Genomic DNA, 237453 nt, shown 5'->3' with positions numbered 1-237453 from the left:
GTCATAAAACACTTGCCATCAACACACTATTTGTCTGTAACGTCAGGGTGTGTTGGTTGCTGTAAGGCAGGGCTTGTTAGTTCTCAAATAACAGTTTTTTTTTCCATCTTCAGTAGCTCGAACACAAAGAGCATACTGCTAACTCTTTATTGGGTCCTTTTAGTGGGAACAGCCCAGTATGGTCCATTAGTGCTGTTACTGTTGCTTTCATTTGTAGCAGAGGGAGAGGTCAAGGGCCGACTCAAATCTCATGTGTCATAATCTGTGTGGACCTGTGGGCTATAAGTGGGTTTACGGGATTATTTTTAGCGACCTCCTAAATTTTCCAAAAAGATCTCCAAAACAGATTCCTGAGAGACTGAGAACATCAAATGCGCATTACTGTACAACCCAGCAGTCTTTGAAAAACACTGCAAAAGATAAATCTGTGGTGGGTCCATAACCACATATCTATTTAAACATGTTTGTACTCATGCATAGAATAGATTTTAATTGATAGCATAGATCGTCTGTGTGTGTCTCCCATGGACTGAGACAACCCAGGGGGGAATGTGTCATCATGTCTCAGTATCCATTTAGTCATCTCCTCCACATAAACATTGGACAACTGAACAAAAGCTACATTCAGTATGAGAAGTTACAACCTTCAGAGAATACACCACAGAGAATCATTTTTATTCTGACCTACGGTAGCTATGCCACAAAAGCAGGGAATTTAAAGGTTCTCTGGAAATAATGAATAATAATGAGAGCTCTATTTCACAGACAACATCTCTTGTGGATTTTCCCCTCCAAATAGTGACTGGAAATAAAAACCAGTATACTTTTGTATGAGTATCCATGGCATCCATTCACAAATCCTCCACACTGTAATCCAATCCCTGTTTGATTACAACCTGATATCACCTCACTCTGAACATGCCTGTACAGAAATCAGCGTTCAAAAGGGCTTCAGCAGCAGCAATATGGAATGAGCAAATATTCGTCCATTCATCTCAAATGGCCTAAAACTAAAGAATGCATGTGTTTGCATAAGGGTTGACTGTTGTTTGACTCTTGGAGCTGTTTTGTTGCATACAGTAGGCTAAGTCACCAATAATGAATAACCAATGCACATTGGAATAACCAATGCACATTGTTAAAAAAAGAAAAGAAAAAGAAAAAAAAGATATATTTTTCTTAGACCATATAGCATTATGTATGAGCCAGCATACAGTTACATAACTGCATGCACTGCATGCACTTCAAAATAACCTCCAGCTATGTGTTAGGTGGCCTGTGTGTGTGAATGATGTTTTTATTATCTTTCACTACATAGTAAATGGTGCAAGTAGCTTAATTTGCCTATGTGTTTTCTTCCCTTTGAAGAGTCAGTAAATTGGTACGGGCATTAAATGACAAGTCCAGACACAAACGAGAAGGAGCTGCTTGTTCAAATCAATGAAGCGTCTTCCGACTCTCTGCTCTGCTCCCCCTCACTCCTACAAGGAAAAGTAGCCACTGGCCCATAGAAGAACACTCCTCCCCTCCTTCCTCCGCGGAGCCGGGGCTTTCTCCCTCTTTAAACTATGCTCTGGCTCCCAGTCCTCCTCCTCGGTGCGTGTTGTTTCCCTTCGTGAGGGCAGATTTCCGAGCTTGTTCAATGTCATGACACAGTGCAGCGCAGCATCGAAGTGGTCGCCACTGGCACTCCAGCGCCCAGGACTCTTTCCCAGAGCTTTGAGTTTGGCTACATGAAATATGCGATGTTCGCAGGAGTGCCCGGTACTTTTTCTGCTTCTGCACTTTGTTTTCGTCTTGGCAGCCGGCCACGAAGAGCTCTCCGACTCTGGCAGACTCCTCTCCCTCTTTGCAGAGCAAGGTACGTGTGGTGCAGCTCTAATATTGGTTTGCATGCATTTCTGTGCAGGTCTGAATTGAATGCATGACTGGTAAAGTTTGTATGGTTGGTTGTAGTATGGTTGCATGTCAATGTCAGTGTGGACTCAATGGATCACAACTGTATGGACCTCACTCTTTTGTATTGCATGTGTCCAATGCTCTCCTGCAGGTCAGTTCTTTCAGTCAGAGTCAGATCTGTCCATTGTCCACCCAGAGAAGACCAACGCTGATGGAGAGTTCATCTCCCACTCTCTGTCTCACCACTTCACGGGTGGGAGAGTCAGGCGTGACCTGCGACCCCTTGCCTCAGAGGGACAGGTTTACTATACGGTCAACTACAAGGGTCGAGCTTTAACGTTTAATTTGACTACGAACAATCACCTAGTTTCAAATGACTACATCCTGGAGAGGAGGAACGGAAGCTCCAACAGGTCTGAGCATCGCCTCTCCGGTGGAAATTCCTGCCACCTCCTTGGCACCGTGGAGGCTTCTGACGTGAGAGGAACTGCTGCCATCAGCACCTGTAAAGGACTGGTAAGGAATCAATCAGTCTTACATACATAATAGGCCAAACAAGTCAATGTTAACCTTTGTCTCATTCAGCAGATGTAGCCTGTTAATCCACATGAAGCTTTTAGGCAAAATCCTCCTTACCTAAATCTACACTGAAGGTCATATCTCTAAAAGAAACATAGTTATTTCTTTTTTATTCACATAAGAGCAAGGGGGCATCACTATGGGGGAGCTGGTATGTGGTTCAGGGAGTCTTGGGCTGTTAGGCAAACTCTTATATCTGACAGTGCCCTGTCTGTTAGTTTGCCCTTCAAAGACTTCCTGACACTATTTGCAGAACGACTGTGCAGCAGACCCTCTGACGGCTGCTGCTTTTTGGACCAACCATGAGACCCTTTTTGTCCTCTTTGTCTTTCAGATGTTTCCCTCTTTACTTTCACCCTCACCCATTCATTCTTGTCGCTGTCTGTTCCGCAGAAATTCTTTGTAACCTCCCCACTACCACCCGTCCTCGCTCTTGGACGTGCAGTGTTTTTTTGCTTTGTTCTGTGCTAAGACAGAGCTTCAGTAATTGATTTTGGCACATTTTTATAGACTGGAACAAAAAGGTTTGACAGATGGAGAGACAGGAAGTATGGCCATAAGTTATGTTCAGAGAATTTCAGTTTTTTTTTTAATGCTCCGCTTTAATGCTTTGAATTGAATAGTAATTAAACTACAGAAGAAAGGACAACAGCTGGACAGCAGAAAGATAAACGAGGTGCTCAACAGATGAAGAATTTTAATTATGAAAAGGCATATCCTCCATATGAACAATCATTATGGACAGATTTCTGGAGCAGTCACTGCTGAGCGTCTGACCTTTTCAGACCTTTATTCTTCAGCAATTTTGAAAATTGAAAAAAAAAAACACTATTTTGAAACAACCAAATAGGAAAAGGATGTGGAAAAGGGGGAACATGGAGCTTCTGAAGTGATGGGATGTGTCAGCTTTAGTCCTGAAGAATTTTTCGGTGTTCATGTTTGATTGTGTCACAGCAGGAATGCCTCTCCTGCAGCGTCTTGCCTCCTGCCCCTCTTATACTTGTGTGGGTTGCACTGCCTCTTCCTGCCAAGTCTTGTAAATGCAGTTCATTTGTTGCATCTGACTCAGACCAACAAGACTATAATGACAGCAACCCCCCCTCCACTCCACTACCACCATTTATATCTGACCCACTTTACATGCTCTGAAGTGATCCTCAATGGAAAACTGTGTTGTGTCATTCAAAAGTCCACTTATCTACAACCTGCCACATTAAGAGGGGTCTTTTTTTTCTTTTCTTTTCGGCAATCCTGAATGCCCCAGGTTGTCCCTTCTCTCCAACCTTCCAGGGAAAACCATTGTGATTTATTACCCTGATTTTCTGTTCAGAGGTTTATAGCAGCTAAAGCCACAGAGAAACCACTAAACAGCAAGACTCCGCCAGACAGATGTTGGGGAGGGAAGCCCTGCCAGCTGCTGTGGAGGTCATTCACCCTTGGGGAACAGGCTGAGATGCAATGCAAAAAAAAAAAAGAAGAAAACATTAGTTTGTGTAGAATAAAGCATGAGCTACTAAAGGCTAAGTAAACAGGAAGCAAACAATAATCCAAACCCAAAAGATTTTCATTCTAACACACTGTAAGGGATAGAAAAGCAGTGGATTCTATTTTGAGAAGCTGAAACCAAAGGAAGTTTGATGTTTTCGCTTAGTAAATGACTTAAACCAGTTCCAATTAATTTTTTGTCAATAGACTAATTGATAAATGATCTCATTGTTGCAGCTCTACTTGGCACAAAACAGGCACTGGAGCAGAATCATGTCATTTAAACATTGTAAAAGCCTCAGACTAGTCCCTGCTGCTTCATGAACACATCTACATCCTGCCCTGTTAGAATCCAGTCACATTTGCTTAAACAAATGGAGCTGCGCTGCAATGAGCTATGCTACATTTACTTTACTGTGCGGACCGGAGCAACTGTGTGGAGGTCGCAGTCACTGTCTCATTTTCTTCCTGTGAGAAAACCCTTTAGTTCAGACAAAGCTGGAGCTTTCTCAGCGGAGTCTTCCGTAATCCCCGAGGCACAACAAAAAGCAAGAACATGCAAGTGCAAACCTATTATATTGGTATTTTCCTCACTTAAATGCACGTTTCTTCTCACTATGCAGATGAAAAATGATAATGTCTTTGACCTGTGGCAGAAATGAGCTTGCAGGCAGGATTATCTTGTGAAGAAAAAAAAAAAAACACAACAAACGGGGTAGTGTAGTGAAACCTATAATTATAAAGTAAAAAAAAAAAGAAAAAAGAGTTGACTTGAAATAAAAGCAAGTTTGTTGGATAGAAAATTGTTGTGATTAATCATATTGCAGTAATGAGCACCATCCGCCCCCACCTCTCCTTCTGTCCCACTAATCACTACTGAGGCCACAGGCAGTGTAACAGCAGAGACTTTATTCCAGACCCAGTTGGCCAGCACTACAAAAACCCACAGAAGCAGGAAACAAAGGTAAAGCAGTTCCACATGGCCGATGTATTTAGAACACAGACCTGTGTTATGGTAACCTCCCCTGGCTCTGGCACCTCACACCCAAACACGCTTCCTCTAGGTCAGAGGAAGGGGATTAATGGAGAGGAGGAGGAGAGGGGCAGGAGGAGGTGGCGAAAGTGCAACGTGAACTTCGGTGTGAGGCTGTTTTCAGCTGGCAGAGCAAAAACTGTGTCAGAATAATCCCCTATTTTTATTCACATGGGAAACACAAGTCCAAGTCGGTATTCTTTCAAGTCGCCTTTGTATTGTTGAGCACAGACATCACACAGGACCTGAACACTGTAGTTTAAGGATCACCAGTAACTCCATAACCACACTGTACTGTACTGTACAAGCAAAGCCTCTGCAGGCTGCGCTGCACAGTAGGACTGCATTTGGTATGCAGATCATACAGATCATGCAGAGCAATGGTCTACATGTTTGGATGGGCCTCACTGTAGCATTCCTTCCTGGTCGATCTGAGCTCCACCGGCTGCTTTTCTCTGCTCACTTCGTTTGGTTTAACTTTCAGGAAAACATACAACTGAGAGGTACGACGACAGCGAACATGATCATAATCTTGTCAAACAGTGCGTTTCTGTTTTGCAGGGAGATGATGTAAATGCAAAAACAAACCTCGTCTGATAACGTATTAATCCTGTGGAATATGAGTAGGCCTATGTGCGGATGAGATACAAAGTAACACTGGAGTGTTTTTTGAGCAGGACCTGTGGGAAACTTTCTCAGCTGAGAGAACACATACTGTATCAGCCTGCATGTTTTGTGGATGAGTCTGCTGCAGCTCTGAGACCTCTGGCTGAAGGCCACACTCCGAGACAGTGTTGGAAAACCCTTTCTCAACATTTCATAGACAAAAATAACCAAACTGAAAACATATGCAGTGAGCTTTAAGATTTTGAAATCTTACTGTAATGCTGTGGTTTTGCACAAACGCCAGAGTAGTTTAGGTTAGTATCTCACCAAGTTTCTTTTCCACCAGTTCCAGTATCTCATTTTACACTATTCTTTGCAGCAGTTGGAGTAATGTAGTCTTTCCAAAGGAGGTGTTGCCTCAGATTTGCACTTTCTGAACTCCCTGAATGGGGGAAACAGGATACCCAATCAGAGCTTTGTGGACTGTTGAATGAATGGGGTCGCTGAAGTTTTTTTTTTTTTCTCAAAAGAAACACATGTAAAACTTGTCAGGATGACCCAGAAAGCCGGGCGGTGCGTAACTGCGGTATATACAGCAGGGTAGACCCTTGGAACTACAACTGGCCAAACTGTAAGCAGCACTGCGTGGCCTAATTTTTCACATCTGCCTTTGGCTCCTCGAACGCTGAAGAAATCCAAGAATCACATTCTAAGAAGTCTTTGTGTTGGTGTAGTTTGACTCAGTGCATGTGCATATTACTTTTTTTCCCCCCTGCATATGCACGAACATTTCAACATCTAAAATTATTGTGGAAGAAAAATAAATGAATTTGGTTTCTGTACTCAGTTGTTCTTATGCAGACTTTCCTCCTCTGTCCATCTGGTTGGCTCTTAAAGGATTATATATCCCTCTGTCATTCTCTCCTGTGCGAGTTGGTTTAGCGAGAGAGGGAGGGGTTCATCCCTGAACAGTCTGGGCTTGTTTGAACACACACACACACACACATAGTTACCTTAATGAAGACAACTTGCAAACACTGAGCTGGAGGTGGTACACTCATAATGTGTGTGTTTACAAGAGGCAGTCAGAGATTTGACAGGACCGTCTTTTGCTTGTCTGTGTGCATGTAGCTTTTCCTGTAGGAGTATTTGTATTGTGTGTGTGTGTGGGTGGGTGTGTATCTAAGTACTTGTCTATGTGTGTGTGTGTGTGTGTTCGCCAGCAGACCTCAATCAGCAAGTGAATAGCCTGCACCAGTAAGAACATGCATGGCATACTTAGGGGAAAAAGTCGTTGTGTTGTTGCCGCAGCAGCAGACAGAGAATGTGCCTGAGGGAAGGAGAAAAGTTCATATTCAGATAATGTTGACTAATGATAGATTCCACCGCGATGGAAATTACTGAGGAATGACCTTTTCAGCAATCTTTACAAGAAGAGAACATCTATACTCTCCTACCTTTTATATGTGGGAATTATGGAAACACTACAACTTTTAGTGATTTTGTTGTTCCTCATAAATGTTATAACAGAAAAGCAGCATGCTAGTTGCTGTAAGAGGCTGTAACTAACTTCGCTGCTTTAGTCACAGTCTGAGAATGTGCGATATAAGAGACTTAAAGCTGTGTTAGGAAAGATTTGGGGATAAGAAATAATCTTTTTAATCTTAATTACAACCTGGAACTGTGACTGAGATGAATCACAGTCCCTAATCACTGAGACAATGTAGATTTGCTTCTTTGTTTTTCAGATGTGCTTATCTAAGTCTTTACAGAGCACAGGAAGTAACTGATGAAAAGTTAAACCTCTTTTGTTCAATATGAATCATTCCTACTCAATGTATATTCAACTGTGTAATTGTTATTTCCTCAGAGAGGCTTCTTCTCTTTGCCGGAGGGACAATATTTTATTGAGCCTGTCCAGAAGTCTGCTGACGGTCCTTCGGGGACTCCAGAGCCGCATGTGGTCTATCCAAGAGCTCCAACAGAAAGTCGCAGAAAGAAACGCAGCCTTGAGTCCAAGGAGACGCCCAGTGCCTGTGGAGTTCAAGGTGTGTATATGAATTATTGTATATGCATTTTGCTCGCTGCTGCAGATGTTCGTGTAATTGCACACAAGTGAGCATTTTCCTCTGTGTCACGCAAGGATAAGATGAATGTGTACGCCAAGTGATGTCTTCCATGCTTTTAGATGATCCAAGCGACTCTGTCCGGGCGGAGAGGGAAAGGGAGGAATGGGAGAGGGAGCAGCAGATGGGGGAGGACCGGGCTCAGTCCCGCTCGCAGCGCTCAGTCAGCAGAGAGCGCTGGGTGGAGACCATGGTGGTCGCTGACTCCAAGCTCATCGAATATCACGGCAGTGATAACGTAGAGTCCTACATCTTCACCATCATGAACATGGTGAGGGGTTAGAAGAAATTTACGTTTGATTTTATCATCCATCCCCGGCCAAATTTCTTACTGTAGTCTTGAATAATCTTTATGTTTCCAGGTGGCAGGGATCTTTCATGACGCCAGTATTGGGAACGCCATCCATGTCATCTTGGTGCGCCTTATCTTGCTGCAGGGAGAAGAGGTAACACTTAGCAGGAAGAAGTAGTTTTATTGTGCTTTTATAATTGTTGGTATATTTAAGATGTTTCTAATAAGTGAACAAGGAAATAAAGCTGCACTGCAAAAACTCAAAATCTTACCAAGAATATTTGTCTTATTTCTAGTCAAAACAAATCTCATTATACTTAAAATAAGACTCATCACATAAAAAGTAGCTTGTTTTTAGACACTTTTTACTTCTTTCAAGCATATTTTGACTTGAAATAAGTAGAAAAATCTGATAGTGGAGCAAGTTTTTCTTTCTTATTACAAGCACAAAAAACTTGCTTTCACTGGCAGATTTTTCTACTTATTTCAAGTGGAGATTTGTTTGAAACAAGTGAAAATTATCTAAAAAGATGTTACTTTTAAGGTGATGAGTCTTATTTTAAGTGGAAAAAGATTTATTTTGACTAGAAATTAGACAAATATTCTTGGAAAGATTTTGAGTTTTTGCAGTATGTTAGATTCTGCTATAATTGGCTATCGTCTTAGCTTCTTGCACTGAGAATCAAGTGAGAAGTCAGCCTCTCAAGATCTGTAGGTTTTAAATGGCAAACCATGAAACCCAACGGATCCATCACCCACGAACCCAGCGGACTGCCCCGATCTCTTTTTCCTTATAGGAATGTTCTTGGCTTGCAACATAAGGAATAGTTTTTGTCACAGCAGACCTCTTGGCATGTCATCATAGAAAAGAAAAAAAAAAAACAGATTTTATGGATAACATTAAAAAATGGCTGCATTCCAATCAGGTGAGCTTGTTTCGTAGGCCTGGTGCTGTCTGTGGATGAATGGTGGCTCACTGGGACACTTGAACCGACTGACCTGAGCCCATCATTAACTAAATGTGTTCCACCTGTGTTTCTCCTGCTTCGAGAAAGGCCTGTCCTGTCAGCAGGTGTGTAGTTAACACCTGTTCACCAGAGGGAAAGTGAATGAAAGTGAGACGCCCGCGTTGTAAATCACGCATAGCGGGCCCTGCTGGAAATATGCTCAAACTGAAGATGACGAATGCTCTGCTGCTCCGTAACTGACATTGGGTTAAAAATGGCCCGTGAGAAACAAAAAAGGGAGCATTTTTCTTCTGTGTCAAAAACAATACTTATGATAAAAAAACAGCATGTAACAAATGAAATTTCTGGTTTTGTTGTTTGTTGTTGTAGAAAGGGCTGGAGATTGATCACCATGCAGACACCACGTTGGCCAGTTTCTGTGCTTGGCAGAAAAACCTCAACCCTCAGAGCGACACACACCCGGCTCACCATGACCTGGCTGTACTGGTCACCAGGTAGGTCACATGATGCACATATACAGTGCTGGCCAAAATAATTAGAACAAACACTTGCTGTACTTAAAGCAGATATCAGTGGAATGTTTTTGTTAATATAAGTCCTAAATAGTCCTATTTTCCGTCAGCAATCACTTACATGAAGTATTTCAGCCTAAACACGAGTCTCTCCGTCACTCTGCTCTGCTGTAACCCGAGGAGAAAATTTTCCTTGTGGGATACAAGTGTTATCCAATGAGGGGAGAGAACGGCATGAAGGGCTGTGTGTGCAGCCAAGGGATGCGCGTGAATGTGGTGACGTAGCACGAGGACCAATTGATGCCTGACAAGGGCGGGGGCTGCTAACTCATGGTGCGTTCAAGGAAACTCGTACTTTGTGTTTTTCCTTCCTGTGAAGTCATACCAGTTCGATCTGGTACGAGTTCACGGGTCGGAAGTTACGAGTGGCCGTTATAGGGAACTTTCACAGACAACAAGACGGTAAAAACACGAGCTACGGGTTACCTGGAACGCTACCAAGTCGTAGTTGTGACTTGAAGCTGTAACTTACGGTTTCAAAAGCCTGCCTTGAACACAGCATTAGCCGAAACGGCCGTGCCGCTGTTATCTGCTTTAAGATTTCAGTTATTTTTGTTGAATTGGCCATTCATCATCATTATGCTCTATAAACCAAAGAATAGAGCCATTATAAGAAGATTTTGGTCATTTTCCCTTCCAAAAATAAGCTAGGCCTTTTTCACTGTCAATGCCACACAATCATGTTCCTTTACAGAAGAGGCCAAACTGTTTTAAAATGATGGACCTCCTCAACACCACCATGGAAAACCTTTGGCTTTAGTAGCAGAAGGCATGTGACAACATTAGTGTTGAAGTTCTCAGGAAACACTGTATATTGACACTATGCCAGAGAGATGTGCTGCTGTAATTGGTGGATAAAAACAGTACTGTAGGACTCACTTCATCTGATTGTGCTCAGAGCAACCATCTGTATACTCCATGAACATTATAAAATGACATCATGATTTGGAGGCAAAAAAAGGTCAAGTATTTTCAGATCTGTCAGCTGTTGTAATAATTTTGGCCACCACCAGTGGTGGACAGTAACAGAGTAAATTTACTTGAGTACTGTACTTCAGTACATATTCAGAGGATTTCCTACTTTACTTGAGTATTAGATTTCTTTGGTACTTATTACTCTTACTTGAATACATTTCCAAGACAAATATTTTTACTTTTACTCGAGTTAATTTCTAGGAAGGCTGAAAAGTACTTGTTACTTTCAGGTCTGCTCTTTTTTTTTTTTTCTAAAATACTATTGAACACAAGCTGTGTTTGTCAAAGAAGGAAACCCTGACCCTTAAAAGCAGCACATCAGTGCAGGTGGTTTCAAAGAGTTAATTCTCAGAAACAAGAGTTAAAAGCTCCTTAAATTCATTTAGAAAAAAATATAGTAATTCATTGATGTGAAAAATAAGAAATGTATTCTTACTCTTATTTTTACTTTTACTTAAAGGAAATTTAAAAGCATGCACTTTTGAATACTTAAGTACCATTAAAAGCAAGCACTTTTTTTTAACTCTTACTCTAGTAACATGTCGACTGAGCTACTTTTACTTGTAACGGAGTAAATTTTGACCAGTAGTATTTGTACTCTTACTCAAGTACTGGGGTCGAGTACTCTGTCCATCTCTGGCCACCACTGTATATGTATGTTTGTGTGGGTCAGCATGTCATTGGATAATGAAATGGTCAAGTGATACGCCTTGATGCCCCCCTTCCCCCCTCTCTCCTCAGGAAAGACATCTGTGCTGGAATGAACCAGCCCTGTGAGACTCTGGGTCTGTCTCATCTGTCAGGGATGTGTCAGCCACATCGCAGCTGCAACATCAATGAGGACTCAGGGCTACCTGTCGCCTTCACCGTCGCTCATGAAATGGGCCACAGGTTCGTGTGTGACACCTACATAATGGAATATCATAACAATGGGCTCTATGTGACAAAGAAACACGTCTTGTTCCCATGATTGGTCACTACAGAGGAATATAAAGTTGTGTGTTATTAAATCTCCTGGCATTAGCCCATCAGCTCATTAGTGGTTTGGCTTCAGGCAAAACATTTCAAGGATCTAGTGACCAGATATAAAAACAAACTTTGATACCTGAGAGGATTGGTGTAAAGTTGGTGTAGACAACTTGGTAACAGATTTGTTTTTAGTTTTGGATTACTTTGACATAAAAAAAACACACACACATTTTCCTTGATGCTATTTTTCTTCTGCAGAGCTTAGTGACCAGTTCAATTGGTTTCATAAAAATATTAAAGACTGGTCTGTAGTGTTAAGCCAGTTTTGTTCGTAGATTAGCAGCACAAAGGACTGACTCATTTTAGGCCAAAAACATGAGACGCCTTAACCCCAGGCTAACTCGGCTCTGAGACCAAAGTTACCACAGCAGCATGATAATCAGTGACACCTGCACTGAGCTTTAGCTTCCGACAACAGAAAAAAGAAATGTGTCTCATAATAATCTGTGGTTTGTCCCAAGTAATACATCCTTGTAACTGTTGAATTATTCCAAAAGAAAAACTTTGTTGGATCTGGTTAACCTGTCAGCCTTTTTTTTTTTTTTTTTTTTTTAAAAAGGGACAACTCAACTCCTAATTTACCCAGAATGCATTGTGTCACATTCTACTGTAGTTTCAGAACTAAAATGCTTTGTGATGTCTATCTGAAGTCTGACTATTTGTTACATGACACAGTCATATTCAGTTCACATGCATCAAGTCTTGCTAATAAAACAAGAGTTGGTGCAGTTGCTGATTGTCAATATGCAGTATATATATCTCATTGTTTTGTTTATTATCATGTCTGAATGTTTTTTACTTAACTTAACTTTAACTTTACTTAACTTGCTTAACTGCTTTTCGTTTTTTACATATATATAACAACGAATCATCATGCACAATTCTACACAACATCCACTTTGGTCAAGAAATCCATGTACTTTTCCACGTTGTCTTAACATGAAGTGATAAATGAGTGACCAAGTGAAGTCCTCAAATGACCTAATTCAAATGTGGAAACAAATGTAATACTTGCATGCATCACAGGGATGGGAAATTGAGTTAGTGCCTTTGGAGGCACAGCCTGCACCGCCTGTGCCATGACAGCCAGAGTGGGCTGTCTGTTCCTGTAAAACTTTCCTTTGTGTAATGATAATATAATAATTGCTCGTGTTATTTGAGTGCAGCTTTGGAATTCATCACGATGGCCAGGGGAACGACTGCGAACTGGAAGGGAGGCACCCGTTCATCATGTCCAGACAGCTGATGTACGACAGCTCGCCCCTCACTTGGTCGTCCTGCTCCAAAGAATACATCACACGCTTCCTCGAGTATGTCCGAGTTCATACATCTCTCTGAAACCACTGATGGTGTTTTTCTTCGTGGGGCAACACAAACTGTGTGATTTGCAAGTGTTGAGAAATGATTATGAGAATGACAGTAATGACAAAGTGTGTGTAGGCTGGTGCTGATTTGAATGGAGGCTTTTGAAAATGATCCAAAAAACACACTGGGTGTGGTGCGTGTTGTTGGGATAAAGCAGAGTTAACAAAAACACTGGTCTGAAACAAACCGCCGTGAGCTACAGTTTTAAAACAGAGCAGAAGTGCAGAGCATGCTGAGTAGGTGTGGAACAGCTCATTTGAAGGCAGAAAACCCAGCAAGTGACAGAAAAGCAAGAAAAGTTTGTCCATAATGAGTTCAAGAATTCCTCTCTGACAACAATTTCACCTGGAGCTTCTGCAGGGTCAGAGGTCGGATGTCATGTGTGTTGAACTCCGACCTGTGAATCAGCATGTTTTGCTATTAGAATATGTGTATCTTTCAAGTTTTTCTAGTGTTTTGTTTTCCCATCATCCTGTTTTATGTAACACTCAGCTTAGAGACTGCAAATGAAGACTAAAAGCAAAGGGAGAGCATGTCCACTGGCAGGTTTCGACATGACATCAAATTTGTATGTTTTTTTTTTAAAGTTTGCCACATGTTCAAAGCGTGCTGGTAGCCACAGCTAAGGACATGCAAACTCCTCCCTAATGAAATCCTACTCCGTTGATTTTCTCTTTTCTTTTCTCCATCATGTACTGTATCTCTCTCACCCACTGCACCACCTTGTGTCGCTCCCCTTTGTCGTCTCTTTTAAAAAATCAAAGTATGTTTTTTTTTTTTCTCTGCCGTAGTCGAGGCTGGGGTTTCTGTCTGGACGACCGTCCCTCCAAGAGAGACCTGACCACCCCGCTGGCTCGCCTCGGTGTCCGCTACACCACACACCACCAGTGCCAGCTGCAGTACGGCCCGAATGCGACCTTCTGCCCTGAGGTTGATGTGAGTATTGTTCACCTGAGCTCCATCTGAAAAACTTTTGAACCTTTGAAATCTTTTCCAAAATAACGTTTTTTTGGCATTTTTATGTCTTTCTTTTCAGAACGTTTGCCAGATTCTTTGGTGTTCAGTGAACGGCTCCTGTCGCTCCAAACTGGACTCGCCCATCGATGGCACTCGCTGTGGACCGGAGAAGGTGAATGGTGCCAATGGCTTTGTCTTGTTAGGGTTTAGGGTTTCATTTGCCTGGGGAAGGAAATGCACTGCAAAAACTCAAAATCTTACCAAGAATATTTGTGTTTATTCTAAGTCAAAACATATCTCATTCTACTTAAAATAAGACTCATCACATAAAAAGTAGCTTGTTTTTAGACACTTTTTTTTACTTCTTTCAAGCAGATTTTCACTCGAAATAAGTAGAAAAATCTGACAGTGGAGCAAGTTTTTCTTTCTTATTACAAGCACAAAAAACTTGCTTCACTGGCAGATTTTTCTACTTATTTCAAGTGAAAATTTGTTTGAAACAAGTGAAAATTATCTAAGTTAATTTTTAGGTGATGAGTCTTATTTAAAGTGGAAAGAGATTAGTTTTGACTAGAAATGAGACATTTTGACAAGAAATAAGACAAATATTCTTGGAAAGATTTTGAGTTTTTACAGTGACTGTGCAATGCTGACACATTACAAATGTTATATGAGTGAACATTTTGGCATTTTCTCCTTTAGTGGTGCATCTCAGGAGAGTGTGTCATTGTGGGTAAGCTGCCAGAGACAGTGAATGGAGGCTGGGGACAGTGGAGCACCTGGTCTTACTGCTCCAGGACCTGTGGTACAGGTGTCCAGTCTGCCGAGAGGGAATGTAACAACCCAAAGTAAGAGCTCACATCAGCTCCTTTGTCCCACTCTAATTAAACTGCTGTGTTCCTTTTCAATCAATGTCAAATCTTTTACTAATGATGACTTGATGATTGACCACCTGCTTCATTCAAACTGTCCCACTGTTTTCCACAGACCAGAATTTGGAGGCAAGTACTGCACCGGAGAGAGGAAGCGCTATCGGACTTGTAACACAAAGCCCTGCCAGAACGAGAAACCGACCTTTCGAGAGATGCTGTGCAGTGAGTTTGACACTGTGGCCTACCACAATGAGTTCTACCACTGGATTCCTGTGGCTAACCCATGTAAGTGATCAAAGCCGCAAATACAGAGTTCAGCACTGCACAGACACACAGACAAACACACACAGACGCTAGTATCAGCGTCTTTGCACTTCCCCTTAGCAATTGTATGCATCGGCCAACAGAGGGCAGCATTTACACTGGGAAGGGTAACAGTGATGCAACTGACCAGTCACAGTAGGGGCAAATAAACATTACAGCTGCCCTTGCTGAATTTCTGTTTTTTGTGTTATTTTGTCATTCATATATTCTGCTATAAAATAATGTTTTTATTGTGTGAAAAAAAAGAAAGCAAAACAAAAACATGATGGTAAATTGGACCTCATTATTAGTTCCCAATTCAATCTGGCTTGACCTGAGTAAAGAACAGAATTTATCTTATGTACAAATCCCTATACATTCTCATGCTTATCAAAGCGCTGGTTACTGAGTAAGCGAGCTTGCACACATTGTTGAGTTACATGTGAGTGTGTATGTATATGTGTCTGGTTATTAATATGTGTTTGACTGTGGTTATTAGATGAGGGTGAGGATGGGGATGGAGATAGTTGGACTGTTGTGCTTGTGTTTGAATGTGTGATGAAAGTTAGAGAGAGTATGTGCTGTTCATCTAAGCTCTATTGTGCATTTCATGATTTGGCACTTTTATTTTGTCTATTTTTTTAAAAATATTATCATATCAGATTATATCACTTTTATCTGTCATATCTCAACAATCTTAATATTATTATCTGTTCTTACCTGCCCAGGGACTACAGGTGGAAATTAGCAAATGTTGCTACAACCTGGCTCAAGGCATCTCCTCTTGTTCTCACAAGATTAATGTTTTTGTGCATTGTCCCTGTTTTAAATAAATACATAAATTCCTATCCTATCCTAAAACTTTGCTCATGCTCTTCTTTAGTAAGTCCCTGCGAGCTGCACTGTCGACCAGTCAACGAGTACTTTTCAGAGAAGATGCTTGACAGCGTGACGGATGGGACGCCGTGCTTCATGAACAACAAGTCCAGAAACATCTGCGTCAACGGAGTGTGCAAGGTAGTGTGGCTGGGTAAGAGACTGACAGAGAAGCTGGAGGAGGGGGTTATAGAGGAGCAGGGTATAGGGACAGGCTGCAGTGTAACAGAGAGAGGAGATTTTCTGCATAAACCTCCATCTGACAGTTGCACCGTAATGTGTCTGTGGTTGTATTTTTTTTACGTCTGTGTGTGTGTTTTCCGCCTGTAGGAAGTCGGCTGTGACTACGGCATTGACTCCAACGCATTGGAGGATCGTTGCGGAGTGTGTTTGGGTGACGGCCTGAGCTGCCAGACGGTCTACAAGTCGTTTGACGAAGCAGACGGCTTCGGTGAGTGCAACACAAAGAGCATCCGAGCAGCTGGACACTAATTCAGTTATCGTGATATGAGAAATTACACTTTGTAAAAATGTAGCGAAACACAAAGCAGACAACCTTTTAACGGGGGAAAAGGCTTTGATGTGATGCATCAGAGGAGTGTGAAAAAACACATAATTCAAATTTATGCCCACAGAAGAAAGTAATTTCAGGACAGTTCATTAGCATTACGCCATTCTGTTGTTTCTTTGTTGTCATGGCAGCATACTTGTCCACATCGTGCAGCTGTTTGTCCTGGGCTGGTGCTGTGTGTGTCTGTGTGTCTGCAGGGCCGTGTTTGCATTTGTCTAAAGTTACACATGTCTTGGGCTGACTTTACTCTGCTTGGAGAAGTATAACTCACCCGCTGAATCAACATACCATGATGACAGATTAATAGAGAAAGAGGCTCTAAAACAATAAAACTATCCCATAGTTTCTCTCCTTCTCCCTCCGTCTGTGCATGTTTGCCCCACACAGCATCCTTTTTTTTTTCTCCAGATAACCAGCCCAGATGTGTGCAACTTCAAAAGGTTTAGACCAAGGCCAACCCTCCCTCCCCTCCTCCTTTTCACAAACACAGAAACACACACACCTTCCCACAAACATCATTAAACTCCAGAGACCCACTCATAGCTGCTTTCGTCCTCCCCCATCCACACACAATAAAAAACAGAGACAGGGCAGTGCCCCCCACGCCGAATATGCACACGTACACTCACACACACACACACACACACACACAAACACACACATGCCAACCACCCCCACAGACTGAGCCCACCCTCTATTAAAGATCAGAGAGAAGCTGTCTGGTAGTCTGGATGTGAGTGTGGCAGCAGCCATGGTGGCCCATCCATTACCTCGCTGTGACTCTGACTCCCCTTCCCGACTCTCCCAGGGTACGTGGACGTGGGTGTGATACCCGAGGGGGCGCGGGACATCCTGATAAAGGAAGTGGCAGAGGCAGGTAACTTCCTGGCTCTGAGAAGTGAGACATCGGAGGAGGAGTATTTCCTCAACGGCAACTTCATCATCCAGTGGAACGGGGAGTACGAGGCCGGCGGGACGACGTTCTACTACGAACGCAGCGGAAACATGGAGAACATCACGGCTCCTGGGCCCACCGAAAAGCCGATCATGCTCCAGGTAGGCCAACGTGGTGGAGAGGAGGGTGTTCATTGACACTACGTTTAAATGTTTCTGTACTGTGAGGTGTTTTGCAGTTAATATTATTTTCTTTGTGAGTTATTTTAACTAAATAGAGAAGAGGGACAGACCCCAAGGAGACCACAAATCAAACTTTGCATCCTTTCCACTGACTGTATACATTTCTCAGTAAAAGTAGAGTACTATGTATGTGAGCCTGTGCATATTCTCATTTGTCCAGGTCATAGTATCTCAAAGGAGGTTAAATCGAAAGCAACTGGACTTGGTTATTTGTCTGGGAAGACGTTTCACCTCTTTGATGAGAGGTGAAACGTCTGAAACGTCTTCCCAGACAAATAACCAAGTCCAGTTGCTTTCGATTTAACCTCCTTTGAGGAACTACAGTATGTCTTTATCATATGTATGAATGTTTGTCAAATATTTAAAACTGACAGTTAAAATACTCTTTAAAAGATCATCTGCATTATATGTTCTGTTGTTATCTAGTTGCTGTTTCAGGAGAGGAACCTGGGTTTGAAGTACGAGTACACCGTTAGAAAGACCAAAGAGACAGGAAATGAGATCACCGAACCTATCTACAGCTGGAGACACGGGGCGTGGACAGACTGCAGCACCACCTGTGGCATAGGTTGGTGTTTCCTTTGAGGAGAAAAGCTATTTTTCTATAAATTTATAACTTCAGCTATGACCGGGTCGTCTGCTTTCTGACTCCCTGTCTGTTGTAGGCGAGCAGCATCAGCCCGTGCGGTGCTTCGAGGTGGATGTGGGCGTGGTGGACGAGTCTCTGTGTGACCAACAAAGCCGTCCAGATGACAGATACCGAAAATGCAAGACTATGGATTGCCCTGCAAGGTCCTCACTCTTTTTAACCCTTTGACTGTTTTTCTGTCAGTTTCAGTCTTATTATGACCTGAAAACACATTGTACCATGTATTTAGTTTTATAAACGTGTTGCTGATTACTGCATCAGTCTTAAAGCTGTCAGGTATTTAATGTAGGGCTATGGTCAGGGTTGACATGAATGGCCTGGTCAGACTGTAGACTTATTCTTTGATCAGTGTAGTTTCTGATTTTAAGGGATAGTTCAATATTTTGGCAAATTTGCCCATATTGCCATAATCCCTATAGTCATAGCAGTAGGTTCGTTACCTTTAATTGTCTGTGCAAGCTATTTTTAGAACGGCGGAGCAGAGCCGTGAGCTGCTCAGAGCTACGCTACGGAGGCTAATGAGATTTCTTGGTTTCCCTCATCAAACTCATCAAATACACAATCCAACAACTCCAAAACGCTCTGGTGGACAAGTTATGACCGGCACATTCACCACACTGTGAGATGGCAATGGAACAATACAAGATGGAGTTGTTTTTGAGGCAAACACAGAGACTGCTTGCCAAAAAACTGGTCCCGACGGGAAGGAGTGTTAGCTTGCCTGAATTTACCTCGAAAACAATTCTGTCTCGTAACGATCCATTATTATCATAGTGTGGTGAATATTAAGAGAATATAAATTCTGTCAGCTAAAGCTTCAAAAATGTTTTCTCGGTAAATGAAAGATTTTACTGGGATAGTCAGTGCTGGCAGCCCTATCAAACGTTTTCAAATGATACCCAGCCCTGTTTATCGTTATAAAAAAAAAAAAAAAAAAAGCAGCTTTATCCACTTACCATGTGCTCCCCATTTGTTTTTTCGAATGCTTTCAAATCCCTTCTATCAGTGATCCCTTTCCTCTCCGCCGTTCATCCTCTCCATCCCCTCTCCCTCAGGTGGTGGGTCGGGGGTTGGCAGCAGTGCACAGCCACCTGTGGATCAGACGGCGTGAGAAAGCGAACCGTGCTCTGTGTCCGCACTGTCTCAGGGGAGGAAAGGGTGCTCCACCCCATGGAGTGTAAGCATCTCCTTAAACCCAAACCAGTGGTGCCGTGCAACAGAGATGTACCCTGTGGACAGGACTGGACGGTCGGGAACTGGGAGGAGGTCAGTGATTTTTTTTTTTTTCTTTCGGATTAGTTCTCAGATGCATTCGTCTCTACCAATAGCTTCTTTTATTTTTGAGTGCTCATCTTCTTTTCTTTTTTTTCCCCTGGCAGTGCCCGGTCACATGTGGTGGAGGGGTTCGCTCGCGCATAGTCACGTGTGCACTGGCACCCAAAAAGACCTGCGATCTGTCCACCAAACCTCGATCCAGATCTCTGTGTGCCCTGCAGAGCTGCCCCAACTCAAGTCTACGCAGACGACCCGGGCCTCCGCCTAAATACCGCCGCATTTTACCACCAAGGAGCCACCCCACCACCAAGCATCCTGTCTCACCTACCTGGGCTCCCATGAAGACCACAGCCGCACCCACAACCACTACCACCACCACTGTGTGGAAGAAAACAACCACCAAAGAAACTACAACTGCTTTCATCCCCACCACCACCCCTGAAACCACAGTCCCCAAAATCATAGACACTGATGATGATGATGATGAGTTCAGCGTTACAGTGAGGAAAAAAGGGGATAAGAGAGGGAAAGTTTTCCCTCCTAAACCCAATCATGCAGAAAAGGACAGGAAAGCAATTGATGTGGAAAAAGAAAACATGGAAGGGGAGGAGGGAAGCACGCCAAATGTGGGGATGTACACTCCAGGATATGATTATGTTGTCGAGGAGGGGAACACAGAAGAGGAAGAGATTATCGACTTGGATGTTTTCACCACAGCTACATCACTCAGAAATCCCCCCAAATCAACCACTTTACAAACAAGTCCACCTACCACACGCACAACCAGAAGACCCACCACACCTACCTACTCCACCCCACTCACCAGCACTGAAACATGGGTAAAGACCACTCGCCACTTATCCACCCCCAACACCAGTCCGTACAGACACTGGACACACAGGGCTGCCCTCACCACTCCCGCGTACAAGAGGCACTCAGCTCCAACAAAGGCTCCCACCACAACTGCAAGAAAACTCTTCACCACCGTGGCCTCACCCCGGTCAACAGTAAAGATCATCAAAGTAAAGAAACCTGCCGTAACGCCCAAGAAAAATGCTTCAACCACTCGTGCTAAAAAGCCCACTCCGCGATCGAAAGGCGGTCGCTCCAAGAGTCCAAACCAGCAGCCAGAAAGTCCCATCAACGGCCCCTCCAGGGAGCAAAGCAACCTGATGGCCAGAGAGCCGGTCAGCATCGATATATTCTGGGTCGTAGGAAACTGGAGCGAGGTAATTACACATCTTTTTATGACTCTATATACTCTCTAAAGTACCATGCCTGTAAATGTACATGTAATGTTTTAGCCCTTTAACCACAGTCTTGACATTAATGCTGACCACTGAAGTCTTTGAAATTTGATCTGCAGAGACTTGGAACTCACTGTGAAGTCGAAGTTTTAAGTCATTCTCGCTTGCATGGAAATAAAGTTGTTAGTGGGGACTGAGAACTTTCCTCAGTGAAGCATTTTGAGTTTGTCATAAACCATTGACTTACCGGAAAATATAGAAGAAACAGCAATTCATATAGTCTAGCATATACATAGTAGATAAGATAAGATACTTTTTTAGCTTGTAGTATTGCAGTAGCAAAATGGATGGTGCTGGAATAAAATAAGTGTATCATAGCAGATTTATGAATTCAAAAAAAGACCGGCAATTGATCAAAATAATAGAATATGTACTAATAAGACATTTCAATATAGCAATTTCCAGCAAAAGATGGTGTATGTTGATGTGTTTGTCAGATTTAAAACTCATAAACACAGTCTGAAGTTTAACCAAAAAATACCTTTTGCCTCCTCAGTGTTCAACCACATGTGGGATCGGTGCGATGTGGCGGACGGTCATGTGCAGCTCCCAGAACGACGAGGACTGTGCCAGCATGAAGAGACCTGAGCCTGCACGCACATGTCAGCTGCAGCCCTGCGCCACCTGGCAAAGTGGCAGCTGGAGCAAGGTGAGTAACGTGAGATTTCCGAAGCAACAGCCACTGAATCTGATAATTACACTTACACATTACTTGTTAATTGCACTTAATACTTAATTATACAGTAGTTCCGCTGTTACGTTTCCAGATGATGAAATGGATTTGCCCCCTCACACAGACATGTGTTTCTGTCTGAGGCAATCTTTTCACTGTGATCGTATATCCACAGTGTCCGGAGAAATGTGCGGTGGTGGGAAGGAGGTACCGTGATGTCCAATGTGTCGACTCTCAGAGTAAACGTCCCCTCAGACCTTTCCACTGTCAGGCCGTGTCCAGCAGACCCCTCAGCACCTTGACCTGCCCCCACAGGCCCTGCATCAACTGGAGTGTATCACCCTGGGGACCGGTAGGACCATTGTACACAATGAATCTCTATATAAAACACTTTATGCATAGAACATGTTTCCATAAAGATGCATGATTGTTTTATTTCTGTAGTGTTTCCTCCATGCAGACAGCTTTGGTTTTATTCACTTAAAGGGATAGTTCACCCAAAATTCAAATTTCACTCATTATCTACTCACCCTCATGTCGACTAAGAGCTGTGAGAATTTTCAGAGTCCTCCTTCCCTTCTCTGAGTTACGGGGGGTCCGCGCAGCAGTATTTGTCCATATAATGGTTGTCAATGGATACCAACTTTCTTCGTCCAAAAAGACACACCAAAAACCATCCAAATGAGACACTGGGAGCTTCCGCTACAAACAAGCTTAAAACATAGACTTATTTAATTTTTTCGGAACAATTCTCATGTCGGGGCATTACAGACGAGCATCATGGAGGTATTTGGATGTTTTTTGGTGTGTCTTTTTGGACGAAGAAAGTTGGTTGAAATTCTCACAACTCTTAGTCGACATGAGGGTGAGTAGGTAATAAGTGAAATTTGAATTTTGGGTGAACTATCCCTTTAAGTTTTGAAATAACTACTCTGCCATCTGTCACCCCCTTTTATTTAGAGTTTTCTAATATTTTAACCTTTTGTTTTTTATTTATATACATTCTTCAAATGGATTTCCTCACATGTACCCTACTAGATTTCACTGATGACTAAGGAAACCTCACATCCACCTCCACAAATTTAAATGAATGCTGTCCCATATTAGACAGATGCAGATGTAGGGTAATTTAATTTTGTTCCATTCTCACCAAAAGGTAGATCCCACCCTTAAAACCTTTGTGTTTTTCCTCAGTGCTCGGGCAGCTGTGGTGAAGGCGTCAGGGAGCGGCTGGTGTACTGTCCCCAGCCTGATCGCTGCAGCGTGGCACGGAGGCCCAACGGTACAGAGATGTGCGATCTAAAGCCCTGTACTCTGTGGAAGACGGAGGACTGGGAGGAGGTCAGTCTGTCACATGTGATCAAGATTTCCTTCAGCATTTGGCAACAAATAAAAACACATAAAACTGTTTTAGGAGCTGACTAAATGATCTGTGTTTGTGTGTGGTGTGTGACTTTGCAGTGCCCCGTGACTTGTGGTGGGGGTCAGCAGCAGCGCCAAGTCATTTGTGTGAGTGACGGAGATTTGGCTGTGATGCCAAACAGCCTCTGCGAGAAGATTTCCAAACCAGAAACACTCAGGAAGTGCAATATGCAGGAATGCAAGACCAACACTGGTGTGTACCCAACACTCACCCCATCATCATCTATCTGTTTGTTTGTCTGTCTGTCTGTCTGTCTGTCTGTCTGTCTGTCTGTCTGTCTGTCTGTCTGTCTGTCTGTCTGTCTGTCTGTCTGTCTGTCTGTCTGTCTGTCTGTCTGTCTGTCTGTCTGTCTGTCTGTCTGTTTAATTATAGTAGGCTAATTCATTGATGTGAAAAATAAGAAATTTACTCTTACTCTTACTCTTACTTTTACTTAAAGTAAATTTAAAAGCATGTACTTTTGGGTACTTAAGTACCTTTAAAAGCAAGTACTTTTTTACTCTTACTCGAGTAACATGTCAACTGAGCTACTTTTACTTGTAATGGAGTAAATTTTGACCAGTAGTATTTGAAGTCTTACTCAAGTACTGGGGTCGAGTACTCTGTCCATCTCTGGCAGACCGGCACAAGTAGACTTGAAAATTGAAGTCACTATTTTTGTGACAAGCCTCTTGATTAAAATCACTCTAGAAAAACTTGACCTCACTCATTATCATTGCTTCAATGTTTTATGACCTTTTACCTCTAATTCATGTGTTTCTTCCTGTGCAGGTCCAGTTTGCAGGAAGAACACCATGACCTCACGCTTCTGCGACAAGCTGAAGCTCTTGGGTCGCTGCTCTCTCAGGTCGGTCCAAAGACAGTGTTGTATCACATGTGGGGGGTAGCCATGGCAACACATACATTACAACGGGTGGATCCCAACCACAGTAACACTGATGTTCATGCAACAGTGGCGTAAAGCCACAGACTGAACCAACGTGCTAATGACCACAACAAGGCAACTAGCACAGCTTCATCAGCACAAATAAAACTGGGTCGGCTAAGATTATGTAATAATTATATTTTTTTACTTTTTACTTATTTAGGTAACTTTTTCTAATTAAAGATTTAGCCGGAAATCATTTAAAAAATGAGCGAGAGAACAAGCCAAAAGTAAATACTGTAAAGCCAGGTTGAGGTGAGAATAAATGCTTATATGTTTCCTTTATTCAAAGGAATTTGGTGAGTTTATTAGAAAAATCCAGGCAAAACATAGTAAAAATTGTTTTAACGTTAAAAATAACAAAAAATCAAGAAACACAATTCAAAAGTTACAAAAGCTCAGGCTGGTAGAGGAGCTGCTGTTACACAGTTGCGGGAAATTAGATGAATAATACAAGGTACAATATGCACTTTTCTTATTCACAGTTATGACCTTTTAAAATATAAATCTTTCTGGGCCAAAGGTGCTTTTATAGTCAAGGTGCTGGTGATGATTCAGAACTCAACAGGTACCAGTTATAGTTTTCTTTCAAACTGAACTGGTGAAAACAGAATGTAAATAAAGATTTTTTTGTGACCTCTTTATTAAATTGTTAATAGTAATGATAATCTCTGTGTTTTTTACTCTTACTATATAATATGCTGTATTTTATCCCCTTGAATTGTGGTTTTGTCCTCAGAGCTGACACTGTGTGTTTACATTATTCTGGGTACAACTTTTTGCTTTGGTCATTTTTTATTTTTTTTTGTTACAGTTGTCAGTGATTTATAATAATAATAATAATAATAATAAAAAATCAGCTGTAGAACCTGCTCAGTTTCCCAGCTGAACCTGTGGTGCTCCTCCTCTGGTGTTAGCTTGACCAACGAGAAAGAAAGAGGTGTTGCAGGTCATCCCTCTCAGGTCCCTGTAAAGATGGCCACTGTGTTTGTATGATATTGTACAGACATTATTGTTGTCACTGTATCTGGTACGTCGCGTCATGTCTCCATTGTTACATGTTATGATAAAAGATGTTTGTGACAACACTGCTTTGTAGCTGAGACATGAAATAAAATTTTCTTTTATTCTTTGCACTGATGTGTCTGATGCATGCAAGGGAGTCTGGGTAATTTACATTCTTCCATCGAATATTTTTTAAACTCCATATTGCAGCACATCATATCTGTCTTTGCATCTTGACCTTTCTTTTTTTTAAATACTTTATTGCAAGGTTTCTCACCTTCACAAACATAGTCATAATCATTTCATTTTCTTAATTGTACCTTGCATTTTTTTTTTCCAAATGTATATTCCAAAGTAAATAACAAACAATAAAATAAACAGACAAACATATGCAAACTGATACTTCCCAAATGAGGATCTCAAAGATAGGAAACAAACAAACAAAAAGGATACATAAGTAAGTTAATAATAATAGAATAGAATAGACTAACATCAACTAATGGGAAAATAAGCGGTGGTGCATGTATGCGTGTTCATGTATCTGTGTGTGTGTATGCATGTGAGCATCAGTGTTGGGGTTTAGTTCATCTCCTTAATTTGATTGAATATTTCCACTGTTTTTATCAGCCTTTCTTTACAGTATAACTTATTCCAAATATGTATTTGTTCCCTATTTATAAAAGTTAATCTTTCCAGCTCTAGACATTGTTCCGTTGTTGCTACCCATGCTCTTAATTTTGGTGTATTTGATTGTTTCCATGCTTTGGTCACCTGCTTCATGGCAGTTACTCTTAATATATTGAAAAAATAAATGTCCTTTGCTCTTATCTTTCCTTTTAAATAAATACCTAACCAATGATGTACCTGCTCTTTAAGCTAAAAAATGTACATTAGGCTTCCCAGTATGTTGTTAATACTGGGCATGTAAAAAGCATATGCATATAATTCGCCTCCTGTTCTCCACATCTTTGCCAACATCCATTATCTAATCCGGGGAAACATTTCTTGAGATTCTCAGGTGTCATAAAAAATCTCATACTCACTTTCCATGAAAACTCCCTCCAGTATTTTGATTGTGAGACCTTTCTTGTTAACAAAGTCATTCTCGCCTGAGTTAGCCCAATAACGCTACTGGATGTGTAACACCAGAGTCAGCAGCACCGGGCTCTGTTTCAGGAATCAGGTTCAGCTGGCCCAGATTTCCCAGGCTGCACTGTGGCTGATTACTTGACACGGACGAACGTTGCCCCGCTCCACACCGCCTGCTGCCGTCATTCAAGCCACAGACCAAGAGTTAGTCAGCAGTAATGGAAGGAAGTAACACAACACTGTGTCAATGTGGAGCATCATGTCCTAAAAACCAGCATTATGTGTGCGTGTGTCTGTGAGTGTGTGTGCGTGTGTGTTATCATGACGAAGCAAACACCATCCAGCTGTATCACCTAACCACATCTCTCATTCTGTTATGTCATTGTGTGTTGCTTAATTTGTAGAGTTGCACAATGGAAAAAAAAAAAAATCTGTAGATCTCAAAATCAGAAAATGCATGAAAAACATCTCAGTCGTTGACTTGTGATTTAAAATTTCTACACCAATGTTTTTGCACATTTTCGTGCATTTCCTCACTAAATCCTGGAAGAGGTTCAAGTCGACGAAGCAGAGGAAAATAACAAAGAGAAAAAAAAGTATTTTTCTTAAGATAGTAGTTAATTTAAATCCAAACATCACAGCGTGGATGGCAGTTTATAAAGAGCGATACAACTGGCAAGACCCAATTTCAGCTGTTTTCAAAACAACATAAGTGGTTGATGGCTGGTTCTATTTTTTGAAAAGGGCACACATGACCATAAAAATTACCTTTAACAGCTTGTGCAATGCAATTTCAAGTGTTCTCAAGCCAAACAATAGGGGTTTTGGATTCGACAGTCGAATGTTTACTTCGTTATTAGTAGATTTTCCAGACGTTCTCTGCACACTGCCAACAGTAGCAAACAGATGTTGCCTCCAGAGCTTTAAGACCCATTACAATAAAGGTTAGAGCACGTCTGACTGGCAGATACAGAAAGTGGTAAATATAAAATGCAAAGACATGACATTGATCTAACTGTTGCTGCTAAGCTGAGTCAACGTGCTCCGCTTCGCTTTTCAAAACAAGCATTACATAAGTTGTTTTTCTTGCTGTGTATCTTTTTTTTGTTATTTCCGACAATGAGGTTTTCAGATTCTGGATGATCGCCATTCCCAACCTGGACTTTCAAGAACATCAAATTACACCAAATTGCTGTAGTGCAAGTTGCTGTGTGAGCACAGACAAAATGTGAGAGAAGGTTCAGGTAAATATTAGGCATACCTGTAGTTCAAGACTAAATTCACTTATCCTCTAATTTCTGCCTAATAACATAAGTTTATAGCTAATATCTATTTATATTGCACCAACAGATTTCATCTGTTTATTACAATCCAAGACACATATTGATATACTTTAAATGATTCCCAGCCTACATTCTTCTGTTATTAGGTTTTAGGTATAAAATAATTAAATACTTGGGTGGGTTATTTTGTATTGGAATAGTAACAATTTAATGAACCTGTAAAATGAACTGAGAAATTACGACTGTGATAAACCAGATGTCTTCTTTTGGCTGGTTGAGCAAATTTAACACCAAATACGGCAATCCAAAAATATTTAATCATATTGATCCAAAAAAAAAAAGCTATTGTCATAAAAACGTCTCTGCTTTTCCTGCAGTGCCTATATTACAGCCAGAGATATTAGAAAGACAGATGTCATTGGCTGTGATGGTTGACATGCATAGTGTCAGTATGGTTTGTGCTTCGTCACCTCATGTCGCCCTGAGAAAAACAGAGCACAGTCGAGTGTGGAGCAGTTGCTCCAGTGTCTGACCTGTAAGTAAATTCCACCACCCCTGCTGAAACTGACACTCAGCAGAGGAGGATGATGTAAGTGCCTGTCAGGACAGGAAGATAACATGACAAATATCTATTGATCACCGTAAAGCAGGAAACAGCAACCTCATCTTGTAGGTTACCAGACACCCCCCACAACACCATGGCCAGGGACACATTAAATATTTACATATGATGACCAACAGAAAAAAAAAGGAGGCCTCCAAGTGCCTCGTGTCTCTCTGGGTATAAGACATTTTGCCATGATCTCTAAAAAGCTTTAAAGGGATAGTTCACCCAAAATTCAAATTTCACTCATTATCTACTCACCCTCATGTCGACTAAGAGCTGTGAGAAGTTTCAGAGTCCTCCGTTCCTTCTCTGAGTTACAGGGGGGGGGGGGGGGTCCGCGCAGCAGTATTTGTCCATCCAAAAAGACACACCAAAAAACATCCAAATACCTCCATACTGCTCTTCTGTAATGTCCCTCTTGTATTGAAGCCCCAACATGAGAAATTGTTCCGAAAAAAATTACATAAGTCTATATTTTAAGCTTGTTTGAGTGTCTCAGTTCACTGCTCTTCCTGTGTCAGTGCAAATCTCGCGTGATTTGCACTGACCGGCGGAACAATTTCTCATGTCGGGGCTTCAATACAAGAGGGACATTACAGACGAGCTGTGTGGAGGTATTTGGATGTTTTTTGGTGTGTCTTTTTGGACGAAGAAAGTTGGTATCCATTGACAACCATTATATGAACAAATACTGCTGCGCTGACCCCCCCCGTACTGTAACTCAGAGAAGGCCCGGAGGACTCTGAAAATTCTCACAGCTCTTAGTCGACATGAGGGTGAGTAGATAATGAGTGAAATTTGAATTTTGGGTGAACTATCGCTTTAAAGAACTATCAAAAGAGGATGTCGGTTTAATCTGGCTGCTTACCCCTCAAATCCCAGTGTAAACCCAGAGAGAGGCTGAGGGAAGAAGGCGGTGGAGCGTCATCTGTGCATCGACTGGCTGTTGATTTGGAGGAACAAGTCCAGTCTGGTGGCTCTCATCTGGACCCCATCAGGCTGCATGTCCCCAGGCAGTCAGACTGGCATCTCTGTACCAGGCCTGCTCCTTTATTAAAGCCTCGGCCTCCTTTGACCCAGCACACACAGAGTGGGCCCCGGGGAATGCAGACGGAGACACACACATGGTTCCCATAGGTCAGTTTGGTTGTTTGTGAGTTGTGCGTTTGATTCCCTCGTAGACCACATACGGATTTGAGCTAAAGTATCTTAAGGAGCGAGGTGCTTTTCTCGGTAGAACATCTGCTTAATGATAGTGTACCAAAAGGGAGGGGGTGAGCAAAATCAGAGACACATGACATGAATAAGGTGAATTTCCACAGTGCGACTTGCTAATGTGATACAGTATGTTGAGGAAGAACAACAGATTGTATGGTACTTAGAGCTGGATCCACCTGCTGCCACGAGGATTAGGCAAACTCAGGGGTACGGGCAACAAATTCATTTCAGCATCAAACAAAACTAAAACAGATTCACGCACACTGAATGGTTGGAATAAAAACAAAGATTCAGAACAAATCTGACATCTCTATTAAATCATTTTTGGCTTTGTTCAATACCCTGATTTGATTCAGCCCAGTCCTAGTTCAGGGAAGTCATGCAGTTCTTTGTAATTCTAAGCAGTTTGAATCAAGCAGGTCTTAATCGAGAAAATAAAATTATGATTCACAGGAAGTGATGCATTTCATGCTGGTGGGCAGCAGCTGTTTGAAAAAGGGAAACAGCCCAGTTTGCATGAAAAACAAAACCATCATGGCTTTGGAGGAAGAGGAAATAATGCCAAAAAAACCCTCAAAATAAAGATGGTACAATACTGAATAATGTGTTCTGTCAAAATAAAAGCATGTCAAACTGTTAAACCGTTTAATCTGACTAAAAATTGAATTGATTTTTTATGTCTTTTTTCAACAAAAAACAAGTGCATATGAAATGCAACAGCATAAAATAAAAAATGAATTTCAGCAAATTGACAAAAAAGAAATGTACTATACTGCTCCCAGTAACACTGCTCAAAAGCTAATTTCTAACTCTAACACACACACACACACACACACTCAGTGAGCAACAAGCTGCTGTTTGTTCATTTCACTGTGTTCTTGTCTGAATTTGACCCAGTGACTCAAAATGCAAATTTTGTGGTGGCTTACTAACCAGAATACAACAAAAACTGCACTTCGTCATTTTATTCGCTTTATCAAAGACAAAGTGTGGAAAAACAGAGATTTCTGGGAAACTCACTAAATTACACATTAAAAGGAATGAAAGGAACCTTTCCATGTGTTTCACCTTGATTCATTTTTCTTTTTGGCAATTGAAACTGTGTGAAATCAAATCTCCGCTGACGCGTATAAATTTCCGGTATTTGACTTTGCGTTGCTTTTATTGTAATTATGTTTTTGGTTTTGAGAATAGTGCAAGAACCCAGCTAGAGCCACAGCCTGTAGGGAGGGATCAGAAGCACATTTGTCTGTTCTGTTGCCTATTGTTTTGAACTTTGAAATGCAATTCAGGGAGATAGATCTATAAAGATACACTAAATGCTAAAGCTGCAGAGCTGGGAAAGAGATGAGACCATCTCCAGACCCTTCAAATCTCACTTATATTGCATCGAGGAGAAAAAAACACAGGCATGGTTACGTTTGCAAAGAATTTGCTCCTTGGCCTCTAAAGAAATCCTACAAAATCTGCAAGTCCGTCAGCATCATTGCAGCCCACATCCCTCTGAGGCACCTACGGACTGTCTTAGTGGAGAGAACACTGAAGAGCTCAGGGTATCTGCATAGTTTTTGACTCCTCTGTCTCCTCTGAACCTTGATCTGAGGATCCGGCTCATGACTTCAGTGTCAAATGTAACCTTGGCTTGATGCATAAAACTGGTCGTAGTTGCAGTGAAAGAGTACTACATCCTCTAACTTTACTATAATCAAAAGAATCAAGAAGCAAAATGTCCAACGTACTGTAATGAGCTGCTTTACTTCATATTCGCCTACAATAATGTTATTTTTCCAAAATGTTTTTCCGGAATCTGCATACCCAGTACATATTGTGAAATATAATCTGTGAAATCTGTGAATGAGGAAGTTAAAAGAAACATATTGGTCAGAGTAAACCACGATATGTTAAAGAAGAAGTTGGGGTTGAAGAAACGACAGTAACATTTAGGTGGAACAATTCACAATGTAAGTAAAGTACCTTTTAGGCTGGGTGGATCACTAAAATGAAGCAAGTAATCCTGGAAAACTATAACTGTTATGATCAATATAAATGATGATTGCTTCTCTCTGCAGATTGCTCTGCACAGACTCAGGTTATCACAGTGGGAAGGGGCAGCACAAAGGAAGCGCTGATAAGATTACTTTGTTTGTATCCCCAGATAAAGCCATGCCAAGACCAGAGTTAAGACAAGACAGCTCTGGCCATAGATCGTTGACAGACATTAAAGCAGGCACTAAAAACTAGGACTTAAGGGAAAGAAAACAGGGAACAAGACAGACCCCGACATTAAAGACCCGAGGATCAGGGAGAATAGATAAGCCTGCCAGCAGCACATTTTGTTTATTGCACTGGTGAGAACGCTGACCATCCCTAATATTTTGCACGTTCGGCGCGCATACTGTACATTGCTGTCTAGTCCACTATGACATTGTCCATCCTGTGCCTGCCCCCATGCCTTGAGGAGCAAATGATGCATGGTCAGCGGGAGAGAGAGAGTCTCATTGGCTGAGGTCCACTCAGACACCTGAGTCACAGAGGAAGGCGGAGGTCTGGTGAGTGAAACTGGAGAGCTTCATTGCATTACAGCGCTGCAGGAGAGATAACACACTACGATAAAGTGCCTTCAGGGAAGGAGAGAGGCCTTAGCAAGATGTTCCGTGATAAGGCAGCATGCAGACTGGAACCGGTAATAGTAACTTAATATGATTTTTATCTGAAGAGACAGAGGAGGATGGCCACTTGTCAGGATTATCACATCTTAATGAGGAACAAGTGGGTCCATTTCAATCTGTCTCAGCCATACAAGCAGATGTTTGCACTGGATAACAAAGATTACCAAGACACACAGGGGCTCAATTTTTTATTTCAACCCTCATGCAACCACTCTTTGATTAAACAGTAAAGCAATCATCACAGTAATCTGTAGCCATATATAGTGACTGATCCAAAACTACCAGACTGTACAGTATCTTCCTGCCCTGTAGCATCCGCTCAGATGAACCCCTAGCTGCTATCACCTCTCACCCGAGCTCATGAGTTGGATTTGCTTGTAAGTAGGCAGTGCATACACACACATTCACACACACACAGACACTTACACACACACAAGCACACACATATGCAGACCAGTACTTGCTCCCATATGTGAGAGGGGAAGTTGAGTAAAGGAGGGAGGGATCAAATAACTAACAGAGTCACAGAGCTACACACACACACATACACACACAACACACAACACACACAGCCTTCAGGTGAGGAGATCACACCAGGACTCCTCATATCAAGAAAAGCGGGGTGAACAACTCTGACTCAACCTTGGGACGGAGAGAGAGAGAAAGAGAGAGAGAGAGAGAGAGACCACCCCGTACTGTTACCTCAATGCTGTGTGAAGGTGGAGTCATCTGGGGCTAGAGAGAGAGAGAGAGAGAGAGAGAGAGAGAGAGAGAGATGAGGAGAGAGCGAGAGGAGCGGGGCAACAGAAGAAGACATGGATTATCTGACATGCGCCTGGATTGACCAGCGTTCCTCTTTAAGTCTTGAATCCTGTTCTCCACCCCAGAGTGAAATGCTTTCCTGCACATGTGGAGCGTAGCAGCCATCGGACAGGTATAGACTGTGTGCTGCATCTGGTTTTATTCCACTGGAACTAAGGATTTTTTTTTTTTTTTTACACACATCAAACTTTCTACCTGGATATCAGTGAACTTTTGTGAACATTTTTTTCTCTGAAATTCAGCAGCTGTTTGGAAATGTGTGGGAGCAGCCGAGAAGAATTTCACATTTCACAATTTAGAAACAATTAGAAATGAAGAGGCTTGTTACTGGAATACACACCTAGTAATCTGTGTATTGATTTTTTATTTAATCTTTGACTCAGACAGTCTTTTTTTTTCAGAAAAGAGAGATTCTCCAAAACTTTTCAATAGTGGAAAGGAGAAGCTGTGGATCATCATAGAAATACAGTGACTAATTGAACTTTCTTGACACTATCGAACATAATTCAGAGAGAAATCTAAGGGTTTCATACAGGTGCTGCATAACTTGGACTCTGCAGGAGGACCAGCTCAGCCTGCACTGGGCTGTGGAGGGCTCCCCTCCCTGCCCTCCCAGCCTCTCCTCGCCCCCAGCAGCATGTCCCAGGCTCTGAGGCTGCCTCTAGTCCTCCACACAGCACACTACCATGATCAGATGGGCTGCTGGAGGGAGTAAGGCTGCCTCTGCCTCGTCCTGCTCCGGGGCTGGGTTAGGGGCTCGTTCTGGTTCTGGTTCTGGATCTGGATCTGGATCAAACTCCAGACTGAGGTCATCATCAGCGCTGCTCTCCTCCCTGTCTCTGCCTCTCCTGCTGGCCCTGGTGGTTTTCTCCTTTTCCCTGCCCGGGGCAGCCTGCCATCAGCTCCGCAGAGAAAGACTGAGGCTTGGCAACTCGCGGACTCTCAGAGCTCCACTGAACATCTCAGAGACTGAGCTGGTCTCCAGGCCCAGGGCCACTGGGGGGCCACTGAGTCGGGCTGGGGGGCCACAGGGCAGGCATGTGCGCAGCTACAATCATCTCCAAGGGGATATACGGAGGAGAAAGCTGTTCTCTTTCCAGAAGTTCTTCTTGAGGATCGATAAGAATGGAACCGTCAGTGGGACCAAGAGCAAAGACGACCCCCTCAGTAAGTAACTCAATAACTATCTGAATGAAAAAGAATAAAAAAAGAACAAAAGAAATCAGAAACCAAAGTGTGTCTGAACCTCTCCTGTGTCAGCAAAAGTTAAAAGTGAGCAATGCCAGACTTTTGAAGGAGTTTTCAAGTTGCCGGTGTAAAGTAAAGATTTTCAGTTTTTGCAACCAAAACTGTCTGACCTTTTTTCTGACCTCGTTTGCAGTATGAGGCATTTAGATATTACAGATAACAAAACAAAACACCTGATGATTGTTTGGAGTTTGCAACATTTCTGGCACCAAGGAACCCTGTTCAATGATGTGTATTTCAGATTTAAAAAAATCAGGTGTTCACACAGTAGCAAAAGAAAAAAAATGCATGAGCAGATAATACATTAATATGCAGCCTTGTATAAACACTTCATTTGTACTAAATTGCACAATTTATAGTTCGTTTCCAGAGCCAGACAGTCAGCACACAGGTCAGTCGTTTGAATGAAGCATTCCCAATCAGAGTCGTCTTTTTTGTTTTAAACCAGACATCCCTCTGATATCTCTCCTGTCCAAACACTCAGCACAATGGTGGTAGCTCTCAGATTGCTTAAAAAGGAGCAGGGGCAGATAACCGGGCCATTATCAGGCAGTCTTCACAGCACAGGGTAAACAGCGCTGATAACAGCCACAGAGGAACAGGGCTGGAGCAGGGGGGAGGACAGGGATGTCAGTCTCATTGATGCTTTTAGACCCTTTTTCTGCCTCTCCGTGTCTGCGTCTGTGTCTCTCTCGCTCACTCTCCCACTCAGATTTGCCCGCCTGCAGGCCAGCAAATTACATACCCTCAGTCAAAAATCAGACATTTGTTTAAAGCAGTTTGACGTGGTCACTCGGAGAAAACACGTCTTTAAAGTGATTACACGTTGTATGTTTCGGCATATCAGTCAGTAGAATAGCATTCTCATTAGTGTCCCAGCATTCCCACCAAGCTACGTGTGTGTGCCTATATCAGCCAGCGGGCACTCACATGCTCCAGTGGGTGTGTGATCATATAGCAGCCAACGACGACACATGTGCACACTTATTACACACACACACAGTATATATATATACTGAACACATCTCTCTCCCGCTCACAAGCTCCTTTCCTCCCTCTTTTTCTCTCTCACAGTGATTTCCATAGTGGATGTATGTTTAAATGTTCCTCTTGGGAGAGCTGAGCCACACATTCAATCAAAGTGACTTGGGGGAAATGGCACGGGGAGGCAAAATGTCAGGGGAGATGTTTGTTTTGACAAGGTCATGACAGAAGCAACTTTATTTACTGACCATATTACATCGTGATGCCTTTACTGCCGCCCTTTGTTTGCAGTTTCTTTTAAGTTGTAAAACTGAAGTGGTGTGAGGATGTCTGCCCCAGTTTATCATAATAGCGGTGTGTGTAATGTCTGTGTGTGTGTGTGAATTCACCCTGCAGTTTATGTATGTTTGGAAGATAATTTACCTCCTCTGTCTGCTTTTTTTATTGATACACAAATCCACACTTTTTAGGAGTGTGTTGCCTTCTTTCTTTTTTTATTTATTCTATTTCAAAAGTCAGTTGGAGTAAGCATGACCTGAGCATCAGGGAGGGAGGTGAAAGAGAGACTCTCTAGAGAGGTACAAGTTCATGAATGACATGGCTGAACATCATTGTGGCCACATCAAAGCCATGTGTCTTCAGTATCAATGGTGGTGCCATCAAAAAGCTGTGTCCTGAGGGGGTCTGGGGACACTGTGTGTGGATTATGTGCTCTCATATCAGGTTCACATGGTAAAGGATACTACACAACGGCAGCTTCAGTCTTTGCTCTGGCCCCTGGGGCTAGACATGATCCCAGGACTGACATCCTTTGTAGACCCTTGATGATCCCTTGAAGTGACAAAATGTTTTCTTTTTTTAATGCAGTGAGTAGCGGAGGACAGGTTGGCTTTTCCTTGAGCTAGAAGTTGCAAAGGCAAAGACACACTGTATTCAAATTTTATGATTAATTGATGAATATTATGTAGACTTATAGACTCAGAGGTGTGTGGGATGTGTGGAGGCTTTGGTCTTGGGTGCTGCCTGTGGCCCAGCGAGGACCCGGCTCACTGTCTGTTAAAGAACCGGTATCCAGACTCCCACAGATTTATGGGGATGCCAGCGCAAAACTGTCCCACATGGTTTTCCAACCCGCTTGGAGCCTGTGCTGAGGTTACAGAGAAGCAGAGAGGAGAAAGGGATGGAGATTATATTAAAGTCAGCTAAGTAGCTATCTGCATGTGCCCAAGTATGCAATTAAAACATCTATGATTCACAGCTGAGTTCTCTTAAAGACATGTACTGTAGCAGCCCCGAGTGACTGGAGAGATATCGCTAAATAAGATTTAGGCAAAGGCTCGGTGGTAAAAAGAGTTTGGTTAATTATCCACGGCTGTGTTGGTGTGAGAGGGTGAGTCTGTCAAGACTGTGAGTGTGTTGTGTGTAGTTTGTAGTTAGTGTCAGGCCACCAGTTGTGTTTGTGGGGGACAGGCCATGTGTGCAAGATGCTTCTGGATATGGCTCAAAAAGTGTATTCTACGTATATATATAAGAATACATGTGTAAGTGTGTGTCTGTGCACGTTCATCTCCTTTAATCAAAGCAGTGGCCTTTTACGAGACACACACAAAAAAAGAAACAGATGCTGCTCTTATGAAGGTTTGACATGTATAGCTTTTCTCAGAGGTGGGGTGGAGGCTGGATATCCCCTCTATGTAAATACACACAGTGTGGTCCGTCCTTATCAAGTGTTATTACTATATATCCTGGTTTACGCCTCACTCCGCTTCATTTTTCTGCACAGGAATGGTCCCAAGCAAAATTCACATTTGAACTTTTTTGTCGTGCTGTTGTTTTGCGCAAACTTGAACATCCGGGAGGCGAAGTAAAGAGAAAGAAAGAATAACAATACAGGCTGCAAAGCACATGCTTTTTGGCATCCCACTGTGGAAAAACCACCTTTAATTCTCACTGGCATTGTGTGCCTCCATTCCACAACCAACGCACCATTTACTGTTGTAACTCCAAACAGAGCGTATCAAATAAGCCACACATTAGGAAAAAGCAACCAGCATGCAAAAGAAAATCTGCTGTCTCCCCACGTAAACAGCTGAACCTGGCTGCCTCTCTTTATGGCAACATTTTACATATGTGGTTTGTAGGATTTACCCCATACAAAGCAGTTGCTGTCACCTTTAGTAAGGCGTAATGTTGTAATCTGGGGGAAGCTAAATCAAGAGCATATTTTCTGTTTTGCCGCTCTTATTTTTTTCCCCTTTTTACACTTGCAGCCATAAACTCATTACTCTCAACTCCTGGGCCAAGCTGGGTGTTCATTCATCACAGAGCGGTGAATGGAGATTTTGTAGTTTCACAGCCAGGTTGAGTTTTTGTGCAAGTGCACCTTCACCTGCTACAGCATCAACTAGGAGCGTGCATGTATAAATGTGAGTGTGTGCATGTGTATGTGTATGTGTGAGTGTGCATGTGTGTATACAACCTGTCTCGCCCCTGCCTCCGGTGGCTGACTTTGATCAGTGATCATTACAGCCCTTTCTAATCCTCACTCCACCCCCAGTCTCACTGTCATGGCTCCTCTGTCCTTCTCTGTTCTCCTTCCTTTCATCCCTCCCATGTTTACAGAGCAGCCAGAGACTGCCATAGATTGTCTTACATCCTCACTCCATACCCGACACCCGATCCCATACAGAAACCAGCTCCTCTCTCAGATCTTCAATGGCCGTTGTGTCACAGTCCCCACCACCGCCTTTGCCGCCTCAGACCTCACTGCCCCAAGGTGCCACTGTTTGAACGAGAAACTGATACAGCCAAGACCTCACGGACGAGGAAAGAAGCTGCTGTATTTTTATGAGAGGGATTGTTCTTTTTTTTGGGGGGTGGGTGGGGGGGGGGGGGGGGGCACACCTGCATCCTCCACTGTCCACTCATTTGCAGCTTCAGAGGCCCCCCAGCCACCGGAGAGTGGGGTCTGACAGCAGAGCAGGCCGCCGCCGCCGCACAAACAGTCATCAGACAGAGGAGGGGCTGCTGATCTGATCAAAGGATGTCGTCGACTCTCTGGAGTTCACACCCCCACGCCAAAGTGTGTGTCTGTGACTTTGTGTGTGTGTGTGTGTGTGTGTGTGTGTGTGTGTGTGTGTGTGTACGCATATGTGTGCTTATCAGGATAAAATAACGACAGCTCACAGGAAGTGTGGAAAGGAAGTCAGGGAGGGAGGCATGAAATCAAACATGCCATGGGAACCAGGATGGTTCACTCACACACACACACACACGCACACACACACATCAGCATAAGACGAGATGAGTGGGTTCTGTGGTCAAAGGACACATTAGGAAGTTATATCTCTCTGACCTCTGATACCGAGACCACACAAATAACCACAGCTGTCTGCAGCAAAAGCATGCCCTTGTTAACTGGGGTATAAATTAACCCCCTCTAATAGCCTATGAGAAAGCTGAATTATTTGTATAGGGACTTGGAAACCTAAATACCAAACAGAACATAAACAACCTGAGAATCTCCTGCGGTATTCACCTATTAATTTTCAGGCTAAATGGCCTTTGCAGCTGGAATCTGTTACACAGGTGTAGGTTGTTAAGTAACTTTATAATATCACTGAAATGATAAACGTGCGTAAGAGTAATTGCGACCTTACTCAGAATCCCCACACTGTGAGTTCCCACACGTGAATGTCCCGAGAGGAGAAGGCAGTTTTGTGTTGCTTTTCATTATCCTCTGAATAAAAATGCGTAGATCCACTCACACAATCTTTATCTGGACTGCATGTGACTTATCCCTGTTATATATGTTGTATACTCTTATCTACAGATGAGTCAGGGAAACATTGGATCAACTTAACTTCCTCTGTCTACTGATTTCTAGATTTGTGTCTGTGAACGCGATGACACACCCACCTGAGAGATAATTTTATCTGTGCCCCACGCCTGCTCTTAATGTTGACCAAAAAATGACATAAACTCCTTCTTCTTTTTTTTTCGCTGAATCTTAGGTGTCCTGGAAATCACATCGGTGGACGTGGGAGTGGTGGCCATCAAAGGGCTGAACAGCAACTACTATCTGTCTATCAGCAGGAAAGGAGACCTGTACGGAGCGGTTAGTATCCGAGTCAGGGGTCAATCTGGATGCTCCAGAGAGAGAGAGAGAGAGATAGTGTTAGATTCTTCTGTCCTTATCACAGGAGGCCTTATCTTTATTTCTCTGACTGCTGCTGCTGCTGCTGCACACTCTGATTCCCAGCCAGTGAACCTCCAGGGGGAACTGTGCAATTCTCAAAGTGCGCACTAGTTTCTGCACAAGCACATAGAGTAAAACATTCAATGCAGATTAAGGGGGGGGTGTAAATAAACATGGGACCACGTGCAACCGCAATGGATTTGCACAAGAAAATGATCTGTGTTTTGCCTTAACCTCGCACGTCGGGGGTTATAACACTGAAACATGATACTCACAGTTTTTGTTTTTGATTTGTTTGGCTTTTTTTTTTTTTTTTTTCCAGAAAGAGTTTGGCGTCGACTGCAAACTGAAGGAGCGGATTGAGGAGAATGGCTATAACACATACGCCTCAGCTCACTGGAGAAACAAGAAGCGGCAGATGTTTGTGGGTCTGAACGTCCACGGGAAGCCGCTCAAAGGGAAGAAAACCCGCAGAAAGAACACGGCCACCCACTTCCTTCCAATTATGGTGTGAGCTGAAGACGAGGACAGGAGGAGAGGAGGAATATGCAGCACTGGACAGAGAGGTTTTCATTACTGGAACGCTGTAAAATAAAGACAGTCACTGGGGAAATCTCTCATTTTGGAAACAAGGCACTAACACTGTTACAGTACATAAAAAAATATGATCTCTGCCCCTGAACTTTGATTGAGATCATATTCTTCTTTTGGTGGGAGAAGGTGATATCTGTGTTGTCTGTGGCACGGGATGCAATATTTATCCTTTTTATTTCTGTGCCAAACAGTTTGCAACTGGAGTATGTGTGTAATGTGGACACAAGACAGGAGATACTGTGCCTGCTAATGAACTTTAGTGGATGCAAAAGTATCTGAAAATGTTATTTAAAATCCATTTTCTCCTGTGAGATATTGAAAGGGGAGGGGGGATAGAAAATGTAAAATGAGGGAAGCGATGGGTCAGTTTATCGTGACAGCATTAAAATAATAGAGGATACCACACTTAAAGCAAATGTTTGATACTTAACCACTGTGTTTTGACTGTATTGTAATGATTTATTTATTTTGTGAAATATTTAACTGGAGGGGAACACTTACAAGGCAAGCAGTCCTTTGCATGCTTTCACTTTTTATAGGATCTATTATGTGAAAATAAAAATTACCGTTTTCTCCTCTGCAACCTAGTGGTCTTTCTTTACTGGCGGTGGTGGGAGGTGTGGTGGGTGGGGGGGGGCCCTGCACTGCGGGGAAATGGCAAGTTTAATCACAAGCGCTGAGAAACCCTGGTTGAACGTTCAGGTCATGGTAAGTCTTTTCTTATCTGGGTCTCTGAGGTAGGAAAGGACAAAAGGCAACCATTAATGCCTAGCCAGATATTCCATGTGGCAACCATTGCACTAATGATTAGTTCCCAAACAAACGGGAAACATATAAGACCAACCACAAGAAAATGGGAGGGAGGTAACTTCCTCGGTACGGCCCGTAGATGCTGACATCACTCGCTAATGTCACCCCATTACTTTGTCTAGCTGCAACATTCCCTGGTTGCAGGAGGCCTTGCATAGTAATGATAGCTGCGTAAAGCACCTGTTGGTAATACTAGCAAATAAATAAATAAAATAATAAATACAGCTTTGTCATGTTAGTTTGCATGGCTACTGCCCATTCTGGGGTCCAACCGCAAGGCCTTAGAAGTGGATCTGAATGTGTGCGAGGGAAGAAATGTGAATGAGGGAGAGAGATATGACCTGTGTCTGACCACCCACTTCCCTCAGTAATCATCTACAAACACACTAATCAATGACAGCTGCCTTGATGTCAGATCAAAAGACCACGGGGAGCACATTAACACCACAGGCTTCCGGGCCTCATGTTCTCTGAACATCTATCTCGAGACAGGCATGAAAAATTGGGAGAGTAGGGAAAAAGACAGAAAGACGGGAGAAGCGCAGGCTGTGAGGGGGGTTACAGCCGCTGTGTTCGACCCCCTTCCCTCCAAATTCATCCATGTTAGCCTCTGACGGTGACTCCAGATTGGAAGGACTTAAGGGGGAAAAAAACACAACAACGTATAAAGCTTCTGCTGGTATATTGTCCTGTAATAGCCGTTAAAGGAATCACCGCAACAATCGATTAATACTGAGGAATGCTACAGTGCATTCCTCCATGACAGTCAGGCCCGATGGCAACATATGGAATACAATTTCACGACCATGTCTGCACTATATACGCACACACACACACCACTGTCCAGTACAGTTTCTCTGCTCTCTCTGGTGATTGTGCAATGGTTTCGCTGCACCTTTGAGTCCACATTCACAACTTCTGGGCCCAGTTGTTGTGCAGCTTTTCAATGACCTTAGATAGAGGTTTTGTATATTTTACTTTTTAAAATATTTATCTTAACTCTTCACTAAAGAGGATGCAAGATGTTGGATTTCAGAGGGAGGGGGAAACCACAACAGATTCAGTAGCAGCACTGATTAGTTTTTTTTTTTTAAATCACTCTTTAGTAATCAAATGAAACAGCCAATAAATCGCCACAAGACAGACATAATGTGCAGTGAAGAATATTGGCCTCATAGTACTCTGGTCCAAAGGCATTTGTCACCTTGTGCAGTTGCAAGACTTGTGAATGTTTGAACTCTCTCCAAGGCACTGGCATCAGGGGAAAAACAGCAATAAGAGAAAATAGGGGCAGTAATCTTTTATCAAAGTGGGTCTCTGCATTTCTGGCGCGGGAATTCTCTGTGGCATAATGTGATCCAGCTTTGGGAAACAAGTGGAAAATGACTGGAGGCTAAAACAACTAATGAATACTTACACTGAGAGAGAGAGGTCTGGTGCAACACATGTTTGTAGTGGGCAGCTACTGAGTGAGCTCGGGGAGAGAGGCACGTCTGAGGGGGTTACACAGGTCCAAAGTCTTCTGTGGGAAGAAGAAATATGTGTTTGACATGTCGGTTCAATGTAATTACCCAACCCTCAAGTGCTTTAATAAATGTCTTGGATGAACATGAGGTCATTTAACCTGCACTCATGTTGTGGAGACAACCACAGCCTAACCCCACACACAAGGCGGCATGCTCAATATATCTGGTCATTTGGTTATTCAAAACCATACACAAGATTTTTAATACAATATTTCTTCTTTAAATGGGATTTTGAATGAAAGAAGAAAGAAAGAAACTAAAATAAAATTTTAAAAAAGAAAGAGTTAGTATTCCTCCAATAACTGGCAGCGTAGGAAGTTTGTCTTCTTAAACTATATTTATAACGTACAGTATAGGAGTTAAAATACTACTAAAAGATTAAATCAACACAATTTTTCATATTGTAATAGTTTATATAGGCCTAATATTGAATTAGTATAGTCAGGAGACAAATGTTTCCAGCATGTTTCACAGTTTTATGCCCCCCCCCCCTCCTCAAAATCTTGAGGAATTTGTTTATTTTTTTGCTGCACAAATTAAAAACATCTGCAAATAAATAAATGAAAATAAAAAATATTCTCATAAACTTCCCCAAAAACTGTTGAAATTGACAAAATGTGGAAGAAACTACAACAGTGAAATGGGCCTTAATCACATCTGTATACTACTAATAAAATACTGCTAATGTTTTCTTTTTATTATGATCATTTGTAATTTTTATGGTATAATTGATCCAATATAATACTTTTAGGGGTGCTATGGAAATTAGCCATTAGACTGATGAGAAGGGTAAATCTTATACTTCATATTATGCATTCATTATTCATGTTTAAAAAAACATATTTAACATCATATTAGTTTCATTATTTATTTTGATTGAGCATTTTAATTGAGTAAATCTAAAAGTGGACAATGAGTCTGAAAGGAGAACAACTTACAACTTTCTCATATAATATGCAGCCTATATGAAGCATTTTAAACAACCTAAAAAACGGCATACATTAATATTTTTTTCCCATTTTTTTTCCATGAATCTTTTATTCCACTTCAGTTCTGATCATAAATACCAAGTTTTAAATTATTTTCAAAAGTTTAACCCTTTAAATTCTGGTGTATATGATGTCAACGCCAATTTCTGTAAAAAAAAAACAAAAACACACACACACACAAAAACTGCTCTCTTTTCAATAAATGCAATGCAAAGTGAAATACTCTAGGGGGGATTATTGCAGTCTGGGATGTGTCAATGATGAGCAACAACATTGATTTTCTGGGATTTTTAATTTTTTTGCTATGTCTAATTTAAAAAAAAATACACCTTAAATGCATACAATAAATAAGCATTTTAGCAATAAACACTTGTGACTAGTCTTCTTACCTGTGTTTTTGGTTTCTTGAGGCGGCCATGCATCGTGGTCGTGGGTCGCTTCCACTCCGGGCCACCAGAGGGCGACAGTTGTATTCTGATATCAAACCGTGTCATAGATAATCAACGGCAGCGAGTTTGTTGTTAGAGGAAGTGGCCAAAAAAAAAAAGAAGTTGTATATACACTGATACTATCCGATCGAGGAAAAGCCACCATGAAAGAGAGATAGGGCGTGATATTATTTTGCAATAGCCGCTGGAATACAGGATTAAAAAAAACAACAACACAGCAGCTGAACGACGTTTCTTCATCTTTTTCTCAGATGCTGCTGCTGCTCTGAGAGAGAGTTTGTAGACTGTGACAAGTCATGAACCACCAGGATTTCGACCGAGCTCCGGGAGCAGGGAGAAGCCGCAACCTCCCACCAGACTGCGGGGTCATGTCTACCGCAAACACCACCACCACCAGCAGCAGCGGCGGCGGCGGAGGAGGAGGAGGAGGAGGAGGAGGAGGAGGAGGAGACGGCTCCACCAAAGCCACGCTGTTCAACCAGAGGGAACCGCTGAGACAGCCGCGGACATCCCCGCCTTTTTCCGAGAACAACATCGGCAGCACGGCCAACAACAACGACGTGATGGTCGGTGGAGGAGGAGGAGCAGGTAGGGGAGCTGCTAACAAGCTAACATGCTAACAACACCACCGACCAACCGATACTAGCGTTTTGTTACTCCATTACAGCCCCCCATTACACACAACTTTGAATGGCTCAGTGTTTTTATTGGATATAAAAGAAGCTACAATATTTCCCTCGGCTTGTTTGTTCCTCTGCCAACTCGTTTTACTCGTTTAACTCGGGGTCTAAATCTGGAGCTGTCATTAGCATCGCTAGCCTACTAGCAGCTAAGTTAGCTGGATGCCTTTAATGTTAGCCAACCTGAGTAATTTTGGCGTTGCGACGTGCACCTGTTGGATTGTTTATTTCATGTGTGAGGTAACGTAACGCAGCAGCATCTATATAAAGCTCCCACTCGGATGTCACGTAGTTGACTAAAGTTAAGTGCCGCAATTTGAGGTCTTGTCTTTTTCTTTTTTACCCAGCCACAGCTAGCTTGATTAGCAAAGCACAACAGCAAAAAAGGGGGAAGAATCAGTTTCCATTTCCCGCACCTCCAGTGGTTGTTGTTGTTATTAATAAGGACACAACGTTTGGTTTCGATTCAGCTGAAGCTACCATTACTACCACCATGGCCTGGATGACTGATAGCACTATCAATGTCTGTACTTTTTCATCTGAAGATATTTTTTAATTGGCCAAACATGTTGTTATTGTTTTTGTGCTATTCTGTCAATTGCAGACTAGTATTAACATAGCATTTATACACAGGGCTCCAGACTGGCCCTAAAATTTGAGACAGTTTTTGTTGTCTAACGTTACTTGTACATGTGCAACCAGTAAATTTGCCTTTTGCTTCTTATTTTCAACACTGGTGAAATGTAGAAAGGGTGACTCAAAGTATCTGGTATATGTTATTACAAGAGTCAGGATCATTAATGAAAAGGAAATGTGAATATTTACAGTGTGTGTCCCTAAATTTTCTGCTTGCTGCTCCTAAAATTTTAAGTTAGGGGCCACTGTGCTTCTAGAAAAAAGAGATAGTCTGTTGCCCTGGTAGCTAAATATCAAATGTGGATTGTGGGGAGTCCTTTAGCTGATAGAAATGATTGCTGCACACATTAGCAGTAGAGAGATGCAAATATTGCAGCACTGATGAGAGGTTTTATGTGCCCAAGGTGTGTCTTAATATTTATTGTGTTGATCCCAGTTGCAAGTCTCCAAACAAGATTCACAACAGCAGTATCACAACTTTTTGGGAGTATGTAGGCTATATTAGTAAAGTACCAGAGAGTGAGATGGTTTTGCAGTGCGCATGTACGTATCAAGGCAACCTTTAGCTATCAGCCGCTAAACTGTATCAGAGTGACAATATGAAGCCCCATTGTGATTTTCTATAGGACTCTGTCACTTAACACACCTGTCAATGCTGTCACACAATAAAACTGTGGTCATAGTGGAAAACCCATGTGATTACATAAGCAGTTTTGAAAAGCACAACTTGTTTTAACTGCATGTGTAATAAGGCTCACAAAAGCAGCATCAGTATCAGTGGAAAATGTCAGATGCTGGCATTTACACCAACGCTACAGTTCATAGACAGCATGGTCTTGAATGAATACATTTTGTTATAAGTCTATAGTGACTTACTTATTTACTCCCAGCAACATTATAGTTTTTCTCTACATAACATATTGTGTTGTTGATTGTCTGTTTTTTAATCATATATGTGTTGTTGTTTGTATTAATATTTTTGCTCAAAGTATAAATGAGTTTCCCTTTGGGATAATAAGGTTATTCAGGATTTCTCTTTCTCTCTGAAATCTAAACAGCAATGAACTGGTTCCACTAACAAGTACAGTCTGTGTGCCTCTTGTTGCTTAAAGCTCTTCTGTGCCACATACCTCTGTTATTGTCCAAAAGCAGTTTGCCTTGGTGACATGTAGTAACCATGAAGCTGGACACACTGCAGTTTATTTTGAGTGGATCCCAAATACATCTTTCTGCTGCCATAAATACATGCTGCTAGTGCACCGAATCTGTGCTCAGCCCAAGTGAGCTCAGCTGTTTCATTAAATCACTGAACCTTACAAAGGATTCCTATTTGTTGTATGTATATCTTACTCTATCTTACTTGCTCTTGCAACCTTTGTCAGGCGGGAAAAAGGAGAACTCAACCGATGTAGTATGATCATTTTCTCAAACAGTAAAGTCTAAGAACATATTTCTTTTCTTTCAGAATGTAAAAGACAAACAAAAACCCAACAAAGTGCAAATACCAACAGTATGTCTGCCTCCAAAGAGTGTAAAGAAGTGGACTCGGTGATCAAGTCATCAAAGCTTTCAGCCAGTGCTCCAGAGTTCGTTCCCTCTGGAGTCATCCTCTATGAAGTAAGATGGACAGACATATCAGAATATTTTTGAAATTAGTTGTTTTAATTTGACAGTCCTTGGATTTTTCATGTTTTTGTTGTGATTTTTCCATAGGACTCTAATTGTGATGACAGTGACGGGTATTTCGGTGAACCAACCTTGGCCGACATGGTCACAGATTTTCTCGGGCACCTGAGCTCCTCACCTGGGTCCTTTGAATCGGATGTTGAATATATAACTAGCATACTCAACAGCTGGGTGACTACTGAGGAGTTGTTGAAGGAGCTGGTGGAACTGATCTACACACAGGTTTGGCGATACATATTCAGTTCTCATGTTGTTCTTTGTGTAAATAATTAAATAATCTTTTGTTTTAACCCAATCCTGTCTGAGCACAGTTAATGCACTGATTATGATATAGATGTATGGTTCTGGAAAGAGCATGCAGTACATTTGGGTATCAAATTCAGTTCTTTTCCTTGCAGTCCACCGCCATACCAAACTTCTCCTACACGGGTGCCAGACTGTGTAACTACCTGTCGCAACACCTCAGTGTCAGCCCACCAAGAGGTAACTTCCGTCAGCTGCTCCTGAAAAGGTGAATTATTCATTTGATTTCTCTCTCTCTCTAACAAATAATTTTTCAATAAAAATTGCATTTTTTAAAAAAGTAAGCTTGCCGTTCGCTGTAGGTGTCAAACAGAGTACGAACAAAGGGATGTAGCTGTTCGGGGAGACAAAGACACTCAAAAGAAATTCCACTCCTTTGTGCTCTTTCTGGGAGAGCTCTACCTGCATCTGGAGGTAAGACGTCACACTCACTGGCCCAGAGCGGTCGTGTAAATGTAAAGCTTTCTGTTAAACACCTGTGTCATCCATAAAGTTGCATTTCAAATGCATGATTTTCACTATAATACTACATAATAATGTTTTTTTTTTTAATCCTTGCTTACCACCAGGCTGTAAGCGTTTATATTCTGATACTTCACTGAACTGATGAGGCAGCTGTCCATTCATGGAAAATATATATCACCTTTGCATGTCATGCTTTGTTTGGCACAACCTGCTTGCATTACTGCCTTAGGTTTACTATATATGATGCTGCTGCTACTAGATTACTGGGAGCTGACAAGCCATGGGAATTGTAGTAATAAACCTCCAATAACAGAAAACTCCTCCACAGCCTGTCAATCTCAGGCACTCATTGAATGATATTTATATCAGTTTGATGTTTGTTTTTTTTTTAGATCAAGAGTGGAAAGGGACAGCCAAACAGAGCAGAGATCCTCCTCATTGCCCTGAAAGATCTGATGATCAGTCTGTTCTCCAACCCCGTGGATGCAAACCTCATCTGTGCCGTCAAACTGCTGAAGGTTTCAAATCTCAGATGGACACATTTACAGATCTGTATGTTTCAAGCTGTGTCAGCAGTTTTATAACTAATGAGAATATGTTTTAATTTTAAAGCTTACTGGCTCTGTCCTGGATGATGCATGGAAAGAGAATAAACAAACACACATGGAAGATCTGATCCAGAGAATAGAAACGATTCTACTGGACGCTGCCTGCAGCAGGTGTGTATGTCAACATGGTTTTCGGGCGCAGTTGATAGAAAAGGAGCTTAAGGTAACTTTAGGTTACACCAAAGAACCAAGTGGATGGGCACGCACACACCCACGCATACACCCACGCATACACCCACCATCAGAAATATATTCCATTGTTCAAAAGACAGGCTATAAAAAGTATTAAAAAAAACAAAACTGTAGTTGGAGTTTCTGGTTTTTCTTCAGGGATGTCAGACAGATGCTTCTCAAGCTTGTGGAGCTGAGATCCAGTGACTGGGGCAGAGTCCGCGCTGCTCCAGCAGCAAGCAATGCCACACCAGACAACGACCCCAACTACTTCATGGTGAGTGTCAACTGTATCATACTCCATGTTTTTTTTTTCTTCTTTTATTCCCATTCTTTTCTTTATAATATGCATTTTTGTCTGTCATGGTTTTTATTTTTTCCCTTCAGAATGAACCTACTTTCTACACAGAGGATGGCACGCCTTTTACAGCAGCAGACCCAGGCGCGTAAACTCCTTCATGCTCAAGAGAAATCATGTGAAATAATTTCTGTATAGTTTATGCACAGAAGAAAAAGGTCAGAAGTGTAAATACCAAAAGAAAAAATATTACTTAATCTCATTCATCTTCACGGATGCTAATGTGAACCATGCTGCCCTTTGTTAAGACTGCACTGAAGTTCTTCACTTGATGTTGTTTGTTAAATTGTGTTATTAAAAACTCAGCATACTCATGTGGCCTGTTAAATTTTGAGTTAAGTTCCTTTTTGATACAAGGATAAATATATACCAGGGTTTATATAAATAGAGATGATGTTCGGTTTAAATAAATGTTGATACCCTTTCACTCCTAATTTAAATGGAAATACACTCCACCATGTTGCGGCCTGTCTCGTTTCTGAATGTCCGTCTCTCTGCCTTTACAGAATACGCTGAGAAATACCAAGAGATCATGGACAAACAGGACTATTTCCATGACATTTATGGAGAAAATGGAAATGATATGTAAGTTAAAATATTATAAATTTGCCATACAGGCCTTTTCTTTCAGGTCAGATACCAATTACCTCTCTAGGGGACTTGTTGATGTTAATTGCCCTGGATGCCATTCAAAGATCTAATCACCCAGTCTTATATAAGTACCTTGAATCAATGCAACAGTTTCTAAAATCGTATATATAGACCAGTTTAGAGTCGACATTGCAGTTATTATTAACATTATTGCTGCTGTGAGGACAGTGTGGAGGCAGAAAAACACAGACGTCCACTGTTTATCACCCACAAAGGCAAAATCAATCATGTTTAATGATGAATTAGTTACAACATCAGCCACAATGCTGGTATTCCCAGTAGGCTGCTTCAGAATGGGAAACACCATTAACCAATGTTAGCAACATTAGCATGTAGGCATATTGAAACAAACCGACTGAGGATGCCTTGCAGCAGAGAGGATCCATCTCTGCCCAGAAAGTCTCAGAGTTTCTTTCCTCATATTCACATATTTAACTTGTCTTCTGCTGTCAAACTGTGTCCAGTTGATCTACATTGTAAATTAAGACACAACTTTCTCTGGTTTCTGCCACCAGTTCAAAATACACCATCACTGTTAGTCATTCAGACTATCAACAAGTTATTGCCTTCTTTTTTGTTTATTTTAACTACGTTTATTGTTTAAAATAAACAAACTGGAGCAGTGACAGTAGAAATCTGAGGGAAATACAAAGTTGGTTACATAGCATAAATGCAATAATATATATTCAGTATTCTTTGCATGTTTAAGATGACATTTTCATCACTAGGCTCATGTTACAGCAATGATATGATCTCATTCATCACTATTTATGGGCTTCATTTAAACCTGTCAAAAGTTCCTCAGTACCACTGCGCTGGCACATCTTCCGTCATGTGACTGCGTAGCGGCTCCACACAGGTCATATGACCACAACTAACCCATTGGCCCCTGAGCTTGGCAAATGTGTTTGACCGGCCCACAATGCAACTGGGTCGACCATAGCCTCAGATTCAGTTTAGTCAGCAGTTGGGTGTGAAAGAGGGCTTAACTTGCTCCTGTCCCCTCTCTCAGAACTGTGTGTGTGTCTCTCTGTGTTTTTGTGTGTCTGTGTATTGTGTATCTGTGCATTAGTTACAGAAACTATAATTCACACCGAGGAGCACATTTGTCTTTTAAGATCTATATAAAAAAAAACGGAGAAGCCTCTAAATCACTTGCTCTGTTGTGTTCACAGATCCGAAGATGAAGATGAGATGGAGCCTGAAATAGAAGAAGCTTATGAGAATTTTTGTTTAGAATCAGAGAGGAAACGACAACAATGACGAGACGGTGAAAGTCTGTGAAACTCAACAGGCACATACTGTAATTTTCCCACTGGAATGTTGAAAAGCAAAAGGAAACTAGCAGAAGTTAGGTTCAAAGTTTAATTTTACTGCAAACAAGCATTTTAACAAAAAGCTGTTCATAGTTGCACTTCTGACACTTTTTTCTGTCAGTGTTGATTGGAGAATGGGGACAATCAATGGGATAATTGTTCAAAATGTTCAAGTATTGAGACTTTTTTTTGGACATGGAAGTTCTCTCTTTGTTGTTTTGAGTTCTCTCAGAGATTCCTCTCTCTCTCTCTCTCTCTCTTACGCTGGAACTAAACGCTGAGAGGGGGAAAAGTGTGCTGTGGATTTTTTTTAGAGTTATTTTCCAAAAGGCAAATAAGTTTCATCAAACTGTGTGCGAAATTTGTTAGATTCTAATAAATGCCCCCATACGTAGGCCAAAGGCCTGAAAAAATCTCAGCGTCAGTGATGCATCATCTTTATGTTTAAAGCATTGTAGATGGGTGAGGTGGTTGTTTTTACTACATGCCTACACAACATGCATACACAGCCTACATTTCCACTATGGTCACATTGTGTCTCTGGTCAGGTTGCCAATACAATATCAAATGCATTATCCGAGGCTGTTCACTTGTTTATCTGGCTGCAGTTCACTTAAGTGGTCAGAAACTCTGTGAAACGCTGTGCAGTTTAGGAAATGAGTTTGTAGCACTAACAAGAACAAATACTTAAATTCAGTCACAAACTGGGACAAAACTTTTTTTTTTAACATTTCTTTTTGGGGTAACAGTCTACATTTTAAGAATTTTTTTATGTTTTAGGTACACAATTTACAATCTTGAGAATGCTGTGCATCTAAATCCAGTTTATTTTCTGAATGTAGCTTTGAATATCTACAGATTGCAGCAGTCAGTGAGACAAAAGGTAACTCAACTGCAAAAGGCATTCATTATTATCCCGGAAAGGCTAAAAGACTGTTTATCAGCAATTCATGGAACCCATAAAAAGGAATGTTGTTCTATAGTTTGTAAATATTATTTATAGCATATTGTTTGCCTGCAATAAATTCTTTATAATGTGACACTGTCTTTGCTTGATTTGTATGTGAACTAATATCAGCAGCATAAGCTTATAATATTGACAAAAACTAAGCAAATGAGTAAGTATTACAATTTTTTTTTTAAGTAACCCAAGCTACTATACTTCTTTCTGCACAGTAATAAATACAGAAATCCTGGGTTTCAAGACAAGGCAATACAAACACTGTCAATAACTTAGATCTTTGTGTAGCTTTGTGTCTGTGCAGCTCTGTCCAGACAAATTAACTGCTCCTCAGTTTTCAGCAATTCAGTTATGAGTGCTGAAGTAGATGTTAATTGGCATTTAACATCACCCCATAGATTAAAGTCAGCTGACAATGGTACTGTCATTTGTTTCAAATTCCCACAGACAAAATGTGTCAAAAATCTGCAGTTTATTTAAGCCTTTGGCACCACCTGGTGACCAAGTTGAGTAGTGTTATAACGGTCAACAGTCATTTGTTGTAAAGACTTATAGGATCAGTGATTGAACTAAGGACTTTTGATAGTTAACTAACAATTTATAACAAGTTCCCCATATCTTAGTTGCTATAAATGTTTTTTTCTTCTTCTTTTTTCCTATTATAATATCAAAAGCTGAGCAAAAGAGTGAATGAAATGTTACAAGCCACACTACAGCAACCCAGTAATTTACATGATCAGTTTCAGATGAGAAAAGCACAGGTCACTCTGTCGTAGCAGCTGTGGACTGATTGAAAACAGCTCTGTTTTTCTCTGCTTTTGATTTCCCTCAAAAACCAGATATTAAAGATGACAACCTCAGACTTTCAAGTATGACTCTTGCCACCACATCCTCATATTTACCATCACACTTTTTTCCCCCAAAAAATGTACAAGGCTGTGTGAGCTTCTTTTGGCTCATGCACAACATTTTCCATTTAAGAAGATGATAAGGAAGTCGCTTTGTTATGTCAGAAATTCTAATTCCAGCGTGCATGTGCAAAATGACCTGGGAAATGCTTGGTGGTTTCCTCCTGTTGAAAGGAAACAATGACAGTTTTTTTTTAATCCCAGTGCCACACCACAGAAATGTTTCCCACCACAAAGAAACTAGTAGAGTATGTCTGTAAGGATTTAGATTTGTGTTTAAGAGTAGTGCATGCAATCTTTAACTCTTTCATGTTTGTCAGGCGTGCGGTTTACTGAGGTGTCCTGGTGATGTGATGAAGTGTCTTAAAATCATGCGCAGCAAGGTAGCACTTTAAAGTGGTCCTTTTATTATTTATTTCAAATGTAGGATATCATGTGGTTGGCATGTTTCATTGTACTTTAGACTAAAATGCCTTGCAGTGAGTGAACCTTATGTAAAATTAACATTTGCCAGTTGTTACTGCTGTAAATGAAAGACCATTTTTCTACAACATGGAGTCTTGCCACAGTGAATTTTTGTGGCCTATCTAGACCAATATACCCTCACTATATAATATTCTCCATTTATATTTATATATCCGGTCCTTTTAATCTTTGGGGAAACAGAAACAACATTCATTTGTGCATTTTGAATGTGTGTGTATAAGTGTCATCCAGAGGGTTGTTGGGCAAGCACATTGCACAAGGCTGATATCTTAATCAGCAAACCACTGAGTGCCAGCCTGCGACTTGCAAATGATAATGCATCCTCTTACTCACACACACACACAGAAGAAAAAACTGCGTTCGCCACTTTTTGTGCTGCTATAGGGTTTTAACAATAACCTCAAACCAAGGAATGTACCTGTGCAAGTCCAACAAAGCCTCCACACAGGTTAAAATAAAGTCTTTGGTCATATGACAGGACGCTAACTTCAACCACTAGTCGCATTGCCACTGTGTCTGCGTGCAGTCAATGACTCGTGAGCCCCTCTGAGCCCGCTGGATGTGGCCGTCTGGCTCACAATGCAACAGGGCAAACCAGGGCCTTCAGATTCCCATTGGTCAGCAGATGGGTGTGAAAGAGGGATTAGTTCCATGCTACAATCCACTCAGCCAGAAGTTTGTGTCAGTCTGTTTCTGTATTCATGTCTCCATTATACTCTATTATGTGGTTTTTAAACTTATTCATCAGTAACAAAAAGCAATGAAAGAGCAATATATTCCTTTGTCCAGCTGAAAGTCATAGCAACCAAGTCTGTGACTCTGAATCACTGACATTATTTTTATACAGACACAAATCTTAATACTGGTTATATGGAAAGACGGAGGCTGTGTTTGCAAACATGATAGTTACATCAGAGAGGCTGTGACAGTGACGGTTTGGGAAAATCAAAGAAGAAACTTTAATATTTTTACAATATTTTATTACAAGTGTAATTTCTGTTTTTGCACTGGCCCTTGAAGTTGTTGTGTCCATGGTGAGGGATGTTTTTTAAATGACTCATAATAACACAGACTTTACTATAGTAATAATATCTACTCTCTTGCTGTGAGCGTTGTTTTGTAGGGTGGTTGGTTATCTTGGGGTTTGTTGTTCAGTTTGTGTTTGTGTCAGAGAGGTGTCAGCTTGTAACTCTAGAGGTTGCAGTTTGTGGAAAAGTATTACATAAATAAACATACGCCACTCACCAACTAATGTTGCAATGAACTCTTTTAATTCTAGTTCCCATGTACTGTAGTCAGTAATGGAAACTGCTTGTTTTGTTGCGATATTTCTAAATTCTCTCAGCACCACAGAAAAGTTATATCTGAAAATAGTAAACACAAAACTATCTGTACTGTATGCCTGTACGTGTATGGCTCAACATCACTAGAGGCCAGTGAGAAAGTACCTTTTTATGATACGGATCAACTGGCTGTATAAATAAACGGTAAAGAAGACAAAGGCTTGTCCTGTGATTATAAATGGTCTCCAAACTCCCAGACGAACATCAAATGATTCATGTTCCTCCTCGGTGGGGATTTCTAATGACGTACCCACTCTGCTCCTTTATTCAGGGGCATGACAGGAAAATGCACCTCAGATGTTGCTGTTGATTTTGCTGGAGATCTCCTTCCTTAGATTGTTCAACAAGATTTCAGTACACCGCCTAAAACTCCCCGTACAATTTAAAGCGATATAGTGTGTAAGCTACATACAGTATGTAGGAATGTAGTGTCGTGTGAAGTAGAGGGCTACAACACATGGAGTTTGTGAAACATCAATATTGAGTAAGATTTGTTTAATGAGCTGTTACCTTTTTCCCATCTGCCGTTTCTTGGTTTCCCAAAGCAAACCTTATCAACACAAGTCTCAAAAACAAAAAACGTAACAGATCAGCCTTTTCCAGGAATCACCGCTACTACACAACTTGTCGAGGTGTCACGCATGGCTCACCGGATGCCTTACACACGAATCATGACTCCACAAATAAAGGAGTAGGTGAAGGAGTTCAGCAGCTGAATAAGGTCATGCTTTGTTTCTCTCCCCCAAAAAAAACAGTGAATCAACTTTACTGAAACACAGAAATGAGGGTTGTGAGTCTGTGCTTCCTGACCACAGTGTATCTGGACTCTCAGGTCTGATAGACTCTGTGAGCCATTCATTTGCTGCTTCATTATATCTCAGTCCCAATGGTATATAGTGTAGGGATTTGCCTCCTGTCTGCTCACAGTGCTTGTATTAAATACAGATGTTTGCAAGCAGGTAATTGAGAGAACTTATAGATGCATCTATCTGTCATTCAAGGTGTGGATGGCGCAGATAGCAAATGATCAGCTCATCTTTGTTGTTAGACAGTAAGTTAACTGGTCATATCTGGTTCAGTCGCTGGCAGGTTATCCAGGCAGGATAAGCTTCAGATGGGAAAGTGAAAGAGCAGGGCTTGTGACTCCCTCATTATCACCAATCAGCTGCAGTGCTGCTTCTCCAGTAAAGCTCCTTGCTGGCAAATACATCAGACTCAGGTTGCAACTGTGTGAATGTGATCAAGGCATTCCTTTAGATGACTTTTTTTCCTTAATTTCAAATGCTCATAATTGCAGAGACTTTCCCTTATGTGTCAAGCTGAAAACACTGGATCCTACATTTTCCATAGTGAAACTATGAGCATCTTTTTGATTTGACCCTCCATGGCAGGAAAATGCCCACATCTTTCAAATTCCACAGCCTGCAGCTCACAATGCAGGCTTTCTGTTAAAAAACTCTGGCAGAGAAGATGTCAGCAGGGTTATGTTCCCAGACTTCCTCCAGAGCCACAGAGAGACAGAGGCTGACTCATACGTCGTGTAATACGTATTCCCTTTAATGATAACTCGCTAATCAAATATTACATCACAGGGTGTAATAAACAGTCTGGGTGTTGAGAAATAGCTATATGACCTTGATAATGGTATTTCCACAGCAAATTTCTTTTCTTTTTTTTCATTGAAAATGCAGTTTAACTCTTTCACCATGTGTTTTACAGTCTCTTAAACAAGTTTCAATGAAAGAGCTCTTACATGAAAAAAACACTTAGGTCATTCTCCAAAGATATCTTTTAATAGACTTTCTATTGTTTGGGCTTCAGTTTATAAGGTCTTTATATTCTACATGCTATAAGACCATTGTGTGAAGTGTTCACCATAATGGGAGATGACAAGTCTCAAGCTGTTGATTAGCAATTGATTATATGTTTTTGTTTTCCTACTGACTCCCTTTCATAACACCAGAGGGACTTTTACACAGTTAAAAACATTCAGCAACATAAACTAATGTAGAAACAAAATAATCATATCAAGTAACATTGGCACGAGTCAGTTAAAAATCTAACTTTTCACTTCTTTGGTAGACGTAAACATTAAAAAGTGTTTTTTTTCTTTTTTTTCCTGATGAACACCTAACTCTCCAGTGTCATGTGTAAATGAAACTTCATGTGTTATTTGTAAAACTCTATTATCACTTCTCTTTAGTGTAAATTTTACTCTCTGGAGATAAAGACCATATGAACTCCTTTACTGTTACATAAACAAGGGTAATTTTTTACCATGTATATAAATATTGAACGGCTATATGAATATAAATTGCATAAACATTATAGATGTGTCTGTTGATTTAAATGTTTTGTCCACTCATGATGTAATTTATAAATGAAGGGTGTGGTCTTAATTGTTTAAACACTTTAAAAACAAAAAAAAAACTTGTATTTGCTTATAATGGAATTTAACTTTATTTAAAATGGTTAAACTTGTATCATAAAGCATCGACCAGACTGGATTTAAAGTTTGAGTTAACATTAATCTGTCTGAGTGTCTTTTTTTCAGACCCATCCCTGGACTTTGTGTCCGTCCAAAACTTCATATCTCCTTCTCCACCAGACTTTTACCTCACCCCCTTTGACCCACTCATGGTGGCTCACTGTTTGCACCGCCGGGCAGGTAAGAGGAAGAGCCCAAACTCCTTATTTAGACCGCGTCCGGTACGTCACCGCTGACTCGCGCTGCAGCCACAACTTTGCCCAGTGCGCCAGCCTCATTTAGACTAATCACCGCGTACAAATGGAATAAAGTTGACGATGGAGCACATCTGGGGGAATATCTTATTCATTTTGATTGTCATCAGTAAGTATCGAACTCCTTTATAGTGTTTGAACTTGTTGGTTTCACCATTGTCCTCGCGACGCTGCCCTCACCCTGAGAGAAAAGAGACTCTACGCATCTAACGACGGGTTTATATAGTTTTCATAACATTGGCGTGTCCTATATGTTAAGATCATTTAAGTCGTTTGTTGCATGTTAGAAGGTGATTTTTAAATGTTTTCATGCACTTGAAACACAAACGAAGACCAATATGAATTCATTAAACGCGTCTGTAAGGTTGTAGTTTAGTTTTGGATTAGTGCCCACATCATCCTGTAGTTTTTCTAATTCATGTCAAATGCTTGCAGCACGTATATGGATTATACAAAAGCAGATTTGTTGTTTTCCTGTTTGTCATGTAGCTTCATAATGGAGAAAAGTCATTAAAACACTGTGTTGCACTCTGATCACATGTCTATTGTTGTTTGCTGTCTACTCTGGATAAACAGTGGAAGCTTTCAAGCAGCAGCCAGACAGAGACTTCTAATTACTCATATGCACACATTTCCTATTTGTGAAATGAGAGGAAATGTAAATATGTTATGGGGGGTTCACTGAGCCCCAAGAGGAGGCAAAGTGCTACTTTGTGCTGCAGGTAAACAGGCGTGGCAGGAGGCAGTGCCGGAGCAGGTCTCCTGAGTCCAGCAGCCATCCACATTCCTCTTCCTGCTTATTGAGGGGAAGGCATGGCCGCTAAGCAGAGGTTTACCTGTTTGGGCTTGTGAGTCCAATATTGCAGAGTCTCTCTGGTACATGAGCAAATTCCATGTCCCGAGGGGTTTGAAAGAGCTGCGTTTGAGGATGGATTGTGCTTATGAAGTAACACGCTGTTCCACAATGAGTATTATTCATTAATGCAATCTTAAACACTCCATACATATTACAGCCTTCATGTGTTGTAAAGTCTTTTTGAAGATGTGATACCTTGAGTTTTCTATGAGTCAAGCTGATGTGGGTTTTTAAAGCCTTTGCATCACCAACTCTCTGACACAAAGGAGGAAGTCACGTTTTGTTTTGAACATTTAAATCGTCAATTCATGATGATGTACAGTAATTTGAAATTGATATTAAATGATAAAATGTGTGATGTTGAGACATCAGTGTCTCTGTCCTCTAACCTCCTCCTTCTCCTCCACCAGCTGACAGAGTCTGGCGTTCACAGTGCTTCAACGTTGGCACTGCAGGTGCCAAGATCTTCAGTGGTCCAGCAGCAGAAGAGTTTGGCTACACAGTCCTACAAACGACAAACCATGAAGGCAAATGGTACGAATGGCAAAATGTTTCTCTGCAATGAAAGGATGGTGCTTTAAATCATGGTGTCTGTAGTTGCTATACAACATGATGACAAGGTCACAGGGTGCACAGGACTGCATATGCTTCCAATGCATGACAGTGACAGTAAACATTAACTGTGTGGGGACTATAAGCTGTTTACTGAAACCTAAACATCGCTGATGGAATTTCCTTCCTTCTATCACTTTGTGGTTGGCATTTGTGGTTCTTAGTTACCATGCCTATGTTAGCATTCAGTGTGTGTCAAAGCTGCAGAACAGTGTGCCAAATAAAGCCTGACAAAGCATGGATTAAGAAGACCCTTAGTCTTTTTGAAGTCTTGAACAAATCTTTTCCAAAGTTCTCCCATTCCTCTCATTGACAAGACTATGAGGAAATACACAGTTTCAGTTCCACTTGCAAATGATAAGTATAGCAAGTCTAATACTGTTTCTGACATGGTGATGTTGCAGTGTATTCTTGTATCTTATTACAGCATCCTTGGTCCCTATAGTCTCAAAGTGCTCAGTTTTGTCTGAACTGTGAGTGTGTCAGAAAACAATCCGGGTTTCACTCTGTCATTTGTAACATTTAGTTAAACAGTAACTGCGCTCCTCAGTGACGTCTACATGTTGTCCACCCGTGAGTCACAGTCTCTTATAGAGTAACTCATGTCTGGAGGAGTGTGTTATTGCATAACTAGGGGGTGTACAGTATCTGATCGCAGCCTCTGACTGTACACATAATTCCACAGAAGCATTTTTGAGTAAATGGTGATAAATCCAGTTTTCCATATAAATCAGCTTCAACATCAGCCGGTGTTGTGATGTGGAGATGATGTGTGTTGGCTTTGTTTGTGTTTGTACAGAGTTAAGAGACTGATATGGCAGCTGGTACATTCCCAGAACAAGCCTACACAGACTTAGAATAATACAGGCAGATATAACATGATCAAATGTGTGTAAAAATGCTGAACCTACCTTGAACTACTAACTACTGCACATACATGTTGTTACTATAAAAACATGTAGACTTTCCTCTTGTGATGGGTGCTTATGAGACTGAGGAAGAGATGTATTTTGTTGTTTTCTGTAGGCTCCTGGTCGGCGCCCCATGGAGTGGTTTTGATAGAAACAAGAAGGGGGATGTTTACAAGTGTCCAGTCAGCGGTGCCAGAAACAGCTGCGACAAACTCGATCTTCAAGGTAACGTTTGGTGTTTTACTGTTTAACTCCCGTTTAACCTCTCTACATCCCTGATGTCGGTAGCGTACTTTAAGAACCCTGAACACTACAGGAAAAATGTAGTAGCGTAAAAACAGGATGTCCTCAGTGGTGTATCTTTTTCCTGTTTTTTAAAAACCTCTTAAGTGATAGAAATAATAGTGCTACAGCAAAAACATAAAGTCTAGATTTAACGACTATAATCTGAAATGTTTCTTTTCCACTTCATTCACAGATTCCGTGAACATTCCAGATGTTAAAAACCTCGACGACAAGATGTGTCTGGGTTTAACTCTTACCCGGATGCCAGCAGTCAATGGTTTAATGGTAGGCCGTGTATTTTGGTGTTTGTGCATGTACACATTTTTCTACGATTATGGTTATGAGGACATTTCAGCCCATCCTCACAACTTCAAATGGATTGGTTTTAGGGTTCAGGTTAGAATAAGGTCTATGTTTGGGTCAGGGATTTATTTGTGAGGTTGGGGTGAAGGGGTTAGGGAATGCATTGTCACAGCTAGTTTAAGGCTATATGGTTGGGCTTATGGTTAGAAGGAAGGACATCATGTTATTTTAAAAACCTGGCCAATTTAGATTTTGTCATTAAAGCTAAAATAAACTAACACAGCCCTCGGTTGCTATGAGAAACATTGTAATTACCAGAACAGATGATACAGTACGATGAACCATGAACTGGTTGCTTCATTACTTCCTTAATTTGCATTAAGATCTCATTTTTAGGTGTGAGGAAGTATGTCAGTGCTTTAGGTAAATGTGCAGTTCCTGCAGAAACTAGTTTAGTTTTTCCTCATCAAAACAAACAAAACAATATGAGCTGAGTTAAATATACAATAAATATTAAACATAGATGCGAATGAATTTAAGAGAATGACAAATTCCCATTGAATCTCATACCCTCTTCTTCTGTGGTCATTTAATACAGACGTGCGGTCCTCTCTGGGGGCAGCTGTGTGGCTCTCAAGACTTCTACCCAGGAATCTGTTCAAAAATGAACCCCCTCTTCAAGCCTCAGCCTGCTTTCTCTCCTGCCGTCCAGAGTAAGAGGTTTTCATGTGATTATTTTGAGACTAATTTGCTTACTTTCAGTCAAGTGTGAGTTAATGATAAGTGCATCTATTTCGCTTCCGGGTCGCTTCTTGTGGGGTCAACCGGTCAGCTAAGTTTGCTGCTCTACCTCTACAAATAAAGTTCTTTGAATTGAATTGAACTGAATTTAATTCATATTTAGTTATTTTGTAAGATTTTGATGCAGTTGAGTTAAAGAGCTGTTTTGAAAACTCCTCCCTCAGTTACAAACGAGTGCGACATCAGAGATTTTAGGGTGGGATTAAAAACAGCAGGCATTTTTATATTATGTAATGACCAAGTTAGAATTCATCTTTCCAATTTGCCTCTGGGTTCATTCATTTCTCTTCATCTCTCTGTGGTTGACAGCATGCTGTTCTGCCTTTCAATCATCACTCTCAAAGTGACTTGAACACACCAGCAAGAACGTGTCTTGACTTACAGCTATTTGTATTTTATATAATATGAACCATTTAAAGATAGCTCAAGAAAATTGCTAGTAATGTAAAGTGTATGGCCTCAGATACTTGTGACAGCTGTGTCTCCCCCTCGTGATGTTTCTACGTAGCGTGTGGAGGGCCGATGGACATTGTGATTGTTCTGGACGGCTCCAACAGCATTTATCCCTGGGAACCGATGAACCATTTCCTCCAGAAACTGTTACCTGCACTCGACATCGGGCCTCGAAACACACAGGTAAAAATCACCTCTCAGCGTCTTCTTCTTTTCATTTCCTCAAAGTGATGTTATATGATGGTCTCCCATTTCTTGACACAGATCTTTGCGTGTGTGTTGAACTCTGTGAGGTCTTTCTGGCTACAGGGGTTGGGTAGTAGAGGACAGAGGAGGCAATGCTCCATGGTGTACGATACGATACAATACGATACGATACGATACGATACGATACGATACGATACGATACGATACGATACGATACGATACGATATGATACGATACGATACATTTTATTGTCCCGTTCAGGGAAATTTGTCTTCGACACTGTAGCTGCTCCATAAATGCCTTGATGGCCACAATGACAAAAAAACAAAAAAACAAAAACAATACACCTCAGCCATACCAATCCAGCACACAAGACATAACAGCATTGCACATATCCCATAACATAACACATATTGCACACATCCCACAACATAGCATACATACATACACCTCATAAATTCACCATCGTGTCATGTCAACTGGTTCCTTCTGGAGCTTTTCCATCCAGAGCTGGAGTCTGGTTTCTTCCCGGGATGTTGTTAAGGGTTGGACGTGGCTGAGAAATCTTCTTTTTGAGTTGAGTCGTTGTGTTGGGGGTTGAGATTGTGGCATTCATCTGTTGTGGCTTTTGTCATTTCGACTTTGCTTGTAACTTCCCACCTGATGTTAGGAGGGGCAGTACCGCCAAGTAGGGCTGTTCGATTTTGCCCAAAAATAAAATCTTGATTTTCTTCACTGAAAAATCGATTTACGATTACGATTTTTTTGTTAAATGACAAACTATTTTGTGTGCTGTTTGTGTCTTTTTAAATGGACCTAATGGACCGTGAGAGCTGTTAACTGTGTAGTGGAAAAGGGCCGTTGGTCTTTTTGGCAACAAAATCCTCACTGGTCTTAGCAAAATGCCGACATGCTTGTTTACAGTGTGTGGGGAGAGCAGTGGGAGAGCATGATGGGAGGAAGGAGGCAGCTGTCATTACGATACCGTTACTGTAATTACCCTAGTTAGAGTAAAAAATAGATTTTTACAATTCCAAATAATCACGTTTACGATTTTAAATCGATTAATCGAACAGCCCTACCGGCAAGGAGATGTTTGTTTGTTTGATGTTTGTGTTGGTGGGTTTCAGGCATCCAGTGATCAGGCAGCAGGTGTTATTCAGTGCAGGGTCTAGTTTCTTTGCGTGGGCTCCTCTCTCCCAGACAGGGCAGGCGTATTCTGCAGATGAGTAGCACAGGGCTAGGGCTGTTGTTATTAGGGTGGATGCTGCTGTGGCTTCCTATTTTGAGTTAATTAGTTTCTGTAGGATGTCATTTCAGGACTCAACTTTGTATTTGGTGTTGATGATGTGGTTCTTGTAGCTCTCTCAGCTTCCATAACAAGAAACATAAGCAGAGATTCAGATACTTGTTGACTGTAAATCGCATGTTTTCGTACAATTCCAGGTCAGTGTCGTTCAGTACGGTGTTGATCCCAAGTTTGAATTCACACTGAACCAGTACAGAACTAAAGAGGAGGTGATCGCAGCAGCATCCAGAATCACGCAAATGTATGGGTCCTCGACAAATACCTTCAGAGCCATCAGATACGCCAGGTTAGTGTCACAGCAACTTTTACACATGCGCACATGATTTTAACTGTTTTATGAAAATGTATTAATGGCATAGTCTCTTAATCATCTTAAAAGTGAGACCTGTGTGTGCACTCTTCTCAGTCAGTGGGGTTTCAGTCAGTCCCAAGGAGGCCGGCCAGGCGCTGCCAAGGTGATGGTGGTGGTCACTGATGGAGAGTCTCACGACAGCGGTATGAGAAATGAAGTCATAGCAGAGTGTGAGAAGAAAGGCATCACCCGCTTTGGTATTGCTGTAAGTAGGCCTACCTTGTAGTATATTCTATAGCAATGATAGTGTTTGAAAATAAAACATGTGTATATTTTGTTTTATGATATAATCTGCAACCATTCTTATATAAACTTAAGTTAAACAGTTACAAATTTGAGCTCCACTCCTCATATTACAGCAACTGTGATACCTTTAACTTGTGTTTGCATTTGTGTGTGTGTGTTTTACTGAACCTCCCAATCACTCTGTACAATCTTGATTTTATGCCTCAATTCCCTCTTTTTTTCCCTAGGTCTTAGGGTATTACATTAGAAACAACATCGACACAGTAAATTTAATCAAAGAAATCAAATCCATTGCCAGTTTACCCACGGAGAAGTTCTTCTTCAATGTGTCTGAAGAAGCGGCTCTCTCCACCATCGCTGGAACTCTGGGGGATCGCATCTTCAACATTGAGGGTGCACATTATTTCTTCACTTGCATGTTGTTTCATATGGTTTTCAAAAAAACTTGTTCGGGCATGTCACCGTGATTCCACGGGATGATGAACAGATAATCTCTTTGTCTGCTTCTCGATCTGCTCCTATGTTTCTAACTCTGCTGTTTACATGATGATCTGATCCCACAAGGCACTGGAAAGGGGGGCGACAACTTCAAAATGGAGATGTCCCAGGTTGGATTCAGCGCTCACTACTCCAGCCAACAGGTACAGAGCACTGCTTTGAATGCTTCTCTTATCAGTTGCCCCACAATGGGAAAAAACAATGCATTCACTTTATATTGCTCCACATACAGATGTGTACACCAATGAGCAAATAGTTTCTGATCTTAATGTTGTGAGAAAATGTAATAAAAAACAAAATACTATTCATTCATTACCGAATATTGAAATATCATTTGTGGCAATGGTTCAAAGTGACAACAAAGCTTGAAACAGATTATTTCAGGTCCCATAATACAATTTCAATGGTGACCGTTTTTTTCAAAAACTCTTCCACGAAACCAACCTGACATTCTCACTAGAAGGAAATAGGAGGCTGATTTTTTCATTCACAGCCTATCGATCGTAATCTTAAACTATTTCCTCTGCAATACAGTTTGTGGTTTTTTGAGGAAAACTAACAAACTCGAAAACTGGAACAGTCTGTAAACCAGACTAAGCATAGAAAGTGAGGTAGCACACACACATCTACCTTCAGAACAATGACAATCCTCAAAGTGGAACAGATGACTTTGGTTTAGCACCACAATAAATCACACAGGGAAGGTGACAAATCCATACATCCTTTGATTTTCTGTAGTATTTCTGTGGTGTGGTGTCTGTCTGTTGACTGTTTTTTGCTGTTTAAGGATGTGATGATGCTGGGAGCAGTGGGAGCGTACTCATGGAGTGGGACGGTCGTCCATCAAACAGGGTCAAGAGTAGACATTCTCCCTTTTTCAGCCTTTGAGGCAATTCTTCAAGACAGAAGCTCAGCTCACAGCTCATTGTTGGGTAGGCATTCACATAAGTTTTCCTGGTGTTACTTTAAATCTTTGCGTGGCACAATATTTGGAGGAGAGGATGGGATGGTTCTTATCAAAGTTGTGATAACAGTGAAAACACTGCAGCCTCAGTGGGAGTCTTCATGTTCTGGACAACAGAGGCTGATACACTGTGTTTTAAACAAATGACACTGTCTCATTATAAATGTATAATGTCAATTTTTATAGGCAAAAATTGTTCTGTGTCCCAATAACTGAAATCTGGAAATCAATTTAACTCATGTGCATAAAAACAAGTGGATGGACAGAACATAGAGCTCCAGCTATCTTATCCTTGGCCCGAGGTTTAATTAGCCAGAGTAAAGAAAAATGTATAGAGGTATGCAGAGCCTTTAATTTGCAGAGTAAATTATATTGATCATTTTAAATTGAGTATAGCTGCATAAACAGCTCAATATTTCATTTTGAAGTATACTTAAATTAATTTATACTAACCCTAAAATATATATTTACAATCTAGCACTGTTAAAGTCATAATAACTACATGTTTTAATTGTGGATTTTTTCAGGTTACTCTGTCACCACAATAAACGATGGCTCTATGCTCTACTTTGTGGCCGGTGCACCTCGCTCCAACCACTCTGGACAGGTCATCGTCTACACCGTCAACGCTCGGAAGCAGTCTGCTATCGTGGACTCAGAGAGAGGGAAACAGGTACCTGACATTAGATGATATGGTTTTTCACACGGAGCCTGAACTGTCCACATGTGGTGTCATCATCAGTTAGTTAACGGCCGGAAATGTTTGTCCCAGATAGGGTCATACTTTGGGAGTGTCTTGTGTTCCCTGGACGTGGACAGAGACGGGGTGACCGACCTCCTACTTGTCGGTGCTCCCATGTTCATGAGCGAGCTGAAGAGAGAAGTGGGCAGGGTCTATCTCTTCTCTGTCACTAAGGTAACAGTTAGCAAATGGTCACTACTTTGGATACACAATTAATATGAATATATACATTTTTAAAGGGACAACGAGGAGTTTCTATTTGGTTATAAAAAAGTCTCACGTTAATGTGGATGAATCTACGTTACCCACACTTGTTAATGGGCCCATTTTCGATAAATATATCGTTTTGTCTCTATCGTTATTTTGTTATTATTAGTGGTGGCAGAAATGCTGGTCGAGCCGACCAACGTTTCTTTACTTTCGGTTTCGTGGCGAGTCATGAGAATAACGCCGCCGAATCGCCGTTTATGGTCGGAACTACGATGGTATGTGATCGTCTTCGAACCTCTGACTTTAATTCTTGATGAATGAAAACATGAGTCTCTCTTGCGCCGGTCAAAGAATTTCACGGTGCGTGTGGAGGCTCATAAATGTACTGTAGTGTGAAAACGCTTCGCTTTTCCAAAACTCCTCGTTGTCCCTTTAATATTTTTTCTACTAAAATGATATGGATTTAATTTATTGTTAAGTTTAAAGGGGCTGTAGCATGACATGTAGTTCTACCACGTTCGTACCAATTTGTAGGGTATACTGAACGAGCAGGGATTCCTGGAAGGTCCACCGCCAACTGAAAATGCACGGTTTGGTATGGCTATCTCCGCCGTCCCTGACCTGGACCAGGACGGTTACAATGATGTTATAGTTGGAGCGCCACTGGAGGACAAACAAAAGGGCGTCATTTACATCTACAATGGAGACAAGAAGACAGTAAACAAACAGTTCTCACAGGTAAAGAGAAACAGTGGTTCGGGTTCTTCCCTGCTAAATGAACTCAAATGAATCTTGTCTTTCATATGACAAATTTGGTTTATTTCTGCTTTTTCAGAGGATCTTTGGCTCCAAACTGGATCCTCAGTTACAGTATTTTGGAAGGTCCCTAGATAGCTACAAAGATCTGAACGATGACACAATCCCAGACATCTCAGTCGGCGCCTATGGCAAAGTGGTGCAGCTCTGGTGAGTAAACCCACCACAGTGTGTGTAAACTATGATGAATCAATCATGTTGCAACTTGCAAGGCTGATAATATTTTTTTAAATTACACATGTTTTTCAGGTCCCGAGGTGTGGCAAATGTTACAGCCAAGGCTTCTTTCAACCCAAATAAAATCAACATCTTCAACAAACCCTGTAACATTAATGGACGTAAACTCACCTGTTTCAACACCAACCTCTGTTTCACTGCTGAATTCAGGCCCAAGAATCCCATTGGACCCATTGGTAAATTATACTGCCTGTTTCTTAACAATATGTGAACTGCTTTTTTCGAAAAATATTTTTATTGCATTTTCTCAAAACACAAAACACACAGAACTGCCCAGACATGACAGAAAAGAGGAGAAAAGAAGAATGTAGAATATGGGTACAGTAAATTGAAAAAAGTTATGGAAATAAAAATAAATGACAGTGGGCACATTTTCCAACCAGCCCCCTCCCTATCAATCTGTCAACTGCAAAGAAATGGTTTGTTATTTGGGGAAACATTTTGTGAATTTGTGACTAGAGCAAGCTTGGCAGTGACCCTTTTCTGATGTCTGTGTTGGCTCTGAGAGCTTAACACACTGCAACTTAAGAAAACACACGCAAAGACACAAACTACAAATTCCCTCAGAGAAAACTTAAAATGCTACAGAAGATTTGCGTTGTGACGGAAACATTACGACTGAGCTAACAGTGCATATTTTTAATAATGTCTAAATCATGTGACACTGACGTAATAAACCAAACAAATTTACCTCTAATTCAACACATGAAGCCGTCTTCATAACTTCTAAGGTCAAGAAGCATTGAACAAACACATGCTCCACAGTCCGTCACTTTTTTGTGTCCCCATGTGTTTTCTTAGGTTGCAGTGCATTGACCTTTCAGAGCCAACATAATTAATGCTAAGCTAAGCTAAGTTAACTTAAAGGAGACATATTATGCCCCCTTTCCACAAATTAAAATAGTTCCCAGGTGTCTTAAAGATATATCTGTGACATGCTTTGGTCAAAATACCCCAAGGATCAAACATCGCAGCTCTCTTTTCATACTCTGAAAACAGCCCTGTTCAGAACGGCTGGTTTCAGTGCCTGTCCCTTTAAATGCAAATGAACCACCCCGGTACCAGGTAGGGGTGGTATTATACAAATTCGAATCCTAGTTACATCACTGGAAGACAACTGAGGGAACAGCTCATAAAACCACATGGATTTCCAACTAGGGAGCCTGCACATTACAGATTTTTTTTGTCAGTTCTCACATTTTGGGGGCCGGAAGGCAAACAAACACCCAAATAAAGAGCCTTCAAAAAGTAATATTTCCATAATGTGTCCCCTTTAACTTGCTGCTGTTTGTAGCTTATCTTTGACATGACATGTCAGCAACAAATATGAAAAGGTTTATCTCCCTTAACGGAAACTATTGCTAAGTTATTCAAATCTTATCTTAATCATTTTCACTGCAAAAAAAGAGTGTACTCAGCTGTCAGAGAGTCTGCACATACACAGCCTTTCTCCGTTTCTTTCAGATATCTCCTACACTTTGACTCTGGACGCCGACCTGCAGGCTTCACGAGTGACATCACGAGGAATGTTTACCAAAAACAATGAACGCTTCCTCACAGAAAATGCAAAAATATCCTCCACACCGCTGTGTCGGGACTACCAGGTTTACGTTCAGGTAAATGGATGAAATTCATGCAGTCGTCAAAGAGCATCGCCATCACTGATTGTTTTTACATCATATTGCTTCATATTTGACCTCCTGTACATTTGTCTCTATGATTTCTTCTACAGGAGACTCCAGACTTTGTCAATTCCCTCAGTCTGAAAGTGGAAATCGAGCAGCAGAACGCAAACGTGAACCCCGTCCTGGATGTGTTTTCTCCGAAGGCCTCACAGTTCTTTGTAAGTGACTGACAACACAGTGCGTGAGTCTGTGTGTGTAGTCTTTGGTCTCCAGTGAACTACGACAAACATATCCGGTGACAGAGGCGCTCAAACATACTTGTTATTTTGTAAAAGTGTTCAGAGTCAGTTAAAATGACAAGGTGTGCGTGTGATAATTACTGGGTTTAAATACTGAAGTGTTTCGGTAAGTCACGCAGGTTTTGCAAATGTACACACTGTGTAGTTTCCCCCAAAACAAAATTAAAGTTCACCACATGTTGTAATAATATAAGGTTTCTTTATGTTGTTTTTTTTTTATGCTATAGAGATTATAGGAGAATAGACAGTCAGTTGAAAAATAGCCTTTGAAGGGATAAATCAACGTCTTGTGCTGAACTTGGTCTGCTCTGTTATTGTTTCAGATCCCCTTCACAAAAGACTGTGGCTCTGACGAAGTGTGCAACAGTGACCTGGTGCTGAGAGTGAAGACAGACTCCAAAGTGTCTAGGTGAGAATCACTGACCTGTCATAAGTGTATTGTACGAAATGTAACATGTCGTGCTTGTCGTCCATTACATAAACAATAGACAGTGTCATAGGTGAAGAGTGTGGTTTTGGAATAAAGACAGGACAGGAAGTGTGGCGGTGATCTCAGGATAAAGAAATTTGTTTTTAATTTCGAGTCAATGTTGGAAGTCAAAATAATACTGTGTGACAGAACAAGCTCGGGCAAGACTGTCTGTTTTTACTGTGAGTCATTTGTGAAGGGAGGATATGTGGTTGAAGTTGGTGGTGGTGCCGTGGTTATAGCTGCCTCGCAGCAACAAGGTTTTGGGTTTGATTCCTGAGCACGGTGCCTGTCTTGGTGGAGTCTACCTGTCTAGGTTCCCTCTGGGCTTCCTCACACAGTCCAGAGACATGCGCTCTCAGTTGATTGCCAACTTGAAATTCCCTTTAGATGTGAGTGTGTGAGGTTGTTTGACTCTATAGACCGGTAACCTGTCTGTTTTAACTATAAATGATCGGGTCTTACAGCACATAAAGATAGCTGGTCAGAGCAGTTTTCTTGTTTCACATGAGATATTTCTTCATGTGTCTGCTTATCTGTGATCCGCTCACCAGTTTGAAGTCTTGAAAAAATTACATAGTATATGAATCACTTTTGATAGCAGTTGTGTGGTTGCTCATGGTGTCAGACCACACCCACACAGTCCTGATGAAGTGACTGAGGGTTAGTGTGTTAAACACTATACAAACTTTGTCCCTTATTTAGTCATAATGTAGGGTTAGGATATACTTTTGATAAACAGGTTGTTACAGTCAGAGTCAATGACAATAGTGAAATAAAACTAAATTCTCAATTATACAGCTTCTATCCTATATTTCGTCATGGTACATACAGTATGTAACGACTATGTAAAACCCCTCTAGTAGCCTCTGGGTGACTGTAGTGAACAGACCTGCTGATGTTGCAGCACTGGTAAAAGGGTTATTCTCTATTTAATGTTATTCCCTGGAAACTCAAAACAACCATCACACCATTTTCTATTTTCTCTGTTTTATAAGTCTATCTTAATTGTTAATAGCTGCTCAAATTAGAGTTTTCCAATGTAGAGTGTACAACAACTTCATAGCACATAAAATTGTGATGTCTGATGTGGTCAGAGTGAATTAACTCACATGAAAGGATATGAACAGGGACTTTACAAAGACCATACACTGAAAATGCTTCTCTACATTTATACACATTTGATCACATGTGGTTTTTACAGCTGCTATTGATTTTTGTTTTATGTAGGCTTGGGTTTCTGTGTCTTTTTGTACTTTTTAAACTCAAAGTATGCCCTGAAATTCCTTTCTATATGAATACTGTACTGAGCATTTTAAAGTAGATGTAGATACAATAGTGTTCATCTAGATAGCTTCGGGTTTAGATAGTGTATTAAGGGAAACAGGGGAAAGACTTTAATGATTTAGACAAAACTCTGTCATGTACACAGATTGAGTCACATGAATGCAGTGGACAATACTCTGAGCTCTTGTGTTGCAGCTCAACTCCCGTTCTGGTCAGCACTAATAACCGGGAGTTGTCATTTGAAGTCATTGTGAAGAATAAAAAGGAGAATGCTTACAACACTCAGGTCCTGGCCACGTTCTCCAGCAACCTCTACTACTCCTCTGTCTTCCCCCCGGTGAGTGGAAAAAGTTTGTTATCATCAAATCATTTGATGCTGTTTTGAAAAGTCGATCAAACTCATTTTACAACATTTTCAATGAAAGATTGTGAAGGAATATTTTCTTGATGTATTGTTGCTTTTAATACTAATTAACACAACTGTTATGTGCCGCTCTGACCTATAAATTGACAGACGGATGGAGTTAAATGCAGCTCAACAGAAACACAAACTGTCACTTGCCAAGTGGGTTATCCAGCATTGAAAAAAGACGAGGAGGTAAGTGCTAAAAATAAATTCAGCACTAGTTTGGTTGTTTGATCCGATACACAAGGTGATGCAAAGCATGTTTTTTTTCATTACAGATGAAATTTCAGATCAATTTTGAGTATAGTCTCGATCAGCTGCAAGACCGAGCAGAGGTGAAATTTGAGGCCAAGAGGTACTCCAAATCAAATAGAAACTTGATTTAAAAAAAATTCCTCTTAATTTAACAATTCAAATGTTATAATGTTCTTTACATTTTCTTCTTTACAGTGACAGTAAAGAGGAAAAACCTGCAGACAACAATGTGGACATAACCATTCCTGTTCAGTATGATATAGGCATTGTTCTATCCAGGTGATTCTTTTGTTACTTTAACACTATTTTCTGTTATTTTAGTCCTGCAGGTTAACTCTGGATGATAGCAAATTAAAGTGTTACCTTGTGTTGTCTCTTTGTTCTAGGCAGTCAAATATCAATTTCTACGTAGCAAATTCCAGCAATGAGGTGATAACAACGGTGAAAACTCTGGACGACATCGGCCCCGAGTTTAACTTCACAGTGAAGGTGCAGTAACTCAATCAGCCTCTTTAAACGCCATCATCTAATTCTCACATTTTATTTACATTAATTATTAAAAAAATTAAAATCAAAATTGTTTTTGCAGGTTTCAACAGGTAACTTCCCGGTCAGCCTCCTGTATCTGACCATCGCTCTGCCAATGACCACTGAAGGTGGAAATCCGCTCCTCTATGTCACCAAAGTGGACACACAAGCGGTGAGCAAAAAAAAAAACAGTGAAGAGTCTCAGTGACTTTCACTGTATTTTGTGGACACAACACAACATCTATCAAATAAATGACACGAGACGTCTCCACCTGTAGGGAGGGTCTGTGAGCTGTGACTCTAGCGGCCTGGTCAATCCTCTGAAGATCGGCGTGAAAAGCCACAAAGCGTCTTTCTCCGAGGAGAATCTCAAAGGCAGCGAGACACTGGTCAGTCATTTATCTCTCTTTATCTGTATTGATTTGTATTGCAGCTTATCTAGTGTCATCTTCAGAAACAAGCTAGTGATGCAAACATTTAAATGTATGTGTACACAATACACACAAGGTACCTTAAGCATATTTTACAATATGTAATATACAGTAATAGCATGATGATTTATTTGGCACATGAGCTGATCTTATTTTAGTCTAATTAAATGCTTTATTTCTATGTAAATTATTAAATTACAAGGTGAAATGTTATTCCGAATTTTATATTCTATTGTTTTTCTATTATACTTGATGGTGTTGATCATTTTCATTCATTATAGTTTTTCTATTGTACTGTAATTTGTACCTCTAACTTTAATGAGTTCTGCTCATATAGGTTAAACAAGTTGAAATTGTGGTGGTGCGGAAATGTAATGCTGTTGTGTACTGATTTCCTTTAATCACTCGTTGTTTTTTTGTGTGTGTGTTTTTGTTTACTTCAGGACTGCAAGAGTGCACAGTGCAAGAATATAAAATGCATCCTCAAAGACACTGACGTTAAGAGTGACTACTATGTAGAAGTTAAAACAAGGATCTGGAGCGGCACCTTTCTTTCGGTAAATACATTCAAATACCAGTCTTGCTAGTCGTTTTGTCTGCTTTTATTATTGTTCATTTTGCTCATTAATGAATTGCTTTTAGTGCTCTAACCTGTCTAAGTGTTCTTCTGACAGGCCGCCTATCAGACCGTCATGCTGACCTCCAGTGTTGATGTGGAGACCTCTGACCCTGATATGCTCCTCATTGGCCTCAAACAGCTTCCAGTAAGATCCCATCTCAACATCTGGATTCAATGCCTCACAAGAAAAAACACATTAACAACAACTTTGAAGTTCTAGTTTCTTATTAATTGTGACTCACAGGTTTGCTCGATGTAACACCACCACTGAGCCAGACTGTACTAGAGAAAGTCTTGATTGTAATCTCTCCATTGCAGAAGCGTGACTCAAGTGTTGTGTGTGTGTGAGGTTTGTTTTTTTGTTTATCATGCCACATCTGTCCTGCTTCCTGTGCAGGTAGTGTTGACCGTCAGTAAACCGGGAGAGAAAGGTGACGTTCCAGTGGGAGTGATAGTCGGCAGCGTCATTGCCGGGCTGCTGCTGCTCGCTCTGGCTGTGGGACTTCTGTGGAAGGTGGGTGTTTGTCTACTACGTCATGGTGAAAATTATTTCAGCATGTAGGGGAGCAACAGGAGGTTACTTACACACAAGTCTGATGAGTATTTGTAAAGTCATGTAATTGAGATGCACTCTTTGTTTTGTAGAAAATATTATCTTACAACCGTGTCTGAACGTAATCTCTTTACTTCCTAGTTTGGGTTTTTCAAAAGAAAGTACCAGCAGCTCCAGAGGGAGGCTGACGAAGACACGCAGAGTCAGGCTAATGTGGATGAAGTGCTGTGAACTGAGGAGGAGACTGCAGCCACTGGAGTCATACTGGTACTTCTCACTGGTTCTTGTAAATTACCAATGGACTGTAGCTCAATCACTGGACTTTGGGCATTTTAATGCAGTGGAAGCTGTTCATTCTGTGGATGTCTGTTTTACAGGGGATCATTGATAGTCTTTATTGTTTTTGCTTTGTGGACTGTACATTGACGAGTCATGTCATGCACTGACTTTGATTAACTGTACTGTATTTTTCCCAACATGACAGAACCACACGCAACACTTCATGTAGGCCTCTATAATTTGGATGCAATGCTGAGATTCACACTGTAAAGGCAGCCATGATTGACATGACAAATAGCAGAGACATCTTATCATCATTTGTCAAAACTTTGAACTTTGTAGCACATGTGCACTATAGGCAGCACGTCAACTGCCTCGAGATCTACTGTCACCATTGGCACTCAGGACTTCTCTTGCATTGAAACTATTGATGTCAGTAGTTTAATGCAAAAAGGAAATATGCTGATCCTAGAAAGGGTGAAATATGTAATCTGTTACTTTGTATTACTGTATATACTGTAAGATAAAATTATAAGTCTTTCTTATTGGGTTTTGTATATTAAAAGATTAGAGGTTATGTGGGCACATGGAGTTATTTTGTTATCATTGTGTTTTAAGATACTTGTGAACGCTGTGATTTTATTTTATTTTTTATTTTTTTGTGGTACAATTTGTTATGTATGAATGTTTAAGCAGCATATTGTTTACAGCTGCTGTTGACTGTTATTCACTTACGTAAATTAATAATTTGCTGATTATTTTCTGCATTAATGGTTTTGTACTTTGGCCTTAAGAGCTCATCAAACTGTAGCTTAAGAAAACATGCAAAGACGCAAATAATGTGTGACAAATTCAGAATACAACTTTTGCGCTGCAAAAACTCACAGTTTGCAGTATGTTGAGCTCTGAGGGCCACCGTAGTTTTGACTGTTACATTTTAGGTTTTCCAGGTTCTAAATGTGACATTTTTGACTGTTGTTTTGACCAAAATAGATAAAAAGCTGATTTAACCAGTGAATGTTTCTGATGGCAGGTTAATTTTCTGAACAAAGTGATTAATTTACTAATTCAGTTCTAACATTGTTTATCTGATGTGCAAAAGCACACAATGTCATGAACTGACAAGACACAGTGTCCAGCAGCAACTGAGCAAATTTACTCCTTCAATAGACCCAGTTTATCTTTGTTTCTTACTAGTAGGAAGTTTGCAGAGTGTTAGATCAAGGTTAAACCTGCAGGATCTAAACGTGTATTGGCGCAGCTTTGCCACAAGATGGCAGCATGATATAAGTGACATGTTGGTACCTTTCAATATCTCCCTGCTGCTCTGTTGATAACTTGAACACATCACACCACTAGTAATTAATCCAATATGATGATGATCACCTATTTTTGATTGTGTTTCTAGCCTCCTCTCCTCTCCTCTCCTCTCCTGACCCATAGGAACATGAACCACTCCCTTCCACACATCAGCACAATTAAATTTCTCCCTCTCCTCACATTTTTGACTGTCATGTTCTCCCATAGTCAGGTTAGTCTGTCCCTTGACTGTTAGGGAATGTATTTCTGAATATTTTCCTTTTGAACAAGCCAGCCCCAGCGCCCCGCAGAATCCTTACTGTAGCATTCGCTTCTTTGGATCTGGCAAGGTGGAATATGCTATTTGTCTCTAATAAGTAGCATGTTTTATTGGGACCCTGGGCTTGAGCCCTTCATGCTGGAGGGAATATATAGAATTTGATAAACGATTGGAGTGGTCTGTTCCACAATTACTCATGTGCTGCGGTGTTGTGAAACAGCCTTTTGGATTCTATGTATATGTGTGCAGGGAGCGGTGTTGAAATAGTTGCTGAAACGAGATACGGTGGAAATGTTTGAACACCTTTGTAAATTCATCCCACTGGGGGTTTCCTGCAGATGATTGGCAGTTAAAGCCAAACAACTGACCCATGTCACAGTGGGATGATTGCTCACAAATTGCTGCAATGTTCTTGTGAATCAAAAATGATGTCATAGCAAATGATTTAATAAGGAATGGCCTTTTCTTGCACTTAGTAAAACGCTGTGGCTGCAATCCTTCGCTGGATTCAGACTGTTTAAGGGGTTTGTTGTTGTTGTTGTTAACTCCACAAAGTGCTGATGAGGTCAGCTCCTGAATTTTTTTTCCATCAGTTTTAATTGTTCATATAAAAAAAAACTTGTAACATTTTGTCATGCATGTTCGAGTGGAGGAGCTGTAGCTGCACAATGTTAGTGCCTGAAGTCTGGATCACATTTAAGCAGAATAAATGTCATCCCCCTCATGGCATCAGGAGTGTGTGCAACCAATAAGTGCCATATTATAATCTATGCCAGTTTTACTTCTAGTTGTAAATAACTTCAATTAGTACCAATCACACGCAGCGTGGGTCTGTTTGAACCAAATTCAGCTCAGAGCTGGGGACAGGGAACCCTAGTTGTCCCTCTGCTGATGCCATTAATGGCTTCAGGACAACAGCCAACACTTTAAAGTTGATACAGCGGGGCTAGAAATGTACTCGCATGACGGGAAGTGTTTTGGAAACTTCACCTCTTCAAAGACACTGATCTCACAAATCATAGCAGACACTGAGTGATTTGTCGAATATAACTCGAGGCGGAGGGAATCGTTTCTTGTTTGTTTGTTGAAAGAGGGAAATGTCACAAATACATCTGAAATCAAAATAGTCCCCAAAGGCCACAACCACTAATTTGACAAACATTAATTTCTTTTTTGTGTGTGTGTGTGAAGTCTGTCAGATTGTTCTTTCACTACATGAGTGAGATGGAAACATGGAAAAGAGTAAAACCTCCTGGAGTGTGGCATTGAAGTGTGAGTCTAGTGTAAATATGTCCACCAGAGAGATCATTTTATTGATAACACATACCTTATTTGACTTTTATCAGATGAAGGAACATCTGCTTCTCTGTTGCAATGTTTAATCGCAGTCCAAATGTGTGAATCTTCTAAAAAGATCATGATGCTACATCTCTGACTCTGATAAATCAATTTGATCAGCCTTTTCTGTATAGTGGAGCGATCTCTCCACAGATGCCTTTGGTACGGAGCGATATTTTAAACAAGATCAATATAGGGGCAAAATGTAATTTGCAATTAGTGTCAGAAATGATGGTGGAAATAATGGTTAAAATATTTGTCTTTTGGGTCCATATTCTAGATATTTTTGGGCCATTGTAATAGATTTAATTTAATTTAACTGCATTGGTAATTCTTTCTTCTGGTTCTTGTTTCTGATAATGATTTAAAGCAGGTAAAAACATGTAGTGTGGTTGTTGACCAGATTTTGGAATCAGGTCATGTAAGTTGAGGCGCAACATATTTTCTTTCTCCTCCTCTGTCTCCTCTTCTGTACAGCTGTTGGATCTGTGAGCTATGAAGCCCAAGACTGGATCATAAAAAAGGGCACACCATAAATAAAACCGCAAGAAGCTCCCTTTAAGCACCAGCATAAACATATCCTACTACTAGAGATCAAACTGTCTCTCTTTACTGTAAGATGAATAACATGTAGCAGAGGAAGATGATTATGACTGTATGATGACTTTTCTTATTGTATATTATGTGTTTGCTGTTGTAAAACATATTTATCGTCCTTGTAGTTGCTGTTATGGCCTCATATCATTGGATGTTTGTGTTAAGGATTGTTTATAATGTTAATATCTGTTGCCCAGTGTGCTGTTTGGGATGGTAGTTAGAAATAGACTGAATTTGAACACAAATTTAAAAAAAAATTAAAAAAAATTAAAGTGTAGTGTAGTAGCTTTGTTCTGTTATGTTTGTTAACATAGCCCATGACATAAGGCATCAATAGCTACTCTTTGAATCCTGATTTGTGGAACTGGGGGTTTTATAGGAGTTTTGTTGTGGGATGCATTCTCATGTTTTGGAGAGAAATGATAGTTAAGTGGTGTTTGTCTGGAGTGAAACAGAGAGATGACAGTGTCTTTCGCTTGTCCTGACAGATGATGAACTCCCCAGTGTCTGGTTCGCGCTTCAGACACTTTGGTCTTTGCTCTGGAGAGCTGTAACCAGAGTTCCGCTGAAGAGGTCGCGCAAGGACTTCTGAAGGAGTCCAGCCTGTGCGTCAGTGAGTGGATGTGTGTGTGTGTGTGTGTGTGTGTGTGTGTGTGTGTGTGTGTGTGTGTGTGTGTGTGTGTGTGTGTGTGTGTGTGTGTGTGTGTGTGAGTGTGTGTTTCATTCAATGAAACGCAACACCCCGCTCCTCTGTCTGAAGCCTCTTCGGAAACAGGTTTGATTATATTTAAAAGCTTGACCCGGGAGAGAAACCCAAACAACTGTCTGTTCTAATATTAGCAGTGCGACTGCGGACTACTATGAATTCTATTATTGTCTGGGCTGGGATATATTCCAAAAGGCAACTATCATCAAAAGATTTACACTTTTGCCTGCAGTTGGTGGAAAAAATATCAGTTACCGCCAAGTAGCCCAGTACTCTTAATTTGAAGGACTGGTGGAATGTCCCCTTTGGTATGTTGGCTGTGGGCCTGCTTGATTGAGCACTAATAAAGATTTTGATATATTAATAAAAACTATTATTATTATTATTATTATTATTATCATCATCATTATTATTATTACTTATTTTATTATTATTATTAATAATATGATAATATGCATCCCATGCGTAAAAACAAGTTGTCTGCCTCACATTGATGTGATGTGATGTGATGAGAAAACTAAAACGAATAAAGTGAAACACTTGTAACATTATTCTCCATCAAAACCAAATTCATATCTACCGCCATATTATGTGTTTTTTTTCCCTGCCCGGGTGTTAAACTGCATAACTGCAAAAAAAAAAAAATCCAAGTTTGGTGTTTCAGTCCAAATCCACGCTTTCATATTCTTTAATTGTTGTGGCGAGGGAAAGTTGCTTGTAACGATGTCACCTGATTAGGATTGAAAAAACTTTGGTAAGAAAAAAAAAAAAATCTCCCCACCCCCACAGAAGAGGAGACCGCCCACCAGAGACAGTCAACCCGAGACCCCTTATAGATTTAAAAAGAGAGGCTGCATTCTCAGACTGACACTTATTCAACACTGCCACCTTAAGCAGATTACTTTTGCGCTGTCTGTGTCAAATACGTGGTTCACTTTGCCTCTCCATCATGTTTAGGATGCTGAAACACCACCTCCACCCGGGCATTTTTCTCTTCTTCATATGGCTTTGTCACCTCATGGAACATCAAAAAGTTCAAGGTAAGCTTCTCTTCATCAATTTTCTTTTATTGCTCTCCGTTTTGGAGAAACTTCGACTGCTGTCAGCCGCAAACAGGAAAAACGCGCACGAGTGTCGGGCTACTTGCTCCAGCCGACCAAACTTTTCAAAGTGAGCAGCCTCTGTTTTTTCCACCGCTGATAAAACTCTTGTCTACATCAGACGGTGCGTGCGTAAAGTGTCCATAAAACAGGTGCCATATGGGACACTTCAAAGTGAGACTATATGGCAAGTTTTTGCAGCCCTCGCCAGGCGCACACACTTGAAACCGCCACGCCGTGTTGGTGGCAGCGTCAGCCTCCCACAATATCTGAGCATATTCTGATACTTTTGTATGAGCATTCACTGTCTCGCGGTGCTGTCGTCCAACCTGGAAACTTCAGAGTGTCCACTGTGACTTTATGGGCGTGTTATTTATATATATTTATTTTTTTTAATCGCACTCAACCATTCAGCATTGTGCAAAAATAAAATTGCAATAATATTCTTATCTTGTGACAAAAAAAGAGTAAAACTGGAGACTTTTGCACCCATCGCTCTGGTTGATCATATAGTTCAAATATATACAATGCAACTACAGTCTGTGTCTTCAGTTTAAGAACCACACTAGTTCATGAGCACTTCATGTGTGTCTGTGTCGCTGTAGGCATTCTGCTCTTGTCTGGATCCAATGATATTTTTGTGCCATCAATTTAGAATAACGATTACGTTTTCTTTCTTTTTTTTATATGCACGTGTTTAGAATGAACTTTACTCTGGTTTCTTGGTAAAGGAGGGATTGGCTGATTGTTTGGTGGGTGTCTGTCTGGGATATTGTCATGAGGCGCTGGAGACGGTGGTGTGTTTAGCCTTGTTACCTAAAGACCGTGGTGGTTTTCTGAGGGAGATTGGCTGCTATGTCTAGACGCTCCACTTTCTGTCCAGTGATAACAAGGAGACTCTGGGAATAAAGGACAACCCCCCCTCCCTCTCTCCCTCCCTCCCTCCTTCCCTCCAAAGATTCTTATTACTTTTTTTTTTTGTTTGTGGCTGCATTGTAAGGGCTGTCACTCACCGATGGGATAAGCAAGTGTTAACAGTCTACCAAAAAAAAAAAAAAAAAATCAGACAAAATACTGCCGGGAGGGCGAAAGGGGAGGGAGGGAGCGTCTCGGATAATACAGGCTGCGTGAGTGTCTAGTGCGTCTGGGTCAGCGGTTTTCAAGCGTTCAACATGCGACAATCGAGGTTTTCTTGTGCTTTTTTCTGTTTACAGCTGGGAACTGCTGGCTGCAGCAGGGGAAGAACGGGAGGTGCCAGGTGCTCTACATGCCGGGAATGAGCAGGGAGGAGTGCTGTCGTAGTGGAAGACTGGGGACGTCCTGGACCGAGGAGGACGTCCCTAACAGCACGCTCTTTAGGTGGATGATCTTCAATGGCGGAGCCCCAAATTGCATACCATGCAAAGGTGGAGGTGCACTCATTTCCCTTCGTTTTCTCACAATAAACATCCCCAGTCATTTCGTGTCATAAATCCTGTTTACGCACACCAAAGTGCGTAATGGTCTCTTTAAGTGTGTGCTTCATGAGCCACAGTGATTTTTACGCACAGGGCCAAACGCTTCACCAGCATCACTTAACGCAGACCTTTTATTTTAGAAACCTGTGATAATGTTGACTGTGGGCCTGGCAAGAGGTGCAAGATGAACAGAAGGAGTAAGCCGCGCTGCGTGTGCGCGCCAGACTGCTCCAACATCACCTGGAAAGGACCGGTCTGCGGCTCAGATGGGAAGACCTACAAAGACGAATGCGCGCTGCTCAAGGCGAAATGCAAAGGCCACCCCGACCTGGACGTGCAGTACCAGGGAAAGTGCAAGAGTAAGTCTAATATTCTGTCCACGCATGAGACTCCACGTTTCGTAAAGAAGAATCCAGTGGTGTTGTGCTCGATTTTCTTTCATTTTCACGCCAGCTTGAGTAAAAAAAATGAAAAAATAAAAAAAAAATCTTCATGATTGCTTTGTCTCGACAGAAACGTGCCGTGACGTCCTGTGCCCCGGCAGCTCCACATGCGTTGTGGACCAGACAAATAACGCATATTGTGTGACGTGTAATCGGATTTGCCCCGAGGTGACGTCGCCCGAGCAGTACCTGTGTGGAAACGACGGGATCATCTATGCCAGCGCCTGTCACCTAAGAAGAGCTACCTGTCTCCTCGGCAGATCTATCGGAGTGGCCTATGAGGGGAAATGCATCAGTAAGTCTGCAGCTAACAGGGACGTGAGAGCATGAGACTTTCGCTCCCTGTGCAGCGCCTCCAGCCACTGACTTTGAATATTATTTGAGTGTATTTGCTTCCTGGCCAGCTCTGCAGTTTTTCACTGTTCACTTTTGCCAACATTCCACTGAAGAGGGGGTCTCAGAGAGAGGGAGAGAGGGAGAGAGGGAGAGAGAGAGTTTGGTAGTTGCTTGTGTTTGCTCAAGAAATGATAGACATCTTATTATTTCCTGATGTTGGCAGCACTATCCCATATGGGAGAGAGCGAAGGAGAGGGGGAGGGAGAAAGAGAGCAAAACAGGGGAGTGCTGGGGGCCATGAAGACATGCTTCAAGTTAATATTTGAGTCAGATGGATTCTTATCCAGAAAGCAGTCAATCTAAGTCATGTAGACTCTAAAATGCTAATTAAAACATGACTTTTTGTTCCCTGCCACAAGACCTAAGCCTATAAAATAGGATTTAGTTTTTATTCCTAGCTTAGGTCTTCAAAAACTCAGCAGTCATCTGATCCTGCTTGAAAAGCGTTCATGATAATCCATCTAATCAAAGATTTCCTCTTGTGTGCTGATTTCTTCCCCTCTCTCTCCCTTTCTTTCTCACTCTCTCTATCTCTCTATCTCTCTATCTCTCTCTCTCTTTGTAGAGGCCAAGTCGTGTGAGGACATCCAGTGCAGTGCCGGGAAAAAGTGTCTGTGGGATGCTCGAATGAGCCGGGGTCGCTGCTCGCTGTGCGATGAGACCTGTCCGGAGAGCAGGACGGACGAGGCGGTGTGTGCCAGCGACAACACCACGTACCCCAGTGAATGTGCCATGAAGCAAGCTGCTTGTTCTATGGGTGTGCTGCTGGAAGTCAAGCACTCGGGATCTTGCAACTGTAAGTAAATGACAAAAAGCAAAAATATGAAAAAAAGAAAAAAAAAATCAAACAAAACACCACCCACCCTTCCCCTCTCCAAGCAAAAGACAATATTCCATGTTGCTTTCCCAACAAAAACCTCCCCCCTTGAAAGTGTCCCCCCTCCCAAACCCAAACTCTCCCCAAACTCCCAGCCCAGCCACACCACCAAGCACAGCTTAAGCAAGCAGAAAGGACTTGGGAATGGAAGAACTTGCATGACATTGTCTTTGTCGCTGGCTTTTGTTCTTGTGTTCTTGTTTTTTCTTTTAGTTTTTTTTTAAATTCCTTTTTCCAATTCTTCTGCAAAACAAATTAACAGGAAGTTTAATGAAAAAAACACAATTCTATATCAGCAGACTAACCAAGAGTCTGGGGAAAAAAAGCTAACTTCATTAATCTAATAATAAAGGAGACTAATTTTGTTTGCAGTGGAACAATCCTGATATTTAAAAGTAGTTAAGTTTATGGCCATGCCTGTGACCTGCAGGAGCAGGTTGCTTTAAATCTTACCCCACGCAGGTGTTTAAGCAGTAACGGTTGATTTTTATGATAGTGGTCAAATCTTTACAGCTTGTAAATTCCATGCTCACGTTGCTAATTTCATAGGAATGGTGTATTTGTATTGTTTTTCTTTTGTTGCTTTTTGGCTGTAATCAATCAATTCAAAATGCACTGCCTCTTGTGACATACACCACACTGCCAACATGTCCATAAGAACATATATATATATATAAATATAAATATATATAAACTCATATGATGTGCATAAGGTGATTGTAACATTGGTGCCATGTTAGTGACGATGACGACGGATGTTGATGTTGTCGATCACGTAGACTACCTATCTGCAGACCAGAGCGGGACGTTCATGCGCTCACCAATCTGGGGGTTGGGGTGGGTGGGTGGGTGTGGGTGTGGGGGGGGGGGGTTAAATCATCAAAAATTATTAACAATAGCCTCAAGGAAGTATCAAATATACATTCCAAGTTGCAATGTAGAAGAATGTCTCCTTGTTAGTTTCTCTCTCCTGACTGAATACCTTAATGTGATGTGCCTAAGGTATGCAATGGAATCCAAGGGACCAACTTTATGATCACCTCATGAGCTAAATATAAATGTGATACTTTACAGTGTGCAGGATAAGCATAAGAAGCTTGTAGAATCACGCTCTCTTACCTCTCATCTCTTCGTTAGGAGCAAAGTTAACATTTATCAGCTTAACTTTTACTGTCTGTGCTGTTTCCAGTGAATGTGTTATCTACCAGAATATGTATCGCAAATTACAAATCCACATGGATTGATGAGGGACTGCCTGTTTTTTTTTTTTTTTTTGTATTGTCACTCTTTGCTCTTGCTTGTGTGCTTTTTTTGCGTTTTCTTTTTTTTAATTTTTATGTGTCCGATGTAAATCTCTTCTGTAAAAAGAAAAGAACATACCTCAGAACTGTGTTGATCTCTGACCTGCTTGCTAAGTCCAGGCTGTGACACAGAGTCCTCGCTCCCTCTAAGTTTGAGCCAGAAGCTAAAAAACAAAACAAAAAAACAAACAATAATCAGAGCAAATCCAAGAACACAAGAGCACTTCCCTGTGTTATGTGTGTCTGCTTTCAGGAATCTGCCCAAAAGAGACCCGAGCCACTGGAACCATCAGCCCCAGTGCCCCCATACCCCACCCCACCCCATCCCATACCCGCCAGTCGACCCCTTACTCCCCTCCCCAACCTCCCATCCACCCCTTTTTTCCATCATCCCGCTTTCTTTTTTCTCGTTGCAGCCCTGACTTGCTAGATTATGTAAATGGGAGTTGCATAATTGGGGATGCCACAGTAATTGTCGATGCCAAGTCACTCAGACCCTTCCTCCTTCCCTCTCACTCACTTACTCACTCACTCACTCACTCACTCACTCACACATAGGTACAAACAAACAGATGCAATGCACACAAACATGAATAGAAACATATACACACACACATTCATACAACTAAAAAAGAAAAAAAAAAAAGGAACAAAATGGAGGCTGTGTGCCAGTGGCTTTGCTGTGAGATTTTTTTTTGAGAACATTCAGTGATATTCTGCGCTGTTGTGGTCCATATTCATACAACAGCTACCATATATTCTCCCATATAGCCATTACAGAAGACCAGGAGGAGGATGAGGAAGATGAGGACTCAGACTACATGGCCTATGTCCATTTATCTTCTATACTGGATGGATAGGCTCCCATCACTAGGGGAACAGTCCTAGGGCAAGGAATCATGTCCATACTGTACATTATGTGTATGCTTATTTATTTTTTAAAGAAAAAGGAAGTATACATATAGTTCAGTCTGCTAGATGTTTATTTATACTTTTTTTGTGTTTTATAATTTATACATTTACAATGTCAGGCTTACTATCTACCATGATATATTGTGTTACCACTCATTTCCCCCCTTTTTTTGTTGTTGTCCCTTTTACTTTCTTTTTTTTATCATGAAGAAATATATTTGTCCAAAGAGAAGCAGTGTTATTTATTTGTCATGTTACCGTGTAAGTATAAGTCCTCTACAAGCTGTAAATCGCATTCCCTGAGCTGTAAAAATCTGCTTGTTTCTGTCAAATCTCTATCACAGATGTTTATGTCACACATACGTAAATGCATGTTTAGGCTGTGTGTTTATTTATTGGGAATATATCAATCATTTTATGTACATAAAGTGTTTCTGGTTTGTTTACAACTCATAATAACTGACCAAAGGGATTCTCTCAATGGTTTCGCAAATGAGCATTGAATGCAACACAGCAGTGATGTAATGGATGAAATGATGAAATGGAAGAGAAAAAAAAGAGCCATTTGTTTTTCTTTTCTTGTTCTTTGGTTATTCCTCAGTTTCAGCCCTTTAGATTTGTTTCCACATGGAGACGACAACTTTAGACATTATTCAATAGCCTTTATTTTGTCTCACCACATTAGAGCAGAGGTAAGTTTTGGATGATACTTGATTATTTTGGAAACAATGTGCCATTAACATTTGTGTGCTGTCTTCTTGCCAATGTGTTCCATATTGCTCTTGCAGAGCTAAAATAGGACTAACGTACTGCAGTACTTTACACTATATCAGACTTCATCACTTTGTTTCTTTTTGTTTTGTTTTTTTCTCAGAATGCATTTTTATTTCAAACGTCACAAGAGAAATACAAAATTCTGTTATGAATATATAGTTTTGTATTTTTTATGTAAATGTCATATGTACATACAAAGTTTGATGGTATTTGTACAGATATGAAGAGTGAAACAATAAAAGTTTTTTTTTCCTTATACTTTTTCTGACCCTGCTTATTGATTTGTGAACATCAGCTGAAATAAGCTATAATGTCAGTGCATGTGATTAATGCAAAGCAGAAGTTAGGCTGAGATCAAACAGTCAGACCTTCACACATTATAAGGTTTAGCAATGTGATGTCTGTATAGTCAGACATTTTATAAATCAGTCTGTGGAATCAATCCTTACAAGGACTGAGCTGGATTTTAAACTCAATCTAGCTTGATTAACTATTCAATGTATGCAGATGAGCCTAAATCAGACATTCCTCTCACCTTCTTGCACAGTGTGTTACAATGAAACACTGACTGAATGCTCAAATAACTCAACACATTACTGCAGCACACAACAGTAGCTATTTTATGTCTACAATAAAACTTATTATATAATATATACCTGCAATATTCTTTAAAAATATCATAATTTAGTTACAACATCAAAGGGAAAAACCCTGAAAGTCAATAAAACCACTGGGAAGGCTTCACAGTGTCTGAACAGTAACCAGCCTGAATAAACTTTATTATACTGAGTTGTATTTGAATCATTGTTCAGTCAAAGTTAAGAGCTTAAGCGCTATTGTATAATTTTTATAGAGCTAAATAACAGAAAGAAAAAAGGAAATCCAGAAGCAAACTCCTCCGGGTGTGTTGAGCTTCTCTCTGTTAACACCCCCACCCCCCCTCATCATCATCGTTATTTGTGATATGAAACAAACATGCGTGTCATGAAGAGACTCTAGATATGTCTGGACATGTTTCTGTGTATGTGACACATCACTGCCAAGTAATTTTAGTCGCTGGCATCAGCCCCCCCCCCCCCCCCCCCCCCCCCGACTCTCAGCCAGCAGCTGCCTCGCTCACCGGCTGCGGTTCTGTTTGTTCCTTCGCGGCTCCCGTACGTCATTGTTGACAACAGTCATGGCGTCCTCAATGTCACTGCTCGGCTTGGGACGTTTAACTGTGATCAATGCAGCCTCTAAAGCGCTCCTGAATCCTATCAGGTAAACTCATATTGATTGTTTATTAGTTTTACAAACAGTCGTGTTGCTCTGAGTCATTTTTTGTGGAGTATTTAGCTCCAAGTTGGTTAAAGACGAACCAAGGAGGCCGTGAGTCTTGACATGTCTCAGGCTAATGATTGTAAGCTAACTAGCTATCACACAAATAAAGCTCGTTTAACGTTTCTGCTCTCCGTGTGGCACAGAGTTATGAATTAAGATACATTAATACGTTCCTGCTCGCACATTTAAAGTGAATAGGCTATTAGCCAACGCCGGTGTTACCCCGTGTCCTTACAGCAGACCGCTAGCATGCTAGCTAGCAGGCTAGTGCAATGCTAGCAGGTCTGAATGGAAATCGACTCTACTGACAGTAGATGCAGGGCTCCAGACTGCTCTAAATGGGGTTAAAGTACATTTTCCATCTACTTGCGCAGGTGCAACCAGTAAACTTGCTACTTTTATGGTGAAATGTGGAAATGGCCCCCTTAAAGAATCTGGTATCTGTCATTGCAGGTGTCAGGCCAATGTGTGTGAGGATCATGAATGAAAAAGAAAGGGGATATTTGCCTTGCAAGTCAATTTACAGTGTGCACCCCTAAATTTTCTGCTTGTGCTCTTAAAATTTTAAGTTAAGGGACACAGTGCTCCTAGTAAAAAAAAAAAAGTTAGTTTCTGGAGCCCTGGAGACTATGAAGTGTTTTGGAAAATAACAGTTGGACACAGCATTAGCAATAATAAATCCCACAACGTTGCCACATTACAGTGAGATACAGACTCAATTATAATAGTGTTTATGTAGTTGTGTCTCCACATTGACCATGTAAAATGACAGGATTTTAAGCAACTTTAGATATGCATTAAGGCAGTACATTATATTGTTTCTTGCAATAATATTTGTCCGCAAAGGTTTCTTTTAAAAACTCTGACTTTTTTGTCAGGTAAAGAGGATCCTCAAATAGTGAAGTTTCAGGAAGGGCAGCCAAAGGTCATTTCATATGGAGTTATTTCTAGGTTTTGGTTTAGGCTCCTTCAAGAATCATCATGTACAAGATAAGATTGGTCATTAAGAGATGAAAGGTTTGATTGCATTGTTTAACCAAGATATACAAATGAAAATCCACATATAAAATCATCTTAATGTGAGCTGATGTGAGACTCTGGTGACAATAAATTGTAGCACTTTAATTTCTTACAAAAAGAAATAAAAGTTGACAAATGTAAAATAATAATAATAATTTGAATGCAGTTTCATTTGAAGACTTGAACAATATTACATTAGGTTTAAAACTCTTTGATGACTGATAGATGTAGGCTATTTATTTATTTATGTTTAACTTTTGAGTAAGAATTAGCTTTGATTTGACTCCAAGTCTCCGACCATTAGATTTATGTTACAGTGAAATGGCAGAAACAGACAAGTGCTGTCATTTATGAAGCTTTTATGAATATTTGTCATATTTGAAGTTAAAGTAAATTAAAATTTGTACTTAGTTATCAGAATTAAAATCTACTTGTTTCCCGTCGACTTCTCTGGACATGAAACTAATTAGGAAAAATTAATTGTTGTTAAACATTTTCTTTTCTCACCCTCATCAGGTTAAGTTTTCTCCTACATTTTATTTTTTACAGATGAGTGCAGTCTGCAGAGATAAATTGAAGAGATGACTTAAATATAAGAATACCTTTTAACTGCAGTTGTGTACGTTTTGCACCACAAACCATATTAGTATCGGCCACAGTGTTTGTATTGATTAGTTTTTTCCTCTATGCTTATATTCAGTAGCCTCGTAAACCAGCCTCTCGCGGAAATGCATTTCATTTCATTTCTCGGGAGAGTCTGGCCTCATCCCCCCTCTAACCGTTTGGGGTGGGCGGGAGCTGGGCGGGAGTAGTAGCAAAGACGGTTTAATATCTTTGGTAGTAGCGTTGACAGACAACCCCATTCAGCCAATCAGCAAGTTGGTGTAGTGACGGGGCTTTGCACCAGTCGGTCCCTAATTGGCCAACGTGCTGTGTCAATCACAGCGGGCGACGCTGATTGGCTCGGCCTTCTGAGGGTTTCAGTCCAAACGCTTAGAATGGGGATGAGGCCAGACTCTCCCTCGGAATGAAATGAAATGCACTTCCGCGAGAGGCTGGTTTACGAGGCTATATATTCAGAGATGCGACAGAAGAGGAAACTCTGAATGTAAAGATCATACATTTGAAATAAATAAAATATGATGAGTGATTCTCCTGGTGTTATCTGCTATGTGATTATCTGGAGTAGCCCTTCCCCGGCTGAGCCGTGATGGCACAGCCGGGGAAGGGCGTTTTGCGACAGGACACGGCTGCACATTCACAAAGAGCTACACAGTCCTCGCCTGACAGTTGACCACAGCCAACATTAAGCACGTCCTGTCATTAGGATGAGAGAGACAGTCTGCCAGAGATTCACCAGACAGAAGTAATATGTGGTGGGAGGGGGGCAGGGATTCACTCCTGGTCTCTTCCTTTTCACTGCATCCTAACCCCGTCGCTTCCTCCAAGATAGTCAATGTGTGCAAAGTGTAACTTTTGCGTCATTCACTGCATTGTTGCTTGTCTGCCTTTGGCGGTTTGTGCGTTGCGTGTAACATCTATCTAATGGTTTTCAGGTCTACAAGCACATCAACATTGAGGCTGGCAGAGAAACCAGGACAAGACACGCAACTTATTACAGTTGATGAGAAATTGGTAAGGATCCCTCCCTCTTCAACGTGACACACGAATTGGTGTTTGTTTGTCTGTCCTCCAATTACGTTCCTGGTAGATTTGTTAGAAAACCTGCGGCCTAAATGAGTTTCTAGTAGACAGTAAGGCTTTTGTGACAATATGACAGTGATGGCAAATGTCGTCATTAGTAGTTGTGTGTGTTCACAGCTCCCATTACTCCTCTCCTTTCACAACAAATTATCAGAAATGTCACCAAGTGGAGTTTTTAGGTGAAAAATGTGTTTAGTTTGATAATTTAATAATGTCTGATGCAGCTGAAATACTGATGAGCTTTTATTTAAACTCAAAATGCAGCAACAAAACAGCTGTGGAACTTCTTTTTTTTTTTTTTAAATAATGCCTAAAATAATGAACACCTCTGTGATATTCAACAAAATAGAGCATCATACCTTTGTGTTACTTCCGTTTTTTGTTTACTATTTTCACATATATATTTTTTAAAGTAACCACATTTTATGAATCATTTAAAATGACATGAACATTTATTTATAGGTCACAGATTTACAGTGCAGTCCAGGCTGTGTTCTCTGGTGACAGTGACCTTATGCAAAGAGTAGAGGAAGAGGAAGGGGAGGATGGGAATCTCTGTCTACTTCAAAATTGGATTTTATCAACACTAATTGCTTGCAGTCATCATCATTCACTGTAATGACTGTGTTACGTTTAGAGCCTTCTATGGTCTGGCACCTGTCTGTATTAAAAGAGTTACTGCAGCAATGTAATCTCAGGCTCAACACAAAAGGAGACTGTGGTTGACATTGACGTTGCAGCTTTGCGGTTTTCGCCTGTTAGACTCAAGATGAATACTGTAGACAATTTTATTTATATTATTTTATTGTGAAGTACTTTATGACACCTGCTCTTGAAAGATGCTCTATAAAAATGACACACTGTGATTTATTTAGCTCTCTCTGACAAGTGGAGGCTTTGAAACTTAGCCGAGGGCTCTACGTTCGGCATCAAGTGGAGCATGTTGATTTACGTGTTAGCTCCTTTGTCTCTGTTAACATGACTTAGCGTGCACACTGCACATGTCTAATCCAGTTATGCTTTGTTCTCTATCTTCTTAAGTCCACAATACATTAGCACTGACACTTTGAAGTTAAAGTGCACAGGTTATAAGTAAATTTCAATCACTAGTTTATTGTTAACCTAATCGTACATTTGCTACTTTTCTATCTGTTTCAGCTTCTCCCAGCAGAATAATTTAGTCCAGAATTATTATTTCTCTTCATCTCAGTATTGTAGTTGCTCCTTTGTACTGTATAAGCTCCTTAGTGATGGAAATACAATCAAAAGGGTGCCCCACTGATTCAGCATTGCAATGCTGTTGTATTTTTTGACACACAATTGAAGGCGAGGAAAAAAGTACAAAAAATGCCCAATTTCTGCAGCACATTCATAATTATTGTACTTTTTATTCCATGCATTTTCCATGCTTGTCAAAACTTGGCACCTGAGGAGCATTTTTTCTTCACATCTTTATGACATTTCGCCCTGGTTACATGTGAACGTGACCAAGACATCATCTTTCTCCAGTAACATTTTGAACCTGGGTTTTTTCCATCTCTCATATACATGATGTTGATTGTGCATTTACATGCGTTACAGATGGTTTTCAGCATTTACTTTCATATGGAGCGACAGAATCCCTGTGAGGCTGAAATGCTGTATTTTATTCTCTTTCTATACCGAACAGTTGGAGACTACATCTGTGGCTTTTTCCTTTCATGACTCCCTCTGAACAGTCACAACACTGGTCAACTGATGTGGCTTGGGCACCCAACATAGCTCCACAAGCAGGTTTCAGCTAAATGTAATCAAAGCTAGTTCACAGTCAGGTCAACGGGTGATAAAGAAGTCACCGTATACGTTTTCGTTAAATTATGCGGTGAAGCTGTACATTTCTATTACATCAGACAGGGTCTGTGGTGCCCCCTTTCATTAAGTGTGAACGCTCAGTCTAGGCGGTGATGAGCGTGAATACGAAGCTGCCAAGGCTCGCAGCGTATACCGACTGTAAAAAAAACAAAGAGGGATCTTTGAAGTAAACGCTTTGTCATCAAAAGACGAAGGAGATAGAAGATAACAGAGAAAAGGGGAGTTTGATGGTGGAGAATGTGGGAGTCTGTTGTGGATTTGTTTTTTGGGGGGGGTGGAGGGGGGTTTGCTGTGTGTGGGCAGCGTCAGTGCGCTTTTGTCCCACACTGAGGCTGACCATACTGGCAGACAAACCTTTGGCTGGGCGGAGTGTCTGTCTCTGTCCTCTCAGTAGGGGCCACTGAGAGGAACAGCAGAGGAGAGGAAAAAAAGGGCCTCTAAAAAAATGGGGAGGGGGTGAAAGAAAAGAAGCTTGCATGGAAAAAAGTTTGTGAGACACCCTGAGACTCACGAAAAAGACAGTGGCCACTTCAGTGTTGCCGGCCACAGAGGTTCCTTTGTGGCGCGCTGGTGCTGGCGACGGCGAGAAGTACTCTAATGCTTACCCAGACAGGCCAAAAAGAGAGGCCTCAGCTGTTTACAGTACAGTGGTCTCTGTCTCACATGGAAGAGGGCAATGAGAACACCACCCTCCTCCCTTTTGGGCATTCAGCGCATGTCAGCACGCTAGTCATTCATCAAGCTGTCAATAAGTGTGAATTGCTTTCTGGTTGGACCAATCAAACAAAGGTCTCAATCCACAGAGAGGTTATGCCAGGTTCGCACGCTGTCGAGCCGCCCGAGGAGAAAGTGGTGCGCCGCTCGTCGTCTATAGTGAAGAATTCAGAATAACCTCATTTAGATGAGGTTGCACTTTGGCCAGGGGGAATTGATATTTTGAATTCGCTCCAACATCTCTTGTCTGACAATAGTTGTGTGACGCTCATTATCTTGTCCTTAGTTCTCGTCTGTCCAAAAAATGCAAACCTTACAGGAACTTGTGTCTCTCTACAGTTTTGTTTGGCCGTCTCCATTACGGACAAATTTAGGCGATGAAGGGCAAGGATCTCCAGCAGCAGCAGGTCAAAAATATGAACTAATCCAGTAAAGAGGAGTTTTAATGGCGTCTGTCAACAATTTTACTGCAGGCTGCTGACAAAAAGATGAGAGGCGACGGTTTTAGTGTCTGATTAGTCATTAAAGCAGCTATAATCAGTATTTCTTTACAATAACAAAGCACCAAATAATGATCTGTAACGTGTTCATTGTGCCCTGTTGTTTATTTCTGATCTTTAGAGCATCTAAAGAAAGAAAGACTGTGCACTACAAGCACATTGGTGGGACAAAGACAGTGATTAGCTGGTGAATTCAGAAAAAAGATGACGTGTATCGCATGTAGGGGTTAGTGGAGACAGAAACTGGAGCTAAAATGACAGAAAATTCAATTATTTCAGATTTAAACACATTTTCCAAGGAAAAGAAAGGAAACAATCGTTTGTTCTTGGTTTTTAAGTTGTAGGGTTTGTTGTTCCTTGTTGATTTAGTAGATCAAGTGTCTTTGAGCTTTTAACTCATGGTCATTATAAAAATAAATAAATTGATGTCAGCCATATTTCTAACATTTTTCTGAAATTTTATCTGTAATTGGGAAATTAAATAATAAAACATCTGCAGTCCCCAGTGCAAATGTGAACTGTTTTCATTTCCTTCAAAGTATTTAAAATCTGTCAGGATAAACAGTCCTCCTCCGAAAGTTTGGGATTTTTATGAGCAAGTCTTTGAAGGCATTGTCTGAATTACTGAGAAGGAGCCAAATAAAAAGACCTGCGTGATGGAGCTCCGGTGCCCAAAGCTGTTCCCTTGAGTGCCCATGCCGACCTGCTTTTGTTTGTAATTACTGTTTGATTAAGCATGCTGGGCAGCTCCCAGGGTCCAGCTGGCTGGCCACTGATACACAGCTTTACACGTAATGTCTGCGACCTCCCTCGATTAGAGTCAGGCCTCCCGCTTCACTCCCTGGCCCCTCGCAGAAACAACTGCAGTTATAACCTTCGCAGCTGCTTCAGTATGCGATAATACAATACCCCCCCCACTTACGGCTGAGTGTCTCAAGGTCTACTCCTGCTTCAGCCATGTCCAAGTGCACTCCCTCTCTCCACATAAAGACAACACCATAATCTTAAAGCGCTTGTGAAGCCTTGTTATAGAGTCCTCTAAAGGCACTAGAGTTTTATGAGACAGAGGAGGACAGTTATTAGGGAGTGTGGAGCTGAGGTGGAAAGAGGGAGAAAGATGGGGAGAGGAAGAGAGTATTAAAATTGGTTGGGTCCATTTGATGCCTGGCATGTTGAGTTTGCTAATCTGAAATCTTTGGTTTCTTGCAAAATGTAGAGCCCGGGCTCTCGCTTGGCAAGTTAACATCACATCTGGACAAAAGATGTGGGGTTTGATTGCAGCAAGGTAGTCGAGTCTAAAGGCAGGTTGTTGGTTGTTTTTTAAAGGCCTAAATTGAAGTCAGATTGAAAGACCCCGAATCTGTCAGTCAAGATTTGTCATGCAGAGATATCATAAAATCCCATGATACAGAAATTACTCAGAGGAAGCTGGTTAACACAAGATCCTCTCAGTGCACCATTAGAGCTATTCAATCGGACAAGGCAGTTTGGTTAGCGCCTCTTGGGAGCTCAATTTCAGCAGAATTAAATATGGTTAGAAAACGTTTTTAGGCAAAGTAACTTGCAACTTTTAAACAGGCATTAGCTTTCACGTTTTAGAAATTGCAAGAAAATCGACGAAGAATGCACAGAATCACAATAAAAATCCAGCTATTCCAACTATGAGGATAAATTTAGCACAAGCAGTTTAAGTCTGCAGTACAGGGGTGTATATTCTCTAAGCCTTGTCTGGCCTCAGACACAGAGTGACCTACAGTGGAGCAGACCACATTCACCACCCCCTCTCCTCCCTCTCATCCTCCTCTCCCACCCTTCCTCCCTCCTTCCCACATAGACAACTTAAGTGTCTGTTTTGTCTGGTTGCCCTTTCATACGGCGCGCTTATGCAAAAAATCTCGGCTCAAGTTTGGAGTAGTGGGTCAGAGGATGTTGGTCTTTGAAGAGTGCCAGACAAGAGGCTTTATTATGTATCATCCACTAAATAGTATTTCATTCATTAACACTCTCTTCCATAGAGACTAAGCCTCTTAAGAGGACTTCTCAGCCCTGTCAGTGCCGAGTAGTTTTAGGAAGCATCTATCTGTAAAGTGTTGTGTTTGCAGAGTGGATAAAAAAAGGTGTGCTACTTGTGTTTGCCTACACTTTGCGTGTATCCGTTGGTTGTGCGCTAGCAGCTTCTAATTTTTCTGAACTCGATTTTGGTGTCTCACACTATCTTCAGTCTGGTTTCTAATGTTTTTCAGTCTCTCCAGTGTGTGTATTGTAGTAACACCACAACAAGAAGATGAGATTATCATTTTGAACATAATTTTTGTTGCATTTTTGTTCAAATTCCTTTTCTTTCTGTAGAGCTGAAGATTATTCAACCGGAGATGAAAAGATAATGAAAATCTTTAGTTAATGTTCACCATAGTTGAGCTGTACCAAGTCCGCAGCTGAGCATTGCAGTTATCAATGAGTTAACCATTTTCTACAGTTAATTATTAGATTACAAAATGCCCATCACATGTTCCCAGAGTCGGCAGCTTCATAATTTAAAAGATGTTCAGTTAATCTGAAAACTGAAACGTTTTCCCTGATACGTTATCATACTCTTGGGTTCATTTTATCGCGTCTTGCGGGAAAAAAAAGGCCATCATTCTTTGAGATGCTGTACAACACACAAACAAGTGTGTCCGCATCCGACATATTCATAAATGACCTCCTCCGCTGCCCCCTCCTTCCAGTCCTCAGCGGTATGTGTGTAATGTGAGATTCGAGATGACCCTCACGCCAGCTGCTTCTTGTTCTCCAGAGTTGAACCACTCCCACACATGAGCAAGCAACATAATATTTGTTTCTTTTAGAGACGCCCCCTATGTCCAATCAGTAATTGGCACGCTTTTTCCACTTCAAAGACGTCTGAAGGTGGGAACCGGCGGAGGCTGATGAGTGAGGCTCTTGGTCTGGGTGTGGGCTGGAGAGCGGGGGGTTAAGGGTGATGTGTTTGGGCTTTCACCACATGCTGACTCAACATGATTCAGCTTGGCCGACCTTATGACCCCTCCTGGCTGCCGAGCCGCAGTTAGGGCATACGGGTGTTCGTGCTATGATAGTCTGGACCATACGTTGTGTCATGGCTGTCATGGTGTCCACCATTCCCCCCGTAATGAGGTGGCGGTGATGCCACAAGTGTTTTGTCCGAGTTAGTCATGCATAGACATCCTTTGTTTGTTTATTTGTTTGTCTTTTTGGTCACTGTACTAACAGGAAAATTCCCTCTGTGGCTCCGTTTAGATTCGTAAACCCTAACAAGTCTTAAAAATAGTTCTGCTAGTACCAACGTGTTTATACAAGCCGGTCCTGTGTGTGGACTATTTGACTTTGATTAGACAACGCACATGTCTGCAACTTGTGATTATTTTCACAATTAATCTGTTGATTATTTTATGGCTTATTCAGTTTATAATACATCAAAAAAGGGTGAAAAATAACCTTTAAACCATGATAATGTGACTTAGGACGTCTCGCTCTGTTTAGCCAACAGTGGAGAACCCAAAGACTTTGAGTTCATAGTTACATAAGACAAAGAAAATTAAGCCAGAATCTCATGTTTTGTGTTTTTATATCATAAATGATTATTGCACATGACACAAATAATTAATATGATCAATTAAAAAATCACTCAGCTGACAGAATTAAACAGCAGCCAATTGAATTTATGTACTTCAGTCACCTGTTAAGCAAAATTGCAAAAGTAACCCAGCCTTAGTATCAGTTTTCTGCCTTAGTCTGTTTTTAATTTTTCTACTGATCAAATAATTGTGTCCGCAGTCCGCACTAATCTGATAATTAACGGTTATCAAAGCCAATTTGATCTGTAAGTTGTGCCCATACAGATGCTTCATGTTCATGTTCTTCATAATTTTTACAACTAATAATTGAGCCAGAATCATCGTCAGAACAGATGTGAATTCCATTTTTTTTTTGTTTCTTTTGGTTTAAAATGTAAAAAGCAAGGATCAAGTGTTCGAGTGTAAAAGCCAATGCTGTTCAATTCAAGAGTGATGTGTTGAAGACAAGGTCCTTGCACTCACATTGCATCTTGCTGTATCCCACGCTGCTCCAAGTCCCCCACTATGAAGCACTATTCAAAGCTCCACAAGCTTAAACAAAATCACGTGTATTGTATTACTTTACTTACAAAGATGAGTCAAAAAGTAATGTCTGACTGCAGTATTTTTGAGGGGGGGTTATTTTCTTTATTGGTAAATTACATTTATTCTCTTGTCAGATAATTCCCTTTACAAATATGCACGACACCACACCACAAAAATCTTTCAACTTGTCTTTCATTTGGACCAGATCTGGAAATGATATCAGGGAGAAAATAGAGAGCACATTGAATCACTGACCAGGCAAAAAAGAAGAAGGAGAAAAAAAAAGCCACCAGCCTTTGCACACCTGGATGTATGGATTTCTCTGCAGATCCTCTCAAGCTCTGCCAGGTCGAATGGGGACTGTCGGTGGACGGCTATTTACAGGTCTTTACTGAGATGTTCAATTAGGTTCAAGTCAGGGCTCTGGCTGAACCACTCAAGGACATGCAGAGTTGTCCGTAAGCCGCTCCTGTGAGGTCATGTGCTGCTTAGGGTCATTGTCCTGCTGTACGGTAAACCTTCAGCCCGGTCTCGGGTTCTGGAGGCTCTCCACCACGTTCAGCTCATAGACTGTAAAAAATATGGACGTAGCATCCGTGACGTCACCCATTGGTTTTGGGGAGTCGTTTTTGTGACTCAAATATGGCGGCCTGAACAGCGCCATGTTGGATTGGCCGGCCGAGAACCCGCCCACTGGCCTCGAAGCAGCGGTCCACGGAGCTGCTCCGGACCTGTCACTCAACGTTTCCGCGCCCTAATTGGCCAGAATTTTAACCTAATAATAGTAAAACGGTAGAGTTAAAAAAAAAATTCACCCCTCTCAGAGTGTGTGCGGGGGTAGAAACTATCGATTGAGACCAAAAAACGTGCTGACACCAGGCTTTGATCATGTTTATTGAGGATGTAAAGTCGGCGATTTTAACAAGGGGGTCTATGGAGAATGCTGCTTTCTGACACCAGCCCCCAGAGGAAGCCGAGGGGATTGCAGCTTTTTGAACGCGGAAGTGAGCTTCACTTCTCAGACCGACAACTGCCCCCTTGGTTCAGCTTCTCCTTGACCTTAAAAAGAAACAACAAAAAAAAGACCCCGGCCCACAGCAGGATGCGGCCACCAGCAGCCTTCACTGTTGGGTGCCTGGTTTCCTCCAGACATGACACTTAGAATTGAGTCCAGACTGTTCAGTCTTCGTTTTCATCAGACCAGAGAGTCTTGAATCTTGTTTCTCACAGTCTGAGAGTCCTCCAGGTGTTTTTCTTTCTTCCCTATAGCCCTGGCAGCTTTCTGGCCCCTCTGCCATAAAGCCCAGATCAGTCAGTGAGGGTTGTTGTAACCAACCTCCACACAGGATCTCTTCTCTTCAACCATCACATTCTTGGTCACCTCTTTTTTACCAAAACCCTTCTCCGCTGATTGCTCTGTTTCTTTCTGGTCGTTCAAAGCCTCTACCTTTTAAGTGTGATGGAGGCCTCTGTGCTCTGGGGAACCTTCAGTGCAGCAGATTTTTTTGTTGTTGTTGTATCCTTCCCCAAAACTGTGCCTCAACACAATCCTGCCACTGAGCCCTGCAGTCAGTTCTTACCTCCTTGCGGCTACATTTTTTACTCTAATCTTGATTGCCAGCCATCCGTCCATCCAAGTTAAAGGATTGTAGCATAACAAAATGTGAAATTAGTGTTTGGGTCAGACTGCACTGTAGTAAAGTGAGGCTGCACTTCCAAGTTTTTCAGACTTGTCTAATCCATCTTGTGGTATAATAAAGAGCTATGGGGTGTTTTCTTTTTTTTTTTGGTCTGATAATCCTTCAAGCCCATGGGTCAGATGCTTCAACTGGACTTCTAGGGGAGTTCTTTATTGTCTCGATACCTGAAACACAACAAGCCACCACCAACTCAGCCTCTTACATGTCTTGGACTGAAAAAGATAAGTTGAAGCAAAATGGCGACCGATGAATCCTGGAGGTTTGAGAGGAAATTATACCATTGATAAAAAAAAAACTTTCATAGAAGCATTTTATAACTCAAATTTGCCTGAGAAACTTGTATTCTTTATACTTTTATTTCTCTTTGATGTCTTTCGTACAGTTTTTTTACACTTGAGCAGGTTGAGATTTTTTTTTTCTCTTGTTTACACAGAAATCCTCCATCCCAGATCTCTGTTGAGGCATTAGGGGTACCAGCTTTCAGCATTCTGGTGGGCCCAGTGGCCCCACAGCGACAAGCCCCTATGCTCTTTATTTGGCACGTAGCCTGGAGGTGTCAGAAATATCGACACGCTTTCACGTGACGGAGACTTTGCCAGCCTTTTTCCCCCCTTTCTTAAGCCCTGCATTCTGTCTGCCCAGCCAGGTATTGTAGGGCCCCGTGAAGGCCCTGTGAATAGTGTCAAACTTGATAGTTCTCATTTTGCTTCCTGTACATGGCAGAAGAAAAAGTGCCCACCGTGTGGGTTTTCCTTTTGTGATGGCCCTCTCTAGTCTTCCTGGGAACACACCACATTCCAGCCACAATCATTCCCTTTGTGAATCTGGGTATTGTGGGTGAGTCTGTTATGCCAATAACCCTCCTAGCTTTCAGTGTAATGCGTGCAAGTATCATAGAAAGTCTAGACTCGTATTTTTTGCAAACAATGCCAGATAATGAGCGGTGTGTTTTCAGTGATTTGGCAGAGTTTTTGTTTTGACACATCCTCCCTCATTCATGAAGGACCTTTTGTGCTCATCCACGCCTAAGATGTGATTTAAGGTCTGCTACATCTGGACAAATTATGGCACCACTTTACCATACATGGGCCTCATGTGTCAGTTATGGTTTATGTAACGCACATACGCGTAACCATAGTCTGGTCTGCTAATCCCAAGGGTATAATTTCTAATGCGTCTCGGAGAGGGATTTTCATGCATCTATCCCCTTGAACAAAACAGACCCACAGAGCTGCTAAATGTTTCTCGCTGCTAATTTTATTTATCTCGACTCAAAAAAAGAACAATTTGTACACGATTGTTCGCCTCAATTTACATCTCCAAATTTGTCAGGGTTCACTGTGTACAAAGAAGTTGTGTTCTCAGGACGTTTTTCTCACCTCTGGCTTGTGGAGTACAGATCTTTATCCACCGAAAATAAAAACACGTCCCGTCTGCTGAAAGAAAAACTTAAAAACATGTTAAATTACCCACAGGAAATCTCCCTCTGTTGCTCTCTCACACTGTCTTGTGTATGATTGTGTCATGAACTGTCCACCGTTACCCCCTTTGGGTGAAGGGAACATGTTTTCCTCCTCTCTGTGACAAGAGGGAATTGTTAAGGTTAAGTAGATAGGGCAGCCGGAAATAATTACCGAGCACTTGTGAAGTTTTTTTCCCCCCCTTTTGTTCGTCTTTTCCCTTTCATTTTAACAATCTTTTCAATGTGCAGATCTTGTTTATGATTAAATTCAGTCTGGTCTTGCCTCTTAGCATGGCAAAAGATATTCCACTGAAACGAGCAACAGTTCAGCAATTGGACCTGTAATTTCTTAGGCTTAAATACCATTGGAAGCTCCTTTGGCCGCCGGGGGGAAAGGCGGGCTTTTGTGTAGGGTTCATGCAAAACGACCCCCTTTCTACAAATCAACTGGCAGATGACAGACAATGATGAAAATTTGATTCTTTGAAGTTGTAATGGCCATTGAAATGTGTAAAATTCTTGTATTGAAAGGAGAGCACCCTGGAAAGCCCTCAGTCTTGGGTGGCTGCTGCCTGCATGCTGGGAGGTTCGTCTGTGTTTTGTCGCCGACTTCCCATTGCTTGTTTGCTAATTCCCTAAAGAATTGGACCAGATCCTTGATAGGAGCTTGAAGGGGGCTCCAGTTGCTCAGGAATATGCATTTAGTACGCCCAAAGGCCCCCCCCTCCTCCTCTTGTCGCGCTGGCCTACTTTCTGATGGTCTGGAATAAATCACCTCAAGTATTAGGCATTAATTTCATCCACCTCGATGCAGAAGAACAGCATAACGACGGCCGTTATATTCTTATTCTTTGGTGTTCTTTATTTATCCTTTGAATAGATTATTGATTTTCCACATATGTAAGTTATGGCTTTCTGATTTTCTTTTTTTTTATAGCACACATATTCAGTTACACTAAAATCCTGCACAAATTTTAAGTCTGAAAAACAAAAATGTAAATTATTGAACTGGTGACTGATAAAAGTATTCAGCCCATTAAACGCTGATGGACGTTTACAAGCTTCACATAAAAAAAATATACAAAATTCTGATGAGTCAAATCTCAGAGATGTATATGCAGACACGGTACTGAACAATAAAAATACTATCCAAACTTTTAGTTGATTTTACAATGCCAATAAAAAGGGTTCACTGTGGATTCTCCATATTTCATGTTTTTTCTGACACTGAAGATGAGCTTGAGCTTTTTTTGACCCTGATATTTGAAGGTGAAAATAAATCTCCACCGACTGATGCGAAGCACAAAAATATAAAACACAAAGCAGTTGATCACCTAAGTACTTTTTATAGCCACTGAACATTTTCCTAACCCCATCGTCTCTGACATTAAGAAGATGCTGTCAGACCTGCCGAGTCACTTTCAGATGACCTGTCTCAACCAACGCACACACATTTATCTTCTCACACAAACCCCTTGCTCTTTGTAGGGGGAAAAAAATAAGACATCAGTCACCAAGTCCAGTGGAAGTCAGAGAGGTCGTGGAGGACCACCGCTCAGAAACATGTCAATTATCTACATACACATGGTGGCATATTATTGGCTATTTTTTATTATTATTTTGACTGCTCAGTTTGAACATTTCTCCTGGTTCCATGTTTTGTGATTAATTTTCATATATCATGTACTGGATTCACAATGAATTTAGTTGTTTGCCTGCATGATTGCAAATCAATGACTGGAATTAATGTGTCTGTAATGTGGACAATGATTCGTCAATTAGATGGTAATCAACAGCTAAATTAAATGACTGATCAATCTGTAAAATGTCAAATATTTGTTGGTTCAATTAGAGAATTATAATTATTTTCCTAAACACATGTTTATTTTTACAGACACAATAATGTTGTGGGAAATTTTCTGATGTTTTTGAGTCAAAGCAATTGATCGTTATTAAATGCAATGAATGATGTCACACTATATTATATAATATTTATTTCTGTTGATATGGTGACATTGATGTTAACTCTGTTACTGACCGTATGATGTCTTCACCTCTGTCTCTCCCTAGGATATCACCCCCGTGACCGGGGTCCCCGAGGAGCACATCAAGACCCGCAAGGTCCACATATTTGTCCCCGCTAAAACTGCCATGCAGTCGGGCGTCAACAGCACCAAGAAGTGGAAGATGGACTTCGATACCAGGGAGCGCTGGGAGAACCCACTGATGGGCTGGGCCTCAACGTAAGAATCCCCCGACTCCACCTGCAGCACATAGGATGAAATCAAGCTTTATCATTACTATTTAATCAGGCATTTGCTTTTCTTTGTTGGGCAAATAGTTCTTTCATAGATCTATCAATAAAGGACTGATGAATGGGCATTAGTGCTATACATTATCCTCACAGGTTTTACAGATATTTACCTCCAGTGATGTGACTGTTGTGTGTTTAACAGCTGTTTGTGTCTTTCAGGGGCGATCCCTTATCCAACATGTTGCTGTCCTTCTCCACCAAGGAAGATGCCATTGCTTTTGCAGAGAAAAATGGTAGGAATTTTAAACAGACGAAATTAAAGCAAAACATTTGTATAAAACATGTGGCAGTAACTGCAATAATCATCAACAATCAGCTCAGTTTAAAAATGAGACACTGAACAACAGTTTTACTAAAATTGAAATGAAAATGAACAGATTGATCAACAGCTCAGTTTTCAATTAATTCAATATATGTATGTAACATGAAGTTATTATTAGCTGTATTATTGATACCCTATAGTAAGTTACCACTAGTAGAAACATTTTGATGCTTCAGACTGTTAATCTGGATCAATGTGTAATTGGAGTCATTTCCAGCAGTGGGTGACTTGGTTATCCTTCGTGGTAACTGAAAGCTTTCAATGAAATATTGAATGTGTTGTCAATTACATTTTGGAAAGCTGGAGAACAGATTGAATCCTCAGTAGTTTATCAAGTTTATTCTCAACAACAGATCAATCCTTCCAGCTGGGATCATCACACTCTTTTGGACAATATATATTTTAAAATGTTGACAGATACTGAAACTTTTCAGAGCAGGATTGTTATCAAGTTATTGTGAAGTAGCTGACGGCTCTTAAAATGCTGTATTGCAAATCAGTAATAAGGCATTAAGAGAACGTGTCTGATGGACCAGTGAGATCATATCAAAGAGTGTGAAATGGTGCTGCGTTGCGTTAGTTAAGGTTAAAGACATTATTGTGTCGAGCAACAGAAATTTCACTTCAACCCTAAGAACTGAACCATCTGGGAGAGTTTGTTGAAACTAAGTGTAGAAACTGGCGTTCTCTGTTTATTGCACCATGAAAGCGATTAGTGCGGTTCTGACTACACACAGCCTGTTGATGTCTACAAAACACCTCATTGTGGTTGGCACCGGTCCAGAGTGAACATACTTGACGCTCTGGCCCCCATCACTTCCTCTCATGATGTTGGTCTCTGTTTTTTTTTTTTTGCTCTCTCTTCAGGTTGGAGCTACGATGTCACAGACAAGAGGAGCTCAAAGCCTCGGGTGAAATCCTACGGGGCAAACTTCTCCTGGAACAAGAGGACCAGGAGGTCCGCTAAGTAAACTGAAGACACACATCTGTTCGTCGGCTTGACCTCAGTCCAGACCTGTATCATTCTTGTCAATAAATGCAAAATTATATATATGGAAACCAAACATTTGGGTCATTATCGCTTTTATTTTTCAAACATTCACCTCATTACTGACTACCTACTCGATTTATGAAGTGTTTGCCCCGAGTCGAGTTGTGCAACAGCAAAACAAAGAGGAACATATTATTACAATTAGAACCTGTTTAAAGTCTGGGATAAATAGATATGGTGGCCAAAACCTGTGACATTTTTCCTGCGTGAGTGTTTGTTTCCATCCTGTTACCTGAATTGTTTCAGTGTTTGGAGAGCTGCACAACTGGAAAATAAATAAATAGCAAATTGGAATGTTTTTTTTTTTTTCTGAAAAAGGCTAACAATTGTTTTTACTGCAGCATCTGTGAGGAGTTTTATAATGACACAACAGTGACCCACATAATACAATTACTCTCACTAATGAGTGATTGATTGTATTTATAAAAAAAAAGACTCCTCAAGATCAAAATGTTTGTCTTCTTCCGAGCAAGTTTAAACCCCAAAAGTATTTTATGTTTATTCTGAAATGTAATAAGAGAAGCAGAATCATTGAAAGGCCTGAGCTGAGGAATGTTTGAAATCTCAGCTCGTAAAATAACTTGTTATGTTTAATTGAATTTCACAATAGCTGCCAGTTAATTTTCTGCCACTCAACTGATGCCAGTTCAACTTTATCAAGTTCCACATACCAGCATATTATATAAAACAAGAGGCACTTAAAATCAAGTTCAAAAGAGTCGAACCATCCCCTTTTCACAGATCCCAGGTTTATAGCTCGATTCCAAATGGTGAGGAAAGAGTACGACTTGTAAAGCTGGAGAATTAGTCTGCGTTTTATGTGAAGCACATGCTGATTTCCATTTTTGGACTAGAAAAAGCTCTTTTTAATCTAGTTATTTGCCCCAAAATGGCCATATCTCAGTAAGCCAATAACATTCGTCGGGCCGGGGCATGTAACTCTCCTGCTCCCTGTGGAGAAAAAGTTGAGATTTTTTGGAGAAGCCATAGATTCTTTGAAATGCCCAGCTATTCACACGTGGCCGCGCACTTGTTGCCAGCGCTTGTTTGTGGTCTTTGTGTTCAGTAAACAGTGGTGTTACTCTGCGCCCAGTCCCAAACTGCGTGACTGCACTGATATTCACACACCAATCATGGCCGCCTAATTGGTATAGCCCTTCGTTAATTAACGCACTGCATTGCAAATCTCTCACAGCCTTGCGCTCGCTATTTATTTTGCTCTGTCGCTCGGCACATCAAAAGAGCTGATCTGATATGAGTGTAATGGTCCATCTGAACTGCAGGACATGAATGACAGCATGTGTTGCCCCCCCCCCTCCTCCCCCACTCCCCACTCTCCTTTGAATTCCCCTCAGAGAGAAGCAGTGGGAGAAAAAAAACGCTCTTGGCACAACTTTGTATCATAAAAGTTGAAAGCATTCCGGCCGTCTTGGCCTATAAGCACAATAATGTATGTGAGATGAGAGCGGCTGTGCGGTGGCATTGTTCAAAATCATCACACAACACAAACATCAGCGACACAACGGCTCTGATCAGGCAGGACGTCAGCGTTCAAGTGTGTGATAGTACACAAAGTCCCAGGATTTCAATCACCATGAAAACAATTACACATTTAAAATATACATACATATGTAGATATATATATATATAGTATATACATACACATATATATGTATATGTATATATATATATATATATATATATATATATATATATACATATATATGTATATATACACATATGTATGTACAGTATATGTAGATATACAGCTCTGGAAAAAATTAAGAGACCACTTCAAAATGATCAGTTCCTCTGGTTTTACTATTCATAGCTATGTGTTTGAGTAAAATGAACACTTTTGTTTCATTTTACAACCTACTGACAAAATTTCTCCCAAATTGGAAATAAAAATATTGTCATTTAGAGCATTTATTTGCAGAAAATGACAACAGGTCAAAATAACAAAAAAAATCTGGTGTTTCCAGACCTTGTATAATGCAAAGAAAACAAGTTCATATTCATTTTAAAACAACACAACACTACTTTTTAAATTTAGGAAGAGTTTAGAAATCTAAATTGGTGGAATAATCCCAATTTTTAATCGCAGCAGTGTTTTTCTTATTTATTTATAATCTTTCTTCCTCATTAAATATGATTTGGTTCAGGTGATCAGCTAAGTAAAGGGAGGTGTGCTTGTGTTGGAGTTCAATAGACACTGGAATCGATGTGGTCTCTTCATTTTTTCCAGAGCTATAGTACTGTATATGCAGACTGATAATGGAGCTTTAGTTAATTTATGTCTTTGAGAGTTCTGCTGCAGCTCCACTACAGTGGAGATGAGTTGTGTGATGAGTGAGCAACAATGACAGTGATGAAAACTCAACAGCAATCAATACACTAATGAACAGTAATCAACAGACTTCGTTATCAGCAATGTGAAACGTCCTAATTAAAAGTGCTGTCAGTCTGAAAACAGAGGAGCAAAGATGGAGCTCATACAGTGTTGTAGATGTTCATCTTTGCTGAAGATGAAGATGCAGGGCACAGCCTGGACAGGATGAATGTAGAGACACACTCATAACAGCTCACATTCACACTTACGGGCAATTTAGAGCTGCAGATCGACCTGATAATGCAGAAGGGAGAAGGGAGAAACATGCAAACTCCACACAGAAAGGCCTCAGGCAAACCGGGACTGTCTCGCTGTAAGGCCGTACCACCGTGTCGCACCAGATCTACACTGGGACATGAAAGAAAAATCACAGTTTTAAATTTCTAATTAAACCCTACATTATTTTTTCAGATATTTTTAACCTTTATTAAAGGTGTTCAGAAATGGCCGTTTGTCCTGTTTGTCGCGCCTCCCTCCACAAGTTTTCACGAGTTGCCGCACGAGTTAACCCGAGTAAGGAAAACTAATTTGATTGGTCGTTATCGAGCGGGCGGGATATTCAATGTTTGGGGCGAGACCGAGCTCGGTGTGTGTGTGTGTGTGTGTGTCTCAGACGTTTGATTGATGAATGACGGATCCAATATCAGTGGCTGATGAATCGTGCGCAGCGTGACGTATAATCTGTGCGTCTGCATTATCCAATGCAAAAAAAAAATAGCCCACTTTCATCCTGGATTTACTCGAAAATAAAATTTTGCACCAAGTTTGGGCTCCATCGTCTGATAGATGAGTTATTACACTAATGTTAAGACCCACAGTGGGCTCAAAATTCAATTTTCTTTTCTGAACACCTTTAAAGCCACAGCGAGGGAGAGGAAGACAATGAAAGACTGGATGGCGCTTCATCGTACAGCACTCTACCAGATGAGCCACTGCTGCACTGGACTGAAAGCGTGTTTAGGGTGAATGGTCAATTTAATTCAGTTTCTTTAGCACAACATGGTGATTATGGTAAATGACCTATAATGACATATTGCTTTTCTAGTCTCAACAACCATATTGCACATTTTTTCTATCTACCAAGTAGATATCATGAACGTATTACAAGGACACCTCAACCTGTCAAGTTGGGTTAGGGTTAGGGTTATTGAACCGCTGATCTTCTGTTTGCTGGACACAAGAGCCACAGCAGCTGATCATTAAAACAGCTATTCTGGGTTTTCAACACGAGTCCTGTTAAGTTTCTTCTGCTGTGTTGAGGTGATGATCAATCAGCCAGATGTTTTATTTCATTTGTAGGTGTGAGTAAAAGTAGCCAGCTCGTTAATCAACACATTAAACAGGATTAATGAAGACGTGACTTCATGTGTATTAAGTCCAGACTGCAGGCGGCCTATCTAGTGTGCAGATTATTGCGTATGTGTTGTGGTGCAGCACCTGCTCATTATTACAGTTTTTTTTTTTCAAGTGTTTTCACAGAGTCATAATGTTTTATTATTTTATGGTATTCTAAAGTAATAATTGGCCGCAGCAGCTGGAAGATACAATAATTAAAAAAAGCCACAGCAGGTGATGAAGGAACAAACCACAGTCTGTGTTACACTTCATTCAATCTTGCGTTCAAATTTTATGGTGCTAAAAGGGAAATGTGGCTCCCAGACGCACAATGGGTTTTTTGTTGTTGTTGTTTTGTTTTCTCTTTGCAAAGATCCTTTTGAAAAAAAAAGAAAATTGTGCAAAATTGGTGTCCCGTCCTAATAGGGAAAGAATTCATGTAGGAGTTCCTGCATGTGTCGACAAATGGTGTTTTCCATCGGGGCAGAAATCCTAATCCATCTAGAAGTGTTTTTATGTTGTGTTTTAAAGAGGAGCAGGAGAGTCGGCAGCTGGACAGGAGACCTGACCTGAAGGTTTTCAGTTTGAACGCGTGCCAAAATGTTATTTGTTAGTGGTGCCTCCTCGAAAATTACACACACACACCTACACTGCACGCAAACACATCATGGCCCTCGATGACCCCGCTGGATCTGCTGCCTGTTGTCGCTCACCGCAGTGAACTCCCCAACCCGGGGCGATGATGAAGCACGCAAACCCTGCTGCTCATCCTCAGCCAAAGACCTGCTTCATGGTTTGTGTTTGTGTATATATGTGTGTGTGTGTGTGCGTGCGTGTGTTTTTCAGCACGCCGTGTGGACCAGAGCTTGTTTTGAAGGGCACAGATCACAGATTGATGATGATTTCTGGTTATCCAAACAAAAGCTCATAGCAACACTGAAGAGAACCTGTTTATCTTGACTCTGCTGTTTATTATTCTTGAATCATTTATTATCGTCTGTACAGTGAGACAACAAAAAAAAAAAAAAAACCCTGCTATGCCGTATTATCTCTTCACATTTTGATGGATGGGTTTCACTTATTTTTCAATTTTTCTAAAAAAGTTATCACGGCAATCTTCCAGACTTTGGAAGCGGTCGGTCACTGTGGAACGGGTGGATGTGTTGCTGAGTCTTTAAATATGTGGACACAAATACCTGCTCTGCTGCACTTGTAGTTTTTTTCCACTGGAACTGTAGTTGTTTTTTTGTTTTTTTGGTTTTAGACTCACATAGTCAATATTTTACTTATTTTGTTACCAATAGCAACTGCTGACTCATGAGTGACATGCTGAATAGGAGATGGCACAGAGACAGAAGCTAGTGGAACAGACGTAAGTAAGCTGGTTATAGGAGCAGTGGCCGTTTGGTGCCTGTTGATAGTTTAGTTTATTGAAGGAGGAATTTACAAACTCTCAGAGCGACTTTCTGTGACGTGGGTTGGGGACGTCAGGGTCTCCGTGCGCCTCTTCACCTCCTTAGAGATGCACCCACTTAAGTTTGGGGTCAGTTTGGGTTTTTTTATTTGAGTAAACCGAAGGATCTGACAAGAGATTCCTCTGTTTCTGTTTCGGTCCAATGTTTTTACGGCTTTTATTTAGTTTGTACCTGGAGAAAACGAGAAGAAATGAGCAAGCTGAGAGATGAAGGAGTGACATTCTCGCCCTCTCCTCAGTCTAGTCTCTCCTGTTGCTGCCCAGCGGACGTCCCACCACCACCACCACCACCACCACCTTCCCCCACCCACCCACCCAGCGCCTCTGAATCAGCCTGGTTCACATACACAAGATTAAGTAGCAAAAGTGACATCCAAGACCAATTGGGCCACCCAAGAGAACCGCACCCAGCGGAAAGGCTGTCAGAGCCCCCTTTTGCAACATTAATCTTCAAGCCTCTGCTGCACTGCCAACTCACATCTCCTTCAAACAGGACAGGGAGGGAGAAAACTGAACTTTTCCCTCCCTGAAGGTTTTTCTCTCCTCTCCATCAATTAACTCTTTGGGGGACAATTCATCGTCACCCACCATGTGCCAGACAACTTCAAACACTGGCAAAATGAATTACTTTTCCAGACATTTGCCTCCGTGCCGGTTTGACAGCCGTGGCCGGTGGCTGTGGTGGGGGGGTGGAGGGGGTACGGGGGGGTTATTGTGTTCTCAGGTTGTCTGTCCGTCCGTCCGTCCGTCTGTCTGTCTGTCCTGGTCTCATTAATGCGATAGCTCAGAAACACGTCAAGGGAATTTCTTCTAATTTGGCACAAATGTTCGCTTGGACTGAAGGATGAACTGATTAGGATTTGGTGGTCAAAGGTGAAAGGTCAAGGTCACTGTGACCTCACAAAATGCTTTTTTTTTAAGCCATAAGTCAAGATTTTGTGCAGTGATTATGACACAAATTAACATAACTGCCTCATGATTAAAGCAGAAGTAAGCAGAATATTGGTGTTAATATAAGTCTTAAATAGTTATATCTTCAGACAGCAATCACTTACATAGAGTGTTTGGTCCGAAACACGGGTCTGTCAGTCACTCTGCTCTGCTGTAAGCCGAGGAGAAAACTTCTTGTATACTTCCTTGTATCCTACAACCTTTATCCAATGAGGAGAGAGAACGGCATGAAGGGCTGTGTGTGCAGCCAAGGGATGCGCGTGAATGTGGTGACGTAGGGACGAGGACCAATAGATCCATGACGAGGGCGGGGGCTGCTAACTAACGAAGTTATAACCAAAACGGCCGGATCGCTTACTTCTGCTTTAAGTGATGACCATTTAATACCCTAAAGGTCGACTTCACTGTGACTTCATAATGTTCTGTAAAAACACATTTCTAGCCACTGTTTCCAGGAGATGCTGACTATAATCCCTGCATCTTGACTCACGGGAGTGAACACACAACAGGTGGTTCATTCTAGTCAAAGCCTGCATATAATTTAGAGATGAATGTAGATGTTAAAATAGCAGCGTGTCAAACTTTATCTGTGGGTGATGTACAAGGCTGCTACCTATCCACTGAACACACATACAGTATGTAGATATAACACAGTGTCATGTTTGCTGACGCCTTTCATTAACTGCACTGTAATATTATTCTGTTATTTTATATCTTTTTTATTATGTTTTAGTCGTTCTGTCTCCCTTTCTGTTTTACTTCTTTTTATACCTGTTTTAATTCTTTCTCTTGTCTGTTTTTAAATAATGTTTGCTTTTTATGTTCTTATTTTGCTAATATGTACTGTAAAGCATCTTGAGTTGTCTTGTTGTGGAAATATGCTATACAATTAAACTTGCCGTGCCGTGCCTTGCCTTAAACAAACCTGTGAGCCTTGCTGACCTGTTGTCCATCTGCACCTCAGGGTGACGCACACAGAAGATGATCTTCATACCAGGAGACCACGGGTGGTGGTGGTGAGGCAGACCATGTTGATGCGTATCTCCACATTGTAACGGTGAGATATGTATCACATCCAATGCATCACACTGTAGCTACAGAGAAAAAAGGCAGGAGAAAGAGTAGCATTAGATCATCTTCACACACACACACACACACACACACACACACACACACACACACACACACACACACACACACACACACACACATACACGCACATGATTCTCTTTGTTAACAATGAGTCATTGTTTTTAAAGATCATAATATGTTTCAGTGGAGTACAAACCTGTGATGTTTTACTCACTCATAAACATACAGAAACACAAACTTTTTCTGGCAAAGTTTTTTTTTTTTTTTTCCTTTTATAGGATTTTCTTTCTTCCTTTGTTTGTGTTTTCACTTTTTGTGAAATGGGAGGGACTTAGATGGTAAAAGTCGTCATTGTGAATGTCTGCTTATTAAAATGCAGTATGTATCAATATCCTAATCAGATTTTGATGACAGCTGGTCGGCTGTCTGGTTACTGCGTAATCAACACATACACGTGTTAGTATGTGTGTGTGATCAGGTGATTCAATTGTCATAATCAGCATCAGAGCAAAAACTTGGTTCTTTTTTTTGAATGTTGGCTCTATTTTTAATCAAATTCATTTGTATTTACTATCATTGTCTTTTTGCTACCTTGCTCTTGCTATGCATGTTCTGTATGATTGATTGTTTTGTAATGTTGCTCTTCCTGACCAGGACATCCTTGGAAAAGAGATTGTTGAATCTCAATGGATCCTTCCTGGATAAATAAAGGTTAAATTAAAAATAAAATTAAAAAAAAAGCAAATTATCATTATTATCATATACATATTGAAATATTTGATACAGTTTTAATTGCAGTTCAAATCTTCACATGCTAGATAAAAAAAAGTTGCCCTTGATTTGAAATATGAGCCAAAATCCTCTTTTGAAGAAGAGGCTAATTAACTTTGTGTGTAGATTGTGGTGTAAATGTGTTGTGACTACACAGTTGTCGGTCAGTGAGTCACCCTCCTGCAGGTTAAGTGAGTGGACATATTTTCTTCCCTCTGGTTTTCTCCCGTTGGTTAATCCTGTTAGAGGATGTTTAGGCTCAGTCCTCAGAAAAACAGTAAACAGAGAGGAAGCGCTGCTGTGTGATCCCAAAACACTGGACACAAACATGAATCCTTGGAATTATAGAAAAAAAAAAACATTAAAGAGTTCCTCCTCTACGTCTTTGAAGCTGCAGTTTTATTTAAACATTGACTTTTTCCCTTCATTGACAAATAAAAATGTTTTCAGATCAATTAATTGTGGAAATAGTCGCAGGAACTATGTTGTGGTTTATCAGGGAATGACCTTCCTCATATAAGAAGCAGGTCTGTGATTAAATGTAAATACACACTCTGGTTACTGTAAAAGTCAAGAAAGACTCAGAACTTGTGCAATTGTTCAGCAAGCTCCTTCCAGCTAACCTCTCTAATCCAATCTAAACTAGTCTCCTACTTGACCTTTCTGACATTTAACCCTAATCCTCAACACCTTAAACACTATTTCTGGCTGCAGCTTATTCCTGCTATCTAACCCGTGTTTGTGTCTGCAGCCTGCTACTCTGCCAGAGCTGAATCATCGCGGCACCATCTCTGTTTTGATGCTTCACTCGCATCTTATTTGCGACTGACTTTTTTCACTCCCCTGAGTCAGGGCAGCGTTTCGTCATCGCTTTTAAGGGCAACGTTAAATTTGCACCAACCGACCAAATATGGCTTCCGGTAGTGATTAAACTGCTCCGTGAGCCGAAAAAACTTTGGTAAAAACACAGGTGTTCTCTCTCTCTCCGTGTTTACTAGATTGTCCCTGTGAAAGACTCACTTTTTCTCCCTTTTCGCTTTCACACGGAACATTTGTATTTTGAGAGCTGCAAGCTGCCCACATAGTGTCGTCACTGGAGCTGCTTTCCCCGTAAACTGTTTGGATTCAATGAGCTAATCCACCTACAGAGTTTGGCCCGGTGCCACGCAAAGCACACCAAACAGATCATAATGTATGAAAAGCAAAATTTATGGGCAACAATTAAATATTTACTACACATTAGTGAGTGGTTAAACACTTGTGGCTTCTTGCGAAACATCCACTGCGTCGGCTCATTACAGTTATCAAGAGTTATCAAGAGGCCAAAGGCTCATAAAAAACCACAATCAAAGGCAGAAAATGAAGCAATGTCACTTGCGTCCATGTGAAAACACTGTCACTTGGCACAACGCTGCACTTTAAGTCGAGTTTATCTTCCCTTCAACATCTTCCGACCCTGATCTGTCCTTCCTGATGCACACGCTTGGTGTTGATATTAATTTAAAGCCGGCGTCTGCGCTACATGAACGGTCTGAGCGCCTTCTCAGGGGGGCAGCCGGGCCACAGCTCAACTCTGCACATGTTCATCTGCAGGCAGAGGCAGAGGCAGAGGCAGTGCACATCTTCACAGCCCCCCCCCTTCTCTGTTAATCCCTGTTTTTCAGAGCCGTGACAGTAAATTTTTACAAAGTCCACAAAACAGGACGGTGAAAACGCCGTGTCTGTGTCTCTTCAAAGACTTATGACAAGAGAGAGTCACTAGTAAAAAAAAAAAAAGCGAAAAGTCTGATAGCCATCAGTGGGATGGGGACGGAGAGCTGAGTCTAGACCGCTCGAGACGGGCATGTTAAGGTCATGCTCATAAAAGTCCCCTAGACACGGTGCTCCTTATAGGCCTGGAGGGGACGAGCCGGAGCAGGAATCACCTGCACAGATGGGTCAGGAGCTGCTACATTGCGAGCTGCTACTGTGCCCCCATCACACGGCCTGAGAGAGCAATAGGTTGCATATGTGGTACATCGTGAATCAGGCTCCATGTCAAATAACTCACAGTAGACTAAACCTGGCTGTGTGTGGTAGGTAGGTAGGTGCAGAGGGCAGGGCTGTTCTCTTCAAAACAGAGGTGTCATCGCAAAGAGGGGTTTCAAACAGAAGAAAGAAAAATGACCCGCTGCCGTTTTTGTTTTTGCACCAAGGAAATAAATCTGTAGCCGGATTGGACGATGTCGAAAAGCAGATTTTTAAATAGTTCTCCCGTATTTTGACTTAAACATGCAACAGACCCTTCAGTGGCCAACACTAATTGACCTTTTGGAGGAATGCAACGCCTTCTCCTTGACTGACATTTGCTTTTAGCAGCTCCTGTGGGATGGGGCAGTGGGCCGGTGGAAGGCGATAGCGGGGGAGATCCTCTGGAGATAAACCGCCGTGCCCCCCCCCCTGTCCCTCAGACAACAAAGAAAGTGAGTGATGTTTGTCTGAAAACCAAGAGCTGCGATCCCTCTTGTTTTGATGTGTGGGCCACCTGGGATGCGGGTCTCCATCAGCACTCGGGCCGAGGGAAGAGGAAGAGAAACAGGACTCACACAGATCTCGTCCCCAGGACAAACAATCTGAGTGACAAGCCTGCTGGAATCCCACGGAAGTCACCCAACAGACGAGGCATTCAAACACGCAGAAAAAACAAGAGACGTTTAGGTGGCCACAAAGGGCCAGAGTAGAATTGCACCGCATGGTTCCCTCCAGTTTTTCCAAAGGACAAAAGTTTGAAGGTTTAAAACCCTTTAATATCTGAATTTACACAGAAGGATCATATTAACCTCATATTAAATGTTGAGGTGCCAAATGTGACTGATGGCACTCATGTGAGTTGAAAATTCAGAAGCTGGAAGGGTTTTAAAAGCAGTTTTAAGGGTCTAAATTTGAAATCCTTGCAATTTACATGTTCATTTTATTCTAATTAACAGCAAATACTGCACTTTAATATTTGAGGATATAGACTGAACTATCCATATTATGTATATTAAGCTTTACTTAGACCAGGCACAGCTTTTAATAAAATTATCATTATGCATCCATAATGATAATCTAATTAAATAATCATCATAACACAAGGGTCATTCGACCTCTACTTATGACACTGTAGAGTTTGCTGCTAATACTTCTGCAGTCATACAGTTTTACTCGCCTAAATTGAGGTAGAAATCCTACAGTTTAGAGATTATTCATCGACAAGTCAATCCAAGCATGATGCCTCATTATTTAATAAAGTTTTAATCGGTCCCAGAAAAAAGAGTTATTGTGGTTCTGCTGTAAATGTAGTAAAGACAGGTCATCGTCACCTGTGAAGCTTCAAGTTCTCTAAGATTTACCTGCTGTGGCTCAGGGGCAGGGGGAGTTCTTCAGACTCTAATCCGTGAAGATCCCGCTTCATAAATCTGAGGCGGTGGATGAAGTTTGGGAAAGGCCGAGCTCAGAGCAGAGCCTCAGAGAGGCCAAATCTGTTCCAGGAAGAGACACATTTGTGAAGGTTTCTGCATTCTTACATTTAACAGAAACAAATGTTTAGAAATAATGTGAAAGTCTGAGCTCCCAGCCTCCTGCTGCACAGAGCAGTGTGAATAAAGCTGTCCTTGTCCAAACAGGATTGATTGGAAAGAAATGACAGCTGGTTCAGGGCCTAATATCCTCAATTTCCACCTCTGATTAAATAACTGAAGTACACTCAGACTAATTTAATAAAGTGAAATGTGCTTGTGTACATGAGAGGTAATGAAACTGAAAGAGTCTGCGACATCAACTGTAACCTTAGGTAAATCTAAATCTAATAAAGGGTTAAACTCAAGTTCAGAAAGAGGGAGGAAAAAACGAACCAAAAAAAAAAAAAACTTTTGTATTAATTAGTGGTGATAATAATGATGGCATGTTGCTGCAGTGTGTTTGCTCACTCTTTGGCAGCTCATTCACATTCTATCAGGTTTGATGGATTCACTTTGTTTTACAGCTTGACCACAGACCTGCAGGATCACATGCGCAACAGGAGGGATTCCTCTGCCGTCACATTCAGAGTGAGTGAGTGAATGGATGAAGGAGGGAGGGGGGGAGGTCGGGAGGGAGGAAGGGAGGGAGGTCGGCTGGCTCTGAGGAGTCTCCTGCTGCACATCTGAAAACACAGTGTATAAAAAAACACCTGTAAACTACTGAGAAATCATCGATCACAATATTTCCAATAACAAGAATGTTGATGAGTCAATTTTTTTAAGAATTTGAAAGTAAAAAATAAAGAAGAACTATTTTATTTGCTTTATAAGTTGTTACTTAGTGCACCATAATCATTACACACTTCTGTATGTGTGTTTAAAGTAAGTATAATGGTCTAATACCCAATCTTCAGATACAAAAAGTAATTTATATTCATTTAAAATAATCCATTTGCCATTTGGCCTTAAGTGCAGCTTCCTAATGTGGTGCTCCATAGAAAATCTTTACTAATACATGCCTTTACTACTTTACACAATTGTGGTTTGACCACTAAAAGTGTCTATTAATCTGATTTTTAAGTGTCTATAAATCCATTATATTCAGATGAAAATGATATAAGAGGGTCCAGCAGGATAAAGAAAACCAAATGCTGGATCAGTCCAAATATACAGTCTGAATTGTCGATGTGCTGCACGCTTTGTGATTCTTTGGTATAATTGTCTCAAATATCTGGATGTGATTATTTGGTCCAGGGAACATTTCCTCACTAGCTTACATCATATTGATGCATTTCGGGCATTTGTGTTTGTTTTTTAAAGGGGCGTGTGTGTCTGTGTGTGTCAGAGAGTCATGAATGCATGAGAGTGTTGAAACACCTTGAATGAACCCAGAGATCCTGTCTGATGACAGACTGGCATCTCTCACACACACACAGACACACACACACACACACACACACAGAACACGAGTGAGGCAGATTTCTGTGCTGCGTCACAAGTTTCTCCTTTTTTTTTTTGTGGGAGCAGCCCCTCGCTGTGAGGGGCCGGGAATGTGGGGTGACCTGCGTTGAGCACCAGCTGTGGGAGGCAGTGCAAGGGGTACAAGGCCCAGATGGATATCAGGGTAACATCTGTTCCACCTCCTAGCGGGGTCTTATCAGAAGAGACGCTGCCACACACACTGGACTGGGAGAGAAGGGAGAAGACAAAGAGAAATGGGCATTCTTTGCAGAGTTTAAGAAAACATGCCTGCTTTTGTTTGTCTTGTAAACGAAAGTTAGGTTCCCCGTCGGGTCGCGCATTTGCATTTCACAAAGCTCATTGGGGTCATTTTGTTACAGTATGTGTGATGACATTTCCTTGTACCTCTGGTAGGCCCTCCCTCATACTGTAAGTGGCACACCTTTTGTCCTTATAATTATATACTACAGTACATGCCCAAATATGAAAAACACCACATGTTTCCTTTACAGTAAGGCTTCTCAGACAAAAGCCAACATAATTGCAACACTAAATTTCCCATGACTTAATTTTTAGATAGTTAGGTTTCACTGTATTCTGTATTTTGTCAAATCAAACAAAGAAAGAAAAAAAAAGAAGCTGAAGTCAAAAGCATTTTTTTTAACATACAGCTAAAACTGCACAAGTTTCCTTTAGAAACGCATCCTAAATTCTGTCATACAACATTTAATTTGATACTGCCAATGCTTGGCTTGTTTTTGTGTAACATCTATTGTTTTTGGCAGGCATGCACTATGTGGATTTATCAGACCCTGTGTGTACTACATCAAACAGCCTCTACTTTGGTGTAGTTTAGGAGTCATACCGAGGTCATGCTGAAAAATGTAAAATGTGGCGGCAAAGTGCGAGGATAATATTTTTTTAAAAACCTACATGGCTTCCTTTCGTTCTGCAGCCAGTCCTCCTTCCTACTCTGTAAAACCATGAGTGTTGGTTTTCAGTCCTGAGGTGCCACACCGAACACACGAGCACATGTTTTAAATCCAACCCACACTGGACCAAAAAGATTTCCTGTCTTCTCACCATTGACTGTGATGCGTCTGTGCTGTGAACGCAAAGACGACCGATAATGACGTGAATGCAGCGTTCTTGATGTCAGGAAATTAAAACCAAAAAAGACAAACAATAAACTATGACGGATGCCGTAGCTCGGAGCGTTAAGTAATTGGCAGGTTTGCACTCCAGTGGAAGTTCGGGCTCCTACGCAGTCATTCTCTAAAATGCATTTTTGCATGTTTCACCTTCCTTTTGTGAGCACATATTCACTTTATATCACTGCCAACAATCAAGCGTGTCACAGTTTCTCTTTGGATTTCTGCTAGTGATTTTCCTTCCCTTCCAGGCAGCCATTAATTACCACTCACTTTAGAGAATTATAAAAATCAACTTGCACAGACTTGAATGTTTCCTTGAGATACTGTATCCATCACAGTAAACATCACATCTCCGCTACTGTTGCTTGGTAAAGCTACTGTGAGCACAGACTGATTGAAAAAGGCTGGAGTGTAATGTATCATCTCATAACATCAGTAATATACTGTAACTTCTTCACTGGCTCTGCTACCGATAAGGACGAGGACAGAAGAAGGAAAGAAAGAAAGAAAAAAAACCTGCAGCTAGACACCAGCAATTACACAGGTAGAGCAGGTAAAGGTTCAGTGTGGGAGGAGAGGACTGGCTGCATCCTTTTCAAGAGATTAAACTCAACTGTACAGACAGAAAGAGAGGGTGAGGAGGAGGGAAAAGAGAGAGAGAGGTCCCCTGTCTCTCCCTTTTTTCTCCCAGGAGGGCTGTTTCTCTGAGGTTCTGGCCTCTTCTCTTCCCCAGGGCACCCTGGATGCCCATGCTGAGGGAGGGCTGTTTTGGCGTGACCAAAGAGAAGCAGAGCGAGCAAGAGAGACACAGAGAAATGGAGAGAACCCGAGAGAAAGAGAGAGAGAGAGAGAGAGAAAACAGAGAGAAAGTGAGAGCGACAGGAAGAAAAAAGGGGAGTGAGACGAGCGCAGCAGCCCATGGTTTGTCTCAGGGCTGCAGCAGCTTCCAGAGCTGGTGTGCAGCAGACTGAAGAGAAGCACGTCTGCCCCAGAGGCAGAGACTGGAAAACAGGATCAAAGAGTCGCCAGGGCAACCTGCATGACACACATTGTATTAAAGCCACACGGTTAATTTGAAAGAGAGGGAAGAAGGGCAAAAGGAGAAGAAAAGGGGAGGCAGAGGTAGCACAGAGTAGAGTATATTTATCAAGAACTCCTGTCTCACTCGGTTAACTTTCCACTCAGAACTTTCTTCAGCTGCTCCACTTTGACTTTGAGCGTTTTTGTTTTTTTTCCCCCCTTCTTCAACTTTGGCTCGACCTCCACTGGTTCATCTGCGTTTCCCTGATTATCTTCCAGCGTCTCGGATTTCCACCTTAAATCACAAATCAGAGACACTGTGAAGAAAATGTTTCCAGAAAACGTGGGCAAACATTCAACTCATCACACATTTTATACAGATACATGAAGTATTAATATCACATTATATGATATATTCACAGACAACAGCCTGAACTGTAGTAGTTCCAATGATTTGCTGATAACAAACAGATGAAAAGCTACAAATCTTGACTAGTTTTCAGGATGCATAAATATTTATACTGTTTAACAAACTGCCATCCATATCCCTTTTAAATACAGTACATATTAGAGAGGAGGAGACATGTCTTCTTTTCAACACTTCACTGTAATTGACAGACGCAATCAAGATGCAAATAACAACTAAGACAATGTTTTCATTTTTAAAACTTTAATTGCCAATTTTAGACAAAACGCATGATTGAAAAAACAAACAAAGATACAAAAAAACAAAACAAACAAACAAAAAGACCGCAGCAAACATTTCATTTTAAAACCTATGTGTCAGCAGATGATGAACACAGTCCGGCATCAGTATAATCCCTCCTAGTTGAAAGATTCATTTTGCATTCAAGCAGTTTTGAATGCAGTGATGCATGTGAATTGTAAAAACTACCTGGCAGATCTCAAGTCATGTACAAAAAGTGATTCCAATCTCTAAAAACCTGACAAAATACTGAACAACGCAACAATAGAAATGCAAAGCACGCAGGAGGGAGGTGTGGACTTGATCCGTTACTGGAGCACATCCATCCGGGGAACGGCCACACACCTGTGGCACAATGAATATACGACTCATTTCAGACGTTTGGAGTCCACACGAGGGCAGCCGGCCCAAAAGATGGCATTTGGGATAAAAAACAAAACAAAAAAAAAACCCACTGAGCAGTAATGAGGACGGGGAACGGAGCTGGAGTGGAGGGGCAGTGTTTGTTGGAATGAGTTGGGACGAGGTGGGGCGGGGGTCCACGATAAACAGCAGACAGGGAGGGGTCTTCACAGACAGTTGGAAGGCATTAGGCTGTCGGACAGGGACTTGTCAGATGCAGCTGTTGCTGCGGCTGATTGATAGAGTTTGTATTCCACCCTGATGGGAGACTGGAGTCGCTCGCCAATGTTGAGAGGCATTATGTCAAAATCAAAAGGGGGAGAAAAAAAATACAGTAAAATTGTAGACAAACAAAAAACAAATATTACATGTGCTAAAACACTGAAATGAAACAAAATCCAGCGCATTTCTCTAGTTTGTAGCTATACACCCTGCCCAGTCATTAATCACTGTGTTTTTTTGTGTTTTTTGGTCTTTGATTTGAAAGAATTCATAGGTGTGGTAATGATATATAAAAAATCTGAACGTAGCTCTACGGTTAACATACAGAGCTAGAAAATATATCCTAAGTTGCACATTTATAAAAAGCATTCAGACGTATTCACACGTTCTCCGAATGGACTCACATCTCCATGACGCCACTTAGCACTTAAGTCACATGATAAGAAGTACTTGTGTGTGGCGACACAGGAGTGTACACAGCAATATGCCAGTTTGCATGTACATAATACTCCATGAGATACTCAGACTACACTATTCAGATTAGATATTCAGACACGGTGTGATGCACCGATATGTAACTACCGTACATAACACAAGGCTTTGGACTATACGCACTCCAACCACACAACGACATTCGTTGTTACCAACAGGAGAAGCACACTTGACAACCATACAGTACTCCTCAGTGGAAACGATATCAACCGTGCTCACCCAAACATCCTGTAAAGTAATTAGTGGAGATGTTAAACATATCTACAGACAACCTGGGCTCCACTTTGTGTGTGGCGGTATGTGTATGTGTGTGTGTTTGTTTGTGTGTGTGTGTGAGAGAGAGAGAGTGTATTAGTGTCCAATCATGACTAAAGGAATGCCATATGTCCCAAATGCCACTGATTTAATCACAATGGCACAGACAGTAGTAAACAAGATTTCCATTTCTGGCAAAAGTTCAATGACTTTTTCATGACAAACTCTTTTACATCAGGTGGGTTTAATGGCAGCTCTCCTCTGTCAGGCTGTAGTGGCTAACTGTTGCATGTGCACACTCTTCCAGTACGAACAAATGAGACCGCAGTGAAGGATAACATACAATACACATCTCGGACAGAGAGAGACAGAGAGAGAGAGAGAGAGAGCGGCCGACATCTGCTGTGTTTTCTTACAGTGTGTGTACATGTTTGTGTCTGTGCGACTGTGTTGAGTGTGTGAACATGGGCACCAGCAGGATGTGGTGTTTTTTTCTCCTCCGTCGTTAGCTGCTAATGTCTCCGCATTAGCAGTGGTAGCATCATATCCTTGCGGGCTCTGTGTCTTTGTCCTCCAACAGGCCAATGAACTGACCGAAGCTCTCCTTCACCGCCTCCATGTGGTCGGTGCTGCTTCCCTCCAGGATCCAGCGCTTCCCTCGGGCCAGCGGCTCCAGCTCAAAGTACTTCTTGATCTGCCGGGGGCAATGAAAGAGAGAAAATGTGGTCAGTTTCAACATGACGTTCAGAAACGATCACACTTTGTGATCAAGCGGGAACAACGGCTGCTGCTGTTGTCGGGACAGTTGGGACGCATCAACAAAACATCTTCACTCAGTTTTTACAATGAGAAGCAGCCACACCAGTCTCAGACCATGTGCTATTTTCAGAAAATACATGGGCACATTTTTTTGGTTTTATCTCAAACAAACAAACTTAAAATCAGATGATTTTAGTGGCCAAATAGTGTTTTGTGCTTTAGCACTGAGTAACCTTGAAATCCTGCTAAAGCTTTGATATGTGTTCAAACCAGCTTCATCTCACGATCCAGCCCATGAGGAATCAGGAAAACCCAGGTTGATCAATTTTGTAATTCTAAGTCGACCCAGTGAAGCCCTGGTTTTAATGTTGCATGAGTTTACAGAGACCACACTCTTTGTCCTCTGAGGCCAAAGACACTGAAGAAGGAAAAAGCAGGTCTGTGTGTATCATCCCCATCCACACTTCAAGTAGTTTTCCATGCACAGTGTGTTTTCTTCACATAATCACTCACAAATACATGAAGCCGCAGCCATGGAACTATCCAAACACAGATTTGCACCAGAATGCAACCAAACATGCTGAAGTAAAACAGAGTAAAACTACATGAAATGAAACAGTCTTCTTATCGGAGAAATATGCAGCTTATTGGCTTGGCACTGTTCTTTGTAACAGTTGATTATAAAGTTCATATGTTGGCTTTTGGCAGCTCATGACAGTGGGGGTGTGGTGAGGTCGGAGTGAGGGGTGGGGGGAGAAACAGAACCAGCTGTTACGTAAAAACAAATCTCAGCAGAGAGAAACAATGTCTTAGACCTCCACTGAAGGTGCTGCAGGTTGTTAGGGTTTCTGACATTTTTAAGCAGAGAGTAATGGAAGCAATTTCTCTTGCCCGATGTGAACGAAGTTCAGCCATCGCCTCCTGTTTGTCTGATAGGCAGTGATGAATGTACACAGACAAATGAGTTCTGTCAGCAGCTCTGAGAAGAAACAACATTAAAATGCCAATAATGTCGCTGGTACAATACAACTATGATTCCCCTCCATCTACACTTGTATAGACAGTTCAAACTCAGATTGACATATTGTGGCTAAAATATTTTTAATTTGCTGATAAACAATGTTACAATCCAAAAGGCGTATTCCTCAGTCATCTGTACTTGTTAAAACATGAAGACACTGACCCAAAGCAGATTTTCTTTCTTGCGTTTCGTACTAATTATTTTAATCTGGTTTTCACAGTGTGTGTCTGTGTGTGTTTAAGGAATGAAACTGGAAAGCGGAAATTCTACACTTACAACAGAAAAAAACAAAATACCAGATAACCCTGGTAATTTGAAAGCAACACGAGAAGACAAATACCTTTGTGCACCCTGTAAACACCACCGAATCCACACAGGTGCCCGTCACACAGTCAAATGACTTTTCAACTTCAAGTGAAATTGCTTTTGTCTAGACCGTGCTGGGCTGTCTGGCTGTGCCATGGTGTGTGGCATGAAGAGGATGGGGAGGAGGAGGTGGAGGAGGAGGAGGCGGAGGAGGAGGGGGGTATTCTTTGTGTCTGCTCAAATCCAGCCAGCCATGCCAGTGAGTGGGAGAGTGAGCGCTGTCTCTGCCCCCCTGAGCCGAGTCTCTGTCCGGGTGTAATGTGAGTTTAATGACAGATTAAGTCACCTCAGCCGCGTTTGGCTCAGAGGCCTGGCTAGAAAGCCGAGCGGACCCAAACAGTGTTAACAAATCTGTCTGGGTAACTTGAGCTGCCCTAGTCCAGCCTGTAGCCCCAGACCTAGACTGCAGACGATGCGGCTGGCTGCCTGTCTGGCTGGCTGGCTCACTTGTCTGCCTGTAGCCAAGGCCCTCTTCTGGAAGACTCTGGCCCCTGCACTGGCAGACAGTCAAAAGGCCAGCAGTGACCTCTGTGCAAGTGCAGACAGGCTCAAGCTTCTCTCACTTCCCCTCCTTGCCTCCCAGACCAACAGAACACACCCAGGGGCATCTCACAGTGCAGCAAATGCCTTCTTTAGTACTATGCAACAGACAACTGATCTTACCAACGACACCAGATGACTTATTAAGTTTTCGGTGCAGCTTTACAGCTGTGCACGTGTGATAACGCGAGCAGTCTGAGATACTAAAGAATTCCCCATATACTTAATACCGAGTTGGTACGAACACCTTCATACGGGCCACATTTCACTGACAGGCCACATTCGATCCAGAGATTTTAATCACACAACAGGCGGACGGGATACATGGCCAAAAACACTGTCTCAGTGTTACATGACTGAAGGAACCCCATGACCTAACAGTCGGGTGCATCCACATTGGCAGTCAACAGTGTGGCCCAAACCAGTTTCTCTGAGATTAAGTCCTCCTAAGCACACTTATGCTTGCTTAAGGAATTGCGTGAGGCAGTGGGAAGGGTAAGCCACACAAGACATGGGTTGCCAGATGGCTCCTAGGATGACCACTGGGTCATCCAGTCTAGCTTCTTCTAGGTCATACAGAGCAGGGGCCTCGCCTGGTGCATGGGAGAAAGCAGCTTATACATGCATAAGGGTGTCAAAAAATCTTTAATCACCTGTGTCTGTGTCAACTGTATTCCCGCTGCTGGAATCCAGCCATGTTAGCCACCGGGGTAAAAAAACTGTTGTGGGGAGAGCCATAAAACCCAGGAAAGCAGAACTCTTGGCAACAGGCCTGAATAATTACAGTGACTTCTGCGTCTGACCAGTTGTGCAGAGTGGACAGTGCAATGCCTGAGAACCTGCATGTGCTGGATTAACAAACAAACACTACCACACAGTTACATTCAGCATAACTGCATGATCTGTATTATTCTGTTTTGTGAAAAACCGATTCACATAAATTTGCAATTTTTCCACTTTTGATAGCTCCTCAACGTATCATTTATTTGAGACCTTAAAAAGTTCAAAGCATTCTGACATTCAGGGCACATCTTTCTTGTAGAGTGGTGGGAATACATTATTTAAATACACAAACTCCAATAGTCAACAAAATCAGGGTGATCTGTTCTACTAAATGAGGTTTAGTTGGCATATCATACAGACATGTTTTATGAGGTTTCCACGCTAACAATAAAACAAACAGTGCTGCAAAATTCATTCAGTTAGCACACGCCTGGTGCACAGCCGAATGCTACAGAGACAGCTGCAGCCGAGTCTGACTGTGTGAACTCCTGGACGTCAGAGGTGAGAAATTCTAATGGCGAGACAAACGCCTTCCCAATTAACTCTGGACGGCAAACACTGTCATGTAGGCAATATGGAGGCCGATGCATCCTTTTCCTTTTTCAAAACCTAAATGTGGATAGACCATAGACTGTATATAAAAGAGGGATAGACTGAGCTACTTAACAAAGAAAAAAGCCCCAACTCTGCATTAAGTGGCCAATTTATTCTTGTGCAACAAATGCTGAAATCGTGGCCTATTAAAAAAATCAACTATGAAAAGTTATCCGACATGTCCTTGAACCATGTTGTAGTGGAAAACTTTTTTTTTTTTTTTTTTAGAAATAATTGCTTGCAGTTGCTTTTAACAGTTGCTTACATTCAGAAACACAAATGAGACCTGATGATAAACTGATCGATGAAGGTGAAGGGAGAGATCTATTGGCCTAATGTTTAAGTGTGCAAGTGATGAGGGACAATTTGGTTATAGTGGGTGTCTGGGTGAGTGGGGGAATGTATGTATTTTACAGTTTCTAGGTAAATATCTTTAGTGGCTGTATATCACAACTCACTTAGTGTTATATTATCAGTATGATCTGACCTCTGCAGAAGAGAAGAGAGAAACTTGGCCAAAAAGACTTCCTATAGAAATAATCTTTTTTCCTCAAAAACTTTTCTCCTCCTATATTTATGAAAAAACAATTAAGCATTTGTTATTTGGGGAAATAAGTGTGGAGTAAATGTCTTTTTATTAAGGATATATCATAAGGTCTGACCCAGTGTCTGCAGGGAGTGGCTGCACAGCTAGTCAGCTAAGCTTAAGCTGTGACCCTGGCACCACTTCAGGCTCCTTAAAGGAACGGATGGGCATGCATGGCACGTGCACCCAGCTGCTCCCTGACCTACGCCAGATTACTACATGTGATGGTCACTGTTGGCACCGTGTCAAGTCAAGAGGATATCCTGGCAGAATAAAAACAGCTTTGGCGGCTGTCTCCTGCCACCAGCAGCCCCGCTTTGGCCTCCTGACCAACTAAACACACCGGGGAGGCCGACAGAGGCAAAGGGGGGGAAAAAAACGGACTAGATGAGAGAGAAGAAAAAGATGTCTGAGCCAAGTTCCAGTCATGGAGGTGCATGATGTTGGCCACTGAAAATATATGTGAGAACACCCCCAGACATGTTTATATCCTTCACAAATTTATATCCTCTGTTGCACAGTAGTGTGCAGCTTAAAAATAAATTTTGAGGATACAAAGTTGAAAGCAGGTGCTATTGTGCTCGAATGTCGATCTTCTTAAATTATAAGCAACATCTTATAAACATCTAAAACTTAACCATAAATTGGATTTAAAACATTTATCTTTGCTTCTTTCACTAATATTACTGTACACTCAGGGTGAGAGAGAGTTTCCAGCCTCACACACTGACAAAATCAAACAAGTTCACTCATGTTCATGTTCACAGTTACAGGCAGTTTGATCCAGGTGCCCAGCAGTCCACCTATTACAGACACACAGCATAGGACTTCATGTAAAACAGCTTCAAATGTGACAAACTCTATATTTATCATTTATTTAAATTCTTGAGAGGGAAACTGACTTCATAACAACATATGGACAAAAACTGCCAATGTGTAAACAATATCACAGACAAAACATCAGTAAACCTTCTGTAACTCCATGCGCCTGTTTTCAGTGAGCCTGCACATCGTTTTCATTTCATTATTTACATCTGTCCATCTTTGCTACTTTAACTGTTGCAGTCTGTTCAATCTAAAAAAAATAAATACAAAAGTTTAAAAATATAGAAACTGGCACACAGCCTAATATGACAGTATGACTAATATGATATGACCTTTGCCATGGTATTTCCAGCGGTGATTTATCAACTTCAAATCTGAAGTCATTCGTAGCTTCTTACAGTAATCTCCTCTGTTGGTGAGCTTGTGCTGAGTAATTCAGGTTATGAGTCTCTCTCAAGGGTGTAATGGCAGAGGTCCAAGACAAGAGTACACTCAGTTAACATGCCATGTTCAGGATCTTTTTGATAAAACGACTGTTGTGGTTCAATACACTTGCGCTATGCACACATATTTTGGAAATCTAAAGTCAGTTTTAGCATTCTTGCCGAGGCTAACAGCAAAGCCAGATGTAACAGACGCAGGTTTGTTGGATACACTCCTACAGCAGATCAGTATCGTAAAAAGAAAGTTAAATGACTGCTGTCAACTCTCAATTTCTCATCTAGGGCATCTCATCTTTTTTGTTTTGGTCGAGTCTGGCTCTTGCAGTAGCCTCAGGTTCCAAAAGTCTGAGAAAAATATCAAAACTAAATTCAATGATATCAAATAATCCTAATAATATCATCCTGTTTAAGTAATAAGATCATAAAAAGAAGAACAGGAAATGTTCACTTGAGAAGATTTTGCCTTTTAGCCATGTTTGGAAAAAGCCAAAACATGAAGAGACGCCGATAAAATGAATCGCTCCAACAGATAAGTTATCCTTCAAACCCTAACCCTACCCCTTTCCTGCAGGCGACTATCAACATTTCTCTGGGAAGCAAGGAGAGCTTTACTCAATAAACTCATTGGAGAAGTAATGATTTCAGCCTTGAGCTTTTCATTTGGATTGAAAGCATGTGTGCTCAAAGTGACCTATGAAAAAGGAAGGAGAAAGCGGCCAAAATGGGTCTAAAAGTCAAGTTACCAGGAAAGTGGTCTTAGACTTCTGACCCAACTGTAAAGATTATTTTAGATGATAATTATCATATTGTTCTACCTGCCTCATAGAGTGTAGCGTATGGCCTCCAATGCCCTTGTTCCAATATGTACCATGACCATCACCCTTCACTGTCATGTGTCAAAACCTCACCTCACGGGTAAGCCATATTACTGGAGGGGGAAGCATTAGGGGGTCTCTGAACTAGGGAAAGTGGCATACTCAAATATCCAAGACAATCAATTACACCATCCCTTGACATGTTGGCCCCTGTGAAGATATCAGTCACTTGAAAAGTGGCCCACACTGGCGACTGCATTGAAATGGGAGGGTAATGTGAGATCCACTTACCATATAATAGATATGCCTCTGTTTGCTTTTCCGGCTTACCTAAAGAGCCTTAAAGACATGAGAAAGCCTGGAGGTCCCCAAGAGGGGAACACTTGGGAAGCCTGTGAAAAAACAAACATTGCACCACAAACTGTGGGAGGTGTCAAGTGAAACAGCCCACTGGCCAGTAAGTAAAACCTAAAGCCTGTTTAAAAAAGGCTTTAATACCTTCGGCAATGAAGTCACGGTTTTGCATTTGAGGGGATTACTGTAGGTAGATAACATCCTGATCACCTGGTAAGTGAAAGTATTAGCTGTAGGTGAGGCAGATGACACCAGCACCTTTGTTCCCCAACTGCATGAAGTCAGGACCCCCCTCCGAAGGTTGTTGGGATAGCTAGCAGGTGTCACAGCACCACGAGGAGAGTATAAAAGGCTCGGCATGGTCCCTGGGCCAAATGCTGCCTCGTCTCGTGTCTGCAACAGTTCATGTATGTACTTGTACTACCATTCTTGCAGTTATCATTGTTCTTCAACAATACCGTAGGTGCTGTTGAAGCACACAGCAGCTGAACCGGCTGTCTCTAGAAGTCTTACAATGGCTGTATGTTGTCCAAGTACAGCAGCATACTTGGTTCCTCTATTTTAATGCTGGCACATGAAGGAGGCAGAAGTGGAAGCAATCAGCTAAGGGGTACCAAGTGGTGTAGCTGGCACACTTGAAGACCTCAATGTTTTCAAATTTTGTAATTGCAGCACTATCCACAATTACATAATTGTGGTGGCTTGTGGGTGCACGCCAGAGTGCAAAGACCCATGCAAAACCATTAGAGAAAAATTCTGAAGAAAATGCACATTCAAATTTTAAAGGAACCCACAAAGACGATCAACCTCGAGTCCAAACACGGAGAGAGACAGAGAGCAGGGGAAAGACAGAAAGATATGGACTTCTTTCATTTTCTGTGGAAACATTCCAGGTCTAGCGAGCACATAAAAGCATTAAGGCCACCCTGGATCCAAACCATCGCTGCAGAACTGTTGGACCAGGGGATATACAGCAGGCAACAAATTAAGACCTAAGTCCCCATGTCACTGTGCAAAAAGTGAGCTGCATTTAGATTTACTGTCCTGTTCCACTCATGTGGGACCATGGATCTCCCCAAGGCTCAGCTCAGTGCAGGTTCAAAGTGATTCACTTGCAGCGCAATCCTCTTCAAAGCCAACTGACCACTGCCAGATCAGAGCCATCCTCAGAGGTGCTGTAAATCTAAGCAAAGACTGCACAGGGGACATTCTTGCCGACCCTTTCGGTGCGCTCCGTCGAACGACGCTATTGCACTTAAGAGCCTACACAGTGATAATGTCCTTTCCATATAGGCACCAATTCTTGAACTAAAACTTAAAGATGTGCCTGACAAGATTCCCATTTGGACAACAAGCAGGCTGATCTTTTTTTTTTTTTTCAAACAGAGGTATTTATTTTCATTTTTCTTGCAGCAGATCAAATGACTTCCAAAAACACTAGCTGCTGTTACCTGTGTAAATGACCCATGCCTCAAGTCTGGTATAGTGACAACAGCAGATGCTGCCACACATTCAGACATACTTCAACATGGAGCTATTTTGGCTGGGTGACAATTTGATGTTTATACAATCTCGCAGAATCAAGCTGCGATGATCTGATTACATAATTATTCTGCAATTTTTTTTTTATGCATTTCAAATCAACAATTCAGATCAAGCTGTTTATGTGCAAAACAAAAGCCATAAGTCAAAGCCTTCAGAACAGTGAAGGAACAGACATAAAACAACGGGCACATTTGCCCAAGATGGACGCTATAACTTCAGAGCCATTAGTTTTCTGTTATACATTAACATCCAAAAATACAATTCTGTTCGGTTCAGGACCCTGAAAAAAGATCAAGGACCGAAGGTCAGAAACCTGGGGAAGTTTCAGTCTTGAAACATGAATGACATTTTCTATAGTTAGAGTGCGGGCTGGGGGCAGAGGGGAAGGAAAACATCCGTCCTCTCATGTAGGTTGGAAAATAACTGGCAGGTTCAGTAGCAGGGACATGGCCCCTTCACCACAGGCTGACCTGTAGGACACTGAGAGAAGTCTGTGAGGGCAGAATATGTGGGATGAAGTGTATTTGTGGGGGTGTGGGGGGGTGGGGGTACCCATGTTTGCATTGCCTTATTACAGATTTACAGTAACTCAATTTATTAAAGGCCAAGAGCCCCCTGACAAGGAACATCTGGTCTGTGGGACTTGAACGGGTGAGCTGGCGTGGTGCCCGTGCTCCCTGCTGCAGGGGCCAGTGTGCCAGCACCTTCCCCTGAGCCCGCCGGCCGGCCGGCCCTCCCTCTCGTCTTCTTGTGAAGAAGGCCGCCTCGCTGCAGCGGCCCACACAGAGGGCCCTCAAAGCCCAGGAGGTCCGTCACAAGCCACCCCCTCCTCCTCCTCCTCCTCCAAGACCCCCCTAGTGGGACCCTCCACCCCCTTTCACTCTGAGGCCCCCCTTTCACGCTCCAGTCCTGACAGTTGACCAGCTTGAAAGCTGCAGCAGGCCCCCGCCTCAGCACACAGCACGCGGCATTACAATCAAAGTGCTCTGCAAAAGATTTAAAGCATGCGTCAAGTTGGAGTCTGCACACACACACTCGCACATTTATTTTCTCACACTGACATAAACATACACGCACAAAGACACTCATCCCTATACAATGGGGCCATAATATTTGAAAATCAAGGGTTTTGCATCTTCTCCTAATGGTAATCAGGACCATCTTCACATTGTTTCAGTATGTGTGTTCACTAATTAATCACAGAGGTTTCTCACAGTAGATATGGACAAAGCAGACAAATGAGATAAAAGACTAATCAGACGGCAACGTGCACCTTTTCCAGCTGTTTCGAGTGAAGTTGCAAAATCCCTCTACACATCGGTGGTTTCTCTGTGTACAGTATATGCATAGTTACAGTGCTCCCTGGGCTTAGCATCAAATATGTGATTTGATGTACTTTAGGAAATGTGTTTATTTTTATGCCCTATTAATTCCCTCGGTGAAAAAACTGCTTCTGACTGGTTTAAATCATTACCAGGAAATCAGGAGAGTACAGCCAATACTGAGGCCCAGCCCAAGCAACAGCTGCTCCAGCCACAACACTAGCAAACATTTTCGTAACACAACTGTCAAGGATGAAAGCTGTCCCGTGTGATCTTCTAATTTTTTTAGGTACTTATGCATAAAGTGAATAACATGAACAAAAAAAGGCTTGCGCACATCCAGAAGTGCAGCCAGGTGCTGAGTCCAGGGAGACGAATATAATATCGAAAACAAGAAAGGACTCGCCACACTGTAGTAGCTCCCAAATATACAAAAATGTATTAGAGGACTGTAAAAAGGCCTGACGAAGAGCGTGCTGCTCGAAATGTTGTCCTTTTTTTAGTCCTCTAATACATTTTTGTATATTTGAGAGCTACTACAGTGTGGCGAGTCCTTTCTTGTTTTTGATAAAGTGAATAACAACCATCAAAATACTGGTTTTTGGGACGTGAGGAACAAGGAGACTGAAACAGAAGTCTTCCCTCGTCACCTCTGTAGAGCCCAGATAAAACTTTTTTTTAAAACAGGGCCATTCCTTCGAGGAAACTTAAAAAAAAACATTAGTCATTTTGTGTTTTGTCAAAAGGGTAAGTTTCAATAGATGAAAAACTCCCCAGCAGAAAACCCCCAGAGATTCCCAGCGTTTGATCCCTGTGAGTCAGCAATGGAACCTGGGGGTCAAATCACATGCTGAATAGGCTTTTCGGAAGTCTTGTCCAGGCTAGTGGCGGCCGGTCGTCCGACCCTGCTTGACCAGCAGACAAAGGGAGGGCACTGACTACAATTGGGACGGGGGGGATTCTTTTCTCCTCCAATGGAAAGTCCGGTCCTGAATAGGGTCTGGCCGGCTGAATTGCGTTCCACACCGATTTTGAGAGCGAGGACCCACCGGGGTCAGGGTTCAGCATAATTTGACGCGGGCTGTGGGAAAAGGCGAGCGCGGTGCCCGCACAACCTGTCGGCCGCCCTCTCACCCACGGTGCCCCTTAACCTCCCAAAGGGACGGACCACCAGCCCTGGGATGACAGGATGAGAAAAGGCTGGGTGGGTGGGAAAAGGAAAGAAAGCGGAGATGAAGGTGGGGCGGGAGGGCCGCGGCAGCACGATGGACAAAGATGTGAGAGAGATAAACCATCAAAGAAACGAGAAGTTTCTAAGTAGCTTCACATATTGCACTTCAAACCTCTAGCACGCATTCTCTAGAGGGTAATCAATATGTGCAGCTTGACTGGTTTTCCAACCCTCATCTCCCAAGGTGGGTACATGTCTGTGAGACCTCTGTGGGCACTGAGGGTCTGCAGTCTTTCTCTATGCAATCACTCACACGCCACACGTTCAAACAGGGGTTAATAGGTGCTTGGAAATCTATGCTACAGTACATCTAAAAGTGTCATTTATGAAAGAGTCAGATACAGTTACTAGCTAAAACATCTGGACGTAAAACAACCTCCTGAGGAGTGGAGCTTGACATCAGGGCCACCTAGAAAGTTTGCATGGAAATATGCTTGGACATTTTCTCCGTCATCCACACTCTGACATTTTTTTTTTTCCCCCCTGCAAGCACTTTCTGGTCACCATCAGCAGGAGTGACAACTATACTGCTATTTCTTTTCAATTCCACGAATTGTAAGAGGATACGATAACCAGGCAGGACTCAGGCATTTTGTTCCACATGTAAAATTTAAAGGTGTTGCTCACTTCTCCGCCACCGCTGAGGCAATTTTCTGTTGTCCTTCTTGTTAGGAAACAAAGCGTTTTGCACAGAAATCACTGACTTTTTGTGAGTTTCAACAATTCTTTCATCAGCTTCAGACAAGATACAAAGTTGATACCCTGAGGTTACAGAAATAGTCAAAACTGCAAAAGCTGTGTTAAGATGCACAGCTAAATTACTAAATCACGCCATGAAGAGCAAAAACAAGTGAAAATGCAATACAAGATTAAAAGGCAAACTCATGCATCTAGAGATAGCTTCATTGTGGCGGCTAATGCCGGAAAAGCAAGCTGTCATTTAACGTTTTAACAGAATCATGTAAGTGCACATGGCGTGGCCGCTGGCTGGCTGGCTGGCTGGCTGGCTGGCTGGAGACACCTCTTAAAAAACTGTCACGTGCTGCTTTACAGGGAATGTCACACTTCGGGGTGCCATACAGTACACCTCATCAACGCAAAAAACACACTCACAAACTACACTGGATCTTCTGCAGTTCACGCAGATCGTTCACAAGCATCTCGGTGTAAAATAAAACCCGAGAGCTGCGGACCGCCTCGTACTGTACTTGAGATTTCTGCCAGCTGATCATACAGTGGGTTTCCTGAGCGAAGGATTTGTTTGTGCAGCGTAAAATAAAAATAAACCGCAATTATGACAAGCATGCGTAAAGTAAATCAGTTAATTGCCTCCACAACAGGAAGTGAAAAATGACTCATAAAACTGAACGTTGAAAGGACAAATAGGCAGTGGGGTGGGACGCTCACTCTGAGCTATTGCGTCATATTTATCTGGAGAGAACGTGCCCTCGTTTAAAGGACCTTGCAAAGTAAAATAGGTGCTGGATTATACGTGAAAAGTGGAACAATATAAAAGAGAAACAAATTATGCATGAGATATTATTATAGCAATTAAGGCTTGATGTCAGTGCATATTTTGCAGATTATCCCAGTGTAAACATCTCTCATGCTGTAATTGAGCTTGGCTTTCAGAGCATTGTAATACTGTGGTCAATATGTTTATATAATGTGCACATAGAGGCGTTTTGCACTTGACTAGAAACGAGGGACAGAGCTCAGCAAGGTCACCTGCTCCTCATCCGTTTTTCCACTGTAGCCAGCAACTCACAAGTTGGGGGTTGGGGAGGGGAGTTGGGGGTGGGGAGGGTTGGTCGCTGACCGGCTTCAGTCTAGACGGCTCAATACGCAGTTGACTTTTTAAACCCGCTTGTCTGGAAAAAGAGCAGACGTGAGGTAAGAGGGGGGTGAGCTGCAGCAGAGAGGTGGTGGTGGTGGTGGTGGTGCATTTTGGCTGCCACAGCCAGCAGGCTATACTCGCTACGAGCAAGCAGCGAGAGAGAGGGGATGAGAGGAAAAAAGGGACAGAGAGGAAGAGGGAGGGAGAGAGAGACAGTGAGAAAGAGAAACAGACAGCGAGGCAGAGAGATAGAGAGAGTCAGAGACACTATCGGAGGGAGCCATCCGAGTCGTGGCTGTGGCTCCATTGTCAAGGTCAGCGAGCCGCGGAGTAAAAAGTCACGCCACCTGACCCCCCTCCCACTCTGCCTGTCTGCTTTCCTGCTGTTTATCCCCTGTCCTCCCCCTCAGTACCTCCATCAGTCTCGTCTGCTCACTCAGCACACGCGGGGAGAGAATCTGATCTCGGCGACTGCACAAAGATTCTCGTCATCATCATCATCATCATCATCATCATCAACAAAATACTTTAAAAAAAATTTTTTTTTTTACACTTTCCCTCTTGATGTAATTTGATAGGCAGATTACAGCACAAGCAGAAATAGTTATAAAAACTACTCAACTGCAGAACATCTGAAAGTTTCCCGTCCCCCTCAGACAAAAAGACAGTCAATTCCCCCGAGGCTATGAAAAGACTAGAGTCATCTCTGCTGATCATGTGTCTAAACTCTGCACCAGGAATATTTATGCAGAAGCTGGACGTTTAATGTTTAGAGCACATTCATCTTCATTTGGCATCTTGAAGAGGGGTTTTAATGGGAAATTAGCAGAATACAAAAAAAAAGACAGTCTGTTTGAAATGCTGACTGCACTGGATTTGCAGTTTTCATTAGTCCCAATCTTTGGCAGACTAGCTGACAAAAAATTATTTGACATTGCACAATGATCTCATCTTTACAAGACTGGCAATGAGCCCTTTTGGAGGTCCTCTTAATTATTATTCTGCAGACAGTATAAAAGACAGATGAAATTGGCAATGGCACTTCTAATTTTGCAACATTACTTAACTCTCTTAAGGCAAAAGCAACTCACTGAAGGATACTGATGTCTGCTGAATCATTTGAAGGGGCTGCAGCAATCCTTTACCGATTGTCTGGTGAGTCTGAATGTTAGAACTGATGATTAAATCTCAACGAAAAGACTACGTGAGGTTGTGGCTCACTGATTGCCCTTATGATGATTAAGCACTGACCGGAGCTTCTCCCTTGGTGAGGAGGTATGTGAACAAACAAAGGGCAAGCCAACGCAACAGGGACATGCTGTGCAGCGATAAGCATTGCATCATTTTTGTCGTGAGCATCGGTGTTTATGGACCAGCTGAGGTGAGCAAACATCACCCCCCCCCTCCCCTTGAAGGCTTTTAATATCACAAGCCTCATTCAGCCTGCATCAAAAACAAGCGGGGAGCGGACAGCACACACCCATCAGGACGCATCACGACTTGTGTAATGACCTGTCAATGAACTTCACACACTTGTGACTACATGACAAATGTGTTTTTTTTGTCTTATTTTTGTTTTTGATCATGCCCACGCTCGGAAATGAGCTACAAAGACATGCAGATGGAATACAGTACAACTGAACGTAATGGCATTCATCAATGAAGCCCACAATAACACCCTGATGCTGTTTGTGTTGGTTAATATGTGTCTGGATTCTGTTATTGAGATCGACATCAGTTAGATTTAATACTCAAATGAAGGCTTTATTTTTGTTTGAGCTGGATGTCTAAAAAGAAATGTCAAAGGGAGTTGCTACTGGCAACATTTTGTAAACTTCTGTCAAAACACAATTTAACAGAAGGGAGAATTTTCAACATTTGAGAAATTAAACGAGCTAAATAAAGAGCTAAATATCATGCAACGCTCTTATTGGTGACTAATGTACAACTTTCATCCTGTTGATTAGTCTAAATGTGTTGGCAATAATTAGACATTTCCACTTTCCAGTAATGACGCAAGTGTTAAGTATTGTAAGGGTGATCTTAACAACTTAGTTGGAGCCCTTTGGTAACAGAGTTGCTCACGGTTCGTTGATTGGCCCTTACCTGTGCCTCATCGTCCGCACGCAACCAATCAGCAGCCACTGGGGAATTTAGAGCCACCAGCGTCACAGGGCACAATGACACACACACCATGTGCCAGACGTTTGACGAAAGTTTCAGACACTGGGCACCACATGAGTCATTGAGCACAGCCACCACCCAATGTGTGCCAAGACCTGCAAGTTCACCATGTGCAAAATGTGACAGAGGACAGTGGTTGACTAGCCACTTCCGTCTTGGACTATTCCCAACACAGTTTGATAAGTTATCTCTGCACTTTTCGGCAATGTCAAGTGAAATGCAATGCAATGGAAACTGAAAATGGATTTAGTGTCCCAGCTAAACGAGCAGTCCAAAAGCTATTGGATAGAAAAGACCAAATTCCTCTGATCTCAAGCCGTGTCTTTAAAACTGTGTTATTAACCATTTGAGTCACCAATGAGCCTTTAAAACAAAATTTCAAAGGTTTTTTTTTTTATGCTCATAAATCCACTATGACCAAACCATGCAGCCTGTCATTGTGTGAGACTTGATGATGAATCATTTTAAAACCCACAATTTTAGACAAATTACCTGTTTTGATTATAACCGCCAGATCAAGTGCAGACAATTATCAGGAACCTACTCATATCTGGATCACATTAATGCATCATATATTAAGTAGAGTTAGGGCAGGCAAGACTCAGCCTGTACCGAGGTCCAGGAGCGGTGCAGGGTAGGACACGCTGCAACACATTACGCACTTGGCAGCGTGGCTACCTCAATGATACATGCTGACAACTTCTGAACTAATCCATGGCTAAGAGCGAGTGGTCTACGGGATGTAACATTCAAATAGCCATCTGGATGTCTACCACCTGTCGAGGGTGAGTAAGAGCACTGTTTGGCTAGGAGAGAGATGCGTCATATTTCAAACAAAAGTGAATTCAAAGTTAACAAAGTAAATCTTTGCTAACTTTCACTACAGTAGTTAAAAAAGCATTTATGATTAATTCGCCGTTCAAGAAATCGTTTTATCTACAGTATGAATCAATTCACCAAGCTATCATCTGCCGTCATTGTCTGCAAGACTACAGGACTTTCAGTCATGATCTCCATTTATGCACAGAATGAGATACACTCATGCATCGAGACAAATGTTTAAACAGCCAAATGATGTGAAGCCTCGACAGGTCGTAATATGACTCAACCAGCTCTAATAACACTTTAGCTGTAACTCTGTAACTGCTCGTAAAAAAAAGAAAAAGAAAAAGAAAATGCATCTGCCCCCAACTTTTCAATCAAACATGAAAATCAGACATTGTTACATAACAGTGTTTCCCTGGAGACAGAACAAAAAAAAAAAAAACACAATATTTATCTTTAAAAGGTTTGTGACATCCTGTTCATAACTGGCTATGCAGAGAAATATTCTCAGGACTTCAGCTACAATCTGGAAAATATGTTGGATTTGACTTTAAAAAGAAAAACATATCTTACATTATTCAACTTACTGTCACAATATGAGTTGCAAACTAAACCACAAAAGATGTTGTACCATCTGCTGAGCAGTACTATTGAATTTTGCAATTATTATTTGTTTCTTTTTAAGGTAAAAGAGCACAACGTACTGTGTCTGTGTGTTAAGAATATCTTTTACAATGCTCAAACTCTGGCACACAAGCAGAGAGTACACAGAGCCAAGTCTGTGTTTTCTTTGAGTGAGCGTGAGGGGCGACATGAGACATGTGTGTGAGCCGTCACACTCGCAGGCAGACGGAGGGACAGAGAGAGAGAGGGACAGAGACAAACAGTTCACTCTGGGAGATAATTTGGAATAAAACATGGGTGAATCACCATAAAAGCAGAACAACAGAGATTATTATTAGATGTTAGAATTTCTCGTCAATAACACAGAAGCTCAATTCAAGCTGCTGGAACTAATGCGTTGTTCTACGCATCTATGATTCATCACATCGCTAAGCTTCAGTACATACTGTACACAGCTCTGTTTTGGTTGAGCTCAATTTCTATAAGAAACAGTGGGATTTCCTGGACCTACAGCTAGAACACAGATCTGAAACATAAAGTAAAATAAAACATAATGCAATGCATGTGGCTTTGTCAATGTTTTCATTTGTTTCCCGGAAAGGAATAATAAATGTATGTGTCTGGTAGTTTGTTTTGTCCAGGAGTGCTCCAACTACAGCTGATTATAAGACCTTTAATTAACACGCATGGCTGAGTATGATTCATGTTTCTTACAAAACAAGAAACAAATGTTGTGAAGCGCACAGAGCCGAGACGCCGTCCAGAGGATTTGTCGAATGTACTGGAACATTACAGACTGATTTTTTGTTTTCTTCACTAGTTTGTTTGGAAACTTTTCTATTACCTAAGAGGTGCATTTTCATCTAATTATTTCAATAGACAAATGTGCAATATTGTAAAAAGCATCAATGGCAGACTTTCCAAGAACAAAGATGAACCTGATGATGGTATTACAATCATCAGCAATGAGCGATATTTGTGAAATCTTTTCCAACTTGTGGAACTCACCATCTATTCAGTGGCAAGAACCCCTCTGGCACTAATTTAAAAAAGTGTATTATTATAGTTCTATGCCGAAACTGCATCATGAAATGCCTGCGATGGGAGGAGTGGGTGAGCATACGATGACAGCGAGAAACGTCTCCAGTGTTGTATTCCTCTCTTTTAATGAATGGGTGAGTCAAACAAACGTCTCAACTGTAGGAGATAATTACACTATCACTTCATTGAGATATCCGTCGGGAACACAAGTTGTCACTGACTTGACAGAGCTCAAAATCATTATCACCAATCCACAGGATCTCAGGAAAACTTGTTTAAACAAACGTTCTTGAATGTGTATGAAAGAGAAGGAAACAGGGAAGCTGTCGTTGACATGTTAAAATAAGACTGTACTATTCCTTTTCAAGCTGTTTACGAAAAACACAAACCTTTGATGATACATTTGGTTTGGTTTCAGTGACATGAAAGTGAAACACATTTTTTCTCTGTGTACACTGTTCACACATACAGTCAGTTTGTAAAGTGTACAACACTTCATCCAAATGACTCATGCATCAGATTAAGGAGACATTCAGGGCGTCAATGAAAAGCCTCTCAGACCAGAGGTTATCAGTTGAAGTAAAGTGTATATATGGCTGTGTAACATTTACACTATCTAATACTTTATGAGTAGCAGAAGTGAGAGCCTTGAGAAAGAGTTCTCCTCTCCTGTTATTGACAAATTACCTTCAAGTGATCAAGTGAAGCCGTCACCGTGGGGAGTAAATGAGTACATTTTGGACGAGAGTCAAATGAACATAAATTACCGAATCAAAGTCAAATCAAATCAAAGCGGATAAAGCATAGTTGCTGAGTGAGCATTGTTGTGGTGGTTGGACCGGTTCCAAAACTTGGTAGTGGCTCGTTTAGTTGCGCAAAGAGCTTTCATTGTAGGGCTGCCTTTTCAAAGCTTTCATCTTACTTTGCTGAGACCCTTTGGGTCTGTCTGTTCAGACCAGTTGCACTGAACACAAGCACTACAGGGGTATCACCTGCAACTGTTACAAACACTACAGAAAATATATACGTCTCAACAGGATGCTTTGTGGTGGAGTGACTCCGCTGAAGGTGTGAGCATATCTGTTTGGTGTGCATGTCAAGTAAACAATAACCTTAACTCCCATGCAGCACTTCAAAAGGCCTCAATTACAAGAGATTATTACACATAAACGTTTCCGTTAAACATGCCATTGTCCGGATGTATACAGTTTTCAGCAGTAATTGTGAGAGCACGATTGCCATCCTCTTCTCCATTGTCAATGACTGGCAGTTTATTTCCACAGGTAAGAACAGACAATATCTTTCCACAGGCTAGGATTACCAAAGAAAAGAACAAACAATATTGTAAATTTTGTTTAGTGGAAAGTCCCCTCTGCACCACAGACGCTAAACGAGTAATTTAAATACAACAAAAAGGAGGAACTTCGATTTTTAACGTCTGGCTCCATATATTAGACAATAAAAAAGGTTTCTGGCCTTCTTCCAGAATAAAAGTAAATGATATGAGGCCTGTTTGTGCTTCTGAACCCACATCCTTAGAAAGCACCGCTACCACAGCCTTTATCTGTAGGCTATGACAGAGCTGCTTCCAAAACACCCCCAAATTATTTGATCTACTTCCAGACAGCAAGAGTCCAAAACTAATCGGCAGAAACACGGTGTTCTGAGAGGATGTGAGTGCTGAGGCCCGGTCGTCCCGCAGGGTGCAGGCATTAGGCAGAGGGTAGGGTCATTCTGGTCATTTCACATCAAGGACCTTTAACATTTCACCATTAGCCCCCATTAGGTCTTAGCAGGCTTAGTCATATCCTTAGACATTTTGTTCATTCCCTTGCAATCACTGGTTAAACCTGAGGGGTAGTGACTGGACTCCAAGACTCATACAACGTGCCACGTGCAAAGAGAATGCATGCAGGGATACAGATCTAGTGTAAAAGAGCAGTGTTACATCACAAGGTAGTGGGAATTCACCAGTTCATACAAGATATAATAAAGTTAACATTTATATATGCCTGCTTACAAAATTGCCTACACTCTGCCATCCAACACCAAAAACAAGCCACACTGTCTACCAGCCCACAAGTCCTTCATGGTATAATACAACATGGCACACTGGGGGAAATGCTTCAAATTGGTGCTCACATATCCACAACGATAAAAAAAGGATGAAAAGGTGGTTTTGCAAATCTGGTACATGCCGGTGGTACAGAGACAATTATGTGCTATGCCCACAGTTTAAGTGGCAAAATTGACAACAATTGCCACCACCCACTTGGGGACTGGTAAGAGACATATTCTGTGTGGGAAATGAGACAGATTTCCTTTTATATTTGCACTTAGCAGCAGGACAGACAGCATATTGGGCATGACAAAACCTGCGCTACCAAAAACAAACACATCATTAGGATTTTTGATGTAGGTACATCTGCATTAAAGTGTCTCGGCTATACTTTGATCACATTACGAGTAAGGGGGTGATATTTTGAGAACAAAGTTCACCTCAAAAGGGTGCTTGATATTTCAAAACACCTATGCAGAATAATGTACACATATTCAGCAAGTTGACTGTGAAGTGTAGTATGTCCATGTAGTTAGGTATGCCCATACCAGTGGCGAAAAAATATAACATATAAAATAAAGATTAGATCTCATGCATGTTTGGGACAATGCACTTGCTTCTGTTCACATGGATTTGAATGATATTGCACAGTTTTCACCATCACTTGCTTTCCCTCAGTTGTGTCTGAAAATACAGATACGCAACCAGACAATTAAACTTGCCCTGTGCTGGGGGGACTACTAACTACTAACTGCTGTGTTTCCACTACAGACTTTGGTTACTGGACGAATTAGTCTTTCAAGTAATAATTTGCTCCTTTAAATTAAAAACAAGCACCAGATAAACAGGTTGGATAATAGTGTTTTGTGTGTACAGGCAAACAGTTGGATCAAACACACATGTCAGAGCTGGGTTACAATAGACTTTTCCACAGTATTTCTTGTCTGAGTTGGAAGGTGTTTGCATATAAGAGTAGGACAGAGGTTCAGGTGTAGGCCCCCAGGCTCGACTAATCCTCCTTGAAGTGCCCGTCCCATTAGACCATGTAATCAGGAATGTGCTGCAAAGCAGGTGTGTTAATAATGCTTATTAAACAAATGCCCGTTTACTGCTGTCTGCTTTGGATACCTGATGTTGGTGATGTCATGACAGACATGAGATGGGAGGGAGAGAGGAGGAGGTAAGGTTAGTGAGGAGTATTTTCACAGACTGGCGAGTCCAGACAGAGAGGCAGAGCGAAAATAGCTCAAGGGGCAAACAAGGTAACCTTTTTCAAAAGACGCTTCAGGGGGTGTCTGCCAAGTCCCACACAATACTGTCTGCAGCGAGTGTCTGTGTTGCAGTTGTATTGCACTGCAGAACAAAATACCTTAAAACGTCTGGGTGCGTCTTCTTAAGGCAGATCAAATCTACTGAAACGCTCCAAAGCTGCTTATCTGAATGCCAAAAATGCATCAGCACCTGATGTGAAACTCCATATCTTCCTTGCAAAAATATTGATTTTGCTCTGAGATTTACGTCGTTGAGACCCCTTGCTTCTGGAATTGGCTGTGGATTCAAACTGCCCCCTCCTCCTCCTCCTCCTCCTCCTCCCCACCACCACCACCTCACCCCGCCCCACCCTACTGCTATCCGCCCCCCACGTGCAACTGTAACTTGCCTCTTTCCTACACTGCCTACATGAAAACAGTTTAAAAGCAGAATCTAAAACTCTCCCCACAACAAAGGATCAGTGAATCTCTCTTACGGAAAACAATGAATGACGACGGCTGTGCATGCAAACCGATTACCAGACATGAAAAAGGATAAAGAAAGTATAAATCATTGCTTTGCTACCTTAATATCACTTTATTACAGGACTTACGCACTCATGACCTGCAGTACCATAACATTATCAATCGTTTAGCTGCACTGTGGCATCAGGTCTACTCATTAGGCTGCAAAGGAAACAAAAATCAAAGCAGGTCATGGATTCTTTTCAAACTCTGTCATTAGTCGATTGTTCAACCACCACCATTAACTTTTTTTTTTTTATGTACAGTACTTTGGGCCATTTTTATCATGTGTAATGATACACTTCAGGGACAGATCAAGTAAACTTGGATCAATGTCAATACAGTCCTGCATATGATGAGATCATAATGCACATATGGAGGAATGCAGACCTGTCTCTTCCTGCTGGTGCCCCGGATTAAGCCGCGCACATAAACATGTTGTACTGAGGTCAGGGGTATCTCTTGTGTTCATGACATCATAACCAGAGAATAAGCCCTGAACACCTAGTACGGGGGCTATAATCAGATCTCCTACATGGTAACTGTTGTCAAGAATAAGGCCCGCAGAATAACATTGCCTAGCTGACTTGAAAGATGAGTATATCCCATATACAGCTCGACATCTTCATGATTCAGAGTGGGGGGTCCTGTTGTTTGGGGGTGAGTAGAGGGGTGGGGTGGGGTGGGGTGGCTGTATAACAAGTCTGGACATATCCATGCCAGCCAGGACATCCCCATTAAGGGGCCACTTGCTTCTAAAAGTGGAGAGAGATGGGGCACGAGGATCAAATAGCCAGTTGTTTACAAGATGTTTGTCCACTACCATAGATAAGAGCTTCACAGAGCAGGGGAGCAGGTGCTTGGTGTTGCTCTGAGAATAAGATCGGGGGAAGAAGAAAAAAAAGAGAGAGAGAGAGAGAGAGAAAAAAGCCAAGAAAGTGGCTCATTAATAAAACCACATTCCCCTTCATGTTGGTTTATTTTATGTCTGGGCTGATTAATATGTATGTAATGTGGACACAAAGACTATCAATCTGATTATATTACATTTTCTAAGATGCTTGAGAAGTGATGTTAACTAAAATTAGGGTGTTGTTGAGGTCACTGTAATAAATCACAGATGTTTCTTTGATTGTTGAAATATATCCCCCGTCTTTATTTAAATCCACAAGTAGGCTTCTAGCGTTGCAATGTGTCACTCACTTGTTAAAGGGGGGGGGTGATATGAGTCCAAAAACAAAAAAGGAAAAGCACAGAAATGACTGAGGTGAATGATGTGTAGGAGCAGAAGTGGTGGATTTAAGTGCTACAAAGTGACTGGCCGTGCCCTCTCTTTGTATCCTAAGGCCAGAGTGCATCCTCTATGAGTCCCCTGACGTGCTCAGGCCTCATTCATGGGTAATGTACCAGACAGAGCAGATTACTCCCCTTTCTTCATTCTCTCCGCTCGGCCGAGGAAGCCCTCCCTGCCCATGCCTTTTCGCCCACTTTCCCTGTTGTCACGTTTGTCAGGTTGACAGAGACGCCAGCACAGAGCCTGAATTTGGAAAGATAAAAATCGGACACACAATGCTGGGAAATAATTTTAGTGCGACTGATCTATTTTGGTCACAAAAAGTCCAATAACGTGAAAAAGATAATTTCCAAAAAACTTCCCAACCATGGGATCAACATAGTTTTACCCGAAGTCCTGGTCATTTAAGAATATCAGTAAATATCCTTTGGTTCACAAATAGGTGAAAGCATTTCAATTCAATGTGTTGTTTAAAAAAATCATTCCAATGAACCTCGCTCAAATGAACAGAACTAAACAGATTTTTCCGTGAATATAATCAGTTCATTTCCTATCTTCTTGTAACTTCTGCCTGCGGTTTCTCTGAGTTAGCAGAGAGAGATTCTTTGAAGTAACGGTTACAACCAGATCTGTGAGACTGAGTGATTGCCATCAGTGACTTTTGTTTTCTTAAGTCCTTCAAGAGCAATCTGAAGAGTTCCACGTTGCTTCAGCACTGAGATCAGTGCTGGGAGCCCTATGCAGTGTTTACATACACTCACTCATCCATCTCGCACACAACGGTGATGGAAGAGTGTTGTGCAATGAGGCATTCACGTCTAGTCCATGGCCTATTTGTCTCCAATGAACAGTGGCTGCTCAAATGCAAATAGCTGAAAAAAAATATATGCGTTACTTGTCTCTTGGCTCGATATGAAATAGCACTGCTGCAAAACCTGCAAAAAGGTGAATTCAAATTTTGACAAGGGGATGGCTCATCATCGCTCACGACAGTAATACCGGTCAACTCTGACTGAGATCGACACCCAGTCAATTGGTGCATTGCTAGTTTTGACATCAATAACTTGTTGGAAAGGATAAGGTGGAAGTAATGATAGAGGACATGTATCTTTTTTCCCCTAAACTAATCTCAGAAATTATTCATGCAAATCATCCATCCATTTTAAATATATAAAAATGTTAAGTCCATAAGATTGAATTAAACAGTAATTGAATTCAATTTATCTTAAAAAATGATTATGTTCTACAGTGAGTACAGTTGCTGGGCAGTATGTTTTATGTATTTATAACTTTCATATTAGTATTCGGGTATTTCTGATTTGAATCTGGATTTATGCATCCTAAAAAATAAAAAAAGGAGAGTATCAAGTTAAGAAATGGCAGAATATGCCTCTTTGCTACCTCACTCACAATACCTCAAACGCAATAAGAAAACACAACAATAAGCAAATGTAAAGTCCACTGTTGGAAGCAATGATGACATGTGAGAAATAACACCTGTCGTGCTGGATCACAACCAATGGTTGACAGTGTCTGTCTGCACTTAAATGAACATTTCGAGCCTCACTGCATTTAATCACATATAAAACCACAATGGTGTCTAGACACTGAGGTCTAACGTAAATCTTAAAAACTCAACCCCTGTATTAATAATCTACAACTTGAAATGATTCACTCATTCACATCTTTATCTTTTATAGTAACATCGACTTTGATCGCGACACACACTGCCCAGCAGCTTCACGATCAAGTAGCCACACAGATGGTGCCTTCTCAGGACCCTCCACCACTGACTTAGACATTGGCACCGTCGGAAACTCAGGCAGACAGAGTGAAAGAAAGCGAAAGAAAGAGAAGAGCTGGCATATGAGTAAGGTCCACAGGTTTGGCATCTAGTGGGGCTGGCAGAAAAAAAAAGATGGCTGAGTGCATTCCCAGCCCTGGCAGAACAAATGGAACTGTTGTTTGGGTTCAGAGGAGCTGGCCCTCAGAAAGGACACCGCGGGAGGGAGGTGGAGGGGTGGGCCGGCCAGACAGGGACAGACGAGGACACTGGAGCAGGGTGGCAGGGTTGCATGGCTCACACCACCCACATCAGCTCCAACAAACAGCATCGAACTGTTCCCAGAGGGGAAAGTTTGTGGAGGAAAAAGAGCACACTTGGTGGAAGTCACAACTTAAATACAAAAGATACTGTACTGTACACAATTCACAGAATGTATTACTGAACTGAACTGAAAAGAGAATATGACAGAAAGACACGCCATAACGTGTTGCTTTCTCCCTGCCTTTAACCTGTATATCTGCTGGTATAACATCAAAGCTTCTTTTTGTTGATATTTTCTGAATGAAAGGGACTGTGAAGCGCAGGTTGGCGAGTTAATTGAGTTTAAGATGTGGCGAATTTAAGAGATTATTCGACCTTAAATTATCTGTTGGGGTAATGCCTGCCACAGTATTTTTCTGTCTTCTTCCGACTCTTCTTCTTAAGCACTTTGGGAGGGTAATCCAGATCACAAGAGCCGAGCAAGAGTGTCTCATGTGGCCCAGACAGCCCAGGGGACTCGTCTGTCATCCGGCGCGATTAAGACGCAAATCGCACTGGAACAGCGAAAATGCCCAATGCAGCATGCACCGCAAACAGTGACGGTTAGGCCCAGAGATGTGTGTGGGAGTGACTTAGCAGGAAAAGATTGATGCTGGCTGACTTTAAGTAGCAGTTTAGGAGGGAAGAAGACTACTGGGGTTGGAGGTCACCTTCCCTTGTCAGCGGCTCAGTTTCACTCTATTATGGAGCTTTTGGTCAAAATACTAGTTCCAGGGACTCCAGTGAGAAAGTGAGTCGGGCATTAAATGTTTCTTAAGAGTTCAAAACTTATGAACTGTGCATAAGCAAAAAGAAAAAAAGACAATACATTCAAATACATTGAAAAATACACTGTTATTTGCAGTTTAAATGTCTATCACTGGTGCTTAAATCCTTTGCAGACTGAAAATGATAGAATGGGAAAGTAAAGTTCAGCTGATCGGATGAGGATCTTCTTCTGCTGAACTGTTAAATGATATCGATGTTATTTGTCTGGCTGGTACAGTCTCCAAAAACGGTACAATCCTCCTCCTCCCTGCTCTGACTCCAAGAACGAGTCATTGCTACTTTTCCCTCTTATAGCCACACAAGCTGAACAAGTATAAGCATTGTTGTGGCAAAATAAGCAACTCTGCGAGGGTCAAATAACTGGAGGGAAGAAAAAAAAGACTGTCGTGTCTATTCTTGTTAACAAAACCACCTCCCTGCTCACATTTTGTCAATGGTCTGCATGAAAACCGAGACATGATCACAATGTGGACAGAATGCAGACAACACAACACAAATAAAGTGTGTAAACACAAGTGGTGCGGTTGGATTAATGATTATACAAATAGCATATCCAGACACAGATCACATTTTAGTCACAAGGGTGTGTGGGCTCCATGTGTACTGGCCAGATGAAAACAAAAAACACATGCACGCAGACCACACTGAAATTCTAAATATAGGAAAGTTTCTAATTATTTGTAATGAAAACCTACATGATGCAATGCTATCCAACCTATTCAACCAAGGAGAAATGATGTGAGAGCTGGTTAATGGCATACACACTTGGTTGGCAGAAAGCAGTAGTCAGTACGGTTCAGTAACCCCTTTACCATGATATGTTATCTCACTGGAAGAATGTTTGAGATAATGCTGTGGCTTTAATCATACCCAGGCAGGCTCGTGGTGCTCAAGACACCTGGCTTCCAAATACCGTCGGTCACATCTCCATTTTTGGTAGACATTTTTTCAGAGCCATTAAATGTGCCTTGTGCCTTGTGTGTCTGCAGACAGGGTGGCCGTGGCTCTTTACCAACTGTGGCTCAGCCATGAGGTTGAAAGAATGTCGTTTTAGGGCAAAAGAGTGAAATTTAATGAGAAAGCCTGGTGATACTTGGTGAGGAAGTGAAGCCATCTTATTTCATTTTTTGCTTCTGTATCAGTACAGTATTTATGACAGTTCAATAATTCGTGTGCATTTAACGTCTAGTTGTATACATGTCAAAAGGTCAAAAAGTGCAAGAATGTGGACGAGTTCTTGCTTTATATATTTCAGAGACAGAAAAATCTGGCAATGATCTGCGATTACTGTGCTCCATCTTCTTTTCATGTGCGTCTTTAAAAGACTCAGGATGTTTAAGTCAGCATGTGTTTTAGGAGCTGTCAGTAATACACATCTTGTGTACACAAAGTAAATATCATTTATAGCCCCGTAATTAAGCTGTGACGGGGCTGAGGAGCACAAAAACCCTTACGGAAGCGAAACATGACATCTGAACCGCACTGACTCGGACTGAACAAGGCAGGTCTGAATTACACCAGACAGGTAGCATTCCCTACCACACCAACGTTTAAGCCGTCAGAAGGAATAGATTTGGTTTCTGTCTGACATTAGAAAGTCACCAGCCAACACTGTCATCAAAACTTTTCCAAATGCAGACCTCTAATCTGAGGCAACATCATGTAGCATTGCAGAGTAGGGATGTCACAATTACTTGTTTTCATAATTAATCGTGGTATTAAACGCACCCACAATTAATTGATCGCAAAGATTCCTAAATACCGTCACTTTCCAAAAAAATATAACGTGTGAACCGTGTCGGCAGATATGCGCCAAAGTAAAGGTATTGCACAGATACTGGTCCATTTACCTAACATAGCTTTGAATTGGTAGGAATTTAAATGCTAGAGTGTGATTTGTAATTTAAAAAAATGATATTGATGACAATTAATGACTTGAATATTTCAAACACTTCCCCTGGCGGATTAATAATTGGTCATATTTTAATAGATATTTAAAATATTTTATAATTAGTAATGTATATCTTAACTATATTTGATTTTACACATTAATAGTGTTGTGAAATTAATTAATGCATACAGTAATAATCGTGATCATCATAATACCGTGATTATTTCTCTGACAGTAATCATACCAAAAAAACCTATTATCGTGACATCCCTACTGCAGAGCTCTCGTCTTTTCTGTAGAGGGGCCTCAAATTCTCAAGTTAGAGACACTTGCATTGTTACAAGGTGTTAGTAAAAATGCTTTGTATTTCCAATTTGTCTCCTGTGTGATACTATAGAAATTAAATCTCACTAACACGTGTCTTTTCTGTGTGGTACGATTACAGTACTGACAGATGTGCACGCAACATTATGAATCCCAGAAATGTACAGGTGTGCAAAACCCAACAACCCCCCCTCACCCACCCACACACACCCACACACACACACACACACATACACACATACAAGCTCTGACATCTGCTTGACTCCACATCCAACGTCAGCTGTCCCTTTGACAGCTTCAGCAGGTAAAGCCATACAGTACTGTTGCTCTACCTGCTTGCCGATGCAGATGAGCACCTCCCACGTAACTACCTCACTCCAATCCTCCCTCTTGGCAGAGCATACCAATTTCCACCTGGATGGTCTTCAACTATGTGCCAAGAGGATATCACGGCAGCTCCATATCCTCTGTGTGACAGTGTAATTCCCTATGCCCTGCAGCAATGTCTGCAAAACTCAGACAGTTTACATGTTCATGTAGCTACATTGCACTGGGGAAGAGCGCCTTGCCAAGTATTCTGTGCATTCATTTAATTTCTGGCACACACTGTTTAACCCCTCCAACATGAGCTGTCACAGGTGTAACAAAGTCAAAGAGAGCGGCTGCGTTTGATCTTTTCTTTCAATGCAGAATATGCCTGCTAAAACCCAGCGCTTGTGATTGATTGTTGAGTCTTCTGCTTTGTTGCATTTTAATAGACGTGTATCAATTGTCCTTCGATTTAAAGGGAAACTTCTTCGTTCTAAACAGCGATGACTCTAGTGAAAGGATAGGGGATACGGCGCTGTATCAAGTTCCAGACATTATTCAACCAAGGTATGCAGAAAAAAATCTGCCATAATTAGGTAATATTGTATTTCACACTTGATTAAAGTACAAAGGAAAGTAGTAAAATACATTTCAATCACTTAGATTCAACATTTAATTAAATCTGCTCGAGCACAAGCCACATCACTGACAGGTGAAGTTGTTTTAATCTGTGATGAAACGCCACATGTTTTCAATTACATACAGTAAATTCCACTAAGCCACATCACCACTATTTGACATTGCAAAACCCTCTTCTGACAAAGTGCCAGCATGTTACAGTAACCTTAGGTAGAATACCACCTACATTGCAAAAGCTCCTCGATGAATGAAGCATAAACTAAAAACAAACTCCAACAGTAGACCGCTCAACTGTTCATTGACTGGGGAGGGGGCAGACATCAGAGTTCATTTCCAACTCCAGTAACACAAAAGACACCCACACTCCATGATTTCCATGCGAGTCATCCCCACACAGTGTAGTAACTCTCTGCTATTTGAGTTCTGGGCTGCCCCCTATCGGAAAAGTCGAGGCTAATCTGCCCCTGTACATCTGTTGAGCTGAACAGGACTGATGAGACAAACAGAAAGTGAAGAGTGTGTACATGCATGTGTGTATTTGCATGTTGGCTTGGCTGGATAATGCGTGTGAATGCCAGTCAGGACTAAAAAGGACTCAAAAAGAAATCCCACCTCACCTGATGTCGAGCTGGATTTAGCATCAACGTTCGGACCGTGAGGCCACAGGCATGCATAATGTTTGTAAATGTTTCATAGTGATCAGAGGGCTGTGGCTGGGCTTTGATATAGTTGTATGTCAATAGGTTTGACCTGTTTGGATACACATGGATATTATGGATCACAAATAAGTTATGTACCAGTGTCAGAATGGTGTCAATATTATGTTGATGTTCATATACATTTTAGTGTGCCAAAGGATATGAAAATTACAAATTACAACTACACAGCCCGTCTCCTGTGTGTGTCTGTTTCTCACACAGCATTTTCCCTCTCATGTGTAGTACATCGACTAGAACCAACTAAATGCCTTTGGTCAAACTTGTTTAATGCTTAAATACAGACAGACGATCCTGCACAGGGTTTTCTGAGCGCTACTATGTGAAAAACCTTTGACAAGTTTCCAGACAGTATGAAAATTGACTAAAGGATTTTTGGAAATAGGATGTTACAGCCAGGAGAATGAGCCCGACACAACTAACAAACAGCTGAAGGAACAAACAGAAGCATATGTTCATCGGTTTTTTAAACCGATTCTCCATCGTAGACAGCCAACACCAAACACCCCCCCACCCTCCACCCCAAGCTAAGGCTATCAGACAACTAAAGCTGCAAAAGTAAAATGACCTGGTGACTGTTAAAGCCCTTGGGAGAGTTTCTGTCTGGTTTCTGGGCTCATCTATCAATCCTGAGACTGGATTATAAATACTCCAGTTTTTTCCACAGACCAAAGCACAGGGCTGGCTTCAGATGTACACACATGACCAGGTCAAGTTTTATAGACGTCTGTGTGGATATATTTCTGAGTTAATGTTGTCAAAAAAAATCTGCATTGATAACTAACAGCTGAAGTTGAAAACATGCCCACAAAATTCTGAAAGCTGCAAAACTTCATCCGTTACTCAAAGGAAAAACTATTCGGTTCAGCCACAAGCTGTAATAATGTCATTTTTATTCTCTGGTTTCTGATGCCTGGGAAGATCCAGTGGACGGATCCTCCGGTTCACGTCCCCCTGCCTCTTCCCGCTCCACACACAGACTGGCTACAGCACTGTGGTCCTGCCCTTCTGGCCTGCAGGTCAGCGGATGCGCCGATTACCCACAAGTCCTTGACACAAGACAAATCTGAGCGCTTTCATCTGTGTCGGTGGGTTGCCCCTCAAAGCCTTGTTACAGGATTGGCGCTCGCCAATTAGCACAATTAGCTTTTGGCAAGCTGCCGAGGGCGTCACATGGCACCAGCTTTGCGCTGATGGTACCTGACAAGCCTGCAGATCAGTCATGTCTGCCATCACAGGGGGTGAGTTGATTTCTGGATGGGATGGATGAGAAAATGAAGGTATATAAAAACATAGATGCACTTACCTATACTGTTCACATAAAGCACACAAAATGCATTTGTACATTGTTTAGAAATTGCGAAAGAACATTTTAAATCTAGCGCCATGCAGCTGTAGAAAAAGCAAGACCCTCCTGTTGTGAATATTAGATAATAATGAAGTGCAACTCGGAAAAATATGACACAAATTCAGCATGAGACGAAAGCACAAGCAGATGGTCTACTGTAATAAGATCAGTGACAGACGCTGCTGTTCGGGTAGCAGAAAGTCTTGAGGAAGTGTCGGCCATGCGATGGACCTGTTAAGTTTTTCTCTTCGTTTTCATAAAACTACGCAGTCATATATCCTAAGTTGTCTTTTTGTCTTTTTAAGTCAGGGAGAAAGTTTGTTTGTGAGGCCTGGATCCCTTAATGTTTTATCCAGAATGCTCTGTTGAGAGGCTTCAATGTCAAAGTCTTTTGAAGAGATGAAAAACATTTGCAAATAAACTGGCTTTATGGGGGGAAATCCAACCCAAGCAAAGGTTTACCTGCCTTTTCAGAGAAAAGATTGTAGATGGGTACAGTTTAAGAGGATAACATCTGGAGGTGGTTGTGCCATGAAGGAATGCAGACGCCAGAGCACAGGCTTTGGACAGAGTGCAGAGCATCATTACGCCAATGTGAGAATATCTACTGTATGTGCATAGTGCATACTGTATACTAATACAGTGAATGGGGAAACAATATAATATAATATATGGAGAAACTGAATATTCAAAAAAAAAAGCTTGATAAAAAAGAAAATACACCAACAGCTGTATACAGCTGCAGGCCAAAAAACACAGCCTTATGTGCAATATGTAGCAACAGCTCTCATAGGCTACTCGGCGTTATTCAGAAATTTGACTAATGATCGGGACTCGCAGAAGCTGAATAGAAGCCTAAAACAGCATGAACACAACAGCAGAGTCCAAAACATTTTACATCTAAAGGAAATCATGAAAGTCGAGAACTAAAGAACCGCCATCCTCGCTGGGGCTGAACTCTATTAAAACAATCTCCAACCTAAATCTGCGTTCCAGGTCAAGAGAGCCACAAAAATAGAGAGACCACCAGACACGCTGCAATGGATGAGAAAGAGATGATATCCCCACAGCATTTTGAATATAGAGCAGAGTTAAGAGGTAGATAATCAGGTCACAACCAGCTATGTTTGGTAAACACTGCTGCCAGAATGTAAAAGCAAAAAGAAGCCACATCACTCCTCCTCCTAAGATCGCTTCAGACGATTAAGGAAATATAAAGGAAAAAAGAGGCTGGAGCTGTCCATCAGTTCCCTGTCACTATAAAGCCACATCTTGGTGAGACTGTGTCCTACAGGCACACCTACCAAAGCAGAGCGACATATAAAAACACAGGCAATGCCCCACCGTGGCCTGGATACAATTGGCGTGCTTATAAAAGAGCTCCAGACGATGGGCAGAGCGATAAGCAGAAGGGGAGGTCTGGGGCACTGACGTTCTGCCACAATACTGTTCTCATTTGCAGCTTTGTGTTTCCTTGGCCCTCTCGCTTTTCCTCAGCCTCATCAGCGTAATCTCTGTGCCTGGCTACACTGGGTATCTTAGGTAACACTGCTGGAGATCAGTATCTCCTCTCAAAACAAGAAGCCAGGAAGTGTTCCGTCTGTCATTATCACAATTCACCAAGCACTGTGGTTTTCCTCTTCACATCAAATCCATTCTTTATGGTTTCCTTCCCAGAGATTTTGTGTAACTTCATTTTTTAAACCTTTCCAGCTGAGGACAGTAAAGGAGAAGGAGAGACCACAGCATCTGTGTGTGTATGTGTGTGTGTGTGTGTGTCTGCGTGTGGTGTAGTCGGGCTGCAGCTGCATTCTTGAGGGCGAGCAGTGAATTGACCACATAACACCATGGTGTGTGTGTGTGTGGGGGGTGTGTGACACAACGAGGAAGGGAGATCGTGGCGGAAAAGGTTTGCTGATGTAAAACAAGACTGGTTGATTACCGCGGGTGCGCGCACGCATGCATAAATGAGCACATCTGCACAGCTGCTCGTGGCTGATGGGGCGTGTTGGAGCGACGCACCTTGTCTGACAACACTCGGGCGCATCTGGAGGTCTTGAAGAAGAGACAAGTTAAAAGAGCAGCTTAATTATCTGGCCTGAATACCGAAGACGCGAAAATGAAAACATTCCTATCTCCTCGTCTCCTCCCGCTCCTGTCATGATGCATCTTCTCCGCACAAAACAGGTAAATGTTTGCGATCCACATGAAGGCCTCCAAACTGAAAGTGTGTCAAACGCCTTATCGTCGGTTGTTAATTGCACTGAGCAGCAGTTACAAATGAAGGAAAACAAATTGACCTCAATAAACTGCATTGCAAAACTGTGCTTATATCAGTGAAACTGGAAAAATCCAAGAAAATTCTTTCTTAAAAATCATTCTGCACAAACCTGATTACGAAACAATTTTGGATCTATGAGTTATACACTGTAATCAAATCAAATGGACCACCTGAATCGGTCAGCTGCTCCAACCCTTGGGTGTTTTGGATGTTAATCTACTGAAATGATTTTAAACTAAGGAGATGGCTTGCGAAATAAGGCCACAAACAGTGACCTCATTCGATGTCTGTTACAGGAATGAGTGTGTTCAAAATGTGCTGCTCTCCTCCTGATCCCTTATAACTTATTGTCATTTTTCAAAGTTGCAGTCTGACTCACTGTTTTCAGCTGGTTTTTAAAACAATAATTCAAGATAATTGGGAAATATTATGGTCCTACAGGGTCAGGTTCAAGATACTTTCGTAATCACTGTCTCAAACTGTGTAAAAGGTTATGTTATTAACTCTCTGCTGTTTCTTTCTTGAATAAATCCTAACTTATCTGTTGAAGTCCAGTGTTTATTTTTCTGCATGTATCCTGGGAGGTTAATGATAAATCAAATTTTCATGGATCCATTACTTAATCTATAAGAGATCAGATGTAGCATTAATGTAAGTCTAAAAAAAAAAAGAAATCTCATAAATAAGTAAATAGATAATATTCTACACAGCCCGTTGTCAGTGAGCAGCACTGTCATGAGGATATGGACAACACTAATGGTTTAGTGTATTGAGTGGTTCAATTGTGGTGCAGATATATGAGAAATGGTGCAGTCTGCTGTCTTGTCACAATATTCAGTTTGAGCCCTGAAGACAGAGACAGCGTTATCCTCTTATTGTCATGGAGAGTAGTGCCTTGGAGACTTGAGGCACAAAGGCTGGAGGAAAGTTAGCCTTAAATCTTCTTTGGGGATAGAGTTAGACATTTGCATGATGGAAGAACATCCTCAGAGGCAGGCTTCATGTTCAGCCACTGGGGTTAGGAGAGAAAATCACCTTTATGCCGGCTGGATATCAATGACTTCACTTGTATATACTTTCGCACCTTGTCGTTTTATCAGGTGGATTGATACGACAACAACTATAAATACAAACAGGGACATTAAAGGGAAATAACCATAGTTTGGCAGCTCAGAGTGCTTTGAAAGGAAGGAAAAAGAAAGGAGGGGAAAAGGAGAGGAGGCATATTTTATGATGCAGATCAGGCTACCAGGAACTGCATAACAAAACCTCAGAACAGAAAAGCACAGAACAGACAGGCCTGTGCTTGACAACAAAACCCTATCTGTGCCTCCTTGAGTAACAGTGAGCCAGAACTATGTAAACTTTGATTGTGAAACTTACTGGCTTGTGAGTATCTGTGGTTCAGCAGGAGGAACAAAAAAAAAAAAATCTAAACACCATTTACTAAATTCCATATTTCAGATTTGCATAGACTTGAGCATGAGCACACATGTGTATCCACACACACCTTCCAGGGTCATTACGCCACTATATACCCACTCGAGCGGAAAAACACCCCCATCACTTTCCCCACAGCATCCTCACTCTCTTGGTAGTTCCCAGTCAACATCCACCCCTGTCACCCTTCCTCAAAAAAATCCTTGAGGAGGTCAACTGAGAGATTAAGAGCCTTCAAATGGGGTCATGGAGATCAATGATCAAACAGAGAAGCAGGCCCAGCCCCCATGCCCCCCACTCCACCCACTTTATTTCAGGAAGCTTGATAATAGAGACAAAAAGACTGGCTAACAATTACTTCCCAGCGCCATGACCCAACCACCCTCTTAATCTCTGGTGGTGGCCTCACCTATAGCTGTCACTGACAGTTCCACCAATCAGTGATCAGGACATCTCCATTAACTGGGTGTGAATCTTGGAAAAAAAGAAGAGAGAGTACACACAAGTTCACTCTGGTCAGTTTGCATTCAGAGGATTACCACCAACACTGATGAAGAGGAGAGGAACCAACGATGCCAGCAAAGTGTAACACTTATGTTTTATGTTGTTTTATAACAATGTTGCTGCACGTATCTGAAATTTGAAACAGTTGTCAAATGATTAGACTAATATAAAAACTAAAGCAGAAATAAAAACTGACATAAAAGTACCACTCCTCATCCTTCACACTGGGTCCCTGGGTTAAAGGATTTGGTAAAAACATGCACTCACACCTGTCATACACTGATCGTTTCCATCTCTCCTGCTGTGCAAGTGCTTTCTGATTTCTGTTGTGCGAATCCAGAGGCAGCACACACGCATTGGTCAAATGAGACCTCTTAACATTGGAAGAACAATTTCTTGGTTGTGGGTTTTCCATCACCGTGTGAGCCACATTCCTGTGGACCACAGGAGAACAGAAAGTGGCTGCGGAGCTGCAGGGTTGGTCAGGTTGCTCCCTCCAGAAAACACGCTTTCCAGTGAGTTATAGGTTTTCATATGCTGGAGTAGGTTCAACATTTTTAGAGGTGAAAGCACACTCGCTTTTATTGGGAGTTTAAAAGTGAGCAAAGAAAAAGGGAAAACATGGAAAGAGGTCAAAGATTAAATGACACATGTTTTGCCAGATCGTAAAGGAATTACCCAGTAGGTGCATGCATCACATTAAGCTATGTACACAGCTCTCTATGAGAACGAGATACAGAGTTGTACCATTTGTCACGAGGAGTGCACATTTCTGACAGGAAGTTCTCACAGTTAAAGCAACTGTTACAGTTTATGACCACTATTTCACCACAATGTGTGGAGAGGCTTTGCGTGTCAAGTTTGGAGGAAGCACAGTCAGGAGGATGAATGAATGCAGATGAATGAATGCGGAAAAAAAAATGAGTAAGGAAAGGGAGCGGTGAAAGTAAGAGACGACTGGGATTGAAAACTTCCTGTTTCTGGTGCTTTATCAATAGAAGTGATAGTATCCTGACACTGCAGTTGTGGGAAAAGAGAAGAGAAAGTGAAACATTTATCAAGACCTTTATTTTAAAGGTCTAAAAACATAATTATCACAACACACTGAACGAATCTATAGACGCAAACAAGAAAACAAAAGGATGTGCCGCACAGCGCAGGATGAGTAAACATTAACAGCATCCGATAAAGGAAAATGAATATCAACAAGGAAAATAAAGGGTTAAATTCAAGGCGACTGGCCAGCAGTGACTTCATCTATGCAGTGCAGATGCAAAGTCTCACTTCACCACTCATCAGATGGCATCTCGGTATGTGTAATGCTTTCTTTCATGTCTATCACCCCCTCTCATTGTGTGTGTAAGTGTATCACATTCTTACATATAGCCAGTGTTACAGTGTAGAATACAGATACAGGCCAGTTGTCTCCATATATCTTAATATGAATGCAAAAGCATCTGATGACAGCAGTTCTCACTGTGGGATTTCCACTCTACGCCCAATTAACTTCATAATAAACTAATTTTGTCATTCACTACTGCAGCAAATAAATCAACTTGTTAACTGTAATAAAATGATCAAAAAAAAGAGCATATTGATAATAATCTACAGTTTAACACTTGCGGTGAGGAAAGTTTGTGGGCAAGCCCAGTGGTGGTTTACAGTAGACCTCAACCTCTGAGAGGCTTGTTTATGCAGGGCCCTGACAACAAATGAGGAGTTGTTCTCAGCTTGGCTTGCGATTGTGTCAACAGCGGTCAACAACAGCCAAGAGAAAATATTGTTTTTGCGAGGAAAATTATTCCATCTAGGGTCAGCCGAAGGCAGAAAACATGGCATATATGAAACAAACAATGTCCGCGTTAATGTACCCGCGTGTGCCTGAGTGTATGTGTGTGTCTGCCTGTCTGTATCTGTCAAAACATGGCAAATTGATGATTAATGATTGTTTGCATGCTGGCTGGTGAGGAGGTGAGGATTTGTCACCGTCTCTCATTCTGCTGCAGTTCTCTAGATTTTCCGGATATTGAGGAGGGGGAAAAGGAGCTGGATAAATCATTGAAAGCACAAACAATCAACACAAATGTTCTTTAATCCACTTAATGATTTTCACTGGTGGGATACAGAGAATACCCTGGAAGTGTATGACGCATTTGAGTGGCTGCTTGTCTCTGTGGTGTAACTTTGTCACAATGTATAAGCCACATCAGATTTAGCTTTGGTACACTGAAAACAGATGTGCTCCAATTCATACCAGGCATTGTTTTCCTCACAGTGGAATAAAGCATAAAGGGGCCGTTCAAGCTGGATTGACTTCAGTTCGAGTGTTTGTGCCAATGAGTCAGGGACAGAAAGTGTGAAAAAGAAGAGAAAGAAATAGAAAGAGAAGGAGGGTGTGAAGGAGTGCTTTTCCCGTTCGTCATTTGGGGGCTTTGACCACATCTCTTTTGTGCTTCTGTCTTTAATTTCAGAGGGAAGCTGCATCATGGTTCTCAAGGTTAGATACCACAGCCTCCCCCCTTTTCCTGTTCACAGTATTTCTTCCTTATCTCTCTTTTCTTTTCTGTAATCTCTCTCCCCATTTCCACATGAGCCAGCTCTACCCCCCCTTCTCTTTCTCCCCCTCTCTCCTCTCTGTGACTCACTCTTCCATTGTTTTTCCACTCGTGCAGAGTATCATCGGTTTCTTTCTGTTTTCTATCTCTTCCCCTGATAACACAAGCACCAATAGAACCACAAAGACTTCTACCTCTGTCCACAACACTGACAGCATTTTCTAAAACAAGAGCCCCTCGTGGACGCAGTCCATTAGGCCCAGCCATCCAAACAGACCTGCTTTGTTGAGGTGTTATATCAACAGGGTGACCTCCCCTCCACTCCTCCCCAGCTTCCTTGGGCCCCCCAACGGCAGGAGATTGATGTCAACAAGGAATTTTGTCCCACGTTTCCTTCTACCTCCTCCAGACCCACCCTGATCCTGAAAAACACTTGCACCAGCACAGAGGGCCCCAGTGAGGCCTTAACAGGCCCGCTGAGCTGTGTTACCCCACCGCCACCTTCTCTCACCCCGCGCTCTAGCAGTGCCAGAAACACCTTCAGTCACTAACGTGACACCGTAAACAAGGTCTGCTCCAGAAAACAGCACTAGCAGTTGCAAGCATGTGTGTATGTTAAGGAAATGAGCCACCTTGTTCTGTCAACAGAGTGGTTGCTGTGAGAAGAAAGCCAACATGGAGACGTCATTTGTGTATAGTGTCATCGCCAGAGGAGCTGCCAATAGAAGTCAGACCAACTAAATTTGGTCTTGTTTCATGGGTGGTGCTTGCCAAACATTCACAAGAGGCAAGAACCTGCAAGGCAGCTGCTGTCTCCGGAGGTTTGCGGAGTTTTAATGCAAACTGTCGCAGGAGTCAGGGGTGTGTGGGGGCAGCGGGACGTTTGCAAACTCCAATCCATGTTCCAATAAACCCTGAATCAATACATAATTTCATTCATCTGTGGGCCTAATCTAATTTTGCAATCTAGATCACATACAGACCTTCAAAGACACACACATTACATGGCTTCTTTTACACACTTGTAACATTATACACTATATAATTATTATCCATGGGAATGTGCACTTTCACATTTACAGATGGGATCCTTTTAAAAGTCATATGGGACGTTTGAAATGATTTGGGACCTTAAAAGTAAATCTGACTGGAAACTGCAGACTTGAGTCTTTTGTGATGACAAAAACATCAAAACAAATCTTTGAAACAAAGAGTTAAAGTGAAAATAATGTGCCGCAGAGAATTCCTGCTTAGAAAACATACCCTAAAATATAACCCTCACCCATGTTTATTATGGACTTTGTTAAGAAGATCTACCCCTTCAATTTCTTATTTTTCTAACACTGTTATATGTATATTCTGCAGTTTATGATTTTTTATTTTGGTTATGGCTGAAAATATTTATATGTACTATTCTAAATCCTTAATTATTATACAGTTCAATCACTATGTGTTTATGTGTTTGAGTATTTTACTCTTGAATGCTTTGTGTGTGTTTTTCCTCTATCTAACTTTTTATTATAATTTTTGTTGGCAAGGATTTCATCTCATGAGCCCTGTGTACTTGTGGAAAGGAAAATGAGGATTCAGCCAGTCCTAACTGTGGGAAGACCTGCAGCCTTATATCCATGCATCACATATGGTATATACAAAACCTTACATATGACTTCTTGTTTTAATTTAGAGTGACCTGTTGAATAAACATTTAGACATGCTTAAATCATTTAAACATTTCAAAGGGATTACTACAGATGTGACCAGACTGAGTTTTTCAGAGCAAATTGTTATGGCGGATCAAAGGTTATGACTCGGAGTCAGGAAGACAATTATTTTTATTACCTGCTTCTCTCTAATGTAGTGAACCATTTTATCAATGCCTTCATAGCGACATCACATAAAACCAGACTTTTAAAATAGAATTGTTTCTATTTAAAGCAGATATCAGTGGAATGTTTTTGTTAATATAAGTCCTAAATAGTCCTATTTTCCGTCAGCAATCACTTACATGAAGTATTTCAGCCTAAACACGAGTCTCTCCGTCACTCTGCTCTGCTGTAACCCGAGGAGAAAATTTTCCTTGTGGGATACAAGTGTTATCCAATGAGGGGAGAGAACGGCATGAAGGGCTGTGTGTGCAGCCAAGGGATGCGCGTGAATGTGGTGACGTAGCACGAGGACCAATTGATGCCTGACAAGGGCGGGGGCTGCTAACTCATGGTGCGTTCAAGGAAACTCGTACTTTGTGTTTTTCCTTCCTGTGAAGTCATACCAGTTCGATCTGGTACGAGTTCACGGGTCGGAAGTTACGAGTGGCCGTTATAGGGAACTTTCACAGACAACAGGACGGTAAAAACACGAGCTACGGGTTACCTGGAACGCTACCAAGTCGTAGTTGTGACTTGAAGCTGTAACTTACGGTTTCAAAAGCCTGCCTTGAACACAGCATTAGCCGAAACGGCCGTGCCACTGATATCTGCTTTAACAAAGTAATATTGCCAGAATTGAAAAAACAAAACAAAACATTCACTGCAGTGTTACAGTGTAGTGACCTAATGAATAGTGCAAAGCTTGCATGAAGCAAAAGTTTCAGTGATGTCGTTCTGCTGGCCCTAAACATCTCAGAGCAATGTGCACTGACCCTTTGTAAAGATTTTACTTAGGAAAACGCTAATGGAAATTCTAATAAATAATGAAAACATACATAGCATACTAGGCACATATGGTGTCCTACGCCAACCTCACAGAAAACATGTACGTCCGCCATTATTTGGGTCGTGTGTAAAGAGACAGGCAGTATGGCTGGCTGTAGCCTGTACTGATGTGGGAGCTGGGAAAGACTCCTTAGAGGGCCGATGCTTGAAGTTTTGACTGAAGCTGAGCTGAAAATGACCGTTTAGTGCAATGGATGATATTAAATATGTTAACCTAGTTTCCTTGGGGTTTAAAAAAAACAAGTATCCTAAAATATAAAAACATCAGTAATGCTTCATTGCATGACTTAGCTACACTTTTAATGGTAACTGTGTTGTATATATGACAACACTCTGAAATCGAAAACATCTTCAGCATAACATTTCTCATACAGGTCATAATATACTCTAATCCTAACCCTTCAGGAAATCAGCTGAGGCAGCTACACCACTAATTCATTCAGAGAGGTAATTCATAGTGCAAGCACACATACTCTAGATAACCTCAATAAATGAGTGATACTGTACGTGATAAGTGTCTTCAGAAATGCAGTTAGACACACTCTGCATAGCCTGACACTTTCAAGGTTCACTGTAAGGCCTTGCTGCCGTGCCTCCAACAACCCCTGCTGCTGAGGATGATAACGTTTTAGAAATAGGAAGTGGCATATCTGTAGTTGTGCTTTTATCCTCAGCTGAGGAGACACACTGCACTTACACTGGACCGGCTAAGCCCGTGCTAAGAGTAGTTTGCCACCTGTTTCTGACATGTACCTTGGTACTTTTAGTGTAACTTTCATTTAATATTAAGCGACTCAGCTCTACAGTAGAGCATCTTGACAACCTTTATTAATAAGAAATATGAGGACTTAAATGTTCCCAAAGTTTCTGGACACAAACTTGTCATATTGAAGTTAGGGGCCTAATGTGTGGTAGAGTAACAAAAAGCATAGAAATTTAAATTTTCTCGCTGATTTAAAAAAGAAAAAGGAAAAAAAAAAGAGCACTCTGAAATATTTAACCAGTTCCATCTGCAACTAGGGCACAGCAATTTAGATATACCATTATCACAGTACTCCATGGAAACACAAAGTCCATTTCAAACAATAAGTACTTTATCATGTTAGTCATTTGGTCTTGGATGGTCAAAACCTTTTACATTTGAAACCAGTATTCTGTGTTGATATCTTATTTACTGGACATAAAACATTAAATGTTATTCTTGATGGTAACTACCAGCCAGAACTTCTTGGACATTCGTGTTTTTACCTGTTTGTATTAAAGTTTTATCAGTTTAAATCCAACAAATAACATTATCAGGTATAAGAGGTAGACAAACTAATTTCAGCTACACTTTGCTGCAGCTAAGTGATCGCCAGATCGCCAAATGCCGTACCGGAGGTGGAAGGTCCCCTAAAACGAATAGCATGGGAACTTGGGGAGAACTGAAAATAAACTCCAGGAAGAGACCACTATGGATGTTGAGCAAATGTTTGGTTAACATAGAGAGGGTTTGCCCTCTTGCACTCTCCAGTGGTTGAGTGGTCTTACTATTTCCACAATTAATCCATGTCATTTTTCAGAGTGCGACATATGATATGATCTTTAATGTGAGTGCACGTATGACTATGCCAGAGAGAGTGTAACAGTGCAGACATATAAATAAATAAGACGGCTGTTATTAACGAGCACACAAGAGGGTTATTACTTTGAGAGGTGTATGAGAAGAGGAGGAGTCAATGATTTCCTTCCGAGTTGGTCTTAAATGTGGTTTTATCTTAGCCATGATTACTCATGAGTCACTGAACACTAAGCTCCTTCAGTGACACAGCTGTGAGTCAGATGATAATATGCACACACGGGCTTCGTCACACTCATAATGACCATTAAATTCCAAACACTGAGATGTATTTGAAAGACTATACACACGTAGAAATCCATGCCAAATGAGTATCTGTTTTGAACCCACAACTGAGGTCAGTGCTGAGTGCAGTAATGTAGAGAATTTGCAAGTGTCTTAGACTGTCAGTGGAATCAAATTAATGAATTTGAGATGTTTCCGGCCCTGATCAAAGACTTCAAAGCCTTTTGTTAGGATTGCGGAAATGACCAGCTCATTACATTACATTTGTTCATTTAGCAGACACCTTTATCTAAAGCAACTTACAAGTGAGGGACATCCCTAAAGCTTCAGTGCAGGGGGAGACCTTGGTGTAAGTACTAAGTACTACAACTGTTCAGTGCTAGAAGTGTATTGAAAGTGCCTAACAAGTGCTAGGTAATCATGTAGGGAAGGCTGTTAAGTGTTAGAAGAGGAGGTTTCCTTCAAAAAGAGCACCTTGAGTCTTCAAAAGATTGTGCAGAAGTGCAGACAAACAAATACAAAATGGATATCAGTGACAGTGCACACATTTCCCTATGCTCAATTATGTTTAGCTGATAGAAGGGGACACAGTATGAAAACAGCTGCATCAGTTAAAGCATCGGCTACTGTACATCTGCCAACCTGATCAACTCACTTTACAAAAATCATTAATTGTGAACCGAGGTGGCCCTCTTAACATGGTGCAAAAAGGCCTTTAGGCGACATCTATCTCACCCCCACCCTCCCCATAAGCCTCCTCACGTGTCATCAGTGTTTGCAAACAGTTCAGAGAAGTCAATACTTCCGGACACTGATGCAATGAGTGGTCAAATATAGCAGAGGACATATCAAGCTAAGACTGGTAGAAAGTGTGGACAGTTCACAGACTGGATTAATTGGTTACGTTATGAGAGCCAACAAAGAGACCAGTGTTGTCGGGCTTAAAGCAAGCAGTTGCCATTTAAAATATCAATAAGATTAGTGGGTTTCCATGACTAAAGCGCCTTGTGCTCAAGTACAACCAATCAATACTAATAAGCTAAACTAAGTTAAACTGATTCAGGTGGAGTCATAGGTTTGTCTGAACTGCATTCAGTTTAGGTCACAGCAGAATCTGGTATACAGTAGAACTTGTTCCTCTATCTTTTCCCACTGCATCATAGAGCAGCAGTGTTTATGATCAAGACCAGGAAATGCAGGAAATGCAGATCGTCCCCATTCAAGGCTTCCATCTTAGTTTTCCTTCAGAAACATTAAATAGGCCTCTGCAGCAGAGGGAAGTGCTCCAAGACTGCAAGGGAAGCTATGCGTCCTCTAAAATGTCAAAAAAATAAATGGTAAAATATGAACTGCTGTGTTGACATTTAACTGGCGCTTTCAACTCTGTGCGTTCACACCAAAAGCTTCCAAAGAGGCAAAGTCGCTTGAGGATGCGCTTCAGACAAGACAGCTTCCAAAGCGGCAAAATATTTGGTTAATTCGATCGCGCTGGTCATTTCAAGGAGCCGAAGGACACCTCTATTCTGACTGGTTGCCGCCGAACCGCGTCATAGTTAATTACGATAAAGTTAACTGAGACTCAACTTCTTGTTTGGCGACGCTTTAGAAGCTTTGGAAGCGCCGCTGACGGCAGTTGGCGCGTTGGTCGCTCAGGTCTCCACCGGGCTCTCATAGAAAATGAATGACTTCTGGCGTTTTTGAAGCTTTGGAAGCTTTTGGTGTGAACGCACAGTAAGACAAGTTCAAGTCAGCTACTTATCGCAGGTCGACTGACGCTATTTTCCCCACTGGACGTTCACTGGATGTCCCTCCCACGGACGCTCAACATCTCCAGGGGTTGAATGGAGCAGTGGGCGGGCCTGGACGCCGAATCCATTTTGGATTGACAGCAATTTTGAAACATACACCAACACCAGATCGGAGCGTTTTCAAGTTGAGAGAAAAACTGCTGCTCATTTCTTGGTATTTGCTTGGCGACACAGTCCATTTCTATTGATATTATATTATACACTGTAAATAAAATACAATTATAGCATTTCCTTGTTTTCTTTGGACAAATTTTTATGATGTAGGCCGAAAATGAGCTTCCAATCTTTGAAAGATCAGCATCTACTACTGATCTGCAGATGATACACGTGCATACTTTTGTGTGTGTGTGTGTGTGTGTGTATACATGTGTACTGTATCTGTGGGGGTGATTTTGTAAGTGAGCAGGAAAGTGAGGTTCCAGGTTTTTGAAACATGAGTGAGTACTGCACAGGGACTGCTAGCCATAACATCCTACTCCAAGGGGCTCCTTCTGTGAGGCTCGGTGGAGTGGTAGAGCATGACCACCAAGAGGAAGACACAGAGAGAGCGAGAGAACATACAGTTGTGGTGTATTTTATTCCTCCTGTCCCCACCAGTGGTGATTAATTGTGTCCTCAGAGGGCTTGGCGACATGTCATAACACGCCATCGCTACTACATAATATTTCTACCATCTAACTATTTCTGCCTGCCTGTCTGTCTGTTAGTGGAGTGGCCAAAAGAAAACTAAACCCACAAGAAACAAATATTCATACTCACGGGGCTCGGCATTGGCCGCTGCTGATGAGTTGCTCAGTGTTATTCTGACAATATACAGAAAGGATTAGAACAGACGTATCTGCTCAACACAATATGGAGTATTTCACCCTGATGACAACTCAGTCAAAAAAAAAAAATACCAGTGCAAGAAGTGAACTCAATGCCCTGAAAGATTTCCCACAGAAACGGAGGCATGGCACTCCAATAGGGGTAAAATATGGAATCAAAAACATCTGTGATCTGACTGTTTTCTAAAATGAGACGCTGTTGTGTTTCTTAGGATAATCTAGAGGCATTTTGGCTAATTGTTTGATGTTAAGAAATCACATATTTTCAGTTTTGAGGATTCAATGCCAAATAGCAAGTAACAATAAAAACCTATGTCTTAAATAAGAGGGGGAAACATACTAAGGAAACACTGTGTCCCAGAGCCCAAAAGTAGTTTCATGGACCATTTACCAAGAAGGAGAAGAAGCAAGCATCTTGGACGCACATGCCTTGTGTGTTCCCTAAGCCTGTGAAACAGATGAATGTATTACAAAATGTGAGCTGAGATTGGAAAATCCTCCAACATTAAAAACAATACAAATCAGATTCCTCACTGACGATGGCCAATTGTTATGTGAGATATTTATGTGAAAAATTCATGATTTTAACTGCTGGTCAGAGTTCTCGTTAATATTGTAACTCTAAGGTATTTGAGTTTAATGGTCATTCTGGGACTGGAGCTGGAGCTGAAAGATCAATTTGAACACAACTCTGCGTCATCACAACAAAATAAGTTTGTTGGGGGCGGTGCGTGGTGCAGTGGTTAAGGCGGCCGTCCCATGTAGAGGCTACAGTCCTCAACGCAGGCGTCCCCGGTTCGAATACCGTCGGGCAGACCTTTCCTGCATGTCATTCCCCCTCTCTGCCTCTCCCTTTCCTGTCTATCTCACTATGCACTATCAAATAAAGGCAAAAACGCCAAAAAAAAATATACTTTAAAAAAAAAAAAAGTTTGTTGGAGTGCCACAGCAATGGCCAATGACAGTAGACAAATCAATAAAATTGGTGGCAGACAGGTCCAGATCATGGTAGCAGCAGCAGCACAGACTTTCTTTCTGCCCAGAATGTCATTCCAGATCGCGAGGTCAGGTGGAATGAGAAATCCACCTCATTTCTGTGCTGAAATGTAGAAATTTGCTTCACTGTTCCACAATCAGAGTGGAATTTGCTTAAATGCTCTTGTATCTGTTGTTCAACAACTGGCTGAGGCCTTGTTTCCAGCACCTTGGCTTAAGATTTCCACAGGAGGATAAGAAGTTTAATATCTCAGTAACCGGAGAACACCGTGTCGCAACACTGAAGAGATGTGTCAACCAAGACAACCCAACAACATAACAACATTTAGAGCCCTTTGTCTTAAAACGTTGCATGAGTTTCTCAATGTGTTCCTCCCACACTGCTCAGTGATATCCCCAGTTGAGCTCAGCAGACCTCCTCCCCTGCAGAAAGGAAGCCCCTATTCCTCCCTGAGTCCTCTGACAGTTTGCCCAAACCTTGTAGAGGCCAACTAAAAGTCTGCCTTCATGAATCCCCAATCACCTTCCACACTCACAGTTTTGCTTCTGCAACAACAGAAGCTGCCGTCCCTCTGAACTCCAGATTCTTGTCTGCTGATTCAGAACTCCCGAGGGCAAATCGGGCCTGAAAACGTTACTTCTTCAGCTTTATAACATATTTGAATGACGGTGTCATCCACCAGTTAATTAGGTACTGACAATCTCTGGTCAGAACTCCAAGAAGAGAAATCAACAGTAAAAAGATTTGACCATGGCATGTCAATTGATACCGTGTGTAGGTTCATTACAGACAGCCCTGGCATTATTATGGTACACATGCATCTTCAGTTATCTGATCTCAAGTGGTCTACCTGAAATACATCTCGTCCGCCCGGCTTTAAAATGCATTTTCCACTGACCACTTGTGATCAGATCTCACTTCCTCGTTTCATATGCAAATAAAGAGGTACGTGTTATTTTTAGCCAATCAACAGACCTGTTCATTGTAAATATCCTTGTGTGTGTGTGAGTGTGTGAGTCTGATAGAGTGAGAGAGAGAAAGCGGAAAGGGTTGAGTGAATTACTGTACTGAACACCACTTACAAGTCTTATCCATTTGAGATAGGAAAATATTTTTGGTCCAAAATAAAACTGTGGCAAAGGACTTTGGCGGTCCTTCGATGTGGTCAGGATGTATTTGTGTTGAATGAGACCACAAGAGTCCCTGATCACCTGTGAATGTGGTTTTACTACAGTAATCAGATCTGAAATGCATCCTGAACGCCTCGTGGTTGCATTCACACCTGGACTCGGAGCCATCCATGTGATCTGATCGCCCGAGATGGATGTTAATGCTGTACCAGGTCTAAGCTGGTGGAAAACTCAAACTACTGTCCAAGGGGCACAAGCAACAGTCAGAGGCCTTTACCTACTGTAAGCAACATGCTGGAGTGTCATCACCATACCCTCCATCACTATCCAACTATGTGGCGCATCTCGCCCTGGGCAGCTCTGTAACAGGAGACTAGGTTGACCCACATGGCAGAGAGTTTGAGCAGAGCCTTTACTATGCCCAGTTGGGACTTGCCTGCAAGCTCTTGTTCCAGACCTGGCTGCAGGTTATTTCCGTATTTTGGATGAGATTTCTCTTTCCCCAAAACACCAATTCATTGAGATTGTTTGATCAATTTTAGTTTGGCCCCTCACCAGGGACCGATTTACCCTGAGGGTCTGCTGCTGCTAACACCACTGCCGGGTTCATAGGCGCACAAACACCACCCTGACTAGACAGTAGTACACTCTTAAGGTCTGTTATCTAATAAATTTATAAAACTGATGATCATACATACATAATTAAAGGGATAGTTCAACATTTTTGGCAAATTGGCCCATTGCCATAATCCCTATAGTTTTAGCAGCAGGTTCGTTACCTTTAATTGTCGGTGCAAGCAAGTTTTTAGAACGGCGGAGCAGAGTTGCGAGCTGCTCAGAGCTACGCTATGGAGGCTAATGGGATTTCTTGGTTTCCCTCATCAAACTCATCAAATACACAATCCAACAACTCCAAAATGCTCTGGTGGACAAGTTGTGACCTGCACATTCACCATGCTATGAGATAATAACAGAACGTTACCAGACAGAGTTGTTTTAGAGGCAAATGCAGAGACTGCTTGCCGAAAAACTGCCCCCGACAGGAACGAGGCATGAATTTACCTTTACCTCTAAAACAACTCTGTCTCGTACCGTTCCGTTATTATCTCATAGCGTGGTGAATATGCAGGTCACAACTTGTCACAACTAGAGTTGTTGGATTGTGTATTTGATGAGTTTGATGAGGGAAACCAAGAAATCCCATTAGCCTCCGTAGCGTAACTCTGAACAACTCGCGGCTCTGCTCCGCCGTTCTAAAAACAGCTTGCACCGACAATTAAAGGTAACAAACTATACTCCTAAAACTATAGGGATTATGGCAATGGGCCAATTTTCCAAAATGTTGAATTATCCCATAAAGACCTCTGCCCGTTTACACATTCACCACTGTGATACCAAGCCCCAAACGCAAATCTGATATGTCCGACTGAGATGTTTTAACGAATGTGTGGAAGAAGCCGTGTTCAGCTGTGAAAACCAAACTGAAGTTAAATGAAGTTATTGTTGCGTGGGATGGGATAAATAAACAAGAGCAGTGTAAACCGTCTGTGTCACCTGGTTTGGCGTCCTCGCAGCAGGCTTGTCCTGGTGGTTGGCGAGGATGAGGAAAGGCAGTGTGCAGAGCTGCGGGTGCTGCAGGGCCGAGTGGAGCTCGTTTCGTGCTGCCTCAAGGTCTTCATCTGACGACGCGCTGTCCAATACAAAGACGACACCCTGTGAGCCCTGGTAGTAACGACTCCAATATTTCTTGATGTTGTCAGCTCCTGTAGACAGATATGATGCCATCAAAGGTGTCATAACTGATGATACAGCTGTTATGACAGCAGAATTACCAAAAGCTCCTGTAGAGGAATGCTGTGCGTCAAACAATAACCAAGAATACACAATATATAAAGATATAAGTAATTTAAAGCTGAAATATACTTTATAAACTGGTAAATACATGCACTCACTAGAGTGTTTAAATAATTTTCAAAGCCACCTCTGAAGTTGAGTTCATGGTTGCCTTTTTGTGTGCTAATTTAAAGTAGGAACATTCACTCACAATGATCTAAATTTAGTTCACAGCAGCTTTATTTGTTAGAATCAGTAATTTGAGGAAGAGACCAACATGCACAGTGAAAGAGCCCCCTCCCCCTTTGCCTGTCAGTTCATGCTTTCCCTTTATGACAGTGTAGATGATGCTCTTAAAGAGGAAAAACATCTAGAAAAACATTATACTGTATGTCTTTGCTTTTATTCTTGTGAGAATCCCGTCGGTGTAAGAGGCAAGTGTAGGATTTGACTGATCCAGCAGCAGCTGCCTTGACCGTAACCTTAGTCATTTTCACCTGAAGCAAAACATTACCATGTGATTACTACAGCTTAATGGGGCTACTTCAACGACTGGAACCTTTCCTGACAGGCTAATTTAAGAACAATAAATTCTTCAGGAACCATTGCCTCTCTCTCTCAAAAAAAAACCCAACAACCCCCCCCCAATTCTCTCGATTTGAACACCAATCTCAAAGCCCTGAACAGAATCAGTCTCATGAACCGGAGCTGCAACCCGAACTCTGGCTGAATGTTTTTCCTATAAACTGGACACCATTTTTACAAGCATTTCTTACTTTTTCCTTCCCACCAGAAAGCAGATATGAAAAGGGTTCATTACGCTGCTCTTCAGTGCATGCAAAAAAAAAACAAATTAAAAACTCTGGGCTTCTTAAGGTCAGGAATGACTGCCCGATGACAGCTGCTGCTCTCGCCCTCTATTCACTGATGCTGACATACTAGCTCAACACCACAAACCGTGATATGCCAGTCATATCCTCCATGTTACTCATGCTCCTTTAGCATTGGGACATCTTGTGACAATCCAAATCCATCCATTGTGACCATGTTTTCTGATTTCTCTTCATAAGGAAACTTAAAATTGTAAAAGTAAGCTAAGGTAAGGTAGTAACATACCTCATCCTTTATAAAAAAAAATTAAAAAAAAACATAAATTATCACATATGTTGGGGGAAAAAAAGAACTGTGCAGAAATAAGGTATGACTTTACAACTCCAGCCATCCAGTGCAAAGTTCTTACTGCAATCCTTGCAGTGGAAGTTGTCCTATCCTGTCTCCAACATGTCACAGTGTAGACTATTGTCATTTCAGATTTATAATTTGATAACAAACTTTCCTCCTGCTCTAACAGTGCACTTCGATTACATTTCATTAAGTCGATTGCACATCACTTTTCCATAACATATCTGCCATTAGATTGTTCTAAATGTTTGTTCAACACCGTACACAAACAACAAAAGGTCCCGTCACATTGCACACGCAAGTACATGCATGTGCTTTCGGAGGATGAACTGTCTCTGGTTAAAATTATCCTCCTCCGTCTGGTGAGGTTACTTCCTTTGCAATCTTGTGAGCTGTTGTTTTGTTATTGTTGCTCATAGTAAGGTAACTGCCAAGAAGTGACGAACTGTGAGGCTGGCAAATCTTTAAAAATCACGAAGTGCTCTCAGTGACATTTACCTCCTCCCCTCATGTTCTCCCTCCCTTCCTCTTTTCCTCCCCCACTCCTTCTACTCACACCTTTCGCTGGAGTGAAAAGCTATCAGACAAAGTGGCACTTGAGAGATTGACGAGGAAGTTTCTCTCATCTTTGCCTGGAAATGGTGGAATGTCCATCACGTCTCATTGGATCTCGTTGGCAACTTCTGCCATCTATTGGTCTAACAGGAGGATTTCCAAACATGATGTCATTGTTCTTGGGGATGCTGGCAGCTCTACTACATATCATTATTAATCAAAGAAGTGCACCATAAGTAAAACCTCACTCCTTTGCTTGCTTTTCTCTCTCTTTCCTTTCTACTTCCCTTCTACTTTCCTGCCCTTTAACACTTGTGTATCAATCCTCCATATAACTTAAATAGATGTTGTTTAATATTTCCTTTTTCAAGCTTGCACTCAAATGCAATTTGCAAAAAGTCAACAGCTCAACACACAAGCTAAAAAAAATGACATTTCAGTGAAAGTCATGTCTTTTATTGACCTTCATCAGTTGGAAAACGACTGCCTCATTCATTTAGATTATAGATTTTGACCATATTAATGAAATAATGAATGGTTCACGCATGATGAAGTTTGTGAAATTATTTGAACTAATAAAGAGAGAAATGTGAATTAACTCCCTTTGCTGAGCTCATTACACATCTATACTACAGTACATATCTTCATTGCATCTGTGCTCCGTTAGTGTCTCGTCTACTTCTGACTTAAGTTATGACTCGTACTTCAACATAAATCCATGTTATGATTTCTGACAATATTACGATGTGGAAAAAATATAATACCAGTCTGTGATGTCAAAATAACTCCGGGATCAAACTGATCTGAAGGAAAAACACCTTGACCGGCCAACTCGCCCTCTTTCGCTCACTCAACCAGACCAAGACTTCTCCAACCTTCTGCAGCAGATGGGACGGAAACAAGCAGTGAGATTACTTATTCAATGTACTGCATACAATATGTAAATGTATAGCATTTATGCATGGTTTGAGATCAGGAAGACATGCATCTTCATCATTCTATTGTATGTAGATGTGCTATATATGTGCTTTGTAGACACTTGATAATTAATTGCACATGGACTGCAAATTGCTACAGGCTGCTGTTATGTCAACCACTTTACCAGGGAACCACTCATTACTGATGCAGCCAACTGTGTCTGTCCACATAACACTTGCTTTTACTGTTACATGGACACGGATTTTTACTTTTTCGAATGTGCTGTCAGCAAAGCAAATTATTAACTTAGTCTTTTTTAGTTAAATAATCCAGTAGTAAATCAACAGAAAACCGGCCTCTAACTGGGCGAAAAAAACAAGCTTAAGATGCCACCAACCATGTGATTACAATTAGTTATTTAATTAAGTCAATAGATTTGACTCTGCACTACCAGTTTTATGTGTGCTAAAAGGATGAAATGCTACAGTTAAGAAGTACGGTACTTCTTACATGTTGTACCTTGTTTACTACTGACTAGGTCCTGTTACAAAGCCTAAACAACACTGTCTTGTAGTGATGTATCTGATTGCAACAATTAAAGTGAAGTTTGGTTCTGTTATTTGAAGGTTTTCAGAAACACATGTTGTGAAAATGTTGCGCAAATACTGAGAACAGTACATTTGAAGATTCTGTTGAAGTCTTGATGCCAAAAGTGCAGGTAGAGAAGAGAATGGGAAAAGCAGACATCTGCTGGTTAGACAAACACAAGTGGCAACAACATTCTCGTGATCAGGTTACTTCTTTTCTTCACCAAAGTGTGGCTGTGAGTTCCTAAACCAAACTTAGAGGCAAACACCAGTGAAACATAAGTAAACAATTACGCAGCAAAAATTAAAAGCAGAGAGTCTTGTGTTTGGTCAGATTCACTTTCAGTTGTGTTTGATGATGATGATGTTTCACAATTCATTTGGAAATCTAAACCACTTGTGATGGTCCATATTTAAAAAATAAATCAACATAGTTGAAAGGCATTATCCTATATTTCCTCTATATTTTCCGTTTGGTCTAAATTAGGCTACTGCTGAGGCTAGGTCTGTTTGTTGTTGGATACTGATGCAGTTATGGTTTCAGTTTCACAGATAGATGGGAGAAACTCTGTCTTACATTTCTGCCTCCTATCGTTCACACTTTTGCCAACTTTTACCTTAAACAAAAACACAAATATGTTGCTAATCAGGTTTTTTTTTTTCCACTCTTAAAAGTTGAAGCACTGAAAGCAACCCTCTTTGAAGTCACCCTAACGAAAAGCAGACAGTGTTTTCTCCCAGAACAAAACAGCTACAATACAGTGATGGGAGGGAGCGCCGACTTGTGAGGGAGGCCTCTTGTAATAAAGTTTGCTTATGTCATTGAGGAATGAGCTGGGGCTGCAGCGGGAGTGAGGTGGAAAACACTTCAGCTGTTGATATACCCATCCACCTGCAGTCTCAGCAGTGTCTGTTTTAAGTAAACAGTTCCTGTGTGAGGCCCCGCCAGAAACACACCAGTCCTTCTCATTCATGCACATAATTGACAAATCTGGTTTAGACGAGTGTGACACCTCTGAATATATGAGATAAACAAGTTGCGCTATTGTGTGTAAATAATTTGGCTGTATACTAATAACCCTCCTCGCTATTGGATGAGCCATTTTAATCATGTGCCACTGTGTGTGCTTTCACACTTCAGTGGTAGTATTCATAATGTATAATGTATTTATTAAATTTTCACTTATTTCTACGTTATTATATGTTTTTCTTTTCCTGTATAGTGTTCTAAGCACTTTTTTTATTATAGACTATGTGCCTTTCTGTGTTTTTAACTTGCTTACCAGACTCCAAGAGAGCCCTGCACATGATTTCCTGTTTATAGATATTGACAATTCATGTGTCTGAAACTGTAATAATTCACCACCATATCCTTGCTATTTAAATTCATATTTCACTTCACTTCTGAATATAATAGCCTGCTGTACAACCACATGAAAACAAAAAAAATGTCAGATGAACATGGATTTATCCTCCTTGGTTGTATCCACAAGAAATCCCAACGTCAAATAGGGTAATATCCCTGAATGAGGCCTAAACTGCTTGAAAATCAAATCAGTCCGCAGATGCCAACATCTGCTTTCAACCCAAATGACAATTTACAAATTATTTTACTTTTTGTCAGGTCTTTTCCTGTGCATAGGAGAAGCCTCCCTGCTGGGCAAAGTAACACACACTGTGGTCCCGTTTGATAGAAATAAGAACCACATGGGGTCTGCAATGACTACGATGTTGTGGTTTTGTTCTGAGATGTGCTCGCATACTTCCTTTGGCTGTTGGTGGTCATAGACAACTGGCAACGGTTCTGTGATGTTATTGCATCCTGCTCATCTTCCCCAATGAGTACATGATGGGACCAATAATGGACGATACGTACCAAGAGCTGCGATGGCAAGTTCAAATTTAGGCAAATCTCACTCATCTAGTCCATACATGCATATGTTCATATGCTCATCTACAAATAAAAGCATATAATCCTTTAAATTGGGACAAAAGAGACTCTAACCTGTTTTTAAAAATATCTGAAATCCTGATTTAATTACAAATACAACATGTGCAAATCTCCCTCTCCATTCTACTTCAAACCACACACCTCGACAGCCACAACACCGAGGAACAATAGCAACGAGTGGTGATTATTAGGACTGCTTCTTCATAAGCTGTCGTTGCGTGGCATGAATGCACACTGGGAAATGGCCCGTCTAGACTTGACGTCATGTCACTGTCGAGACATATACGCGCACATTCACACACTCATACACACACTTGATAGATTCCTCCCTGTGTCCCCGGAGGTGCCCTTCCCACCTAATCCCCCAGACCTGCTGGGTAAAAAAAATATGTTTGCTCACCCAAGGATAACCAGATAACCAGAGGATCCGCATTGCCTTTATAACGCTTGATTCAAATGAGTAAATATAGCTTTTATTTTACAATGTTGCATTTTCATTCTTTGATGTGCAGCATGAAGCTGAGAGTACGTTTGCTGCATCACTCTCTCTGTGTATTGATTTAATTCCTGACTAAATATACTTGAGAGGAAGTTATTCAAGGTGTCATACAGGTGACACTGCTACACTGTGTTAGTATTTTGGCTAGTGGCAATGACAGAGCACATGAAATTGCCTCCTACCTTTTTTACCTTATCTCTAAACCACGGCTGACATATGAATATGCGTTTTCCTGTGAAAGAAGGGAAGCGCTGCAGTGAGACCACACAGTCTGTCTCTTAGTGCGCACATGTGCCTGAATCGTACAAATAGTCTGCTGCTCAGCTGTGGAAACCAAATTATTGAGACATATTTATTTCAATTTAAGCTTCAGTCAGACTTTGGGTTTGATTATGTCACAGCTGTCACCACGATACTTTCCCTGTTTCAAATTTTTGTCATTCACATGCGCATGTGAACAAACCTAGTAAGAAAATCTGTCATCTTTATATATAACCAGGTTATTTACATCCATGTAAACACACTGAATGACAAGACAGGCGAGTCCTGCCTGGTGGCGACAGTGAGGCAGCGCCCCTCTATCAAGGCCAGACAATGTGCTCAAATCAATAAGCAGAAAAAGCGAGAGAGAGGGTGTGAAGGTGGAAAAAGAGAGACAAAGACACGACAACTGGAAGCTAAATCTAGAGGCAATAGAGAGAAGAAGGTATGGGAAGCAAAAAGGAAGGAAGACAGAAACCAGAGCTGAGGATGAGAAAGAGAGAAAATGAAAACAAGATGGAAGGGACCTCAATGACAAATGCATGAGTGAGACACTCGTATAGTCTGAATCATTACAGACATCATACATCAGGGTTGCCTGCACATACGCTGCTTTGTGCCTCTGGTTTAAAGGACAGCTTGCACTTACGACAATCTGGCCCAGTGCACTCAAGGAAGGGAGAGTTAAAAAATGCATTACCCCGCTTAGCAACAATACAAGTTACAGCTGTGAGTCAACTGCACTTACATGGGTTCATAGCCCGCAAAATTTTAATGACAGAGAGAACTGGCTCCCAAGCCACCTCCGAGTGCCATGTAAGGATGACTTCTTTCTGCCTTACATGTTCTTTCCGACCTCCAGCGCTTCAGGTCACCTGCATCAGACTTGCTTTACATTCCATACTGTAATGGGAGAGTAGCTCATTGACATTCAATGGCTTTTCCCGTGGGAGAAGAAGGAAATACATGGGAAGTGCTTCACTTCTTCACACTCAACACGCTTCTTCCCTTGCCTTAGTCAAGGCTGAGTGAAGAGAACAAGCCACAAAGGTATTGTGTAAAACAAGTTTTTGGGGTCAGGAATACTGATGTCTGTGCGTCACATCTTGTATCATTTTTCTGCATCATTGATGCAGTGCAAAATAACATAAAACTAAACCAGCCATGTTTGCTTGTTTTAAAACCATAGGGAAAGGGGAGGAAAAAAGACTAGTGACAGAAATGGGAAGTGTTGAGTACGGTACAAACCGTGCAGAAAGGAACCGCTTTAATCAGAAATCACTCGTTGTAAAAAATGACCAGCGGAATAACTCTCCTGACTCCTGCCATTTACGTCATTTACATTTGGAACAAGAAGCGTACGCCTTCACTCGGCCAAACAAAGAGCGCTACATGTCAACAGTTGACGTCAGACGGAAACCTAAATCCGATACTGTGCTCCACATAAAAAGTAGTCACTGGAGGCGTCAAAACATCATGTGCTTGTTTTCACCCTCCTCAACCCATCCATAACGGATGGCACCATAAATCGCTCAGATTCTTGTGCTCTGTGTATTTACAAGAAAGGGAGCAGGGTAGTAAGGGTCCAAGCAGGGGGGCGGAGAGAAGAAGAGAACAGATTTCATCATCCTTTGCTGTGGTGGCAGCCTATACTAACTTCCCTAAATCAAACGTGTCATCCGTGGGACCAGTGTTTTTCCAACCACAATAATGTCCCATCAGACTGGCTTTGACCCAATCCAGAAAAACCTCTTTTGAAAACCCCCTAATGCGCTCTGTCCAAATTTGGTAGCACCCTCGTTGGTGGTCCCCTGGTGCCTCTTTGTGTGTGTGTTAGGGAGAGAGAGAGGGAGAGAGAGTGTGTGTGTGTGTGTGTGTGTGTTTTTCATCTTTTCAGGAGGCTAGGTTGGGTGAGCCTTCAAATATATGTGCTGCACCTGTCATGTGCCCATAGTGCGCACTAAACAATATAAATTATTTTACCTCTGAACAAAACAATAAATTTTCCTTTCACTTGGTCACCACGTTGCTTGTAGGAGAACAGACAACACTGCTGTCCCACCGTCCTACGCCTCGCTAAGGCTCCCCTTAGGAACTGGAGGCCTCCCATTGCACCGGGTCTGTTTACGGATCTCCACTTCGAGATCCGTCATCTGTGCTTATTAAACGGCTTCCTCGAGTGCCCGCACATTTCCAGGAATAACAGGGTGCAGACTGTACAGCCACTTCAAATAGGAGGTAAAAACAAACATGCTTTTGCGTCCTTAGCGTTCATTGCGTAAGCAGTTAACGTTAAGAGATGAGACGATATCAAAGCACGTTTTATTATCTAAGGAACAACATTAGAGATGTTCTTTGACAGTGCAGATCTTAATGTTTAAATGTGCACTCACTAAACAAGACAGTGTGACAATTTCAAATACATGTGTAACCAATACAGAAATAAGACATTTTTTGTATGTATCCTAATATGGTAAGCTACAAAGTCACAGCTTTTTAATATTAAAATCATTTGAATATTCTCATGAAAAAACCTATTTCTTTCAAATAATAACTCGATTGCATATATTAAGTGAATATTAGTGTTATTTAGGGCTGCAGCAAATTAACCTGTAAACCTCTGGGGTGGCCTGTCACTTTAGTTCATCGAAGACAGATTCACCAAATATGATCATCATCCTTATTATTATGGACATGTATTCCTTACCTCCAAGTTCTTTTACATTCAAGATGGCATTTGGAAATGGCACTGCTTTGATGCTGAAACCTGAGAGGAGAAAAATGAAAATCCATCATTGTAGTGACATGGAGAAATTAAGTGCATTTTTATATGTGTGGACAGCACATGTTAGGAGAGAGTCAACCTTTAGGAATGTTGGCCCAATTGTTTTTAAACAGTGAGTAAATGACTCAAAAAAATATCAGACTTTAAAAAAATACACTTTTTCATTTTGATCTCCCCAGGATATTTAGTGTACCTTCTGCAAACTAGCAGCTGGTGAACATAAAGAGACTGTCAACATGGCTGCGTTGTTAAAAAAAAAAAAAAGAAATAACACTTTGTGTGGTCCGGGTTAGTAAAACAGAAAAACAAGAAATGCTAAACTGAAAAGTGTTTTTGCTCTATTTTGGAGTTAGACTGAGCTCATGACCTAAATGCTACCATGTATTAAGTGGTTTGTTTCTGTGGTTGTTGCATACAGTGGAAAAATCATAAAGAAACCCACTCGAGTAAGAGAGTTAATGTTGCACAAATTATGCAAAATTGTCTTGGGAACTCCTTTCCTGGTAACATTCGAAAACAGCAGGAGAGACGGGGGACACAACTGATTATAACTTTCTTAACATATGAATTAACTGTTAAATGTGGGTTTTAAGTACATTACAACAGTGCGAAGTCATGAAGCAAGAAGTGGGAAGGGGCCACAGGAGACTTCCCCCTCATTGTTCTTCATGATCTTCACTCTGTAGATGTTGGCAGATGCAGACGGTGCTGACAGCTAAATCTTATTTCAGAGAAGTCCACCAAAAAACCTCTGCTAAGATAAGTAATCAACATATTTGATCTATTAAGGCCTGCTCAGCGGCATGCACAGACAGGTGTTCACTACCTTGAACCGCTGCCTGCAAACAGGCACACACTGGGGGATGCAGACGGCACATTTGGGAATTATTTCATATTTAGCTTCTACTGGTTAAAGTGCACAATGACTAAACCTAAAATGGGATTCTGCAACAACTCAAAGCTGACAAAGCCAGGGGAGGAAAGAAGAATGTCAGTGTCCTTGAGGGATTGCATTGCGCTGGAAAGCGCAGCGTTGACTACCAGGAGAATGATGAACTAACCCTAAAGCCTCTTCTTCTGGACATACTTAACACCAGCCTCCCACTTGACTAGAAGAAAGAAGGTGAGTATTGGCTAGTGAGATACAGCAGAGTGTTTCTGGCATGTGCGCTGGGGACTTTGAAAAACATACCGAAGACATGCTTCCCCCTATTGGCGAGCTGTAATACCTGGATAATACTATCTTCCTGTGATTCTAATCCGGAGGACAACTTGTTCTTGAAACATGAAAGCGGCTCGGAAGCTTGGAAAGCTCGCAGGAACAAATGTGAGGGAAGAGCCATGAGTAGTATCAGTGGAGAGGACATGCTCCAGTTTAAGGACACATATTTTTGCTCTGAATAAACACCACTGTTCCTTATGTCGTGTGCATGTACCTGTTGTAGGAACAATGCCGTCGCCGCCCTCGCTACAGAGGCGTGAGAGCAGGCTGGTCTTTCCAGCGCCTGTCAGGCCAATGCACACCACATCATACTCTGGTCTCGGTGGTGGGGGTCCTTTACAGCACAGTGCCCGGAAACACTGCAACAAAAGCAAACACAGCAATCAATGCAATTGAAAAAAAAAAGAAATCAAACGCACCAAGGGGAGGATGGGGTAGACACAGTGAGTTCTGCGATTTGGCATCACACAACAACTTCTGCAATCCTTCAAACAAAATACTGTCGGAGTTGTGTTGCGTCTTTTCAACTCTGCAGGAGGATTCTCATGGACATCGCAGCTGTATGATGACGCAGCAAACCCCAATACATATCAAAAACAGGTCTGGTCGATGAAGGACTTCCAGAGAAACTAAATGTTTAACCATGATTCGCCAGAGAGGAAAGAAATAATGAGAAATGACAAAAAAATAAAACCACAAAATGTTTGACTTGTATGATTTCATGCAATCATGTCATAAAGAGTAAAAATCTACATGAACAAAATATCGTTAGGTGCATGTATCTAAGCACTGGCGCAACATGTTTTTGTCTGCAGTGTGTGTATGTGTATGTGTGTGTGTGTGTGTGTGTGTGTGTGTATGGACCCTGTCTGATTGGGCCCTTATGGCGGCCAGAGGCAGACCTGTCACTCCATGAATCACGGCCTGGGACTGAGGGCCTGCTGTGAGACATTAAGGGGCAAATGCAGTGTGAACCGTGAATGAGATCTTTAAACTCGTGTGGAGAGATCAGTATCCAAAACTAAAAAGAGATCTCTTTTATTAGCAAGACAGGAACCAGTCTGGACAAGGCAGGGCAGACACAGACACACACACACACACACACTCTTTCCCATCTACAATATCACGTTTCAGGTGGAAGAACATCAACACAAGATTGCTTACTGCTCATGTCAGGGGACGACCCCGTTCAACACACACACTGCTATTCTGTTCAATCAAAGACTCTGACAGGAAGGAAAACACACGCAGTGTACACGTACTGCTGCACATCTGTGCGCACATTCTCCAGGTGTGCTCGGGCATGCCATTAAAAAGTGTACCTCAACGAGGAGACGTAGATATAAACAAATGAGAAGATAAACAAACACTCTGTATCAACACTGAAGACGATTTGGCAAACGTTCAAGAATTAGGTTTAGTTCAAGACCGAATGAACTCCTGTTGAAAATCTGATTTTATCTGCAGCTCACGTCATGTTTTGAGATTAATTAAACAAAATTAACAACTGTTTTCTTCAGTCTAGAAGAGACTGATACAGGACACAACCACTGCTTGTTTAAAAAATTGGAGGGGAACCAGAGAGAGCGAGCGGCAGAGAGTGTTTCAGCCTCGACTCTTCCGCAGACCCCCAGACATTAAGTGACCACCAGGGTCAGTTTTCAGAGCCGTGCCAAAACAGAGCTGCTGTTTGATGGAGATGTGGGGAATCTGCTTCAACAGAACCAGACGTTGGCTGAGCAACCCGACCCCCCCGACTCCTCGGTGAACCCGCCAGTCTGCTCAAACAGGAAACATTCTCCTCTTCCAGAAAAACGGTAAGATCAGAAACACACGCGTGTCAGATGGGGGAACACATGTAAAAACTTGGTTTGATGAGGTCATTCTATTCTCTTTCTAGCTCTCTTTGCCCCCCCACATCCCTCCCACCCACCCACCACCTTACCGCCCCTGAAGGAACATGTAAAGAATTCTGTCGGAGGTGAAATCCGCTCTTCAGCTGTCAATCGTCCGAGCTGTCTGGGTTGACAGGAGGAAAGGAGGTGGAGGACCTGGAGTAGCTATGTGATGTTGCTGTGATTGGGATGATTGTTTGTTCACTATCTTATAGAATTATAACTAGATCAGGTGTACCTGACTCGAGACAGCAACAAAAAAGCATGATGCCTTCTTGGGAATGTGGGAGCAGACGGTCATGGCGACTCCCACCGCACTGTACGTGCAGGGATTTCACAAGGATTACCGAAGGAGCATCCAGGGCCTGACCCTGGTGTCCCCCATGTACACATCGGCCCCCGTGAGAGAGAGAGATGGGAGCTCCCACCTCTGGCCTTCTTTGACAGCACGAGATTGACGAGGAGAGTTTGGTCAAAAGGCTCACAGGAGAAAAATAAATATGTCCAAAGGTTCCTTTGCTTACCTCGAGTCGTGCCCCTCCCCCCTGTCAACCACACGCTCGATGATGTGAGAGTCAGTGTGCTGTGTCACGGAGACGGAGAGCTCAAATAAGACCGTCCTATGATGACTACCGCCATAAATCTGCGAGGCATCCAGACAAACAGCTGAGATTAAAACTGGAAATTGAATTGAACATACACAGTCAACAGTTCCCAAATTTTGTTAGAGTGATTTACAGTATACGCTCAGACAACGGGGACGTAACCAAGTTATAAAAGTTTTTCTCACATGTCCCGTCACACAGAGGAACATGTGCTCGAGTCGTGGAGGCTTCGTCGGCTTTGCTTTCTTGTTTATTACAGCTACCATTAATCTCCTACTACCAGGCCACCTGTGCATTAAAAAAAGAGCAATCTTTAAGGAAAACAAATAAAACCCTGCCCCTCCTTGCCAAATCACTCTCCATAAAGAGTCTGCCATTCCTAGACTTTATCGATCGGTTGCCTCTTATAGGATTGGACATGTTTTAATTGTGCTTCGCTGAAAGACCTGGCGAGACATTACCTCACTGTTGTTGTGAAAGCTGATTAGGTAGGCTTTATGTAAATGAGAAATGCTGCTGAATATAAATATCACTAAAGACACAGCCAGGCTGCATTTTTTCAGATTAAATGTCTCCTTAAAAGATGCATGACAGAGAGGGAGAGAGAGAGAGAGAGAAAACCCAGCCTCCCCAGCCTCCAATTTGAAAAAGATGTCAAGAAATCTAATGGGTGACATAACTGGGCCTCCTGGCAAAAGACCAGGACTCAGAAGTTGAAGAAACTACTGCCGATTGACCAGTGTTTGTGTAAGAATAGGCCATAACTCCACAGATGATGCAAAATGTAACGGCATTCAGCTTCGTCCACGTCCAGAGACATCGATGGTATAAAATAAAGAATAATTACCGCACGTTCAGTTTTCTTTCTGCAGCAAACACCAACATGGAGACTGTTGACCTCAACTGACCGACCATCAGCTGATTTGCATACCGTTACCACGTCACGTATTCCCGGATATTTGGGCTGTAACATGTACGGAAAAAGATCAAGACGCAGGGTTCAGCCGCCACAAACTGAGGGGGTTCAGCTGGAGTTGAAACATTCAGAGGAAAAGTGTTTTGTCAGTGAGTCATAACCCATGGTGTTGCAAATTCACCTGACGTAGTTGGACAGAACAGGGGCCAGGCTCTTTTTAGAAAACCACTTTGTATTTTTAGAGGTAATAAATGTGGGTTAGAGGGAGCTGCTACCACTGCGGTAGACTAGTTCATGTTTCACTCTCGTACTCCCTGGCTACCGTCAAGACACCGCAGGATGGGGGAAAATGGGCAGTGGCATGACGGCATGTTCCAAACCGAGGCACACCAACGAGCTTCCAGTCGCCCTGGACCGGTTTTCTCCTCGCTTCCGCTGTGAAATAACAACTTAACATCAGGGTCGCAGAAGGATACCCGTGGCGTGTGGCCCGTGGCCCACAAATACTCCTTCTGGGTATTTTGATATTCTCTGCCTAATTGACAAGAATGAAATGCGGTGTGTGTAGGCGGTGGCGCATTTTAAATTTTCTGCTTAGGAACATAGCTCAATGCTAATACAGTAGTAACAGAACACCAGCACCGTTTCTTCACAGGGCTAAAACATCTAAACAGGTGTGCAGCATCAACTATGGTGTAGCTGGAAAACTCCTTACAACTGCATATTTAAGCTTTCAAGATCATTAGGATCATTACATTATATTGTGTTATTCAGAAGTTTGGCTAACTTTGACCATATATTACATTTATTTACATTTACTCAATTGGCAGACGCTTTAATCCAAAAACGATTTACAAGAGAGGGACGTGATATCACATCACAAACATAAATTCTACCCTTACACACAACTTCTTTGGCGGAGGAGTTTTGATACAATGATAACATGAAGCAAAAATACAGTAATAGCTCATATTTAACTGCACAGACACTTCAGAGAGTGACTCATTACAAACTGGCTTCCAGAAACACTAATTATGTCGGGCTGAATGAAGAAGAGTACAGTTGGGGTGAATAAGACATGAATTTTCCATATGAACTAACGATCTATTAAATGATATAAAATAGTTTGTATATTCCTTCTGCTTCCTCCAGTGTATGAGGCGTGTCTAAAAGGTATGGGGAAAATTTGAAGCTACCAAAGGTGTTTTTAAGAAAAACAAACCTATGGAAATAATGAGTACAAGGTTTATCAGTGATTATAAAATTACTGCTCTCTCATCATCATCATTGGCAATGGAAAACTCCAACAGGCAATTATCGTCACCTCCCGGGCTCAAGTCCTTTTCCCGGTTTTCACTTTGGAAAGAAAGAATGGAAACGGATTTAGATGGAAACTATGAAAGCTGATCTAATAATTCATAAGTACACTTTGTTTAGTATAAGCTTCAGACACACAAACCATGTCCACCAACGCACTGTGGGTCATGTCCTTGCTTGTGGTGCAGCACACTTCCTCTTGAAAGGTAGGCATTACACATCAACTGATACGCTTGAACTGTTTGCACTCGGCCCAGCAATGGTGCTAATGAGTGTAATAATGCCTATTAAAAACCGCGGTATCACATTTAGCACCATGCGTTTCCAATACTGAGGCGCACCAAAAAGCAAGCCATGACTTCCTCCTTGGCTGCCAATGTACACACACAAGCAGAGGGTATCTTGATTTCCCGACAACAGCGGAGCTAGCAGAGGGAAGTAGAGGAGGGAGGGAGGGAGGAGAAAAGGGAAAGGACATCCGAGACACTGGTCTCTGGGAGTCACAGCCTCTCTCCGTAGACAGACACAGGACACGGACGGGCGAGCGAGCGGGCCGTTTTTATTTTTCCAGACCAAGTGTCGGGACAACACTTGTGTGCAGGGCTCACGCCTGACCTTTGGAAATGACAGTCCTTTATATGGGCGTCCCGACGGAGGAGCGGCGCGAACAGATATGTGTGTAATACACACCGGCCACAGTCATAACACAGGCCTGCAGAACCAGGGGTAAGCGCAGGGCGGGAGCAGAGAAGGGCACGCAGGAAGGCAGTCAGTCAGTCAGGGATAGAGGGACGGATAGAGGGGAGCAGGGGCGGTGGAGGGGTGGAGGGGGGGTGTACGGGCAAAAGGGGGAGAGGGGGGTGGGGGTGTGGTGGTGGTGGAAGGGGCACATTCATTCATCCTCATTCATCTTCTCCCCCCTTCAGTTGTTGTTGTTATTTGCCGCTTTGAAGCTGGATGGGGGGTGCACGGTGGGACATAGTGTGGCTCAGTACAGTGAGGGAAGGGGGGAGAAGGGTGTGGGGGGGGGGTTGAGGGGTGTGTGTGTGTGTGTGTGTGTGTGTGTGGGGCGCACTGCATGCCATTCTCGTTAAGGGGTGAGAGAGACATGCTAGACACACAAGGCTGATCACTGGACCCTTCCCATGCTTAGCTGTTACCGCGCCAACCACAGACACAGCTACAGGCCTGGGTCCCCCCCTCACCCCCTCACCCCCTCCCCACCCCGCCGCCGCCACACCTCACCAAGCCACCCACCAACCTTCATTCTGCCTCATAACATAACACATATTTCAGACTGAGATGTTATGGTTACTCAAGTCTCTCCTGATGTTTTGAGAAACGCCTCCTCCTCCTCCTCCACCAGCTCTCTAACCGCCGCCGCCGCCACCTTTCGCCTTCTCATGACAGCACATTTTCTTCCCCCGAGGGCGCAGGGCGAGATGATACCGGAGGCACGGTTTGCTTGTCACTACAGGCATGATTGACTGGTTCCTTAAAACCTTAATTGCATGATAAAACAAACAAAATGCGGATCTGGCAGTGAGCTGTGTGACATGCTTTCAACTGTAGCCGTGGGTGATGAAATACAAGATTTACTGCACTTCAAAAATGATGGCCAACTAAGGACACTAAAACAGGTGCCATTCATTACCCCCGCATCAGAAATAGATCCCTGTACAAACACAGACACCTACACACACACACATACACACACACACACAGGCTGAACCGTAGACTGGAACATTTGGGGGATACGCGTCACTCCCATTCCATGTCTCGACAATGCACATCCAGTTGTGAGGAATGTTTTTGATGGAGGGAATGATGAATATGTTTACTGTTGACTTCCAACGGCTTAAAACACGATATCGCCGAGACCTACTGGACTCGAATGACAGACATACAGCAATAATAAGATGACCCTGTCTGCACCAACTCAACATCCCCGTCTGGTGAAGTAGACCGTGTCTTACTTAAGTCGACAAAACAACCCACAACCCATTATGCCTGCGTGTCTGTGTGTGTAGGGGAGGCCCTGTTTTAAAGCTGATTTGCTTGTCACTGTTTTGCAGGCACATCATCCCCTTATTCTGAAGCAACATCCACACACTCTCTCCCTCTCTCTCTCTCCCATCAACCCCGCTACCCAATTCATTCATCCCACTTCTGTCTGTCTGGCCCTCGTTTCAGAGCTCGAACACTATTGCCCTGACGCTAAGGTGTCTGGACAAGGAGACAAGCTGGAACACACACACTCACACACACACAATAATCCATAGAGTGAAGTTAGAGCGCCCCCCAGCTTTCTGCTGGAACACACTGCATCTATTACCAGCATAATGCAATGCATTACTGTAACTCGTTACTGTAACTGAATTTGCATCTTCTACTCACAAGAAACACAAATAAATCGGATGAAATGAACAAAATAGAATAGCTCAAACAGTAATGTATTGTGAAAAAAAGAGAAAATACCAAAGCACTCATCTTGAATAAAAATATTAAAATGCCTTTATTGCATTAAGGGCCAAACATAGTAAAGAAAGACGCTTTGACTCGTCTTGGCTGAGAGCCTTCATCAGGAAGTGTAGTCTGACACCCAGACAGGTACAATTAAAAGTCTGGTCACAGGGCATTTTAATATTTTTATTCTAAGATGAGTGCCTTGGTATTTTCTCTTTTTTTCTACTGACCCAGCCCTTCACCAAAGAGCACCATCTTAACAAAAGAAACCCCTAGTTCCAGGCAGAACTCCTAGTTTTTGGCTTTTTTCACTTATGTATTAGGCTATATTCAAAATATGTCACTTGTGTTAATTAACATATGCAACACAGTTTTAGGGAAGAGAGACATCCAGCCTTCCTAAAAAACCAAAAAGATTCCCACAAGAATCAGTTTAGTCATAGTGACTACACCACAGGAAAACAGATGAGAACTGCCAGCCGTTTAGGAACAGAGGACCAAAGCTTGAGTTTCATCTGACTGAATAAGTTGATGCGAGCATCTGGAGCAAGTCCTCTTTTTAAAGACAACCAAGAGAGCTGTAGACTTCGGGGCTCGATTTCTGGACAACAGTCTAAGAGTCCCTCTCTGCTTTTGCTTTTTCCCCCCTCTTCCCCTTTCCCAGTGAGCGGCTCCAGCGCTGGCCTTCTCCTATCTGGCCTGACGTGGTAGCTTGTGACCCTGCGTGGTTGAGGAGGAGGCCAGATCAAAGGCAGAGGAGCAGCCTTGGAAAAACATTTGGGCTGAGAATGGACGGGATATCTGTCAGGAAGCCTTTCCCACTGGGCTCACTAGTGCTCGGGCCCGGGGATCGGGTTACCACCCAAAACGCCGACATGAAAGAGAGGGCGACGCTAATCCACATACATGCGGCTCTCAGTCTGTCTGTCCTCCACCGCTACCAATGTATCCCTTCTTCCCCTCCGTTCCTCTTCCCTCTAAACTCAGAGCTCTCAGTATCTGTGTCACCCCCAAACTACAACCCCCACCACCACCACCACCACCCCCAAAGCTTCGCTGCACCACCACCTCACCCTCCTCCTCCTCCTCCTCCTCCTCCTCCCTAGCCCCTTCACCCCAAAAAACACTCAAGCTTCATCACAGAGGATTAACAGGAAACCCTGACACAAGCCATTGTTGGGGAGGCAGAGGGGGCTTGGGTGGTTTTGGCCACTGGGGTTGTGATGCTTTTTAGAGAGGGAGACCGGGGGACTAGGTGGCCTCAGCCATCGCAACAACCTCCCTGCCGTACACACACACACACACACACACACACATACACACACAACCACTTCCACAACTTTCTCCTCCCAGTTGCATAGACGAGGCTTGGTGGTGGTGAGCAAGAGCTGTTCAGTAGCAATGAGCGGGGTCGAAGAAAAGAAGGATGGAGGGAGAAAGAGGCTGGGGCAGGGGAGGGCGAGCGGGATAAAGGGAGAGCTCAGGATGAGGATGGCATATATGTGTATGTGTATGTGTGTGGCAGGGGGTTGGTGGGTGGGTGTCAGTGCTGTAAATCTTGATGTCACTGACAGGAAGACTGTTGCGGACCATTACCATAAATCTGACAAACGCTAATTTGATGGGAGGCTGTATCTGTCTGGTCAGGGACCAGTCTAGACGGTCCTATTGAGGGGTCCTACGGCGTGGCCCTGTTTGTTTCCAACACCATCTGGATGTGGCAGTAAGTGCCCGCTGCTATGGTTCACATACACACACACACACACACACACACATACAGACACACAAACACAGAGTGCACCATTCGAAAAGCCCTTTCGCAAAGGCTTTGACCTTTATGTTGCCTGAACAATACCATGAATTTATTATTTAATGGGAGGACAGTATGAGTGTATTCCTGCAGCACTGGAGGAACAACAGGTTTTCCATTATATCTCGAGGTGCTGTGATTAACATATGGAATTCAATATTGAATAAACAAATGTTAATAATAAAAATATACAGTAGAGTATATTTGAATATCACAACAGGGTACAGAGCATGCAGAAATTAAACAACATTTTCTCATTGGAAATTGAGGATAGTAAAAATGGCATCTCCAAATGTCATTACACATTCAATGGTTATAACAGTGCAACTTAGCAGTAATATAAATGTGAGTGTGCTCTACCTCCTGTATCCTGCTACAAGTGCACACAAGGACAACGTGTTCAAAATTTAGAGTAGACGAAAAAAGTATATGCACCACTAATGACAGAGGAAATTAGTAACTGAAAATGTGACTGACACCAGAGCCACCGATGTTAAGTGCTAATCTGGAACACCAAGATTTACAGCCACACAAATAGCCTATATACACTCCAACTACTAAAACCTCTTGGCTACAACAGGTGAATAAAGGTCTCTCTTGCCACAACTTTTTTTTTTTTCTTTTTTAATGAGCTTTACTTAATCGTAAGACGTGATGCTTGTTAAAAAGATGCCATCTGTCAGGTCAAAGCAAACTGTTGCCACCTATTCACTCTGTACTGCATGCACCAATTCATACTGGCTACCTCAGGAACAGACAAATCATTATAATCATTGTGGCACATTTTACTTTAATCCAAAAAAAAAAAAAAAAAAGAAATGCAGCTCCTGCAATTTCAATATTGCACTTGGCTATAATTTCAATCAAACTGATTAATCGTTCAGACTGATTTTACATTATCCATAACTCTGTCTGGAGCTTGTATAGCGATTATTGCTACAGCCCTGTTTTTTTTAAAGTATGGGGATGATTTCATGTTTGATAAGACGGTGTTTCCCCGATTTTTCTCACACTAGTCTCGAAGGTAAGATTGGAAAAACAGTTGAAGCATACACCTCAGGTTTAGTAGAATAAAAATAGATTTTCTTTTGAGTTACCGTCCCTCCGTTGGAACAAAAAAAAAAACATGTTCCCCCTCTTGACAAGGAGCACAAGAGTTCACCTGAGGAGAACCTGGGACTGATCCAAGAGCTCTGGCGGGTTCAGCTAGTACTTGACGGGCTCCATGTTTGTCCCATTCAGAGGGGCCAGGAGCAGGCCACAGCACAGACTCGGCTTGAACCGTGTTTCCCCTATCATTTATCTTGTACACTTTGTTTCTTTTACAAATCTACTAATATCTCCTCATCAACAAAATTCATAACCTTTGCAGTCCCTCTTCTAAACCCCAACCACGCCCCCACAATACACACAGCAAAAGAAGGAAGGTAAAAGGATGATGTTTCCAAAGTGTGAAATTAGTCACACTCAGGGAGCTCTCTGGGAGATGAAATAGGTTTGATGCGTAAGATATAATCCAAGCAGCACGTCTACGAGTCATGCTGAGGGGACCGAGGGGGCACATTTATCTGTCTGGAGCCTACCTTGGGAGCTACTGTTTGTTTCACGACATTTACTGGAAAAGTACATTAGGTAGAGAATGAGAGGGACGGCATTAAGGAGCCCACCCACAGGACTGTTTTCATGTTGGCCTGTTTTTGTTAAAAAGGTGGTGGCAAGGCAGCTGCATTCACAGACATAAGACACCTTTGCTCCGTGGGACATCCGGAGGGTAGATAAGGGGGCCACAGAATTGAGGGGTTGAAGGGGGTACCACTGGGTGCCATTACGGTATATAAATCTTGTAATTGGGAAGGGTGATTAGCTTGGCTGCATTAGCATACGGCGGCGGCAAAAACTTTGGTTTCCTGGGCACAGTGTAGGGCAAAAAGATGTTTTTCCGCACCCATATAGAGGATCAAAGCTTGAGGGGCCCCCTTTTGAAGGCCCTGAAACCAGTGTGCAAGAACCAAGGGGGGTGGGGGGCGCCCCATCTCATAGACATAAAAAGGGTGGGTGGATGGGGAGGGTACTTGTCCCACTTACATCAGTTATAGTACATATTCATAGAGCATCTATCTATCGATGACAAACTCAAATTTTGATAAAAACAAATCTTAGGGCCCCTGGTCTTCCTGAAACAAGTGTGGGAAAGTTTCAGGCTTATGGACATTGTCCTTAAATGTGAAAGACCCCTTCCCATCAACGATTTCTAGGCCCCTTTGAGACAAAAAAAAAAAAAAAAACCTGATGGGGACCAAGCGAACAATAAATCTGTTTTTATACATTGTGCAGTAGCCGAGAATTAGGTTGATGAGTGGGGGTGGGGACGGGTTGGAAAAGCCTTTTCAATGCAAACAGACTCTCACAGGATATGGGAAATGTGATTCTTTAATAGAGTGAACTATTCCTCACACATGATACAAACAAGGTCGGGCCACAGCGATCGTTCATAACATCCCCAGTGACCTCGTTGAACACGTCCAAGTGTGAGGAATAGGAGGGAGGAGCGGAGAAAAGCTTTCTTTGGCAGTCAATGACAAACTATAGACAGGAGAGAGAATCCCTCTGTTCCTCAGACCCTGAACAGGGACGGCAGATAGGCCTCTGGAGGCTTTTAAGACCAACAAAATGGAAAAACCATTAATAGGAGTGAACTGCTAACAGTGACGCCAAAAGAACAGAGGGACATTTTCAGGAAGAGAAGTGTCACGACCCTTGAGTATTGATAGACATTACAGGAGCACCAAATGGTTTCAGCAGCATAAGAAGAACTTAGTCATAACACATTAAAGGCGGCTGGATTCTGGAGGAGTGACAATTACAGTGCCGTGATGTTTTACAACGTCTTATAACAGATGGCTTTTGTCTCCTTATTGCAAGGTCTGCTGGTCTCTTAAAATCTTTCCTCTAGAAACGGTGACAACACATCCACCATTCTCCTTTTATTGTCTGCACATCTTTTCCATAATATTTCACAGGTGATTCAGGGACCTGCAGCTGTACATTGAGATGAAACGCTATATATGTGTAACGGCTACAGTGCAATGCAAGGAGGACCTTTTACGTCTTGATCGCAGATGGGCCTCACCTGGTGCCCAAATGTAAAATGCATCAGAGTAACCACTTATGAGTAGACCGCCTTTTATCTGTGGGAAACTCTGACAGTTATCAAACAGTAAAATACACTTCTGCAGATGGCAATACAACTAAGGGCCACTGGAAATGATTTTGATAGCATGTTGAGCTTTAGACTTCAGCCAGCACATTTCCTTTAAATCTGTTAGGATCTCTAGTTGAGCTCCCCAAAACATCTATTCCCACTATGATGTGCAATCACATGTTTCCCTGACCACCTCACATGTCTGTGTCCAAGGTATACATTTGGTGTTAACAGGCATGTCAGGTCTTTTGGTGATATTTTGTGTTCAGGACTTTGTATTATTCAATATTTCTAGGTTTAAGGAAACCAATTAATTTCAAGTCTCCTAGTCCACAAAAGGGGCTAAGAACGGCATTACATGCCTAAAAGTTATTTTGACAGAAATGTGATTAGTTGGAGTTCAAAGACAAAAACCTGACAATCAGTGTAAAGGCTGTTCATTTGATTATTAACAGAAGAAGAACATAAAGTCCCTGTAGCAAGTGATCACAGCCACTTGTTGTCATAAGCACCAGTCACCATAACTCCAGTTTACACACTGTTGGCTCTCACTTCATTCTTGGTATTTTGATATGGACAAAGTGGCCGATGCCTCCCTCTTCTAATAACAGACTTACACATGCAACTCAAATACTTGTCCCCCCACAGACAGCCCCATCTATGTTAACAGGATGATGTGTGTCACCATCTATCCGAGTGTGAACCCAGTGGCCCCTGTTTTCAAACACACACTATATAGAGGCCTATTGTCGAATAATGGCGGGTGCTTGACTTGATGCATTTAGGTGCTTTATAAAGGCTCTTTTGCAAATACTTAGAGGGAAAAATAAGGCAATACATTAAGCTCTAATTAACGTCTTTAAAAACACACACACAAAAGAAACAGGACAATCAGTCCACGTCAATGGGAGGTCACAACATATTACCTGGAGCTTTTCTTCTCGCTGAATGATTCACATTAGTCGGAAAAACTGATTACAGCCTGTGATAGAAATCATCATTATTAAGAATCCTTTTTAGTCACCAGGTCCACAAAATAGAAACAATATGTGCAAAGTTACGTTATCTGATTCTGTTGCACAACTCTGGTATCAAATTTGCTTGTGTATCAGAACAGAAAAGTGAGTGACTGTGCTTATTATGTACAACAAAAACTAATAATGAGAGGATGAGCACCAAAGCCAAACATCTGGTGGTACTTCAGCTCTGGGAAATCGCAGGTCGTTCTGTGCCATAACCTCTTCCATTGAGCATGAATCTTTGAGACTTTGGGGCGTTTCGGCGCGTTTGTCGGAAGTTAACCAGACACATTGTTTTAACCTTTGCCGGAGGAGCCTCTGTCTCATTCCCAGGGGCTGGCTGTGTAAAAGGGTCAATGACTTCAATAGGCCTTCATTAAGCACAGTTAGTGTCAACAGTTAATTATGCAAATTAGGAGACCCCTCATGTGGTTTGTGGGTCCCTGGCCTCCCCCTTTCATTGCAGCCTCACACACACACACACACAAAAAAATACCACCCTACAGACAGACACACACACACACACACACTCGATATAGCACATACATTCACTTACACAGACTGTATGCCTTTCATACGTTACTTTTTCTCCTCACTCATTTCATGTCAGGAATCAAAAATGGAGTGTTACGGTGCCGATACATAAATGGAGGCCAGTGAGGCCCCTGAGGTCTCCAGTGGCTTTTCTTGCCATCAAAGAACCTCCGGAAGGTTCTTGCTGGGTGAAGCTGAAAGCCCACTAAGTTCTCCTCATCAAGACCAGGGAGTGGGGGGCATCGGTGCCCCCTCAAAAACAAAATGGAGAAAAAAAAAACCTGCATCAAAACAGTCAATTAGGCAAAAATGCATGACAGCCAAATTCGAGCATTGTTTCTGTGATGGTAATGACAGGCCTTTCGCTCCTCTGCCTCTTCCACACATCTGATGTCTGCGGCCCCCTGATTTTCAAAGGCTGGGAAGCCATCGGTAATTAATAATCACACGCTTTGGGCCCCTCAGTTGTGACTGGCGGATTCTTTGTAGGGCCAGCCGCAAAAAATCTCAAATCCACTTTCACCTACCCTTTCTCACCCCATCATGTTTGTGTCCGTCTTGTCAGCGAACGCCTCTATCGCTTCCTGCCGTTTCGTTCAGGTACGCCATTTATTCCCCATTTAGTGGGGTCCTCTCCTTTATAAGGACTCTGTTATGGCCAATTTTAACCAGTTCCCCCCTCAGCCCTCCATCTAAACCCGTTCACCTCCCACTAATTGTAGAGAGACGGGGTTGTTGGGGGTTTGAGGGGTGGCTAGATGAAATGGCCACCGTTGTGAGTGAAAACCAATCAAACGCCACCCTGAGAACTGTTTATACACATCGCATTTGCTTTTGAACTGCGCTCTTGTTTGTTATTTTATTTTTTCCTTTGCTATTTCCCTACAAAGCAAACTTCTCAAAAACAACAGTCTCAAAGTGCTTATGTAATAGTAAATCAGAACCAGATTGTGGCCTCCATGGGTCAAAACCCACCCAAGTGAAACTCTGGAAACAGGGCTCTATTCCTTCGCCATGTGACACAGGTGTCATATTTTCCTTTGATATAGACAAGAAGCTCTTGCAGCCACAGCAGTCTATTCCTGAATCGTGGTAGGGCAGATGCTCTAGTGCCAAACTGGGTGATGATGCCTGCATTTTCATTTGGGACATCCAGTGACTTGCTTGCACAGTGGATTCCAAATTAAATGCTAACTATGTGCTTAGTCTGATATCCAGGTGTTATATACAGCATATCCATATGCAACTGCAATTTAGTGAGGACTGCGCTTTGGCCATGAGACAGACAGGGTCAGTGTGGTTCAGCTGCACCAGTGCAGTCAGAAAGTACAGGGAAATTACATTTTTGTGATCATTTTTGAGTAAAACAGCAATATGAGGTTAGTGAACTGAAAAGTACAGCGTAAAACTTCTTTATACAGACCACCAAAAGTTAGAGACAATCGACGCTGGTCCTAAACATCAAACAAACCGCCCCCAGTGATATGGAGAGGGTGTTTTTCAGTTTGTTTTTGAACAGACAAACTCGAGCACTGATTATTGCCCAAGTCTCTGTGCCTGTCTCCAGTTCAAAGTGATGATGTTTTTTTTTGCTCACTTCTTTGCTTAAGAAACAGATCATATGGTTAAAAAACTCTTGCAACAAGACCAAAGTGGCGCGGGCTGCAGAACAGGCCCAACAGATCATCACCAGCGTAGATAATGAGCGTCTAGAAGGGATCTGTAACCACATATTAAACATGATGACTTTATGTTTCTGTTAACTTGTCCAATTACTTAAAATCCCCCAGAATTGAGACGATATGTATGAAAGGACTATGATTCATACACTGATGTGCCTGTAAACACCCTTAAATTAAAGCTGAAAGTCAGCAATTTAACCCCCAATCTTCGTTTTATTTCAAATACGATGTGCTTGTGAGTACAAAGCCAACACCACAAAACATGTGTCACTGTCCTAATGCTTTCCAACTGCAGCGTACATGTGCGTGAAAGATGGCGAAGATAGAAAAAGGCTATGAGACCGAATAAGGAAAACGTGTGTAGGCTACCACTATGCAAACTGTACGACTAAATCCCACACAGGGAGCGTTTGACTAAAGCCAATGGACTCCACATGTCCTTCCTACTTCAAAGAGGACAAAAATGTATCGCATCACAGAAACCCATCCTCCCTCTTCATGGGCATAGAACTAAATGTAAGTCAGCAAACTATTTCATTGCCTCACACAACAGCTGACAATCTTTCTTTTTTTTTCTTTTTACAGTAAAACAAACTGTAAGGTATCAATCAAACGCATGGGAAAGGACCAGGAATAAAAACAGAATCATGAAGAATCTACTGTAGGTAATCATTTCCTCGCCAAGTCCTTCTGAGTGCATGTTTGCTCTGCATTATCCTGACACCTACTGGATGGCCAAACACCACCAATGTCTCTCTGAGATAGTTATTATAGGAGTATTGTGAAACCACATTGCAGAGTGTCAACAGTTAAATCACATTTACTTTACTCATCCGATGAACACACTGAACCAGACTGTGATTCTAGGGAACATGGTGCAGAAAAGAGTGGCAAATAAACAATATGGAAAAGCTGCCATAGTTAATTAATGTCATTATAGCATCATTATGCAAACAAGTGACAAAATAAATAATTACATGGGAGATAAACCACATGCGGGACTGTTAAAAAAAACCCTACTGTGATCCGTGAGGCACAGGCTTAACATTACAAACTAAATCATACTTTACTGGAAGAAGAGATGGACACCAGACAAATGGGAGCAATGAGCATGCACGCACAAACACAAACACACACACACGACACAGGGAACGAGAGACAGAGATAGAGAGAGGGAGTGTAAGAGCCAAGGCTGATGGACAGATGTTGCGCGTATGGCAGTATTGCGCAAAGGAGCTTTCATAAACGACTGAGCACAGAGGGAAACGTTTACTTAGTCAAAGACAGGAAAGAACAGACAAGAGGCCAACTGTGCCATGATCCATCACAGGCCTACCTATGACACTGTACAGTGCAACCTGATTCAGCGGTAGCCTAAGTCCTTCCTGAGGCTGGCCGCCTTCCCCAGAGGGAGAGAAGCTACAGTCTATACTTATTCTAGATCAATGTGTATGATAGGGCACTGGGGGAAAAATTTGCATTGTCAATAAGTAATGACAGAGACCCAGAGAGATTAAGTTGACACAAAGCACTTGATGTTAACCTGCCATGGAAAGGTGGAGGAGATCCAAGGTGTTTCTCATTTTTGCTTTGATCTGGAACACAGAGCCTCAATAATCCTTTACTGCAGATGAGACTTGTAGATAATATTTAGAGAAATAAAAACGTTATTATCAAGGTCTGGTCGTACTTCTCGCAAAGTACTCCGCTTTGTGAAATCCCCCTCACATGGCAAAGGAAATTGACTTTATGAGAGGTATCAAGAAGAAGAGAAGAAAGGAAACAACAAAATACCCAGGCTGTGGTAAATGTCTCCAGTATGTAATCATCAGTGACACAGAGGGTTCTGTAACATCTCAAGTGCTTTTGGATCCTGTCACATTGGTCGTAAAAGAGTGAAAACAAGTGCAATTAATAAACAAGCTGAAAAATAGACAGATTTTTATCAGAGAAAATCATTTGATGTCTGTGGTTTTTGCATGCCATTCCACATAATATCAATACCACACACAAAACTAACAGAAAACATCTAACACTTTCAGTTTGCCTTTAATTACTCACAGATTTCCATACATCCTCTGACCATAGGGGTTAATACCTTTTAAAATAAATCACAGCAAAGCATGTGATGTAAAAATATTCATCATTAAAGGATTGTTTTCCTTTACTGTGGTAAGTAACCTCAACTGACCACTTGAATACATATAGCACATATTGTACTGTTTTGCTTTGCATGGTTAAGCCATGCATGAAGGACCTATGTTCATCCAAACCCAATGAGACATGTACAAGAAAAAAAAGTCCAGTCTCATGAATTTGGGCCTGAATGTGCTCTTATAGTCACACAGGTAGAAAACAGTGAATTAATGTCATGTATTTCACACATTACTCGCAGAAATATTTATTAGTTTCAGGGGAACTTCTCCCAACAAACCTCTGTAGTGAGTCTGAGTCTGATGAACTGATCAGTGACTGCATGGCTCCACCCAGAGGATGCATGAGTGAATTTTATGGACTGAAACTTGAGTGGGGAACTTGCACATTGACTTTTTAAAAAAATACTTTATGTATCAATACATAATGGAAATGACTTTAATAAATCTGATCTGAAGTGTTTTAGTGTTATTTATTGTGCAAATTAAGATAGTCAGGTAGTATCATACATCTTGATCATACATCGAGAGTGAGTATTACCTGTTTTTCTCAGGCAGACTGAAAAACTTTTTCTCTGATATTTTAAGACGAGCATTTGTCTTGTTTTTTCATTTCAAACTAATTCATTTCATAATCAAACATTTTATCGATTAATCAGTGATGAAAACGACAATTAGCTGCAAACACAACAAGAAAAGAAAGAAAAGGTCAAGCCATACACTGACTGAACTGAAGTCCACTCCTCTGTCTGCACTGCACTGAAATGCTGTCATTCTAAGTGGTGTCTGTTGGGGTATTAGCCTATTCTTCAAGAGGAAAAATGTAAAGCTTTCTGACAGATGAGGGAGATTTAGAAGCTAAATGTCCAATCTGTGCTGAAGTAAATCCCATAAGAACTCTGTGAACAGCAGATACATTAATTATGGAAGACGTTTTAGATAGAAAAACACTCCTGATTTTCTCTGGGTACATTTGAGGAGGGAATTATGATTCTGGAAAATAGGAATATGACGCGACTATTAAGTGTTTGAACAGACGAGGGCGGCGGGTCTTCACAGTGGTCCAATTTCTTTCTCACAAGACAATTATACAGAGCAATCATGGGGTCAAATACTTCCAACTTCTACCAAGATGGCTGCCAATACTAGATATTACAGGTGTTATGGGATTAAAGCACATTTTTTGTCTGATCTCACTGAAGGTGGAAAAGTGACTCATCAGGGCGGTAATTTTCCACAGCGAGGTAAAGGTGCCAGTTTAGTGCTTTTTACATCAGCTAACGTCTGTTTGTATTAGTTCATCAATGAAATGAATGCGCTGGTCAACTCAAACACATCAAGTGTCCTTCTGGCTTTAATCTCTTTAGTCACCACTAGTTCACAATCAATAACTGTTTGTGGTAACTTTCTAATCACCATGACTAATTCACTGCAAATTAGTCTTGAATTCCAGTGAGGTGAGTTGCAACCAGTCTTCCTCTGTGGGGAGACTGTGTGTTGTGTTTTTCTAACAAAAAACAGCATTGCATCCCTTCTAATCACTTCAAGATACACTTTATAGACTTGTTTTTAAGCAACTGCTTCTGATGTTTTAATGCTGTTGGTGCAGTTAGGCTTTTTCTGTTCTTTTCTGTGTTATACAATATCTGCAGTAAAACACTTTGCAGACCGCTTTGCTGCAACAAGGAATGACTTTGAACCGTTTGTTTCAAAAGCTGCTGCAATTTGGGGATACAGTTGATTTTATTTTACTCATAAATGTCTTGTGGCCCTTGTGGTAGTCTGAAAGCTGACACATTAACTGACACATTAAAGCCATGGCTGTCAGATGTCCTTATGTTGAAAAGTGTTGATATGTTGAAAAATAATTCTCAAACAATGCCCGTGTTCAATTATGTCTTGTCTGTTACTTTTAACTGTTGCAACAAAGAGAAAGTCCTTTGTCATGTGGTGCTGCCGAATATCTGAATGTAGCCTATGTTAAACAACACCAATAAATGCCTGTGTTTATTTTATTCAGAACAGCTAGAGCTGAAAATTTTGTTGAACGAGTCCCGACACTTTGCTTTGTCCTCTAAACCAGTGGTTCCCAACCTGGGGGGCCCGACCCCCCAAGGGGGGCGCCAGAGATCCAGGGGGGGTCGCGAAGCCCTCTTGATTTTAAGGGGTTTAATAATTTTAATGTAATTAAAATGTGAAATAAATGAGTAGGCTAAGCATTTAATTCATATATGTGACAAAATCAACTAAATTCAAGGGCCACATTAAACATTTATTTGTGTATTTAAATAGATAAACAAATAAGTTATAGGCCTATATCAATAGATGACTGAATATCAACAGTTTTAAAACACTATATACATAATATACAGCAGGGCAATATCAGTCACAACAAATACTACTGATAATAGTATTTTTGGTTACAGAAGTTAATACATTTATAATTGATCAAAAAGCTAAGCTAGCAGCAAAAAAAGAGAATAAAACTGCTGATCATCCTATAAAGTTATGCAGGGAATGTCATCATCTGTAGCGAGTATGAGCTGCGTGATCGAATTATTAAAAAATACAAACACAATATTTCAATTTATTTAGCATTGGCTGATACATCAACTTGTTTATACTGGCTAGCATGCTACAGTATGTTCAGCATGCTTCTTTACAAGTTACCAAAACCAGCATCTCACTCATCACCCCAAACACCTAAGTTATGTTACATGAATATAACCCCAGATCTGACTTCACTGTGAGGTCAAAGTGAAGAATGTCCTGAAAGCTCATCAACTCCGGCCTATATCAAAAGATGATTTAATATCAACAGTTTTAAAACATTAAATACATAATATACAGCAGGTCAATATCAGTCACAATGAATTTGAAAAACAGCATGGAACAATGAGAAAAAACCTGTGTAAAAAACCTGTACATACACCAAAGTTTACAATGGTAAAACCAAAGTTTACAATGGTAAAATATGGGTCCCTTAAGAAAAAGGTTGGGAACCACTGCTCTAAACAACCATCTAGAGCCATCTCAAGTAAGCTATAATAAAGATGAGTAAAACCACATGAGTAACTGGAGTTGTCTTGATTGTCCCTGTCAACCAGAACAGTGTCCACTCAACAACAACAGAGGGCGCCATCAGCCTTCCTACAAAACAGCAGCTCACCCAGAGATACCAGACATGTCCTGACAAAGCCATTTCCTCACCTCACACTTCACAACACTGTTGTAATCTGAAGTATGTTAGGAAATCTATACTGGTCTGTGATGGGAACTAGTTTATGACCTGAGAACTGATCCTGATTCAGCAGTGTTGTAACCAAGTGTTATCTTACTAGCACAAAAGCATGAGAGATTATGAATAAAGAGCAAAGAGAGCTCAGTTGACCTGTTGTGTCAGGTTATGGTTTCAGCAGGAGCAGTGGCTCTGTGGGAGTTTGAGACAAAACAAGGAATTGACATTTCCGAAAGACATTTTAATACTTTCACTTTCTATATTAATACTAAATAGACCATGAAAGAAAATATCAGTGATGAAATTCTCCCTGACAAAATGTTCAATGAGGGACGTTGTCAATAAAGAGAAATAGAAGAAAGATGTAACAAAAGTGTAATCTATCCCGTATATCTCAGGTAATGTACAGTTATTACTCTTACTGAGATATATTCACATGGGAATCGTTGAGGTGAAGTAACTGTTGTATTCTAAATGTCAGCGGTGTAGCTCGGTAGTGTTTCACATTTTTTGATACTATCAATAATAATTGTCCAAATGTCAATGTTAGAGCAATAGCACAGCTTACTTTGAGGAGTATGCCATGTAGGCTGAGGCTCCCTTTTTTTCCCATCAGACAAAATCCAAGTTTTTTTTTTTTTTGTCCATCAGACAAAATCCATATCCAAATACAAGTACTACAACAACTTTGCCTACAAAATAGTTGTAAAATGACAAAACTATGATTTAAAGCCCCTGTACAGATTTTCATTTAGTGTTGATTTTGGCGGCCCCTGTGGACAAAAGCGGCAGAATGAAGACTGCATTTCCCACTGTCATGAAGACGTTTGTCTGGCCGGCGTGTGTAGATTTATTTTGTAAACATCAGAAAGAAGACGGGACTTGCTTTTTTTTTTCTTTTCTTTTTTTTTTAGCAGCGTAATCTATCTATTTGTATCGTTTCGTCAGTGGTCCGACCCGACCATGCCTTCCAGAGGTATAGAATTAGACTACTTAGAAATAACATATCTTCACACTGATGGGCTCATTGCAGTTGTAGGTAACAGAGACACATCAGCAGAAACCAGAGACTTTTGCGTATCCAGTTAAAAGCTCCGTACAGGGGCTTTAAATCAATAAATATCTGATTGTAAAAAACAAGTAAACAACACTGCAAGTCCCAATTGACATTCAAACGTTCAGTAGTTGACATTTTTGCCGTGCTCTATGCAATACTTTTTTTTAACATCAGCCCTTCTGCTGGATATCTGTAGACAGAGTGAAAACATTAAACTGTGGCCTACATTTTCCACCCCAAATTATATATACATTGAAAAGGGTGCATGCTTACAGTTCTCAAATGACTGAGTGTGGGTGTAATGCATTTGGGAATGTCCATATAGACTTCTACAATGCAGCTGCCCACACCACTTTTTGTCAGACTTCCTCCATATGAAGACAAAAATATCTCGCTCTCATTGAAGAAAAAAAAAAACATGGATGCATGGAAACCTCTTTATATGGGATTGGATCGTTCTCTGATCATTCATATCAAAGAGGATTACATGTGGGGGTGGAACGGGCCTCAGTGGGCACAGCATATGTGCGGTAACACACCGGTAGCTTTGTCTGTTATTTTCATACTGGACAGCCAGCTCACAAATGCAGAAGCTCCTGCTCAACAGTTAAGACATTCATGAACCTGCAGAAAGTTAAAATGACCCAATAATTCTTGTGGCATAGCAATGACTTATTTAATTGCTTGTGTTGAACAAGGAGGAATGCCTATTTTACGCTCCTTGCAAAATAGAGCTGTCAGAAATAGTAACTGGAGCATGATTTGCACCAGCTCCCATGACATAATTAGAAGTCGCGCAGAGATTTCACCGACAGCACGGCTGCTGATAGACTAGGTGAAACATTAGGTGGATAATTGTGCCTGGCGATATTCACCTGAAGCCATTATTAGAATCATTGCAATTGAGCAGATGAGTTTCCGTTGGTAGGGATAATTTCACAAACAATTATTGCTGCGTCTCTTCAATCTGTGCACCAAAGTTGTCTGGAGGAAGTGTGCACTCAAAGCATTTAAAGCAACTTTGCAATAACGCATGACTGATTTTAGATTTACTCTACTGTAGGTGTTGCACTACACAAGAGGATGTAATCTAAGGAGTTTTTTTCTTATCTGAAGACAGACATCCACACAGATCTCTTGTTTTTTTTTTAATCTAATGACAAATGAGTGTTGGCTGGAGCTTTGACAGGTATCAGGTTTTATCATTCAGAGATTTGTGGCTTCATTCCCGCTACCCAAATACAATTTCACAAAGACGACACCCTCAACCCCAAATGTGAGAGATGTGGTGTGTGTACAGAGCGAGTGCAGGGGTGTACAGATGTTCCAAAAATAGAAAGTAATCATAAAAAACATTTACTGTGCATGGCATTTTTTTATCCTTGGACTGGAATAAGGAATGGAATTTCGATTCAATTACGATTCAATCAAGTTTTCATTTTATTCTGAGTGGACCCTCGTTGGACTGAAGGTTGGCTGAATCACAAATTGGTGTGAAATAGGCTTGTTTTACTTTTTTGGATTTTAGACACATTCTGGCATCATGGACAGACTTTGAACACCTGGGTGGATAGAATAAACCGTCCATAGACTGTAATGTAACATGGTGCAGAGAATGTCCAATCTATTCATTTTACCTTAAATACTTAAGTTTAAAAGACTGATAAAAGAGTCAACAGATCTTTTAAAGCTCATTACAACCTCAGTGGAAATACAAGAAATAAAGCAAAGTTATCTACATTATAAACATTTCCCCATTCGAGCAGCTGCAAACACAAATGAGAAGTATTCACCCTGCAGTATTAGCCCATTGAAACTGACCCATACTGGAAAAAAATGTCACAGATTGAATCAATATCTGTTTCTATGGAACAGGTCCAAGAAAAAAAAATGGGTCGTTAAAACCAAATATCCTTTTAGGAAACAGCTATGACAACAGGTATGGCGCACATGTACCAGCTAGAAGTTGTTATAACAACCAGCATCATATTTTCCAATATCTAATCATGTTCCACTAACACCTGGTGACACTTTTCAGACTGATAAACACAAATATGGATGCTAATGGTTTAAGAGAAAAAGGGGATTGTTTTGTGGAAGTTACATGTTGTTGTTGTTTTCAAGGCAATAAAAGAAACATCATGGCCGTGACTATCTCCCATTGTGTTTATAAGAAATAGAATTTTATAATTTTTTTTTTATAAGAAAAAATTGTGACTAAGTTAAACTTTAGCAAAAAGTAAAACAATCTGATGTAACATGCTGATCAACATATTGAGTGACAATTCAACCAAAGCATTAATATCAAATTCCTGTTCAACAGAGAAAGGCGAAGGCTGGGTGGTGATTGTGATATTTGGAGCAGTCAATCAGGGTGTTTGGCAAGTGGAAATCATAGGTTATTAAGTTACAGCCAAGCAATGCACTAATGACTTTTATCGACAAACAGCTTCAGAAAATAAAAATCGATAACAATGTGGCTAAACCAAACCATATTCACAGTATTTTTACCTCCGGCGCAAATGTTATGTTATGCCATCAACTTAAAATTATTTTCACAATTTACCAAAAGAGTTTGGCATCACACAGCATCAATTTCTGCATTGATGCACAACATTCAGTCAACACGGTAGTATATTAGAGTATACCACTAATATAAGCACACAGGCTGAGGCTACAGATCACAACCTTAGTGTTCAGTTAAAGTCATAAAAGAAGAATGATTGTGAAAAGGGAAAAAGACAAAAACACCTGTTCCTGTTGCTACAGACAGTCTGCATTTAGAAAAATCTGAATTCACTTGGTTTGGGGACCAACAATGACTAGTAGCCAAAAAGAAAGAGGCCCTCCGGCTTAGATTATCAAAGGAATTTGCACCCCACTCATGTATTTCAATGTCTTGTGGATAAGCATATTACAATATGTGCTTCAGGCCAAAGCTTAGTGTGAAGATAGGTCCTTGTTGTGTCATGGGGACAAAGACTATTGTATAACAGAAAGACGCTTTAAGGCGTCTCACAACAAAAGCGTACAGGGAGAGATCTCAGAATCAAGGGCATTGTAAAGGAGGCCTCTGAAAATATAGCCCAACGAAACAGATGCATGGAGAGATAAATCATATGCAAAATGTATATTAAAAAAACTAACATGTGTGGAGTCTGCGTACAAGTGGACTTTTGTGCAAAATTTGAGGGGACACCTTTGAGGAATTCTGGAGATACTGCCTTCTCATCATGCGATGTTATTGTGAAACTGACCTTAAATTGTGTGTGAAGGAAAATGTGTGTGCCAAATTTGAACAATTACCGTCAAAGAAATGCCTTTGATTGCAGTCATTAGGGCAAGAACCACGTTTAATGAGGTCACCATGAACTTGACCTTTGGCCACCAAAACTAAGCAGTCTGTGCACAACATGGTGGTACGTATAGTATACCGGTATGTGAGTACCAGCTTAAATATCCTCCATGTCTATTCTGCTTCCATGACTAGCTGGCCTTGTCTGGGTTTTGTTTCTCTAGCTTCCCGGATCGCAGCATCCAATCTGTGCTAAGTCTGGCTGCAGCTTCACTGAACAGAAACAATCATTCATAAAGTCCACAATATGTACTACAAGTTGATGGGCATGGCTACTGAATAATACATCCAACTGGAAAGGATATGGTTCCCAAGAAAAAAATTAGTCTGCTCCAAGTTCCTGGTATACATGGTACACAAAGGCCAAACGTGGTATCGCCCTGCTCTGTCAGCCAATACATCTCCAACAGGAAGTTATTCTTTGTTGTTTCCCAAACATCCAGAGCCAAATTCCTTCCCAAAACGTCCTTGAAGCGACAAAACAATCCGGTACGGACTGGCAGCCAGGTTTTCGGAAACAGTACTCGATAGTGGGTGGGTGACCCTTGGTGATCCCTCAATCATCATTCTACCAGGTCCTGTGGTTATTTTGAAGTGTGGGATATTCATGGCCCAGGATGGGGCAATGGCTGCTCCCATCCTGCCTTTCAAAAGGACGGAAGCAGGTTAGAAATGTACGGTGCTTACACATTGTGCGAAAAAGAGTATTTACTGTGCAAAAACTTTTCTATGACATAAGAGGCTTCTAAAAAACAATAACTCTTTGAGATTAATGAGTCACAAGGACTTCAAAAATAACTTTAACTCTCTATTGCATTCAATTGTAGAAAGGTCCAACTGAGCTCAAAGAAGCTTTAAGACAATTTGAATAAAGAAAATAATGACTCATACATTTTAGTATTTTAGTACCATTGTTGAACTATATGCTGTACTGGATGAATAACATACGTGGTTAACACAAATAAAGGATATTGATTGATTGAACTCTGAATAAAAAAAAGAGAAAACTTTTGGACCTTTACAGTTGTAGATGAGATAAAGTGTTAATAAATGAGTGGATTAAACTCGATGCCTGAGATAAGGCTAAAAATACCTCTTCCTGAAAACAGGATGTTTTTTTCTCTGACGACAGATCGGAGGTGTTGGGATTTCCTCTAAGAATTTCAATTGGAACTTCTCCTTACTTCTTTCTCTACTACTCAAACGTTTCAAATGTATTCAGAAAGTAGCGCAGCAAGACAGACTGTCTCTATTTCATACAGAGTGCATTTTTTCTGACACTCTTGTTGCTCCAGCAAATCACTTTTGACTCTTACAGAGTTGGAAAAGCCCCAATCAATCATAACTCAGAGTTGTGTCTTGCTCATTGACACATTATATATCTGGGTGACAAGGCCATCGATGTAGATCCTCCCCATCTCCCTAATCCATATGCCAACCTGCGATTCTGCCCTTCCCTGAAGAAGTGATAATGAAATTGCTGTCAAGCAGTGAGGCAACCTGTCAAACTATTATAAAAGCAGCAGCCTGCTACAAAATATGTTAATGCAATAATAATGCACAAACTACTGAAAATCTGAAAGTAAAATGCCATTTTGTACATTTTTAATTGATGGTGAATGGACAACTTTTTTTCACACACACACAAATGGAGCTGCCAAGCAAGGCACTGACCTGTCCATCAGGAGGGGATTCAGTTTGGATTCACTGTCTAGCTCAAGGACACTTCAACATGGATACAGTGATTGACTATATTCAATTGGATATTATTGGATTATGTTGCCATTTATCTCTATAAAAATTCAAGCCACATCATTCAAATTATATCAAGTAAATGTAAATAAAATCAGTTTAGCCTGGGTGACGCAGACCTATTTTAAGCATTTGTCCCATTTCCTTTCAGTTAAAAAGTGAAGTGTTCCCTTGTCTTTGAACATTTGCATGCATGGTGTATTGCAAATGTGAAACCATCCCTTCAGGTTCTTAACACACATTGCTTAGAGAACACCATTGTCAATCATTTGTGTTTTCCCACTTTTTGCTCACGCCAAAACTTTTTTTTGAACTTTGAAGCCATTTGCCAATGTCAAGCAGTTATCTATTCAAAACCATGAAGAATACTGCTTAACATTGCTGTCTTGTTATTAAGGTGCAAGCTGGGATGGACTTGTACGGTGTTTTCACAACATAACAAAGATCTTTTTTTAAAAAACAACATCCTCAGGCAGAGCAGACTCCAAGTCAAATGTGTAATTTAAAATGTGCCAAGAGTAAGATAAGACCAGTCTATCTAATGTAAACATGAATAAACAACATGCTTCTGCGTGAATCATTGGAAGGCATTCATTTAAAACTGAGAAAAAAACATACAGACAATTCCAACTAACACAAATATGCTGCAAAATACTTATCAGAACCACAAATGACATACTGACAGTTAAGGATTGCGCTATACCACAATGGACTCGTCTCAAACCCTGAAAGCCAATTACAACGCAAACACGGAGCAGGAAGACCAGGGAATAATCACAACTGGCTACTGACTGATGAGTGAAGGCAAATATGTAACAGGAAAAGAGAAAGTCCATGCAGTGACACAGCATGAAAACAAAGCAGAAAGAAAAGATCCCTAAGAAGGAACAAAACAACCTCACAACTTTCTGACTGTTCAGGTGTCAAATACAGCCACCAGCAAGAGAGTGATAAATGGATCAAATAAAATGATACAGAGATGGCATTCTGCTCTGAAAGAAAAAATGTGTACAGCAGACTCTTCTGTTTTGGACAATAACATTGAATTGCATAGCTGTTTTACTTAACAACTTTTTTCGGCTGATCTCTGATATTTATATTGTTAATTTGTAAATAAATGCACTCCAGGTAATCAAAGAAATTAACTGGCTTGTGAAAAAGAAAACTGACACAATACGATATTGAAGGAATATTTGTTCATTTTATCGTTATACAGTATGTAAACAGGATGCAGGTGTTACCACTGTGGTGGCAGCTGCACACAATTTAAAAAAAAATGAAAAAGCTAAAAATCAGCCTATCCACAAAGATGTAGTATATATTATTTTGTCTAGCCCATCAGTCAGCACAACACAATAAATGCCCAACTACAGCCTCCACAATGATCATGCAAGTTGAATAAACAACTCTCTAAAACTTGGGACATCAAAACCTTCACAGAGATTACAGTAGACTGAATCAGGTTCAGCTAGGTATGCCACATGAACTGGCATCATGTTGTCTAATCAGGTTGTGTGCTTTCACCTTGTTCAACCGGTCCTGCATGGATGTGCTGCCACAGCATGTTGGCTCAATTACATAGGGCTCCAGTATGCATTTTAACAACTTCAACTGCATCTCTCTCAGTATGCACACTCTGTTGGGGTTCTTTCCAAATTAAGTGTGAAGTGTGAACCAAACCTCGCCTCTTGTCCTGAATGATGTGGCCTGGGCCTGAGGGTCGGTCAGAGCCGGCAAGTCAGTGGAGCAGCCATTTTCCACTCCATTAATAACATAATGAGGTGGCCACGAAGTGCCTAATATGTTCACTTAGACCTCTAATGGTTATGGCACCCTGCAAAGACAGGGTCGAAAGAGCAGCAGGTATGGTACCCATAGCACACGGTCGATTATACCTGTTCCTTAGCACCTGCTCCAAGCGAGAAGTTAAACAAAATCTAAAATCTAAGTAAGTGACCATTTAAATAAACAAACTGCCTCATTCTATTTTTCCTGAAAAGGAGTGGCAGCAGTCGTGGTATACTTCATTAAAAAAAATGTTTATGAGGCAGCTGTGAATCAGGAGTTAGAGTCGGTCGTCCACTAATTGGAAGGTGACTGGTATGATTCCCAAACTCTCTTTATTTCAGGTTTCTATAAGAGGAAGAAAAATGGCAAGTGAAACAAGTTGGACATTGCAAATTGGGTACAGTACAGATAAAATTCTAAGTGGTAAGTAATTAATCTTAGCAGCCTATCAGATGGGACATATACCAAACAAGTTCTGCAGGTTGTTGGCACAGATTATGCTGCTCAGTCCTCTGCTAGTTTGATAGGCATCACTGACAATGAAATTATACACAGACTGACAAAAAGTAGAGCTAAGTATTGCCAAAGGTTTAACATGCTGTCTCCTCTGCTATTTTCAGTGTGCACAGTGTGAGTGGGTGGCTTTAGAGAGAACAATCAGCAGGAATATGGGTGAGCCCGAAGTGTCAAAAACAGGGAGTTTATAGAGAGAGGAAGAGCCAGCACAGAGCCAGAGACAATATGCCTTAATAGAAAGGTATAATGCAAATCTGGTGTAAACAATTAATAGATTTAATAATTAGGCCAGTGTAAAAAACAAGAAAAAACATTTGAATTTACAGCATCACTACCACTGATGAAATCAAATGTCAAGTTGGTGTTACGAACATCCAACTGCATTGGGAGTGTAACACAACATTCCTCTCCCACAGCATCTCACATGTTGAGGTTTGATTTTGCACAGTGCTGTATAGGATATTGTGGTGACTCAGCAGGGGCTTGAATCTCAATGCCCACAGGCCAATAAAAACAATCACTCCTTTGAGCTTCTCCATGGTAGCCTTTACTTAAATTGATCCCCATTTAAAGCACTCACTAAAAACCCACAGTATATCTTAGTGAGGGGCTGAAAAATGAATTAAAAAGACCCAAGGAGGATTTTACCCTCATCCTGTATGGGTTTAAACATTATCATTTTTTATTTAATATCAAGATTTTATGTTAATTTGTTATTTCTAAGGGCTGTCCACTACTACTTTACTATAGTACACCACAGCATGATATGCACTTAATCCTGTCCTACTTGTTCTTCTTGTTTACCTCAGACCTGGATCTTATGGGTAGCCATCTTTAAAGTTCAACAGTTTGTCAAACCTCCACCAGAAGTTGCTATAATCCAAAATGGTTTATCAAAAAACAAAACAAAATCATCAGCATCTCGATAACTGTCTTTCTTCCACTGTTTTGTTTTAAATTTTTTCAATATTTTAAATACAAGTGCTGCTCTGCTCTGTACTGTAACTTATATACAGTATAATTTGAATACATCTGCCTACATGACCTACAAAAACACCTCAGAACAGTTCAATAGGAGAATCAGTTTCGTCACCTATGGTTCCAATAAACCAAATACCCTTCTGGTGTATTCCCACATATTTGATTTAGCCGAGGAGGCGAGTCATGGATCGGATACAGTATTCCTGTAATGTGCACTATCAAGCTTAATGTTAAACGAAAACAGCAGCACTCTGTTACTCTCTGACTAGCTGGTGACGTTTTCCAGTGAACATCAACAGAGAACCTGACAATATGCAACATGAGTCATCAGCTGTGGTTAAAATACAACTGCTTGAAAAATATTTTTTTTCCCCTTCTTTTTCATTTTACAAAACAACAAAGCGATAACAGCAATTTTCCTTAAAGTTACATTCTTTTCAAATTATGTGTAAAGACGCCACACAAGTATATTTGAGATCATTATGAACAGATAAACCCCACGCTGTTCATTTACATTATGGTCTAATGTCTCACAAATAATAATAATCCAATTGAAACAACATTTCCTCTATGGCCTCTGCCTGTAGCATTTAATTTAACTCATAAGCGCACTGTACTGTACTTGAGTCTGGAGTACAACCACCAACCAAGCCAGCTGCAGGGCAAAACCAAAACAACAATCGATCTTTCAAACGTCATGTTCTCTGTAGGTTTAATTAGCATCACAGTACTGACATCCACCTGCTCCACCTTAATATTATGTTGACACCCACTCGAATGAAACGGAGCACGCTCTCCATTCAGTGACCAGGCAACAGTGCAGCACCAGCCACTGTTGCTTTGGTCAGCGTCTGTTTCACAACACAGGAAGATAAGATTAAAACCATGATGAAACCAAACAGCTTTCAATCCAGTCCACACCCACACAGCAACACCACATCCCTGCTGTCTATACCAGCAAACACACAGCAGCATGTATGCATTTTTTTTCTTTCTTACCGTGTAAAGCCCAATCCTGCACAAGGCAAGGGAGAGCTGCATGTGCTCCGACATTGTGCTCTCAGCAACAAGCGTAACCCCCGGCAACAAACAAGCCAAGCCTCTGGAGTAAGTGAATGGATGGAGGAGGATCAGGAGTAGCCGAGCACACAACAGTGTCAGGTCAACAACATGCAGGAGTCCAGCCCTTCACTGTCTCACCGGCGGCAGCAGTCCATAATATCACCAAGCCATTTTGTTTCAAGTCTGAGCTCAACGGCCGGGGTTTAGATGATCAGGAGGACTGGAGGTTGTCTATGTGTTTACTCCGCGTATTCATTCACAGAAAGGTAAAAAACTACTGCCACGAGGATCAGTGGACAGACACAAGCTCGAGATTAGTTTGTGAGAATCTCTCTCTCTCTCCACAGAGATTAAGGGCTCAGTGACAACTAGGGATGCAGAATAAGACTGCAAATTGGATTAGTCACCATTACACACCCACACACTATTCCCATACTGTACGCAAAGCTTCATGGTGTATGAAAAACCACTGCTCTCTATGCATGGAGGAGGATGAAGGGATCGACCACTTGAGCTTACAGCGGTCATGGGGATCTCGATGACTGTTGTGGGATGCTTTGCTGGGAGTCCGTCTGTTCAGAGAGAACTGTGAGTCATGTTCAAAGAGCTTGTTTTGGTTAGCTCTCAGCCATCTAGTAACAGCTGCTCCCACCCCCTGCTGACAAATTGTACTCATGATCTGCAGTCACACCAAAAAGTAAATGATCATGGTTTATGGAAACTGATTGATTGTAATAAAATGTGACCTGATCTTCATCTGACAAAAGAACACCTTGTGTTTAAACTGATATCACACAGTGCTGGTGGAAAAAGAAAGTAAACCCTTGGATATAATAACTGGTCGAACCTGATTTTGTCAGCAATAGCTCAAAACCTAGCCTGAAGGGGGGGTTGAAACAAGTCTTCCTTATAGTACTGCCTCAGCTCAGCCATATTCTTGGGATGTCTGGTGTTAACGGCTCGAGTTAAGGTCCGGGCTCTGACTGGGCCACTGCAACAGGTGGATTTTAGTTAGTTTGAAGGCATTCGGTGGTAGATTTACTGATGGTTATAGGGTCATTGTCTTGCTACATCAACAACACTACACGGAGGTTCAGCAGGTTGACAGCCAACCTGACGATACTATATCCTGGAAGACACCTTGATCAGATTGGGATTTGCGTATGGAAGACTTTAAGCCTTTAGCTGTTACTTTGAGATTCTTAGTTAACTCACTGATTACTATGCGTTGTGGTTTTGGAGTCATCCCAGCCAGGCACTTACTTCCAGGCAGCAGTGACAATCGTCCCCATTGTCTGACTCTGGACTCATGACTGTGTGACTCTTTCAACCGGAGTGAGGAGAGGTTCACACACCACAAAGTGTTTTGTTATGAATAGTTAACTCTAAATGTTTTTGGCCTTTTCCATAACACAAAGCAGCTCTAACTCACACCTTTAATCTTGTTTCATTGATTGGTTTCCAATCAGCCTTTGTTAATGCCATTAGCCAAGGGGTCACATAGTATTTCTAGCCTGCACTGTAAATGTCTGAATGTTGTTTTCAACACAAACAAACAAGGTTGACCTAATGATTTTGTTATTTGTTAAAATAAATTGTGTTTGTTCATAACACGCTAAGATGCACAGTCGCTAAGATGTACAGTGGTGTTGTGCGTTAAAAGAAATTGGAGGTAATTCTGCTGGATTCTGTTACTTTTGCAAAAAAAAAGAGCAAAAGAAGCTAAAACATGAATCACTGTGTACAGTACATAAAATGTTTAACTTTGTCTATCCGCATGTTTCCGAACTTCACAACTGTATGTTTACATTTCCATGGTTTCAGTAGCTGTCATAGTCGTGGTAAACGCATGGATCCATTAACACCGGCTTAGGCTTTTAACTATGGATATCACGTGGATCATGTGAAAAGGCCTACATACACCTCCCCTTTAATAATACCAATTGGTGTTGTATTTAATATCGTTGGAAAGCCTGATTAGTCACCTTTATAACATGGTACAACTTGCAAGGATTGTGCATTCGTGGAATGAGCAACACAGCTAAACGTGTGGGTAGTGCCCCAAAAAAATGCTTTATTAAAGGGGAGAAATGGTTGACTGAAAAAACGTTTCCGAACTTTTTTTGAGGAGTGTATACTTCATTTATGTTCAGATTCCACTTGGTGAGCTATAGTTGCAATTTAAAACTTGAAATTAGACATTTGTCGTTGGTGCACACAGCAAATAACTGACAAGTTCAACAAGTAGGTAAAAGAAATGTTCACATCTGATGTGATCACAGATCTATAAGAACAAGTAGTAGGTGACACAAAGACTTTCGTTCCACACACCACAGCTCAACAGTTTCACTGCCTAAGAATTAAACACTGTATACTTTCTATCATTATGAGGTCTGAACCTACTGTTCAACACACCCAGACACAATCTATTCTTGTCTGTCACTTGCTTTAAAACCAGAGCACTGGGACAATATTGTGACACGTTTGCGTAAGACCTGTATCGCATAACTGTGACTTCTAGGGCAGAATTGAAGCCTAGGACGTTTTGCCACAAAGAGACCTTTTCTTTCCTAAAGAAAAAAAAATCTTTTGTGATGCAACTCCTCATGTAAGAAGGCTGCATGTAACAGTCCTATGGTAACACATTCACCCTTCCTGTAGGTCAGCAAGTCCTGTATTGGGTCAGGCTGTGCTTGCTGATGGCTTTCATGGACCCATCTGACAATTCATATAAGAAATAAGAGCAGTAAAATAAACCACTGACAACGCCTTCCCATGGCCTTTATGTCAGCTTTTTTCAGTGAGGGAAAGGCTTTGTAGGTTCAACACAATGAATGGTTATGTCCTGGGAGAAAGTAAAGGATATGAAGCACAATAAAAGTGCAAAAACAGCTCATCAATGCCTCTTCAGAGCAGTGGTCCATCAACCTATGTACTGTATGTGAATATAAAAAGGAACTCCAAGTGGCCGTGCTTGATCTTGAATGAAACCCCATAAATATTCATTGCCCTTATCTTCAACAGCAACACTGATGTTGCTCAGTCCAGCCCAAGATGCTGACTCACTAGCACTCTCCACAGACACCAGGGATTCACTGCAATGAGCCAACGAGCAGACACAAAAACCTGGCTGGCATGGTGCTGGCAGGCTTAGAGCAAGGAGAGCGGTTCAAGAATGCCGTTCTGCTGCTCAGAGCGGTATTTCGGTTTTCAGCTGGAGGCTATGCACTTCCAATAAAAGAGAGGTATAAGGACGTTTGGCCAACCTGACTAACCAAAGTTTAGATAAACATCAATTCAACATTCTTTCAAAGGAAAACGAGTAAATGATTAGCTGGATATTTGTTGACGTACATTGTGAGATTGTGGTGGTGTTGGTGCACTTATCTTTATATAATAGGGTCATTTCTGTTTGCATCCGAGCAGAGTTTTGGCAGCGGCCTCGGCCTGCATCAGCAAGGTGTGTAACACAGTCAGATAGAGGACAGAATTGAGAGGAAAAGTAACACCAGCCCTGTATCCCATAGGGTAACAAGCTGCATTCATATGCTGCCAAGAACTTCCCATCAGCTCTACTTCCTGTGTTACAGTGGTGAGATGTCAATCTGCTATAGCCCGCTATGTGCCCTTGGACAGGAGATGTGCTGTGAAACACATGGCCACACAAAAACACACATATTCTTCTACAAAGACAATTTATTTTCATAAGAATGATCCCATCGCTAACGGAATAAACAACAGCATGACTATTTCTAATGTTTATTCCAAAATGGTGCAAACTCAATGTTGTATTTAGATTACATTTTTTCACAGCACAAACATCCTTTCAGCTGCAGCTAGTGGCATCGAGTATTAAAATGCTTTCAGTGTAATGATAGCAATCAGAGAAGATCTCACATTTCAAATTATCTTCTTCAAGTAAACTCATCCTTTTTTTAGCTACTTAGCTGGGGAATGTGTCCTCACAACCTCAAGGATATCCACACACATAGCTATATAATCCATTAAAATGTATTAACTCTGTTTAAATGAGACCTTGCAAACACACAAGACAAGTAATTGTTTCAACAAGCATCAAACCAGCTCAGATTTGAACCAAAATGCACCATCACAGTTATAAAAATCAAGTCTTCTTGACACATTCAACGTCCAACCAGCTAAACCAGGCCACATTTATACTGTTCCACTTTACAGGCAACAAGACAACAAGGAAATAAGGGCACACAACAGGTGGCAGACAATCATTTAAAACTAACTGAAAACAGGTGTTTGGTTAGACAACACTATTAATAGTAATGACAGCTGAAGAAACTGTCTACTAAGTTGTAAAGATGTTACGTATACTGCTACCTGTTGTCTAAAATGTTTTCTCTTTTCAGAAATATGTAGAGAATACATAAGGAGTTCACCATCTCTGCAAAAATGTAATTATTAGCCTGCTAGTCATGTGAACAGCAGGGTCTGCATTTTCCACAGTGCAATTTAAAGTTGTGGTCAAAGTATAGTGTAGCGAGGAGGTTATACATAATCTAGCAAAGAAAGGGGTTTAGATATCAGGCAGCACTTCCTCGGTCACCTGTCAAAGTCACAGTGTTATTCATTCACAGCAGCGGATGGAAAACCAAATAGATGAGTGTTTTGGACATCATTCAACGTGAGGCATGCTAAGTGTTCAATATCATAATTTCACAAAATCACCTTTTTCCGACAGAGCACTTGAGAAAAAGATTGAAAGTAGTAGTTTTAGTAGTAGTTTTTAGTTTTACCCAAATTGTCCTTATGTTTAGTTTTTGTGAACATGAGCCAGTTGAGTAGAGGCCCTGACCAGTCTATCAGCAGATGAGGCCCCTTTCTCTTATCTGTCACACCCATTATTATCATGTGGTTTGAGGTCAGTTCCTGGTGGTCCTTATCAGTGAATCTTTGGCACAATTTAAATTCCACAAAAACAAAATCAGCAAAAAGGAATGTCTTCTTCTTCTTTTTTTTTTTTCTTTTTTTACAGCATAATAGATCTGTCCTCCTCAAGGGCAGACCTTCAAAAGCAAACTGAATGTCAGTGCACCTGATGGTTTAGTGTGCGGCAGAAATGAATAACTGGATATCAAAGCCAAATGTTGTGTATGATTTCCAAAAAAGCCTACAGTCTGGGAACTTGCCCATAGCCATAAACTGAGCACAAATAAGGCAATGCAGTGATAAGATCATGCACTTAAAACAGTGTGATAGAAGTGAATGATACAGTAAAGCCTCTGAGTAATTCTGTATACTCCCATATGATAATAATCTTAACAATAAAGCCATAGCTTGTTCAGTCAACATGTTTAGTCTGTCCTCCTGTCCACTGAAGTCTGCACCAAGGTAGGCTGCAAGAGCTTGCCCACACAGTGCACTTGTAATTTGGTAAGACTGCACCATGGAAAAAGGTTAGCACCAAATTCCTCTGTCGGTGACGCTTTTTTAACACTACGCTGACCGGGCAAGTGTGCAGTCCTTCGACGCACTCAAGCTCCCAGCTGAAACAGTATCCACCATGAGCTGGATTTCTTGTGTACTACAGTCACAACTCAAACCGCTGCTATTACTCAGCAATGTGCAGTAAATATTTACCTCCATTCCTGCACATCCAAACTATCCTCACAGCCAAAACTTTTTCTAAACCCTACCCTAAATGCATGAGGATGAAATAAGACAAGTGTCTTTTAATCCAATATGGGTTTATAGCGACAAATTCATATTGATTAATAGGAAAGAGAAAGCAACATAGCTTTGGCCGGGGTTTTGTGCCAGGTCTCCAGTGTTGCACAGCAGGAAAGGAGGCCCTGCGCCTATTGAGTGCCTGACCTCTGAGGACAGCCAAGCACTCTGCTGCAACAGTCCACACAGAGTTACAGCTGTGCTTTCCACAGAAAAATGTTTTTCACAGAAAACCTTAAATCCTCCAAGCATGTAAGCTGGAATCCCCCTCTCCCCCCCCGTCTCAATTATGCACATAGATCTTAAACATGCATTGCAGCTCTGATGTAAACATATTGAGATTGTGCCTTATTGCACTTAACTATAATTGTTCACAGTTTATGTGAAGTGAATATAGGCTGTGCTGTAAAGCAGCAAAGAAAGGGGGCTTAGGGAGAAATTGATTTCATTCATTTCATGTCACGAGGGTGCTCCTTTTGACAACAATACCCCATGTGTTTACCTTTGGTGCCAACATCTTTCCAGTGACATCCAGCCAAGCTTACAAAATAAGTCATGTACACTATCAATATGCCATTTTGATCTCCTATTGTTCCCCCACAAAATGTGTCACACCAAGGACCAGAAGCCACAGACAAGACAAATAGACATTTATCACTCAGTAGTATTGATGATAATAATAGCACAATTGTTCTGGTGTCATTTGCCATACAGGACTTTGTAATCTTTTGTAATCTCAAGAAATGTGTGAAGCAGAAGTTCAAAGTTCCTCTAAGGTCCAACATCTTGGGAGGCCCATGATAAACAAGCTTGATAACACTGGGTGGGCAAGTTCCTCTGCATTTCATATGGTCACTGTGCCCCCCCCCCCCCCCATCCCCATCTCTCCCCCCCTGAGAAATGACAGCACAATGTCTGTGTACACTTTTTTTTTTCCTCTGGCTTTATACATTCCCAGGGAAAGCCTTCAGTTTACAGCTTCCTCTCTATTGTTGCACTGTTTCAGCAGCAGCACCCATCCCATCCCTACAATGTGGGCAAAGGCCCAAAAACCATAATCTCCTGGGGGGCCAAAGCTGGTGGTGCAGCGGGGGTCTGAACTACAATCAGTGTTTTGGTCACAGGTATATGAAAAATCAAGGAAGAGAGAGACTAGACTAACATCTCAAAAGCAAGCTTCTCTCACTCTCACTCTCTCTGTCTCTGTGGCATCTTGACTTTAAGTAGCTTCATGCACCAGCACACACACACACACACACACACACACACACACACACACACACACACACACACACACACACACACACTTCAGCTTCAAAAATAGTCTGTTGTCTGAACAACACACAACAGCTTTATATGTCACATTAAGGTGTAGCTAGTTGCAGCTAGTTGCCGTGTTTCACATGTAAACAGATGGAGAGTAGTGGGTCAACCAGTCCTGGCTGCTGTGCTACAAGACTGACACACTAAAAGCTACAAAGCTACAGCTGGCTACATTAGCATAACACAAACACAACAACCCCTACTACATCTCGTTATTGATTATCACACACCTGAGTGGCATCATTGTCTAATTAGGAGCCAAACTAGTGTTTTTTTTTTTTACTCTTGGAGTGGGAACCACTGCATTTCGACTCATTTACTTACCAGATAATCCATGTACTATCGTTGACCAGTCACAGCTGCACGAACTGGAGTCGTCGTAATCCCCGTTTTTTTGTCCAAAATGTAATGGTTTAGACTACAGGTCGCTTTGTATTCCCCGCCTTTCGACAGCCACAGCTAAAAAATAAAAGAAACTAGCCTTCGGTACGTCTTGCAAACAGGGATTTTTCTCCTCCACCGTCTTCCTCGTCAACGAGACAAGTTTCAACACAGCAGCAAGGGAGGTGGGAGTTTTTTTTTTTTATATAAAAGAAACGAAGAGTGCCGCTCGGTTCCTGTGGCTTTTTCTCGTCTCAATAAATAAATAAGCCCCCTCGTCCACCGGCAGACTTCCAGCTTTTTATCACACAATATCAGTTGAGTGTTTGGTTGAGGAAACTAGCGAAGCCTACACCGCTACGTCACGCACGTCGCTCTGAGCACGTAGCGTGGTCACGTGACCAAACACATGGAGGCTATTTTCATTCTGACGGATGCAGCGCTCGTCTATTCAAATGAACATATCTGCATTTTAAATCGGTATTAACATATAAAGTTGGATGAGAAATATACATTTTTTTTATTTTTTATTTTTATTTATTTCCCCCCATATTTTCACTGCGACCATAGTTACCGTCATTTATGACAGTGACACATAGACTCTCCCACATTGCTGGCTGTGGAGGAGAGGACTTTTGTCACGTCTCCTTATCAATGATGTAATACTGATGTTCATATCTACGAGGTTAAATCATAAAAATTACAGAGATGGCTCAGCTGTAGCAATGTGTTGTCAAAGTGAAGATAGCAGCAGGATCATATCTATAAGAATATAGGTTCATGTTACCATTGAAGCGCCTTTTATGTAGGCTTGGTATAGCCTATATAATATGACAAAGTATTTACATACAGCACATTTGCTATACTACACATTAACTGATGTAGCCTACATCAAATTGCATAAAACAAATTTGTGGTATGCACATTTATATAAGGAAGACTGATAAAAAAAAATAATAATAATTTTAAAATTGAAACATTCAATAAATCCTACAAAAAATATAAACACAAAAGAGAATAAAATAATTTACAGTGTTTACAGAGTGTTGGATGTAAAAATTCAGATAATAATACATATTACAAAATTATTTCCAAGTTACCACTAGGTGGCTCTATAAAATGAATAACAGTTGCTTCTATTTTCCATTTAGAGGAACCAAAACCAAACTGAAGAGTCTGATCCCATCTTAACTATACACTCACACTGTATGTTTCCACAGAATTATCAGGTCTGAAGCAACACAAAATGTAGCGCCCTCTGACATAATGCATTGTACAATACATAATGAATGAAAGGGGAGGACACTCTTAAGTACAAACACAGTTCAAAGTCAAAGACTGGTTCCTCTGAAGCACGTACACCTCAGCACAGATGTTACAGCGCTGGATAAAGGAAAGGATGTGCATGTGTCAGATGAATAAAAAACCTTGTGATATGTTAATCTGTGTCAAGTGTCAGAACAGCATTTGTGTCACTCTACATTGGGTAATTCTGTACTTCCACTACATGTTGTACTGTCTATGAAGGAAATTCCAAGAAATTCAACTGCGAGCTCCCCCCAGCAGGCTGCACAGAAAAACCCTTGTTAGGGAAAGTCATCATATCATAAAAGAACAAATTAACAGAAATAATTTGCAAGAATTATCAAATTAGGGGCAAACACTAAACCCAGACAAAGCAATTATGTGATATCATCATGATTCGAGGAGCAGTGTAAATCACAAGTCTGCTAATGCGATGCGAGCTGCATACTGACTACTGAGGTAATTCCTGCTCCATGGAGACCACACTCCTCCTCAATATTTCATGTGCTGTGCTATAAAGAAAATCTTCCTGAACACATTGAAGTGGAAGGTGAACTAGATGTCCTCTGCACATGTTAGAAATATATGAAAACTGTCGAAAAGACTCATATAGACACAACTGTGTTTGATTAAAATGCAGAATAACACTAAGGGATATGTAAATTGAATATTCTCTTAGTCAGAATAGGCTGTATGACCCAGTTAAACATGACAGGAGAGACCTCTGGTGGCCTGTAGGAATATGGTGGTTGATGATTTTCTACCAAAGTGTTTTATATTCATTTGAAAAATAATGATAATAATAATAATAATAATACAATTTTATTCACGCACACACACATCTAGAGCAAAGTGAGTTTCAGTGTCCTGCTCAAGGACATTTCAACATATGTTCAAGGGGAGCCAGAGACCACCATGGTCTACGGTTGATGCTCCACCTGTTCCACCTGCTGAGCTTCATCCTCCTCCATGATTTACATAATGATACAGCCACAGCATCACATTAGAGGTCAAATTTCACAACGTTTGCCAAGACAGTGCTAAAATCTGGTTAACAGTAGCCTATAGCAGCAGCAGCAAAGGAAAATTCCCTACGTTTCAGATGCATAGCCTACTTTTTTTTTGTCACTATAATTTGGATCTTTCTTCTTATTTTTATTGTTGTCATTAATACATGTATGTTGTTTTACCAATGTATGGATTTATTTATTTATTTATAAACCTCCTCCCTGAAAACAATGCAAAATAAAAAGTGCCACAAGAGGGCAGTATCTACTTGAGAAAAGTCTCCACCATCGTTGCAGACACAGTGCTGTCTCCTTGTCCTCTTCATCAAAGGGAATGCTTATGTAATAAAATGTCAGCAATGCACAGAGTGAGTGGTTTAAGTCCTTCGATGTTAAAGCTCTGTACATGAAAAATTATTTTTGGAAACAATATATATGCACAAGCACAGTTAGGGTGATCAGTTTTGTGTTAGGCTGTTCTTGTTTAATCATAACCAAATTAAAGGTCATTTTGAAACCAAAGAGGTTTTATTAGACAGAAGCCAGCTTTACATGGATAGTGCATGTTTTGATGAAATGAAAGTTTAAAAAAAAAAAAAGAAAAAAGATTTTATGTGCTTTCTCCAGGAATGCTATGGTTGGACAGTGGTTAAACAGCCCATGAAACAGCACACAGACTGTGAGTCACTAAAACATGTTCATTTACAGCAATGGTTATATGTCAGTTAGCAGCTCCCTGCCCTCAGTTTCACAATAGTTTTTATAGACTTCTGGCTTTTGAAGTGAAGTGTATCCTTGCTGCACAATTACAACATTTAAATGCATATCTAAACTATTCCATATAAATGATCAGTGCAAAAATATACTTTTTATTCATTTTTATTTTATTTCAGAAGACAAACTAAGGGTTAGATTCATTCTGTAACCCACTTGGATAGCACCGCAGATCAGGCCTAATTTGAATATACTGGCTACAGAGCTAAAACAAACTTAGCTGTACAGTTTTGGGCAATTTTTCTCTTAGATTACATTAATTTCATATAATGGAAAAGTTCAAAAAGTTGGCAGCATCCCAGGTTAACCTGACATTCAGTCTTTAAATCAGTTACTGTAGGTGTAATGTAAAACTCCACACAGCAACAAAGGTTAAAGCTAATTAGTGGTTCCTGGTAAAACTATAAAACTGCTTTACTGTGTGGAAATAACATTTCTGTGATGAAGAAATATGTTCAGGGAACTTGGAGCCGTGACCACAGTCTTAGCTATGGCCTGCTATTACAATATATCTACAGGAATTTAAAGTCCAGGACGTTCAGGGCTGAGGCCAGTATTGCAGATGCTGACGCTATGCCGCTGTATTTTGCAACTGTGTTCAGGTGAAGAAACAACAGACTTTGTCGAGAGACGCATGTTGAAATCTAGGCCCAGCTGATATCAAAGCCAGTGGTTGATGACACAGAGCCACAAACCCTTTTTAATGAAACTGAAATTGAACAGTTGTGTGTGGTATAAAGCAGATGACAGACAACGTGCCTGTGATTCTGATTTAATACTCCTCTACTATGTCTCATGAAACTTTTGGTTTTCTTCTGTCTACCAGACATGTGAAAATGTAGTGTATTGGAGTAGGGTGAGCATCTTGTATTTATTGATGAATTATTTTTATTTACAATATAGGACGAGGATGATCCAGTATTATAGTTTATTCATCATGTGAAATCATGTTTTGGATAATTCCTGTGTAAGTGTTACGTCTGTGTTTAATGCGTGGGCTGAGGCCGAGGTCACACTGTCCTCGCTGCTGCTTCTTCCTCTTCTTTTTCTTCTTCCACACAGGATTTGAACCCAGGCTTCCCAGTCCAAAGTCCACAGCCACCACACTATTTCCTTACATTACACTTCCTGATTATACCAACAATAACACAAAACACAATATGTTTAGATTACAGCAAATACTTTTCATATACTCATTATAAGAAACCAAACTCTTTTTCTGCAAATCTTGTTGACCCAGGCAAATATTTAGCTGTGACTAAGACTAAGACTCAAACCCCCAGCCTCCGAATGAATGTCCTGTATTGATTCAGTAAGTGACAGTGCATTTTATTTTTCAATACGGGAAGATTCTGTGTTTTTTGGGAAGTATTTTTTAAAAGAAAGCAGTGGGTTATTGCCTGGAAAATAAAAAGTATTTCATGAATATTGCACGTTTTCTGGCTTTGTTTCAATATTGATGCAGTATGAATATTTGTTAGGGCTATGTAGAAGTATTTGGTCATATAAAGATTAGTCTCCTGGGTTTTTTTGTGGGCACTACTGGGCGGTGGGCCCCTAGAATTTCAGTCACTTTTCTCCCTATATGCAAAGGCCCTGAATGTGAGGTTTTATTGCCCTTAGCTACTATGTATTTGGGTTGGATGTATTTGGTGTTTGGGGGGAAAAAAATGAGATTTTACATGGTCATGTTTGAACTGAGATGGTCATTTCCATTATTTTCTGATATCTAATGAACCAAACAATTAACTGGGATCATTGGGGTAGTTAGCCTACTTTATCATCAATGATGCAATTTTTAAGCTTTTATATGTTTAAAAATAGGCCTAATAGTAATAAAATAAAACATCTCCACTCTACTCTCACAAAAAAAACATTCCTTCTTCAATGGGACAAACACCTGCCCACAGTCTGGTGATGCATGTTTTTGCTATGAAGCAGCTCAACAAGTCTGGAAAAGCTCTATTGAAGCACTCACAGGCGGTTGATTTGTGTTGTCTGGGTGGATTGCAGCATCTTGTAGCTCCGCCCTCGATTATCCAGCCTGGTCGACGTGCGGTTGCTGCGCAGCGCGTTAAGGCAGAAGCGTCCAGCTCGGATCGGAGCGAGGCTGGAGGAGCCCGGATTTACTCTACTGTTGTTGTTTCTAGCGGAAAAAAAACAACCTTCGGCTCCAGTTTGACTCCCTGCAGCCTCCGTGCGCCGCAGTGTTTTTTCCTCTCGGGTTTTGGCGTGGAGGACGCAGCGCTGCAGGACGGGGTGTTTAGGTAAGAAACGAAAAAAAAAAGAGGTTTCTCGGACTGTGAGAAGTTCCTGCGCGGAGTTTCAGCAGTAGTTTCGACCGGGGCTGACTGCACTGGCCTGGCTGCCCGCTGCGCTTCCCTCCTGCCCCCGGCCCGGCCAGCCCATAAGTTACCCCGCTGCCCTGCTCCGTCTTCCAGCTGTGGTTCTAGGAGGTGGGGGGAATCATGGCGCTCAGAGCCAGGGCGCTGTACGACTTCAACTCCGAAAACCCCGGCGAGGTGTCGGTGAAGGAGAACGAGATCGTAACTTTGTACAGCGAACAGGACATTGAGGGCTGGTTGGAGGGGGCGAACAGCAAAGGGGAGAGGGGACTGTTCCCCGCGTCCTACGTGGAGATCCTGAGGAACGACGCCGCCGCCGCCGCCTCCACGTTCAACAACAACAGCTGCAGCAGCACATCTGGGGACACTTACCCAGACTCCAGATACGCCAACATCCCACCGGGGGGGTTTGACGGCTCGTATACGCCTCAGAATAATATCGAGAACTTTTCTAAACCGTCTCCACCTGCTTTCACCTCAGCCCCTCCACTACAGCGACAGCAGCCGCCGCCACCACATCAGCAGCAGCAGCAGCAGCAGCAGCAGCAGCAGCAGCATGCCTACCAGCCCAGCCAAGTGAGCGACGATGACTGGGATGATGACTGGGATGACAGCTCTACTGTTGCAGATGAGCCAGGCACTGTAGGAGGAAGGTATCATGACTATGAAGGAAACGGGCCATCCACTTACAGAGTGTCCACATCCTCCATGGCAAGAGGCAATGCACAGCAAGCAAAGAGCTCAGCCACAGTCAGCAGAAACCTGAACCGGTTCTCCACCTTTGTGAAGTCCGGAGGAGAGGCCTTCGTGCTCGGGGAGGCAGCGGGTTTTGTGAAGGACGGGGATAAGATCTGCGTGGTGCTGGGTCAGTACGGCCCAGAGTGGCAGGAGAACCCCTATCCCTTCTCGTGCACAATCGACGACCCCACTAAACAGACCAAGTTCAAGGGCATGAAGAGCTACATCTCCTACAAGCTGACACCCACCCACACGCAGACCCAGGTGAACAGAAGGTACAAGCACTTCGACTGGCTGTACGCCCGGCTGGTGGAGAAGTTCCCCGTCATCTCGGTGCCGCACATCCCGGAGAAGCAGGCCACGGGTCGCTTCGAGGAGGACTTCATCTCCAAGAGGAGGAAAGGCCTCATATGGTGGATGAACCACATGACCAGCCACCCCGTCCTGGCCAGGTGCGACGTCTTCCAGCACTTCCTCACCTGCAACAGCGCGGACGAGAAGGCCTGGAAGCAGGGGAAGAGGAAGGCCGAGAAGGACGAGATGGTCGGAGCCAACTTTTTCCTCACCATCAGCCCTCCGCCGGCTCCGCTCGACTTCCAGGAGGTGGAGAGCAAAATAGACGGGTTCAAGACCTTCACCAAGAGGATGGACGACAGCACCTTGCAGCTCAACGCCACGGTCAACGAGTTTGCCCGCAAGCAGATCGCTGGCTTCAAGAAGGAGTATCAGAAAGTGGGGATGTCGTTCAAAGTCCTCAGCCAAGCGTTTGAGATGGACCAGCAGGTGTACTCTACTGGACTCAACCAGGCCATCTCCTTCACTGGAGATGCGTATGAATCCATTGGAGAGTATTTTGCTGACCAGCCCAGCAGGGATCTGGACCCCATCATGGATTTGTTAGCTCTTTACCAAGGACACTTGGCAAACTACCCAGATATCATCCATGTCCAGAAAGGTAAAATAACAAAAAAACAAAAACCAACACACTCAAACACACTCTTAACACAAACTGATATAAGTTTGCTTTCATTGGATCTTACCACTTTTAATCAATTATTATTGAGAAATTGAACTAAAGACAAGATAATTATACATTTTCAAATCCCAGAACAACAAAACAGGGGCAGTTCTCACTAAAAACATGTTTCATAATGCAAATAATGCATTAAACTGAACAACATTGCACCTGTGAATTCATAAATCCAGTTTCCACATCTTACTTTCTACCACAGGTTTGGCTGGAAATTCAATCGACAGGCATTTAAGTCAAGTAACCAGTGTGTTTTGGCCATAAAAAGATCAACAACATAATATGTTTCACTCTGTTTAAGTTGTCAGACCTGACAGGAGCAGGCTGTGGCCAGGTTACACTCATAGTTTATGTCACTTTGCAAAACAAATAAGGAGTGTTTGCTCAGGAGAACTGGTTTGCATGCGGCCGCCCATGTTTATTCCATCAGCTTTATCACGAGGGCAGCACCCGTTTATCCCTGTTTAACTTTCCACGATGGATGAACTAGTAGATACTGGCGTTGTTTCGGAGGTGGAGAGTGCCCAGCCTTGGTTTGTCGATCGCACAGCTGATGTAAAGCCAAAAAAAAAAAAAAAAAAAAAGATTGTCCACATGTTTTCTAGTCTGTGTACACTAAGTCAATGTTAGGGCCGTCCTCCTACATGACCCCAACCCAATGATTGTTCTCATTGTGTGGCAAAATGTCACGCTCATGAGAGGCAGCGCTGTTATGCAAGAGGCGCAGCATTGTAGCACACTTGTGTATAGAGAGAGAGAGAGAGAGAAGCTCTCACTGGCTGTTTACCATATGTGAGAATGTGGCACACTTGGTGATCTGATGAGGAAGAGAAAACGGCCGGCTAAAGACAGCGAGCAACAGATTGAGCTGTTCCTCCTTTGTGTAGGGTTATCATACCTGATTTACAGCTTTCTGAACTAGTGAAGCGTGCAATACGTGCCTAAACTTGTAAAGGTCTCCTATTTAACTCATACTTATTCTAAATCTTTACAATCATAGATGCTGGAAATAAATGCACCTCAAACAGTGTAATGTAGGACAGCATATATGATGCAGGCCTATACACTTGCAAGATTAGAGGATGATGTTATGTGAATTAATCCTTCTCATTCATGTAGTAGGTCCAGTCCACTAAAAATCACATGTCTCTCAGATCAGGAGGGGAAATTAATCTTTTCATCCACCAGTCAGACTCCCTGCTGCTGTATTTCATCTACCAGGTATATGGATTTCAAAAATGGACTCCACAACTTAATAGTTTAGCGGTTTCCTGCCGCCTCGTGCTAATCCAACCACCTTGCTTCGGGATCGGGACGTCTCGGTTTATCATTCGGGTCCCCAAAACACAGGGCCCATTCAGTCCCACAATAGACAACACTGGGGGAAACAGGACAGACAGTGTTTAGGCTGCGGCAGGACACAAACTTCCCAGTTAGCTCAAATCAAGTTTGCCACGTAGGCCAGCGCTCAGCCCAAATAAGGTGACACAGCCGTTTACACAGACTTGACGAGATAAGACCCGCATAATGCCGTAGATAAGAGAATCTAATTTGATACAGCACATGGAAGACCTTGCTGCAGGCAGAGTTTGGAGAGAAGATGACAGAGTGTGTGGAAACGGGGCTTCACCACACTGTGAGACTGGAAGCATGGGAAACCTAAGGGCACACAGATGAAAAGAAGCCCCATGTGTCACATATTGAATGTGAAATTACTGAGATCACTCGGTTTTAAGAGACAGGGGCTGCTTAGTTCCTTTTTCTATTTTGAGTCCAGTTGAGTTCAGTTTTTTATATATTCAGGCTTTTTTTTCGTTTTTTACTCATCATTAATCAAACGAAGAATCTACTCTTGGTTTATTTATGTCCACAGTAACAGTGAAACACAAAGAAAGCAACCCCAGTTCATCCGCTTAATTCTTAACCACTCACTCTGCATTTATTATGCTGCATGGCAGGGAACACAGTAAATGTAGATGGATTACATTAAATAACTTCCCTGTTCATCACAACTGAATGGCTTCTTGTTATACAAATTGGTTACATGCTCCCAGGGAGCCCGCTCCTGAGATACTTGACATTCACACTCGGTTATGTTGACTACTCGCCCTAAGGTAATCAGGGAGAAAGGTAACTGAAAGAATATGTGGTTTTTATTAAAAACCGCATATTCTTTCAGTTACCTTACCTTAAATTTAAGATATAGTATTTGTGGCTTTGTTAAAAACGTATTAACAAAGCCACAAATACTATATCGTATATTCGTCTGTATGTAATTGCCTGAAGAGAATACAATCCTGCTGTGAGTTAGCCTTTCTCTCAGACTCATCCATGCAATAAAACATTTCCTTTTCCATCCCTGTTGAAGCCTATCCCATCCGATGCGAAGGCAATACGCCTTTCCTGATAAACATCTGAAGGAAATGTCTACAAGTGCTACTCCTCTGTAATGAAGTGAGCTTTATTGCTGTCTTCTCGCTGTTAGACACCTGTAGTGAGGCCAGGCCACATCCTCTGTTGCTGTAAACTGAAGTGCATATTTTAGAAGTGGTCACATAGAAACTCATTGGGCCAAAGCCAACAGGGGCCGAGATAACATTGTCTCAGTGCACTAGTGAAGCAGCAATCTAGATTTTAAGATGGAGAAAATCGCAGCCTCGGTAGCTCTTAAAAGTACAGGTTGAGGTTAACCAGCTTGGTCTTTACCCCTATTTAAGAGGCTATTCTCTGCTGGTGGTCTTGCAGTCTTATCACGGTTGCTCTCTATAGGACCAACAGATTGCAAAATCACTCTTATTATCAACAACTTTATTCCATTTTTAGCTCCTAATATCTGTCTCATTGGGACCTCAGACTCCAGACAGGCTTTTATTTGTCCCTGTGGAGGTGAGCAGGGAAATGTGAGCTGTCCCACAGCAGAGCAGTGAACATCACCCTATTGATCTCTACCCCCACAGGGAACCCATAGGCCATTACTGTGGCAGTTTTGCAGGGTCAAATGCAAGTGCATGATAATACTGACATCATATCTGGCGTTGCTTTTAAGAACTTATTGAACTTTTTACCCTCTGTTTTTGCACCTTTTTTTTCTGATAAATCAGCCGTGACAACTTTATGTGTTGTTTCTTCTTATTTTGAGCTCTTGTGAAAGAGGAAGGGAGGAGAGAGGTTTCATGAATGCTCGCTGTTCACAATCCAAAGATGAGGTTAAAGATAACGCTGGTTTAACCGATGAATGAAGAAGCATTTATTGAAGCTCAAGAGAAATGAAGTAGTTGACTGTTAAAACTTTTTATTTTGCACATAGAAGTCCATAAACAGTCTGCAGATCTCAAAACACGTATGTCTTTTTTAACACTGGCCACAAAGCCGTCATTTGTCAAGTGAATACGTATGCAGCCATCTTTAAAGATCCTCTTCCAGATGCGTTTTCAGTGTGGCAATATTGATCTTGCCTGCAGTGCTTCTTGGAGAAAAAAACCTGTTGTTGACTTAGGGCATATTGTCAGAGCAACCTTCAGCTCGAGGTGACTTTGCAAATTATGTTTTTATTTAAACAGAGAGGCTCAGACAACAAGACTACAGGCTAAAGCACACATCTGGTGAATGTTGTCATATTTACACACTTAGGTTCACACTCAATTAATGTCTCCATTAATCAAATCGCTTTAGATGCATCATGGGCTGCATATAAAACACCATGTCAACAAAAGCATAAGCCTAGAAGGGGAGGAAACGAAGCTGAAGCATAACTGTGATGAATTGAGGTTAGGTTAATAAGTAATTAAATCAGCTGAAATGCTTTTTGGCCCGGCCATCCTTGTCCTTATTTTGACTTTTGTTTGCGTGCTCGCTTCCCTTGTTAAATTTATCTATTCAGCAGATTAGTAAGAGCTGAGTTTTTGTCTGATCTCATCGCAGTTTTTATCACCACATGAAGCCATGAAACAATGGCAGGCGAGTTAAGGGAAAGCAGTGATTTGCAAGGATGTCAGGTCCTTCCTGCTGAGTCAGCGCTCTCAGGCTGACACTCCTGCGCAGAACGCAGCAGGTCTGTCTGATGTGTTGTTACAGGCTATTTAAATGTCCTCTAATGCACAAATGGACGACCGAGGTGCTGGAGTGATGAGATGGGGATTGCCGCTGGCTGTTCAGGTCACAGGCTCGGCAGTGGCTCTAGTGTTGTGTAACCAGAGAGAGAGATTACGTAAGAGCTGGAGCCTCCAGTGAGCCCAGGAGGGCACGCTGCCACCTCCATACACCCAGGGAGGATTTCTTCAGAGGCACACTAGGACTTTTTTCTTGTTTATGGTGTGGCTCTGCAGTATCCTATAAACCCCTGTAGTCACTGTTAGTGAATACATGTATCCTGAATGTCCATAGGACTTCAGATCCACCATGACATCACTGATGTAACAGTCCTAAAAGGGACTGTAGGTGTTGTGACGATATCAGGTCCTCATGTTTGATGTTAATGTGTATTTTGGGGTTACACACAATCAAGTTCACACACTCTAGATAGGGATGTTGGATCATTAACTAACTACAAAAGACACTGTTACGCTGTTGATCATTTGTTATTTACACTATTATGGTATCACTACATACAGTAGGGTGCCAGTGCTTTTTGCGATTAGGGTGAATTCACCTAATGTGGGACATTTTCTGAAATTCTGACTTCTGGTCTATATTGTGATATGAAGCAAACACTGTCAAACTACATACAGTACCATTCTGAAATCCTTAGGTTGTGATCTAATGAAATCCAAAGAGAAAATTCTTATATCACACTCCTAAAAGAAATACCGTACATATTTCAACTCTGATTGCAAAGTTTTCTCCGGCAATCTCCGTTCCCTAATGTGGGACAGTCATGCTCCTAATGTGGGACACTAAAAAGTCTGTTTAAAAGTCATTTTAATTTACATGATGAATGCTAGATGTAAAAACTTTACCTGATGATGGGCTGCATACCGAGATGTGATTAAGGGAACAACAGTGTGCTTTTTTGGTTCTTTAAAATGTCTTTTATTAAAGAGATATATTTGCAAATGTGGCCCTAGAATACATATTACAGAATCATAACCTTATTGACTTATGATTTAGAATACTTTGATTATACAAATATTTTAAAAAGTTTGTTTCTCTTATTGTCAAAGTGATAATAGTGCTTAAACAATTGCTTAATGACATAATCAGTTCATCTCATTTGCACACATGTGATGGTAAATCTAAGATCTCGGTCTCTGGGAAATCAGACACTTTTTGTTATGTTGTGACGCTTCATAAACTATTAAGCAGATTCATTTATAATGACAATCGCTGACATTTGTAGCTCACTAACTCACTGTCTTTTTAGTGGCTCCCTTGCTGCCTCAGGTCTGCAGAATGTACTCGCAGCAGCTGGGAAAACGATGCAGCTCTGTATAGTAGAGTTTGCTGACACCGTCTTCTATGACTGAACCCTTGCCGTCCTCATAAAGTCTCCTTGGTTACAATTATTCCTCCGTAGTCCATTAGTGGGCTTTTAAAATGCAGGAAGCCCGAGTCCTTTAAGGTACAGTAAACACCTTTGGGACTGGTATTTAAAGTCTTTGGACAGCTGTGTTTGTTCCCGTCTCTCTTTTTTTCCTCCCACTCAGAACCACTGTTCCATCTTTGCCTCTCTTTCTGTCATGTTCAGTCTGTTGTGCATTAGAGGAATTTCAAAGATCTGGGTTAAAGTGCTTCTGAGGGAGCTACAGCCAGAAGGCAAACTGGGCAGATTTGAAAAGGAAGAGTGTAAAAAAAAAAAAAAAAAAAAAGATGTCTTTATGAGGGGATTTTGTTGATTTTAAAGCCGTACATGTTGAGTGTTTTGCTTGGTTAAGAAAAGAGTAGTCGTAAAGCATTTTTGTGAGCTGTAAAGGTAGACAGGAGCCAAACTAGTGTGGGGATTCGATCGGAAGGTAACTCCTCTGTTGTCTCCTATTTCATGCAGGAAACGAGCAGGTTGACTCAGACTATCAACAGGGTGCTGGTGACTAATCTCACATCATGACGACAAAGTCCCATGATGGGTCAGTAGTGCAGGAAGTTCTGTTGCCCTTGGGTGAAAAGTTGCATCCCAACGCCCCGCCCTGAGGCCAATTGTCAGGAGGATTACATTGTCTTTCAGCTGATTACGCCATGGTCAGAGTTACACTCATCTTACTACATGCCGTCGCTGCTGTTCGGAACAAATTACAACACGTAATTGTCATCGCTATTGTGTCAGGGATACAAACAGTGCGTCAGCGATGGTTTCTACATTTCAAAGTATTCAGAGCAAGTCTCATTTAAATTAAAACATCTCAAGGCTACAACTTCTCAGACTATGGTTGTGAAGCTGCACAGCATGTCGTGCTGTGGCCTCTGGCTTTGCCACCTGTGTTTACAATGCCAAAAGGGCTTTAAGGTAATTTTTAAAAAAAAAGAAGAAGAGGAAGGGAAAGATCTTGTGATTTCTCTTCTTGCCCTAGAGTGAAATCATTTTTGACAAGAACCATGAGAAACGGTGAGGGATTTCTGAAGCAGATATATACGTACATCTGCATTCATGTTAACACCCAAACCAAAGTGTCTCTCTGTGGTTGTCCCTGCCTGCAGCGATGGCCTGCAAACAATTTTAAGTAGTAAGTTCAGGCAGAAGGTCATATCCTGTCAGTTTCTTTTTCATTTCAACATCATACTTATTGCTCATGACATTTATTCCTTTGCGTGGTCAGTAAATGTCAGCTGTTTGATAAGTCAGCTGTCATGGGCTCCTGGTGTTATGACTCTGCCTTCTGCTCCCATTGAACCATCTGTCTGCAAAGTTGTAGGCTAATTTCTTGTTTTGGCACCAGAATGGCTCAAGGCTTATTGTGCAGAAAAGCAAAACTCAACAATGTTAGGTTTTTTTTTTTTTTTGTAGCTTCAAAGTAAGTAACAGCAGTCACAGTTCAAACCATCATCTCTGTCCTCTTAGGCCACAAGAGTCCACCACAGTAAAAGCAGCAGGCAGCTCTTCCTGGCAGTGAGATTGTTCTCAGTATGACTATGAAAGGGTTTGTTTCTTTTTAACAAGCAGTGGTTTCTTGTCACCTATAGCCATAGTGTGCTCTCTCATATCATTACACACTGGGAAATATCTGTCCAATAGATTTAAACATAAACTAAAGATTGTAAATATTTTTAGGGGTTACCCAATCCCTACGCTTTCAATAACATGTGTCTGTTTTTTCAGGTAGGTTCACTTACAATGTTACAAGATGAAAGGCTTAAGGTTGACTAACCAGCGTGTTAATGAATTCAACACTATCAGATAAGACGTTTAGGAGGTGTTGCTGGAGTGTAAACTTGCTTAAATCCAATAAGGAGCAGGAGAGCTGCTAAGGTTACCTCTGATAGCATAGTAGCATGAAGACTTGCTTCCACACAGGCTTTTTTTTTACCCTACATAGTTTTGATGATGATGATGATACTAGTAAGCCAGACTTGCTAACATTTGTAGGTTTCATTAAAGAAGATGAGCACAGTGTGTGATCCATTACTTGGCTTTGGGATGGCTAAAAAAAACATCACTACAGCATCTATCAACTCAGCCTTTGGAGACATTTGGACACCTACTCCGTATACTAAGCTATGATTGGCTAGCTGCTGTACAGGGGCATGGTTTAGTGATTGGCACATTTTTTGAGTGTGACATCAGCATTAATAAAGAGCTAAATCATACAAAATAAGACTTCATTAGTAGGCAGGGTTGCCCATTATAATACTATGCTCTTGGAAATGCCAACAACCTTAGTAGATGGTATCAAACTTCCAGCAAAATCCCCTTAAATGGTTGTTTTATAAAAAGGCTTTGAAGTGACACAATGTGATAGATATTTTTAGTGTTTAGAGTTGGCCCCCTCACATTTTCTAACTTTAGACACAGATGTGGCTCTAGTTCTCATGGAGATTAGAACAAACTGTTCATGCCAAAACTATTTTCGATGATTTCCGTCAAGTTATAGATTTACTTGGATTAAGTTCTTGACTCATTTGAGACAAGATTATTTCAATTGTTAATTAACTTTCCACTTGAAGAGCCCGACAGTCTGTTGTTTGGCAAGTTAAAGGTTAACAGAAAAGGAAATAGGAGCTCACGTCTTAAAGAAGGAGTATTGTCAAATATGGGTTATTCTTGTGAGCTGTTCTCCCGTTTTGGTCAAAAAGCATCAAGGGGATTTCTGCTTTGACATTGACATACAAATGGGATGGGTGCTTTGCCATCGGTAGAACATTTATTTCCTGTTCCAGTTCCAACAATTTGAAAAGAAAGGAAAACATAATAATAATCGTGATCATGGAACAAAAAATAAATAAATCTTTAGTCTAAATTCCTGTTGTATTTCCTCTCCAAACAGGGGCCCTGACGAAGGTGAAAGAAAGCCAGAAACATGTGGAGGAGGGCAAGATGGACCGGGCGCAGGCCGAGGGCATCAACGAGCGCTGCAACATCATCTCTTTTGCCACGCTGGCCGAGATCCAGCACTTCCACCAGATCCGCGTGCGCGACTTCAAGGCGCAGATGCAGCACTACCTGCTGCAGCAGATCTCCTTCTTTCAAAAGATCTCAGGCAAGCTAGAGGAGGCCCTGCAGAAGTACGACAACGCGTAACAGATCCCTCGTGTCAGCCAGCTCGGTTTTAGACCTTGGTGATCAATGGCCATGCACCTCTCTCTAGGGGCAGCCGGTGGGAGCTTTGGCAAACAACAGCCACACAGTACCACACACTGCTGAATGCTGTTTATCCAGCAGGGAGGAACATTCAAGGAGATTACGCTCCAGTAATAGTGAAATTTTCAAATTCAGGTTTCTGTGTGTGTTGGCCACATTACTGAATAACCAGGTGTCCTTATTTAAGAGAGGGCATTTAATTTAATGAAATTAGGCCAACTTGTAACACAAACAAAAGGTCTTCTGCCTTTCATGAGAATCAATGATAATGATGGTGCGCCACCGAGTCCGGTGCGTGGGTGAATTCAAATCTAATCAATGTTGTGACTTGCAGAGAGAGAAGAGAGAGAGAGAGAGAGAGAGAGAGAGAACCTTATACCCGCTGCTGCCTAACTCCGAAGAAGGATTTCATATATCAAGTGTTTTTAGCCTTACAACACTGTTTTTAACTGACTGTTTTTAAAGTGACTGCCACTTCCAGGAGCAGCGATGCTTCAAGTGGCGGACGCACTGCCTTCTGGAAACACTCGAGCCCTTCCTGGTATCTCTCTCTTTGGACAAACAGGACGAAATGTTTACAGTCTCCTCGCTGAGCAGCCACTGTCACCACCGTCTCGCTGTGCCTTCTGATCCTGTCTCTCTGGTCATTTTTTGTCACTAGTTACTAAAAAAAAAAGCTTTATATACTGTATATGTCGAAATATATTCTATTTGTTTTTACAAAGCTACAACTTTTGCAGTCTTCAAAAAAGAAAAAAAAGGTCACTGTGCTTTGAATAAGAGCAGTGTCTTTTATGGGAGAAAATATTGGTCAATTGTGCTGTTTTTGTCTTTTTTTTTTTCTTTTTTTTGCCTCAGTGGCTCCAGCATTTACTCTCAACACTCACAGTGTGACAAAAATCAGGATATAGAAAGGATTACCTGCTTTGACAATAGGAACCCATGCCTTACACATGGCACAGCCAGCACTGGTGCTGATTTGCGCAAGCTTGCCGATTTTCAACGGGCAAACGTGATGGACACTTACAATGTCGGGATACCTGAAGTTGTGTTGAGGGAACGTGGGAGTTTTCAGGTTTAGTTTTTGGGTTAGTGTTCAGAGATGGGCTGTTAGAGGGGTAGAGGGTTCCTCACCTGTTTTAATAATGCTGTTATTTTAATAGCACACTTATAGACGGTTCAACTGTACTGCTGTTTTTAACCTTTATGATGTTGGTTACATCATGAGGAGATTAATGTAGAAGCAGAGATGCAAAATAAAATCCTCCTTCACTGAAAGATGGTTGTTGGTCCTCTGTGTTTTAAAAAGTATTCTTATCTTATGTCATTGTTCATTTGATTAGACTTTGCCATTACAAACTGCATGGCATGTTCATTTTCTTTTGTAACAGTTTTTTCAAAGTGCCTCAGACACATGCTGTAGAAATTATGCGACCCATGTAATGTAGTCACTGTACCATTTTATAATGGCAGAAAGACAAAGAGTGCAAACTGTATAGATCTGCAGGTTTCCTTGGCTGCGTCCCTGGAGGACTGGTGTGCCGTGTCAGTGTTTCATGCTAAGCTCATGCTCGGCTCGCAGATCTGCTGACAGCGCAGAGCTGGGCCAGCCATCTGGGACATCTGGCCACTGTTAAAAGTGCCAGAGCGGATGACAGGGAACACCTAGTGAACAGGAAAAAGGTCAAAAACTGCTGGGAAGAGGAGATTTTTTTCATTAGCTGTCATCGCCACCACCTATAAACCGGGATAACTAAGATGCAGAGCAGCTTTGTTCAGAGGCTCCGAGCACAGATGGTCTGATTTGTTAGAAAAAAAATCTCCCCGAACGTGTCAACAGTGTTGTTTAATGCTGGCCTTTTGTTTACTATCTCGAGGCATTGCCTGATAGGAATCCGGTTTGACAGAGAAGATGCTGAGCAGAAGATATCAGATAACAGCGTTCAACCACCCGGCTCTGTGAATATGTTTTTATGCTGATATGTTCCCAGCAGATTATGACCTCCTGACTGCGCTCTGTCCTCTTGCTTGAAACCAGACTGACAGAGCAGGTGTATCCTCTAACTGAGGGCTATTTTCAAACCAGTCAAGTAAATGTACTGTGATAACACTCAACAAGACTTTCTCTCAAACATTAGAGCCTCTTGATGTGTAGTTAATGAATCCATTTCCTGAGGGGTAAGCAGATGCCTTTTAATTCCACCAACATAAAGAGTCTACAGCCACGTTAGCAGCTCTGTGAGGCTACATGAGTAACAGCAGTGCTTTGAGCTACATATGAACATGCTAATATTGCTAATTAACACATTAACAGTCACTGAGGTTGATGGGAATGTGTTTTGTTTTTCAGGTATTCACTCACTTGATCCAAAGCAACACTATGTGAAATTATAGTGTCAAAATCATTTTGATGTTTTAATGACTTCTAACAGGGAGAATGACCTCTCCGAATGACACAATGTACACTATGCAATTTTGGTTAGCTGCCTCGGAAGCTACCTAGCTCACTGTTCTCAGTATGTTCATCATGGCAGAACAGACCAAGGAAAACACTGACAGAGGAAGCAGGGCAGAGATGTGAGTGAAGAGTGGACAAGCAAGGAATTAGATGAGGGTAAATATTGTATTAGTTTCATGGCATCCATCCAATAGTTGTGGAAGCACTCACTCAAAACACCGACAGTCAACCCTCAGTGTCACTAGAGGGGAAGTCATGTGACCACCAGCGTCACCAGGATATATCATCTGGGAACAATGAAAGAACTGCAATGCACTAATTCCTCAGGTAAGTGTTGATTTTTTTTTACTGGAAAACTGACAGATAAAGTCAGGGGGGATCTGGCGACCAATCAATAGCAGTCCATCCAATAGCTAGTTAAGATATTACTGGCTGGATTTAATAAGTGGACAGAGCGACAGGCCGACACTGGAGCACTAACACTTCTCACACAGCTAATAACATCTTGTCATGTAGGAGGTAAGTCCATTTTGGAAAGTGCAAACTCTCACCATCTCATTTCCCTGTTCCTGCATGCCCTCTATTCTTTCTTCTCTATTGTATTCTGTGGTTTTCACTTTCAACATAAACTCAGCAAGATGCACACGGCCCTTAGCTATGTCGTCCCCCGGGCCTTCCGTCAATACTGCCAACGCCAGAAGAAATGGGTGTTCCTGTTTTAACATTCTTGCTCTTCCTCAGCCTTAAGCTTCGGTTCATCTGAATTTGTAAAGCTGATCAATATTAGGTACGTATAGCACAGGGAAAGTATGATTGTTGTGAGAGTTTAGAGTTAGATCCACATATGATAGTTATTCTAAGTCAAAAAGGAGGGAGTGGGGGACTTCTCACCACAGTCTAGTATGCAGGAAACAACAGCACTGACTTGGACTTTTCTTGGGACAAACCAGTGTCAACAACTGACTTCATTCCACGGACAAAAACTCCAAGTTTATAAAAGCTATACTGCTACAAAAGCAGCGATGGAAATACCCGTCCAGATGCAGCGGGGGTGTAGGATAGCAGTGTAATCTCTAAAGGAGTGAAAACACGGAGCATACAAGAGATTTGAGTGTGATTTTTCCAGAGGATTTACCCTGGGAGAGTTTGCAACCTCGGCCTCTCAGCTGTAAAAGAGTAAAGTTCAAAATAAGTTGTCATCGCAGTTCCTAAGATACGCGGCTCTCTTCCTTTTGGGCCCACAGCGGCTCTCAGGAATTCACCGAATGTAACCCAGAAACATTCTGTACCTTTGTTTTCAGCCTGCTGACGACCCAGAAATGAGGAAATCTGGCTGAGTCCCTTCCCAGCTGCTCATTTACTGCTCTAGAGCAAGGACGATTGCAATCACTGTAACGCATATTTTCCCCTCTACCATACAGCAGAGTAGTATTTCTCACTTATTTTTCTTGCTTCGTGAGTGTTTTTCTG

The 237453-nt window shown here is 41.6% G+C and overlaps 8 protein-coding genes across 11 annotated transcripts; 7 read left to right on the top strand and 1 right to left on the bottom strand.

The window, feature by feature from the left end:
• The first annotated feature begins 1405 nt into the window (after window positions 1-1405).
• Window positions 1406-25033, top strand: LOC146981110 (A disintegrin and metalloproteinase with thrombospondin motifs 12-like). Its single transcript, XM_085786062.1, has 24 exons — window positions 1406-1861; window positions 2051-2415; window positions 7473-7650; window positions 7791-7999; window positions 8091-8174; window positions 9358-9482; window positions 11277-11426; window positions 12731-12874; window positions 13721-13865; window positions 13966-14058; window positions 14589-14734; window positions 14874-15043; window positions 15945-16078; window positions 16268-16388; window positions 17317-17564; window positions 18072-18213; window positions 18311-18437; window positions 19350-19560; window positions 19674-20798; window positions 21373-21525; window positions 21725-21901; window positions 22744-22890; window positions 23011-23164; window positions 23744-25033. The coding sequence occupies exons 1-24, from the start codon at window positions 1741-1743 to the stop codon at window positions 23857-23859; spliced, it is 4785 nt and encodes a 1594-aa protein (XP_085642188.1). The 5' UTR covers window positions 1406-1740; the 3' UTR covers window positions 23860-25033.
• Window positions 25034-32313: 7280 nt separating this feature from the next.
• Window positions 32314-40197, top strand: fgf10b (fibroblast growth factor 10b). Its single transcript, XM_085786086.1, has 3 exons — window positions 32314-33757; window positions 38836-38939; window positions 39343-40197. Exons 1-3 carry the CDS (start codon window positions 33277-33279, stop codon window positions 39532-39534), a joined length of 777 nt encoding a protein of 258 aa, XP_085642212.1. The 5' UTR covers window positions 32314-33276; the 3' UTR covers window positions 39535-40197.
• A 3283-nt stretch (window positions 40198-43480) lies between these two features.
• On the top strand, window positions 43481-51302 carry paip1 (poly(A) binding protein interacting protein 1). Its single transcript, XM_085786061.1, has 11 exons — window positions 43481-43976; window positions 46170-46321; window positions 46418-46612; window positions 46789-46901; window positions 46996-47107; window positions 47551-47676; window positions 47771-47877; window positions 48097-48214; window positions 48325-48379; window positions 48802-48880; window positions 50122-51302. Exons 1-11 carry the CDS (start codon window positions 43685-43687, stop codon window positions 50207-50209), a joined length of 1437 nt encoding a protein of 478 aa, XP_085642187.1. The 5' UTR covers window positions 43481-43684; the 3' UTR covers window positions 50210-51302.
• Window positions 51303-56661: 5359 nt separating this feature from the next.
• On the top strand, window positions 56662-74008 carry itga2.2 (integrin, alpha 2 (CD49B, alpha 2 subunit of VLA-2 receptor), tandem duplicate 2). The gene is made up of 30 exons (XM_085786060.1): window positions 56662-56811; window positions 57969-58092; window positions 59197-59306; window positions 59560-59651; window positions 60268-60382; window positions 60979-61106; window positions 62577-62725; window positions 62846-62996; window positions 63265-63430; window positions 63602-63678; window positions 64323-64467; window positions 65027-65172; window positions 65272-65415; window positions 65986-66189; window positions 66287-66417; window positions 66517-66680; window positions 67969-68120; window positions 68237-68347; window positions 68752-68837; window positions 70380-70521; window positions 70699-70782; window positions 70869-70945; window positions 71041-71124; window positions 71232-71334; window positions 71435-71545; window positions 71652-71762; window positions 72248-72361; window positions 72479-72568; window positions 72821-72937; window positions 73118-74008. The coding sequence occupies exons 1-30, from the start codon at window positions 56766-56768 to the stop codon at window positions 73205-73207; spliced, it is 3564 nt and encodes a 1187-aa protein (XP_085642186.1). The 5' UTR covers window positions 56662-56765; the 3' UTR covers window positions 73208-74008.
• Window positions 74009-78296: 4288 nt separating this feature from the next.
• On the top strand, window positions 78297-84984 carry fsta (follistatin a). 2 transcript variants are annotated; one of them, XM_085786059.1, is made up of 6 exons: window positions 78297-78515; window positions 79790-79981; window positions 80173-80391; window positions 80546-80770; window positions 81437-81667; window positions 83821-84984. In XM_085786059.1, the coding sequence occupies exons 1-6, from the start codon at window positions 78425-78427 to the stop codon at window positions 83907-83909; spliced, it is 1047 nt and encodes a 348-aa protein (XP_085642185.1). In that variant the 5' UTR covers window positions 78297-78424; the 3' UTR covers window positions 83910-84984. The 2 variants fall into 2 exon arrangements, with proteins under 2 accessions (XP_085642185.1, XP_085642183.1); XM_085786057.1 differs by having other exon boundaries at window positions 79790-79987.
• An 859-nt stretch (window positions 84985-85843) lies between these two features.
• Window positions 85844-102845, top strand: ndufs4 (NADH:ubiquinone oxidoreductase subunit S4). Its single transcript, XM_085786051.1, has 5 exons — window positions 85844-85995; window positions 88632-88710; window positions 101216-101388; window positions 101619-101692; window positions 102649-102845. Exons 1-5 carry the CDS (start codon window positions 85913-85915, stop codon window positions 102750-102752), a joined length of 513 nt encoding a protein of 170 aa, XP_085642177.1. The 5' UTR covers window positions 85844-85912; the 3' UTR covers window positions 102753-102845.
• A 16250-nt stretch (window positions 102846-119095) lies between these two features.
• On the bottom strand, window positions 119096-217978 carry LOC146981104 (ADP-ribosylation factor-like protein 15). 3 transcript variants are annotated; one of them, XM_085786050.1, is made up of 6 exons: window positions 210138-210334; window positions 179067-179211; window positions 177553-177612; window positions 168614-168822; window positions 120633-120732; window positions 119096-119338 (listed from the first exon to the last, which is right to left on the bottom strand). In XM_085786050.1, exons 1-6 carry the CDS (start codon window positions 210189-210191, stop codon window positions 119280-119282), a joined length of 627 nt encoding a protein of 208 aa, XP_085642176.1. In that variant the 5' UTR covers window positions 210192-210334; the 3' UTR covers window positions 119096-119279. The 3 variants fall into 3 exon arrangements, with proteins under 3 accessions (XP_085642176.1, XP_085642175.1, XP_085642174.1); XM_085786049.1 differs by lacking the exons at window positions 119096-119338; window positions 210138-210334 and adding an exon at window positions 217545-217978 and having other exon boundaries at window positions 119520-120732; XM_085786048.1 differs by lacking the exon at window positions 119096-119338 and having other exon boundaries at window positions 119520-120732; window positions 210138-211419.
• Window positions 217979-222768: 4790 nt separating this feature from the next.
• snx18a (sorting nexin 18a) lies at window positions 222769-234804 on the top strand. Its single transcript, XM_085786047.1, has 2 exons — window positions 222769-224725; window positions 233212-234804. Exons 1-2 carry the CDS (start codon window positions 223156-223158, stop codon window positions 233463-233465), a joined length of 1824 nt encoding a protein of 607 aa, XP_085642173.1. The 5' UTR covers window positions 222769-223155; the 3' UTR covers window positions 233466-234804.
• Window positions 234805-237453: the final 2649 nt, after the last annotated feature.

The sequence above is a fragment of the Trachurus japonicus genome, chromosome 9 (genome assembly GCF_045865225.1).
Source record: "Trachurus japonicus isolate A0001 chromosome 9, Traja_1.0".
Taxonomy (NCBI): Eukaryota; Metazoa; Chordata; class Actinopteri; order Carangiformes; family Carangidae; genus Trachurus; species Trachurus japonicus.
Note: the sequence above shows the minus strand (reverse complement) of the source record. Positions and strands in the feature narration are given on the sequence as shown.

What these genes read in the sequence shown, in the direction of transcription:
- LOC146981110 (XM_085786062.1), top strand. Translation starts at nt 1,741, where the DNA reads ATGCGATGTTCGCAGGAGTGCCCGGTACTTTTTCTGCTTCTGCACTTT. An exon ending in CTGGCTGTACTGGTCACCAG is followed by an intron (nt 9,483 to 11,276) that starts GTAGGTCACATG and finishes CTCTCTCCTCAG; the next exon opens with GAAAGACATCTGTGCTGGAA. An exon ending in TCGTAGGAAACTGGAGCGAG is followed by an intron (nt 20,799 to 21,372) that starts GTAATTACACAT and finishes TTGCCTCCTCAG; the next exon opens with TGTTCAACCACATGTGGGAT.
- fgf10b (XM_085786086.1), top strand. Translation starts at nt 33,277, where the DNA reads ATGATCAGATGGGCTGCTGGAGGGAGTAAGGCTGCCTCTGCCTCGTCC. An exon ending in GAGCAAAGACGACCCCCTCA is followed by an intron (nt 33,758 to 38,835) that starts GTAAGTAACTCA and finishes GCTGAATCTTAG; the next exon opens with GTGTCCTGGAAATCACATCG. An exon ending in AAGGAGACCTGTACGGAGCG is followed by an intron (nt 38,940 to 39,342) that starts GTTAGTATCCGA and finishes TTTTTTTTCCAG; the next exon opens with AAAGAGTTTGGCGTCGACTG.
- paip1 (XM_085786061.1), top strand. Translation starts at nt 43,685, where the DNA reads ATGAACCACCAGGATTTCGACCGAGCTCCGGGAGCAGGGAGAAGCCGC. An exon ending in CGGTGGAGGAGGAGGAGCAG is followed by an intron (nt 43,977 to 46,169) that starts GTAGGGGAGCTG and finishes CTTTTCTTTCAG; the next exon opens with AATGTAAAAGACAAACAAAA. An exon ending in CTGGACGCTGCCTGCAGCAG is followed by an intron (nt 47,878 to 48,096) that starts GTGTGTATGTCA and finishes GTTTTTCTTCAG; the next exon opens with GGATGTCAGACAGATGCTTC.
- itga2.2 (XM_085786060.1), top strand. Translation starts at nt 56,766, where the DNA reads ATGGAGCACATCTGGGGGAATATCTTATTCATTTTGATTGTCATCA. An exon ending in GAATCCCATTGGACCCATTG is followed by an intron (nt 66,681 to 67,968) that starts GTAAATTATACT and finishes CGTTTCTTTCAG; the next exon opens with ATATCTCCTACACTTTGACT. An exon ending in ACTCCTCTGTCTTCCCCCCG is followed by an intron (nt 70,522 to 70,698) that starts GTGAGTGGAAAA and finishes ATAAATTGACAG; the next exon opens with ACGGATGGAGTTAAATGCAG.
- fsta (XM_085786057.1), top strand. Translation starts at nt 78,425, where the DNA reads ATGTTTAGGATGCTGAAACACCACCTCCACCCGGGCATTTTTCTCTTC. An exon ending in CATACCATGCAAAGGTGGAG is followed by an intron (nt 79,988 to 80,172) that starts GTGCACTCATTT and finishes CTTTTATTTTAG; the next exon opens with AAACCTGTGATAATGTTGAC. An exon ending in GTACCAGGGAAAGTGCAAGA is followed by an intron (nt 80,392 to 80,545) that starts GTAAGTCTAATA and finishes TTGTCTCGACAG; the next exon opens with AAACGTGCCGTGACGTCCTG.
- ndufs4 (XM_085786051.1), top strand. Translation starts at nt 85,913, where the DNA reads ATGGCGTCCTCAATGTCACTGCTCGGCTTGGGACGTTTAACTGTGATC. An exon ending in GCGCTCCTGAATCCTATCAG is followed by an intron (nt 85,996 to 88,631) that starts GTAAACTCATAT and finishes AATGGTTTTCAG; the next exon opens with GTCTACAAGCACATCAACAT. An exon ending in TTACAGTTGATGAGAAATTG is followed by an intron (nt 88,711 to 101,215) that starts GTAAGGATCCCT and finishes GTCTCTCCCTAG; the next exon opens with GATATCACCCCCGTGACCGG.
- LOC146981104 (XM_085786050.1), bottom strand. Translation starts at nt 210,191, where the DNA reads ATGTCGGAGCACATGCAGCTCTCCCTTGCCTTGTGCAGGATTGGGCTT. An exon ending in GCAGGATTGGGCTTTACACG is followed by an intron (nt 179,212 to 210,137) that starts GTAAGAAAGAAA and finishes CTTTTGTTGCAG; the next exon opens with TGTTTCCGGGCACTGTGCTG. An exon ending in GGCGGTGAAGGAGAGCTTCG is followed by an intron (nt 119,339 to 120,632) that starts GTCAGTTCATTG and finishes GAGCGACTCCAG; the next exon opens with TCTCCCATCAGGGTGGAATA.
- snx18a (XM_085786047.1), top strand. Translation starts at nt 223,156, where the DNA reads ATGGCGCTCAGAGCCAGGGCGCTGTACGACTTCAACTCCGAAAACCCC. An exon ending in TATCATCCATGTCCAGAAAG is followed by an intron (nt 224,726 to 233,211) that starts GTAAAATAACAA and finishes CTCTCCAAACAG; the next exon opens with GGGCCCTGACGAAGGTGAAA.